This window comes from Canis lupus, chromosome 36 (genome assembly GCF_048164855.1).
Source record: "Canis lupus baileyi chromosome 36, mCanLup2.hap1, whole genome shotgun sequence".
Taxonomy (NCBI): Eukaryota; Metazoa; Chordata; class Mammalia; order Carnivora; family Canidae; genus Canis; species Canis lupus.
This window is the reverse complement of record NC_132873.1, coordinates 14,535,133-14,801,847: the sequence shown is the minus strand read 5'-3', so window position 1 is coordinate 14,801,847 and position 266,715 is coordinate 14,535,133. Positions and strand designations below refer to the sequence as shown.

General features: G+C 41.5%; 1 protein-coding gene and 1 long non-coding RNA gene across 15 annotated transcripts; one reads left to right on the top strand and one right to left on the bottom strand.

Annotated features, from left to right (window-relative positions):
- Positions 1–32,800: 32,800 nt before the first annotated feature.
- LOC140625401 (uncharacterized) lies at positions 32,801–173,918 on the top strand. Of its 9 annotated transcripts, XR_012024730.1 has the most exons (9): positions 32,801–32,946; positions 83,794–83,881; positions 88,040–88,096; positions 94,660–94,710; positions 120,025–120,094; positions 143,738–144,008; positions 148,225–148,392; positions 169,490–169,592; positions 171,905–173,918. It is a non-coding gene; the product is annotated as an uncharacterized lncRNA (long non-coding RNA). The 9 variants fall into 9 exon arrangements; XR_012024729.1 differs by having other exon boundaries at positions 143,738–148,392; XR_012024737.1 differs by lacking the exon at positions 83,794–83,881 and having other exon boundaries at positions 143,738–148,392.
- On the bottom strand, positions 47,964–226,198 carry PLEKHM3 (pleckstrin homology domain containing M3). 6 transcript variants are annotated; one of them, XM_072812672.1, is made up of 8 exons: positions 226,091–226,198; positions 203,755–204,674; positions 187,715–188,650; positions 160,613–160,758; positions 148,800–148,993; positions 126,470–126,533; positions 79,624–79,781; positions 47,964–54,410 (listed from the first exon to the last, which is right to left on the bottom strand). In XM_072812672.1, the coding sequence occupies exons 2-8, from the start codon at positions 204,350–204,352 to the stop codon at positions 54,233–54,235; spliced, it is 2,274 nt and encodes a 757-aa protein (XP_072668773.1). In that variant the 5' UTR covers positions 204,353–204,674; positions 226,091–226,198; the 3' UTR covers positions 47,964–54,232. The 6 variants fall into 6 exon arrangements, with proteins under 6 accessions (XP_072668773.1, XP_072668771.1, XP_072668774.1 ...); XM_072812670.1 differs by having other exon boundaries at positions 226,033–226,188; XM_072812673.1 differs by lacking the exon at positions 226,091–226,198 and adding an exon at positions 225,448–225,580.
- Between the last annotated feature and the right edge of the window lie 40,517 nt (positions 226,199–266,715).

Genomic DNA, 266,715 nt, shown 5'->3' with positions numbered 1-266,715 from the left:
ATGTTATCTACTGGCCTACAAACCTCCCCCTTCTTAATCAAGAATGAAATGTTATGTTTGCTTGGAGGTCTCTAGTAATAGTAGTAATAACAGCAGAAAACTTTGCCAAAAGAGACTTATCTTGCACTGTGTAGTTTTTTGCATCATTTAAATTTTTGCTTTTTTAATATATATTACTTCAATTTAAAGACAGTTTAAAAACATGCTGATGGTTTAGCCTGTATTAAGGAGGCTGCTAATTCGTTTACATTATCTCATTTAATCCCTCACAACAATCAGATGGAAGTGGGCCTCATCACAACTTGCTTGAGGTTACCTATCTAGTCCACAGAAAGGATAGAAATCAAAATGCTCTCTTGAGTCATAATTTATTATTCAACAAGCTGGAAAACACTACATGATCTTTTAAAGGTGCAATTTGTAAGTATCTAGAACATAGCCAAGCATTCTCTTTGATTCATTCACCCATCTATCCTTTCATCTAGCCATTTGTGTATCCATCCATCCATCCATCCATCCAAGAAACCAAATTTCTGAGTTGAAGACACAACTGTTATGTTAAACATGTTTCTACAAAGCCAAATTCATGAAATTCAATTTAAATGATTGTCCAAAGTGTGTTTATTAATTGATGAAAATACAGAGGACAATGCTTAATATTCAATCAAAAAAGTGTGTGATATTGCAAAACTTTTGAGGTCGTGGCTTTGGATTTTGTCATCAGGGAATAGTTGGAGCATTTTTAATCTTCCGAGGTTGGTGTTCCTTCTACATGCATTATCCTGTTGAGATACTTGAGAGTTCAATGTTTTAGGAATGACTGGACAGATAGACTTTGTATACTCTTCAATATCTTCATAATCAAGCCTAGAACAGTAATGCTACACACAGACACCTTCAATAAATATTTGTGAAATAAATGAATGAATCATTGAAACATCAAAGAGATTACCTTTCTAAACTTTAGCAACTGACATTGAATCCCTATGACCTATATCTCTGAGGCTGACCAAACCTTGTTAAATGCATCACGAGTCCAAACCTTGTCTCTGTCTTTACTAGCTGAACCACCTAAGAGCTCCAGATGCTCCTTCCTTACCTATAAAATGGAGATACAAATAGTTATCTACCCCATAGAGTTGTAGGGAGGGGTGAATGAATTGATATGGTTGAGAGCTTAGCACCTCATCTAGCACCTGATAAGTGTATAATAGGTCTTAGTCATTATTATTAGTTTCTACTATGGTTCGTTCTACTTTTCTGTTTTCCCGATCTTCTATATTTTCTTGTGTGTATTACTTTAATAATGGGAGAAAAGTGATACTTTATGTCTGAGCACACTCTCAGCTGTCACCAGCTATCTCCGGTATCTAGATATTAGCTAAAATTTTATGCCAAGGCAGGGATCATTGCACATGCCCTGAACCCAAGTGCATGCAACCAGACAATGAGTGTGCGAGCATGCACAGTGCTGGCTCAGGGAAGACACCGCTAGCCAACATGAATCCCTCACGGGTGTTTCCAGATGAGCCCTTTACCTGTCCTAGAGCATTTCTGACCACTTCTCTTATCAGATCAGACACTTCTAGATGAGAAAGCACGACACTGGCCAGAGGATTAATGAGTCATTTCTCCATGTGCATAATGAGAATGTCTTGTTCATATCATAAGCAGAGAAATTCAACCATAATCTTTAGTCCTTTCCCTTCCTCCATCATGTGGAGATTATAAAAAGGTAAAAGCTTTCTCTTCCCCCAGAGGTAATGGCAGTACTCATCTTTCCCACGTTGACCTCTGGCTCTCAGCAGCGCATTGTGATCATGTGAGGAAGCTTTAAGAAACACTGATGCGTGGGTCCTATTAAATCGAAATCTCTAGTTCAGGGACCTTTGAGATCTTGTTTTTTGGTTTTGTTTGTTTATTTCTTTATTTTTGTCGGTGCTTTGTTTTTAACTCTCCAAGTGATCCTGATTTTCAGCGAAGGTCAGGAATGACTGACATAGTTGATTCTGTATTTCCTCAGTATGGCCCCAAACTCAGGCCCAGCTGGATCTTCGACAGAAAGGGTTAATCACGTCAGTGTGTAAATGGAACACCTCGGGAGAAAGTGTGGAGGAGTACAGTCTAATTGCTTGTGGGTCTGTTTGGGCTGTAGGAAAAATCGGGTAAAGCAACAGGATTGTGGTTATAGGGGTGAGACCATTAACAGCAGTGAGGACCATAATAACGTTGTACATATATGATCTCTTTTACCCCCAAGAATCCTGTAAGGTTGATATTATTATTTCCGTTTTATAGACCAAGAAACTGAGGTTTAGACAAGTAAATTGTGACATAAGGTCACGCACCTTCCAACTTAGAGTTTCTGACTCCAAAGCCTATGCTGCCATCGACTGCAGACCCCAAGTGAAGCCCAGCAGAGAGGGTCTTGAGAACCACCAGAAGGTAAGTCTTGGGATAAGCAACTTCCCTTGTTCCTTTGCATCTCTTTCCGGGGGACCAAGCTGAATCTTCAGCAGTGGGCTGGCCTTTGTGTGTGTGTGTGTGTGTGTGTGTGTGTGTGTGTGTGTGTGTGTGTGTGTCTAATGTGAAAATGCTGAGGGCTCTGCATTCATCTAGAATTCAGTGTGAATCGAGAGCCAACTTGTTCTTTGGCCTTTGCAGACTACGCAGGAGGTGGGATGCCCCTTAGACCTGAACCTTCCTGGTATTTTGGCAGGGGAAGCTGCAGTTCAGTAAATATTGATGTGGCCTGTGCTGTGGGCTGAGCACTGGTGCCAGAGTGCAAAGATGAGGAGGCGTGGACTTTTCAGGCAGGGCATGGTGGGAGTACAGCAGAGGCACCTATCCCAACCTGTCGGAGAAGACCTGGGCTGTGCCCTGAAAGGCTGCATATGAGTTAGGCATCTATCAGTCAGGGTTTGGTACAGAAAATAGAAACCACTCTAGGTATTTCTTTCTTTTTAAAAAAAAATTTATTTATTTGACATATTGAGAAAGAGAATGAGCACGAGCAGGGGGAGCAGCAGGCAGAGGGAGAGGGAGAAGCAGGCTTCCCGCTGAATAGGGAGCCCGACGTGGAGCTCTATCCCAGGGATCATGACCTGAGCCGAAGGCAGGTGGTTAATGACTGAGCCACCCGGGCGCCCCCACTCTGGGTATTTCAAGTGGAGGAAGACAGTACTGGGAATCAAGCAAAGGCTTACAGAATTGTTGGAAAGGCTGGAGGAGCAGAAGTCATCAGGCTACCTGGACTGTTGGATTCCAGGGGCCACCACAGCAGCTGTGTCCTAGAAGTGACAATGGTGCTGCCGCCACCACTGCCTTCATACCCATGAACCTGGTGACTAGACACTAAGACAGGTTGCCGAGTCCAGCATTAGGTGCTTCTTAGCATCACCTCTCACACTCTGCTTGCCAGCAGCAGCAGCAGCAGCAGCAGCAGCAGCAGCATGGTGCCTTCTCCTTGCATCCACCTGCAAGATCCTGTCGGAGGCACCTGGTTGACTGTACTTATTTCATATCCAGACCCGAGCTGCAAGAGAGTCTGGGAACTGAAGTTTAGAAGTGTCCAATTTTTCCATCTAGATTACTAGAAGAAGGCTATAACGGAAGCAATCCTCTGTATCTGCTACAGGTGAAAAAACTGAAAAGAACTTCCTGGACAGAGGAATGAGCACAAGCAAAGGGCATAAGGTCACGGAAGAGTAGAGAGCAAGTGGCTATCAGTGAGTCACAGAAGCATCTGAATCAAAGTTTTCACCTGAAGGGACACTCATGTCTAATCAACGTAGGTTTACATTTAGATCCATACGTACACGTAACACGCTTTTACTGATATTGCGCTTGACGTACTCAACTGTCTGCTAATGCAGAAGGAGAAACAAAGTGAGCCAAAGGCACAAGAAAGAAAGAAATGAAAGTATTAGGTGATATTCGTGTACACAAAGAAAACAGAGACAGGCAGCTTGGGTGGCTCAGCGGTTTAGTGCCTGCCTTCAGCCCAGGGCCTGATCCTGGAGACCTGGGATCGAGTCCCCTATCGGGCTTCCTGCATGGAGCCTGCTTCTCCCTCTGCCTGTGTCTCTACCTCTCTCTGTGTCTCTCATGAATAAATAAATAAAATCTAAAAAAAAAAAAAGAAAGAAAGAAAGAAGAAAGAAAGAAAGAAAGAAAGAAAGAAAGAAAGAAAGAAAGAAAGAAAGAAAGAAAGAAAACAGAGACTTAAACTTCTCCAAGCTTAATGTTGCAAACACTGTTGATACTCAAGAGTCATCTCCCCTTTCTCCTTCCTATCAGGACCCCAGGCTTTTTGTTTGGTTTGGGTTTTAATCTACTCTTTTCTGCACAGCCATGGGCTCCAGGAGGGGCAGGAGCTCCAGCCCAAGCCTCAAGAAGTAGCATGTGATTGGTCCAACTGGTCATGCTGCTTGCCTTCTTCTTATCAGTATTGCGGTTCCCCGGGGGGCACAGGGCACGGTTCTGGCCCATTTGGGAGTGGGCCCATGTGGGGTAGATCTGCCAGGGGGCGCTGGGAAAGATTTTACTCCAGAAGAGAGGCAGCCCTCTCTCTTGCTGGGTATCATTTCATCTGCCTGCAATGCCAACCATCGCAGGCACCATCTTGCATCCAAGAAAGTGCTAAGCTGGTGCACAGGAGGGATGACACGGGGTTCCTGAGCTGCCTGCCTGCAGACTTCTTGGTACGTGATGGAACACACTACTCATTTTTTTTAAGCCAGTTGAGTCCTTGCTTTCTGCCACTTGCCACTGAGAACATCGTGACTGCTGCACACAGCCTGCAGATTTAGGATGAGGATCTTCCTACTTATACTTGGCAAATAGAAGTCTCTTGAGGAAATTTAAGGACAAAAATTTATCCCCTTCCCCCCCTCTCTGTTTTTAAATTTATTATTATTATTCTAGAATAACTGTTATTCTTCCTTCAAAAGTATTCGAGACCCACTCAGATGTCATTCCTGGGTGGCTGAGTTGTTTGTTATTCCCACAACCCTTCCACCACTCCTCTATGACAGCATCTTACTCCTTCTCTTTCAACAAATAGTTACAGAGTACGTGTTATAGGTTCAGTCATCTTCTGGGCCCAGGGGGTAGAGCAGGGAACTAGAGGCATGGAGATCCCAGTCTAGCAGGAAGACAGAAGATGACCAAAAACATTTAAATATGATGATTCTCGTCAAAGGGGAAAAAAGAATTCTTATGGCAGCATTTAAAAGAGGAGGTGCGCCTGGGGGCTTGGTGGGTTAAGCGGCCAACTCTTGATTTCAGCTCAGGTCTTGTTCTCAGGGTCATGAGATCAAGCCCCACCTCAGGCTCTGTGCTTGGTGTGGACCCTGCTTGAGAGTCTCTCTCTCCCTCTGCCCCGCCTCCCCCCACCTCTCTCTCTCTCCAATAAGTAAATACCTCTTAAGAAAAATAAAAATAAAAGAGGAGGAAACAACTACTTTGAAGTTTATTTTATCGCAGTGGGATTATCTGTTCATGTATCAGTTTTTCCCACTAGAGTATGTGTTCTTGCAACCTCACATCCCTCACCCCTTCCTGAGAGATGGTTATTTTCCAGAGGTGACTGCAAAAACATCTCCCATTCCACATGTTCTGCAATGCAAACTTGCCATTCCCTACCGGGGAGGGAAACAGGAGGTCTTACGTCCTCTGCTTTGCATCTCAGTGAGCTTGTGATGATTTTGACCGATAGATTATGTTGGAAGCGATGCTATAGAGCTTCCAAGATTGATGTCATAAAAGGCCATGCAGCTTCCACCTGCTTCCCTTGGAGCCCTTGTTTCTTGAAATGTTCCTTCTCTGGGGCACACCCTCCTGGGACCTATAGGTGGATGCCCCAGGTGACAGTCCCAGCGGAGTGAGCATTCGAGTCATCCCAGGCCAGGAGTCTGACATATGAATAAAGGAGCTTCCTGATAATTCCAGCCCCCAGCCTCAACTCCTCCCCAGCTGTTCAAGTTTTCCCATTTGAGGCCCCGGGTGTCATGAAGCAGACCCAGGCCATCCCTGCTGTGCTTTCTCCTCACTTGTGCTCTGCAGCATCCATGAGCATAAGAAAATGCCTACTGGGTTTACGCCACTAGTTGGGAGTGGTTTGTTACACAGTGGTGGTGACTGGAATACCCCAAATCTGCCTTCCTGTGAAATCTTAGATGACCAAGGAGACCACTTTTTTTTCTTTTTACCGGCCCCAGCTGGTGATCAGCTTAGGCACTGAAGCTCAAGAACTTTCATCCTACTTTCATCCTGTTGAGCCTCGCTGTTGATGATATGCATGTGAAATGTCTAATCTTTTAAAACACAAATCTTCACCATTGATCTTAATATCCTGCTGCAGTGAGTTCCCCAGGTCAATTGTGTGTAGTGGGGAAAAAAGTACCTCCTTTTATCCATTTTAAACATGCTTCCTTTTCATCCCATCTTGTCCTCTTGTTCTTCCCCAAGTAAAGGTATTTCCATTTTGTGGCTACCTAGACACAGAGGACTGAGTTGAGACAATAATCTTGCTTTGAGGCGGTCACCCAGAAGGCCTCAGGTGTGCTGCCACATGGAGCAGTGGGTTTTAGCTGGTGACTTAAAGGTGGTGGGACACTCTATTCTAATTGGTCACAGGTTTAGTGCCAAGTTTGTAAACACTAGTCTCTTAAAAAAAAAAAAAGGAAGAAGAAGAAAGAAAGAAAGAAAAAAATAGTTTCAGTGTACCTGGGTGGCTCAGTAGGTTAAGTGTCTGCCTTCTGCTCTGGTCACGATCTTAGGGTCCTAGGATCGAGCCCCATGTTGGGTTCCCTGCTCAGTGGGGAGTCTGCTTCTCCCTCTCCCTCTGCCCTTCTTTCCCACTCATGCTCTGTCTCCCTCTCTCAAATAAATAAATAAAATATTTTAAAAAATAAATAAATAAAATAGTCTCTAAATTCTGCAAGAGGCAATGGGTGTCTTCTTGTGGGGCTGGTAAATGGAGCACAGTATAATGGGAAGAGCAATGGCTGGGACGTGTATAAGCTGGATTCAAGTCTTGTGAGCCAGCTGTGTGTCCCTGGGCATAGCACTTAACCTCTCTGGACCTCATTTTCCTCAGCTATAGAAAGAGGAAATTCAATCAGGGGGCCCTGTCGCACCCTTCTGCCTTTAACACTCAATGAATTTCATGTATTTGCCAGTCATTTTGAAATATCTATTAAATGAATTCATGGGAAGAAAAGGCCTGTACTCTCAACAGTTTTCCTTTTTTAGTTCTAAAGTGGGGCTGGAGAGAACCCCTGCTCCCCCTGAAAAAAATCCTCTAGTTTTTGGAGAACAAATGCTATCTTTTTCCAAAAACAGAATCTGAACTAGGCTTCAATTACCAAAAATAGATTCTGACTGTGACTAGATAGATCCTGCAGCCTGTGACTTTGGGGTGCCGGGGTGCATCCCTAGAGCTCCCTTCGGGCTTGCTCCCAGGAGCCAGTCTGCTCTCACAGCTGCATGCGGGGATCAGCAGCGTGGACACAGCTTCATGCCCAGTGACCAGAAGGAATGGACGGGGCAACGGCCTCTGCTGCATGACCACCTCGGAGAGGAAAAAGAATATTGTCCAGTGAGCAATGCGGTAGGAATGACTCAAGTGAATCCCAAGCGATCTGAAATCTCTTCCCAATCGTTTTTTCCATATAGAAGGAGAAAGCAGTCACTGTCTGGGGCTAGAGGAAGGCCTTTCAGCTCAGACTCATAGCACTGCTTTTCTGGTCTGCTGGATATGTCGTCAACAGTTGTGACACTTAGAACTTCATGTGCTCCAACCCACGTCCTCAGCTCTGCATCCTGTTTTCTCTTACTGGATGCTCACTTGCCAATCTCAAGTTTGGAATGCTTCTCATCTCTGATTTTTAAATTCATTGCAGAGTCACCACTCTTGAAGGGCTACTGGGCTGGGAGGACAGATTGCTTCTTGCTGTTGTGTTAGCAAACTCTATCAATAGTGAGAAGCAGCGTCCAAAGGCCCTGCTCTACAGAAACTTATTTGCTGGATCAAGGTCTTTATAATTCACGGAGTGTATAGACTCTTAGATTTAGGGTATAGAGTCTTAGACTCTTAGATTTCAAGTGACAAGTAGCAGAATAACAGTAGTAAAAGTAATAAAATAATATATCTGATCCCTAGGGAGGCTTTTTAAAAGTATGAATTCTAAAAAAAGAATCCTCCTCTACCTTCCTTAATGATGTATCTCATGTCCTACATGATCACACATATCCCCTTCATGATCATCATCATGGTATGCAAGAATGATTTAATGTTTTCATTAAGGCATTCAAGGAAGATTTGCAAACATCACAGCAACACTCTGTGTTGTATCAGTGGGAAGACTGAAGATCATGGAAGATGAACTGTTTGGCTACTATTTACTTGTTTGGATTATTTGGCTAAACCAAATCACAAGTGTAGCTTTTTCTTAGAACAGTGCTACCCCTGCTAGGCTGCCTTGGTGTGCTCAGTGACTACTTGGTTGTAGCTAAAAGGAGAACCTAGTGTACCAAACACCACAGTTTGTTCTCCCTTCTGCCTTCCTACTCACACTCTAGCTGGGTGATGACTTTGAAGGCTTGCTGGCTTCAAAATTCTTCAGCCCATATGGGCTATACTGCATCATTGGTTGTTGCTCAAAGACACGTCACAGAGATGATTTACTGTTTAAGTAAATGGTACCTACAGAACTGGTCGTGTAAGGGGCTGTATTTTTTTTTTTAACTAATAGACTTTTATTTTAGAGCATCTTTAGATTTACAGAAAATTGAGTGGATAGTAGAGTTGCCAATATCCCCTCTTCCCACTCACAGCTTCCCCTATTATTAATAATATCTTAACTAAGATGCATAGTTTACATTAGAATTTACTCTTAACAAAACTGAAAGACAACCTATCAGAAAGGGAGAAGATATTTGCAAATGACGTATCTGATAAAGGGTTTGTATCCAAAATATATAAAGAGCTTATTAAACTTATCTTCCAAAAACCAAATAATCTAGTTAAAAAATGGGCAGAAGACATGAGTAGACATTTTCCCAAAGAAGACCTCCAGATGGCTAACAGACACATGAAAAGATGCTCAACATCACTCATCGTCAGGAAAATACAAATCAAAGCTAAAATGAGGTATCACCTCACATCAGTCAGAATGGCTAAAATGAACAACACAGGAAACAACAAGTGTTGGGGAGGATATGAAGAAAGGGGAACCCTCTTACGCTGTTGGTGGGAATGCAAACCAGTACAGCCCCTGGTGCAAATAGTATGGAGGTTCCTCAAAAAGTTAAAAATGAAACTACCCTATGATCCAGCAATTGTACTACTAGGTATTTACCCAAAGAATACAAAATTACTGATTCGAAGGGGTACATGCACCCTGATGTTTATAGCAGCATTGTCAACAATAGCATAATTATGGAAAGATGACTGATGAACAGATAAAGAATGTTATATATATATATAATATATATATGTTTATATTTATATATGTATATATAATGGAATAATAGCCATCAAACAAGAATGAAATCTTACTATTTGCAATGACGTGGATGGAGTTAGAGAGTACTATGCTAAGTGAAATAAGTTAAAGAAAGACAAATACCATATGATTTCGCTCACATGTGGAAACAAAACAAATGAAAGGGGGAGGGAGAGAAGCAAACCAAGAAACAGACTCTCAACTCTAGAGAATAGACTGATGGTTACTGGAGGGGAGGTGGGCAGGCGGATGGGTTAAATCAGCAATGGGGATTAAGAAGGGCATTTGTTGTGATGAGTGCTGGATGTTGCAGCTAAGTGTTGTATCAGTAAATTCTATATCTGAAACTAAAAGAAAATTTTCACTGTTTATGTTCTATCGGTTTTGACAAATACTGTCACATATCCACTGTTACAATATTGTACAGAATAGCTTTCCTGCCCTAAAAATCTTCTGCGTTTCATCTAATCATCACTTGCCCATCACCCCCCGCCCAAGCCCTGGTAATCACTGATCTTTTTACTCTTTATAGTTTTGCCTTTTCCAGAATGTCATATAGTTGATCATACAGTATGTAGCCTTTTCAGACTGGCTTCTTTCCCTTAGTAGTACCCAATTAGATTTCCTTCATGTCTTTTCGTGGCTTGATATAGCTTGATAGCTTATTTCTCTTCTTTTTTTTAATATATGTTTTTGTGTTTTATATATATATTTTTTTACTTTTTAAAAAATATTTTATTTATTTATTCATGAGAGACAGAGAGAAAGGCACACAGGCAGAGGGAGAAGCAGGCTCCATGCAGGAAGCCTGACGTGGGACTCGATCCCACGGGTCTCCAGGATCACACCCTGGGCTGAAGGTGGTGCTAAACTGCTGAGCCACCCGGACTGCCATATTTTTTTACTTTTTAAAGTAGGCTCCATGCCCAGTGTGGGGCTTGAACTCATGAACTTGAGATTAAGAGTTGTGTGCTCTGCTGACTGAGCCAGCCAGGTGCCCCTGGGTGGTTGTTGTTGTTTTTAGAATGGTTGTAGGTTTACAGCAAAAATGAGCAGAAAGTATAGAGAGTTCCCATATACTTCCTATTCCTGCAAATGCACAGCCATAGCCATTATCAACATTCCACACTGGAGTAGTACATTGTTATAATAAATGAACCTATACTGACACATCATTATCACCAAAAGCCATAATCACATCAGGGGTCACTGATGGTATTGTTCACTTTGTAGATTTTGACAAATGTATAATGGTATGTATCCACTATTATGGTATTGTAAGGGATAGTTTCATTGCCCTGAAGATCCTCTATGCCCCAACTATTCATCTGTCCTTCTCTCCAAACCCTGGCAACCACTGATCCATAGTTTTGCCTTTTTTCAGAATGTCATATAGTTGGAATCACAGTCTTTAGCCTTTTCAGATTGGTTCTTTCACTCAGTAGTGTATACATTTTATGGCTTCTCTGTGTCTTTTCATTGTTTGATAGCTTTTCTTTTTGATGGTGAATAATATCCCATTGTTTATACATAGTACAGTTTATTCACCTACTGAAGGACATATTGGTTGCTTCCAAGTTTGGGTAATTAGGAATAAAGCTGCCATAAACATCTGTGATCAGGTTTTTGTGTGGACATAAGTTTTCAACTCCTTTGGGTAAATACCAAGGCATGAGCTTGCTGGATTATATGTATATAAGAATATGTTTAGTTTTATAAGAAACTTCCAGACTGTCTTCCAAAGTGGCTGTACCATTTTGCATTCCCGTGAGCAATGATGAGAGTTCCTACTGATTTACATCAGAGCCAATCTTTGGTGTTGTCAGTGTTTTGGATTTGGGCCATTCTAATAGGCATGTAGTAGTTACTCATTGTTTTAATTTGCGATGCCCTAATGACATATGATACGGAGCACCTTCTCATATGTTTGTTTACCATCTGTGTATCTTCTTTGGTGAGGTGTCTGTTCAGATCCTTGACCATTTTTTTTAACTGTGTGTGTGTGTGTGTTTTATTGCTGAGTTATAAGAGTTCTTTGTATATTTGGATGCAGATCCTCTATCAGATATGTGTTTTGCAAATGTTTTCTCCAAATCTGTGGCTTGTCATATTCTTAACAGTGTCTTTCACAGAGCAGAGGTTTTTAATTTTAATGAAGTCCAATATGAATTTTCCTTTCATGAATCATGGTGTTTTATCTATAAAGGTGTTTAATGGCTAGGAAACAAGTCCTGAAGAGATCACTGGACTCCAGGAAGCAGCCTGAAGAATCCTGGAAGGGACATTATGAGCTGTGCTTCTAGCATTCTAAGGTGACTGCTGGCTCTGCATCAGCCTGGACCACGAACACCAACTCTCTCCAGACCTTCCCTGCCTCTGTCACTGCTCCTGGACTGAACATGCTATTGCTCACATCTTTCTGTAGCATGTGGGGATCTCATCAGCTTGCATTTTATGAGGAGGACAGATTTAGATTGAGTTCTTGGATATGCATTTCTCCTCAGGCCTTGATGATTTACTCAGTAAGTGATTTTTCTGAGGCTAGCAAACTATTCAAGTCTCTAACAAAATGATTAAATCGATCCCATCTTTCTGACACAAGTAGACCCAAACAGCTATCACTTATTTTTAAAAGACAGTAAGTTACTTTTTTTAAAGAAAAAAAAATTGACACTAAAGCATGAAAGTTCAAATTGGCAGTGGCATCATGCAGGAGAATAATACAAAATAAATAGTTCTAACGGTTTTTGGACAGTTAGATGATCAGTAATTTTCCTAGTATCCTTGTTCAACAAAGATAAAAGGCTCTTTTATATAAAGCAACATTGGCAATTGTCACTTACAGAATTTGTCTTCTTGACCTCATACTGCTGTGGTTGGTTTGTTTGCAAACTATACTGCCGAATGTCTGACAGCCTACCTTGTGCCAATATTGTTTCTTAATCTACCTCGATGTGGGCTCCTCAAAGGCAGGAATCAATGGTGTTCACAGCTCAGCTCAGAATCTTCTATGTAGCGAGCTCCTATAACTGCTCACTGAATTAATCTGTTAAATCTTTATCCAATAATACTAAGTTAGACTTACAATGATACTCAAGACAATTATGGTTTTGAGGAACCACAGTTATAAAAAAATTTTTTAAGTGAACAGCATTCAGGAAAACAGTCCAAAATTCCTGAAATGTTAAACTATAGAGCAAAGGAGGAAGGAAAAAAAAGAGTATATTAATGATGTTCAAATATATGGAGGAGTCGTGGTGAGCAGGATCGTTCTTTATTTCCCCACAGATCAAGGGAAGATGTAGGTACAATCGCAATAAATAAAATAGCAATTCAGGAAGCACATAGGTTACAATTTTTTTTACTCTAAGACACACTCTCTCTCTTTGCTCTTACAAATCAATGTGCAATAAGCAAATCACTGATTGCAACAGAAACTCAAATCAGTGCCTCTTCCTTCCTTATAGGTTCGGTGCAAGAAAAGTGAGTGCTAGGAACAATAGTAGTGAAAATGTGTAAGTCCTACTGGAAATCAGAGGCAGAGACAAAAGGGCTTTTTTGGGATTTCTTGAAAATTTGCAACATCTTGTAATAATAGCTTATTTATGGAGCCCTTGATATATGGTGGGGGGGGGGGGAGACACCCACGTGAGATAAGAAGTCCACTGTGAGAGCCAGTTAACAGATGAGGATGCAACTCAGTGAGGTTATCTATATGACTCGCTCAAAGTTTCTCAACCAGTGAGTGACAGAACTGGACATTGAACCCAGGTGTCTCTCCAGGTGCTCCCACTGTATTGCCCAGTGACCTCTGGATTTGGGACCTGCCTAAGCAAATCCCGGGGTCAATCCCACTGACTCCTGGGTGCTCCATGGGGCTTTCTATTATTGGCTTGAATGCCAGTTCTGAGATCCGGACCCACTGTGGCCTTCGGGACCTCTGCAGTGGCTCTTAACCTAGGGCGCACATTGCAAGCATCTGGGAAGTTCTACAAAAATGTTGATTGCAGGGTCCCCCTCCTAACGATTTTGATTTAATTGCTCCCCAGTGTAACTTCAGCATAGAGATTCCTGTAACTTTTTATTGAAGTATATTATGCATGTAGAGACGTGCACTGTGCTAAGTATACAGCACAGTGAATGTTTTACAAACTGCAGGGACCTGTGTAACCACCACCCAGCTCAAGAATCAGAACATCACAATCACCCGAGAAGCATGCAGACTCTCATTGACCAGCTCACCCCACCCCCCTACCGCTATCCTGACTTCCAACAGCAGAGTTTGGGTAGGAGGATTTTTAAAGCTCCCTGAAAGGAGTCTAACGTGCAGCCATGATGGAGAACTGTTGTCTTACTGGAGGTGGAAGCAAGTGCACAGATACAGTGTAAGAAAATGAAAGCAAATAAATGCAGACTGCATTTCCACCTCAAGCCAGGCGTGACATGTGTAAAGTCCTATTTCACATCAGCAAGTCAATGAGAATGAAACAAGTTTTTTTTTTTTTAAACAAAATCCTTTATTTATAGACAAGTTTTCTCAGCATTCACTTCTTAGTGAATGCCTCACAGCCCAGCCCAGCCCATCCTTGGAGAACTCTGTGAGTACCTTATTTTATTTCTCCCATTTTACAGATTGAGCAAACAGAGGCACAAAGAGATGAGGTAAGTTGCCCGAGGGCACAGTTTGTCATGGGTATAGCTTCAATGGCAGAGCTTCTCCTTGCTGTATCTCCACTGTGGTTTTTATTTTAAATACCTGCACCAACTGCCCTCCTAAACACTTGCCCAGAGATTCAGGGCACTCTCGTTTCTCTCTTCCAAGGTGCAGTGCAAGGAGCTGGCGAGGCAGGGAAGGAGAATCACAGGACCTCAAAGGGTGCTGCAATGGACCTTGATGAGGGTGTCGTTTTGCTTCCTTCTTTTTCAGACGAGAAACAGGCCAAGAAAGGCTTAGGGTGCCTTAAGCTGAATGAGAGAAAGAGAGAGAAACAGGCCAAGAAAGGCTTCGGGTACCTTAAGCTGAATGGGAGAAAGCTAGAGGGCTGCGGAACCCTGGCGGGGCAAGGGCGGGAGGCTGCACTGGGCATAGACGTGTGACCCTCTGGGCTCCCGGCTGGGCCTAGTGATGGATGTGCCTGCTGATATCGAACCCTCGGAGCAGGTGCCGGTGAGGTTAGCTCTCCAAGCCGGAAAGCCTCTGCGGAGCGAGCTCCTAACCACTAAGAGCCGGAGGACGGATGATCACGAGGCTGAGTTGGAAACAGGATCCTCAGTTTCCCTGAGATTGTTCAGGGTGTTTGGACCTCGCAGCTTCTGCAATCGGCCTCCTCCCGTCTCTCCTGGCAACAGAAAGCGCAGGGTGTGAGACTCATCCTCCAAGAAGTTTGCACAGAAAACCTGGTGTGACGCGCCCAGGCCTCACTTCACTTCCAGAAAGCAAACTGAGTCTCAGAAAAGGTGGGGTTTGCAGCCCATCTATATTCCTCCGCCAGGATCGCTTTGGAGCCGCCTGCTGCTGCCTTTTGCGTGGCGCCCCCCCACCCAGGCCCCTGCCCGCGCCCTGCTTGCCCTCCAGCTGCGCTGGACTCTCGGCAGGAAACTCCCTTGGAGCCAGGGTGCGTGCTCTGTTGCTCTCTAATTTTGTTTCAGAGCAAGTTTTCCAATATAAATTACACCCTCAATTACTTCTCTCTTCCTAGAGCAGTGAATCATGTCCCGAGAGGTGAGGGTGGGGACAGCCGGAGACAGGGCCGGGAGGTTGAGCCAGTGCCGGCTTGTCGCCCTGGTCCCCTGCTCACCGCCTGCAGTGGCCCAAGTGCGGCCCGCGCCCAGGTCACCAGCCACGGGAGTGCCCTCAGGGCCGCTCCTGCTTCACCCTGGGCTCTGTGCCCCTGTGTGACAGGGAGGCCTGCCCTTCGCCAGGTTGGCTTGGTATTTGACAGGGGTGGTAGATGGCATGAGGGCCTCCAGGCTTCATCCCTTCCTCTGTCGCTGTCCTCTGCCATGTGGCCCTGCAGCTCTTCCCATCAAGAGATGGGTACGGGGGTCCCTGGGTGGCGCAGCGGTTTGGCGCCTGCCTTTGGCCCATGGCGCGATCCTGGGGACCCGGGATCGAGTCCCGCATCGGGCTCCCGGTGCATGGAGCCTGTTTCTCCCTCTGCCTGTGTCTCTGCCTCTCTCTCTCTCTCTGTGTGACTATCATAAAAAAAAAAAGAAAAAAGAGATGGGTACGTTCTCTGACCCACCAGGCTCTGCCCATGACACCTGCTTTGGCCAATAGGATGCTAGCAGGTGGGATACAAACCGAGGCTTGAAAGCAAGCCTATATGATTGGGCTGGCCCTCTTGCATCTCTGCTATTTCCTTGAGAAGAGCCTGCCTGGGCTAGGCCGCTGGTCCCAGGAGGGAGATGAGAGATATGTGGGGCAGAGCTGCCCCAAGGAAGCTGCCCCAGCCCCAGCCCCGCCCTGCCTGGAACAGGGCTGTCCAGCTGCACCCCTCCCCCAGCCTGATGCTTGAAGAAACGCAGCCAAGATCAGCAGCTCTGCCTACCGAACCTTCCCAGGAACTGCAGATGCAGGAGCTGGAGTAGGAAGTGATTGTTATTTTAAGCCTCTGAATTTTGAGATGGTTGGTACCCAGCAGTGGCAATGAGCCCATGCCCTCTGAGACTATTGCGGTGATTGTATGAGAAACAAAAGCACTTTGCAAATGTGAAGCCATGGAGGGTGGGCAGAGGGGAGCGGTGGGCTGTGGAACAAGCTCTGGACCCGGAACCTGAAGACCAGAGTTAACATTCACTCCACTCCCCCAATTCACTCTGTAAACTTGGGCAGATCATTTAACTTTTCTGGGTCTTATCATAAATTACAGAGGTGGTTTGCAGATGCAAAACCATGAGAGCTTGAGAAGATGTTGGAAACCTAGTATAGGCCCTAGAACTTCTTTGGTAGGGAACTAAGAGAGGGGTGGGGAAGGTGGGAGAATGTCCCCCACCCAAATAAAAGGGACAGATTCATTGAGATGGGAATTGGATGATTTTGAAGAATATGTTTGGTCTAAAAGCTGGGAGGTAGACTTGGAGCCCAGATAACAAGTCTCATTTCCCCAGAGACCAAAGACACTGTCCTAGGAGCATGGGATATATAAATATTCTTGAAAATGGGTTACAGGGAATCCCTGGGTGGCGCAGCGGTTTAGCGCCTGCCTTTGGCCCAGGACACGATCCTGGAGACCCGGGATCGAGTCCCACGTCGGGCTCCCGGTGCATGGAGCCTGCTTCTGTCTCTGCCTGTGTCTCTGCCTCTCTCTCTTTCTCTCTCTGTGACTATCATAAGTAAATAAAAATAAAAATAGAATAATCTTTAAAAAAAAAAACAAAGAAAATGGGTTACAGAAGGTGCCTTCCTGACAGCTCTTTGCTTGGAACAAAGGGAGGCTGGGGACAATTATGGATTCTTTGGTCAGATGGAGAGGTAATAGGCTAGATTAGCAGTGAGGTGTGTCTTTGTGAGCTCCTTCCCTGGCCACCTTTTCTTTGTCGTTTATTATCTGACCTTTGACAAGTCACTTATCCTTTGGAGAAGTAGATAAAATACGAGTCGTTCATTTATTGTGTATTGATCATCACATGCTACATTCCAGGACCTGCTCCGGGCACTGGGGATGAAGCAGTGAGTGAGACAGTTTCCCCAGCTGGCTACTAGCTCAGGCTGGATGAATTTTTTAAACACTGTCATTCATATCAAGACACGTAATACTAGATCTCTTTTCAGAGGGGAAAATTACAGCTCAGAGAGATTAAGTGGCTTGTCCAAAGTCACACAACTTGTAAGAAAAAGATGAAAAATTACACCTTTGACCTTAGATCTGTGTTGTTTCTACTGAACTATGCTGAATCTTCCAATTGGTTGTTTGATTTTATCTATAAAAATGTTATTTTGGGGGCACCTGGGTGGCTCAGTCGATTAAGCTGTTGGCTCAGGTCATGATCTTGGGGCCCTGGGATCAAGCCCCACATCAGGCTCCCTGCTCAGTGGGGAGCCTGCTTTCCCCTCTCCCTCTGCTGCTCCCCCTGCTTGTGTGCTCTGTGTCAAATAAATAAATAGAAATGTTCATTAAAATGTTATTTTTACACACTTTTAAGAGTACATCTCTGTATACGAAAGAGTTAGGTACTTGAATTTTTGTTGTTCTGTTCAAGTTGCCTTAGTTTCTGACTATGGAAGTAGGTTCCTGTAAGGAGTAGGAACAAAACTTAAATGTACAAAAATAAGAGATGGTTTAATCGAGCGTGTCCTTCTGCTCAATGGATTGCTTTGAAAACCTTAAATACGATGGCTCTGTCTCCAACTTTATAGGTGAAGGTGTAAATTGTTATAGTTCCTCAAGGCAGTGTGAAAATAGACATCAGAACTATAAATGAACATGCTTCGTTCTAACAGTTCTCACTTGAGGAAGTTGTTCTATAGAAATATAGCTCACAGATGTACAAAATTATGCAAGCAGCCTTTGTTTTTCTAGTAAAACACTGGAAATAACCTAAATTTTCTTGATCAATCTGTACCAACACTTATTGACTAGGTATTATATGGAAGGTGCTCAGATATATTTTAAAGAAGATATAAAATGATATGTGTGAAGGTCCTTCTCATCTGGTACAGCTCAACTAGAGTGTACACAATCCTTATATCTACAAGATAGCTGACCATCGAACCCATCATATCAGAGACTGAATATCGAATCAGTGTTATGTTAGGATGAGGAAGAAGTTTGGGCTCGAGGGCCTCAGAAGTCTTCAGGAGAATTTCATTTGAGCTAGGGCAGGGTTTAGGTAGAACAAGAGGATTGTGGGAGCCAGGCAGGAGTCTCTCTTAGCAGAGGCAGAGTCTGAAACAAGCAAGGCAAATTGGGAGCAAAGAGGACCTCTTTGGTGGAGATGGGAGGATGGGCTTGGAGAATGACTCGGTGGTAAGACCAGAATGGTGGGTTGGGGCAAAATGAAGAGGACCTTGGACGCCAAGATAAAGATCTGGAATTTTGTTTAGGTGTTCGAGCCAGGGGCAACACACACAAAACAGTGTCTAGGGGAGTGTAATCTGGCCACCCTATGCCAGATGGATTGTAGCAGAGCATGCCTGAGGTTAGGAGACTCCTGGAGACCTCAACAGGAGTCCAGGGATGAGGAAAGGGGCCCGAGCTAGGCTGGTGGCCAGAAAAGTAGAAAAAGAAAAGCAGACATCTAGGTGTTATTCCTCCACCTATCCTGCCTGGACATGATTTTGACATTCCCCTGGCAAGTCATAATTACTGGGACAGTTATTATCTTGGGTTTTACAGGTGTATAACACAGGCGATTGTGTAAGTACCCGAGGGTTATGGACATGGCGTTCAGTGGCATCGCTGGCTCTTTGTCTGCAGACTGTCACGGATTGAGAATTAATGCAGAACATGTTTTCCATCGCAGCCAGGGCTGCACCTAGCTTGCTGCTCTGAGAAACCGTAAACACAAATCCACTTCCTGAAAGCAAAGACTAGAAGGTAAAAGTAGTTCTTAAGAGGTATTTCTAGTATTCAATCAGAATGTTAACTGATGTTTTCATTTAAAAGGGGGAGGGTTGCTAAAATAACATGGAGCTCTTAAAAAATTAAGTAGATTATGAGTGCCATCATGTAAAGAAGTCCGTGCTTCACTGTTAGGTGATAAAAACAAGTCTCCTGACAGTATCATCACACGCTGCTCCTGCTAAAAGCACTGCATGTGTGGCAAGTATGAAGTCTGGGAGGCCACCCCTGAGCAGGGACACGGAGGGATGGGGTGAAGGAGGGTGCAGAATGGCAAAGTCGCTTCTGAGTTGTTACAGTATTTTACAGGCAGGTTAGTGCTTATAACTAAAAGGCTCTTAAAGGCATTTTGTGCATCCCAGAGAAGCACAGCTCCCACCTGCTCAGGCCTATGATAGGAAAACAGATGGGGTGCTTGGGTGACTCAGTCGGTTCAGCATCTGCCTTCCGCTCAGAGCATGATCCCGGGGCTCCGGAATCGAGTCTCGCATGGGGCTCCCTGCTCAGGGGAGAGCCTGCTTCTCCTTCTCCTTCTGCTGCTCCACCTGCTTGGGCTCTCTTCAAGTGTCTCTCTGTCAAATAAATAAAATCTAAAAGAAAGAAAAAGAAAAAGAAGAAAGGAAGGAAGGAAGGAAGGAAGAAAGAAAAGAAAGAAAAGAAAAAGAAAGAGAAAGAAAGAAAGAAAGAAAGAAAGAAAGAAAGAAAGAAAGAAAGAAAGAAAGAAAGAGAAAGAAAGAGACAAAAATGCTATTTAGGGGAATGGAGGCAGGGAGAGGGATAATAAAAATCTTCCTGGATCTAATAGATCACCTCTCCAGGGTAACTCCCCAGCAGAGGCCGGTGTGTTTCATTGAGCAAGCTACATACTTCTAGGCTTCAGTTTCCTCAAATGTAAAATGACAATGTTGTGATCAAACAAAGTAAGATATATTTATATCTTATATAGCTTATATATATTTATATCTTAAGATATATTTATATATTATATATATATAACGTTACTTCCCACACTGTGGCCATCTCCAAGCTTTCAGCAGGCTATTGTTCTTCTCTACTTGGCATTCCAAATATCCAACAATGACTTTGTATTTTTCCCTGACTTTATTCACTTGCTTGACCCCCTCCTACTAGAATGTGTGTCCTCCTTGAAAGCAGGTTCTTAACGAGAAGTTATTTTAATCATTTTTCTTCCCTGCCGACACAAATCGTGTGTTATTACAGTGGGATGGAGGCAAGAACTAAAAGCTTTCCTTTAGTATCAACCCTCCCATTTAGTATCAATGTAAAGATAATCATTACAGACTGTGGTTTCTAGAGATTTCTCTAGAATAGGGGTTGGGACAACACCGAGGCCCCATTTCTGTAAAGGGCCAGATGGTAAATACTTTTGGCTTTGTGGCCATACGGTTTCTGTCACAACTACTCAGCTTTATCCTTATAGCAGGGGAGTAGCCACAGCCGGTATCTAAACACATGGGTGTGGCTGTATGCCAATAACACTTAATTTGTAAAATCGGGCTTCAGCCTGATTTGGCCCTGGGACAATCATTTGCTGGCTCCTGATCGCGAATGGTGCTTGCTGTCTGATAGAAATATAATGGGAACCACATACATAATTTTACATTTTCTCATAGATATACTAAAAATCAACTTAAAAAACAAGTAAAATCAATTTCAATAGTATGGGTTTTTTTTAACCCATTATATCCAAAATGTTATCATTTCAACATATAATCAAAATAATTACTGGGGCGCCTGAGTGGCTCAGTTAGTTGAATACCTGACTTATGATTTCGGCTCAGGTTATGATCTCAGGGTTGTGGGATTGAGCCCAGAGTCAGGCTCGTGCTCAGCGTGGAGTCTGTTTCTCCCTCTCCTTCTGCTCCTCCTCCTGCTCATGCTCTCTCTCTCTCTCTAAAATAAAAACCTTTAAAGACAAACAAACAGATAATAAATAAATATTGAAATATGTTCCTGTTTTCATAGTAAGCCTTTGAAATTTGCCATGAATTTTGTATTTGTAGCCCATTGCAGTTCCAACTAGACACCCTCCAAGTTCCAAGGCTACCATGTTGGACAGGTCAGCTGTAGAACCTAGATAGAGTTTGTGTGTATATAATTACATACATTAAAAAAATAAAATATAGAATATTTTATAAATATTCTATATAAATATAAATATTTTATAATAAAATAAAATAGTATATGTATGCTTTTTTCACTGAGTAATCTTTCTTGCTGATCTTTTCTTATCGTCTATAAAGATCAACTTTTTAAATTGTATTATCATATGATCCAGTGATTCTGCTTCTGGGTGTTTATTAAAAAGAAAATGAAAATACTAAGTTGAAAAGATATATGCACTCCTATGTTCATTATAGCATTATATACAATAGCCAAGCTAGGGATAAAGAAATTTATATTTATATATACCTCACACACACACACACACACACACACACACACAATGGATTATTACTCATGCCTACGAAGAATGAAATCTCATCATTCGTGACAACATGGTTGGACCTAGAGGGTATGAGGCTTAGTGAAAAAACTCAGAAAGAGAAAGACAAATACCATATAATTTTACTTATATGTGGTCTCTAAAAACCAAAACAAACAGACTCATAGATACAAAAATCAATTTGGTGGTTGTCTGAGGGTCTGAGGGTAGGTTGACCAGTGAGAAAAAGGAAGGGGCTGAAAAGGCACAACCTTTCAGTTATAAAATAAAGAAGACACAGAGATACAATGCACAGCATGGGAGTTAATATGTAACAACTTTATACAGTGAGAGATGGGAGCTAGCTTTATCAGTGGTGATCACTTCACAGTGTATATAACTGTTAACTCACATCTGAAACTAATATAATATTGTATCAAGTATATACTTCAATAAAAATCAAATGAAATCAGCATGTAGGCACACGTACACACAAAAGATCAACCCTTTTTGTGATAGTACCCTATTGTCTAAATTTATCATAATCAATTCTATCAGTTCCCTATTGGTGGACATTTGTTATCATTCCTAATTTTGAATTCGTATTTAAAATAGTTCAAAATAAAATCTTAAAAAAAAAAAAAAAAACTAAATAAAATCTTAGGGATGCCTGGGTGGCTCAGCAGTTGAGTGCCTGCCTTTGACCCAGGGCGTGATCCTGAAGACCCGGGATCGAGTCCCACATCACGCTTCCTGCATGGAGCCTGCTTCTCTCTCAGCCTGTGTCTCTGCCTCTCTCTCTCTGTGTCTTTCATGAATAAATAAATACAATCTTAAAAAAAATAACTAAAATAGTTCAAGAATTGTCCTTTTACATAATAGTGTTGGCACCTGTGGGAGTGTATCTTTAGAATAAATTCTTGGGAGTTGAACTGCTGAATCAGAGGCTGTGATGACTTTTAACTTTCAGTAACTGTTGCCAAGCTGGAAAGCTAGAGTTCTATCCTATTTTTCTTTGTATCTTTGACATGTTGGCATTCAACGGATAATTGTTAAATGGATGGATAAATTAAAAGGTCACGCCATTGAGAGAGAGAGGGAGAAGGAGGGCCGAGGGAGAGAAATAATCTGGCATAAAGTGGGAACATTTAATTGCACATTAAGGAGATGGAAATGCACTGAGTTGGTGTAAGGACAGGTGCTTGTGTAACATTCTGTTAAGCTCCTCGGAACTCAGCCCAATTTTTTCCCTCTTAGAAAGTCTCCAAGCCTTGGGTCTTGGGCTCTGGGACTGCAAGTTTCACTGGGAAATTGTTCCCTATGTTTGAAGGCCAGAGTGAACCCCAGTCTCCCCTGCTGTGGGCAGGACAGAGTTTCCAGTTAAGGGTGGAGGGTGGAGGATGGGAGATGGCCAAAGGGTTACCTCCTCCCAGAGGCATTGGGAAAACCCCTGCCTTTCAGGGATGGGACGGGTTCCTGAGATTCTGGAGTCCCCCTGTGGAAATCTCTCATGCCAAACCCATTCCCCTTCTGGAACTAGAGGAGGTTGAACCACCTGGTACCAAGCAGAAAATGAGGTCCACTGTCTAATGGCCCAGTACAAGGATAGAAAATCTGACTATGAAAAGCTGAATTTATCTTGAGATCTTCCCTCCCCCCCCCCTTCCTGCTAAGAAATCTCCTCTGGCCCGCCTCCCAAAGCTGCCCTCTGGCCACACTCACAGCTCTGCCTGGCAAGCCACACTGCTGGGGTCTCTCTGCTGGCCTCCCCCGACCCAGGCTCCCTCTTTCTCCTGTCCATCCAGCCCTCCTCACCCCCATCTGCAACCCCATCCTAAAACCTGACTTCCGTGGCCAGCTGGAAGGCAGGGTCCAGCAGGTTCTCCCCAGAGGCTGCTGTAGTACCTGGCACACAGCACTTATTATGTGTTAGTTGAACAAAAAGACAAAATAATCACTAGGCTTTTTAGTTTGCCATTCATGGCCTTCCACATGGAATAACACACTGGACAAGCATTGAACAAGTGCCAACTATACGTCAGGCACAGTGACAGGTGAGTCAGGTAGAGGTTCCGAGCTCATGATCTTGAATCCTTTTTGGATTGTGTCTGACACTTCATGGCTTGCTGGACACCCACTGATCGTTCTGTACTGTTATTCACCCCCATACTTATTTGAGTACCTATCATGTTCTAGCACTATGCTAAATACATACTGTCTAATTTCGTCCTCACGAGAACCCTCCAAGGAAGGTAACACTGGCCCCATTTTACATGCAGGGAAAATAAGATGGAAGGACTCACTCAAATCCACACATGCCCAGGAGTGAGTGGGGCAGGCCTTGCACCCCAGGCCTGCTTTGCTTGGGGTGGGGCCCACCCTCTTCACCCTGAAGTTCCACAGCCCGGCTGGGAAGCGCTTGACCCTTCGGGGATGAGGGGAGAGCATTCCAGACCAGGTGAACGCCTGCAGCCCAGTGGGACATCACTGTGTGTGTGGGTGGGGGTGGCTGAGGCTGAGCAGCACAGTTCTCTGTGGCTGGGACACCAGGAAGGACAGTGAGGAACAAACTGGAAGATCCTGAAAGTAGCTGATGGCACAGTTCTCTCGATTACTTGTCTCCTCATCCCTAAGCCTTGGGGCTCAGTTTCTCTCTGTAACTTCTTTATCTTTATGATCTTACTCCTTTGCTCCATTTTCTGGGTGGAAGCTCCCTGAGGGACCTGGGAAGTGGCTTGTTCAGGGCGGTTGGTGGTGCGTCAAGACAAGACTCTCAAGAGCCTCAGCTTACTTTCCAGGTTATGTTGGTTCTTATTTTGTCAAGCAAAGTAAAAGTCAGTGGTGCTGGTGCTGGTTGGGCGCTGTCATCGGAGGGCACTCCGCGGCATTCAGAAAGGGCAGGCGACCCTTCAGCTGCTAGGCCTTTGCCTTCCTTACACTCAGGCCCAGCAGCCCCACTCGCCTCCTGCTCCAGTGCTTCTCGCAGCTGCCAGACCGTCTCCCTCCCAAGGCCATGCCTTCAGGAGCAAGGAAAGAAAAACAAGAGTAAGTCATTTTGATAAAATAAGGCCTAATGGATCCAGGGAAAATTATTGTAATCAGAGCCACAGCCATGGCACTGGGCAGGAGGGAAAAAAAATCTGTAAAATAATGCTCACATTATCCTCTTTTTCTCCCCCCCTCTCCCCAAAGTTCTACTTTGAGTGGTGTACTTTTAAACATCCTGACGGTGTTTAAAATCTTGCCAGAGGCAGGAACACAGAGGGGAAATATTCCTGCCTATAAACAAAGGGGAAAGTTTCATGCAAGGGACTGAGAATTTTGAGACTTAACTTGGAATTGGCAGTGGGAAAATGTAACGCTCTGGAAATAATGATCCCAGCATTAGGTCACTTGGGCAACGCAGCCATCCTGTACAGCCTTAGAAATGTTGCCTCAGCCTCTTCCCAACGTGAAGCCTCAAGAAGGATGGTTCATTCATTTGTTCAATGGTCAGTCGTCTCTTACTATTTGCAGGGAACTGGGACAGATTCAGAGTGAAAATAACTCTCTTGACCTCCATGCGACCGTATGTGAGCAGCAGGAAGATAAGCATGTGTTGGAGTAAGTACAGGGTCAGGGTGGGAGGTGATGGGGGAGCCCAGGGACTGCTCTCAGCTGCCTTTTTTTTTTTTTTTAAGATTTTATTGATTTATTCATGAGAGACACAGAGAGAGGCAGAGACACAGGCAGAGGGAGAAACAGGCTCCTTACGGGGAGCCTGATCCCAGGACCCCAGGATCACAACCTGAGCCAAAGGTAGATGCTCAACCACTGAGCCACCGAGGTGCCCCCGTCTCTCAGCCTTCTGGCGTGCTGCCTCCCCAGGGCCAGCCGCTGAAGCCTCACCCATGGAACTCCCCTCTACAAGCACTGAAGGGCATCCCCGTACCTTTCTTGATCCTTCCATGGCATACTCCTCTCCCCCTGGACAATTCACGTACAACCAGCATGTAGATCTGGACTTGGATCCCCTGCTCTGCTGGATTAGGGAGGAAGGAAGAAGAGGCGTAGAAGACAGGAAATTGGCCCTGGGGAGCTATGAGCTGGAGAACATACAGGACTGACTTCCTGAAACTGGTCACTCCTTCATTCTCCCCTAGCGACATCCAGAAAGCCGAGATCAGCATGCTCTTTTCCTCACTTAGGCTCAGTGATAGGGATGCTGCTCATGCTTTCTCACCGCAAGTCAGGGCAAGAGGTCTGATAGTGACCCACCTACGTTCTCGGTGGGTCTACCAGAAACCATCCGCTCCCACCTTCCATCTCTTTAGCCTGATTGCTGCTCTTTTCTAGATGAGGAAACTGGACCCTGGGGTGAGTGATTTGCCCAGACGGAGAGCTGGTTTGAAGCTGAGGTCCTCCAATCAGTCCATGGCATCCTCTGCTCTAGAATGCCACCCCCCCGCCTCGCCCCACCACCTCTCTGGCTCCAGTTCATCCTGACCATGAGGTCCTGTAATCCAGTGACTCTACTCCCAGATATTTGCTTATGGGAGAGAACACAGGTACCCTCAAAAAAAAGCCTGGACATGAATTTTTCTTTTTTTTTTATTTTTTAAAAATTTATTCATGAGAAACACAGAGTGAGAGAGAAAGAGGCAGAGGGAGAAGCAGGCTCCCTGTGGGGAGCCTGATGCGGGACTCGATCCCAGGACCCCAGGATCACGATCGGAGCCAAAGGCAGCCACCCAGGTGCCCCAGACATGAATTTTTCTACATGTTTATTCCTGATAATCAAAAACTAAAAGCAGGTGTCCATTGATAGATGATAACACAAACAAGGGTAGGTCCATGCCACAGAATACTGGTCATCAATAAAAAGGAGCAAACTGCCGGTAAATGTGACGACATGGATGGATGTCACAGATGTTGAGTGAAAGAAGCCAGACACAAGTACCTAGTTATGATTCTGCTTGTATGACGTTCCAGAACAGCTTAAACTGGAAACCAGATCCCTGTTTGCTTGCAGGGGTTGGAAAGATAGGGAAACAGAAGGGGTTGGGGAGGAGATTAACTGGGAAGGGGCATGAGGAAACTTTGGGATGATGAAGATGTTCTTTTTTTAAAAAAAAAATTTATTTATTTATTCATGAGAGATGGGGGGGTGGGGGGCAGAGACTTAGGCAGAGGAAGAAGCAGGTTCTTTGCAGGAGTCCGATGTGGGACTTGACTCTGGATCCCAGGACCCTGGATCCCTGAGCCGAAGGCAGTTGCCCAACCACTGAGCCACCCAGGTTCCTGAAGATGTTCCATCTCTTGACAGGGGTGTGGATTATAAGGGTTCGTGCATTTGCTAGAACTGATCAATCAGTATACTTAAGATCTGTGCACTTGAGGATTGGAAGTTACAACTAAATTTTAAAAATAAGAAAAGAAGTAGGTAGTACGTGATTGTTGCAAAACTTTATAAAGAAGTAATGAAGTAAGCAAAAACTTTTCCTACATCCAAATCTCACACTTCCAAGCTAACTGGTGTTCATTACTCCATGTCACCTTCCAGAGGCTCTTTCTGGTCATATCCTTCCACAGAAATGGGCTCCCCCTGACCACTGTGTTGTAATCCGCTCTGTAACAATGCGTCCAGTGGAAGGAAGACCCTTGAGAGAAAAGATTGAAACAGCCATTTCTGGGTGTCAACAATTTCCCATTTTCATGTGAAGTTTCATTGGTTTTCCATGTTAGCATGCTTCGAGTTTGTGGATACCATGAAGGGGCAAAAGAATGCCTTGGTGGCACCATATTTTTCTAGATGATTTTTCTCTTGGGGCATCTGGGTAGCTCAGTCAGTTAGGCATCTGCCTTCGGCTCAGGTCTTGAACCCAGGGTCCTGGGATCAAGACCCGCGTTGATTGAGCTCCCTGCTCAGCGGGGAGTCTGCTTCTCCTTCTCCCTCTGCCCCTCCCACCCCACTCTTGTACTCTCTTTCTCTCTCTCTCAAATGAATAAATTTAAAAATCTTAAAAGAATAATTTTTCTTTTAAGGGAGCCACATCCCACTGCTGACCCCAGGCTCCCTGACCTCATCCTTGCCTCCCTCTGACATCTCAGGTGGTGCCCTTTGACCCCTGCTACTTTTTTGCCATTTCTTTTTTTTTAAGATTGATTGATTGATTGATTGATTGATTGATTGATTGATTTGAGGTCGGAAAGGGGCAGAGGGAGAGAGAAACTTTAGCAGACTCTGCCCTGAGTGTGGAGCCCGTTGTGGAGCCTGGTCCCAGGACCCTGAGATTATGACCTGAGCCGAAATTAAGGGTCCATCGCTTAACCCACCGAGCCACCCAGGCACCCCGCCTCTTTGCCAGTTCAACTGTGCCAAACACTGTCATCTTTCATGGGCTGGAGCCCCCCTGAGGTGCATGGAGACAGCGCTGCTCTCACAGTCCCGATGAGCGCTTTCCTAAGAGCGAGGACCCCTTCTTAAATCCTCAATGCCCCCAAAGACATTCCCTATGACACTTTCAGTATTTATTATTTTTTAAAAAGATTTTATTTATTCATGACAGACACACACACAGAGGCAGAAACACAGGCAGAGGGAGAAGCAGGCTCCATGCAGGGAGCCCGATGTGGGACTCGATCCCGGGTCTCCAGGATCACACCCTAGGCTGAAGGGAAGCGCTAAACCACTGAGCCACCCAGGAATCCCCACTTTCAATATTTATTGAATGAGAAAATACACAGAAAGGAAAAGCTATTAATGAAATGATTTGCATTTAGTAATGATGACAGTATCTACATGCATTGAAATAATAATAATAAACAGCTAATATTTATTGTGTTCTTACTAGGTGCCAGGTGTTTTGCTAAGTGCCCTACACACATTATCTATAATTCACCCCCAACCCCACAAGTGGAAATCATTGTTACCTCACCGGCTACATGAGGAAACTGAGGCTCAGAGATGTTAAATAATGTGCCCAAGTTCAGACTACTGGGAAGTGGTGGCCCAGGAGCTCCGTGTGACAGGCACGAAGGGTTTAGTCACACGATCTTGCTTCCTCTATTTACTTATTCTGTGCTCAGTGCTGGAGAGCCTAGGAATTGCCCAGCCCCCCCCCCCCAACTCCGGGGGGCCTCCTGGGAGCCAGGGAGTCACAGCCTATGCGGGAAACAAAGGAACAAATGCAGGTGCCTTGTGCTCAGCCTGCAGTCCAGCTCCAACTTGTTCTTTAGCACAGGACCCTTCCCGAAGCCAGCCCCACTCTTTTAGCATCCCTCAACCCCCGGGAGCTCCCTGTGCCCAGTTGGGCTTGTCCCTCTGTCCCCAGTTGCTTGGAGGGGTTAACAGTTGAAAACCTGTTTGCAGACCATTAGAAACAATAATCACCTTGCCAGTAACCTGATCTACCTCAAAAGAAGGGTCTTGGTTTTAGCAAACAGATTAAGTGGTGTGTGAAGTGGAGGGGTGGAGCCAAGCCCCAGTCCGTTCCCCTAAGTCGCATTTCCTCTGGACCCCTGGAATTTGTGTGGTGATCAGGCCAGGCCCAAGGGCCACCTCTGGGGCTCACACCCTTCTGGCTGTTTCTTCCTTCCCCTGGAACTCTGAAAACTGGCTCCCCTGTAGGTAGGGATCTGACAGGAGCACTGCCCCCCCCCCCCCCAAATGGCTGCTTTGTAGGCCAAGGGAGCACAGACCCCAAGCCTGTCTCCCCTCATCCCCGCCACTCAGCTCGGCTGAGAGACAGAGAGACAGCTGTGTGCAGGAGGAGCCCAGCACTGATGGTTAAACTTTCAGGAATTTGGCAAGCTGGTGGTCAAACATGGCCATTATTAAAAATTGAATAAGCCTATAATTACATAAATTCTATTTTTTAAAAAAAGGTAATAAATACTCAAAACTCATCACTTCTTAATTATTTTCTTATGTTTCATTGGTGTCTGCACTTTGGGGTTGTTCACATCTGTTGTGTCCCTACGGTGGACAGTCCGTGCAATGGGCTGCTACCCCACACATCTCCAGGCTCTCCGTTTCCTGACAGAACGTTGGAAAATTGAAGTCGGCCACGGCGGGGGTGTTGACATCACAGAAATTGGCAAATGTACAAATCGGGGCTTGTATTTCCCCCACTGCTTCTCCTCCCTCCAGAGCTGGTTGTTAAACATTTACCAGTGTCTCCGTGCTAAGAGAGGGTGACTAACCCAGCAAGGTCACAAGCAAGCGTGCAGCTGGACCCTGGGGAGCTCACCACCATGCTGTTCTACCTCTTAAAAAATAACAAACCCTCTTGGACAAGTTAATTGTGAGGAAGCAAAAGAGTTGAAGGAGGATTAATGGTTAAAGATGAAAAGACTTAAAGACATACATCACACAATCACGATACGAACCTTATTTGGATTCTGATTAAAATAGACTACAAAAATGACATTTATGAGACATTTGGAAGTTTGAGCCCTCACTAGATATTTGGCAGTGTCTGTGAATTATCCTTATTTTTTAGGTGTGATGATGGCATCATTTTTTGAGCACTGAGTATTTCAGACAAAATTACATGCTATGCGAGATTAGTTTTATTTCTTTATTTTTAAAAAGATTTTAGTTATTTATTCATGAGACACAAAGAGAGGCAGAGACACAGGCAGAGGAGAAACAGGCTCCCTGCAGGGAGCCCGATATGGCACTGGATCCCAGGACCCGGGGATCACATCCTGAGCTGAAGGTAGATGCTCAACCATTGAGCCACCAAGGCGCCCCTAATTTTAATAATAATAATAAAAAAGTGAGTCTCTGTATAGACTGGTGGTTCTCAAAATGGGGTTTCCTGACCCAGCAGCACCAGCAGCAATGGGAAAATGCGGATTCTCAGGTCTCACTCCGGACCTACTGACTCAGAAATTCAGTGTTAACATGCCCCCTAAGGTGACGCTGCTGCGAAGTTTGGATGAAGCAAGATTCACCTTGAGTTGATGCTTGTTGAAGCTGGGTGACACGTGGATGGGGCGGGGTGTCGTACGTGGAGGTGAAATCAAATGTGACAAAAAGTTAAAAGAATTAATAGCACACTAGACAAAGGGAGGGTAGGTCTGATGGGAAGACATTGTGGCTGGAGAGACATGGATTCTCCTGGGTGCCTTCACCACATCCTATTGGCCTTTGTGTCTTTATTGTCTTTTGAATTAAAAATCCAGGTTAATGGCTTGCGTGGCCTCCCGACTCTCCAGCTGGGGGCCTCCTCCTGCCCACCCCAGCTCCTGGGGTTTCTCTCATCAACCCCGCCCCCTCATTTGAAGCCCTAGTGTTAATAAGGTTTGATCCTGAAACCTCCAATCTCTCAGAGAAGCAACTATTTTAATTTTCAACTTCCACCTAAAGCTGTGTGACTTGAAAATAGCCACCCTCCAGGCCTGCTTTATCAGCTACAGACGTGATGCAATTAATTAACTATATGCAGCCTCTCCGGCGCGAGCTGCTTAACTTCCAGCCCATTGTAGCCGGGGTTTACTTAGCAGATAGGGCCTAAGAGCCTGTAACTGTTTACCTCCCCGTGGAGGGCCGTCCTGGGCAGATGAATTCATTAGTCGGTGTTTGCAGAGCGGCAGGAAACCAAAAAAAAAAAAAAAAAAAAAAAAGCATTAGATGAGTGTTTCTTTTCTTTCTTTTAATTTTGTGTAAAAGTTACCAAAAAACTGAACTTACATCCAAGTTATGTTATTGCGTCCCACACCCCTCCCTACAGCTCCTGCTCTGTAACCCCCTCCACCCCTGCCGCTGTTCCCCCTCTGTACCTCCTCCCTCCCCCAACTGTACCCCTTCCACCCCTCCCCCTGACCCCTCCTCTGCCCCTATCTGTACCCCATCCCTTCTCCCCCCTCTCTGTACCCCCCTCCCTCCCCCATATCCCCTCTCATCTCCTCTGTACCCCTCCTCTACCCCCCTCCCTCCCCCATATCCCCACCATCCCTCCCCCTCTGCACCCCCTCCCTCCCACCCCCTCTCACCCTCCCTATGTACCCCTCCTCTCTCTGCACCCCTCCTCTCCCCCTCCCCGACTCCTCTGCCCCTATCTGTACCCCCTCCCTCCCTCATATCCCCACCACCCCTCCCCCTCTGCACTCCCTCCCTCCCACCCCATCTCACCCCCTCTACCCCTCCCTATGTACCTCTCCTCTACCCCTCCTCTCTCTGCACCCCTCTTCTCCCCCTCCCCGACTCCTCTGTCCCTATCTGTACCCCCTCCCTCCCCATATCCCCTCCACCCCTCCCCCTCTCTGCACTCCCTCCCTCCCACCCCCTCTACCCCTCCCCCCTCTACCTACCCCTTCCACCCCTTCCTCTGTACCCCTCCTCTACCCCTCCTCTCTGCACCCCTTCCCTCCCCCTGTACCCCTCCCCCTCTCTGCACCCCCTCCCTCCCCCTGTACCCCTCCCCCTCTCTGCACCCCCTCCCTCCCCCTGTACCCTCTCCACCCCTCCCCCTCTCTGCACCCCCTCCTTCCCTCCCTCCCCCTGTACTCCCTCCACCCCACCCCCTCTCTGTACCCCCTCCCAGTTTTTTACTCTCATTTCCGCTATTTCTCCAACTGGAAAACGTTTTTGGATTCTGTCCCAGAGGATGGAAAAGGTCTGTCGTCTGTCCTTTAGGTGGGATATTTGAGGATTTTTTTAGTTTTTTGGGTTTAACGGCCAAACGCCTCCAAATCCCCTGCTTCCTGGTCCCCCCCTCCCGGAAGCTGTCCTTCCCTTCCTTTTCCCTTCCGTTCCTTTTAAAAAACCGTCTGGTCGAGGCCTCGTCAGGAGACGCGAGCACATGTTTCTCCCAGAAACTACACTTCCCAAACCTCCGGAGGAGGAAGGAGGCGCGGCCGCTTCCTGGCGGGCGGGAGGCGGGAAAGGCAGGCGGCGGGGCGCCGCAGGTCGGCCTCAGCCCTTTCAGCCCGACGCCTCGAGCAGGATGCCCTCGCGGCCTGAGCGTGGGCCGCAGGCGCCAGCCGCCCTCCCGCCCGCCTCAGCCGCGGCCTGCGGGCCCCGACCCCGCTGAGGCCGGAGGCCCCGGTTCCCGAGGTGCGGCCCGGGGGCTGGGTGCCGGCTTCCGCACAGCGGACGGGGCGGCTCCGGCTCCGCTTTTCCAGAGGCCAAAGCCCGGCACCGTCTCGGGAGACACGAGCGCGCGGTTACGGGCGCTGCCGACGCCTCGGCGTCCCTGCGGCGCCCACTTTGCAGGCGAGGAGTCACGTGGGCGGGGAGTCACGTGGGCGAGGGCGTCACGTGGGCGAGGGCGTCACGTGGGCGAGGGGAGGCCGCGTGCCGCCGCGCGCGCAGAGCCTGTGGTGCAGTCGGGCGCCCGCGAGGCCGCCTGAGGCACCGCCCGCACCGCCCAGGCCGAGCGGCCCGCCGCCCCCGCCGAGACCCGGAGCCCGGAGCCCGGAGCCCGCCGCTTCTCGGGTAGGTTTTTATTTCTACAGACCGCGGTTCCGAGTATTCGCGTCCGGAAAGGTCTGCTTTTACCGCGGGCACGTGTTGGCCTGTCCCCCACCCGTGGCCGTGGTCCTCGTCGGACGCGGCGGGCCGGGGCCCCTCTGCGAGCCGCCGGCCGGGGGACCCCAGCCCTCCTCCCGCGACCCCGGGGAGCCCTGGACCTTTGTAAGGTGCCTGCACGACACAGGTGAGCCGCGAGTTCCCGTCGCCTCCCCCCACCCCGTTGTCCTCGGAAGCGGGTTTTGGGACCAGCGTCGGGGGCCTCCCCGGAGACCTTGCCCGGCGCGGGCGGCCTGGATGCCTTCTTGACAGAAATGGAAGAGTATCTGTGTAGCCGTCTCTCGTTCACGTCATGACTTATCTTAGACTTACTTTGCCTACCTCGTTCTTTCTTTTTTCTTTTTTTCTTTTTTTCCTAAAGATTTTGTTTATTCATGAGACACACGGAGAGGTGGAGACACAGGCAGAGGGAGAAGCGGGCTCCTCGCAGGAAGCCGGATGTGGGCCTCGATCCCGGGGCTGGGATCACGCCCTGAGCCACCCAGGCGTCCCCCGTACCTCGTTCTTTTAAAACGTTTTTTTGCATTTCTAAAAAATACTACTTTTTAAAAAATATATTTTATTTATTTATTCATGAGAAACAGACCGAGAAGTAGAGACACAGGCAGAGGGAGAAGCAGGCTCCATGCAGGGAGCCCGATGTGGGACTTGATCCCGGGTCTCCAGGATCAGGCCCTGGGCTGAAGGCGGCGCTAAACCACTGAGCTACCTGGTCTGCCCAATATTACATATTTTTATTTATTTATTTTATAGAGGGTCAGAGAGCACCAGCAGTGGGGGGACAGAGAGAGTGGGAGAGAGAATCTCAAGCAGGCTCCAGTACCGGTGTGGACTCCGACTTGGGGCTTGACCTCACAACCCTGAGATCATGACCTGAACCGAAATCAAGAGTCAGACTCCTAATGGACTAAACCACTCAGCCGCCCCTAAAGATCTTATTTTTTTTTGAGTAATCTCTTCATCCAACGTGGTGCTCAAACCTACAACCTGGAGATCAAGAATCCCACCTTCCACTGACTGAGCCAGCCAGGTGCTCCTAGAATGGTAGTGATTTTTGAATCCAAGTTTGGAAATAACTTTTTTTTTTATTGTGGTTCAATATCCATAGCATAAAATTGGCCATTTAAACAATTTTTAGGTGTCCAATTCAGTGGCATTAAGTACATTCCCATTCAGTCACCACTTCTCCATCTCCAGAACATTTTCATTTTCCCTCACTGGCTTCTGTGCCCACAGAACACTGGCTCCCCTTTCTCCCTCACCCCACCCATGCCCTGGCAATCACTAGTCCGCTTTGTCCCCCTGATATGACTGCTCTAGGTCCTCATACCAGTGTGATCACACGGTATTTGTCTTCTCATGTCTGGTTTACTGCGCTTGTGTCTTCGAGGATCATCCACATGATAGCGTATGTAGAATTTCCTTTCTAGGGCTAACAGTCCTTCGTATGTATAAACCACATTTTGTTTTTCCCTCTTCTATCACTCGTTCACACCTTTTGACTGTTGTGAATAATGCTGTTATGAACATGGGTGTCCAAAGGTTTGCTTGAGTCCTCGCTATCATTTCCTTGGGGTAGGGACCCTCATGTGGCATTGCTGGATCGTACATAATACTTTGCTCACTCATTCAGGTACCACATCATATTCCATTGTGTCTTTCATGTGTTTATTGGCAATTTAAATTCACTTTCCATAAATTGCCCATTGGTATGATTTTTGATGGTATTTTAGACGATCTTTATATAATCTGGATGTTCATTCTTTATCTGTTATATACCTGGCAAATTAATCACGTTTAAAAACAAGTTTCTACGTCATTCCAGATCAAGCGCTTGTCTTTATCTCTGATTATTTAAGAAATATTTATGGATGAGGATTTTTACTATTATAAAGATAAGAGCCCACAGGCAGCCATTGGTATGCAGCGTAGGGCCTGCCTCGTAGAAGGTGCTCTGTAAATGTTTACTGAACGACTGGATTACTTTTGGCCAGCACATGGTCTCATTAGTTTCTTTTTAAGGGTTCACTGCGATCAGTCCAATCCAGAAATTAAATCCTTCATGATACCTCATAGTACAGCTTTTCCTAAGTTTAACCTGTTCTATCAGCCGTGGGGAAAAAAATTAAACCAAATTGCTATGAAAATAGATAGTTCAAGTCTCTGTTATTTGAAAAGCACTGTAGTGAAACCATCTTGCAGTGGGCTTTGTTAAAATGAGAATAGTTAGTGATCAAATAATCCTTGGACTAGAAAAGCTTGGAAAAGGGACAATAGTTCTTTACTCATTACTCCTGCCTCTTCTCCAGAAAGATTAGTATAGGTTTAATATGTATCAAATAATTTGCTGAACACTATACACCTGTTATTTAATCTTCACCATAATCTTGCAGGGAACCCATGGCCATCCACATTTGAGAGATATGGGGGGCTCAGGAAAGCTAAGTCACTTGCACGAGATCACACAGCTTGTGGTAAATTGTAGAGCTGGGAATTAATCTGTGTTCCTTTGGGGCAGGCATTGAGGTCTTAACCATTTTCTCATCTATGTCCATGGTACCCCAATACTAGAACGGGCTACTAGCAGGTACCATGGCCAATAGTGGGTGACCTTCCCAGGGTGTGTGCATGGAACGGGGGCAGGAAGGTTTGCTTGTGTCCCAGGGCTGGGTGTGGGACACAGGTTGGAGTGACTGTATCCATGAACCTCACAGGTCCACAGTGCCCTGGGGAAGCCATTCCGTCCCCCCTCCTGAGACTGCTTCCCTAAGGCGCTACCAGGTCCTGGGGCTGGAGGGGCCTCCAGGGTCAGGCATGAATGCTCCACCTGTCATCCCTTGGGAATGGCTCTGCTCATCTCCTGGGTGATTCTGTCTCAAGACTGTAGCCCGTAGGGATCTCTCTGTCTTTTGAACCCTGATCACACGGGGAGTTTGCAACTCACAACTTAATACAGGCTTATATTTGTTTTTGTCTTGTTCTCTGAACTTTGTTTCTTGTCAAATAGTGACACAATTTGTCACACCAGACAAATAGTGACGTCTCTAGGGCCAGAGGCCTGGGGTACACTTTGCAAACAGTGCTTCTGAAATACAGCACTGGAGCCAGGTATGGACTGATAAAGTATATTTTAGTGGACCACCGTTTCAGAGCCTCTGAGACCTTAGAGTCAGCTGAGAATCAGTGGTTATGAACAACTTCTCAGGAGAAGAAAGATGAGAAGCTCTCGAATTGAATTTTCTGTTTCTGGAAAGAATGCTGTGTACCTGTTTCAAAGTGCAATCAGCAGAACATTAAGGGGAAGCCCCCCCAAATTCCAGCTATCATTTCCCTCATGCTCATTCTCACTTCCAGTCTTAGGCATAGCTCATTTTCTAGAATTGCCTGCTCCAGGGCCCATTAACTAGGAAGTGCCTCTAGGGACCCTGGTGGGGGTGGTGGCAGCAAAGGTGAGAGAAGGACCCCCATTTTACTTGGAGGCATGAAAAATTAATCTACCCTTTTGATGATTTAAAATGGCATTTGGAATTATGATTCAAATCCTCTAGGGGTTTTGTCTTTTCTGCAAGTGCGTGGATTGTTTTAAATACCAAGAAGCTGAAGGGCTTGTCACTTGTCTGTGATTTGCCTGCACCGTCCTGATTCCCCGCCATCTAGATCTGCTGTGATTTCTACTCACCCAGCTGCTCTCATCTTTGAAATTGTCCCCATGTGATCTACTGTTACCTGTATCCGTTACAGAAGTCCTCACTGAAGGAAACAATGCTCCTTGAAAATAGGAGCCTCTCTCTTTCTCTGATTCACTCGAAGTGTTTAACGAGCCAGCAGCCAGATGCCCTTGCACTGGTTCACACCCAGAACTGTGGCCCCGGCCTTACAGGCTCCGGGAAGAGCCATAACTAATGCTAGTAGGAATCCTTTGACAATTTTGGAGGAAAGGAGTGTAGACTAGTCTTACTGCCCCTGGATAACCATAACAGAATGCCTTGACTGCACCAGGTAGAGTGGAGTCTCTAATCCCCCCCAACACACACACCTAGGTGTGGACGGCTTCTTTTTCTCATTTCAAGGTAAGACCACATGTGCCTACACTAGGGAGCCCCAAATTGTGGTTGTCAGCAGAATGTGCGTGAGAGAAGTTGGCAGTCTCAGTCAAGGGAGACAGAAAAGACTGTTTCCCTTTAATTGGAAACCTTTCTCCTTAGGAGGTGCTCAAAGGCTTGTGATTTGCACAGATGTCTCTCTCTGAAGCAACACAGTTTGGGAGCAGATTTGCTCCTTGGCCACGGCAGGGATCAGGAACATCGTGGAAGGCTGTGCTGTCCGGTGTGGGAGCCTCTAGCCACAAGTGGCTACTTACATTTATACTGCTTAAAATGAAATAAAACGAACCATTCATTCTCTATGTTGCACGACCCATGACCTTTCAAGTGCAGGTGCCTTCTGTACTGGACAGCGTAGCCACAGGACGCTTCTGTCATTGCAGAACGTCCTGTTGGATAGTGTTACTCTGAGGCATGCCACTTACCAGAGGCTGCCTTTCTGGTCCCAGGAAGGGGGGACCCTCACTTTGGCCCTGATTGCCCCAAGTGAGGCTGGAGTGAGGCCAGTCACCGTGGGTCTGTATGCATAGCACAGGCGTGGTCACTGGAGTGAAAACTTAATGCTACTATCAATAAACATGTATTTCTTTTTTAAATTTTTATTCATTCATTCATGAGAGGCAGAGAAAGGCAGAGACATAGGCAGAGGGAGAAGCAGACTCCCTGCAAGGAGCCTGGTGTGAGACTTGATCCCAGGCCCCCGGGATCATGCTCTGAGCCAAAGGCAGATACTCAACCATTCAGCCACCCAGGTGCCCCCTAAACATGTATTTCTTAAATAACAGCACTCCATTCAATGTCACTCAGACATTGGAAATCCTGACACATTTCTGTTGCCTTGGAGTTCATAATGTATACATTGATTGACGTGTCCTGGAAAGATGGAATAACAGCAGGACAAGTGACGGTGGGACATTGAAGAGAGGGGACTAGAGAGATCCACAGGCAGTGAACTCGGTAACTTGGTGACAGGACACTGACTGTACAGCATGTGGGGTGTGGGTCGTGCACGTGAACTCTGGGCCTCATGGTCTTCAGGCTGGGAGTCCGAGTGGGCCATCTTCCCCTGACCTCTCTTGAGCCTCCTCCTTGGCAGCTCTGGCATCCTTGGGCTCCCGTTCCCCCTCCCAGAGCGCAAGGCTGAGGGTGGAGGGCAGGTGGAAGGTGCTGAGTCTGTGCCACCAGACCCCGTTCAGGGTGCACACTGTACCCTGTTTGCCCCCGGATCTGGGGGAACTGAACCAGCCTGTCTCTAGCCTAGAAGCACAGCCTGAAGAGGCTCTGGGCTCCTGTTTCAAGCCTCCCCGGGACTTGGTTTTCTGGTCTGGGTGTTTGGGACACGGCATGGGCCGCTATTACAGTTTTGCTTTTCACTTCCCGACTGAATCAGGATGTGCCCTTTATTGGGGTGGGGGGTGCAGGAGTGAAGGAACCCAGGCATCCGCCCAGAGCCTGAACAGTCCCCGCAGCGCGGCAGGAGGGAGGGAGAAAGAACCAGCAGGAGGGCATCTCCGGGGTGCCGGAAGCCAGTGTGCGGTCAGTGGCAGCGCGGGCCGGGTGCCAGGGTCCCCCTTCCCATCTCTCTCCTGACCGTCGTTGCACTGTCTCATGCGTGGGGCCAGCACCTTGGCCCCTCCACCCGCTCACGAGCTGGCCTGGTCAGGGGACACGTGGCCTGGAGCTCTGGGCCCTGCATTCCGAGTGGTCCCCCGCCATCCACCCAGCCTGAGGTGATGCCTGGGGAGGCCCCCCAATTGTTTCTGCTTTACCTTCCAGCCTGGAAAAGCCAGAGTGAGGCGGCGCGCTGCTTAGTAGGTCCTGGGTGAACCCGAGGGCTTTGCTTCTAAGATGGGGGCGATTTTATGGAGACCTTGCGCGGAGCGGATGTTTCCCCTGGCTCGTTTGTAAAGTCCATTACTAGGACTCTGGTGGGACCAGACGCCGGGCAAGGGGAGGCATAGCTAGTGCCTTCGAAGGGAAACAAAAAGCACGGGCAGCAGAATGAAGTGGGTACAAGTTACGAGATGAGTGTGTAGGGCTTCGAAAAACAAGTAGCAGGGCCAGCTTGGTGTCTTTGCACTTTCTGGAAACTGTGGTGTGGGCCAGGTGGGAGACAAGAGTGAGAGAGGATGTGAACGAAACTATGAATGGGGACGAACCTGGCCGTCCAGGAGACCAGCCTCACTTCGGGGGTAGGGGCATCTTTGCCCTAAAGAACTTTCCTTCAGCCTCAGCTCTAACACACCAGGAACATCTCTGATGGTTTTGGGTATCTGTGAGGAGCAAGAGTGTTCGTGGTATCAGCCCAGGCCCTGAAAGTGCCCTGAAAGCAGGTTTCCCAGGCTGGTCCTGTGTTTAAACTGGGATGTGAACTTTGCAGGCAGCAAAGGCTCTGGATGTAGAAGTTTGGCTGATAGAAGCCCCTGGTGAGGAGGGGGGGGCTTGGCCCAGGCCCTCTGGGGGCGTCTCCCGGCTGGCTGCCAAAAGGGCTGGGCTGCTCCAAAGGCACTTGAAACAAATAAAACAGTGACTCTAAAACGTACCCCATATGTCACCTTCTTACCGAAAAATACTCTCTGTAATTAGTTGCAGAGAATAAAATCCAATTTACCTGTCAAAGAGAAAGTCTGAGCTGAGCTGTACCCCCTTCACCCCTGCAGGTTGCTGGGGGAGGGGCATGTGGCTTGTAGGCCCTTCCCTCCCCTCACCCCTACTTTTCTCCTGCCCCCTTTATTGGTGAGGACTGAAAAAAAATATTGGAAAGTTGGAAAAATCCTCTAAAGACACACAGCTTTCCAAGGACAATCAGGCCACTAATTACTGTTAAGCCCGAGCCCCGTTCTGTGTTCCAAGTGGGGGACCTCAGTGTGTAGCAACCACTTGGGTCTTTTCATGAGTTCGGGCTAACTCCTGAATAGCAGATTTCTTCCCCTGCCCTTTTCAACATTTGCTTGCTGCCCAGCCTTCTGTCTTCTGTTCCTTTCTCCTTCATCTTCAAGTTCACCTTCTCCCTCTGTCCTTTTTTTCTTTTTCTTTTTTTTTTCTTTTCTTTTCTTTTCTTTTCTTTTCTTTTCTTTTCTTTTCTTTTCTTTTCTTTTCTTTTCTCTTTCTTTCTTTCTTTCTTTCTTTCTTTCTTTCTTTCTTTCTCTCTCTCTCTCTCTCTCTCTTTTTTTGTTGCCCCCTCCCCTTTATTCTTTTTGCTTTTCTGATAGCATTTTTCTTCTGGCGTGGTGTTTTAAGTCTCTAAATGAAACTTGACTGCCCCCACGGCCCGCTGGAGAAGCACAAAGGCCTCCCGTTCCACTGGCTACAGTAACGCCATTGTGTGTCCTAACAATGCACTAATTGGTGGTGACAATTGTGGGGCTGGGAGGAAGAGGGGGGGCGCTCTTTTCCAATCAGCAGGGCCACCAGGATAAAAGGAGAGGAGGAGGAGGAGGAGGATGGGAGGCCCGGGGTGCCTGATGAGAGGGGGGATAGATCTGCAGAAGGGGCGCAGTGGTGGGGCTCATGTTGGGCTTTCTAAATTAATAATACAAACGAAGGAGAAAAGAATTGTTTTGGGGAAAAAAAGTAGACTTTGCCTCAGACAACTTCAGAGTCCTGGGGGAGGGGGGTGAACCCCCTCCGGGCGACTTGGTGGGAAGGGAACTGAGCAGCGCCCACAGCTCCATCCCTCCAGCAGGGCTGCTAATTGATGGAGATGTGGGAGAGGCCCGTGAGAAGAGGCTGGGGGACCTCTCCTTGGGCTGGTGGAAAGGCAGGTGTTGAGGCTGCTCTGTGGCAACATCCCCATGTCCACCACATTTCTCAGGGAGGGGAGGAAGCCACAAAGGGAGGAGGCTGAACCATAGGCTGTGTGGCGCATTAGACTCTCACAGCGTCCAGGAGCTGTAGATGGTGACTCTGACCTTTAAACTGGTCTGGAAATGGAGTTGGGCAGGACCATAGACAACAAAATGGTAGCCAAACGGTGCTGCTGGAACTCTCAGGGCCTGCTGGAGGATGTGTGAGAGGCCCCCAGAATGTCACCCAGAGCCTGCAGGAGCCTCCTGGCCACCTGGCTTCAGCCAACACCCTTCCTTTGCGCAGAATGACTCATCTTCCCAGACCAACATCAAATGTGCCCTCTCCCGGAAGCTCCTCCTGGCCAGGTGGGGTTGACCCACATCCTCTTTCATGCTGTCCTTCTGTGCCCTGAAAACGACAGGACCTGATGTCCAGTCATCTCTCCTGTGTGCCAGGCCCAGTGCTAAGTGCCTTATCCACAGCATTTCACCTGAGTCTCACAACAGCCCCATAACAGGAAGATTATTTTTATTCCCATAGAGAAGACCATGGGGAAACTGAGGCCTCTGAGCTTCTCAACGAGGTTCAGTATTGTGCTCAAGGCCACCCAGCTCAAAGCGGAGAGGAGAGGAATCTATTGAACTGCTTCAGTGATGTTGCTGGTTCACAGGCCCTGTTTGCTTCCACACTCACCTTTCCCCAGTCACTGTGGTCTCTGCAGGGTGGAGGCTGTGACTGTGGGCTTTGCGTCCCCAGCACCTAGTGCTTGGCATACAGGGGGGCTCCAGAAAAGTTTGCTGACTGAAGGGGGAGATGGGTGGGCTGGATTATTGGCAGGTCTCTTCTGTGCCCCCTTGGGTCTCAGACTTCAGCCTGCATCAGAATCCGCTGGGGTGGAAGGTTGCTAAAACACAGATCCTGGGGCTCTGGCCCCCCACCCCCCAGCCCTGTCTGGGTAGAGCCTGAGAATGTGCTTCTCTGACACTTTTTCCAACAGCTCCTGCTGGCCCTGTGTCCCCAGCCTCACAAGGGCTGTTCCAGCTCCAGCATCTTGCTAACATCGTGGTGGGGAATTTATTCCTCCTGTTATCTCTGTCTTTAGTAGTCCGACATAAGAAGTTTTATTAAGGAGAAATTGACATTGACAAGTTTGGATTATAAATAATCTTAGGCTTCTGCTTGCTTTAAATAAAAATCTTATCAAATAGCCATTCATACCTGATGAAAAAAAGCCACGTGCTCAACCAACCACACCGCAAATGGTGACATTTTCAAGAAAACATCTGGACTGAGTCTGTTATTTGGGAGGACTCTGTCCAACGGCCTTTCTCTCTCACAGGTTTTTTTGTGCCTTTTGATTTTATGTCATGAATATCTTCTGCTTTAAAGGGAAATGTGCCTCCCAGGGAGGACTGAATGAAGAGCATTTGAGTTCTGGTCTTGGTGAGAGCATTGAGGGGTCAGGTGAGGCTTGAGGAGCCTTCCCACGAGGCCCAGAGTGTCAGGTCAGCTCAGGAGCCAATGCCCTGCATCTCAACATGTGCTGGGAAACAGTAGATGGGACCCTCTGCCATCCCTGCCAGTGAAGCGTTCTCTCTCCCTCTCTCTCTCTCTTTCAATTCTGTCAGAACCCTTTCTCTTGAGCCCATCATTCCAATTAGTCTGTTCTTCAGCATCCTTGGTGAGCCACTAGCATCGTGTTGGGGGTGTCGCCTTGTCACAGCCTTTGGGCTATGGAGGCCAGGGATGGTGGCCCCTGGCAGGTTTGCTCTTATGTGTTTTGCTGGGAGCCTAGGGTGGGATGGGATGGCAAATGTACAGAAAAAGGGGACAAAATGTGATGAGATGTTGTGTGGGAGAAGCATTGTGTGAGAAACCAGGTCTGGTTAACCGAAAGAGAGAAGCCATTGTTGCATAGTTGATGGAACTTAGGGAATAGAAACCCCCAGGTCTTTGGAAGAGCAGAGTTCAGGGCAGTTTCAGGGAGCTGGATGAGTGGAAAACCCCTTGAGCAGCTGTTGTTCAGGTGCACGCTCGGCTCCCGTCAAGTTCAAACTCCTGCTGGCCCAGCTTGGGCTATGGGTCCGACAGTCAGACTTTGACAGGCCACCTGGAATGGAGAGCACTGTCCTCTGAAGGAAGAGTGGGACACCTGTGCCTTTAAAGAAGGTGGAAGGCACCTGGCTGGCTCAATTGGAAGAGTGTGTGACTCTTGATCTTGGGGGTTGTGAGTTCAAGCCCCACGTTGGGTGTAGCGATCACTTAAAAAAAAGAATCAAATCTTAAAAAAAAAAAAAAAAAAGAAGAAGAAAAAGAAGGTGGAAGGAAAGCTGAGGAGGCACCAGAGCCTATATCAAACCTTGAGGGGGGGAGCACCTCATAATCTTATTTTTATTTTGTAAAAGCTTTACTGTTTGAACAAACAAAACAACAAAAGATGTTTTTGAGATAATAAGATGAATTCGACTTGAAACAGAGTATCAGATAGGAAGGAAACATTGCTAATTTTGTTAGGTGTGTAATGGCATTGTGACTGTAGAAAAAATACACTATTTATTTATGATTTATTTATTTGTTTGGAGGGGAGGAGCTGGGGAGAGAATCTGAAGCAGACTCCCTGCTGAGCATGGAGCCTGATGTGACCTGGCTGAGACCTTGACCACAGCCAAAATCAAGAGTCGGATGGTCAATAGACTGAGCCACCCACACGTCTTTTTAGATGTGTACTAAAGCATGCAGGGGATAAAATGTCAATATGTCTGGGATTTGCTTTGTGATATTTCCTCAAAACAGTGAAAAATGAAAAGGTGAGGTGGAACAAACAAGGCAAAATCTAATAATTTTTATCTTAAAAAATGTTCATTTTTCTCTTTGAAAATCCTCATTAACCGCATCCTGTGTTGGGCCGCGTGTGAGCTGACTGTTTGGGTGCCAGCAGTACAGGTGTGGGGGTGATTCAGGCAGGGCTAGTTTCTGGGGTTCACTGTCCAACCAGACATTGCCACATGTTGCCAGCGGCTCTGGCCCCTGCTTCCCCCCCTTTCACCTTGGCGTGGGGTTCCGTGCAGGTGCAGGATTACTTCCTTGAGACACCTGTCATGGGGCATCTCCTCCGTGTCCTCCTGGGGGCCGCTCCTGGCCGTGTCCTCAGTTGCCTCACTCCTGGGCTTCAGTGAGAAAGCCATCTGGGGAAGTTGACCTAGTTTAGAACTCAAATTCCCTTCCCTGCCTATGCAGTTGGAATTGGTTTCCTCTGCAAAAGGTTTGAATCTCAGCACAAAATGCCTCTAGCTGGGCTTGGGTGTGCACACAGGGATCATAATGGAGACAGCTCCTGGTTTATTTTCCTAGCAGTGTGCACCTCGTGGTATCCTTGGAACCTGGCATTATTAAGAGCATGTCATCACAATACAGCACAGAAGCTAAGGCAATTTGGATGTCCTTGGGCCCCAAATTAATATGTGCTTTGTATAGTCTTGTAATTTGGGAGGCAATTTTCCATAACACAGTGAGAGATGTTCCTTCATACATTTGAGATAATTTAGCTCAATGTTCATTTGAAAAAATTACTGTGCTAATAGCAGCTCTTCAGCTTCAGAACAACAGCCCATCCTGGGAGCACACGAAAGTCCCTGCAAGTGATTCTCATATCGGTCTGTCTGGGAGCATCTGGATAAAAGCTGCTGGAATTTCCCCGAGACCTAGACGGCAGGATCTGAAATGTGGCATGAATGTGTGAACTCTAGCTGATTTGCATAAAGCCAGTCTCCCTCAATGGAGAAATATGAGATAAAGGTGGAGTCATGAGTGTCCCTGTTGTCCAGGTAAATGGAAGTCACTGTGCATAAATCAGAACTCCTGTATATTCAGCTATGGGAAAAATTTATTCTTCCTGCTGGACTTTTCTGCCCAAAATACATGCCAAGGGGAAAGCAGGAACTCTATCTGTCTGCCGAGTGTGTTTGGACCGGGGGTTCCTGGTTCCTATGTACCAGAGGACTTTGTTATCCAGGGGGCGGGGGTTGGGGGGGAGGAGTGATTCTCTACCCCAGTCAGAACCTTTTTTTTAAAAAAAAAAATTATTTATTCATAAGAGACACACAGAAAGAGGCAGAGACACAAGCAGAGGGAGAAGCAGGTTCCATGCAGGGAGCCTGATGTGGGACTTGATCCTGGGACTCCAGGATCATGCCCTGGGCCGAATGCAGGCACCAAACCGCTGAGCCACCCAGGGATCCCTCTACCCCAGTCAGAATCTAATGGAATAATAAAAATACAATTTTTTCTTGAAGATTTTATTTATTTATTTGAGATAAAGTGAGAGTGAATGAGTGAGAGAGCATGAGTCGGGGGGGGGGGGGGAGGAAGGAGAGGAAGAAGCAGACTCCCTGCTGAGCAGGGAGCCTGATGTGGGGCTGGATCCCAGGACCCTGGGATCATGACCTCAGCTGAAGGCAGATGCTTAACCCACTGAGCCACCCAGGTGCCCCAATAAAAATAAATTTAAAACATTTTATCCAGGACGCCTGGGTGGTTTAGAGGTTGAGCATCTGCCTTGGGCTCAGGTTGTGATCCTGGAGACCCGGGATCGAGTCCCATGTCAGGCTTCCTTCATGGAGCCTGCTTCTCCCTCTGTCTGTATCTCTGCCCCTCTCTCTCTCTCTCTCTCTCTCTCTCTGTCTCTCATGAATAAATACATAAAATCTTTAAAAAAACAAAACATTTTCCCCCCAATCAGGAATGTAGTTTCTAATGATCCTGCTTTAGAACAAATCCCAGGTAAGGCCCCAATAGACCCAAGTTAATTTCTAGTTGCATTCCTGCCCCACAGCACTACTAGCTGCCTATAGTGATTTTGAATGATGTCATCACTACTGTGGATGTGTTCCATGTGATGAGCATTGTGGGCACGGAGGCGATGATAATTTTTAAGATTCAACTTTTAGGGAAAGCTCATGAATAAGGAATACTTGTCATCAAAGTCATTGACCTCAGAAAGAGAGGGGAGGGGGAAAACTGGCTGCTTCCATTCACCTGTAACTGGCATTTAAGGCTGAAAGTCATCCATCCATTCAGAAGGTGCCTGTGTTTGGAATGACTCTCGTTCATTTTCAAGTCTGATTCTTCTGAACCAAGGCAAATTTGGGCACAGCTCAAGGTTTCATGCATTTCCCAGGTCTTTCTGGGCAAGAAGCACCTGGTGCGTTTCCATTTTAAGCACCACTCTCAAGAGTGGTGAGGGTCATGTTAGCTGGATGGGTCTGAACTGAGAGCAGACTCTCACATGCATGCGCATGAGGAGAAGTGGAGCATCACCAGGAGGAACGAAAAATTGAAAGGGAGAATACAAGGCTCCCTTTGTAGCCAGCTTAGTCACCTGTGGCCATGACCTGGCCACTGCATTCACCAGGCTGTCTGGCAATAGTATATACTGGAGAAATAGAAGCTGACCGCACCCTGGAAGAAAATAAAAGGGGGTATAAAGGTGAGGTTTTATGGAAACGATTGTAACCCCTGAGCGGCAAATCCCAAAGTACTGTTCTGTCCTGTGTCTGCTGGGAAGAAGGGCGGCGGCCGCTGTTAGCTCGAGGGCAGCTAAGGCCATGCAGTCCCTCCACAGCCCTTTGACGTCCTTCCCTCTGCAGACCACCAGTATGCCAAGCAAATGTTTATTTCAGGGCAACTTGCTTCATTTCATCTAGTGGTTCTTAACTTTCAGAACACATGAGAATCACCCTGGGAGCTTTTAAGAAATACAAACACTCAGGCCCCATCCGGAGAGATTCGGATTCAGTTGTCTGTGATGGGGTCCTGACATTTTGCTTTTGTTTTTATGTTTCTGATGTGGGAACCACTGATTAAAGCCATCATCTTGAGCCATCATCAAAAGACAGGGCAGGGGAAACAATGAAGGGAGATTCAAATCACCATCTCCTGGGGTGGGGGGAGGGGAACAAAATAGTCTCTTTCCATCCTTCTGAAAACATCTTTGCATATCTTCTCTCTCTGATAATGCCAAACTTCCTGGAGTTACCAACTAGTCCAGAGTTTACCACAGCTAGGGGAAAGCTAACCAGTCCTGTGAATCAGGTGAATTCCGGCTCTGACTATACCGAGTGTCTCGTTTGGTTTTGTGAAACATTAACTCGTTTCTCTTTATCATGGATTGCAGCAGGTTTCTTGTGAGGATGAAGTCCAGTTGTTGCCTGGACAGAACGGGTGTGAGCCCCAGTTGGTTTTCTGAGGGAGGAGGTGGAGAGGCTGGGCATGAGCACTTTGAGGTATGTCTTGGGTGTGAAGCTCAGGGTTCGCCTTTGGTAAATGTTTAACCGGAAGCACCTTTACTAGTCTCCAATGGCTGTCTTTGAGAAAGTGAGTTTAAATGGTGTTTTGAAAGTTTCCTAGTGGACAGTCGTACACCCCCCCCTTCCCCGGTGGGCTTTGTGGTGGCAAAGCAAGGGCCAGCCCAGGCTAGGTAGAGCAGATACTCCCAATCACGTCTCAACAGCCAGAGGACTGCTCTCTCTCATGTAAACACCTACTCTGCTTGTCACTCTTTGCTCCCCAAATATGGTCTTCAGGAGACTAGCATCCTTGCCTGCTGGCTTACTGCCTGCCACTTGTCTATCCGATTTGGTGACGAGATGAAACCAGGGCGGGGAGGCTTGGGGCAAAGCTATGTAAGGTAAGACATTCCATGCATGAGCTTTGGCAGGTTTGTCTCAGACCTGAAAGAAATTGTGCCAGTTTCACAACCAAGACCCATAGTAGTACCTCTGCATTAAAAAAACAAAAAACAACTTTATACTATATTCTTCACAAGCATAGGAAGGGCTGATGAAAGTATTGCAAGTTGATAAATTAGAAAAAAGCTAAAATCTGGATTAATATTAAGAGAGATTTTTTAAAGTCCTTGTAGCTTACTTTCAATAAAGCTCAAATCTTGACTTTGAATTAGCATCCAGAGCTCATCTTGGGGTTTCACCAACCCTGTGAAGACAGTATTTTAATGAAATTGTTATGAGAACAAAGTATTTTCTGCATTGTTTATTGAGAGAGAGATAATTTTATACATTAGGAACTGGTAAGCTTAAATTATATGACAGATGACCATAAAAACTAGGGTTCTTGTCAACAACACAACTTCATCTTATATTTTAACAGTTACTGATATTTAAAAATGATATAGACAAAAGTATGGATAAGTTATGCTAAAACAAAAGGCAAAAAATCCAGAAAACAAACAACACATATGTGTGTATGTGTGTGTATGTATGTTAGTGCATTAGGTATTTCAAATAGCTCAGCACATAGTGATATAATAGCCCAAACCTTGTACTGCACTAGCAGAAATAAGGGAAAACAACACGGATCTAACCCAGGAGCAGAAGAATGAGTGGTGTAGAACTCTTCTGCACCACATTTAATGCTCTTCATTTGCAGACTAAACATTTTCCCTCCTTTTCCGGCCCCCCCCCCCCAAATCTTGTATGGTAGGCTTCTGGCTATTTAAAATAAGATTGTGGTAGGTGACTGAAATCAGAACCTAGACCTCCAGCAGCAAAAGCCAAATATTAATAGCTCGGTGGACCGCCCACACCACCCAGAAACATTTTTATCACAATGTATCCAAGAGGCTTCCCACTTCCTACTTGGAAAACAGGTGGTAAAGTAAAGCAGGAAACCTTTATACAGTAAAAGAAAAGAAAATTCTGTGTTTGTGTCATTTTTTAACCTGAAAAAGGCTGAGTTCAGTGACTTTACAGATTCAAATCTGGCTGACTGGTTTAATGCCTCCACTCATGCCTTGGTGACCGCATGACATTCTCCTGAGTTTGGTTAATGAAAGCAAGCAAGCAAATAAATAAAAAAAGAGTGACTTAAAAAAGAAAAGAGAAACAGCCCCAGCATAAAACAAAGTAAAACATTACGTGCTATGTCTTTTGTATTTCCTGGTATGAGTGTCCACAGAGCTAGAAGCCCATGTTTGTAGCATTCTGCTCTCACAATGTGTTCCCGGAAGGAATCCTTCCCTCCTGAGCTTAAGGCACCAGGTTAAGCAAAGGGGAAGGGTCTGCCATGCTGGAGGAATGTGCAGGTTCCAGCGCACCCGGGTAACGGTGGCTGGCAGGAGGAAGCCGTGTGGCCTTCAAGTGGGTCAGTGGAGGCTGCTAGAAGCACGACACGGTACTGTAAGGCACTCCTGTGGGGCGGACAAGTGGGAGGAGCAGCGCAGGCTCCTGGGGCTGCAAGGTGGGGGGCTGCGGCTGGCGGGGGGGCCTAGCTCTAGGGACCAGGGCAAGGAAGGGGAGAGACTGGTCTAGAGCACTATGGCGGAGGGGGGCGGAGGGAAGGAGTCTTCACTGCGCTAAGAGGCGCTGTAGGCGCCTGAATCTTCTCCCCTGGGCAATGGCTGTGGCTTCCACACCGGTGGCTTCTCTTTCCACAGGGAGGAACCAAAGCCAAAAAGCAGTTGCCCCTTTCCTGGGGTTTAACAGTGCCTCGCCTCACTTCGGAGGCCAGCTGATGAGGAGAGTGCTCCCTAATACCATCACGGGGGAACCCGGTTTAACTAAAACCCCTGACAACTACAGTTGTGCTGAGGAGGGGATGCCACACTTTTGACTTTTTACCTAGAGTTTAACAGTGACTTAAACTTTACTGTGGCGTGCACCCACTAAGACACACTGAAGAAGGGACACCTGGGTGGCTCAATGGCTGAGCATCTGCCTTTGGTTCAGGTTGTGATCCCCAGGGTCCCAGGATCGAGTCCCACATCACGCTCTCCACAGGGAGCCTGCTTCTCCCTCTGCCTGTGTCTCTGCCTCTCTCTCTGTGTCTTTCATGAATAAATAAATAAAGTCTTTAAAAAACAAAAAAGACACACTAAAGAAAACCCTTCAAGTCAGGGGGTCTGAAAACAATGACATTGGAATTGTCTACCATTCGGAATTGCTGGGTGCCAGGACTTAACAGCACCCCATGACAGGAATCAACACTTGTCTGTGTAAGTTAACCGAGCGGGGCTCAGTCACCCGTCACTGGGCCCAACCTAGGCCAGTGAGTTCTATCAGACACGGGGCTAGAAGGATGTCCAATGTCCACGGTGCACTAATGCCTACTTGTTAACAAGTACCAAGGGAAGGAAAACAGTACCTCTGGTGACTCAGTTCACGCAAAGGACAGTGTGTTCGTGTCTCTCTGTTTCACCCCCAATTCTCTACTTTCTAACATTATCTTAGAATCAGAAAAGAGCTGAGACAGAAAATTCAAGAAATAAGGGGGGAAACTGTATGCATCACTCTTTACTGGGAGAAGTAAAAATAAATAAGTAAATAAATAAATAAAATAACCCCTGTGCCGACTCTCGGCAGTATTAGAATCAAGAGCTGAAGGTTTACTTCCTTATCCAGATACTGCGGCGAAGTGCGGCAGAGCGGTGGTGATGAATGATTCTGCTCAAATTTGCGAACAGCAGCATTGGCTTCACCCGAAATTAGGAACAGAATGTACCCTGGCTTCCTCAGATAATGGCTCTCCCTGCAGGAAGCTTTCGTGTGGCATCCAGGCCTACCTGATGCAGTAACTCACACACGGCCCTGTTTGGCCAACAGGTAGAGAACCACCCACAGGTCTGGAAGCCGAACCTTTTCAAGGAGGCACAAGAAGGGGCTGTCCGGTGTCAGTGTTCAGTGTGTACGCACGCAGACCTCGTCGGAATGGACTCCCTCTCGGTGCCAGAGGCTGCCTATGGCTGCGGCATGACCTGAACACCACGGTTCGAGCCGCAGCCGGAAAGGAGTCACAGCCATTCCCCTCTGCAGGAGTCCGAAATACCACTGAGTTAGTTGGAAACCACAAATCCCCAACGCTGATGATGTTCCCTGTTTGGGGGAGGCCTGGTCTAGTCGGATCCGAAGGCGACTGCCCTGTCAGCGAATCAAGTATTATAGCTCCTAACAATATGACCTTTTACAGATGGAAAAGAACTCTTAATACGGTACCCTGAAAGGCAGTGAGGCAAGGGGGATGACGAGAGTTTGCATGGTTTTCATATAAAGAGGCTTTCAACTTTGGGGAAAATCAGCCCTGGAAAGAACATGACTCGATTCCAGTTGACTGCTTTTAAAGTACTTTGTGGCCTTCCTGCAGTGGTGCAACTGCGGTCTATTTCGGGAACTGGCTTCTCCACGGCAGGGTTAGATGCCAGGATTTTACCAGGGTTGGACTGTCTCACACATGAGTTTCTGGCACCGTTAGGAGGGATTTCCTCAAGTGATCCACCAGGGAATGGGCCTTTCAAGCGAACAGAGGTTCCTCCAGTCGGCCGCCGGCTCTAGGAGATTAATTGGCCATTTTCTTGTGTGTTTTATGTGCGAGATATTTAATATGGGATGAGAAAGGGAACGTGAAGGAAAGCAGGTATTAGTTTGGTCTTAAGGAGGTGGTAATCCACGGATTTGCTTTTGTTTCGATAGTTTCTAAGCAGTAGAACAATTACCTAACAGTGCACCGAGTCATTTGTTTGGGTTGAAAACAGTAAGGGCGTTCATGTGCTCCAAGGCGTTCTGGGCTGGAAAACAGCAATTTGGAATTTTTCATGACAGACCCAATTCCTGAGCTGGCTCCACTCTGTCCTATCAGATTTTGGTGGTGGTGGCTGAGAGCCGTGTAGGCCGGCAGGCGGCACCGGCCAGGCTGTCAGGGGCGGACAAGAAGAAGAGAAAACAGAAGCGGCTGGGATGCAGTCCTGCTTCTGGGTAGCCAAGGGCAAGCGTACCTCCCTCTCTCTCTCTCTTTTTTTTTTTTTTGGTGCCCTTTTGAAAATAAGCAGAAAGTGATGTGGGTAGAAGGTTCTAACTCCTCCCAAGGAGGAGCTGCCAGGGGAGGCCAGTGTTTAGCAGGGCCCTCTAGGCGGGTGCCCCCGTGAAAACAAAGGCCTTTAGAACAGGGATCTGGAATCTCACCTCCTTGGCAGGCCTGCCGCTAGGTGCCTGCAGGGTGGGACAGGAAATCTGTCCAGAGGGAGAGCAAACGTGCTGGCCGGGAGGAGGGGGGCCTGCGCTTCACGACTGCAAACGCGCTGCGCTGGGGACCCTCGCTGACAGTCGGGACCTTGGATACATTAATTTCGGCGAAGGCAGAAGTAAGCTACGGTGACAGGGAGCCGGGGGCGGAGGAGAAAGGCACTTTGCCATCGGAGCACATCTGTTTTATAATAAGCAGGTCTATAATTCTCTTGTGAAAGATCATGTTCTGCTATCTTCTCTGAGGCTGGAAAATATAAATACTGTATTTCACGAAGGGGAGGAAAAAGGAGGAGAGGATCAAATTTGTTTGCCTGTTTGCCAAGTGCTTGTTTGAGATTTTTTCCACCCTTTATCTTTCGTGTGCAGCATTCTCTGTAACTGGAGGGGGCGGGGGAGGAGTCAACCTGGTTTTCCAAGAATAAAAGGCACCGTAAGGTGTCCTTGTGAATGGGGTTTTGGCCTCTGGGGAAGTTTATACGCCCTTGGTTATGGCTGCTGTAGAATCAGAAAAGAAATGCACGCACAATGTCGCGCTGTGAAGTTGAAGCGAGTGGTCTGGGGCCCACGGAACTGGCAACAGGTTGTGCAGACTTCCGGCAGGCTGCACGAAAGTCTGTCTGAAATGTCTCGCCTCTAAATGGACAGAGGTATCAAGAGTTAGGATCTGGGGGGAAGAGGTGTCAGGGAACATGGCCGTGGGGTTAAATGTATCATGTACAGTGTGAGCCACTGACTCTCCAGATCCTAACAGCAGCGAAACTACCAAACCAGGAAGGTGTTGGCATCAGCTCAGTGGAAACAGAGTCGTCTCATACAGTCTGCTAAGAATTGTTTCAGTATCAGTGTATCCTTGTGCTGTGGAGTTATGGTGGGAGGACCCAAGCCACGATTTCCAGCGCCGTCCCCCTGACACTTTGGTCACAACCACTGCTACGCTGGCTCCTACGAGGGCACTGCAGTGGGGGCCCCCTACTTGGCCAAGCGGCGAAGCAGTTCATTATATTTCTTATTCCTATGATACGATTTTAGCACTTCCTGTTTCACTTTAAGGTGGCAATTATGTGTGTGTGTGTATTTATTTAAACAATATTATTACACCGAACTCATTACTTATAAGTTTGGTATTAATAGTCTAACGTGTTCTGACGTGCCATGTTACTTTGATTTTGTAAACAATTTAAAAAGCGTAGAAGTGGCAAAGTTGACAAATTAAGGGTCCAAATGAAAGTGCAGTGAAGAACAATGAGAAATAAAGTATTTAAAATAAATAAGTAGGAAATGCCTACACAAGATTCTGTGAAAAGACACCGAAGACCATCTCATAGAAGGTACGCACTATACCCATAGGTCTACAAACCGATGTATTTAACCACAATCGCAGGAAATTTCCTCAGGCCAGCACTATTACAAAGTCATAACTATTACCCATGAGACCCCAGGAAAACTCTTCGAAAGCTATGTTTTCAACCAAATATGGAGGGGCGCCGTGTCATTGGGTAGCGCTGGGACTCGTACCAGCAAACAGACCGACAACATGCAGGTATTGGTCGCAGAGGTCCCTTTTTTTTCCCCTCAGGAAAAAACCTGAGATCACCTCAGAGCCAGAAGGAGCTCTCCTCATAAATCAGGGGTGCATGCTCTGCAGAGGGAGCTCAGTCGCCTCACTTCTGAGCCGCTCGGTTGAGGGGATCCCCACCTGTGTGGTAGAAACCGAGGTGCTGCTGTCAGGGACGCGGGGCCCCTTGGGCCATCCAGGCATCACTCCTGTGTTCCGAAGATTTTCACATGAAACAAACGATGATGAGTGCTTGCCTCAGTGACTTAGTTCTCTGCGACGGCTAAAAATAAATAACACAAAAATAACCCGAAGTTCTGTGGTCCCGTAGGTAAGCTTCCTCCTGTGTCCTGTGTAACAAAACAGCCCCTGAGAGCAAAAAAAAAAAAAAAAAAAAAGTCTGACCTATAAAGCCTTGTGTGTAAACCACATTTTGCTTGGGAGCAAGCTGCTGAAATTCAGGGTTAAGTGTGATTCAGCTAATGGTAGTTGGTTTTTTTTTTTTTTTTTGAGCCACAGAGGCTCCACGGACAGCGATTTACACAGAACATACATACGGGACGAACAGGTATGTGGGAATGTGTGTAAATATATATCTCTATCTAGCTGAACAGGAGACATACTCTTCTTCCAGAGGGATCTAACTGTCTAGCAAGGAAGCCACCGGGCTGCTGGATCAGCGAGAGGTCAGGCCCTGGCCTCGGGCTCCTGCTGAGTCAGGTGTTCTGGTAGGACAGCTCGAACATGTTGCAAGCCTCCTCCAGGCTCTCGTCCACGTTCAGCCTCCGCCAGAAAGATTTCTGCTTCTTCTGCAGCTCTCGGCGGACACATCTCGGGCAGGGGACGGACTTCTCTTTGCATTCGGCGTGGAAAACGGCTCCACAGCTTTCACACCTGCAAAAGCCAACCACGGAGATGGTGAACGAGGCTGATGAGAGCAAGACAGAAACGCCTCGGTGCAGCTTGGAGGACAACATGCATCCCGGGGAGCCCTGCCACTGGGAAGAGCGATGAATCATAGAAAATGTGGGCTCTTGCCTTTTCCAAGATGCTCAAGGTTGAATTTTACTTGGAAAAAAAAAAAAAAAAGAAAAAAAATTTTTTTTTTTTTTTCCCGATTGGAACTAGTTGGGGTGAGGCTTCTGGCTCACAGTAGAGAGGTGCCAACAGTCAACTAGCAACCACGTGATCACGGTGATGCTGGACAGAGCTCCAGAAGCTCTGTGCATCAGTGTCCCTTCCTCTGGAAGGAGGCTGGGTAGCAAGCCTAGGGGTGGGAGCACAGGGATGGGGAACGGGAGTGACGTGCTTCTCTCAACAGCAGCGCCACCTCAGTATCAGCGCCGGGAAAAGGTTGCTCTCAGCCTCTGTAAACGTGGGAAGGGGGGGGGCCCTGGTACTCCTTGCCGCCTTTGACAGTTTGGAAAGATAAAATGACACATTTTCATTTTCTGAATGCTATCCTCGGGCCTACTGTCCTTTTTTTTTTTTTTCTTTTTTTTTTTCTTTATTATTTATGATAGTCACAGAGAGAGAGAGAGAGAGGCAGAGACACAGGCAGAGGGAGAAGCAGGCTCCAAGCACCGGGAGCCTGATGTGGGATTCGATCCCGGGTCTCCAGGATCGCGCCCTGGGCCAAAGGCAGGCGCCAAACCGCTACGCCACCCAGGGATCCCCCTACTGTCCTTCTGAGTTTGTTTGTTTTTTTTTTTTAAGTTACGAAAACCTTTGTAAGCCCACCTTTTAATGCAAGGGGGAACGGTAAAGCATAAGAAAGTGGGGAAGAGAATAGTTTTTAAAGAAAACACGCAGATACTGTAATTTATAGAGAGGAGGCATTCCAGGTGGATGACTAGTTCGTTGTCTGGCTTGGTGGAAGCTTGTGCATGAGGCCAGAAGGCTTGTTTTTACTGCAAAGTCTTTAATAATGAGTAAGTGACAAGCACGGCCATGGCTGCTCTGGGAGGTGGTTGGCCAGTGTGGATTAGGTTCCCATCCTGCCCGATGGGAGTGACCAGCAACTATTCCCTTATCTCAGGAGCCAGGGAATTGGGCCCGCATGGTTTCATTCAACCAGCAACCATCTATTGGAGGGCCCAGCACTGGACTGGGCCCAAAGAGGACTGCAGGCTCAGCTTGTGCTTCTTTTGCTTTTCCTCTAGTGTCCTGGGCTTCAGTCCGGGACATAGGCCGGTTCTTGGTGCACCATTCCCTAGCCTGCCACTGACTGAGCCCTGGCACCATTCAGGGTTCAGAAAGTTTGGTTCAAGGAAGATCCTCCCTTCCACCCTTGTACCTAGGACAGGAGGCAGTGGTTTGGAGCAGAGAAGCTGGGCAAGGGAGGGGTAAGGTGGGGTGGGAGGGAAGGGGAGGCGGGCGTATTGAACAGCTGAGAGACCAAAAGACAGAAGTCCAGAGACTGTACCCAGCCGTCTCTGCCCAAGCTCAGCTCTCTGGGCAAGTAAAACATAGTGGTATTTAGGAAAGCAGGCACAGAGGGACATGGCTTGACTTCAAATCACTTTCTTGCTGTAGGACTGCTACAGACTGAATTGTGTCCCACCCCTCAATTGCCACCAAATCCCTATGTTGAACTCTACCCCCCTGTGACACTGTATTTGGAGATATGGTCTTTAGGAAGTGATTAAGGTTAAGTAGGTTCTTAAGGGTGGGCCCTGAGCTGACAGGTTAGTGTCCTTATAAGAGAACCAGAGAGCTCTCTTTCTCCTCGACTGTGTGTACCCAGAGGAAAGGCTGTGTGAGGAGCACAGCAAGAAGGTGGCCATCTGCAAGCCAGGAGGGGAGCTCACACTGGAAACCAAGCCCTGCTGGATCTTGATCTGGGGACTCCCAGCTTCCAGAACCGTGAGAAATCATTATCTGTTGTTTGAACCCCCTAGTCTGTGGTATTTTGCAGGACGGCCTGAGCAGACTGTGACAGTGACCTGGAGCAAGTCTACTTCACCTCTCTGAGCTTCCATCACCTCATCTGCTGCATGGAGTGTCCATCAACGTGTCCCTCATAAAGGTCTTATGAGGCTCAAAGGGAATAACAAATAAAACAGAGTTCCTGGCACAATAATACAGCCAAGACTGATCCTCCCAGGGTGAGCAGATGCCTCCTCCTGGCTTCTGACAACTCTTCCTGCAGCCTGACTGTACCTATGTCACATGGTGACCTGAGGACATCTTGATCAACCCCTCATGTCAGACATAAGACGACTGAGACTCTAAGAGGGGCAGTGATTGTCTCATGAGGACACAGTGAGTTGAAGACAGAGGTGAGACTAGAACCCAGGACTCCTGACAGCCTGGGCGTGGTGCCTCCTGAGGTCGGGTCATCTGAGTGAGGGGAATGTGCTGTCCTGGAGGCAAGCGCAAGCTTCCAGTCCGAAGACTCATGCTCCAGTCACAACCCTTTTTTAGAGTTATCTGGGGCAAGTCATCGCCTTTTCTGGTGCTCTGGTCTCCTCATTTGTAAAGTGCTGCTCACAGTGACTTCCTTCCTACTCCTGGGGTTCTGTGGGACAAAAATGGGTGACCGTCTCTGGAAGAGCAGGTGTGTGACGCCATCTTTCATGATGACTCCACTACCTGCCTTGATGCTGGAGCCACACGGGCCTGGACGGTTGAGGTGGGATCCTCTCTAGCATCTCCCGGCTCTTAGCCCCTCCCTCCTCCAGTGGGATGAAGGTTAGACCCAGGTCTCCGTGTGCCTCTGGTCTGGCTGGCTCCGCCCCGGGGCAGTGGCTTTGTCGCTGGGTCACACTTCTGTACCCTCCTATCACTGAAGTGACACTAATGGTAGCCTTATCGGATACATTTCCTCCTTCCTGCCCCCCGTGCCCTGCTGAGTTAGTGATTTATACACCAGGGATGTTGCCCTAGGGCAGCGATTGATAAGGAGAAAGCCATGGGGTTCCTTCAGAACCACTCCCTTATCTCTGCTGATACCGGCACCCCCGCACCCTGCTTCGGTGAAGAGGCTGAGTGTTACTGGGTATTTCTGGTGCGACAAACACTCATGGGGTGACGGAGGGGCTGAGTACACCTGCTCTTTCTAGCCAAAGGTCAGTAACTGAAGAAAAAAAAAAAAGTCTGAGATAAAAAATTAATGATTTCAGAATGTACCCAAGTCCTATTTTCTAACCATTTGTAAGCCAGCAGCCATCTTTTGAACTTTATAATGGACAGACTGATCAATGACCTTCCCAAATTCAGACACTCCATTGTTAACTTTCCCCCTCATTTTTTTTTTTTTAAATGAAATGAATGTCAGGGAAAGGAAGGAGGAAGAAGAAACTATTTCTTACATAAACGTTACAGAGCTCTGTAAGAAAAATGTGCAGGGAAAAATAAAGCATTTACATTAAAAAATGCAACCTATAGCCTCGCTCCTCTTTGAGAAAGGGCTTTATTTAAAAGGACCTTTCACTTTAAAAGAGTTCACTGGCTCCTTAGTGTTTGCTGAATTTCCTGACTGTATTTAAAGTTTGATTTTACAAACAACTTTTCAGGAACACATCTTGTATATAAGGGAAATCTATCAGTGCAATCATCCATGTAGAAAATTGCAGCAGATAATGAAAGAAATGTCCTTCCGTGTTCCTGAGTGATAAATCAAATGAAAGCCAGCCAGTTTCATCTTCATTTCTGAGCTCCCAGCTCCCAGTTCCACTGCCTTTCGGTTGTTGCTCTGCATCTCCGAGAACAAAGAACCATGTCCTCCTTTCTAGTGTCACAGAGAATGCAACCACAGGGACACATATTGCTACTGACCAAAGCCATCCCATCGGGTTTTCCTGAAAACGTTCATTGCTTCACTGAATCCAGGGATCTCAGCCCGGGCACTACTGACATTTGGGGCCAGATAGTTCTCTGTTGTGGGGGGCTACCCCATGCATGCAAGATGATCACAGCATCCCTGGCCTCTACCCATTGGATGCTGGGCACAGTCCTTCCCTCCAAGTTGTGACAACCAGCGGTGTCTCTGGACACTGCCAAAAGTCCAGATGTCCCCTGGAAGGGGCTGGGAGATCATCCCAGTTGAAAACCACTGCCATATAATCTACCTGGAGAAGGCATCCTAGAAGGAGTACCCAGGGGGCACTTAAACAGTGCCCTCTCCAGGATGAATTTGCAAGTGTCAGCTGCTGGCTTACACCAACCAATAAGGTCCAACATAGTGTTACTGATGCATTTCATTTTCATAGATGTATACTTTCAATACATCATTAGGTTAAAATAGCCGAAACTCGCTGGCATTAACCATCCTGTGGTTTTTAAAATTAATTTAGAACATCAGGTAAGAAGTCAATACCTATGACACAATTCTGTGCATTGCTACTAAGACCCTTAACTTTCTACCAATTCACTCTGATTTTTTAGTCTTCCTCAAAAGCCATCTTGGTGGTTGGCCCTCAGTTGCGCGTATATGCTCTTTGGCCAAGAACATCTGGGCTGTTTTCTGTGGTGGTCTTTGCTTCTTCATGTCCTGTGTAGGCCAACTAGCAAATCTAAACCAAAAACTTGTATTTGTCCCACAAAATAAATTGCTTTTATGTAACTGTGAAGCAGTTAGGTTTCTGCAACATCTACCATGAAATGAGACTAGAAAATATTAACGAGGCTGATTACTGCAGAGAGGAGGGCTCAACTAGAGTGAGGAGCATTGAGTTCTTGGCCCAGGTTGGCCCCATTGTCCCCGGGATCGTGGGTGAGTTACTTCATCCCTGAACCCCCCATTCTCCACAGAAGTAGAAGTAAAAGGGGAGGCTGGATTATCTAAAGTTCCTTCCAACTTGCAGATTTTGTGCAGGGGTGAGGGGGCAGGGAAAGGCTACTCTGGGTTTTATCCTTCTCTTTCCACATTTTCTAGCCCAAGGTCTGTGGATGGGTGAGTGGGAATACCTTGCTGGCTGCTCCTTGGAATGTCTCAAACCGACGAACTAGGACTGAATGGGAGGATCCTTAAAGTGAAGAGTATTACTTTAAATTTTATTTATTTGCATTGATTAATCAAACCACGAAATAGCTTACAGACTAGTACATGCAGCTCTGGTTATCAGGAATTTGGCCAAAAGGAGCTGACTCTGCCTCTTTCTCAGAACATTTCAATAGTAAGGATTCCTTTCTAAGCATTTTCCCCAGCCCCTCATCAGCACCCTTTCTCCTCCCCGCCAAAAAGCCCAGAATGGTTCAGTGTTGTTGGCTTTTTATTTTGGGGGTGGTACGGGGACTGGCTAGAGGTGGCATCCTATGTGAAGAATTTTTTTTGTTTTAACCACTGGGACAGCCGCACAGGAGTGAACCCTATGCGTATTGGCACCTGTCTATACCACACGATGTGAGATGAGGAATGGACTAGTTCTATTTCTTTGGAAACTCCAGGGGGCAGTGCCGTGAACTGTCCACGTGTGTCGGGCAAAGTATGTGCTTGCCTACGTACCAGTCCCCTGCCTATATGGCTGGCGGCGGGGGCAGAGCTCAGCCAGTCGGGGGCAACCTAGATCTCATTCTTTTAGTAAAGGCATCATTAAATGAGACTCTACACACTCTAGGAACAGTCTTTGACCTAACGATTACCTTACTGACCTTTGGCAGGTGACAGGGAGGTTCACACCCTAGAAATCTAATAGCCACAGGCACGATGGTCTTATTTCCGCTCTCCAAACCAAGCATATGGACCTGCTGCAAACAGACAGAACTACAGATGTGCAGGGGCAAAGGTCTGCTTCTCAAATATTATGGCAAAGCGGCAAGAATTCCTGGCCGTAGACAGTTTCCTGTTCTGGAATGCTGATGATGTGAGACCAATTAGAGGCAGGCTCGATGGCTTTGTCTGTGTCTTCCAGATTCTAGCTGCACATATGCAGGTCACAGGAAGCTGCTAAAGGCCCCTGCCCCAAGTTGAGGTCACTGAAATGCTGCTGCTCTGTTCATGCTGGATTCTTCTGCTGCATTTTTATTTTTGGCGCAGGCAATGACCTCAGATATTTCATTAGATTGAAATTCAGCCTTGAGTTTGGCTGGATCTCTGACAAGTGGAAGGACAGGCCTGCAGAGTAGGGCAGAGCTTTGGCTGATTTCCACTCTGCAGAGCCCACAGCGACTAGGGTGGGGTGCAGAAATAAGTGCATGCGAGCCGGCATGCGAGTGCGGTCGGGTGTATGGCTACTATGTAAGGCGCCCCACGGAGCCACTAGCTATTACTGGTTTTTCCAAGAAACCAAGATGATTATTGAAATCTCTTCGCTAAGGGAGGTAGTTATTGGGGCCTGGCTATTTTAATGTTTTGGGTTGGTGTTTTCTCTTGTTATTGTGTGAGTAAATGAATATAAGCCACTAACTTATAATTTGCTTGTATAGGAAGTCACATAGGTGTATGCCTGCGTACGTACACATGTGCTATGTATGTATATAGGTATGTATGCTGCTTAGAAGAACACACAGAACATGCTACTAAACATTGTAAGGTAAAATGAGTTAATTATGATACAGTTGAACAGATTTTTTCTTTTGTGGGGGAATAGGAGGGTTAAAATAAACGTTTCACACAATTCCAGTAACGTGCTGATGGCTGGGGACAGTCCAAGTTTCACAGCCTCTGCCTGGAGCACCACTTCCGGTGAAGCCTTGAGCCAGGATTACTAGAAATCCACACACGCTGCAGATGCCCTTCTCTTCTCCCTCAGGGGAAGCAAAGGGAATGGGGACAAAGAGAGCAAAGGGCCTGGAGATGTTGGATTACAGAACTGCTGTGGCTCCATGCAGAGTGAGGAATAGACTACATTTGGGATTATTCATCGTGGGTTTTTTCCTTCTTTTTTTGGTTGGGGGTGGGAGTGGGGCAAAAGATATCTGTATGGTTTGACTGGAATTGTATGAGACTGGAAAAGGTCTAGCTCCTTTGGCCAGATGTCTGGCAGATTTAGGTGTATATGTGCTGGTGTGTTCAGCTATTCCAATAGTTCTGAATGGTAAATGCAAATACAGGCAGATCAATATTGGACATTTAAATTAGGCAACATCTGTATAGCCTTTTCTCCTGTTTTTATAGAAATTATATCTTTATTTTTTTAAATTTATTTTTTCTTTCATTTTTTTAAAGTCTTTTTTAGATTTTATTTATTTATTCATTAGAGACACACAGAGAGAGACGCAGAGATATAGGCAGAGGGAGAAGAGGCTGCATGCAGGGAACCTGATGTGGGACTTGATCCCGGTACTCTGGGATCACGCCCTGAGCCAAAGGCAGCTGCTCAACCGCTGAGCCACCCAGGTGTCCCTGCTTTCCCATTTCTAATAAGTAGTCACTCAGTATATGGATAAAATGAAATGAGGTAATAAAGTAACTGGTGTCTTCTCCGGTCCCCAAACTAGTAAGTGTGTGATCGACTCTGGCCTTGATTCCAGTCTTCTGACTTGAAGTCTGGCTCTCCTCCTGTTGCTAGCCTAGTGGTCCTTTAAGTTATTTAGCACAGGCCCAAATATCTGCTAAGACTCAAATCATGGGAAGAACAGTTGGTATGCCTTGCAGCGATCTTTTTATTTACCTTTTAATCCTCAGAGTTAATTAAGGAAGAGTTTTTCCCTGATTGCAGACCACAAAGCCTTTGGCTTTCACAAGTCTTGCACTTTTAGTTTGTAAACCAAGCTCAGTTAATAGCTTTGACAAAAGCTTTACTTAAAATCATGGCTTTGAAAGAGAATGTAAACAAGGGTTAATTAATTCATTTGTTAATTTTGCTATCCCATTGGGAATGGTAAATCACATTATCTTTAGTGCCAATGCTTAATAAATGCTTCTTGCTAATTTGTGGATGGTGATAGAACTTCTCAGTAATACTCTATGTATGTATATGAAATCTTAATAGGTTTGACCCAAGTGAAATAGTTATTTGAGGATAGGAAAAAACTAGTATTTCTGACACTTCTCAGGTTTTTTTTGTTGTTGTTGTTGTTTGTTTTTTAATGGTTCACCTTACAGTTAATATAATTGTCAACAAATGTCCATTTCTTCTTCGGGTTACTTTAGGAAAAATCTTGTTTAATATTAGAAAAAGTAAGGAAACTGCAGGAAGATTTAAGAATTTTTCTATAATTTTCAGAAGAAGCTAGAATATATCATAGTTGTAGCCATTAGAGAACCATAAATAAGACCAGTGGCTTTCTATAAAAATTTAGTTCAGTACATCTAAGAGTCCAAGAGATGTTTAGCTGTGTCTTACTACATCTAAGAGGTAGTGAATATAATAATATTTGGTTAATGTAGATTTAAAAAAAAGCTTACACATGGACTTCCAGTGATTCACCAGTCCACCTTTTTAATGTAAAACTGACAAACTGTCAAGGTTTTTGACGTAGGTCTGTCTCTCTCTCCTTTTTTTTGATGTAGGTCTCTTGAAAAGAAATAATTTATAAGGATGATATATATTCCTAAGACTCTGAATGGGATTTACTTCTATTTAACATATTACATACCAGATCCTCAAAGTACTAAGAGTCCTAATGGAGCCAAAATAAGATATTTTCAAGGATGGGTACATTAGAAAAATGCAAAACATTCAGAAGGAGAAAGACCTTCAAATCAAAGATCCAAAGTGTTTTGTCATTACTGTACACTGTTCCCCTAATTCGTCTCCTCTCACCAATACAATTCTCTTAAATGAGATGATATCACGTAATTTTCTAATATTCAGTGTGTTCTAGGCCAGTGGTTTTCAAAGTGTGGTCCCTGGACTAGCCAAACCAGCATCATCAGAGAATTTGTTAGAAATGAAAATTATTGGGTGCCACTCCAGACTTACTGCATCATAAATTCTAGGGTGGGACCTGGCAATCTGTGTTTGAACAAGCCCTCCAGAGAATTCTGATGAATATAACATTTTGAATACTGTTGCTCTAGGCCAGTTGTTTCCTAAGAGAGCAGGGCTGAAATATCAGACAGGACTGTTGTAAACATTTAGAACAAAAATATGGACTTTGCAAAATGAAAATGAGAAGTGGTATTAATGTTTTTATATTGGGATTTGCATTTCATATCTATTAATATTTTCTCATAGCTGCTAGGTAAGAACCTCATTTTACTTTCTTTAATTAGAAGTGATATTAAGCTGTTCAGATATTGGCCATTTACATATTTTTTCAGTCGGTTACTTCATGTCCTTTGCCCATTGTCTAATGACTTTTCCTTACTGAGTTTAAAAAAAAATTTATACTCAGGAAATTAATACTTTGTTAAATGTGTTAAAAATCTCTAACTTTCCTGTTTGCACTTGTCTTTACAGAACTTTAAGCATTTACCTTTTTAAAAACATATTTAAAAGCATTTTGCTTCCATGGCTTCTGGGTTTGTGTCAAGCTAGAAAGACCTTCCCCACTTAAGATTATAAAAATATTCACTCATCTTTTCTTCTAGCACATTATGGGTTTTATTTTTACATCAAAATATTTGATCCATCTGGAATTGATCTTGACATAGATATAGAGTATGGTAAAATCCGGAATTATTTTTCTTTCTCCAAATGGCTGTCTACTTACCAGTTTCATTCCTTAAGGAATGTTCCATCTTTTATTTTGTTAATTTGCTGTGCACCTTTGTCATGTACTAAATTCCATATTACTTGAGTTTATTTTTGTACTTTCTGAAATCGTGTTCTGTTGATCTGTCCCTATGCCAACACTGTACTGCGTAGTATATACTACATTTTTATATCTAACAAAAACAGTCTCCCTTCATGTAAACAACTTAGAGGTCAAATTCTATATTGAGTATGTTAGGAGAGTTTATTGCCACCCATCTTAATGTTAAATAAAAAAATTTTGAAATGTATATAATTAACTAATTTTAAAAACTTCTAGTATAATTTATAAGGTTTATCTAAAGTGAAATGCACCTGTGTAAACATCTCAGGTGGTCAAGGAGTAATTCTGGCTTTATATGTTTTTCATCTTTATATAGTGATAAAGGTATTGTATGAATTTGTTAAGACTGATTGTTTACATGTTTTTAGGAAACATAAAATTGTTTAGTAAGGTACACACTTTTAGTAGTTAAAATTATCCTATTTTGCATGAACTGTGGATGCATTATCTTGGAGAAATAGTTGCAATAATGCTTAAAGCATGGTATACATTATCATTGAACAAAGGAAGATGTGAAGAACAAAGCATGTTTTCGTAGTCCCTTTCATTCAGGGAAAACTATTAGAACTTTTGTTTTTACTCTGCATATTAGTAAAAACTGGATAGAACTGATAATCATACTAACAGAAATAGTTATGCTGCCTATGTATACAAGCCATGAGCAGACGTGTAAGACCTCAAAGTCACTGAAAACTTTATGTCTTTCAACATGTGTATTCATAAGACAGGAACAGGGTAGAGAAGGCTAGATGACAGTGTATCAGTAAAGGAAACTCTCAAAGGCAATAACACACTTGCTCACTGGGGAAAGCCAATGGGAGGGAGCCTTTAGCTTAGGTCTGGGTAGCAAAGTGCTATGCTAACTAATAACTAAGCCTTTTCTTTCATTTCTGTGAGTGTGGCCGGGGCAAGCTCTCTAGACCTCCCAGGGAGAAAAACTGAAGTATGAAACGTTGGGGTAGGGTTAGGCAAGGTGGGGAGAAGGGTTACGTACTGCTCTTGGGTACTTTCTAAATATTAAGGTTCCCCTGATTAGGTTCCTCTCTTTTAAATAAGATACCTTAACTGCATTGTCAGGGAAGCGGAAGGGAGGACAAGTCATCTTTCTTGCTTGCTGCTTTGACATTCATTTCTATCCCGAGGTCCCTTGGCTGGTGCCTTTTTCAAGCACTGTATGAAAACCGTGTTACCTCAGGCCTCACTATCCCCTCCTCTACCCTGCCCTGCCATCCTCCCACATCTTCCCCACTGCCAAGGAAAATTTTCTTATCTCTTTTTATTCTCAATTCTGAAATTTTTCTTTCAAATCGATGTAAGTTGCTTTCCAGCTAAGTCTTTTAATTTAAATTTCCTTTCTCTCCACCATCAAGGATTCTTTCTAGAAAAAAAGTGTTAACTCCTCTTAAAGAATGGCTTTTAGATACTTCAGCTTCCTACCTCTCAAGGCCAAACTAGATTTTTTCAGTTGAAGTTAAGTCAGCTCAAGTTAGTGGCTTCCAATGTTTCCAACGCAGTCTTTGAATCAACCACTGGTTCATGACTTGCAAGGCAGTCTATTATGTTCTGGGTTTTATAAAAGGAAATTCCCATATTTCTGTTTTTCACATGCTATCTTTTCCTGTTTTCTCATCAAAAGTTTATAAAATTCTTCCCATTATTTTTGTTAAGAACCTCTCCCCCCCAACCCTACCACCATCACCAGAAGTAAGTGAGACAAGTTAAGGGTATGTGGTATAGTCTTTTGCCCTCCTAAGGTTAGTTTGTGTGTTCCCTCAAATTTCAGGCTGATGCTGTGAGGACAAGGTGAGGCAGAAAGGGGACTGTACTGGAATTCAACAGCTGGCATCTCTCAGGAGCTATGGCTGTGGTATTGGGTGGGGATGCCAGCCTCCCTGGGGAGGGAAGAAGGGAAGGGGTATGTGTCAGGGGGTGAGAGTTACAGGCAGATGACTCTACTCAAGTTCTATGCTACATAGACATAATTGAGTCCAAGTGGTGACTGTGGTAGAGAATGAACATCAATAGAGATAGCCTTTTCTCTAGTTTAAATACTTTGAAAGCATCAGGAACTGAACAGATGATTATTAATGACAGCTACAGAGCCAATGTTCCCTGATGCACCATCAAGTGGTTCAATATTCAGAATACTGAAGAGGTTTAATAAAGACATGATAATAGGGGATCCCTGGGTGGCTCAGCGGTTTAGTGCCTGCCTTCGGCCCAGGGTGTGATCCTGGAGTCCCAGGATCGAGTCCCACATTGGCCTTCTGCATGGAGCTTGCTTCTCCCTCTGCCTATGTCTCTGCTTCTCTCTGTGTCTCTCATGAATGAATGAATAAATAAATAAATCAGTCTTAAAAAAAATATACATTAGATGCTGAAATAAAAACAAAAAAAAAAGGGGATTTTTATTTTTTTTTTAAAGATTTTATTTATTCATGAGAAACACAGAGAGGCAGAGACAGAGACAAAGGGAGAAGCAGGCTCCCTGCAAGGAGCCCGATGTGGGACTTTATCCCGGGACTCCAGGATCATGCCCTGAGCTGAAGGCAGACGCTCAACCACTGAGCCACCAGACGTCCCAAAAAAATGATTTTTAAAAGATAAGTTTAACAAGATCTTGCTATCTGTATTCCGATAATTAGGCGAAAAAAGTCTCACAATATCAAAAACACACATGCTGACAAAACCAAGTTCCTATTGTACCTTTTGTAATTCTAAAGCATAAAATAGTTCATTTCAGAACATACTGCTCAGGCTGAAGAGTCAACATTTTTTGTATGGAAAGGTAAACACTCCTCTCTTCCCTATTGTGTATTCAGGTTACTTATTTACAGTGCCACAGGGAAAGAAAAAAACACACTCTAAAAAACGGCCAAAAAGATGTTTTGAAAATTAAAACTATCTGAGTAGCTTGGCAAAACTCAAGTTTTTGATATGAAAGTTTTCCTTGGGCCAGAAAAATACATCTATGCCTAACATATGATAGAACGTTAGCTATCACTCAATAAAGTCATATAGCTTGGTAATGTCTACATTTAAATATATAGTTTCCTTGAAATTCGTTTAAAAGTTATTTACAATAAATGAAAATATGTGGAAAAGCACAGATTTGAAAAACTAAAAATAAGCTCTTCATGCATTATTTGTTGAAAATTTACTATGTGCTGTTCTAAATGCAGAAAATTGAGCAGAGAGTAAAATAGAAAAAAGTCCATTTCCTCATAGAGCTGACAGGAATATTACTCAGCTATTAGAAATGACAAATACCCACCATTTGCTTCAACGTGGATGGAACTGGAGGGTATTATGCTGAGTGAAGTAAGTTAGTCGGAGAAGGACAAACATTATATGTTCTCATTCATTTGGGGAATATAAATAATAGTGAAAGGGAATATAAGGGGAGGGAGAAGAAATGTGTGGGAAATATCAGAAAGGGAGACAGAACGTAAAGACTGCTAACTCTGGGAAACGAACTAGGGATGGTAGAAGGGGAGGAGGGCGGGGAGTGGGAGTGAATGGGTGACGGGCACTGGGGGTTATTCTGTATGTTAGTAAATTGAACACCAATAAAAAATAAATTAAAAAAAATGGTGGACTGAATAAAAATTTGAATTTATATCTTAATCCTTCCAGTAAATTGCATCAAAAATAGTCAACCTTGCTGAAAACATCATGACAAACTATCAAACAAACTGGTACAAAATGATAAGCAAAGGAGCTGGATGAAGTAAAGTTCTATGTTCTTTGTCAATAAACTTAAAACAGTGCTATATACCAGGCAGGCAAATCCAGAGGTGGGGTGGGGGATGGCTTGTCAAAGGTCACACAGCAAATCAGTGGACGAGTTAGGGATGACATCTAGACTTCTGTATTTCTACTCCAGTGATCTTTCTGTGGATTAGTCTGCCTCTAATTTTTAGATAGATCTTAATGATTTTAGAATCAATAAATTTTTTTCTCCTGTTAAAGTAGCCATCAAAAAAGTTTATGAACTTGGTTCTGATATGTGATAAAAAAGCTGGATATAAAACTATATATTCAACATATTGCCAATCTTATTAAAAAGTAAACATGCATACATATGTATGGAAAATTTTCTTTATATTCTCTGTGTACTTTAAAAATTTTCTCTAATGCAAATCAGTTAGAAAGTTATGAGTTAAATAACGATGAACATTGTTGCCGCCAAACAACAAAAAATTAGGTTGTCTGAAATGCTTAGAGATAAGATGATAACACAGTATTAACCAGACACCTAACAAGAAGCCTGGTAAGAAATGTGTCTAGGTGGAGATGACAACCATCTATTCAAGTGACCAAATGGCTTCAAAAAAACAATGGCAGCCTACCAGGGAGGACTGCATTTATAAATGCAATGTATTTATAAAGTGGCTTAATAGCATAGAGGGTCAGGTCAGCCCTGTGAAACGAGGGTTTCACAGAGGTCTTGTCTGTGTTAGCAGACATTCTGAAACACTTTGACATGTGAATATAGGAGCCACCAGGCCAAGGTGAAATGTTATTTACCAAGTTACTCTTTGACCAAAGTTTAAAACTAACACTGTGTTAGAGATTTTTGTTTTTTGTTTTTTAATCAAGGAAAACCTTGACACAATAAAGACATCGAAGAGCAGGCAGACAGATAGCCTAAGAGCAGAATTGCATCTTGGTAAGTCGCCACTCTGCTTCTGCCACTGACAAAACCTTTGAGCACGCGGGGCTTCAGTTTTTCTACCCCCCAAGTGTCCAAATGTTCTCCACAGGCCTTTCCATCTCTGTTAATTTATGATTCCAGAACACAGGCAGGGGTCTTCTCCTCTATCATCAGTGTTAGAAGATGCGGAGAAAGTTCCTCACTCTGCTCCTCGTCAATACCAGACAGAGGAAAGAACAGTAAGCAGATGGAAACTAAAGGTTCCTCAGCAAAGGTACCTAGGAAGAGGAGTTCCAAATTTCCTCTAGCTGTTTCAGGAATGCCACACCTCATCACAATATGCATTGAGTGGCTGCTTCCCAAGAAAAGCCACAGAAAGGAAATATCATTAAAAAAAAGCATATATGCATTGCGGGGAGCTATTCCCTCCCTTAAGCCCAGCCTCGCCAAGGCTGTTGTTCTCTATTGTTGAACAGGATGTAACAGGACTGCCAAGCACAGCCCGCAAACCTGCTAATTAGGTGCGCTGACAGTGTTTGTTTTGGAACCATTTACCAACAAAGGAATGTGTCAGGCTGATTAGTGAGAAAGGGGTATGTAATGTATGTGTATTTGGGTCCAGATGAGGGAATAATCCAGGTATTCAGTCTGTTTGTGCAAGGACTGACAAAAACGAAGGCTGAACAAATAGGAAGCCACAAGGAAAGACCAGCTTCTGGGCAGTGCTTCTCTCGTTCTCCTCTGGAGTTTTGATCTATTCTCCAACCCCTGCCAAAATATTCCTGCCTAAACACGAACCCGTCTTTCAAGAAATGACAAACTATAACTGGCTTCTCAAAAAATGGAAAAGCCTTTGTAAGGTAGCTGGCAAATCTGGGGTTTGGTGATTTTCTAGGCAACTAAGGAAGTGACAACTTTGGGCAAAGCCATCTCCATGTTCATCCTCCAGGGACAAATCAAAGGAAGCAAGGGCCCACAACACATAGCTCTTAGTGGATTGCTCAAAAACTGTGCATCTCAGTATCTTCTATAGCAAGAAGCAATTCTGTACTTTATAATAAAGCAGTTGCTTTCTCTCTTTTAAACCTTTTTAAGGTTCGACTGCAATTAGCTCTTGGAAACTTTGTGTGTACATGAAGCTTCAGGAAGGGCAGAAAGTGCCAAGGCAAAGACCAAACTCCACGCCCCAACAAGTTGAGGTCCTCAGGGGCAGGGTTGTGTGGATTGCCATGAAATGTAAAATGACAAAGACCAATTCACAAGGGTGTTGGGAGGAGCCTCCATGTTCTTCAGTACAAACTGGGCCTTTCTGAAATTTGGCCAGATGGATGAAAGCAGTGGGGCTTGGGCTGAGTTCTCTGGGAGGCCTTCTTTTTTCTGTAAGTAACCTAACAAAATAGATTTCTTAAAATGAAAAAGAGGAGAGGCCCTGTTAGAAACTCACTTGCTATGGCTTTTTCTATGAGGCCAGTGTTCATTCTCAATAGACATATGTAGGAAATGTTCTTGAAATGTGTACAAATTGGACATGGTGTCAGAGTATGTTAACTCAACTGCTAAGAGTTTAGTGTTGATAAGTTCAAGGTCCTGAGTGTAATCGTTATTTCTTGGAGGAGGGGAGGGAGTGATCAACTACTGTACACAAAGAAAAACTGTCAAGTTATGCTCAATCTGCTTCTCCAAACCCTAGTGCTTCAAACAACACAGACCCCTTTTAAAAGAGTAACTGCCGAGCTGCAAATGATCTCCCCCCTCAACAGGAAGAACACTTCCTTGAATGCATTCTCTGGGACAAGTAAATGTTGGGGACCTGGGCAGGCTGATGCTCACACTGCTGAAATACTTAAAACAGTAGGTCAGTTGCTTCAACTTTACAGATAAAGCTTACATATAAAGTAATGCACTCAGACTTTCACTATGCTCCTCTGTCCTTGCAAATATTTCTCTGCCCAGCTTTATGGAGATATAATTGACTTATAACATTGCATTAGTTTCAGGTATACGACATGATGAGTTCATCATATGTGTATATATTGCAAAATGATTACCCACAATGTTTAGTTAACATCCATCACCTAGTGTAGTTAAAATTTTTTTTCTTGTGATGAGAAATTTTAAGATCTACCACTCTCTTAGCAACTTTCAAATATATGATATAGTGCTGTTAGCTTTAGTCACCATGCTGTACATTATATCTCCAGAACTTATCTTATAACTGGAAGTTTTTATCTTTTCACCACTTTCACCCCCTGCATTTGGCAACCACCACCCACTCTGGTCTCTGTATCTATGAGTTTGGTTTTTTTAGATTTAACATGTAAGAAATCATGAAGAATCTTTCTCTATTTCAGATGGTTCAAGTATTTTAAGTTTTCTTAACTAACCAGTTTATTTAAAAAGCTTTGTTGGTGTTCTTAAGTGAATGCGCATGATATTCTGGGGAGAGCTGCACCAAATGATAACTATTTATGGAATGCCTACTATATGAAACACACACACCAAATTCAGTGTTAAGTATACCCTTCTTATAGTATGCCCACATCTACATATAGCCAAAAATAAATAGGGGTCATAAGTCTCCAAGTGCAATGTTTTGCATATTGGAAAACTTGTGGGGATGATTTGTATGTCACAAGAAAAAATCAACAAAACCAAATGGATCAGACTAAAAGGTTGGAACTGATTTATGAGAGTTGGTATATTTTGTAAGTCTCATGTTAAAATGCATGCTGAGTGTTTTTAAGATGAAGTATTCATGTACTTGAGATCTGGAAGCATTTCAAGATTCAAGAATGGCATCTTCACACAAATTTGTGCAGCAGGATGGTCTCTTTAGCAGCATTATGTCTTTAATAACGAGAAGGTTAGTGATATGTAGAGATGTCAGAAAGAAAGCTGGATAGAAGGCAATTTAAGGATTTTAAAAAAAATCTAAGTCTTGGGTCACTTTGTGCATATAGGTGACTTTTTTTTGCTTTTATATTCACTGTTTTCCCTTAAGCCTTAGAGTGTTATCGGTCCATTCTTCTGATTTGTAATTTGGAAGTTAGAGTTTTTATTTCTTCTTATTCTCAATCAAGGAGGTATGTTTGGTCATTTCTCTTTCTTTAGGATGTGGAATTTTATTGCTGTTTTAAGAGAATGTTTCTCTCTTCTAAACTGTGCTTTCCTTTATCTAGAAGCGTAAATGCTGGATTAGGCTTAAGTTCTGTGATTCTGGATCTTACTATTGTATTTAAAATCTTACAATTTGGATTTTAGTGTTTTCCTACTTAGAAGGAAATTAATTTGTGTTGGAGAAGAAAGACTACCTCAATGTAAAACAGTCAGCATTATCATCTGAATGGTGAGGGGATAATACTATATAGCACACTTAGCCTGAGTAAGGCATCCTCAGCTTCCACAGGCCTCAGCTCCCACATGCACCCCTGGGCCTCCTGACCTGCCTAGCAATGTGCAGAGGAGGGGGCTCCACTATAGTCTCTGCCCTCACCCCCTCATCACAGCTGCTCGGCGCTCTATCTCTCCCTCACCCTAACCTAACTCTGACCTACTGCTCCAAGTGTAAAAATCTTTACCATGGCACATATAGGGAGAATTCAAAATAACAGTTTGGGAGGAGGCTTCTTTAACAACAGAAGCACATAGTTTCTTCACATGTCTTTTAGGGGGTATACTGCAAAACTGGTTTGAAGACTGTAGGTACAGAAGAAACAGTGATGGGTAATGGAAGAAGCATGGATTTTGGAGTCAGATGTACTTGGGTTCTAGTTTTGGCCTCATCTCTTGGGTCAAGTTCATTGCCTCCTCTGAACCTAGGCTTCCCCATTATTAAACGGAGGAGACAGTACCCCCTCAGAGGACTGGCCTAAAAATGAAATGATGAGCTATGTAAATTGCTGGCACCAGTATCAGTACATTATTAATGCCATTTCCCTACAACCCCAACACTTTCTCTATATCTGTCAGAGATGGCGTTCTAAAAATTAACACTAGGGCTATATTTTTAAATTACATATTCAGGAAGCTTCCTCCTGCATAACAATTAATTCAATAAGGAAAAAGTCTGAAGAGCTGATCAGTGTTTGACATATGGTCATTATCAAATAAGTGTGTTAAAACCAAGTATATTCTGATACTGAAGTACCTAAGTCAGTGCTTTAGAGTTCAACATGGAGCTCTCTAACAGTTTAGAAATTGTGAACTGCTTTTTCACCAACAGTGTCCATAACTCCTATGGATGATGCCCCTTCTTAGTGCTCTGGGACTACCCGCTAGACTGTGGCTCCTCTAACACTTCAGCATAACTGCCTAATGGCTCAGTGTCTCTTACTAGAGACTGAACAAATTGTGAGCAGGAGCATGCCATGTTCACTGTGTGTCCCCAGAGCCTAGCCCCGTGCACAAACACAGTATGCTCAATAAATAAATAATAAATCAGTATGCTCACTTATTCAAAGGATGGATAGTTCTGATACTTGTGGAATGCTTTCTTACTGAGTTGTAATTATGCTGTTCAAATGATGTTCGAATCTGAAGGGATATTAAGTATATATCTGAGGACACAGACGTGTGGACTTTAGCAAGGTGGTCAAGGATACATGGTGATGAATTCACTGAATATATCATACCTAAGCTTTTGACTTACTTTTTTTTTTTTTTTTAAGATTTTTACTTATTCATGAGAGACACAGAGAGAGACAGAGATATAGGCAGAGGGAGAAGCAGGTTCCCTACGGGGAGCCTGATGCGGGACTTGATCCCAGGGCCCTGGGATCATGACCAAAGGCAGACGCTGAGCCACCCAGGCATCCCAATTACTTACAGATTTTTAAATATGTCTTATGGAAAATTTCAAACATACTCAAAAGTAGAGAGAATAGTGTAATAAACCTCTGTGTACCTATCACCTTGCTTCAACAATTATCTTTCATTTATATCTATTACCTGTCTCCCACTGTCAGATTATTATTTTTTGCAACATGAGATTATTTTGAAGCAAATCTCACAAAATCACATTACTTACCCATCAAGATTTCAGTTACATGTAAATTTAAAAAATTACCCCACTATTTAAATTTATTTTTATTAATCACATTTAATTATTCAGCACATCTTTAGCTACATATTCCTTCCTGCTGGGTAAAGGGTACCCTGAACCTACAGACGTGCTAATGTGATCATTCTTATAAGAATCTGGCACCTCTGCCCATGGCCACAGCTATTTAGAGCAGTGATTCTTCTGGCTGTGATGCAGAATCACATGGTAAGCCTTTGAAGATAGATTCTTAGAGTTAAAAAAAAAAAAAAAAACCAACAAGTCTCACAGGAGATTCTGATGTGTAGTCAGAGGGAAGCATCCTTCCCTTGTCATGGGATGAGTCCTGGGATTGAGGGCTTTAAAAAATGTGTGTGCGACCTAGTGCCCTGATGTTGGTTTCTAATATTATATTCTCAAATAAAAGCAACCTGGGCTCTTTGGAGAAATGGCTACTTTTAGGATTAGGACAAGAAATATATATGATGTGTCTAGAACATCTGGTACCACAAGAAAGTATGGAAATGATCAAAACCAAAACCCCACAATGATATGAGTATGTCAAAAATGATGCAGGAGCCAGTTGCAAGAGCTGGAGGGCATAAATTCGAACAGTTTGGGCAACAAAATAATCTTGGATTATAACCCAAAAAAATAAAACAAATATGCACCTGCTCATGCTGATGTGAATAGATAATTTAAAAAAATAAATAGGAAGAAGAGACAAATCACTCAAGCAGAATTCCAGATAATTTTGTATAAACTCCACTCCCAAGGGAAGTGGAGTATAATCTTCACTCTTTAAGTGTAGGATAATATGGAAAAGGTGGGGAGAGAAGAGTATCTCCAGTGGAGAAACCTGACACAAACACTGCAGTGGTAAGTCATGTTGTTAGTATGTACCCGTGGTCTGATGTGATGAGAATGGCACTTTATGCCTGTGGTCTTCCTCCCCAAACTCATAAAACGCAGAGAAATCGTAAGAAAAACATCAAGTCTATCCCACAGAGGGGTTCTACAAAATACTCCTCAAAACTATCAATGTCCTAAAAACCAAAGTCTAAGAAAAGTCATAGCCAAGAGGAGATGTCACAACTACATGTAATGTGGTATCCTGGAACAGAAAAGAAAATTAGGTAAAAACTAAGGAAATTAAAAAAAAAAAAAAAAAAACCTAAGGAAATTTGAAAAAGCTATGGACTCTAATCATAATGTATCAATACGGGCTCATGAATTGTAACAAATATACCATTTTAATATAAGATGTTAATAGGGGAAACTGGGTGTGGGGTATATGCGAATTTTCTGTACCATCTTTGTGAATTGTCTGTAAATCTGAAATTGTCCTAATATAGTTTATTCACATTGATTAGCTTTGGTATTTGAGTCAACTGGTCAGCTGGATGCATTGTGGTTTTTTTTTTTTTAATTTTATTTTTTTAGGACAGTTTTAGATTGACAGAAAAATTAAGCCCAGTTTTCTCTATTATCAACATTTTGCATTTGTGTGGTAAATTGATTATAATGAATGAACCCATATTGACACATCATTAGAGTCAACAGGTTTTTTTTTTTTTTTAAAGATTTTATTGGGATCCCTGGGTGGCGCAGCGGTTTAGTGCCTGCCTTTGGCCCAGGGCGCGATCCTGGAGATCCGGGATCGAATCCCACGTCAGGCTCCCGGTGCATGAAGCCTGCTTCTCCCTCTGCCTGTGTCTCTGCCTCTCTCTCTCTCACTGTGTGCCTATCATAAATAAATAAAAAATTAAAAAAAAAAATAAAAATAAAAATAAAGATTTTATTTATTTATTCATGAGAGACACAGAGAAAGAGAGAGGCAGAGACACAGGCAGAGGGAGAAGCAGGCCTGACGTGGGACTCGATCCCGGGTCTCCAGGCTCATGCCCTGGGCTGAAGGTGGCTCTAAATCGCTGAGCCACCCGGGCTGCCCAGAGTCAACAGTCTAAATTAAGGTTCTCTCCGTGTTGCACAGCTATATGAGTTTTGACAAATGTTATAGTGGGCATATATATACACACACAGATATATATACACATACAGAATAATTTTACTACCCTAAAAAACCTCCTGTGCATTACCTGGTCATCTTTCCTTACGTATTCCCGAGCCCCTGGTAATCACTGATTTCATTTTATTTTTCACTGTTTCTGCAGTTTTGCTCCTTTCAGAATGTTACATAGTTGGACTCGTACAGTCCAACTCTAATTCATAGCCTTTACAGACTGCTTCTTTCTTTCTGTAATATGCATTTAAAGTTCCTCCATGTCCTTTTTTGGCTTTATAGCTCATTTCTTTTATCGCTGGATAATATTCCATCACATGGATATACCACAGTTTATTTATCCATCCACATGTGAAGGACCCCTAGGTTGTTCTCAGCTTTTGGTAATTATGAGTAGACCTGCTTATAAACATCTCTGTGTAAGGTTTTGTGTGGAGATAAATTATCAACTCATGTGTTACTTACAAATATATTGTTTAATCTACAAAAATGTTGGGATTTTGCAGGTATCATTGTTACTGATTTCTAGTTTAATTTCCTTATGGCTTGAAAGCATACTTTGCATGATTTCTATTCTTGTAAATTTGTTCAGATGTATTTTATGGCCCAGAATATGGTCTCTCTTGTTAAATGTTCCATGTGAGCTTGAGAATGCATATTCCGTTGTTGTTGGATGAACAACATGAATTGGCAGAGATGTCAGTTAGATCCAGTTGACTGATAATGCTTTTCAGCTTAACGATATGCTTAAACTGATTTTCTGCCTGCTGGTTACTGACAGAGGGATGTTGAAGTCTAACTATAATAGTGGATAGATACATATAGTTGTGCATTTGTCTGTTTCTCCTTGTAATTTTTTTTTTTTTTTTTTTGTCACATATATCGTGACTCTGCTTGTGCACATCAAGGATTGTTGTGCCTTCCTGGAGAACTGACTGCTTTATCATTATGTGATACCCCTCTTTATCCCCGCGTGAAGGATTGGTATTGCTTCTTTAAATATTCAACAAAATTCATCTATGAAGTCATCTGGCTTTATGGGAAGACTTAAAAACAAATTAATTCAGTTTCTTTACTTGTTATAGGGCTATTCATATTTCTATTTCTTCTTGAATCTATTTTGGTAATTTGTTTTTCTAGAAACATTCATTTCATCTAAGTTGTCTAACTTGTTGGAATATAGTCATTTATGGTATTTCTTTATAATTCTTTTAATTGCTTTTTCCTTTTTCCTTCCTGATTTTGAGTATTTGGTCTTTCCTACTAATTTCTTGGTCAATCTAGCCAAAGAGTTTTCAATTTTGTTGATTCTTTCAAGAAGCAATTTGTAAAAAAAAAAAAAAAAAAAAAAGCAATTTGTAATTTCATTGCTGTACTGTTTTTCTATCTTCCATTTCATTGATATCTGCTCTAATCTTTACTCTTAACTTTCTTCTGCTCACTTTGGATTTAGTTTGTTCTTTGTTATCTGGCTTCTCAAAGGAATTTCTGGTAATGGATTTGAGACCTTTCTTTTTTTTTTCTTTTGTTTTAAAAAAGATCTTATTTACTTATTCATGAGAGAGAGAGAGAAAGAGAAAGATAGGCAGAGGGAGAAGCAGACTACCTGCAGGGAGCCCAATGTGGAACTTGATCTCAGGACCCCGGGATCACAACCTGAGCCAAAGGCAGATGCTCAAACATTGAGCCATAGGTGCCCCTCCTTTCTTTTTTTTCTGACGTGTTTTTTCATGATATGTTTATAGCTATAGGTTATACTCTAAGTACTATGTTAGCTGCATTACATACTTTTTAATTTTATATTTCATTTTCATTCATTTCAAAATATTTTAAAACTCCTCTTGTAATTTATTTCTTCTTTGACTATAAATTTTTAGTTTGTTTGATTTAATTTCCAAATATTTGAGGGTTTCTCAGATTTTTTTCCTATTGGGGATCTTAATTCAATGTGTCAGAGAATATACTTGGTATGGTTTCAATTTTTAAAAATTTATTGAAACTCATGAGACACCTGGGTGGCTATTGGTTAAGCAGCTGCCTTTGGCTCGGGTCATGATCTCAGGGTCCTGGGATGGAGCTATGCACTGGGCTCTCTGCTCAGTGGGGAGTTACTTCTCCCTCTCCCCTGGTTCCTCCCTCCCCTGCTTGTGTTCTCTCTCTCTCTCAAATAAATAAAATCTTTTAAAAAATTTATTGAAATTTTTTTTGTGACCCAGCATATAGTTTATACAGTTGGAAGCATTTTTAACTTAATTTTTATTTTTTTATTAAACACTTTTGATTATGATCTAATGCATATACCATAAAATTCATTCTTTTAAAGTTTATAATTCAGTGATTTTTAGTGTATTCACAAGACCATGTAACCATCACCACAGTCTAATCCCAGAACATTCTTGTTACTCCTAAAACAAATTAGTACCCATGAGGAGTTATTCTTTTTCCATTCTCCCATGACCGAGGCAGCTACTAATCTACCTTCTGTCTCTATGTATTTGCCTATTTGGGACATTTCATATACACAAAACATAAAATATGTGGCCTTTTGTGTCTGGCTTCTCTCACTTGGCATAATGTTTTTAAGGTTCCATACTGCAGCCCGTATCAGATTCCTTTTCAGACTGGATTATATTCCAATATATGGATATACCACATCTTGTTTATCCATTCATCAGTTGATGGACACTTTTTGGCTATTATGAATACTGCTGTGAACATCTGTGTACAAGTTTTTGTGTGGTGTACATTTTTAAGAAGTCTGTAATCTCTAGGCTATGAGTTAAGTACCTGTACTCAGGAAATAAGGCTGGAGTGTGTGTGTGTGTATCTTTCTGTGTGTGGAGCCAACCCAAGTTCCTGTATGTTTACAAAGAGTCTGTGGGTTTAAGAAGAGGCCAGAAGAGCTGAGTCAACTCTTAATATCTTAGTTTTACCCTACATGCTTCAGCTCTCCCTGGCTACATGCCTCCCCTTCTGTTCTGAACCACAGTGTAAGTGAGCCCTGCTGGGTGGGAAATGAAGCATGATTTCATGGCCAAAGAAGCCAGTGCACAGACACATAAACAGTATATATTTCTATGATGCTTTTGGAATGAAAGGAAAAGTGATATGTATCATTTTGTGATTCAAGAAAAGCAATAGTAAAAACCCTACTCTCAAGTTAGCGGGAGAAGAAAATCATCCATCAATCAATGAACGCGATGATGCCCAAATATTACTTTGGTTAGAAAAATAATCCCACATAAACTCCCACTTTTCTCTCCTTTGGATCCTAAAACTTTCATCACCACACTGCAGCGCATCTGTGGAGAAACGCATGTGGTAAGCCAGACAGCTGTTCCCCAGTGTCTTGTAGTTTTATTCCTGGTGGTCAGTCCAGTTTTAGCATTGCTATGAAACTGTGATTTCCCTTTGCCTATCATTTGGCCCTGAAATGTTGTGAGGATTCTTCTTCCCTGATCTTCATTCTAAAAATGAATCTAAACACTCTTCATTACCTAAGAAGGCAGAGTTAGGTGATGTTTTTTTTGCAACTCTTTTATCTCATTCTGGATAAAGATAGTGAAGTGAGCTGGGAATGAATATAGGAAACCAAAGGGTAAAAAATGTTCTCCTCGAATAAGGGAAATCCGATACAAGGTAAGAGAGATACAGTGCTTGACTAAAAGTTGGCCTGATTTGACCAAATAAAACTTCATGTGACATATTAAGGTATACTTTTATAAGACAAGAGATTCTGTACCTGCTTGTTGAAATATCTTCAAAAGGGTAGAGGATCTCTCCATTGTTACAGATTTCACAGATGAACCCCTTCTGGCTACAGAGACTGCAGCTGTATACGTGTGAGGTGGCAAATTTAATGACCTTGCCCAAGAATGGAGCCAGCTTCCCCTCTATTACCTGCGGAAAGAGAAATGGGACAGGGAAGCAAATCCATTGAGAAGAGAAGTCTTGCAGACCCAGGAAGACTGGAATTCCTTTCCTTTACACAACAGGAAAACCTCTAATTATAATTTCTCAGCAACTCTGAGAAAGAAAAGACAGTATTTTCACTCCAAAAGAACTCTCTGGTTTAAACCGCTGGAGGTTGGAAAATAAAGATGTTGAAACTTCTTTTGTATTCCTCTTTCACTGTAGCGTGATATAGGGAATTGAGAACCAACAAATGGGGAACGCTACTTTCATAGACCAACTTACTGTTATGGTGTGCTATTAGAGGAGTGGGGTAGATTTCCCAAGATTAGAAAACATGCAAGGTAAACATTAACGTAGAATATTATGTTGTAAATTCAATAATACCTATCCTCTGATAAGTTAATAGTATAGCTTCTTTTACCATCTTCCCCAAAACATGTAACAAATGTGGAAAAATAGGTTTCTTTTGGTGCTGATAATAAGTATGTTAATATAAAGAGATTGCAATTTGACAGTCTGAGAGCTGCATTCAGCCTGAGGATTTTTTTTTTTTTAATTTTAGTGTTTTAAAAAATGATCCAATCTGATAACTGGGAGATTTCACAGAAAAATCCTGAATTTGGGCTTTTTGGGAAAAATAATCAGATTTAGCAAAACCAGGCCTGAATTCCAACATGATGATGATCCTGATTATGAGTAGGGGCTGCTTGCTCCCACAGAAGCACATGTTCTACGGTTGACAGTTGTCCCCTTCTAGGTCCTACTATTTTGAATCTGCCTGCATACCACTATTACGTTACCTGTTGGCCTGCAAACATCCATGAGTCTGGAACCAATGGTTAGTCAGATCCCTTTTCACTTAAGTAATGCTGAATGAGCTTCAAAGACTTCAGCAGTTCAAAACTGATATGAAAAAAATCTGCCTTCTTTCTCATCCATGCATGGCTATATACATGCTGATTTTGACATAACGAAGATTCAATTTAATTTGGAAATAGTTAGAAATAACTGGTAATAGCTGGATACTTTCACATCATGGAATAATCTCATGATGTTTTAAAAATGAAGAGAACAAGTTGGAAAAGCAGATCTTTCACTGTGTGTGTATATAGTTTTTTTGCATTTTTAAAAACAATGTATATTATTTTTGTATTAAGATACAGAAAGTGAATAGAAAATAATGTACACTGCTTTATAAGAGTGGATTTTTTCTTAATAAAGAGAATAGAAATTATGCTGGCTGTTTTTTGAGTCAAGCAAGTACATTTTCTACCATCCTTTTACTTACTCTCCTCTGCACTTCTTTCAGGAAGCCATAGGCCAACCTCCTTTTATTTATATTTTCTCAAGAGCCATTAACATTGATGAACCCCAGTAACGTGTACTCCTAATACCACCAGATGATACACACTTTCTAAGAAATAACCACTACCAAATCTTATACCAACCACCGGTAAACACTTTCCAATGTGTCATAGGGTTATTTCTAAATTGTGGTAACAATAGTTCAGCAGAGTTTGGTTTTACTTATGTTCCTCTTTCCTAAACAACCAAGGTTAATGACACATTTAGAGATGCACGAACAAAATATAGCTCAGTTGGGGGAAAACATCAGGATATAGAACAGTCCAGAAACCAGGTGAGTAAAGATTTTTTGGAGGAGCTGAGGGTGAGAAGGGAATATGTGGAAGAAAGTTATTATCTAGGGTCTAAAGGAGAAGGCTGGGCATCTTATGCATAAAGGGTTTTTTTTTTTTTTTTTTCTGCTAGAAAACTTCCTTGAGACAAAGGGTGTGAACATTTTGAAGGCTTTTCAAATATTTCACCAAATTTACACTGCCAGAAATGTAAATATATTTCTATTGGAAGACTTTAATAAGCTTTAAAAAATTAATCTGAGGACTGGTATCTTTATAATATTTATTCTCCCTATCAAAGGACCTTACCCATATTTCCATTTTATTAAATCTTCATTTGTTATTGCTTAATAAAGTTTTGGGTTATTTTTCCCTGTATAAGCAACTCACACTATAGGTTATTTTAGGGTTAAACTTTTATATAATACTTTTCCTTATTAGCTATTGCTGGTTTTAGAATATATTGACATTTGAGTATATCTTATATATAACTATTTCACTGAATCTTCATGAATGCAAATCACTTTTAGGTGATTCTTTTGGGTTTTCTGAAAGTAATAACTTGGTCCCTTCCTTTCTAATGTTATATCTCTTATTTATGTTTCATGTTTTATTTCATTGTCCAGTGACCCTAAAATAATTTGACGTAATGGTGTTAGCAGATATTCTCGCTATTTCCATGAGAATTAAACTGGAAATTATGTAGTCTACAGTGAATGGTTCGTTTTCTCCATCAAACACATATAGTCATTCACCACATTTATTAATTCCCTCTCCTTTTTAATAGCAGCTTTGAGATACAATTAACATGCCAAGTAATTCACCTATGTAAAGTCTACAGTTAAATGGTTTTTAGCATATTCACAGAGTTGTATGCCATCATCATAGTCAGTTGTAGAACATTTCACCAACACTTGCAAAAAACCCTATACCTATTAGCAGTTGCTCCTTTTCCCCCCCATAACCTGTCTCCTCCCCACCAAGCCCTAAGGAACCAATAATCTTTTTTTGTCTCCATAGATTTACCTCTTCTGGACATTTCATATAAATAGACTCATACAATATATGGCTTTTTATGACTGCTTCTTTCAGCATAATGTTTTCAAGGTTCATGTTGATTCTCTTTTGAATATCTCTGGTATAAATAAGTCTCTTTTTCCTGTCTTGCCAGCTATTAACACTCCTCTCTAGATTAATGAAATCATTTTCTAGTTTTACTTCTGGAAGCCAGTCTTTTCCCTCTGGTTCATCCACAGCATATATACTAACCAATTTTGGACATCATCTTTATCAAATATCATCTCTTCTTTCAAATCTTGAATTCTTATTTTGTTGTTAGTAAAAGTTCACTCATTCATTTCATAAAATTATATTGAGTTACAATGTCCTATATACTCACTAAAGGAGTGAACCAGATAAGACTGGAGCTTACGTTTTTGCTTGGTGTGCAAGCGTCTCCATTAACTTATTCCATACTATTTATCCAGGCTCATTTTCCATTTCTTATACATACCTTCCATTTTAAGAAAACTTTTCCTTGTGTAGAATATGCTTACTTTTGCTCTTGTGCCTTCACCCATGTCATTTCCTGTCTTAAGTTTCACTTCTTAACACATATTTATATTTCACCTAGGCTTCATGGCTCAGATCTAGTCAGTTTCATCTGGAAAGCCATCTTTGGCTACTTCAACTGTTACACTTCTCTTGTGCTTCATATAATTTACTTTTATATAATTTAATACAGAACTTGATGCTGTTTTGTACTCTTTACTATTGTTTAACATGTGATTGTTTTCCTTATCCAACCAGACTGAACATATAAAAATGGTGATACTAACTGTAAAACGGTGATTTTACCTATAAAATGGTGATTTTATATGGAACGATCTAAGAATGTAAATTGCTTGAAGGCAAAGACTGAGTCTCACACTTGTTTTAAATATCCCTTCTGCCAGGGACATGAGTTCTTGTTGATTGACCAAGGATGCCTTCCTATTTTCCTCCTTGCCAGCAGCAGTCACATCTTAGGGGTGTCTTTGTGTCATAAACATTTTTAATCATTCTGCTGTGTGATTTAGGGAAGAGCATAAAGAGTGCGAGGACCTGGTGGCTGCTCAGCTGTTCAGGAACTTTTTTTGCTTCTTTATACTTAATTGCTCTATTTGTTAGCGTAGGGTTCATGGCCATGTTCCAAAGAGCTGACGATGCTGAAAGTTTTTCCTCCAGAAAAGTGAGGTAATAGTCTATACGTTTATTTTAGAATGTACACACATTTCTTTAATAGTATAGAAAAGAAAACTATAGGTACAGATATATTTAGGACGTTTAAAGCTTGTCTTTTTTTTTTTTTTTTTTTAAAGCTTGTCTTTGAATACAACTACTAGCAGCACTGGAAACAGAATCCAGCTCTTCTGGCTTCTGGTCTAGAAGTTTCATCACCACAAAGAAGTAGGTTCTAAGTATGAAATCTCCTTGGTTCAAAAAAAAAAAATCTCCTTGGTTCTTTTTAAAAATCAGATATATCTTCACTTTGGATGATTGCTTAAAAAGAAATCAAGTATCCTACACCCCTACCACCTCCTCCTGCCTCCAAGAGTCTTGCAACTTACACTCCCAATTCCTATCCATCTTGGTGGAGCCTTAAGGTTAGGAACATATTCCATAAACACCACAAAGAGGATGGCCTCACAGAAGACCAAAGCCTAAGGAGCCACTATCTTCAGGGTCCAAATGAGAACCAAGTAGAAAAGGGCCACCAGGATGCCAATGGGTCTGGAAAATGACTATGGGTAGGGAAAAGTCAAATGTCCAATAAGCTAACAAGCTTGCCAGCAACCACACAGCCTGAGAGAAGTCACACATGAGACCTCTTTTGTGTCAACCCTAAATTGGAGCACTTCCCCGGGTAGTGTTACTACATAGAGTAACAACAGTCTTCAATAGGGCCCGGCATGGGGAAAAGTTCTGCAAACTGGGTATTTAGATTAGAGTTGATTCAGGGGATTCTGATACCACTAAGAGCAAGCCAGGACTGATCAGGACAAAGAAAACCACAAAAGTACTTCCTTAATAAAACTGGCCAAAGCTTGTTTAAAAAAAGAAAAACAAAACCTAACCTTCGTAGTTTTAGCTTGACAACTTGGCTGTATTTTTCTGGTGTGTGGTAGTTTGATTCACCAGGGAGTCTCCCAGAGAGGCTGACATTACAGAGTTTTCCATATTCCCTCAGAACTTACTTGTCTCTGGGTACTGGGAAGCAGCAAAGCAGAGTGGAAAAGGCAAAGCTGATCTGAGTACCTATTCTAGTTCATCCGCTTTCCAGCCACGAGATGTTGGTAAATTACTTAACCTTTTCGAGCCCCAGTTCATCAGCTGAAAAGTTAGGATAATACCTACCTCGTAGGGTCGAAGGACGGATCAGATTTATTATAATGAAAGCACTGGATATAATGTCTAACTTAGAGCAAGTAATTAATAAATAATAGCTTATTATTTATCTTAATCTAAATAGAAACTTTAGATGATTTAGATTCATTCCAACTTTCAAACACTTGAGATTTACAGCAGGGGGGAGAAAAGAAAGGTCTTTTTTTAATGTCATTTCTAAAGGGAGAGAGAGCAAGAAAGAGAGAGAGAGGTGGGAGGAGGAAGGGCCAAGGGAGAGGAAGAGAGAGAATCTTCAGCAGGTTCCATGCCCAGTGCAGAGTCTGACTCGGGACCTGATCTCACAACCCTGGGATCATGAACTGGGCTGAAAACAAGAGTCAGAGGCTGAATGAACGGAGTCCCTCAGGCACCCTACATATCATTTTTTAAACGGTATCAAATTGTCTTTCTGTTGGATAGAATCAGTAGCAATTAATGTAAAGCGGTCAGTTCCATTCCCTCCAACACTGCTGTTAATAAAGGAACAAGGCTTCTTTTTGCCAGGCAGGATGCTGGGGAAAGACAGTCAACACACCTCAAGCTTGATTTGACTCACTCATATAACACCTTAGCAACACTTGGAAACTATCTTTCTTAATCTTTTCTTGCTTGTAATTAGTCACAGGTTAATATAACTTTATAATAACCCATCAAAAGTCACAAGGCCATTCCATGTTTAGCATAACAGGCTTGTGGTTTCCGTTAATCAGGTGGTCATTTAGGGATGTCAGGAGTGAAGGTGAAATAGAACTGAGATAAGGTTGTTATCCTTCCACTTATTTTCCTCAAATGGCCAGTCTACGTGAACAAAATCATGACAAAGTAGTTAGCAGAAGACATCTGTAGCTCTTCCCCATCTCCCAGCCCCCTGACTACTCCTCATCTTCTTTGTACCAAACTGCCCTATCTCCTTGAGAAAAGGCAGATGTCCAAAATGGGGGAAAAGTGTTTGCTTCTGTTTTCCATTATACTTAATTTCTTGTACTAAGGAAGGTACTACTCTGATTGACTTATTTGGAGAGTGTGCATATGTGAGAGGTATTTTATTGGTCAGGTAGTCAAAGAATATATACTTTCATTTGTAATTTAAAGTTATGTGTCCCTGAGCTCTGGGTATTATACTATATGTTGGCAAATTGAATTTAAATAAAATAAATAAAATTACGTGTCTTCTCATCACGTGGTAGGATAAGGACAAAAGGCAACATCAAGCTGGTATCTTCATAATTCTATTTTTTACTTTTGCAGTCTTTCTACAATTCTTTTCACTCATTTCAGGTACTTCTAAAACTCAAGGAGCTGGCAAATGTCACTTTTCATCATCCAGCTGGCTGACAAATAAAACAAATATGCTTACCCTTCTTGTGTGACTGCAGCCCACGAAAGCTGCCTGGTTGAACTTCCAGCTCAGGGATACACACATTTTCCCCCCTTTCTATTCTGGTCAAGATGGTCAGCATTGGAATTTGAGGCCTATGGCTTTCTTGCAGACTAAGACAACAGACTTTATTTGATTTACTTTCTTGCAGACCAATCAAAAATTACAATTAAGTTAAAAAATAACCTAGTGCTGCCTTCTCCAAACCACAGTTTCAGAAACAGCTGCTTATTACTCATGTGTGGCACCAGGAAATTGCAGTGTCATGTTCAAGGTCTGTGGCCAATAGAGATCTGTGGGATTGGGAAATGGGCACAAATGATTCTTTTATGTCCGTTACCTTCACTCCCTTGGCACCACAACACCATTCAAAATCTACAGGGGGAGAGGGACAGACCACTAGTAACTTGGGCAAGAAAAGAGGAAAAACTCTTTCTCATTGAATTTCTTTATGCAGTGGCTCATTCTTTCCCCCTGATTTGTCAAGTTACCTTCCATTTCAATACAAGCATTCCTCAGCCATTGTGTAACATCTAGATTCTGGACAACTGTTGGGAATACTGTGATGAAGAGGGCTGTTGCACTTGACAAATGGCCCCTCCTTAAAAGTCTAACCAGAAGACCCCATTCACGGTAAACAAAGCCACCTGCCACTCATTGGTAACAAGCTAGCTTGATGAAATGAAAGAATCAAAACTGTCACACACTGTAAAATGATTTAAAATATAATTTAGTTTGCATTTGCTTGGCCAGAGGGCTATGAAAGGTTTTGCTATTTTTTCTCTGCCATTTCTCAGCTGTAACAGGTGGGTACTGTGAAGTCCAGTGACCTTGGTCAGGTGAGTTCGTAGAGAGCTAGGAAAAAACAGTCTGTAGATTCTGCTCAGGTTTGAAAACCCTAACAGTAAGAATATTCTGAATATATTCATTCAATTCTAAATTTTTCTTAATTGTAAGTCCTTAAAAATATAAAATAAAAAGCATACCACCATATTATTTTTCTTAAAAACAGAAAATAACTAGAGGCGCCTGGCTGGCTCAGTCAGCACAGTATGCGACTCCAGATCTTGGGGTCGTGAGTTCACCCACATTGGGCGTTTACTTAAAAAGGGGGAAAAAAAAACAAGTAGTATAAGGGATTTTCCTATTTCAAAAAGTTTGTTAAAACCCTACTTTCCCATAATTAACCTTTGAGCTCCTTTTTTTCTTTTTCTAAAGAGAGCACAAGTGGGGGAAGGGGCAGAGGGAGAGAATCTCAAATGGACTCCATGTTAAGCAGAGCCCGATTCAGGCCTTGATCTCACAACCCTGAAACCATGACATACGCTGAAACCAAGAAGCTGAGGCTCAACCGACTGAGCCACCCAGGTGGTCCCTGAGCTCCTTATAATGGCTCAGTGCTGGGAGGCTGGTGTGTAAACAGAAAACTTCTCTGATCAGCTGCCCCCCACCCCTCTCACAGGACTGAAACTTTGGCTAATCAAGCACTTTGCTGCAGGTGGACTATGATGTCACCAATTAGCTATTATCTGAGCCCTTCCCAAAGGTGACAATTTCAACTTAGACTTTGTAAACTATGTGATAATTTAATCTAGTGTTGATATAATTGGGTAGATTAGGGTATGGCCATCATCATTTCCATCAAATTGCATTTTGCTTCCTGCTGGAAACAGTCTCAGGGAATGAAAGAAAAACAATTTCCTTTGGTGAGTGAATGGCAAAGATAAACCCCAGAACACAAATTTCTTATTCAGAAAAATATATGGGATGGGGCCTACTTCAGAGAATTTTTTCTGCACTAGGTAAAGTGCCTCCATGGCCACGACCCCAAGGAACTTCAGAGGAAGCATTTGCAAAGGGTGAGTACATGTATTTATGAGGAAAATGGATTAAAATATTTTAAATCGAGACAGTTCCAGAAAATTCCCATGGTCAGCAGGGTTTTACTTCTCTATTGAGTTAATTAGTTGTATGTCTGAAATAAATCATATTTAGGTCTCTATTGTTCATTTTGGCTCTAGTTAAGATACTAGTGAGTCACTGAAAAGTAAGGAGACTTCCTAAGTGGTCTTTTACACTCAGCTTCCTTACTTCATGTCTGAGAAAACCAAGGCCCCGTGGTGCCGTGAGCTGCTCAAGATCACTCAGCTGATTGGTGGCAGACCCAGAGTCTCCCTGTTTAAGCAACCTTTCACTATTCGAGGAAGGGATACTTCTAAGGGCATCAGAGGTCAGAGAGCAGCCCCCCTGGGTTTGGTTCAGCCTGGGAATTCTGAGGTTCCTGGATGTCTACTGACCTACCATGTATAAACAGAGGATTTCTAAACTGACTCAGTCCCAGCATGAAAGCAAGATGCATTGTCTACATCTCTATCTACATCTACCCACAATTTTGATCCAAACTAGACCTGCCTTTGGCTTACAGAAACACTTTTTTGTCCAACATATTCTCTTCTCGTATAACAATTCTCTTAAATGGTCACATCTTGTGTTGTTTTCTGAATATGGAATATGATTTTGAATACCTCATTATTCTTAGATTACTAGGATATTCACTGGTTAAAGTAATCACCAAATTCTGTGGCAAAAATGGACTTAACATCAAGTTAAACCCTAGCCTACTCACCAAAAGTAGAGAAGTAACTTCGTAAAAGGAGAAGCAACTACAGCTGGAAAGAGCAAAGCAAAACAAAACAACTCCACCTATGCATGTAACGTGGGAGAAATGAAAGAAGTATGCTTTTCAGAGAGGGCTCGAGTAGAGACCAATATAAAACATCTTAACAGAAAACAACAAAAGACTCCACACTTGAAGGAGAAAGATATCCGGAGAAATAAAAGCAACATTACCTGATTACGTAAGGATAGGTGAGTGAATGGCATGAACCATTCAAGAACCATTCGCTGAACCAGCGTATGTCATGGTTTCAGGGTTGTGAGATCAAGGCCTGAATCGGGCTCTGCTTAACATGGAGTCCATTTAAGATTCTCTCCCTCTGCCCCTTCCCCCACTTGTGCTGTCTCTCTTTAGAAAAAGAAAAAAAGGAGCTCAAAGGTTAATTATGGGAAGGATAGGAGAGACATAAAAGGCCAAAAGAAAGGGAAGGAGAAGTAGGGAAAGGATGGAAACAGGAAAAAAAATTAAGAAATAGTAAGAAGCAAAATTGAAATGGTCACAGAAACAAAGGAGAGAGCTGACTGTGGGCTGAGATGGCAGCGAGGTGGCCAGGTTTCCATCCCAGCCGTGCATGTCCCCATGAGCTGAGCAACCTTTTGTAAGTCACTTCACTTCTCCGTGCCTCGGCTTCCTCATCCACAGAATAAAGGGATTGCACGAAGTCATTCCAAAGTGAAGGATCAATAAGGGTCCCTCTCAGTTTGAAGATTCTATGATTTTGTGATTAACCAACAGGGAAAACATCAAAAGAAGCTTGTTGAATACCCCCAGGAATGTAGAAAGGGAATATCTGGGGAGATAGATAAAAGGTGAGTTTAACCAGACTAATTAGAAGATACCCAAGGAAATTTTCAAAAGAAGTGAAATAATGTCACCAGCTTTTTATTCCTCTGCTTGCTGAGTGCCATTCAAAGAGGGAGTTAATGCTTTTTAGGAATCATCCCCTCACAGGTGTGCAACCAGATATCAGTTTTCCCGAAGATGTCTGCAAATCCCTTCCTTTCATCAATGCATTTAATTAGTTAAAGTTTTTTTTTTTTTTTTTTTTTTTTTTTTTTTTTTAGTTAAAGTTTAGATAGCACTTACAGACGAAAGGCACAATATAAGTGCTCAAAATTATTATTACTTAACAGCTTTTATGAGACCAGCAATGCCTAAGACTAAATGAGAAACCAAAATTAGTTTCTGGCTAGAAGGTTGTGATCTAATAAATTGCTGGGTTATTGATGTGAGGAAAAACAACCCTGCATATAAACTGAAATAGGTGCTCTTTATTAGCTTGCATGCCATTGTCCTAAGACAGCTGGTAATTTTTCTTCCTTGACTCAAGGAGTCAACAAGTAGTAAACCACCACTTACCGCACAGTACTGATTATGATTTCATACATCCTGTTTTTCAAGAATATTATCTGCTGTGTTTGTAGCAACTGTATGCTGGACATCTGTATACCCAGGATATGGATTCAAATATATATGGGAACTTACCATACAATAAAAGTGGGGAAAGATAGGTTATTTAATAAATGATGCTGGGGTAACTGGTTAGACATTGTGGAAAAAATACAACTGAATCTCTAACTCATTTCATAAAAGAAGTAACTGCAAATAAATTGGAAGATTTAAATACAAAAAGAAAACCATAAAAGTATTTTAAAACTACAAAAAATATTAGAGAAAAATGTTAGAAAAATATTTATGTGGGGCAAATATTTTATAATCTTAGAAGCCATAAGAGTGATAAATGTGAATATGTAAAATTAAAAAATTAGTAAAGTACAAAATACCACTTACAAAGTGACATGACAAAAACAAACTGGGAAAGATAGTTCCCATTTATATAAAAAAGTGCCAATTTCCTTAATATAGAAAGAACTCTTTTAAACTAATGAGAAAAGACTAATAACATAATTTAAATACAGGTTAATGAAATAAACAGGCAATTTACAAAAACTACAAATGGTGAATAACAAAGATGCTAAACCTTACTTACAATGGAAAAGCATATATAATAGTGTGAAGTTATTTTTTATTTATCAGATTGGCTAGGATTAAAAATATTAATATAGACAATGTGGGTGTAGGAAAATAGGTACTCTTAAGATGCTGAATGGAAGTAAAAACTGGTTTCACCTTTTCAGAAGGCAAGTGGCAGTACTTATCAAAGTACAAAGCACGCCTACCCTTTGACCTGGCAGTCTCATATTAACTAATTTACACTACAGACACAGTCACACAAGTGCTCAGGGAAATATATGAGGATGTTTACTGCAGTATTGGTTCTAGTAGAAAAAGATGCACTGGTTAAAAATTAGGATAACTCTGGGCGCCTGGGTGGCACAGTCAGTTGGACATCTGATTCTTGATTTTGACTCTGGTCCTGAACTCGAGGTTATGGGATTGAGCCCTGCCAAGCACTCTGTGCTAGACAGGGAGTCTGCTTGAGATTTCTTTCCTTTTGCCCTTCCCTCTGCTCCAGTGCATGAGCACTGTCTCTTCCTCTCTCTTTCTCTAAAATAAATAAAATACATCTTTAAAAAAATGAAGATAACTGTATACTATGCAGCTGATGAAAAAAGGAGGTAAATCTTTATATGCACTCAATATGCACATAGGCCTGGATGTTCACAGCATATTATTAGGTGAAAAAGGCAAGCTGCAGAAAAATAGTATTGCTTGATCCCTTTTGCAAAAAAATAAAAAATTAAATTAAAAATTAACATTTGTAAATGTGTAGAAATGTCTAGAAGAAGATAGGCCAGCTACAATAATGAAAACTACTTCTGCAGAGTGGTATGTTGGGGGAGAAAAGGGCAGACTTTAAAAATAGAAATCTGTAATGAAATATCAGAATGGGAGATTAAGAAAACAATCCCATTTACAACTGCATTGAAAAGAATAAAATGCCCAGGAATAAGTTTAATCAAGGAGGTGAAAGCCCCACACACTGAAAACTGTAAGACACCAATGAAAGACACTGAAGACACAAAAATGGAAAGATATTCTGTGCTCACGGATTAGAAGAATTAGTATTGTTAAAATGTCCACACTACCCAAAGAAATCTACAGTTTCAGTGGAATTCCTACCAAGATTCCAATAGCATTTTTCACAGAAACAGAACAAACAATCCTAAAATTTGGATGGAACCACAAAAGACCCCAAATAGCCAAAGCAATCTTGAGAAGGAAGAACACAGCCAGAAGTATCATGTTCCCTGATTTCAAACTATATTTCAAAGCTATAATAATCAAATCAGCATGGTACTGGCATAAAAACAGACAAACAGATCAACGGCACAGAATAGACAGCCTGGAAATAAACCCACATGTTTACAGTCAACTAATTTATGACAAAGGAGCCAAACATATACAATGGGAAAAAAGTTTCTTCAGTAAATAGTGCTGGAAAACTGGATAGGCACCTACAAAAGAATTGAACTGGATTGCTATTGTATACCATACATAAAAAATTAACATGGATTAAAGATTGGAATATAAGACCTGAAACCAGGGGCACCTGGGTGGCTCAGTGGTTGAGCATCTGCCTTTGGCTCAGGATCCCGGGGTCCTGGGATCGAGTTCCACATCAGACCCCGCAGGGAGCCTGCTTCTCCCTCTACCTATGTCTCTCTATCTCTCATGTGTCTCTGTGTCTTTCATGAATAAATAAAATCTTAAAAAAAAAAAATACCTGAAACCATAAAACTCCTAGAAGAAAACGTAAGTGGTAAGCTCCTTGACATCAGTCTTGCGAGGATTTTTTTTGGATTTGACACCAAAAGGAATGGCCACAAAAGCAAAATAAACAAGTGGGATTACATCAAACTAAAAGGCTTCTACACAAAAAAGGAAACCATCAACAAAATAACAGGGCAAACTAGTGAATGGGAGAAAATATCTGTAAATACTATATCTGATAAGGTGTTAACATACAGAATATATAAAGAACTCCCAACAGCAAAAAGGAATCTGATTAAAAAATGGGCAGAGATACACCTTGGCAAGAGGCTGCACTGCCACCCTGGGTTACTTTTGATGTCATTTCCAGGACCGATAGCTCTCTCATCCCTGATCTCTGGAAAAGAGACTGTGTTCACCAAGTCTCCCTATCAGGAATTTACTGATCATCTTGTAACGACCCACACCAGAGTTTCCGTGCAGAGGATCCAGGCTCCAGCTGTGGCCACCAAATAGTTTTTTTGTTTATTGTTTTAAAGATCAGTTGATTTGAGAGAGCACACAGGTGCTCAGGGGGAGGGGGAGAGGGAGAGACTCTCAAGCAAATTCTTGGTGGAGCCCAATGTGGGGCTCAGCCCCAGGACCCTGAGATCATGACCTGAGCTGAAATCAGAATCAGATGCTTAACTGACTCAGCCACCCAGGTGTCCCATCACCCCATAGTTTTATACAAAAAAAAATAAAGTGAATTAAGCTTGTTAAAAGAACAAATAGAGGATCTGAATGGACATTTTTCCAAAGAAGACATACAGATGGTCAAAAGGTCCATTAAAGGTGCTCCACATCATTAACCACCAGGAAAATACAAATCAAAATCACAGTCAACTATCCTATTGCATTTAGAATGGCTATTATTGAAAAAGACTAAAAATAACAAGTGTTGGTGAAAATGTGGCATAAAGGGAGAACCCTTGTGCACTGTTGGTGGGAATGTAATTTGGTGCAGCCACTATGGAACATGGTATGGAGGTTCTTCAAAAAATTAAAAATAGAACCACCATATGATTCCACTTCTGGGTATTAATCTGAAGAAAACAAAAATATTAATGAGAAAAGATACCTGCACTCCCATGATCATTGCAGCATTATTTCCAATAGCCAAGATACAGAAACAATCTAAGTGTTCATCAATGGAAGAATAAAGAAACTGCAACACACACAGTTATATTGCCCAGCCATAAAAAAGAGTGAAATCTTGTGACAACATGGATGAACCCAGAGGGCATTATGTTAAGTGAAATGTCAGACAGAAAGACAAATACTGTATGATCTCACAACGTAGAATCTAAAACAACAACAAAACCCGAACCCAAGCTCCTAGATACAGAGAACATGGTGGTGGTGGTGGTTGCTGGGGGTGGTAGTAGGAGTTGGGGGGGGTGGTAGTAAGTAAAATAGATGAAGAGAGTCAAAAAGTACATATGTCCAGTTATAAATTAGTTATGGGGCTGTAATGTACAGAATGGTGACTATAACTGTATTACATATTTGAAAGTAGCTGAGAATAGATCTTTAAAAATTCTCATGGGGAGAAAAAGTTTTTTGTTAATTATGTATGGTGATTTATGCTGTGGTGACTATTTCTCAATATACAACAATAGCAAATCATGTTGAATACTTGAAATGATTATGTCACATATCAATCATACCTCAAAAAAAGGAAAGAAATCTATCACATTCAAAGGTGATCATTTCTTAGAAGTAAAAGAGTGGAGAGGGAAGAGAAATTTGAGTGGTAACACTGGGAGAACAAATTAGTGACTATGTGGATAATGTTTGTAATACAGAGTTAAACTTCCATTTTGAGGTTTGCCAACAGTTTTTTAGCCTCACGCCTGCCTTTCCTGTGCCCCACACCTGGGTAAGCTGATGGGAAGCCCAAATGTTCTCCCTTTAGCACCTGCAGGAGATTCAAACCACCCAATTTCCTGCTTCCTATGGGAATCCTCACCCAGGCCCACCCCCTAACCGCAATAAAACCCTCAAGCCAGTCTGCTTTCCTCTCTCCAGCCATTTTGGACGTGCTTGAGACTGCTCTGCTTGTCCCCAAGACCTCAATTTGTAAGTAACTAGACGTTTCGTACTTTCAAAATATCTGTATAAAGATTCTGGGTTGTTTTTTTTTTTTTATGTTTAAGTAATGAGAGTTAACACCTTTATAGTAAATGTTTAAATTGTTAAAAAAAAATGACAGCTCCACAAAGCAAGGCTTTGGAAATATAGAAGTGAAATTTGCATATGCATATATGTGAACGTTATAAAAATGCAGAAGACTTTCATTTTTTTGGTTTTGTATTGGCCTCTGTTTTCGCTTGTCTCTGAGAATATATTTTTACCAAAGTTCCTGAAAATTGCCTATCAGTGAACCTGTCATGACTGCTTTAGACTTAATGTTTGTATCTAAGGAGACCTATGTGTCTAATCAGAATGTTCCCTGACTTATGGGCGTTTTTAGGTTTTGGAAGGTAACACTGCCCCATTCAATTAGAACGACTTATAAGATATGTGGAGTGTCAATAGCCCTATCTAATTCCAGGCAATTTAAGGTCAGGTTTTTGTTTACATAATTATCACCAAATTCTAGACATTTAATCTTATCTCTTTAAATACCTAACTGGGAGTTAGCAAGTAAGCAATCAGGATGCATATTGCATTTTCTACAAAACTTAAATGTTTTAAATGCCCTTTTGCAACTCTGCTTCTTCCTTCCTGCCCTCCCAGAAATGACCTGACCTTAACGGCTCCCTCCCCTGAAGCACATTATTTGATCTTGATCACCTGGCTGGTCCCTAAATTCCAATAGTTTTAAATGGTGTTTTTGTAGTCAATAGGAGGAGAAATAGTATCGATACATATTTTAAATCCATTCCCTAGACATTCAGAGGTCACAGTAGTTCCATACCACCCAGAGCACCGTGCAAGGGAGGTCTGTTACCCAGCTTGAACATTTTTACCACGTAGTTTGGTGTCAACCCAAGGAGAAGTCAGTGTACTGACTCAACTGCCTTAGACTTGGCCTTAAGCAAAAACTGAAAACTGGGATTTTACAACAGGATGACATTCCTAGATAAGATCAGGTTCATAGAGAAAAGCATTTTGAATAGCAGGCCCACATGTGACATGTTCAGAGTTTTGGCAAACTCTAAATGGAAAAGGCTCCTAAGAAAGGAAACCCTGTTAAATAGCTAGTTTTTCAAAGGCAGATCATCTGTGCTCTGGTCCCCAGCATCCAACCTCCTCCTGCACACCACCCTGCTAGTCTGCCTTCCTCTCTTCCAGCATCCTTATGCCTCTAGGCCAGAAGAGAAATGACTCTTCTGTAGTCATTTACTATGGCCAGTAGCTCTAGCAAAGGGAAACTAGCAAGCAGGTCAGAGTTTTATAGGAGTTGTTGAGGTTTTGGTTTTCCCTGGGCTCTCTGTTCTTCAGGAGCATAGGTAATTGTAAAAGGATTTTACTTCATTCCTCTGTTTCTCTTTTATTTTTTAAAATTCATTTTATTAATTTCTTTTTAGTGAAGAGCACTCAGCTAATTGGGACTCCAGGCAGTTGTAGAGTAGCTCAGGTTAACTGGGACAAGATGCTTCACTGGCTGTATTTTTATTTTATATATGCATATGTAAAAATATATATATAATTAAAAATTTGTTTATATATAAATGTATGTGTATATATAAAAGATAAATTTATATATATTTAAATTGAAGCATTTATAAGGTAAAGTGCAAAATATCTATATTTAAATATATATTTATATATTTTTATATTATAAATATTTATATACAGTTAATTGAGGTATCATATAAGGTAAAGTGCACAGATCTTAGGTACAACTCAATGAATTTTTAATCATGTGTGTGGAACTACTATTGTCCTACCCTGCTCTCTTGCCCTCCAGTCCCAACCATGCCAACCCAATCTCTATGCCATCACCAGAAGGATCTTACTAAAATATAATATGACCAAGTGATAAAAATGACATGAGCTGTTGCACCACCGCCAGAGCAGTGACTGCTTAATCTGTGCCAGTCACTGCCCTAAGCTTTTTTTTTTTTTTAAAGATTTTATTTATTTATTCATGAGACAGAGACAGAGACAGAGACAGAGAGAGAGAGAGGCAGAGACACAGGCAGAGGGAGAAGCAGGCTCCTCACAGGGAGCCAGATGTGGGACTCAATCCCAGGACTCCAGGATCACACCTGCTGGGCTCAAGGCAGGCACTAAACCGCTGAGTCACCCAGGGATCCCCTGCCCTAAGCTTTTGAATTCATTTTTTTCTTTAAGCTAATACAAGTCAAGCACTTGGAACATTTGCAGGCACTCAATGAGCATTAAATAAATAACTATTATTATGCACGGGAACCTTAAAAGGTCAATATTTTTATGATAACCAATTTGTAGGTGATAAAATTGAAGCTTATAAGGCTTATGTCCAAGGTCACCCAGCTTGGATGTATAGAGTAGGGAGCTGGATTCCCAGAGCCCCGTGCTAACCACTATACTTCAGAATGTTCCTAGAGTTGGTATCTCTTTTTTTTAAAGATTTATTTATTTATTTGAGAGAGTGTGCGCACACACACATGCATACGAGTGGAGAGCAGGGCAGAGGGAGAGAATCTTCAGACTCCCTGCTGAGTGTGGAGGCTTATGTGGGGCTTGGTCTCATGACCCTGAGATCATGACCTGAGCTGATACCAAGAGTTGGACGCTCAACCAGCGTTGAGCCACCCAGGTGCCCCCAGCTGGTATTTCTTTAATGAAAACCCCTTGAAACTTCCTCAGGCCCTACAAGAGAAGGTCTCAACTCCTTAATATGCCCTATAAGGTCTTCCCACAAGCTAGGTACATCCTATCTTTCCAAATTTGCTTCTAGTTTTTATCTACTGTGTATCCATCTCCTGCTCTCATAATGCCTACCTACCTCATCATTCCTTGAGACACTTTTAATTTTAATAACTATTTATTGCTATACTCATGTATGTGTCTGGATGCTTTCTATATTTATGTCCAATTCTTACTGCTGCCGACCAAAATAAGTAATATCCTATGCATTTTACAGGTAAGTAAATGGAGCAGAAAAATTCAGGGGCTTGTCTCATGGTCAGAGAGCCAATATGCACCATAGCTGGAGTTTGAACTCAGGCCTGTATGATGATTTCAGTGCCTTGTCCTGCTCTTGTATGTGGTCCAATTGTCACCTAGTTTCTAAGGCATTTTTGCCACCACTGGCCATATTGTGCTCTGCTGCCTTCCACAGATGTAAGCAGATTGCTTGTTAAGAAAATTAATGTTCCATTCCCACTTTGGGCCTTTCCAAGTGCATACAACCTTTGCATTCAAAAAGCTGAAATGGAATATTTCTGGAATATTCCTACTGCAGTCCCCAGAACCAAACATTTAAATGGCAACCTTGTCCAAACACAATGGCAAGTCTTTTGACCAGATGAGGTTATGGCTTAATGGCATGAACCTAGAGGGCAGAGGAGTTGCTGCCAGTTAAACACCACATGCACTTTAGCAGGGCCTCCAGGGGATGTGTGATTCATGAACTCCTGGGACATGTACAATTCCTGAGGGATGAGCTAGTCAGCTCTCCAAACATGAGGACAATGGACGATGAATTCTGTGGGCAGCCAGAAAGGCCAGAGTGGGCAATTTTTGAACTGATCTTGAAAAGCATTTTATCATTGGAATAGCTAAGATTCTTGTTGATTATGTAGAATAAAAAAATATTGAAGCATCTGAACATTTGGTATATGTTCAGCTCCTTCTGTACCTCAAAAATGAATATTAATGTGCAGTCTGTAAAAGTCTCATAAATTGACAGGAAGTGCCTGACTCTGCAACTGTCTCCTGACAAGTTTTGGCAGCATTTGATTGTGATCATTCAATCATACTTGTATTTAAGATTATAAAATAAGTTAATTCCTTAAAAAAAAAAGATTTATTTATTTATTTTAGGGGTGTGGGGTAGAAGGATAGGGAGAGACGCAATCTCAAGCAGATTCCATGCTCAGTGCAGAGCCTGATACAGGGCTCGATCCCACAACCCTGAGATCATAACCAGAACAGAAACCAAGAGTTAAACACTCAACTGACTGCACCACCCACATGTCCCTAAAATAAGTTATTTAGTTTATTAATCTTACATAAATTTAAACTACATGTGCTTCTTTTTAAGTCCCAAGCTAAAAATTCTCACTGTTAAGAAAAAGTATAGGACTTCAACTTGGAATCAGTACAATTATTAAAATAATTTATAAAGTAAATTGGGTTGACAAAGTGATTCCAAAGTTGATCTGGAAGGATAAAGGGGTAGTTATAAGAAAGACAATTTTGTAAAACAAGAATATGAGGATATATTTGTGCTATTAGATATGAAAAGATCATAAAATTCATTCAAATGATTGGTACTGGTGATTTGAATTACTACTGAGAAAATAGAAGTGATTGCTCAGAAATAGACCCCAGGACACACATGTAATTAGATTATCATGCATATGGAATCAAAAGTCAGCATGGAAAGGACAGATTATTTAAAAAGGAGCTGAAATGACTGCTTAATCATTTTTTTGGGAAAAACCCTAAATCTTCACTTACACCATGAAGAAAAATAAATCCCAGAAATTAAACTACTAAATGAATACAATTATTTTAACAGAAGAAAATGCAAATTATTATTTATCTGCTTCAAACATGGAGAAAGGGTTTGTAGGATTTAAAGCCACAGAAATAAGTGACAAAGGGGAAAAATGAACATATCTGAACTCATAAAAGTTGGAAACTTATGTTTCTCAAAACATTATATATAAAAATGGCAAACAAGAAAACTAGGAAAAATATGACACCTAATGTAACCTAATGTATATGGAAATCATGCAAACTAACTGAAAAAATAGCCTGTCCTCAAACGGGCAAAAGATGTAGTTTATTTTTTTTTAAATGTAGCAATAAACATACAAGAAATGTTTAGCTTCCCAAATAATAAATAGATATGCAAAGTCAAACAATGATAAAGAATCTCTTTTTGGTTCTAAAATTATGAAAGGTGTGTCTGTCTGTCTGTGTGTGAGCACTCATGTGTCTAAATAACAATGGCTAATTCTCCAGGGATCTGAAGGGAGAACTTGCCATGTTGGCAGGTATTGATTTAGTAAACTGTATCCAGAGCTTTTAAAAAGTTCAAACCCTCGCTATAATAATTCCTCTTCTGAATTTGTCTTTAATCAGAAGCTAAATGATTTTATACAAGAATGTATATCTTAGTATTTATTTATAATATAAATTGGAAATCCCTAAATGTCCAATTAAAAGGAAAAGGAGTAAACTATAACAATGGAATTTTCTACAAGAAGACAAAAGAGCTAGTGCCTCTCTGAAGATTATTTAATAAGCCAAAGCAAAATAATTTAGATACTAAAGAATAAGCCACATTTTATACCTAATACATGCATAGAAAAGAACTAGCCAGGGGTGCCTGGGTTAAGCATCTGCCTTTGGCTCAGGTCATGATCCCAGGGTGCTGGGATCAAGCCCCGCATGGGGCTCCTTGGTCTGCAGGGAGTCTACTTCTCCCTCTGCCTGCTTCTCCCCCTGCTTGTGCTCTATCTAGTCTCTGACAAATAAATAAAATCTTTATTTTTTTTTTAAAGATTTTATTTATTCATGAGAGGCAGAGGGAGAAGCAGGCTCCATGCAGAGAGCCCGACGTGGGACTTGATCCCGGGACTCCAGGATCACGCCCTGGGCGGAAGGCAGCACTAAACCGCTGAGCTGCCCAGGGATCCCCTAAATAAAATCTTAAAAACAAAACAAAACACAACAAAAAACCAACTAGCCAAATGTGTACCTAGTTGTTATCTGTGGTGCTGGGCTAATGGTAACTAATGAAAGTAGCAGCAGCTGACCTTGGCTAGGTATGTGATCTCATTTAATCCTCACATCATCATTAGATCTTGTTTCCCCCACTGTACGTGAGGATGCTGAGCAGTGACCTGGGACCTCAAACTCCGGTCTACCAAGGGCTGGGATCTGAACCTCTCTGCCCTGCTGCCTGATAGTTATTTTCTCCCTAGTGACTTTTTGTACTTCCAGATTTTCTGACATGAATATACTTTAATAATCTGGGGAAAAACACAACCTTTAAAAAAGTGAATTGGGGCCAAGAAGCCCTTGGAAGTCTAGTGTTCTGTCCCATGACAGCCTGTGGTATGAGAGACTGTGCCATCAGTGAGTCCTTCCACTCTTGCCCTTGGCTCTGGATTTTCCTTCTTCAATTTCCCATCCCTTTCTCCTTTCCAGTATACATCATGGAGTCACTTGGTGATGATGGGAAGCCCTTGGTGCGTGGAGGTGCCATTCCAGGGCTGGTCTTGCCTACTCATTTCCTTTCCTCTGCCTCTCTCTTTTCCTTCCCTTCTGCCAAACCTTAGACTTCCTAGCACTCCCTGGGAATAAGCCTGGTTCAAGGTTCTGGTTTAACAAAACAAAACAGGGTATCCTGGGGTTAACTCGGCCTTTCACAGTTCTATGATTAAATTGCATTTTTCAGTGGTTCTGCCTTTAAACTCAAACCCTTTTAAAGAGAAATTTAAGGAGAGCAAAACATAGGAAACAGTGCCAAATGCCAATAACATATTTTAGTCGTTTGGGGAATGGGCAGCTTTAGAAACCGCAAATTCCCACTTATGCAAGGGCTACTTGAGCTTTTTTCTTTATTGCTTAGTGACAGAAGCCTGGCTTTAGACCATGGTCAGAGTTGTTCTCCCTTGTTTTCTTTGTCTCTCTTCCTCTGAAAACAGTTATAAAAGGCCTGAGTTATCACAATGAGAGTTGCCTAAGCCTAAAGCTCTAATCAAATAACAAAAATCATTTTCCACTGATGTAGGTTGTTCAGACTAAAACGCAGATCCAAGTCTGTCTTGGTACCTGTTCCACCTGTTCAGCAAGCTGTCCTTACTGAACCCTGCACTCTAAGCTTGGGAGGCTCCACACGTGTGACTTCACTGCCAGTTGGCAAGGCTTTGGTACCATGTGCTCAGCTAGGTGTTCTGTCTCCTTTCTCCCAAAGAAAATGATGGAAGAGGAAGATATGAATATTGCTCTGTGATTATGCTGTCCCAAACCATAGATGGCACAATATTAAATGGAAAGAATCCCAGAGAGCTCCCTTCTGTGACTATCTGGGACTATGAACCCAAGCATCAGAGTCCAATGAGGTCAGCTCCCACCGTTAGAGCTAGATTATGGTGTGGCCCAGCCAGTCCCAGGACATGAATTGGTGAATTGCACTATGTTATCACCAAATACATTGGAAATAAGGTGCCAGTGAGCTCATGTTTCCATAACTACTTCTCAAATTACTGGTAAATGTGAACTAGTCCCTCTAGAGGATAAGTAGATAGCAGTGAAAATTTGAAAGACTTTTTAACATATTGAGTACTGAGCATTTTGGTGGTAAACACATGTACAGAGAAATTGTAAGCCAGAGAAAGCCTCTCAGTATGAAGCAGCTGACAGTCACCTGAGCAATCAATTAACATGAGAGCAAAAGATTAGTTTCATTGCATAAGTCAGTTAATTGATTCTGTAAGAACGGCAAACAAAAATCAGATAAGAACTATAAAGTTGGAAAAAGATACAAATATCTTCAAAAAAACAAAAAACAAACAAAAAAACAAAACTAGCCGGGGCACCTGGGTGGCTTAGTTGGCTAAGCATCTGATTCTAGATTTTGGCTCAGATTTTATGATCTGTGGGTTGTGAGCATGGTTCTGGGCATGAAGCCTGCTTAATATTCTCTCTTTCCCCCTCACGCCCTCACCTCCTCACTCCTGTGCTCACTCTCTAAAACAACAAACTAGCCAATTAAATCTAGCAACATATAAAAAGAAATCACTGACCAATTGGGATTTATCCCAGGAATGCAAGGATGGTTTAACATCTAAAAATCAAACAACATAATAGACCATATTAATAGAATAAAAGACAAAAATCACACAATCATCTCAATAGATACAAAAAAGCATTAGACAAAATCCAACATCTGTGGTAAAAATCACTTAACAAACTAACAAGGGAACTTCTTCAGTTATAGGCTATCCAAGAAAAACTCAGGTAAAGCATATTTAATGATGAAAGACCAAACATTTTATGAGATTAGAACTAGACAAGAATGTCTATTCTCAACACATCTATTCAACATTTCACAGGAGGTTCTAGCTAGGACAATTGGCCAAGAAAAAGAAAAACGAATCATGACAAGATCTGGTATATGAAAAAGTTGGAAACATTTTGCTGACATAAAAGCCAGGAAAAAAAAAAAACCCACCAACTTTTAAGTATATTTTGATCAGGACTTTGTAATTATATCCATGTATGTTGCTTGTACTCGTGGAGAGGCTGTGACTAACATTATCCAGTTGAGAGTTATGGAAACACTTATTAAGGGATCCCATTCCAAATAAGTTAAAAAGTTAGCGCTACTGTTAGAACATGTACTAAATTCTTCATTTTCAACGGAAGTGTATTTTTATTGATAATCAGCTTCTCTCCCTCCTTCCCTATCTACTAAGTATATTAAATACTCTTTGACCACATATTGAAACTATGTTTAAAGAGTACCAATCAGTAAGATGCCAAATTATTAGCCTACTTGGGCATCCACATATTTTAGACTGGCCCTGCTTTTTGCAGGTTCTGTGGGTCATGACTACTCCTAAGAGAGAAAAAGATAACGTTAGTCAGATAGGCTATTCCAGGTCCCCTTGTAGTGGATCATGAAAGACTCCATATGGACAATGGGGCAAGCCTTTGCCATCTGTTGCTGAAACTGAGGTTACTGGGCACATGAAAATGGGAATCTGCTTGTCTCTCTACAAAGATCCTTTAAGGTACAAGGAAAGCCATATAAGGGATAGCTCTACTCAAACATCTTACAGTTAATGAAATAAAAATATGAAACCCAGTGATATCCACCAAGTCTACGGAGTGATCCAGGGGCCTGGGAATGTCTCAGGTCTGAGAGCTCTCTGACTAGTTTCTATTTGCTTCCTTAGAGCATTGACTATGGCCGTGATCCTGGTGATTTGGGGTTGCTGGCCAATGCTGGTCCTTGAATTTGTCAGTGCTTCCCTGGCTCAGACCTATCCTGACAAATCATCTTAAATTTTGCTAGAGTCTTTGAACTTTGCTTCTTGTCTGTGCTTTGGCTTTATAATTAACTCTTCCAACTCCAGTCTCCTTGACATTGGGTATTTGGGGCCTCCTCTCCCTTTTACAACTCTTTTTGCATTTCCAAATGGACTTCTAGATCAACTCTGAAATCTCGGGGTAAAATAGTGTGTTGGTCAAAGCATGAAATGAAAAAACAGAAAAATGACTTTTCTTCTTAAATATGTCCAAGATTTTTAGCTTCTCTGTTCTTCTGAGTCCTAGAAACAACAGCAGCAACATTAAAAACAAAACAAAACAAAAAACCCACGTAAGTATTTCTCAATTGCGCTCTGAACTTTCCACTTTGGAAGTGCAAAATGAAATAAACATTTTAGCAAATAAGAGTATTCCAGTGGATTGGTTGCTCATAGTAACTATTTCAGAGATACACCATCTTTCAAAAAATATTTTATCAATAATTAGCATTGCAGTCCTGATAAGAAAATATAAATCTAGAGAACAGACATGAGAGAATTTCACAAGCAGGATCTCTTTAATAATTTCCCTGAAGAAAATGCTTGAATGCACTTTAGAAAGAGTTTGGCATGATTCCATATCACCCTTCCTGAAGTACTCAAGACTGCTAGGCAATGAAGAGGAATCAATCATACCATGAATAGTAACTGAGCAATGGCACCCAAATTTCATGTTTTCTGAATCAATATTTTTAACGTTTTTACTTTTCCCAAGGATGTTAAAGACCAATCTATTGAATATCACTATCATTTCACAAGAAAGTAATGGCATTTTAAAACTAAAAAAGTAGAAATCGTATGATTTCAGTAAGAAAAAATTAAACCTATGGGGTGGTATTAAAAATTCACCACATTTTATTATTTTTCTCCCTTCTTTATGACCTGGCAAAAGCTCCATCCCAGATGAGCCCTCAATCCATGGAGGAAAGGTGGGGAGCTTTTTGATAAGAGCACCAAGGAATCTCACTCAATGTTTGCCAAAACCACTGCTTTAAAGTGAATGAACTTCAAAATGGAAGAATCAGGACAGTGTTTCCCAAACTTCAGTCCTGTGAAAACACTTTCACAAACATTGTCATAGCTGCATTCCACCTATGTTATTTACTTAATGCTTTATTTAAACAAAGTCATTTGTTTACTCAAGTAAGTTTGTTTAAAAATGAAAGCTTTATATGAATACCATAAATGGAAGCCAGTATCCCTTGCCATAAAATCAAGATAACACAATTGGCTGGAAGACTGAGCCTGCTGCCAACTTTTTTTTTTTTTTAAACAAAGTTAGCAGGTGTTAGGGGTTCAAGTCACAGCAGCACCAGAATAAATCTTTGTTTAATTTAACCTCAAGGAGAATTGAGAATTGAAGGGAACAATTTTCTCATTATGCAATTAAACATCATTTCATGACATGTCCAAGTACTGTCTAAGGCCATCTCTTGGACCAACCAATTTCATTTTGATAGAAAATCCATGGAATCAGATGTGTCTTTACAGTAATTAAAAGCACTGGCTAACCTGGCCATCCTCAGTTCAAATTCTGAGACTTTTCCATGTACTAGCTGGTGACTTTGAGCTAGTTATTTACCTGCTCTGCCTAAGGTTTTCATCTAAGAAATGGACATAACAGTAATACCCACTTCACAGGTTGGTTGTGAGGATAAAATGAGTAGATAAATGTATAGCTCTTAGAACTGTAAATAGCAAATTAAGCACTCAAAAATGGGGCACCTGGGTGGCTCAGTTGTTGAGCATCTGCCTTTGGCTCAGGGCATGATCCTGGGGTCCTGGGATGGAGTCCTGCATTGTGCTCCCACAGGGAGCCTACATCTCCCTCTGCCTATGTCTCTGCCTCTCTCTCTCTGTGTCTCTCATGAATGAATAAATAAAATCTTTAAAAACCCCCAAAAATTGTTCTTAATATCCCACACTTTGAGGAATGGCAAATTAGGATACTGAAGGCCTATTGTAAACTCTATGAGGCAAAGAGTAATATAGTAACATATTTCTGGAAAGAACAGATAGCTAGGGAGTAAGAATGACCATTCTTTTGATAATGTGAATTAAATTATTAACTTTAAAATTAAATTTTAATTTTTTATTAACTTTAAATTATTAACTTTGTACACATGTGTCTATGGCAATTTATTGCTCATTGGTTTGCTACCTTCCATGCCCCATTTTCTTGGCTAAGAGCATGGCAGAGTGGTGTATTTTTGCCTTTAAGGCCTAGTACACAATGCCTTTGACACAGAAAGGTCATGCCATACAGAAAGGCTTTGGGATTTTAACTCTGAAGTCACTACTTAGGTAAACAAGGCTGTCTAAATATATGAGGTTTTTAATTTTGAAATCAATGTCCCCTCTATTTAGAGTAAACAACAGAATTAACATAGGATTTGACCCTCAGAGTGGCTACACGTTATGATTTAATTCACATTGCGAAATATAGTAAGGGAGGACTTACTCATCACTAAATCATCAAATAAATAAGCTAACATCAAAAAGCAGTCGTTCTAGGGGGCTCCTGAGATGGATTAGTTGGTCCTGAACAAGAAAGACATATATTAACATATCCTAAGCTGTTGCCTTTCATGTGTTTCATCCCTTTTGTCCCTGGAACTATATTTAGTACAGAGGGAACAACAGTGCTGCTAGGGCAGTCAAGTAGAAAGAGAGGGTATTAATTTAGTAGATCTTGGTCAAGGTTACATAGGGCAAGAGATAGTGGATAAGTACATGTTGAGTTAGACTACAATATAAGGTCATTTGGGAATTTATAGCAATCCCCAGACCCTGTATTGGGTCTACCTTGATGGTGGGCCTCGTTCAGAAGGATCTGGATTTTTAAAGTATTTGTTTTCTTCAGTCCCTGTCCATTTGCCAAGGAGGGACTGTTTCTTCTACCTCTAGAAGCTGCTTCTTGGTAACACCTTTATTGCTTCTTCCTCCTCTCAGCTCTGGCTGTTTCTTCTTCCAGTGTCCCAAGTTGAACGCTTTAGCTTTTCCCTTTTGCTGCCATCATCTCCCATTTGTAAATTGCCTCCCTTTATGCTACAGACCTCTGAATCTCTAGGCTTTTCTTTTGATCAGGCCAAGTCCTTATGCTCATTTGCTCTGCTTTTTCAGGAAGGTTGCTCAGCTTTTCTGTTGAGTTTTGCATCAAACATTAACTATTCTTTCTTAAAAATATTATCTGTTCTTTCCCACTGCTTTTCTTCCTACACTGTCAAGGACTGTTTGTAAATTCCTTCACTCTACTTATTATGTCTGTAAGCAATAGAATGTTCCAGATGCTAGAAGTCACATGAAGCTGTATCTTTTTTTTTTTTTTTTTTTTTTTGAAGCCGTATCTTCTAATTTCTTTCTGCACCTCTTCCCTAGGACCTACTCCTTTTAGAAAGCTTATCTTGAGTACTTTAGGGGAGACATGAAAAACAGAATAAACTCAGATGCAATGCAGTAAATTCCTTTTCCCTGAGTTTGCATTTGGTCCAGGTAGCTAATGGAAAAGAGTGCCCAGGGGCGCATGGCTGGCTCAGTGGAGCATGCAACTCTTGATCTCAGGGTTGTGGGTTCGAGCCCCATGCTAGCTGTGGAGTTTACTTAAAAAAAAATTTATATATATAATATATATGTATATAAAAAGAGTGCCCAAGGTTGGAGCTCAATAAGCCTTAACTACTAGCAGTGGCTCCAGCTTTTAGTGAGCTCTATGCCTTATCTATAAATGGTAAATGAACACTTGTGGATCTGATTACTTTATAATGATCTGAATAGGTCATTTGTCAAAGTATAATACTGTCCTAGAAATGTCACTTTATGACCAAAATAAGGAGCAAAGTTTCCGTATACATTTATGCAGAACCCCCAGTATGCCAGGGGTTGCTGCAAGTGCTGGGGATACTGGTGAACAACTCAGGCAAGGGCCCAGCTCTTCTGAAGCGATGACTTCCTCTGAGTATTTAAAGACCAAGGAAAACTACTGGAATCATACTGGTCAAGGAAACCAGGTTAAAACCGTCCTATTTAAGGAGGAGTAAACCAATTCGTTGGTGGATATGCCACTATGTTAACAAAAGCTCCACAAAAGCTCCACCTCCCTGAAGTAGGATACACATTTAAGAGTGGGCAGGTTTAAAAAAAAAAAAAATCCTAACCCAACCCAAAAGATAATGGGAATCATCTGTTCTGTTCTCATGTGCAAACCTATAATTTATGGAAAGATGGGAAAGAGAAAGTCCCTGAGGAGACCTAGCCAAGTTCTGTGGTGAAAATTCAACTGTATTCAAAGCTCAGACTGGAAGAGGTGGGGGTGGAGAGGAGCAAGAAGCCGCAGTAAAAATAACATGTCTTGAGGCAGCCAGCTCCTTTTCTTTTCCCCGATTCCAATGCCATTCCTGGGCTGTCCCTGGACCAAGCTGCCTCCCTCCCTTGCTCCTGCCACCCCAGCCCTTCCCCATTCACAGGTTATTAATTTTTCCTCTGTGTTTTTCATTCATTTTTTTAAAGAATTCCAAACTAGTTTGTAGTAATCATTAATTCTGTCACAAGGTAAGGTCAGCAGTATAAAGTATAGGGCAATTTAGGAACCAGGTAGTTAACATCATGTGAGAATGTGTGTTAATGAAACAGCAGGAATTTTCAAATTATGGAAAGGAGACCATTTCCTTAAACGCATAACCACGTATAATATATATTTGTGCACACTTACAAATAAAGTGATTTACTACCAAGAATATACTATAAGACCTGATAATAGAAAAGTCTATCATTCTTAAATGCAATGTTACTGTCATTATCACCCCACCAAATTCTGATTTTTATCTCTTTATCATCATGGCTACATGTTGTCTTTTTTGATGCTATTATCACTGCTTTTTTGGCTAATTTTTACTTCAGAAACAGTATTATAAATATTATAAAGCTATGGTTACTAATAAGTCAACTATTTTATTTTTATTTTATTTTATTTTATTTTTTTTGGGGGGGGGTGGGCAGAGGTCGGAGAGAGAGAATCTTAAGCAGGCTCCATGCCCAGCACATGAGCTCGATCTCACAATGCTGGGCTGAAATCAAGAGTTGGATGCTTAACTGATTGAATCACCCAAGTATTCCTCAATTATTATTTTAACTGTATTTTTTAAAATGCCAGTATTAGTGATTTCCACTGGGCCATTTGAAAAAGCATTTTTATTATACTTAATTTGCTCACATATTTCAATAAAATTTCAATATATATATGTTTTATTGGCTCCCTTATCAGCCATGTGAGGTAAATTATTATCCATGTCAGAGATTGAGAAATTGGGGCCAGCTAAACTAGAAAAGATTGGTGGTAGTGGTGGAAGGAGGATGTGAAATATATATTAAATTGTCCAGGCAGGGAATCCCCATTGTAACATTTCAGTTTCTAATGTCTTTTAAAGTGTTCTTGCTATTCATGGATAGTTTTCACTGTTAGAATAAAACAGAGAAAGAAAGCACCCCTGGTCATAGGGTGCATGATCAAGCTTCACTACAGTGTGTAAATCAACTGAACTTTGTTAATATGACTGTGAGGGACTTCTAACAACAGCACTCCTAGAGTATTTGCTATATGCCAAGCTATTCCCCAGAGCAGTTGACCTATTTGTGACTCCCTTAACCTCACAACCTTATGAGGTAGGTACTTTAATAATCCCCACTTTACAAATAAGGAAACTGAGGCATAACAAGTTAAAGTGATTTGTTCAAGGTCACACAGCAGGTAAGGGGTGCGGCTAAGATGCAAGCCCAGGCTGTCTGGCTCTAGACTCCACGTCCAATCATTACACTACACTGCCTTTCAGAGAGCGTGCTACAGTTAAACAATGGACTGTGGTTATTTAAAGATTTACTTGAAAATCAGTTGTCCAGACTCAGGACTAAGCAGTCCTACAGAAAAACAAAAGATTAATGGTAGTGAGATCTTCAGTTCACACTTATGCAATAACATAGCTTGAATTCATGCATAGCTCCTTTTGAGTACATTCTCATCCTTATCTTCCTCTTCCAGTAACTGACTCATTCATTCACTCCATATTTATTAGGCACTTCCTCTTGCCAGGTATTGTTTTTACTAGTGGAATCTAGGATGGATAAAGACTTGCATTCAACATTGAATTTCCCACTTAATGAATTTTTCTTTTTCTTTTCTTTTCTTCTTTTCTTTCTTTTCTTTTTTCTTTTTTAAAGTAAGCTCTACACCCAACATGGGGCTTGAACTCACAACCCTGAGATCAGAAGTTGTATGTTCTACGGACTGAGCCATTCAGGCACCCTTTGTGGATTATTTTTAAATGCCCTTACAAACTCAGGTAACATTTTAATACCTAACCTGGCAACTAGGCAGATGCACCAGATCCTATATATGAGGGGTTGCTCATTTTTTCCTAAATATATCTCCTGTCCACTCAGAGGACCCGACCCCTTCAGGATACTAGATACTACTGCCCATCTAGAATATGTGTCTTGTCTTACACATTTTGAATCCAGTGCATCACAGTACATAGTACCTAGCACTTAAGAAATTTTTATTTATTTATTAAAAATTTTTTTTTAATTAAAGATTTTTATTATTCATGAGAGAGAGAGAGGCAGAGACACAGGTAGAGGAAGAAGCAGGCTCCATGCAGAAGCCTGACATGGGACTCCATCCCAGGTCTCCAGGATCATGCCCTGGGCCAAAGGCAGGAGCCAAACCATTGAGCCACCCAGGGATCCCCTTAAGAAATTTTTAGAAGGTCGTGAAATACAGTCCCTAAATTGAGGAGTGCTGGTGCTTTCCTGAGGTGGTCATGATCATTTTTTTTTTTTTTTTTTTTTTAAAGAAGCTAGTATTTTATTGTGGTAAATGTATATTTACCATTTTGGGGCATATCTCATAATCCCTTTTGATTGGTTATACCTCATTGATTATTTTTCAGAATACTGCAACTTCGCCTCCGCTGTTACCCACTTTGTGGGTAATAAAAGGTAATAAAGTCTCACTTCAGACAATTAGTTGGTTTCCCTAATTAGCACAGCCAGCCCCATTAGTACCGTAGGAAGAGAGGACTTCAGTCCCTGTGATGCCCCTTCCCACCCTTGATGGATTCAGAAGCTAGCTCCAAGGTCTGAAGTTTCTTTGCCTTCCTCATCCTAAGTAGCTGAAGCAACTTGTCTCTCCACCCCTTTCATTATCCCATTCTGTCCACCATCAGTGGGGTGGAGACTCACAGCTTATAAGTGTGCTGAAGAAAACCCCAGAGGCAAGAAACGAGAATAACTTGCTCGTGCTAACAAAACAAACCAGAATACACAGCAGGGGCCAGGACCTCACAGTAGCTGGCTTCCAAATCTTTCCTTATCCCAAGGAGACAGACTGCCTGCCTCTCTATTCTAAGCTCAGGCAATGTGGCTTAAGCAAACTCATAGAAGGAACTCAAGCCTCAAGATCCATTTTCAGCTTCTCCCAGATCCCAAATGTGCCTTTTTATCCTTACTCCATCTTGCCCAGCCAAACGTGAAAGCCTGTGTAAAGACCATTACATGTCTCGCTTTGAAAGGACTTGAATGCCCTTATGAACTAGCTCCTGGCTGAAATCTTTGGTCCCATGGAGACAGAGAAAGCAGCAGCCAGTTGGAAAACAAAAAAAGAGTTGTTATCTTTATGTCAAATTAAACTCAGATCTGCTTAATATCTTGGCCAACTTATGCCACAACTATTTTGGCCCTTTCCGCTACCCCAAAGCCTTTTGTGGCCAAAATGTACCATTGTGCTGCTGTTTGACACTGTGTGCCAGCAGGCTTCTGTGCCAAAGCCAAGTAACACCCTTCCTTCTTTGGGTTGTGGGGTAGCAGGGGAGGGTTTCTAATTCCTTTTGTGACCACTGACTAAGAGCTGAGTGGTCAACAATTTGGTAAATTATATACACACCTAAAATGTCAGCTGCATCAGATTTTTGTTCTCTGTTGTTCCAGTAGCTGAAAGGAACCTTTAGGCCGAAGGCAATTCTAGGAGAGTTAGGTTTTCTAACCACATTCTGTGGGAGGAATGGTAGCAGAACTCTAGGCACACAGGATCCTAAGCAGCAAAGAATTATCTTTGATAAGGATATATACCAATGATTCAAACCAATGGCAAGGAATGGGAATTCAAATTAGCCAGTTACGAACACACACACAAAGAGAAAAAGAAAGAAGCTCTACCACAAAAGTCCTTTTTGGAAGCAGACTAGCTAAATACATAAATATATAAACACACTGACACAGGTCAGCCCTAACTATGAATGTAGAATATGCTAAGTCCAATCCTTTAAAAAACAAAACAAAAAGGAAATTCATAGTATCATAAGTCCATATGCAATTAGCATGTTCTCCCTTTGGGACTATAATATATTCTGTGCGCTATTCAGTTTTTTCTGGAATTTTGCTGTTTTTGACGACTCACCAGATTGGACAGAATGAAAATATTTTGACCACCATGGCAGTGGTTGAAACTGACCTGTAAAAATTTTAGATGCCGTGGACTATTTGGGGGGGAATCTGGGCCTGACCACTATGATCACAGCATCTATACTGACTCTCCTGGGCACTGGAATTTTTACATATGTGGTGCTGGTACTCTGAGGCTAGTGATGGGTATAATTTACATAGCCCTGTTCCCCTCTTTGCCTTCTATTCCCTCCTTCTACCCAGTGGTAAGACTTGGTGGAGCTTCAGCCACGTAGGGCTTTGCCTTGCTGCCAGGTAGATCTAGGATGTCTCTAGAAATAATGTTAGTGCTGGCGGGAAATAGTACAATGTAGTGGTTTCAAGTTTGTGCCCACTGGAGTAGGGAATCCTTCAACAGCAGGGGTAGGGACACCTGGGTAGCTAAGCGGTTGAGCGTCTGCCTTCAGCTCACAGCGTGATTCCTGGTCTGGAGATCGAGTCCCACATTGGGGTCCCTACGAGGAGCCTGCTCCTCCCTCTGTTTATGTTCCTGCCTCTCTCTGTGTCTCTCTCATGAATAAATAAATAATCCTTAAAAAAAAACCCAGCAGGGGTAATCAAGCAGCTGGTCATAGAGGTTATTCTTTGATAAGTCTCCAATAGTTCATACAAAACTGAAACAAAAGAGGATATGTGCTAGAACTGGACAGCTTGGGTTAGATGACTTTGGGCAAGTTCCCTTCATTTGTAAAAGGTGGGTAATAGTACCTATCTCAGAGGGCTATTGGGATTAAATGAGATAATCCACATTTAGAAAGGGTCTGGCCTAAGGTAAGCAACTCCATAATCATAATAAAAAATCGCGATGATTAATTAGAACACTGTTCTCATTTTACAAAGAATTTAAGCACCAGAGATATTATGTGACTTGGTAAAGGATGAACTATTGTCACCCTCAATTTTCTGAATGTCCCTCTCCTGCCTCCCTGATTAAGTGCTATGAAATGAGGCACCTTGTCTTCAGTGAGGCTGTGCCTCAACAACTCTGGGATGAAGCAAGCAGACTCAGAGTCCTGGCCCTTTCTTGATCCTTCTGTCAGATGATCAGTCCCTGCCCCCAGCTGGCAGCAGGCAGAGAAAAGAGAAAAAGATGAAACTCAAATCAGTAGTTTTACTACCTGGGATTGCTTGGACTTTTCTCTCTGTATCCTTGACCTCTGTTCAACCAAGAACCCATTCAACAACATCCTTCCCCAGATTCCGTTTCTCTTCAGGCCTAAGCCTTCCCTTAGGATGCCCCATTCTTTTATTGTCCTTTACCTGACCTGCAACGGCTCTCTGCTTTTAGCCCTGACACAAATGTCAACTCCTAGTTCACCAGATAACCTGAATGATGCTGCCCGTTTTAGTAGCAGACTCACTAGACAGCCTATTAACTTTTGCACATTTTCATCGGCCAGCTTTTGTGTGCTGGGCACTATTCTGACTGCCATTAGATGGTAAGGTATTATGCAGTTAATCTGTCTTTAAGGGCTATATGAAATTAGTATTCTTTGGTTTTCGTAAGCTGTCCTTCAGATCCTATTTGTGAAAATGCTTAAAACTGCTACTTAAGGACAAAAAGTCAAAACATCTGTTGATCTTTGGCAATTGGAAATCTTGACATTTGTCCCTCGGGACTGAGGGAGCAGATATCTGGCTTTCATTCCAGGTTTTTCTTGCCGTGCCCAGAGCCCAGTGATGAAAACTGGCAAGAAAGTCCCAGATAGTAGATAGGTAAATGTAGAGTGGCTTCTACAATGTAATCACTTCTCAAGGATTATGGAACCAGGGTCTTAGAGCTAGGAGATGCTGTAAAAATTGTTTAATTCCACCTTTTCACTCCACGAATAAGGAAACTTAGGGCTCCAGGAAATAGAGTCTGAGATTTTTGTACGAAGCCACAGCTGGAGGAAAAAAGTGGTCTAAGTTGGAAGTACTGTGTGAAATTGTCATTTGAAGATGTCCTATATCTCCAACACATGGGTTAACAGGATTGAGAATAATCCCTTCAGGGGTTAAAAATCCATTAAAAAAAAAAAAAAAACCAACTCCGTTTTTGTAAAGCTGTAAGAAGGGACTGGGATGAGGATATTTTCAGAGGTAGGCTGTGTTTCCACTCCTAAGATTTAATGGAACACATGCATTCAGGGAGATGCGTGGAATTTCAACACAATTCAACATCAGTTAATTCTAAGAGTAAAGGTCCTTCAGTCCAGCTCCCTTCCACCTGCACGTTAAAGGAAGCTAGAAAGCCAATTACACTCACAGCAGGGCCTCTCCCTGACTGCAAAGGAAGAATGTACTGCAAATTCTACGTGTGCTTTACAAGCTAGTAAAACTATAATTGCAGGTGGGAGGGAAACATGGGTTCTCTTTGTTTCTGCCAACAGTTCAGTCTGGTAAGCTCCACCCTTCTATAGCTACAGAAACAGTGTGGACTCCGTCTTTTTTAAGCTAAAAAAAAAAAAAAATACATTCTATGATTCTACAAACTTAGAGCATACTTTTTGTTAAAATTGAAAAGATGATCTGTGTACAACCCACCAAAAGGGCACGCATTCTTCTAAGAGACAGATGCTGAAGGAGCCTACCTTTTTGCGGGAAGCCCAAACTCAGCTTCTGGTTCACGTGCTAAAGGCCTCTTAGCAAGACCAAAGAAAGATGGTGAGCCTGGGAGGCCAGCATGTGATTTGTACTTGTTCTATCTAGCCTGGCCCTCTGGGGAGGTCTCACTGCTGGTCCAGCTTGGGGATGGGGATGGGGGTGGGGGGGTGGGAGGCTCTGGAAGAGCAGTTCCCCTGTGGGGCCACGGGGAAGGTCTGGTTTAGGACCATCCTGGAAGCAGGAGGAAACCCACCAGGGTTTCTCCACTTTCCCTATCACGGTGCTAGTCAACACAAGGACTGTATAGCTGCTGCTGCTGCAGGGTCCTGTGACCCAGAGCCCATGCAGAATCTGAGGGGCAAAACAGGTATGGCAGGCGTGACTTCTGTGGTGGTGGCTGCGTCCGGGGTCCACTGATGCAGTGTCTTGGTGGCGCCCAAGAAAGCACAGGGAACCACTTATGGAAGGTCCACACCTCGTAGCCATCACTAACCCTGGCACTCGTGCCACTAGTGAAGCTCGTAGCTCTTAAGCCCCATGTGTCAAACAGTGTTCTGAGGGCCTTAATGTCTTCAGTCCTCTAAACCTCTTGGCAACTTTTGGGGAAGGTACAGCTATTACCCCCAACTTCGGAGATGAAGTGTTTCTTGAGTTATGAAGAGAAGAGACTTGTCCAAGGTCACCCAGTGAGTCTGGAGCGAGCTAGCACTCGAATGTGGGCAGCTAGGCTCTGAGTGTATAACCCTGTACCATCCAGCCCTTCTGCAATAGCCAACATCGGGTATCATCACCCTTCTGGAGATCTTTGTGCCAGGCAGAAACTTCATCCTATGTTGGCCTCACAGTGGCCTGCTGGTCTCCTAAAAGCTCCTGATGGCCATCTTCATTTTGATTTGTATTTAATTTTCCACCTCACAAAGCAGTCCCAGAGAGAGGGAATCTGGTGATATCTCTTGAATATGATTTATTAATCAACAGCTCGAGAAAATGGAGGGCTTCCTTGCTGCCACCTGACCTTTGTCTTCAGCCTTCCTAATGTTTGCATTGCTGCCCTGACCTTGCAAAGTGACCTGGAATAGCTGGCCTGTTTCCTTGTGTGTGTCTACTTTGAGGGTCCAGCTGTCAGCCTGTGCAAGTCTGTCAATTAGTATCTCAAGAGTTTAGGATGGGGTCCGGAGCCTTTTGAGGAGCACAATCTAACACCAACCTCCAAATTCCTTCTCGTAATTGAGCATTCATTAGTTTTGGAGGAACAAAAGCAGGCATTCTCTATTATAAAGCAGAGGTCAAAACCAGTGGCTATGTTTTGTTTGGCCCGCAGAGTGTTTAAATATTGAGAAATTTCACATAAAAATACGGATTTCCGGCTTCTCTTGGAAAATGGGAAGAGATGACAACTCTGGGGCCACTGAATAACAGCTGTCCCCTTCAGAGAGGGACAGCTCTCTGGTTTCTCCTCACGACCTTAAGTCTCCCCTTGGGCCTGCCTCAGGCACGGATGCCACTTGCCTGGCCCCTGCAGGGACCCTGCTCTAAAGCCATATGGGTCTCCTTTAAATGCAGAATGGGATGGTTAGGCTGCCCCTGCGATGTGTTTGGCATGTCAGTACAGAACCAGGAGAGAATGTTCTCAGAAGGCAGGTAGGCGCTATGCTTTTTCGGTCCTGTCCCCAGTACCTGGCACAGTAAGTGCTTGGTACATAATACAACATTTACCACTTCTTGTATGGATAGATAAATGAATGACTGGCTTTCAGGAAAAAAGTGAATTTCTGAATGACAAGGAACCTGTTCAACAGCTAACAGAAGTCTAGGCTTATTAATGCTTCAGCAGCTTTCTGAGTGACTCGTGCTGCTCCCTATACCTCTCCTTGATTTGTTGGGCTATAAAGAGCTTCCCTGCTGTCACAAGTGATGTTAATCTTGTTTAAAATTCTAGGAGCAAATGTGTTGATGGTTCACCAGGATTTAGCCAGAAATTTAAAAACAAACAATAAGAGAAGCTGCCCTAGATGGCCTTCCACTTTTTCCTCAGAAAGATGGGGGCAGTATTATTGAAAAGCAACAAGTTCCAAATGTAGATGGAAGTGCAGGCCACCAACTGATGCCGCCAAGGACTTCATCAAAGACATGTGTATTAATGCTGTCTTGTGAGCCTGCCATCCTGCTCCATCTCTGGAGCAACATCAAGTGAATGAACTTTGTGAAAACCTCCTTAGCCTTTAACACCTGACTAGACCTGATCCCTGAGGCCCCTTGAGGACCAACTATAAATGTGGCAGAGTAGCTGGCATGAGGCATCAAGGATAAAGTCCTGCTGGATGTCATTAGGTTAAGTACAGTCATGGGCAGCCTCTACCAGAAGTTCTTGGCACAGACAGTATAGGAGTTTGACCAGAATCAGTAAGAATTAGTAGTCTTTTTCTGAGTAAATGAGCTGCTTCAACTTCAGGGCCAGCATAGCTCTGGGGACATAGCGCCGTACTTAACATCTGAATGAATGAATGAATGGAGAGGAGACACCCAGCCAGAGGTTTGGTGACTGAGAATTTGACTCCTGTTTCAGCAGCACAGGTAGAAAAAATATAAACTTCAAGTTCTTTGTAGCTCTAGCCTGAAGACTTTTTCACAGACTTTTTTTATTACATTCATTTCTGAGGAAAGTAAAGTGATCCCATCATACTCATTCCATGAATGTTTGTTGAGACAATTTATCAAAATAATCCTGAAGCATGCAGACAAAATGTTCTTCAGAAATGTCAAAGTCAGTAATGAAAACTTTTCCCTGTTTGCCTCCATGACAGAAACATGCAGATTAGATCGTTGATGGGTTTGAAATGATCAAGGCCTGAAAGTTCTCTTCCCATTCCCCTCCATCTGGCTTCTGCCTATAGGCCCTCACATTTTAACTTAGATCGCAGCCTCCAGGAAGCCTTATAACAGTTCAGTTAATGGTGTTCCAGTGACCACTGCTGCAAAACAAAATACCCCAAACCTAGTGGTATAAAACAATCATTTTATTCTCAGAATTTGTGGGTCAGAAGTTTAGGCAGGATATAGTGGAGATGGCTTTTCTCTGCTCCATACCTGTTGCATCTAGAGATGGGAATGGGAATCCTAGAGATGAGAATCCTTTGAAAGTATCTCCATGCCTAGTAGTTGACGATGACTGTCAGCTAGAATGACTACATGTGACCTCTCCTTGTGGTCTCTGTGCATGGGCTGGTTTAGGGTTCCTTACAACATGGTGTCTGCATCCAAGAGTGAACAGCTGGGTTGAAGCTGTACCATCTTTTATGACCCAGCCTTGAAAGCCACATAGCATCCTAGCATCACTTCCACGGTTCCAAGCCCAGCCAAATTCAGGGGAAGGGAACACAGACCCCCACCTCTTGATGGGAGGAATGCCAGAGTCACAATGCTGCAAGGAGGGCATGTGGGATGGGAGATGTAGTTAAAACCATCTTTGCAAACTATAATTTATTTCCAAAGTACTGAATGTGGCAGAAGTGATGGCTATCAGACTTGCGAGGCAAATACCTACAAAGGATAGCTTCAGATCACTCACAAGGCAGCCTGCAGTGAGGGCCCATGTGAGGAGGAACAGAGGCCTCCCACCAATGACCAGCATCAACTTTAGGTGGGAGTAAGCCACCTTGGAAGCAGATGCTCCAGCTCCAGTTAAGGCTTCTTCCAATGAGTTCTCCCAAACAACATCTGGACTACAACCTAACAGGGCTGAGCCTGAAATGCCCAATTAAACTATTCTCAAATTCCTGACCCACAGAAACCATGGGTGAAAAGGCTTTACTTTTGTTTGAGGTTACTGGGTTTGGGAGTAATTTGTCATATATCAATAGACAACTAATGCACAGACTTATGCCCCACTAAGCAACCACTGGTGTGGCAGTTATTTCCCTGACCGCATGATAGATTGGGTCTGATGCCAATCCATTCTTGCCTGTTCCCAACGGCTAACCACATTTGTGTGTGAAATGGCAGGCTGAGGGGCTGGGCAGGGAGGGTCTGATTCCACCAATAGTAAGACTGACGCTCACCTTACTCTGTATCTTTAAGTAAAGTCTTTGAAATCAGGCCCTCTCCTTGCCGGTATCCTAGCTGCTTTTTTTTAGAAGTGGGAAACAACAATAATACAAACCCCATATCAACAACAACCAAAAACCCAGCTGATTGGAAGCCAAAGTAGAAGCAGGGCTTCCAGGGAAACTGGCTTCCAGGAAAGTGATTTTGGCACTGAGCACCTCCCAGTTCTGTGGCTGCCACCTCATCTATTATCATGGTGCTTACACTTGGGCTCACTTATGGCTTCTGGGAATCTTATCTCCCCCAAGCTCTTTCTCACCTGGAGGATGTGGCTCTCTATCCAGCACTTACAGCATACGGTCCACTTTCTGCCCCGGATTCCCAAGAAGAGCAACACATTGTGCTCAGCTACCCACAGTTTGTGCCACAGCCCCTGCCCTGCCCACCTTCCCCAATCCTTCACTGTGTCTGTGGACGTAGCTGGGTGAGGTGCCCAGGTCTGCAGACAAAGTGTTCTCTGAGCAAAGAAAGACTAACCAGCTGGCATAAAAAATTATCTGTATCACCACCTTGTTAAACCCTTGCTTTTACCCACTCGGCTAACTGGCTCTATTGCTAAAACACCAATAAATCAATAGTCAATACCCCAAGGACTGAAGGCCTCCTGCCGAGGAGTCAGAAGGCCCAGGTTCCAGTTCAGGCACTGAGCATTAGTTGTCACTTCCCCTTCCCCCTGGCTGTCAGACGTCCTGCAAGACTGAGCATGAGGCCTGAACTATTCAGCGCATACTCAAGATACACCTCTCCTAAGAAACCGTGACTTTGCATTTGCTCTAGTACCAGCCTGCCAGTTCTTCAAACAACATTCAGTTCCTTCCCTTTACTCTTGAAACATGCGTTCACTTTTGAAATATCTGGTTATTTAAAAAGGCATGATTTGTGGGGCCCCCCCCCCAATAATTTATGTTCCTCCTTCCTAACTCACTGATTAGAACAACTCTGGCTAAAGTAGCTAACAGAGATTTAGTGATGTTTTAATGGAGGCCTCATTCCTATCTTGCTCCAGATTACCTCAGAAGTTTCTGAAGGCAATGATGGCTGTGGCAGACACAGGCCCTGGACGTGGAACAACACAGGCAAGCTGTCACACTTTGTTTTTCTGCTTGTTAAATCCGAATGCTCCTAATTAGTTACCCTGCCCGCTAACGCAGGGGTGGACAATGGAGCAGGGATCAGGGGTGCTGAGAGGCTATGAATACAAGTTCCTCAGGCTGCTGAAGCTTGGAGACTGGTGACTTGGTTGTGGGCACCGAGGCGCTGTCTCCCTGTGGACTGTGGATTCAAAGATGTCAGCCTTGTGTGAATAAAGGTCATCACCTGTTGCTTCTTCGGTGAAAGGGCAGCTGTGCTGGGTGCCCACTCAGGCTCGGCCTTTGTCTGCTGACTCTGAATAGCGCCCACAGAGAATAACTTTCTCTGGTTGTTTGCTTGGTGGGGCAGGGCCATGCAAAATTACTCACATACTTCCTCAAAGAATTCAGCAAAGTGTGTTTTTAAAAAGTTCCCTCGAAATGTCTTAAACATTGCCTTTGGTGACTGTCCTCACTAGCTAGAAAACACTACATAACCTTCATGGTAGGACCACCGTTTATGTTATTGTTTCTGGTGACCATTTTGACAAATGCTTAGATCACTGAGATGACAACGCCTAAGTCATATGGGTGTGGGGGACTAGTGAAAAAGTTAACTGAAAAGTTGGCTAGCTGTTCAGGAATGTTTAGTGTTTGGAAAGTTTGCAACAATGAACAACGTGCCATTATCCCAATGTATAAAAAGCACGGATTTTATTTGGTTTTAGAATTCTGTGCATTGCTGTTTTACAGAGAAGCATTTCTAATGTTTTGTTTCGGGTCTAACATTAAATTAGTTTGTTTTTCTCTGGGGAGAGTGTGTGCTAATACACACTGGGATAGTGTATATATATTCATCCATCCTTCCATTCATCCATCCATCCATCTGTTGATACATTGAATATTTACATGCCCAGTTGCTTAGCATAAGCGCTTACTGCTTTAGCATTCTAGGCAACTCTAGAAAGGTAGGCTGCATTTGATTTACCTCTCTCTCTTCATGGCTCTTGATTGCTATGGACCCTCTTCTCTGGCATCCTTCCCAATTCACATCTTGTTAGTAAGTACAGACAACATTCCAGACTGTTCCATCTTCTTTCATCATCATATCTGCTGAAATGTATCTCCCCTTGAATACCATCCCATGCTTTTAACTTATTAATAAGATGAAAGAATTTGTGCCAAAATAATTTATTCTCCTCAGGTAATATTTTGTATTACTGGAATCTAAATTGCCTTAACTTGAAGGTAGGATCTAGTTTGGAAAATTTAGGGCCCTTGGAAGATGGGTGTATGTGTTGGCAGGTAGGTGGTAGGCGGTGGAGCAGGTGGCTAGGAGGGGCTAGTCTAACCAGCTGCCTCACCTGTGGGATCATCCAGTATCCTTTCTCATGAATCACATACAAATGGAATCATTCAATGCTTAGCTTACATATGCCCTAAAGGTGAGTAACACCAGAAGATTTAGTCATTAATATACATTTTAGGTTTTGTCACAAGAGCACTGCTTGCCAAAATTCAGAACATAAATGTGATCTTTCCTTTCAGCAAGTAGAAGGAACTTGAGAAGAATTCTCTTATCACTTACACCGTCTGAGGAATGAGCTATTAAACCAGGGTTCTGATTTGCTCCTTAAGAGCAACTATGATCTCTTGAACATTACTTACATATACTAATGTATTCTACTGGTACAATGTGGAATTTTCTTATCAGCAATGTAAGTAAGGAGATGGTTTGTCACAGACTTTATAGGGAAAGGAGAGAGCTAATACAGAAAGCTAATGCATTGAGAGTTCTAGTATTGTTCCTACTCTCTCATTGGGGCTTATCTTTTTATTGTATTCCTATCTTAAAGCCTTCCTGTGGACTTGTGATAATGCTGGATAGACAGAAAATAGCAAGACACAAATTCCATTCTACTTCCCCCTCTTAAAGTATCAATGTAGGAGAAAGCTCTTAAAAAGCAGTGCCTTAGTTTCCCCATTCAAAACATGCCTCAGTACTGTCCATTCATTTACATAGGCTTCATCCTTGTCTGCCCAATCCTTTAGACTGAACTCCTCTCAGTTAAAAAAAAACCAAAACACTGCATTCACACCTCCTCCAGAAAGTTTCTGCTTATATGATTTTATTTTTTTAAAAAATCAGCAGTATGTTAGATTTACATTCAAAGAACACGGATTGAATAATTTTTTTCTAACAATATCTATGAGCTGAACAGAAATTCACCTGAAATTCTAAACTGAAGAAATGAAGGGCTCAAGTCACCGCCCCTCCAAGTTCCTAGGATTTGAAGAGCCTATGCTCCCATATTTTACCTTCCTTGGACCTGCTACAAGGCACAAGTACTTGGTTCTATCTTACGTGTGACATGTTACAATGCTATCAACTGATTATAGTCAGGTAATGACCATAGTGTTCAACTACTACCTTTATGAGGTACTAGTAAAACCCAGCAAACAATTTAATGACTGGTGAAATAAATCGACAATTAGGAACTCGGCACCAGCATAAGCTACAAATTTTGCCAATAACTGGCACTCACTGGCTAGCGGGCAGGCAACTACAGCTCTCAGAACAACTGGAGGGAGTTCCTTTTGCTAAGCAGTGTCCGTCTGTGCTATTATTTGTTTCCTTATATCCAAGTGTACAGGAGTAAAGGAGAACACCTGCAAGGAGGCCAGTAAATTCAAATAATGAGAAGGGGGGGGGGGGAGGATGGTCTTGAATGAAACTTCAGAAGCATTACAGTAGCTTAAAATCTTTAGCCAAATTGTTGAATTGAGCCTATCTCCTAAACTTTGGGATTAATAAATATAAAAATGAAAACAGAGATGTAAGAAGAGAGCAAATTTTTTGGTTATCAGAATTATTTTTTAAAGATTTTATTTATTCATAAGAAACAGAGAGAGAGGCTGAGACATAGGCAGAAGGAGAAGCAGGCTCTTTGTAGGGAGTTCAATGTGGGACTCGATCCCAGGACTTTAGGATCACGCCATGAGCCAAAGGCAGACGCTCAATCACTGAGCCACCCAGGCATCCCGGTTATCAGAATTCTTTTAGCATCTTTATCTTAGGTATTACTAGTGTTTTGTGTATTATTTAAGATTATATATCCTTAAGTTTTAAGTGTCCTCCTTTACCGTGATTATTAAGTTCTTAACTTTTTTGATTTTTGGAGAGGGAGATGTCCACATTTTGTTTTTGAAATAAAAGTGAATGGATAAAACCAAATTCACTTAAAAGGAATTTGTAGAAAGCAATCTATGCCTTTAGGAAGGATATTTATATTATCATTATTCAAGATCTAGAACTCTTCAGTTACTTTAGTTTATCTTCTACTTATCTGCAAAACTTGTAAACTGAAAATCATTTTTCTATAGTTATTTTATGTGACCTGCTTTTATAGAGATCTTTATTTTAGGAGTGTGAAGGATAATGGAATGGGGGGAAATAACCTACTCTGAAACTCCTGAAGCTGACGTGACACAGGATGACCAAGAAACCAGACATAGGCCAAAATAGGGCTGGCAGCTGGCTCCATCAGTAGGCCGGATTGCCTGCTGTCCCCAACACACTCTGTATGTTCTCCCTTGTGTTCCCTTCTTACGTACTCACAAGAACAATTGAGTTTCAGAAAACATGCCTGAAATTTACTCAGAAACCAAGGGAAATTGAGGTGGAGGGGCCTTTCAGTACTGATAGCCTAGATGCAGACAGATCAAAAGCTAAATTCAATTTAAACCACCTCAGGCAGAAAAAGTAATTGAATTAAACTTCCTCTAAATATGATAAGTTTGGGGATCTTAAAACCATGCACAAAGGACCAGGTTAGAGTGAGCTGTTGCGTATTAAATGGATGCACAGAGCTCTAGCTGGTCCACGACCCCCCGCCCCAGGGAGTTTGATGAGCTGCTCCTGATTGTCTCTATCACTTTACTACTGAGGCTGAAAACTGATTAAGCTGCTTATGGGGCTCCAGGGGCTAATGGTCTGGCCCACCAGGAATACTGCTGTCACTGACTTAAGTAAGCTGCGTGACATAGTGGTTTGGTTATTACAAGGGGGAGAAAAAGTCTGCAAGGCTCAGGAAAGCTTTAAAAAGCAGGTTTTATCATGTGAAATGGATATACTACTTTGACACCCTAAAATGAATATGGAATTTCTCTGATTCTTTCTCCTCATCTGGTATCAAAATTCATTTTTGAAAGGCTTCCTCAAAGAGTACTCACGTTGGACCCCACCCATTGTTTTTCTAAAGTACCCTTACAAGACTATATGCATGCCTTTAAACATACTTCTCAAGTGGGTCCTCAGATACTACAGTCAGGTAGAGTCCTGGAAAATAGCTAAGTGAATAATGGGTATTTTGATCGATTTTCCTCCTTGCATGCCACTGGGCAATGGTAATTAAAAATATACATTTTCCCACCCTAGCCAGCAGATCACTACTGCTTGATTATGTAGTAAAGGGTCTGCAGGACTGAAGAAGTGAGAGGAGCTGATGTATGCAAACAAGTTCAATTAGATGCATGCATGGAAATTAAAACACTACCATTCTCTTGGACCTTTCCAACTAAATGCTCTAAAAATAAATGCTTTAAAATAACTTTCATCCCTTAGGGTATACAAAGAAAACACAAAAGTCTTTAAGTTAAAAAGCAATAGCAGGGACGCCTGGGTGGCTCAGTGGTTGAGCATCTGCCTTCCACTCAGGGCATGATCCTGGGGTCCTGGGATTGAGCCCCATGTTGGGCTCCCTGCATGGAGCCTGCTTCTCTCTCGGCCTGTGTCTCTGTTTCTCTCTCTGTGTCTCATGAATAAACAAATATAAAGTCTTTTAAAGAACACACACAAAAAGTAATTTAAAGTCTTGGAAAATGACGGAAGGATCTGAACAGTTTTTTAGTTGACCTCTTTTCCCTGGGTAACGCAACCAGTGAGGAAAACAACAAACAGAACAGAATTGGTGCAGTTTGAAATGCTCCAAAAGCTGTCACAATTAATTATTTTTTAAAATTTTGACTCTAGAAAGAAGTTCTGCTTTCAGTTAGTGTCTAAAAGCTTCTGAGGGAGTGAGTTGTTGATTTAAATGATTAACTGAAGCTTACCATATTCAGAACTTTGGGTTGAACAGACAAAATGTTGGTTTTCTTCCTGGTTGCTAACCTGGTCAATTATTAAAAGGACAAGAACTAGGAAAAGTTTTAAAAGATGGTTTTTGACTCTCATATGCTTCCTTATGTTTTATTAAACTTTAAAGTCCTCCAACTGTTTGACCTAAGCACAAGTCAGAGTTTCCTTGAGGCAATGCCTTTTAGATCTTTTTTTTTCCTTGTACAATTTTTATTGAGATGTAATTCACATGCCATAAAATTCACTCTTCTCAAGTATACAGTTCAGTGGGTTGTGGTATATTCACACAGTTGTGCAACCATCACTTCCATATAATTCCAGAACATTTTCAGCAGCTGCAAAGGAAACTCCGGGCCATGAGCAGTCACCCCTCAGTCCCTTGCTCTTCCCAGGTGCTGGTAACCCCTCCTCTATTTTCTGGCTCCATGAGTTTGCCTATTTTGGACATTTCATTTAAACAATGTCAAGGGCAGCCCGGGTGGCTCAGCAGTTTAGCGCCGCCTGCCTTCAGCCCAGGGTGTGATCCTGGAGACCCGGGATTGAGTCCCACGTCAGGCTTCCTGCATGGAGCCTGCTTCTCCCTCTGCCTGTGTCTCTGCCTCTCTCTCTGTGTCTCTCATGAATAAATAAATAAAATCTTCAAAAAAATAAATAATGTCGGAAAACATATATTCTTTTCTGTCTGGCTTCTTTCGGCAGGAGGCTTTCAAGGTTTACCCATGTTGTAGCATGCATCAGTACTTTGCTCCTTTTTATGGTCAGATAATATTCATTGTGTGGATATACAACATTTTATGTGTTCATCAGTTGATGAGCATTGGTTGCTTTACTCTGGCTATTACAAGTAATGCTGCTCTGAATGTTTGTGTATAAGTTTTTCGTGGACACAAGTTTTTGATTCTCTTGGGTATATCCTAGGAGAGGAACTAACTGCTGGTTCACATGGTAACACTATTTAACTTTTTGAGGGACCACCAAACAGTTTTCCAAAGTGGCTGTACCACTTTACATTCCCATCAATAATGTATGAGAGCTCCAGTTTCTCTGTACATCCTTGCCAACATTCTTAGTGTCCCATACTATCTCTATATAGCAAGGTTCCCCCCCCCTCATTCTGAGTAGAATTATTAGGGCTTGAGAAGAAATTACCCCAAAGATGGCAGAATTCAGTGCCTAGACCATAACCAACAAAGACAACTTCCCAGGGAGAAAACAGAAATGAAATGGCCCTTCTGAGAGCTCACCTGCTGCAGATCAGCGAGGGAATACAGGTGGATCTGTTGAAGGAGGTATTCTCTGGGGAAAATTCTGAAAACAAGGACAGAAACGTGAATGAACTGTGGTGCTGACACAAAACAAGTTTTGTCTCATTTAAGACCCCTTTCCTCTGCCTTCTTCCCTTTCCACCGATACTCCTTCCAGAATTCTCTGAGAAACCTCTTAACAAAACACCTTTTCTTTCTAATACAAAGATGGAAGTAAAAGTTTGATCTTTTTTTTTTTAATTCCTAAATGAGTTTATTTCCAGACAAAAAGGAGTAATGCTCTGTTCTAACTCAAGTGTAGATGACATACAGCATTCTGGTAGTTTCAAGTATTCAGCAAAGTGATAGAAGAGTTATATGCATGATGAAGTGACCACCATGATAAGTCTAACTACCATCTATCATCATACAAAGTTGTTGTATATTATTGACTTTATTCCCTGTGCTGTACATTGTATCACTGTGTCTTAGAAGTAGAAGTTTGTACTTTTTAATCCCCCTTCCTCTCTGTTACCCCTCACCCCACCTCATTCCCCCTCGGCAACCACCATATTACTCTCTGTATCTATGAGTCTGTTTTTGTTATATTTTGTTTGCTTTTTTAGGTTCCACACATAAGTGAAATTATGCGGTATTTGTCTTTCTCTTATTTCACTTAGTATTATACCTCTAGGTCCATCCATTTTGTTGCAAATGAAAGTTTCATTCTTTTATTATGGCTGGGTAATATTCCATCGTATGTGTATACTACCTCTTCTTTATCCATTCATCCAAAGATTGGCATTTGGGTTGCTTTCCTCTCCTGCCTATTATAAATAATACTGCAGTGAACATAAGGCTGCATATTCTTTTCAAGTTAGTTTCTTTTCTGTGGATAAATACCCAAAAGTAGAGTTGCTGGATCACATATTTTTAATTTTTTTGAGGAACCTCCATACTATTTTCCATGGTGACTGTAACAAATTACATTGCTACCGGTAGTGTAGAAGGATTCCCTTTTCCCCACATCCTTACCAATATTTGTTACTTGTCTTTTTGATACCAGCCATTCTGATAGGTGTGATATGTCATTTGATTTTCATTTACATTTCCCTGATAATTAGTGATGTTGAGCATCTTTTCGTGTCTCTTAGCCCTCTTTGGAGAAATGTCTTCAGATCCTCTGCCTATTTTTAAAATTGGTTTGTTTTTATGATATTAGGCTGTGAGTTCTTTATATATTTTGGATATTAACCCTTTATCAGTTATGTTATTTGCAAATATCTTTTCTCATTCAGTAGGTTACCTTTCCATTTTGTTGATGGTTTTCTTCACTGTACAAAAGCTTTTTACTCTAATGTCGTCCCATTTGGGTTTTTTTGCTTTTGGTGCCCTTACCTGAGGAGACAGATCCAAAGAAATATTGCTAAGACCTACATCTGAGAACCTACTGTGTATATTTTCTTCAAGGACTTCCATAGTTTCAGGTCTACATTTAAGACTTTACTCCAGTTTATTTTGTATATAAGAAAATGATCCAGGGACACTTGGGTAGCTCAGTTAGTTAAATGTCTGCCTTCAGCTCAAGTCATGATCCCAGAGTCCTGGGATGGAGCCTCACATTGGGCTCCCGCTTCTCCCTCCTCCACTTCCCCCTGCTTTTGCTTGCTCGCTCTGTCAAATAAATAAAATCTTTAAAAAAAAAAAAAAAGGTTCAATTTTATTCTTTTGCATGTAGTTGTCCAGTTTCCCCAACACCATTTATTGAAGAGATTATCTTTTCCTCATTGTATACTCTTGCCTCCTTTGTTGGGCATTAACTGAACATATGAGCATGGGTTTATTTCTGGACTTTCTATTCTGTTCATTAATTAATGTGTTTGTTTTTGTGCCACTGCCATAATATTTTGATTACAATAGCTTTGTAGTATAGTGGGAGTTTGGGGCGTAATACCTTCTGCTTTGCTCTTCTCAAGATTGCTTCAGCTCTTCAGGGTCTTTTGTAGTTCCATATAAACATTAGGATAATTTGTACTAGTTCTGTGAAAAATGCCATTAGTATTTTCATAGGGATCCCACTGAATCTGTAGATTGTAGCTAGTAGATTTCTTCCAATCCATGGTATGTATGTCTGTCCATTTATTTGTGTCATCTTCAATTTCTTTCATCAGTGTTTTACAGTTTTCAAAGTACAGGTCTTTCATTTCCTCAATTAAATTTATTTCTAGGTATTTTATTCTCCTTGATGCAATTGTAAATGTGATTGTTTTCCTAATTTCTGATAGTTTTATTAGTGTGTAAAAATGCAAGAGATTACCGTATATTAATTTTGTATCATGCAATAGTATTGAGTTCATTTATTCTAATAGTTTTTTAGTGGAGTCTTTAGAGTTTTCCATATATAGTGTCATGTTATTTGCAAATAGTTTTATTTCCTCTTTTCCAGTTTGGATGCCTTTTATTTATTTTTCTTTAAATGTCTATTATAGCTAGGATTTCCAATACTATGTTGAATATAAGTGGTAAGAGTGGGCATCTTTGTCCTATGCCTGATCTTGGAAAAGATTTTAGCTTTTTACCATTGAGTATGTTATTTGTGGGTCTGTCATATATGGCCGGCCTTATGGTGAGGTATGTTCCCTCTGTACCCACTTTGCTGACTTTTTACCATAAGTAGATGCTTAATTTTGTCATGCTTTTTCTGCATCTACTGAGATGATATACCACATTAACAGAAAGAAGGGTTAAGAATTATATAATCATTTTGAGTTTGTAGATATTGAACCATCCTGCATTCCTGGAGTAAATTCCAATTGATCACTGTCAATGATCCTTTCAACTTCAATGTATAATTGAATTTGGTTTGCTAATAGTTTGTTGAGGACACCTGCATGTATGTTCATCAGCAACACTGGCCTGTAATTTTTTCTTCTGGAATGTCTTTGTCTGGTTTTGGTATTAAGATAATGTTAGCCTCCTAGAATACATTTGGAAGTGCTCCTTCTCTTCAATTTTTTGGGAATAGTTTGAGAGGCATAGGTGTTAGCTCTTCTTCAATGTTTGGTAGAATTCACCTATAAAGTCATCTGGTAACTGGACTTTTATTTGTTGGTGGTTTTTTGATTACTGATTCAATTTCATTATTAGTAGTTGGTCTGTTCAGATTTTCTATTTCTTCTTGATTCACTCTTGGAAGACTGCATGTTCTCTAGGAATGTATCCTAATCTTTGATTCTACTGTAATCAAGGTGCTAGTGACCCAGGCTTGAAGGCCAGAGTATCAGGTTTCTTGCACTAGCTGTATTCCTTACAAGCTGTGTCATCTCAGGCAAGTCCTAAATCCATCTAACTTCAGCTTCTTCACTGTTTAATAAAGATGAATGAATACAAATGTCTTTAAATATCTTTCCAGTTCTGTGCCTAAATTAATAGATTTTGGAGTCGAGAAAATTGATTGGTATGGCAACCTGTGTGTCTTTGTCTAATAGCTTCTATGGCTTTCATTAATGGGGACAGTGATGTTGAATATCACATTAATGAATTATCTTTTTACATATATAGTGATGACTTTAGTACATAGATACAGATGAGAATAATGGAATAAAATATTTCAAATTGGGAGTCCCTGACAAAGTCTAATATCTTTAGCTGCTGTCAGTTCACAGCATCTGGGTAAATAACAGTAAATAGGAAAAAACAATGGATTATGGACAAGCAGATAGGTACCAAAGTGTTGATCGTTATAACCCTCCCCTCTTCCCCCAACACACACACTCCCCAAACAAAACTCATGGTGCTTGCTAGCATTTTTTTTTCTCTTATGTACTACTATGCAATTTTCTTGTACCCTAAAGGAAAGAAACAACCAATTTATTTAATTAATGTTTATGATTGTCCACTATATAACAAGCACTGTGCCAGGCACTAGGTAGATAATTATGAATAAGATAGTCCCAGCACTGAGTTCAAGGAGCATTAAGTCAACTGAGGAAAAGATATATAAACTGATAACTGAGAACTACGACTTATGCACAGGAAATATATTTTTAAAGTGGCCTAGAATGTTGGATCTCAATCCTGTCTATTAAAATCACATGGGGGAGCTTTTAGAAAATAACAGGGCACAAGCATGAGTAGAACCCAGAAATCAGTGTTAAAACAAAACAAAACCTCTCCTAGTGATTAGTGCAGCAAAGGTTCAGAACCACTGGCCTAACAGCTAGCTTTCAGTCTTTCAGCTAAGTCTGTGTGGAACATATGTGTGGAATAGGAAACCTAGGACCGTCTTAGTGTGGGGCACCTAGGGTAGTGATGGAGGATAATCTAATATGGGGACACAGGATGTTTGAGCATGGTTCAGTGGGAGGAATAATCTTCCAACAACAATTGCTTAATAATGAAATCCCTTAAATAAAGTACCATGAAAGCAATGTGGCAGAAGGGCTAAGAAATGGAGACAGAGTGGATCAAGTAAGTAGGCTGGAAAATTATTTCAAGATTAGCTTCTGCTTCTTCTGTTTTGTACAAACTTAGGTCAGCTGGACACTGTGGGAGAAGGAAAGCCACTGAAATGGACTGCAGCAAGAACAAATGCAGGGTAGTGTTCTCTTGTTGCACTTAGTTCTTTCTGCTCTAAAATCCTAAAACTTCAACAGAGTACAAGGAATTAAAAAAAAATAAGTATAAATTTACAAACCAAATCATACTGGTATACTTTATACTTCTACTAGAGCATTACAGCCAGTTGGTTATCCAGTTAACAGTTACTGGGTGTGTAAAATAAGCCAAGTGTTGTGTTAAGTGCTGTAGATGAATGTATCAATGAACACGGTTGATGAGCAACAAAGAGAATTTGCAGATTCTCCATACTAGGCTGGGTTTTTCTTGCTTCCAAACACTGTTCATTAATTAACTCCTCTTCTCACACTAACTCACCAACTTTGTGCACGGTCTGCTAAAGTTATCTATGTATTTATTTACGTTTCTGTGTATAAATAGATTTCACATGTTTGTTTCCTCTCCCCCGAGAAGCACCCTTCCTTATCTATGGTCTCCTCTCTACCACTCGTTAGTGTCTACCTCTGTAATTTACATAAGGTCAGCCATACCAGACACCAAGAGCTAGAAAATGCAATATAATGTAGAAAAGATAAAGGAACTAAGCTTAATGCTTAGTGCGTCTGGAGAAGATGCGTTCAGGAGATAACGATGGTGGCCATAAAATACACAGGCTTTTAAGACTGGATGACGCCAATCAGCTTTTCTTTTCCCCGAGGATGGAAATTGTAGCACAAAAGCATTGAAGTCAAATATGACAATAAGTTTCCTGAGAGGGAAGACTGAGAGGTATTAAAATATATCTCTTATCATGATGTTTTTTAATGTCAATAAAAAAAGATGTTTTGCAGCTATTTAGAGGTAGGGACACACTCTTCTGCTCATCAGAGGTAAGGGCCAGATGATGTAAGGCTTATTTTCTACCAGTTTGTTCCTCTTTCCCACTGCCTTCCATCTTCAGGGTAGACCAACTGTGCAAGACACTCTCCGAACATCTTTAGGCAGATCCACAGGGGAAGCACAGGGTGAATAAGAACATAAAAGTCAAGCCCAGGGAGGCACCTGCTCTTGTCATCTGGGTGATGCCATGGGCTTTTCCCTGTGGTGGTTTAGCTGTACAAGTTGGCGCTTTCAACCAAGCTATTTAGATGGACCAAATGAGTAGGAGCATCCAGGGGCGAGTTTCCCTTATACTCTGAGTAGTAAAAGGGGTTGTGGAGAATCTGCAGGCCCAATGTGTGCTCAGGTAGCATTAAACTGCCTCAGACAGAGCTGACCAGGCAGGACAGGACTCTGCAGGGGATGCAGACATGAATTCACAGCCACTTCAGGGGCTGCTGGGGGAACCATTCATGTTTCGGAGAGAGAAAGCCTGGCATCTCAGCATTAATTTTACTACTAACGTATTCAATAAATGAGTGGATTATTTGCATTTTGTCAGAAAACATAACCTCTGATCATCACATCTCCCAATGAATTTAATGCAAATGAAAACCAACCTTACAACCTCTGTGACTTGTCACTATGGTAAAAACTCTAAAATCAGAAGCTGAAATCTGCATAAATTTCATTGCAATAAATAGATGGTGAGTACATAATATGTGACAGGCATTGTTCGAGGTCCTAGAGCTTTGGAGAAGACATGGTTTTTTAACATCAAAGAATATGCAGATAAGTGGGATAAACAGGCAAGTAGACAAGCAGTTCAGTTCACAATGCAGAGTGCTGAGATCTGTAGACACACATGTAGAGGTGAGGGAAGCCTCCAGAGCACCTGGTCAGCCTCCAGAGCCTCCCAGAACCGCCTAGAGGTACTCTCAAGAAGTGGAAGGAGGGGTATGTCTGGCAGAGGGAACAGTATGAGTGAGAGCTCAGAGGCCAGTGTGAGTACAGAGCTTTCAGGGGACTGGCTGTGTGAGCAGATGAAGGAGCTGTGCACGTGTACAAACGGTAAGGGGGAACTGCAGGCTATGAGCTTATAAAGGCAACATACAGCCAGACATAAGAGGCCTTGTATGCCTTGCTAATTAAGCACCTACCTCAAAAGAGATGGGGTGCCACAGAAGTGTAGCATAATGTGGTTAGATCTGTCACTTAAAAAGAACAATGAAAGCAGAAGGTAGACAGGGGAAGAGACAGACCACTTTTTTGGTAAATTAGGTGAGAAATTATGGGGCCTGAACAGAATTTAAATGGTTACCCTGGGGTAGTAGAAAATGGGCCTACCATGAGATAGATTTCTATAGCAGAATCCACACATGATGATGACTAATAGGAAGTAAAGGCCAGACAGGGAGCTTGGGATCATTTGGTTTTCCAGCTAGGTCAGTAGGAAAATGGCAGTTCCATTTACTGGCATAGGGAATAAGGAAGAGGAATTGTCTTTGGGGAGCAGGGAGTTCAGTTGGGGCAGAAGACTGGAACCGTCTGTAGAATGTCCAGGTAAAGTCATCCATGAGTCCAGGCAGGAGATCTGTGTGCCCTACAGGTGTTAAGTGGAGCCATGAAAATGAGTCCCAGCCCAGGACAACACATCTTAGAAAAAGAAAAGAGGACTCTGGCAGAACAGTATTATTTAGGGAGTAGATGAAGGAAGACTGGGAAGAGCATCTGTTTGGAGGGAAAAAAAGCAGAAAAGCCAGCTTCAGTGAAGTCAAAGAAGGAGAGAATTTTTTTTTTATAAATTTTTAAAATTTTTATTTATGATAGTCACACACACAGAGAGAGAGGCAGAGACACAGGCAGAGGGAGAAGCAGGCTCCATGCACCGGGAGCCCGATGAGGGATTCGATCCCGGGTCTCCAGGATCGCGCCCTGGGCCAAAGACAGGTGCTAAACCGCTGCGCCACCCAGGGATCCCAAGGAGAGAATTTCAAGAAGAAAAAGAGGGTCATGGCATCCAAGGCAGTGGAGAGGTCAAATAATATGAGTGAGACCGTCACAAAGCCTAGAAAGTCTCTGCTGGATTTGGCAAATGGGAATCATTAGTAATGTTGGACAGGACGATTTCAGGGTAGGAAGACAGAAGCCAGACTGCAGAGGGGTAGAGGACCATGGATTACTCTTTGAAGAAGTTACCCTTTAAGAAAGGAGAGAAATTGGGCCATGGCTAAAAAAGGATGTAGGACTAAGAAGGGATCCTTTTAAAAAAAAAAAAAAAAAAGAAAATGTATTATTTCAATTTAAATACTTTTCAATTATAGTTAACTTTAGTTTCAGGTGTACAGCAAAGTGATTCAACATCATATATATCACAAAATAAATACCGTGGGTCTAGTTACCATTTGTCACCATACATAGGTATTACAATGTTAACTGTATTCCCTACACTACACTTTACATCTCTGACTTTTTTATAACTGGAAGTCTGTACCTCTTAATCCTCTTCACCTATTTCACCCATCCTTTTACTCACCTCCTCTAGCAACCACCAATTTATTATTTGGGTCTGTTTCCATTTTTTGTTTATTCATGTTTTGTTTCTTAGATTCTACATATAAGTGAAATCCTATGGTACTTGTCTTTCTCTGACTTATTTCACTTAGCACAGCACCCGCTATATCCATCTGTGTTGTTACAAATGGCAAGATTTAATTTTTGAAATCAGATTATGGCTGAGTAATATTCCATGCACATTCACATCACAGTTTCTTTTCTTTTCTTTTTTTTTTTTAAAGATTTTTTCATTTATTTATGATAGAGAGAGAGAGAGAGGCAGAGACACAGGAGGAGGGAGAAGCAGGCTCCATGCCGGGAGCCCGACGTGGGACTCGATCCCGGGTCTCCAGGATCGCGCCCTGGGCCAAAGGCAGGCGCTAAACCGCTGAGCCACCCAGGGATCCCCACATCACAGTTTCTTTATTTATTCATCCACTGACAGACACATAGGCTGTTTCCATATCTTGGCTACTGTAAATAATGCTGCAATGAACATAGGGGTACATATCTTTCTGTGTTAGTATTTTCATTTTATTTAGATAAATCCCCAAGTGGAATGGCTGGATATGGTTTTTGTTCTATTTTTAATTTTTGGAGGAACTTTTATACTGTTTTCCATAGTGGTTGCACCAAGTATATTCCCACAAACAGTGCATAAGGGATCCTTTTATTCCTACATCTTCACTAACATTTCATTTCTCCTATTGATACTAGCTCTTCTGCAAGGGAGGCCATATCTTACTATGGCTTTGGTTTGCATTTCCCTGATGATCAGTGATGCTGAGTATCTTTTCGTGTGTCTGTTGACTGTATGTTTTCTTTGAAGAAGATGTTTATTTTAGGTCCTCTGTCCATTTTTTAATCAGGTTTTTAAAATATATTTTGGAAATTAATACCTTATTATATCATTTGTAAGTATCTTCTCCTATTTAGTAGGTTACCTTTTCATTTTATTGATAGTTTTCTTTCTTGGGCAAAAGTTTTTTGTTGATATTGTTTATTTTTGCTTTCGCTGTCCTTCCCTGAGGAAACATCCAAAAAAAATTGCTAAGAGTGATGTACAAAAGTTTACTGCCTGTTTTCTTCTATAAGTTTTATGGTTTTAGGTCCTACATTTAAGTCTTTAATTCATTTTATTTTTGGTATATGGTTTAAGAAGGTGATCTAATTTTCCCAGCACTGTTTATTGAGACTGTCTTTTCCCCATTGTATATTCTTGCTTTCTTTGTTGTAGTTACTTGATCATGTAAATGGGTTTATTTCTGGGCTCTCTATTCTGTTTTATTGATTTGTTTTTGTGTCAATACCATCCTGTTTTGATTGCTACAGCTTTATAATATAGCTTGAAATCAGGAGGCATGATATCTCAAGATTGTTTTTGCTATTCAAGGTCTTCGCAGGTTCCATACATATTTTAGGTTTACTTGTTCTAGTTCTGTGAAAAATGCTATTGGTATTTTGATAGGGGTTGCACTGAATCTGTAGACTACTTTGGGTAATATGGACATTTTAACAATATTCTTTCAAACTGTGAACATGGTATATTCTTCTATTTATTTTTCTTCCATATTTTTCATTGGGGTTTTTCACCTTGGTTAAATTTATTCCTAGGTATTTTATTCTTGATACACTTGTAAATGGGATTGTTCTCCTAATTTCTCTGTTAGTGTATAAATATTCCAACAGATTTCTATATATTATTTTTGTATGCTGCAACTGTACCAAATTCATTTAGTTTTTTTTTTTTTTTTAAGATTTATTTGAGAGAAAGAGAGACCAAGAGCAAGGAGAGGGGCAGAAAAAGAGGGAGAAAAGCAAACTCCCCCCTGAGGTTGGAGCCCAAAATGGGGCTTGATCCCTGGAGCCCCACATCATGACCTGAGCTGAAATCAAAAGTCAGATACTCAACTGGCTAAGCCACTCAGGCGCCCCTATTCTAACAGGTTTTAGTGGAGTCTTTAGGGTCTTCTATATATAGTAACAGTCACAGTTTTACTTCCTCTGTTCCAATCTGGATACCTTTTCTTTCCCTTTTTTTGTGTGACTGCTGTAACTAAAACTTCCAATACAACATTGAATAAAAGTGGTAAAAGGTGGGCATCTTTGTCTTGTGCTTGATCTTAGAGGAAAAGCTTTCAGCTTTTCACCATTGAGTATGATGTTAGCTATGGATTTGTTATATATATATGGACTTTATGTTGAAGTATGTTCCCTCTATACCCATTTTGAGAGTTTTTATCATAAATGGATGAATTTTGTCTAATGCTTTTTCTGCATCTATTGAGATGACCATATGATTATTACCCTTCTCTTGTTAATGTGCTGTATCAGATTGATTTTGTGGATATTAAACCCTCCTTGTGGGGATCCCTGGGTGGCTCAGCGGTTTAGCGCCTGCCTTTGGCCCAGGGCGCGATCCTGGAGTCCTGGGATCGAGTCCCACGTCGGGCTCCCGGCATGGAGCCTGCTTCTCCCTCCTCCTGTGTCTCTGCCTCTCTCTCTCTCTCTGTGTCTATCTCTATCATAAATAAATAAATAAATCTTTAAAATAAATAAATGAATAAAATAAACCCTCCTTGTATCCCAGGAATAAATCCCACTTGCCTGTGGTATATGATCTTTTTAATGTATTGTTGGCTTTGGTTTGCTAATATTTCATCAAAGATTTCTGCATCTATCTTTATCAGAGCCATTGATCTGTAAATCCTTTTTTTTTTTGGGTGGGGGGGAAGTAGTGTCTTTGGTTTGGTAGCAGGATAATGCTGGCATTGTAGAATGAATTTGGAAGCATTTCTTCCTCTGAAATTTTTGGGAATATTTTGAAAAGAACAGGTATTAACTCTTCTTTAAATATCTGGTGGAATTCACCTGTTGTGAAGCCTTCTGGTCCTGGACTTTTGTTTGCTGAGAAGTTTTAAAATTACTGTTTGAATTTCACTACTAGCAATGCTAGCAATGGTCTGTTCAGATTTTCTATTTCTTCCTGATTCAGTCTTGGAAGATTATACATTTCTAGGAATTCATCTATTTCTCTAGCTATCCAATTTATTGTTCATATTAGTCTTTTATAACCCTTTGTATTCCTCTAGTGTTGATTATAACTTCTCTCATTTCTGATTTTACTTATTTGAGCCCTTTCTCTTTTATTCTTGATGAGTCTGGCTAAAGGTTTATCATTTTTATCTTTTCAAAGAACCAACTCTTAGTTTCATTGATCTTTTTTATCTTTTTTTTTTTTTTTTGCCTCTATTTCATTATTATTTCCTTCCATTAAATTGGGTTTTGCTTGTTCCTCTTTTTCTAGTTCCTTTAGCTGTAAGGTTAGACTATTTGAAATTCTGTTTCTTGTGATAGGCCTGTATTGCTATGAACTTTCTGTTTGCAACTACTTTTGCTGGGTCCCCTAGATTCTAGGATGTTGTTTCTAATTTCATTTGTCTCAAGGTAACCTTTAAATTTCCTCTTTGATTTCTTCACAATCCATTGATTGTTTAGTAGCATATTTATATGCTAAAATGAAGGTGCTAGTATAAGAGAACCTATAGATACAAAAGTAGGGATAACTGACAGAGCCTGGCCTTGGAATGGCCTAGAGAAAATGCGGTGCGGACGGAGCAGGAAGGTCTTTAAATACACCTATTTGCACACATATGCGCGCGCACACACAAACACACATGTCTCCGGTATTTTCTTAACTAAATTGCTTCAGGTTTCCACTACCATGTTATATAAAAGGTAGTTACTAATTTTTCCAATGTTCCCTTTTAGGGAGGGACATACTGGGAACCAAAAGGCTCCAAACTACCTGAAAGTAATCTAATTTAGCCATCCTGTGGTAAACATGATTTTTGCTACAGAAGGGTACTGCTTTTTGCTTTCTGACAAGGCTGCTGTGTTTAAGGTTTTCTGTGATTAAATGACCTTATTGCACTGCCGGGCTATTAACCATCAGATCTGACAACATTTCTCCAGCAAGCCAACTATGGGAACAGCCTTGTCCGTGCCAGTGCAAGTTCATCTGGTCAGTCCTGACATCAGAGCCCAAAGACAAATGTATTAAGGAGTGTCAACTCCACAACTTTAGTCACCCATCAAGGGAAACCACATTACTGGCAGGTAGCACTATCAAGTTCTCTGATACCAAAGACCAATAAAGAAACTTGCTAAGGAATGATGGAAACCAAGAAGCACAATCATTTCTAATGCCAAAGTTTTCTATTTTACCATCTTCAGAATTGCCTGACACACCAAGAAGGTAACTTGCTTGAATGAGAAAGATGAGAAAAGATGAAAATCAAAAAACACCATATATGATTCAGAGTCCTTATGTTATGCAGCTGGTACTTGGGGTTAAAATGCAGAGATAATTGCCTATGAAATCAAAGGCAACAGTCTTTATAAAAAAGGTAGGGGTCCTCATTCCATTTTGTACTTAGGACACTGAGTCAAAAAAAATCAAGACTCATTTAACCCAACTGCTTTCTGAGGTCTTTACTTCAGCTCCCACCAAACTCTGATGCTCATGAGAGAAGAGGGACTAGGTCAGACTCTGAAGTAAGTAAATGCTTTGCAGGATTTTGAAAGATTTAATAATATCACCATTTCCCTGAAGCTCAGTTCTTGGAGGTGCATACCTGGCATTTAAAAACCCAGTAATTAATATGTGAAGAAAGGGGGTGCCTGGGTGGCTGTGTTGGTTGGGTGTCTGCCTTCCTCTGGGGTCATGATCCCAGGGTTGTGGGATTGAGCATTGAGTCAAGCTCCCTGCTCAGAGAGGAGCCTGCTTCTTCCTCTCCCTCTGCTGCTCCCCCTGCTTGTGCTTGCACTCTCTCTGTTGAATAAGTAAATAAAATCTTTTTTTAAAAATGAAAAAGTTTGTAATGGAAATGTTAGCACATGTAAAAAATAGGTTTTAAAGAAAAGACCCATCTACACACACAACGTGCGCGCGCGCACACACACACACACACACCCCACCACCACCACCACAGAAAACCTCCAACTTTGATTCTAAGTCATAATAGTCTAAATGAAGAATATGGATAGAAGTGCATAAAGAATAATTTAAAAAAGGAAACCATTTATTCGTGTAGCAGTATTGTGTTTTCCAAGAATATGTGCTCTAGGTTGGGTAATTTGCACTATGTTGAGAGGGCTGCGTAGCACCCACACTGAAATCAGTAATGTGATTTTAGCACCGTGAAACATCCCCAGGGAGATGCAATTTGGTGTTCTTGATATGAGCTGCAAACTCTTCCTGCAATCGTTACATTAGGCTGAACATGGACAGGAATCATATGTCTAGCCTTGCTCCCAGCTAATGGAAAAACAATTTTAAATCAAAGGCGGATATTTTGATAGCAACCCATGTGGAAGAAACAAGCTTCGATCATTTCTCTAGATGCTTCATTTTGTTAATCCCATTGGTGGAAAAAGTAGCAAGATTGCGTCAGACATGTCTTGACAGATAGTTATGGGAAATCAGGGCCTCTTTTACCTGCTCATTGAAAAATTGTGTTAAGTTTCTCAGTAACAATCTAAAGCCTTAGTAGGAATATCTGGGAAGTAATTTTGGTTGTGATTATTCTATGTATCACAGTTATAGATCCTAGCTGAAAAGTCTTATAGTATTTTTTAACAATTCCAAGAACATAACATTTATCTAACTGCACGGAGTTTTATTTTTTTGTTCTCTAGAAAATGATTTTTAGATCATTTCTGTGTGTTTTATTTCCTCTCAGAATAAGAAAAAAATCAATACATAACTTGCCAGGATTCCTTTTTCACAGTTTATTAATCTGTTTAGTTTTAAAGGATACTGTCTTTTGCAGTCTGTAGCCACCTTTTAGCCTGCTGATATTGTTATATAATTTGCTAAATAAGATCTCTGAAGAAAATGAAGGAAGGTGGGGGAGCTATTAGGAGATCAGGAGGTTACATGACTTGAAAACCTTAGATGTTCTAGAAGTCATCCAAGGGAAAAGGAGTTCTTAAAGTAGAATGAAAACAATGATGGTTTTGAAAGCAAAAACATCCTGTGTTTTAGTAGTTTTGAAGTCCTGATAGGTTCATAATGTTAAGACTAAAGCCCCCAACTGCAGCTAATGACTCTTAAACAGCTAACTTGAAAAATAAAGCCACAAAATCTGGCTAATATTAAATCTTAGAAAGAACAAAGTCATATTCATTTACTCAACCTAAGTGTTATCTTATATTCTTAACAATCCTACTAATGCTTATTCTTCTAAAATTCAACATTAACCAGTCTTTGTTGGCTAATAATTGTACAATTATATCTCAGATTTTGGTTATAAGACAGTCCTCACACGCAGGTCAGAGACACAGCAAGTCATGTCTGTGTAGATTGTGTTTTAAGGCTGCCCTAAGAAATATATCTTAATAAGCTAGCCTCCTAAATTAGCGTATTCAATTCCCAACAGCATGCAATCTTTCCTCTTTGCAACAGATAACCCCTACACCTAATATGTCTGATTTTGAAGGGCGAAGTGTTGGTAGAGGAAGGTGAGGTATTGCTATGAAATGATCTCTCTCAGCTTATTATTAGTTCATGCATGCTTTTGGGCATACTAAATAATATCCTCATTTACTTTTTCCAAGATCAATGGTATATATCAAAGCACTATTTTTTCTGTTTAGTGAATCATGCTTAAGACAAATATTTACTGGCATAAAAAGATGTTCAAAGTATACTAGATGCAATGATTGAGTTAAAATTGGTATGTACAGTATGAAACCATTTCTATGGGGAAAAAATAATCAGAGGAAAAAGTCTGAAGAGATATGTACCAAAGTGGTAGGATAATGGATGGCTTTCTTATTTTTGTTTTCTATACTGACTGGTATCTTTTCGTAATAAGAAAAAAAAAAATGGGATCTCTGGGTGGCTCAGCGGTTTTAGCGCCTGCCTTCACGCCCAGGGCATGATCCTGGGGTCCCGGGATCGAGTCCCACATCAGGCTCCCTGCATGGAGCCTACTTCTCCCTCTGCCTCTCTCTCTGTGCCTCTCATTAATAAATAAATGAAATCTTAATTTGATCAAACTTTTTTTTTTTAAGTGGGTAGAATCTTGGCAACAATATTTTATTCATTTAGCTAATTTGTTCACCAAATATTGATAAAGCCCTCACTATGTCAGGTATGGCTCTAAGCTCTGGAGATATAGCAGTGAACAAAACAGATGAACCTTTCATAGCTTAAACCTGGTGGGGAAAGCAGGCCACTGCATATGGCTGTGAGCAGAGCACATAGATTGAGCAGAGCACAACCTCCATATCCATGCATGACAGCCCAAGAGATGGAGACAGACAAAATACCATGTTATATGGTAGTAAGTACAGAAAGAAGACAGGAAGTATGTGTGGGGGGAGGAGGAGTCAAGGATACTTTATTAATGTGACAGTTGTGTAAAGACCTAAAAGAGGTAAGGAAGCAACCCTGCAATTACCTGGGAAAAGGAAAAACAAGGATGGAAACTCACACAAGAGCCTGCTCTCAAAGACCAGAAAAGGCCAGTGTGACCAGAGCAGAAGAATAAGGGGACAGGTAGTAGGAGGTGAGAACAAAGAGGTGACTGGGGATGACACCATACATGGACTTGGCTTTTACCTGGGGTGAGAGGAGAAGCTATTAGTTTGGATGAAGACTGACATCATCTGATCTACCTATTGGCTTGAACTATAGTTGATGAACAGATTGAAGGGGAAGATCAGTTACTGCAAATAATGCAGGGGCATATGCCGTTGGGCTCAGGAAGATGCATTCTGCTATTCTGCTCTGGGCATATGAAGTTTAAGATGCCGGCAAATGGCTAACGGACATTTCAACTTTTGTACTTAGTCTCCTCTCAACTCAGTATGAAGACGGTTTTCCCCAGGGTAACAAAGGAAGGAATGGGAATCAGATGACACTGATGGGGACTGGTCTAAGAGCTGAGCCAGCTGCTGAATTCTGCTGGAAAGAAGAGGCACACCCATACTCCTTCTTTTTTTCCTGGTACTCACCTGGATAAATGATGTTAGTAAGAATGAGAAACTTTATGAGAGAAATTTCTGTTAAGTAAAGCTGATATTTCGGTGAGAAATAATCCTGGATATAATTTTGAGTAAAATGTGGGACCAAAGGCCAGAAAAGGTGACTTAAAAGGTAGCAGAATTGTGTTTGGTATTCTCCTAATACTCCAAAGTTGAGCTGTTAAACAAGTAGGACCAAATGTTCCCCAACACAGTTCTGCCCTAAGCAACTGGGAGAATAGGTGTAACATTTCCAACTGGCCTTAACTAGTGTTGGAGAGAAACTAGTTTTAAATTTATAACATGATAGGAACTTTGGATTCACCAAGTACTCCAAGTCCCCAAATCACATTTTGATGACAGAGAATGGGAAAAACTCAGATACCCATATTAATTTCTAGAATGCCTTTCCCTGGACTGAATGGTGTACTTTAACACTCAGAAGAAAAAATAGGATTTAAGGGGCACTGGGTGGCTCAGGGGTTGAGCATCTGCCTTGGGTTCAGGGAGTGATCCTGGTCCTGGTCCTGGGATCAAGCCCCGCATCAGGCTCCCTGCAGGGACCCTGCTTCTCCCTCTGCCTATGTCTCTGCCTCTCTCTCTGTGTATTTCTCACGAATGAATAAATAAATAAAATGTTTAAAGAAAAATAAGATTTAAATTTCTGAAAAGCTAGTCCAAATAGCTGGTGTCAGTTGGATGATATTTTCAGCAGTCCAAGGTAAAATGAGGAAAGTTGAATAGAATTAATTTTATAATCTATTTGATTTTAGGGGCACCCGGGTAGCTCAGCTGGTTTAAGTGTCTGCCTTTGGTTCATATCATGATCCTGGGGTCCTGGGATGGAGCCCCACATCAGGCTGTCCTTCTTCCTCTCCCCCGTGCTTGTGCGTGCTCTCTCTTAGGTGAATAAATAAAATCTTAAAAAAAAAAAAAAAATTTGATTTTTTTTTTTGTTTTTGTTTTTTTTTTTCTTTTTTTTTCTATTTGATTTTAAAAAGCTGTTTGACTTTTGAGGTCATTTTTTTAAAATACTACTATGTTCTTTTTTGAAATGGTGAGAAATCCGCGGTAATGTTAAGTTCATTCTGGTTAAAGATATGTATGTAAGACAACCTTATAGATATCTCCATATTCGTGTTTTAAATTTACAGGACTGTGAAATGGAAAGGTCTGGTAAATGCCGTCTTAGGGAAAATGCACTTGTTAACACTAAGCCAGTTGACATGCTTGCTCTCCTAGGCTGCCTGAGCAACTGTGAGCATAAGAGTGCCTGTGTCAGCAACCCCACCTTCCCCCTCATGGGACATCACCATCTGCTACCTCCCTGCCAGGCTTCCCACTCTTCTACATGACCTCAATCAAGGCTTCAGGAGAATTAGAAGTGGTTCCTGTTAAGAGTCTGGAGGCCTCTGGACGCCGCCACCACGAGCAGCAGCACATATACTGGAGAAAGCTACGGTGACCTGGTTCTGAGCGGGCACTCTGCTGCTCACCAGCTTTGTCACATCTGGCAAGTCACATAGCATCTCAGAGTCACAGTTCTTTCTCTTCCTTCTAAATAACATCTGTTTCCCATCTTAAAGGACTGTTGTGAACAAATAATATATTTATGGGAAAGCACTTTTTAATTGATAAACCATAATTATCTTACATGAGCCCCAGGCATCACCATAAATAAATGAAGTAGGGCAGGAAGAAGAAAAACAGGGTAGCAACGTAGTCTACAGTGAATGACTCTGGGTTTGGGGAGAACAGGAGCAGGAGAGACCATGCAAAGTGGAGCGCCCAGGATCTAATGCTAAGTGACCACTGCCCCTGTGTAATCAGAGCTGCTGGTTTCCTCAGACACCAGGGAGCTTCACTGTGCATACATGAAAACACCCAGGGTATTTAAAGGTTAGCAACTAATTCACAACTTTAAAAGCCAGAGAGACCATTCCTGAAAGGCCAAACAAAACATGTCCGAGGGCAAATTTGGCCCTGAGGTGCCCATGTGTGACGTGTGATGTACACACACATCCATGTGATGTTCTGTTGTTCAGGATACACAGGGCTAAGATCTGCCGCCATTTCTTCTTAGTGTCCCTCCCCAAGACTTCCCTATGGCTGCTGACACAGCTGTGTCCTCACAGTGCTAAGATTTTTCCGAGAGTTCTTCATGTACCTTCATGTGTGGACACTGTAAATAACTCTTCTCATGAAAAGTTAACTAGGCCTTGAACCAATCCAACAGGGTCACCATCTGGTAGTCCTCAGGAACAGTGAACTGTCAGCACTGTAAACATTTTAGACTTCATGCAAGACACTGACTTTTTCTAAACTAATCATCCCTGCCAGTCAAGATTTGCAGTATGGGTTCAGGAACAAGGCATTCATTTAACAACAATAACAAGAATACTGAGGATGAAGACCGGGCGGTCATCATAATGAAAGGTCTAAAAGCAAACTGTGACTTCCCTAATAAGGCGACGACCAAAGTTAGCTCTCTGGCTGTGGAGCACCAATACAATTAATCAGTCTGTTTTCAGTTTTCTCACGACAGCAATATTAACAGTTTGCTTTATTCTGTTTATATGGTGCTGACAGGTCTTCAGCATGTTGGGCCTACTTGCTGGAGATTAATGGCTACTCCTATATGGAGGTAAAAACCAGGCAAAGAGAGAACGCCTTTCACAACTAGATAAGAACTGGCTTCTCTTGCTCTCCTTTTGTTCCCCTCTATTAATTTCTATCAGGGTTATGTAAGATTAGTTGTGTATAGTAGGTTTCTCTTAAGTTTAAATTCTACTTTAAAATGAATGCTCTGTCCCCAAGTGACACAGAAACAAAGGGAACTTTAAATATTACTTCTGGTTGATGAAGAGATGCTAAGTTTATCATCTCTCTTATCAAGGGTGCAGCTGGCTAATTTTGTTTTTAAAATGTCAGACTCCTTATAAAGGTAAAAGGTAAGAGAGGGCTTCTGGTGACAGGAATCTGAGTATATTCGGTGAGTAATGGCTCCTCTTTGCACCTATGGTTATGTAGTGCACACTGTAAGAAGGCAGAAATGATATTAAGTATGGCCTGCTGCAAGAAGTACAGGCATCCCAAAAATCTCAGACCTATTGTACTAAATGGTCTTATTTCAAATCTTTTTATTTTGAAATAACTCCAGACCAGCCCCCTGTAAGAACTGCTGGACACTGGTATACTTTTCTCTGTGCCAGGGTGGGAAGACATGGTAAACCCAAATGCTATTTTAATAGCATCTAAGTATAGAGAAACTAAGATAGCAAATTAAAAAAAAAAAAAAATCAACCTGTCTCCTCTAGGGTTCTGTAGGAATCTCATTCTTTGGTCTTAGGGAACCTGCTGCTGTACTCATTTTTATGCAACAACTGCATGAATAAGTATGCGTTGTATACACAGGAACCTCAGGTCCTATGGCCAGGATGAGCTCTCCAGCCCACTTCCTCTGGCTCACTCCTCTCCTGACATAGGAGAAGGGAACTGGTTCCAGTAGATAGGGCATCAGGGGTGGCTTTTAAGTGGAAATTTTGGGTTTTTAAAAAGATTTTATGTATTTATTCATTAGAGACACAGAGGCAGAGACAGAGTGAGAAGCGGGCTCCATGCAGGGAGCCTGATGCTGGACTTGATCCTGGGACTAGGGTACCATGCCCTGAACCAAAGGCAGATGCTCAATCACTGGCCACCCACGCATCCCTTAAGTGGAAACTTCTAACAAAGATTTTCAAAGCCAGAGATAAATAAGAACATTCTAGATAGTAAAACAGTATTAATAATGGTATTTATTGAGGGCTTACTATGTATAAGCACTACTGTTTAAGCACTTTAGTTGTAAAAAACCAATTTAATTCCCACATTAAAGAAAGTTAAATCATGTTTCAAGTACAAGATATTTGACAGTAGACCAACATACTGGACTAGATTTGCAAAGATCTTGAATTCCAAATTGTACTTAAATAATTTGCCTGATGAAGGTTCATGAGAGAGGGAAGAAACTGATGTGAGGCTAGCTAGTCTGAAGGATAGTGCAATAGTCTTGAGACTCCAAGCCAGGGTGGTACATTTAAAGTGAAAAGGAGAAGAAAGATTTGAGACTTATCTCTAAAACATAACCAATTAAAATTTTTTGACTGCTTTGATTTTTTAGTTCCATTATTCATTCAATATTCAATTATTTTTGAGTTTCAGATGGGTCAGGCATTGTACTAAAGGATATCTAAAAAAAAATAAAGTCTGAAGATCAACTCCTTCCTCAAAATTGGGCTATTAGCCATCATTCAGTGGTCTAAAGTGACACCACAGTAGACATCCATCCATTCCTCCCTCCTTCCTTTCATTCAAAACTTACTGAGTGCCTACCTGTGCCAGGAATGTGTTACATAATGGTCATGAACAAGTGAGGGAAAAAAATGAAAAAAAGACTGCTCTCTTCATTTTCATAGCCCTGGGAGTGCCTTCTTTCTGGAACTTCCATTCCTTTTCTGGCCATAGATGCAGGATATGATGATAAACCACCAGACTACAGCACAGGTATTCTTAGTCATCCAAATGAAGAGCAGATCTATTCAATTTCTAAATGTATGCCCTGGCATATTTATCCAAAGCAAAACACTGTATCAGAAAGGTATCTAGGGGCACCCGGGTGGCTCAGACAGCTAAGTGTCTGCCTTCAGCTCAGGTTGTGATCTCAGGGTCCTGGGATTGAGCCCCCTGGTGAGCTCCCTGCTCAGCAAGGCCCCTGCTTCTCCCTCTCTTTCTGCCTTTCCACCCTGCTCAGGCTTACTTACTTGCTCTCAAATGAATAAAAAAACAAAAAACAAAAAAAAAAACCTTCAAAAAACAGTATCTAACATGATTCCTAAGTGTAGATTTTAATATTCTCTAGAAGGATAGGCACAGGAAAAACTAGCTCTGAGCAAAGCCAAAAGTGTGAATAGAACAAATATACTTTGAACAGTATCTCAGGGTACCTGGGTAGCTCAGTGAATGAGCATCTGCCTTTGGGTCAGGTCCAGATCCCAGGGCCCTGGGATCAAGTCCTGCATCAGGCTCCTTCTCCCTCTGCCTCTCTGTGTTTCTCATGAATAAATAAATAAAACTCTTAAAAAAAATAAAAATAAAAACCTTGTATCTAGTTCAGTTGGTAAATTAGAGACACATAATCTTACTGCCTTTCAGGGAAAGCCCTGATCTTTTAAAATTAAGATTTGCCTAGATTTTATAAGAATAAATCCTGACCATTTCCTAGTGCTTTTTGAAAAACAACTAGGTAATAGAATGACTACCGCTGAGAAGTATTTTGCTTCGTGGCAGCTGCCTTTTCATTACTATTTTATGAGAGCTTGTCTAGATATTATGTATTCCTCACTATCTACGTTTAGTTCTTTTTAAAATGTCTTCTTCAGATGCCTGGGATTATGTCAGTATCTTTCTAACCAGATCCCAAATAACAAACTATATCATTTTAATACTTTCCAAAGGTTCTTTTGCATGTAGGCTCACCTCCAGAAACCATGACTAAGGTGTGCTTTTGGTCATTTCTATTAAAATATTAAAAGGTATTTTTAGGGACCAATGAACACCATCAACAATTATTTCAAGTATAAGATAGTTGGTACATGCCAAGGGTGAGACTTGAAATGCCAATAAAATCTAACTGTAAAAGAAGGAATTTGATGAGAGCAGGCATATTTTAACTTCAGTTTTATTTTGAGGATCTGGACCTGGTATGGACTTGTGTGTTCTATGAATTCTGAGATAACTAAGCTATGGAAGAAGAGCCTGCACAGATGGGGACATTTAAAGCAGAATCCTGGGCCTGTGCATCTTAGTCCCAGCCCCCACCGCCTGCATCACTTACCACAACCATCTCCGTATGGAAAGTAAGTTTGAATAACTACTTATTTCCACTGAAAAATGTCTTTAAGTTATAACAGATCAAATGCGTTCATTTTACAAATGGAACTAGGAGAAGCGTAAAATACTCCAGAAGTGATCAAGGAGGACACTCCCATTGATCATCCTCTCACGTTAAGCTACAGAGAGGAGCAGTCTTCACTGTTGGGGAAACTAGTTCCAAGGGTGAAAAGCCTTTAGTTATGCTAAGCTATCCCCTTCATTTATCTGGGCTCAACCAGAGAGGAATTTGGAGGAAGCAAGTCAAAGACGAGCCCAAAGGAAGAGCCACAGGACTTGGGCAGTCCACATGGGGAAGGCCAGGGAGGTCATCTGACGACTTTCTCAGTGGGAGAGGAAAGCCAAGTGGAGCTGCTTGCCCCCTGTGACCTACCTGCGGCGCAGATCCTCGGCCACAGCGGCCCGGCAGCTGAACAGGTAGGCTCGCAGGGACTTCAGCCGCTGCCGCAGCCGCACCACAGTGGCCAGCGGCTCAGCGTGCAGGTACAGCATGGGGTTCTCCCGTTGGATGTCGATCAGGGGCTCTTCATACACGTACTCCAGGAACTCTTTGGCCTGCTTAGATACCTAGGAGATAAACCTCCTCAGTCAGTCTGGAGAATCATCTGGCTTGCCATACCTCTTCCAACTAGGACCCAGAGTTTAAGTACCAAAGTCACATTTCTGAACAAGCCAAGAGAAAAAGCCCATAATTTAACTAAATATAAATGTTGGTTTTGCTTTCTCTCTTCCGGAAACTTGTAAAAGTAACCTTGGCATGGAAAGAAATTAATTCTGTATCCTGATTATGGTGATGATTACATGAATCTACATGTGCTAAAATGACACAGAACTATACAGACCCAGGATACTCAAGTCCACTTCTGTTTTTTTGATGTTAGTGATCTAAGACGTAACCAATGGGAGAAACTGGGTGAAAGGTACATGGGACCTCTCTTTACTATCCATGCATCTTCATGTGAATCTACAATCTCAAAACTTAACACTACTGATAAGTCTTAATTTTTTTTTTATTTTAAAAACCACATTCATGTATATTTACCGCTTTTGTAAGTAGCCATTTTTTAAAAATAGGTAAATCATGTACATACTAAAAATTCAAAAGGAATAAAAGGATAGCTTAAAAGGACATTATATACAGGATAACTTGCATAAAAAACAGGCTCAAAAACACACTGTAGTGAGCAGAAAGGAGTACTCTTAGTATAACTTTGGGCTTGGACTGACTTAATATATCCATCCAATTCTATATCCATTTCTGATACTAAACATCAAAACTATGAGAAAGATAGTTTTAAAATGCCATTGTCAGGTCACCAGGGTGGCTCAGTCAGTTAAGCATCTGCCTTGGGCTCAGGGTTCTGGGATTGAGCCCCACATGGCTCTCTGCTCAGCAGGGAGTCTGCTTCTCCCTCTCTCTCCCTCTGTGCTCCCCCTCAAAGAAGTAGTAAACAAAATCTTTTAAAAAATGTCATTGTCACTAGAGTAGAAACACAAGGTGTCTGAGATACAGAGGGAGTAGCTTAAATAATGTATAACAAGTGGGTAATTTGAGGGACTCTTTACATACCAATTCACTAATTCTGAGATATGGATTGGCTAGTGACATGTAGATTTGGCTTAGTTTCTATTTATGGAAGGTAAAACCTCTATAAAAATTTCCACCAAAACTGCTCTAGTACTAGGAGTAAGGATAGAATTCAACATTAAAAATTGAAAATCCACAATGCTTTGCTTTACATTCCAGACTATAAGTTTATTAATGAAGATAAATAGGATGCAGTCCTTGCCCTCAAGGGACTATTTAGTATAAGAGATAAATATTTAAAACAAAAACTACATGTAGTACAGAGCCTGTCCTCTACTATAAAAGAAATACAGATGGGGTGCACTGGTATCTTGAAGGAGAAATCAACTGTCCTGCGGGGGAAGGGAGCCCTTGGCAAAGCAAGCCACACTGCCTCAAGGTCTAGAAGGATAAACATAAATTCATTTGGTGGGCAAAGATGGTACAGAGGAGAGTACCACAAGTAGATCCAACCATGAAAACAAATCAATACGAATAGGTGGTAACTAAATGTAAGGCTATTGCATGTTGATTAAAACACATTTATGTAATTTAATATTTTCTAATATAAAGCTCAACAAAAGTGTTATGGAGAGATACAAAAAATGGCCTTGATGTTTTTTTTTTCCCTAATGAAAGTCTCATCCCCCCCCCCGATTATTAGCAATTATTTTTGAGGTACCTGTTGTGTGATCCTTTGGGGTCCTGCAGTTACATAGGGGGTGAAGTTTACAGTCTCTGTAAACCAGCTCACAAAGAGGCACCCAGAATTAGCCAAAACCTTTCACTATTTAACCAGACGGGAAATAACCATTGGCAGGGATAAATAACGCCTCACTTAGAGGCGCAGAGACACAGGTACATGCCAGATAAATATCATAGCCGGTACTAGTGGAGAATAAAGCAGGCATGGCCCTGTCCTCATGTAGCTCAAGGTTCAGTGGAGAAAGAGAGAATTGGGTTCAAATATTTTATTTATCATAGTTAAATATTTGCTATATTTAAATATCTTAAATGAGGAAAAAACGGATGGTGTTCTGGGAAAAGAAGTACAGTCCACTTGAAACTGTTGCTGAAAAATGATGTATTGTACAATTCAATTAGTCTTCCTGGCTCTATTGAGCAGTGTTTATACTGAGTCAGGGCCCTGCTAAATTAGGCTAACAATACTACCTTTTAGTAGGTGAACAGAAGGACAAAGGGCACTGGCCAGTCTCCCAGGCCTGAAAAGGCTTCTCTCTTCAGGTGGTACTTAAGCCCAAAAGGGGGAAAAAAAAAAGTCTTTTACAGAGACAGTATAAGCAGTGAGACAAATGGCACAGCAGCTACCGACAGTGTTCATAAGCTGAAATTACTAAAAACAAAAACAGAGCTAGTTCAATAATGTCTAAGGCACTGCTTCACAAAGTTATTACCAAGGGTTAAGAATACAGAGCATACTGTGACCATGGCTGCCTGAGTAGGTGAACGAACCCCTGTAACTCTGAGGAATGGTTTTGGCAGCGTGGTTGAGCACACACTCACTTTTGAGAATCCACCACTTACAATGGTAAGGGAATTTTTGAAAGAACTAATAAGAATTTGGCATAAAATGCTATTTTTGCAAAATCGAATGCTATATCCCCATTGGTTTCTTAAGTTCTAAATAACCCTGCATACTGGTATAAGGATTCCATTTTCAAACTCAACTATAATTGGAAAGCTTTTTAAAAACGACATTAAACATATATAGTTACTTAGGGAAGGAAGCCAATGATATTCTTAGGTGATAAAGTTTATGTGAGAGAAAGTTTCTTTCCTGTTAACAGAAATATTACATAAATTATACGTGAACACCAAATATATTCCACCTAAGAGCTACTGTCCTATTTCTTGCCAACCAAATTATGAAAACCATGAAAAAGCCCAAGTGCATTTTCTGATATATATAAAAACTCAGCTCATAGGTGCAGATGGATAGGCCCAATACATTTTTAAAAATGGTTTTGGTTGGCATTCTTTTCCATGATCCCGGGAACTCCATTCACATTAGAAGCAACTTTTGTAGGGTCAATAGTTCATTTTTCAAATCTACTGACCTTTTAGTATTTTACTAAATAATATTTAAGGTTTATTAATAATATAATTTCTTTCCATACCTTTTAGCTTATAAACAGACTAAGTTATAAGAGCTCAAGTCTGTGACTTTATTTTATTGCAATTTGTGAACTGGTGTCCCCTTCACAGGGCTGTAGTCCACGGGATTCAGGAGCTGAGCAGGAGAAAGTCGAGGTAGAAAGCAATTTCTCCACACCTCACACACGAGTTGTTGGAAGAAACAGCAAGTGGGTTATAATTAGCTACAAATTAATAATGACCAAATCTATATTTACATATGTATTTATAAATAAACATAGTTGTTATTTGAGTAGTAACCATCACTAGTATAGATTTAAACATAATACATCTTTTGTTAAGCTGGTGACGGCTACCTCTTAAAAACAGACTTCTCAAAAATTCAGGTTTACGTAATTCTGAGAAAGAGGTTCTGGAATGGTGTCCTGGTATGCTCCCCCACAAAAATAGCCCTGGGTAAGACAGCAATGGAGCAAAGGGAATGTTTAACCAGAGACAGCAATTTGGAGATTGGGGCAGGGGAGGTGGATAGTCAGGACTTCAGTTAAAACAGATGAGGGACACCTGGGTGGCTCAGCCTTTGGCTCAGGGCACAATCCTGAGGTCTCAGGATCAAGTCCACATCAGGCTCCTTGCAGGAAGCCTGCTTCTCACTCTGCCTATGTTTCTGCCTGTCTCTGTCTCTCATGAATAAATTAAATATTAAAAAAAAAAAAAAAAAACCAGGTGAGAACAGAGTTTTAGAATAAGAAGAACTGGTACAAGTATCTAGTTCAGTTTTTCTCAGACTGTGTTCCAAGGAATACTAGTCCCACAAAAATGGTGTTCTGAGGTCCACCAAGAAAAATGCCACAGGCCACATTCTTCCCTTGGTGATTCAAAGTGTAGCATGTTAGCCTACAAAAGCTTATGGATATCCTTGTCTGCCTCACATGCTTAGGCCAGCAATTTCCCAAACCTATCTGACTGCAGACAGGCAGCTATGTACTGTCGTACGGGAAACTCAGTCTGGGGCCTGTTTATCAACCGGAGGAAAGGGCTGCTGTCTCCAACTCCTTCCATCCTCTTGCCATGCTGTGAGCTCCCAGGGATGTTTTCTCTTGAGGGGCCCTGTTCCAGTTACAAAGCTGTCCTAGCTGTGGCCCTCCTATAGAACCCTCTTTTTGAGGAACACCTATTAACAAGCACAGACCTTGTTAATGATCCATGGAACATATTCTGAGAAATGCTGAATTAATATACTTAGTAGGAAAAAAACCCACTGAATCCAGAGAGCTTAAAGATCTCTGGATACTCTGTTTTGTGCTTTTTAGTATTATTTATATCACAGTTCTTTTTATTTTTTAACAACTCTACCATAAACTCTCTCATCATCACCCCTCAAAGAAGGTGATGCCTGTCCATGTTCTCTCCTTCCTTTTTCCCAAATACAAAGCCAAGGCATTACAAAGGGAGACTAACCGATGATATAATTTAGTAGTATGCTGGCCATTTGATTTTAACTATGAAACAAAAATTAAAGTCCAGGGGCTCCTGGGTGGCTGAGTCAGCTAAGCATCTTCCTTAGGCTCAGGTCATGATCCCAGGGTTCTGGGATTGAGCCCTGTGTCAGGCTCCCTGCTTCTCCCGCTCCCTCTGTCTGCTGCTCCCCCTGCTTGTGTTCTCTGTCAAATAAATAAAATCTTTAAAAAGAAAGTCCAGTAACACACCATTTATCTAGAAGTCACTTATTTGTGTATTTGTTTACGGTCTTTCTCCCTCCACTGGAGTACAAGCATTCAAAAGGCAGAGACTATATCTCCACTGCCTAGAACAGTGAGCATGGTGAGTGTTCAATTAATACTTGCTGAAGAGTGTTTTACAATGCTCTGGCTGTGAGTCTAGACCACACACTCTTACTTTACACACACTTCTAACAGCTATTTGTTTCTAAGTTTACCACATATTTAGAGTTAAGAAAGTCAAAAAGGGGAAGGACAGCTTGAGGCAGCACGGTCACACCAGAAGTGATGGCTGACATCCTGGTACTAAGGAAGAAAAATGTTTGCAAGAAGATACAGGTAGAAGTGTAGCACACAATCCCTACTGAGGAAATCTGGAATTTGCAGCAAACTCAAAAATGTACAAACCTACATCTAGGAAGGTGTCCTCAGTCTTACTTGTGAATAACTTACATAACTTAATGAAAGAACTTACATTCAGAATGTATAAAGTTGTTCATTGAATCATTACCTGTAATAGCAAAAAACTGAAAAGCAATCATGAAAAAAAAAAAAAGACTGGTTAGGTTGTCATGTGTGTATAAAATGTGTAAAATTCATGACAGAAAATGGAGTGGCTATAAAAAAAAAAGAAAAAAGAAAAAAAAGCAGGCAAGCCTAGGAAGAGTGATATGATCTAAATGGAACAGAGAGCTCTCCAAAAGCAGCATGTAGATCATCTATTGCCACTGTTGTGTAAAAAAGCACATACACATAAAATATCTCTGGAAAGATACACAAGAGTAATTTGGTTGCCTGTGGGAAGAAGAATAAGAGAGGTGGGAGGCAGATTAACTCTATGCATGCCCTTTGTACTTTTTGCAACTTGAAATTTGTGGAAGTTTATTCTTCTCTTTCAAACATAAGTGTATAGCAGTGCAAGGTAATTTATTTATGGAAAAGTAGCCTTCTATACCACATTAAATCACACTAAAGTAATCACAGAACAATCCTATTTATAAGTCTGAGGCATTAAAAAAAGGCAAATGTCAATACATATTTTCTGAAATAGAATATATGGAGCTAAGTGAGTTAAAATTTTAGGAATAACAAAAGCAACGATTACATTACTGAAAGTCTGGAGAATAAAGATCATGAAAGGAAAAAAAAAATGTATCACAATCTTACCACAGTAAAATAACCACTTATTACTTTGGTATAATGTTTCCTTCTTGTATTTTTCCCCATTTATTGTGAAAAATTATGGCAAAAGTCTTACTAAAATCAATCCCAACCATAATACTTCTTGGTGCTCTTGAAACAGGCACTGGGGACTAATGGAGAAGGAATCAGGAGATCTTAAGGTTAATTGCAATTTGTTCACAAAAATCTCCAAATGACTCTGAACAAGTGGTTTTTCCCATCAGTGAGCTGCTCTCCAGCTCTGTGAGGGCAGTACAGCTTGCCTTGAATGCCTCTCAAGATGTAGAGATAGGAAATGGTTTATGTAACATGGAAAACCCCTAGCTAAATGGAATGTGAATATTCAGGCTAGAACACAAAAATATTTTTTAAAAGCACAACAGAAGGGAACAATATAGGAAGAGCTGAGGCTAAGTTTGAGGTCCTCACCACCTCTTTGTCCTACTTGGTATTTTTGAATGGGAGGGCGGAGAGTAGGGGACAAGTTGCCTTCAAAGAGAATTTCATTAGAAAATGGCTATAGAACACGATGGTAAGGTTTAGCTTCTGGGTAATCCTGGAGCTCAATTCAATTTGCAGGATGTATACCGGAAAATAGATGAAATCCTGCTTTAAAAATAATTAGGAGTATTATTACTCCAGAGGGCAGACAAGGAAATGCTTCAGATGACAGATTTCAATCTGCTCTGCAAAACCATTTTTTCACTCTTAAATGGATATTTAAGCCAGTCACGTACTTCTTATTAAGGAGAGGAGGCAGATCTAGCAGAATGATGTCTGGTCTGGGAAACTGATAGGTCTGAATTGATCCTCACAATTAGAAACATTAAGTTAAATCCTGGTGTCTGAGCAAAGACAAACAGATCCTGGACTAAATGGAATATGGTTACTTAATGCCAGTGAGAGATGATCCTGATAAAATTGACCAGCTCTGTTGTTGCTTTAAAATCTTCCCTGGTCCACTGAGAACCTTGCAAGGAAGGTCTGACAAAGGAGATTTTCCTTATGTACAACATGGATGAAGCGAGGGTACCTAACACCTTCAGTGAGTTACTTATCCTCTCAAATCAAACCTTGTCAATGACAGCACAGCAAAATGTCTGCTCTAGAAAAAAAGGCTGCAAGCGTCAGTGACAGCTAAACTGATGGTTTCAGTGGCCTTTACAGCTCACTGCAAACGGATCTGGATTTCCTCTACCATTTCACATCTCCATAAGCCATGTCTGATTTTCAAATTTTCCTCATTTAGTGCCACCTCTTCTGTTTTAACTCCTCGGAGTGGTACATATTCTTTCTGTTGGCAGGTGTCACTAGCCTAAGCTCTGGGTGACCACAGGGCTGGCATTGCCTCCCTAACTTGCTCTCTGTACACCTCTCTTAGCTGCCAAAGTCCTGCTATAAGCAGATTAATCTAAATAATCTAAACCAAACTCAACCAGCATTCTTTCCCTCTAAATACACTGTTATCTAATACACACAAGGCAAATATATTTATAGCTGATATTCAGAGTGTCAAGTACAAGATGCAGAGAAGAGAATGATAACTCCGTCTGGGAAAGGAAATGAAGTTTAAGACAGGCTCAGTTAGGGCGTGCCACACTGAATGAGGGCAAGGGGACGATGAGAGGTGGGAACCAGCACAGCAGGACTGAGGACTAGGATGCTCATGGAGGCAGGGAGGTAGCGCATGAAGGGGCTAGAAGAGCAGGGATGAGAGATCCCAGGCTAAGAGATTTGTGTTTAACTTGTATACAATCATAGTAAAAGCTGGCATTAGCCAAGCACCCATTGTGCTAGGGGCTTTCTCTGAGTCGTCGTTTTAAGCAAACAGCAATCTTATGAAGTGGTTACCATCATCAACACCTCCATTCTAAAGGTGAAGAAACAGACTGAGACAGAGTACAAAACTTACCCATGGTAAGATTAGGGTTTCCTGAACTACTGCTGGGGCAAAACTTGCAGGCAAGAAGCAGTTAGGAGGCTACCAAACTCCTTCATGGGAGTGACGCCGAAGGTTTGAGTTCGTGGGGTGGGATCACAGGTGCAGAAGAGTGTAAAGCCAGCAGTTGACTTATGCTGATTAGATAGGGCGGGGGTGGCAGAGGGAAGAGCCCAAGCTATCTCCCAGTGCTGGCAGTGGGGACTGGTGGGACCACAGACATTCCAGAGGGACAGGTTATGAGGGTGATGAAGCTGATTTGGGAGGTATTGAGCTAGAGGGGCCCATAAGATAGGCCTCATCCCCTCACTGATTCAGTGTACATTCTTGCTTATGTACCACATGCCAGAAACTACTGAGACAGGTTCCCTGTGTCCAGGGAGCTCACAGAGAAGGGCAGCATAAATGTGAGGATTATGAAAATAATTAAAACAGCTTCCACCATTTAAGCACTTACCAGGATTATCTGCAGATAGCCGGTCCTATTTACCCTATTCACATGACTTTTGTAGGTAACTATCAGAGTTACAATAAGAAAGAATCCTTATTCGGCACACACTATGTCCTAGGCACTATTCTAAACACTTGACATGTATGAACCCATGTAACCAGCAGTGGTCCTATGAAGTGTTATTAATGTACTCATTTTACAGATGAGGACACTCAAACATAGGGAGACAACATAACCTGCCCAGGTTAGACAGCTAATAAATGGCCAAGACAAAACCTGAACTTAGGGAGTCTGGGTTCATTTTACAAAGTAGGAAACTGAGGCTCAGGAAAGTTCAAGTAATTTGTCCCAGCAAATCAAGCCCTGAATAAGAGGTGGAAGTAGGATTTGGACAAATGCCTGTTTAACTCCAAGCTGCTGCTACTAAGCCCCTAACTAAGAGTAATTATAGAGACACACACATGGTAGTAGTGGCACGAAGGAGAGAGCCAACAATGCAGCAAATAGGATAGGGTAGGAATATCAGGAAAGATGTTGCCAAAGAGGACATGCTTTTATCAGCTCTGGAAGAATGAAGAAGAGTTCCCCCTATGGATAACAGTACCTATAGTACATGTGGAAGGATGCTCTCTAAACAGGAAAAAAGGGCTCTTTTCCCTGTGATAGGGGAAGCAGTAAGGACAGGTACAAATACAGATACATTTGTAGGAATTCATATCCATATCTTGTAATTTCAATGTTGTCCTTGAAGTAGAGGCAAGGTCATATGCTGAAAAGGACAGGGATGAGGCACCCTGAAGACAGTGAAGATGTGGATGGTTATTGGATTGACCAGGAGACAGAGCTGCCCAGGGATATAAAAAGGGTGTCAGCCAAATAGCCCCTCACAATTTTCATGTTTGTTTTAGACTTCAAAAATTACAGACAGGGGACAGTTATGAGTCCCTTCCCCACTTACCTTGCTCCCAGGTTACGTTGAAAGTGTCACACATCTATTAGCAAGGAGGTATAAAAGCAGTCATATGGACTATGTTTGGACAAAGCACTTTGCATGGAAGGTATATTCAGGGCAGATGGACAGCATTCTGGCAGAAGAATCAGAAAAGCTTCTAGTCAGTCAGGTACCAGAATTTGGGCCCAACAGAGGACCACAAAAGAATCCTAGGCCTAGATTACTTCAGTGGCTTAGATTCCCTGACTTGCCAAATTCTGGCTTGTTTATGCATCGGGGGAACTGCAGTATAGTGCAGCTAATGAGTGCAGTATGATTCACAAACCTTGAAGACTACCAGGTTGAAAGTTAGAGCTAAGATGTTATTTAGCAATTAAATCCACAGATCTCCTTTTTAGTAGCAAAACTGGAGTTGGAGATAAAAGTAGGAATCATCAGGGAGTTAAAACCATGGAAGAGAAAAGAGATAATGCAACAGAGTATAAAGTGGGAAAAGGAAACAAAAAATGAAGCCAAGGAACTGCAACATGAAAGGTGTAGGCAGAAGACAAAGAATCAGATAAGGTGAGAGAGGAAAAAGAGTTCAGGGTAGGAGGAGAACCAGGAGAATTCCTCGTCAAATAGTATATCCCAGAGAAGTGCAGTAGAACAAGAAACTGATGAGGATCAGTCACATTTGGCAAAACTGACGGAGGAGCTAAGATCACGAGCAGAGGCAGAAGGAATAAACTTTCCATAGAAGGAGTGATGTTTCTTCTGTGGCTGGAAGGAGGACGAGGAGGATGGGTGTAGATGTGGACAAGTTTAGAAAAGGGTTGTCAGAATTACTGCCCAATCACTCCTATATCGCTATGAAATAGAAGGTAAAGGCACTTCCCAGAGTGACTGGGGCTGGGTGTTTCATCTCTTTAGGATCACAGGTGCTGAAATAAATCAATGTGATGACAGCTACTGATGAAAATGGAAGAGGACTTCCCCCAAGCCCCCCACTGGCACCTACATCCACAGACTCTGTCTTTTCTCTTACTTCCTGCTCCAAGCAAAGGGCAACCCTCCTACTGTCTACACGATTCTTACTCAACCACATCATTCTAGCAATTCTCTCTCTCCTAGGTAGTCCACATCAGCATAGAAAACATGCTGTTATTTCTTCCAAAAATCAAACCCAATTTCATCCTACTTCCCCTCTCGTTACTCCTCACACCTCTACATCCCCTTAGAGCAAAACTTCTCGGGAGCTGTCTGTCCTTGTCTCCTGTTCCTCTCCTGTTCCATGTCAAACTCACTCCCATCAGAGCTTCACTGCCACTGCTCAATTCAAACTGCTCTCATGAAGGTCACTCATTACCTCCACATTCCTAAATCCCATGGTCAATTCTCAGGGCTCATCTTACCTGACCTATGTAGCCTCTGTCACAAGTGATCTGAAGACCTGTTCTATGTGTGGCTGGTTGGACACCCTTGGGTCCTTCTCCCTCACTGTGCACTGTTTGCTCCTCTCCTCTCTACCCTCTTAAGGTGAGTGTCCTGGTGCTCAGACTTCCTCTCCTCCTCTGTTGACTTGCACTTTTACAGCTACCAAGTCTGTTATTTGTACTTCTGGGATACCCTGCTTGGCTGTTAGCAGTTACTTTGCAAAGCTGTTAGCATATACCTGTGCTTCTCACTTCCTCCCTTTTTGAAAAGTAAACAACATTCCAGGTGAAGAGTGGCTCAGTGCACTGCTCCTTGGTGTGGACAGCCACCCAGAAATCCTCATAGCTTTTCTCCAGTTTCTAATTCCAGGGGAGATGGACTTGCTGGAAGACTGACGTTCAAATGAGTAGGAGTGCTACTCTAAGAAATATCTTGAATTATATTAAGTCCTCTCCTTCAGAAGTCACCAGTATGCTACTTTCCTGTTGCATTATTTTCCTGTTTTTATCCTCTGAGAGTGTTCTGATTTTGGAGATAAGATCTAATAAAAAATAAGGGAGGCCTCTTTTTCTATCAGAATTCTTTTTTAGCATTCCATAGTTCATTTTCGAGGCCCAGAAGTAAAAACTGCTATAATATCTTTTTAAATGAGGAAATTAATAAGTCATAGTTACACCTTTAAATGTGAGATATTTAAGAACCATTAGATAAGATCTTGTAGCTTTTATGAGACTACCTAGTCAAGTTTGCTTCAAATTCTTAGGTCATTATTTTTATAACCCACACAACAATAGCTGAATACCTACATTGCTATTATGAAGTAAACTGAGGTTCTCTACTTACCTTATATTTTGAAGTATCCCAGTTGTGAACTATGCGTGCTGGGATGAGAAAACTGTCGTCCACATGGCAGTTGCTGCAGTAATACCACCCACTGTAATTGCACACCTTGGCTTTCCCATTGGAAAGGCCTATGGATCGCTGACATCCTGTCCAAGGCAAAAGAGAGTCTATGATTAGTGTTGTACTTTTAACGTCACAGAACAAAGTTATACAACCCTCAAACAAAAGTCCACAGCAGGGGGGGAAAAAAAACTTGTGAGAATACATGTAGAGATGTGTCCTCTTCTTCCTAGCCTGATAGCCTCCACGCCCCCACCTCCTAAGGCACCTAGCTGGTCCCGTTTCTGGTCTCCTTACGTCTTCTGCAGACAGATGTCAGAGATCAGCCTTTCTACAACCCCACTATTAGCACCTCACTTCTCCTCATAAATTCTGTTTCTACCACCAGACATTTTGCTGGGGGCTTCTCATCAAGGATCTTATTCACCAGGCACAACATTTCTGTGAGATGATGTCAGCTAAGTTAAGAATTTTGTCTGAGGTCACCCACCCAGTAAGAGGTGGAGTTTGGATTTGGCTCTTAGCTTGTCACTTGTCTGAGTTTAAAATGATTCTAAAAACTGATATGTGGCTTTCCTTCACTTGCATAGTCAATGAAAGAAATCTGTCCTTCGATTGGCCCCTGTATCACCTTTCCAACTACCTACTCCTACTACTCTCCAATGGGAATATAACTTCTTTATTGCAATCAGAGAACTCTCCTCACTATTCCTCAAATAAACAGTGTGCTCATTCCATCCTCCACATGCTGGCACATAATTACTTCTCCTTACACAACACCCTCTTCTCTGATTTCCACTTTGCCAAATCCTGCCCATTACTCAAGACCAGTGGCTGCTTGCAAGTCCTTGCTAAGGCCCTTTTTATGTTCAAGGAAATCCATGATTCTGTGAGTACTGTCCTGAGACTCTCAGGGGGAATGGTAATAATCTTGGCCCTGTCACAAAGAAGTCATTCTTTTTCTTTAGGTAGGAGGAACTACCTTTTCTTGGTGAGTATAGAAATTCTATCACAGTCCAAAGGACAAAATCCTGGCAGCCCAGAACAGGTGATCATGATTATACAAACAGCAACATTATCCTGGTATTTCTGATCTACTGCTTTCATTTCAGAAACCCTTCCATGTGGCCCATTTCATGGCTGGATTAAGAACTGTACTGATCAAAGAAATCTCACATTAAGCCTATTTCATGATAAGGGTACAAAATGATTTACTCTTAATCCTCCTCCTCCTCTTCATCACCACCATCACTAATGCACCTCATTTCCATTAAAGGGGCTCCAGTTTATTTAACAAACTGCTAAGCGAAGAAGAAACTGATTCACATGAACTACATGAATGAAAATATCACAAAACTCAAAGGACTTTCATTTTCAGCACAAATAAAATGTTATCAGTAATCAAACAATTTCACAGTGCATTCTCCAGGAAGAGAATTAGATCCTATTGTTTTTAAAGACAAGAGGTACTGAAAGACAGTAAGTAAAATATCAGTATTATGCTTCAGAAGCTTCATAGTGTTCCTTCCTGGAAAGGTTATTTCTTTACTACTGAGTAGCAGCAAAATCAGGACAAGCTCCTGTTTTTCAGAAAGGCTGAGCAATGGGATATGTGCAATAGATAAAGAAGAACGGAATACGCATGTTGCTGCTATTGCACAGAGGAGAGGCCATCACAATGACTACGCTATGAGCACTGGAATGCTGTTTGCTGCACTCACTGGCTGCGTTATTGCTCATCTGGCACTTAGCACATGCTTCCTGAAACTACTATGCCTTTTTATGTGCTTGTCCAGCAGGAACCATTCTATAAACTCCTCAGATCTGTTTTTTACCCTTAGTACGTAACACAGAGCTTAACATACAGCAGACTATTAATAACTGTGTAGAAAGGATGACAAACTGAATATTATTTGACACACATACACCTGCATAAAGAGATTTTAATTTCTCGTAAGGATTCTAGAACTGATCCTCCTAACCTGGTCACTTTTTAAACAGCATACTTTTGTTAATAACCTCTTGAAAAATATGCTGCTCATTCTAGGAATTACACATTACTCATGTGTTCATATATGGACTATGGAAGAGAATTCAGTGGAACTTGACGTATCCTAGAGACTGGGATATTGCTGTTTCCCAAAATTTGCTGATGGTCAAATTGACTTAACACTGAAATGACAATGAATAAAACTCAGTCGTTCCTTAATGATTTAGAAAATGATCATGGTCTTTTAGGAATTCCAGAGTTTATTTTTTATTTTTATTTTTTTCACCTCACTGAATTCCAGAGTTTAAACCTCTCACCACAAAACACACCATAACTGACCAAAAATAAATTCAGGTCACTTTAGTTTTTTGATTGTTTGAATTTTGGATGTAATTAGCATCAGTAAGCACTTGCTGGATATTTATATATGATTTAGTGGGTATTACTGGGTTTATCAGTCTATAATTTTTAATGACTTTATTATAATTTTTAGATGCAACATACATAAGCAATATTAAAATACATAAATGTGCATTTTAAGAAAGTACTGGTCTTAAAACATGTATATCAAGCAGGCACACAGGTCCAAAGCCTAACATGTTGGGGGTTCAACTATAATGAGCTAAGCATTCTCACCACTGCACTAGTTTCCAGGTTCATCAAAGTAGAGCTGAGAGACGTGGCTAGGTCTCACTCAGGTTTTATGTTAGAAAGAAGCTAACAGCACGTAAACTCCTAGCTCTTGGGTGTCTTTACCTTCATACCATATTTAGAACCATGCTCTCCTACTTTCCATGCTGAAATTACCCCTAGGGATCCAGAAGTAGGTTTGAACCTATCTGCATGCTTAGGACTATTTTGGATACATGGTGTATAGACCAGCACAAGTCTAGAGTTAGAAAGCTCGTTCTTGTGTAGGACACACTGTAAACTTGACCCATCAAACTCTCAAAATAAAGAGGCCAGCCTAAATCAGTGGTTTCCTATATTCAGTGAGGGTCAGAATTTTCTGGAGATGTTTGTGAAAAATACTGTCTCCTCCCCCACCCCAACTCCTATCCACATACCTCGATTCTGCAGATCTGGATTAGGGCTCAGGAACCTACATTTCTGCCCAATCAGCCAACTACCACCTGAGACCCTGGTGGGGAGAAACTGACGATGGCTCCTTGTTTTCTAGGTGACTGCAGAAGTCTCTCCAAGCTCTAAAATTCCAATTCTATTCAAGTGCAGAGGGTGTACAGACCCCTAAGTGAAAAGCTCATAATTTGTCATGTAATTTATGTTCTAGGCTTCCAAAATCAACATTTCAGGTTCTTAGTCAATTTCTAAAAATCTGCTATATAGAAAGAACCTCAGTTCATTTTACCGGTGTTTCTCCCAGAGCATTCACTGTCCCTACTGAGAATCATCTTATTTAGTTTAGAATTAAAAGTTTTATCTCCAAATCCAATGTAGTATTTGATACTGAAAGAACATAGGATATCAAGAAAGATTAGAGGCTAGTGGCCTTATACAGATTCATTTTCCAAAAAGCAACACCTACCCTTTATTTGAAGAAGGAAACACCTATTCTTTCAATTAACTGTAAGATTTCCTTCTTTAATATCATACTAGTGGGCAGCCCGGGTGGCTCAGTGGTTGGGCGTCTGCTTTTCGGCCCAGGGCATGATCCTGGAGTCCCAAGATCGAGTCCCACATCGGGCTCCCTGCATGGAGCCTGCTTCTCCCTCTGCCTGTGTCTCTGCCTCTCTCTGTGTGTCTCTCATGAATAAATAAATAAAATCTTTAAAAATATATATACTTGCAAATCATAGACTAAAAATGTCTGAAATGATTCCCTGTAAAGATACACGATCTGGATTTTACTTTATCATTGTGATGTTCTCAACGGGGCAAAAAAAGGTTTCTTAACTACTACTAGAAAAACACATTTTTTTGGATGGCAAAGCTAGACTCTGACAAGAGACCTTAAGGGGAGGAAAACGGAGCTGAAAGCAGAGACAAAAAATAATTAATTGAAATAACTAATTAGACCTTATTTACATATTATATTTCTTTGCACTTTGAAACAGACTTTTCAATAATGCTTCTAAATTAAGGGGTATTTGTAGTAGGGAACCCTCCACATATTGGATCAAAGCAAATACATTCTTCCCAGTCTCTTTTTGAAACTTTTCAGAGGGCGTTCAATTCATAGGAACAAAAAACTATCTCACAAGAGAACTCACTGGCCTTTTTTTTTTTTTTTTTTTTTTTATTGCTTCCCACCCCACTTCAAATCTTTAATGAACACATGCTCTGAAGAGCTTAGCTTCCCCTCTGGTACTCTTTTGGAAACAAATGTTACCATTTAACTGAAATCCTATTTGCTGCTTGTACAGTCCATTTCCCAAATGGCCTTTCACTAAAGACGACCAAAAGGATCTGTTGCCGGGGGTTGAAGCAGAAATTTTGGCATATTTCTTCAGAAAGGCACAATCTTTCTTCTAACAAGTGCACCTAGTTAGCTCAATTGGCTGCAATATGGTGTTACTGAAGCCAAGATGCTGAGGAGACGCCAACCACCTTCTCGTTACTTCACGACTACCAACTTAGCCCTCCTTCCCCCTGACCAGCAGCTGGAAAATTCGTGGGCATCAGAGGAAAATGACGTGAGCTGCGGGTATATCCAGGTGAATCTCTCTAGGGAAAGAACTCACAATGCTTTCTACGTATGGTCAGCCACACACTATCCCCTTTACCTAATTTGGTAAAATAAACTTGGTATTTTGCATTTGGAAGGTAGAAATGCTCTAAGAAAAAGACAAAGGCAAATAAAAAGAAAGAGAAAAGGACTTAATGAAAGAGATAAGATAAAATTTCATTTTGTTAAAAGAGAAAAACTGGCAAATTTCCTCTCTTACTGTATGCACATAGTGGAGGAAGAGGCGGCCATAGGAAGGGCCAAAGGACTGCCCTTGCCCCACCCTTCCATCCAATGCCCTGGCGTGGGACAATGACCTGTGGTAAGTAAGCACTTTGTAAAATGTGGCTTGAAGGCCCAGACTTAAGCTCTACAGACCAGATTTTCCAAATTGAAGGAAAACAGAAATGGGGATGGGGGTGTTCAGTGACTTACTATCTTATAAAAATCAGCACGAAAAAGGTCATACAGAACTCTGCTTTCCTAGTTTATAGTCTGTAACCATTGACTCACTGAAGACTGAAAATATAGATACGCCTGGCAATCCTGTGCATCTGTCTCTTGCTTCAACAGTGTTTGCATGAAACAGACCTGGGGATCACCCCTTCTTCCAACCTCCACCCACCTCCCAACCTCCTTCCTATCCTAGTTGCAACCTCCAGGACCATCTTTCCTTGGCCAACCTCTGCCTCTGGGACCAGCTGACACTTTTTTGTGTGTGGTTAACTCCTTACTGCCCACCAGCCTTGAGCCCTTAGATTCATCAGAATTATTCCACCAAAGTAAAGGCTGCTGTCTACTGCTGGGTCAACCTACATCTGCAGGCTTTCTACACCTACCTCTCCATGGGCTTCTATTTTTGCCACAACGATGTGACTCTGGAGGGCATGGGGCAGCTCTTTTGCCAGGTGGCCAACGGGAAGCATGAGGGTGCCCAGTGTCTCTTGAAGATGCAAAACCAGAGTAGAGGCTGCAGCCTCTTCCAGGACATGCAAATGCCACTCCTCCCCCAAGATGAGTGGAGGAAAGCCTTGAATGCACGGAAGCTGCCATGGCCCTGGAGAACTGAACCAGGACCTTTTGGATCAGCATGCCCTGGATTCTGCCTGCATAACCCAGAGATGGGAGAGCTAGACCTCCATCTCTGTGACTTCCTGGAGAGCTACTTCCTAGATGAGCAGGTGAAACTCATCAAGAAGATGGTGCCCACCTGACTAATTTATGCAGCCTGGGCTGCATAAATCTCTCATAAAGTCTCACTCTCAAGCAGGACTAGGAGCCTCTGGAGCCCAGTAGACTTGGAGGGGTCCCTCTGTATCAACCAGGTGTCAGGGCATCTGCTCCCTACAGCAGCTAAGCAGTTTTTTAATACCCTGAAGCCTTCTCCTCAGCTGTGGACCAAATGGAAACAAAGTTTTTACAGAAAAAAAAATATAAGAAAATAGCCTGTCTACACTGGATAAATGCTATAATATTTGTTTAATCTTCATGGAATGTTCTTATTAAGATTATAAATCCTATGAAATAAATTAATAAATACCAAGTAGATTCCAACTCAAGTTGAGAAATGTCAAGATTCATTTGTCTTTCAGGTAAACAATGATTGAGAGACTAAAGTCAATATTTAGTCAAAATTTATCTTGAAAGGCAATAAATCTTGATTTTTGCCAAGGCAAGTAAGTAAATACGTGCACTGTTCTAGAGATTCCGACTGCTTTTCTACTAAATAGTTACATGAGTTAAAAATATCTGTGACACAGATTTTCACTTCCAAAGACATAGTTTGGATGATGTTTATGATAAGATGCTTCATTAGTATAAGTATTATGGTAATGTAAGGTCAGAGAAGGTTAACAATGAAATGTTATTCTTTCAACATCTAGTATATATAAATCAGTCTAAACTTAGTATTTTTTCCACACTTGTTCTCTTAATAGTCTATGACTAGATTATCTCATTAACTTCTGTGCCTGACTGCTCTTTACCCAAAGACTTTCAAGAAAATAGTAAGCAATTTTAAATGGAAATAGTTAAATAGATAAATGGATAAACAAATACTTACACTGTGCTTACTTTATGCCAGGCAGGCTTACTTTATGTATAAGTGTTTTACATACACACATATTTCTTTAATCCTTACCAATTCTGATAAGGTAGGTATTATCCCCATTTTACACATGAAGAAACTCTGGCAGAGGTGATAAAGTAATTCTGTCCATGGTTGAACAATTAGGAAAGATGGCAGAGCTTAAGAGAAGTGGCTGATGTGGCACTTGATGAGAAACACTAATATATATATATATATATATATATATATATATATATATATATATATGTGTGTGTGTGTGTGTGTGTATATATATAAATTTCCATGTAACTATTTCCTTGTGGAAAGTATTTAAAAAATGGTCTCTTTGTGTATGGCAATACGAGAAGCACAGAAAATATAAATCAATTATACAAAAGAGTATAATTCACTTTGTCAATGAGTGTTAGCCTAGGACCTCCCGTCAGTGAATCAGCCTAGGATCTCACAGTATCAGCAACACCCTGAATATGAAGGATGAGAGAGACAAGAATACAAATCTGGAAGGTGGAAAGCAGAAGACAGCAAGAGATAAGGCAAGGAGGAAGCTCTAACTGTGGAGACTGCGGAAGGCTGTGTAGGGATGGGGCATTTGAAAAAGGAAAGATATTTTTGTAAGAGGATAGCTCAGAAAAATAGGGGCACATTTGGAAAACACTGATTATTCTAGATATCTGAAGCGCCCTGTAACAAGAGGGGTGTTAGGAAAAAAGAACCTGGAACCATAAACTAAAGCTAGAACGTAAGAATCCTGAATGCTTAGGGGGAAGAATCCTTACTAACCAATAAGACATTACTAAGACATGGGAACAGCTAGAGTTGTTTGAAGCAGAACAGCAGTCTAAGCTTTGGAAAGATTAATTGGCAAGGGAAAAAAAAACAGAAGGGGGGGGGAACCAGTCGATAAGTTATTGTACCAGCCTGGGCTTAAGGAGGCAGTGAGCTTGGGATCAGGAAGGGGAGAGACAAGGAGATACTACAGAGATGAACTGTAAACATTTTGGTGACTGACTAATGTGGAAAGGATTGAGATTGTCAAAGATGCCCATGATGTATGAGAAGTCTATCAGTCAGAAAAGGTAGGTGGTTTCAGGGAGAAAACACTGTTTGGAGCATTAAGTCTAAAAGACAGAATTCAAAAAATTTGAGCTACCAGACCTTCTGATTCCTAAAGCTCAGCTGGCTGAGCTAATTCCCCTTTACTGTACAAATCAATTTGAATTTGATTTTCTGTTATGTGACTGAGAGGATCTGATTGATGTATTTGACACTAAATAAAGGCTGATTGAGGGTTCTCTTTCTATAACCTAATATCTTTACCTAGAGCTACCCATTAAGATGCCAGGGTCTCATTCTAAACCATTAGGTAGTACAAAATCATCAACATGCATCTCCGTAGAAGACAATTATTACTTTTTTTTTTTAAAGATTTTATTTATTTATTCACAAGAGACACAGAGAGGAAGAGACATAGGCAGAGGGAGAAGCAGGCTCCATGCAGGGAGCCCGATGTGGGGTTCGATCCCGGGTCTCCAGGATCACGCCCTGAGCGAAAGGCAGACGCTCAACCGCTGAGCCACTCAGGCATCCCCAATTATTACTTTATATAGAAGTGTGTAAAGAAATGAGTATAAGCCAAGTGAGGAAGAGATAACATAGCCGTTAGGCCTTATTTCTAGACAGCACAGTGGTTCTCAATCTTTGTCCCAAAAGGGGGCATTTCCTATATCTGGAGACATTTTTGGTTGTCATAAAAGGGTGAGTAGGGTAGCTACTATCACCTAGTGGATAGAGGCCAGGGACGTTGTTAAACGTGTCACAGCACAGGACAGCCCCCCACAATATAGAATTATCTGGCCCCAAATGTCAGAAGTGCCACTGTTGAGAAACCCTGTGACAGTATAAAGATAAGAAGGGAAAATAAGAGGTCTGAGTATAGACGTTACTTAATCACTTTTCTCTGCGAGTGACAGACACTCGGTCTATCATGGGAAGGAGGAAAGCCCTCTCCCCAGCTCTACTTTCTGAACTAAAAGAAATGATTCATGCCCCTAGGTTAATTTAGAGGCACCATCAAAGAGAGGTCTTATCCACACTGTGCCATCATCTCCTGGACTACCTGCCAGTAACATCAGCTCTTCATGAAGTAATCCTTCTGGTGAGACACTTTCGACCAATAACTCATTTGGAAAACTGCAGAAATGGAAAGGGCTGAGCTAACCTGGTTATTTTAGATGTGAAAGTGGCCAGTGGTGGGAATATTGTCCCTCTGTGACAGTCTGCCTCCTGCTCCCAGTTGTCTCTTAAACATGGGAGTACCAGGGTTTCCCATATTGTACCCCTGCAGCCCCAGACAGGAAAGGGAAGTCAGCCTCACCATCCTCGTAGCAAGGCAAATTCTGGGCTGGGCCACTTGGAACTTAAACATGGAAAGCTTTGGGGGAACTTGTCTTATTAAATCAACTTTCTTACTAGAAGGTTCCTCTGAACCAGTGCTGAGCCATATAAGAGCCTAAGACAAAAGGAAAATTCAGTCATACTGATCCTATCTCTAAAATTTTATATTTTGTTCATCATGGATTTTTTTGGCATTAATTTTTACTTTTGAATAATATTAAAAATATTATTTATCTCAATTACTGAGGGGTTTGGAGTGGGGGGTGGGGCATGCTCTAAGTTGTGTGCCCAAAGCAGTTCACTCAGTCCCCCACCCTAGTCCCAGCCCTATACTGAACCTTTTCCTCAGAGTCGGCTATGTACCCCAATAGTGCTCGTTCCACAATGATTCTCCACGATCTTTAATATTGTATTAAACCACCACTAACTGTTTTTGTGAGACACCACTTTATTAAAAAGTGAGGAAAAGCTGAGTGAGGAAGAGAAGATAGAGTTGGCAGGCCTTGTCTCTTTTTTTTTCTTTTTTCTTTCTTTTTTTTTTTTTTTTGCAGGCCTTGTTTCTTTTTTTTTTAATTTTTTTTTTTAATTTTTATTTACTTATGATAGTCACACACAGAGAGAGAGAGAGGCAGAGACACAGGCAGAGGGAGAAGCAGGCTCCATGCACCAGGAGCCCGACGTGGGATTCGATCCAGGGTCTCCCGGATCGCGCCCTGGGCCAAAGGCAGGCGCCAAACCGCTGCGCCACCCAGGGATCCCAGCAGGCCTTGTTTCTTGACAGCACAGTGGCTACACCTCTATGTTGATGGCTTTGAACGGTCAATAACCTCTTACTGGCTTAGAACCTCATATTATCTTTTTGGTTTCCCTGAGAAGCAAGCTGTCTTTCTTTACTCTTTTTCTGGAATCTATGTTTCCTTTCACCTTGTCTTAGAAGTCTCTGTGTAGGGGCGCTGGGGTGGCTCAGCAGTTGAGCATCTGCCTTTGGCTCAGGTCGTGACCCTGGGGTCCTGGGATCAAGTCCTACATCGGGCTCCCTGCAGGGAGCCTGCTTCTCCCTCTGTGTCCCTGCCTCTCTCTCTGTGTCCCTCATGAATAAATAAATAAAATCTTAAAAAAAAAAAAGTCTCTATGTACATCAGCCTCATTTTGCCTGTCGCGTCTGTGACAAACACTGTCCCACCAAGGTCGCCTCGGACTTCTCTTTCACATCACTCCCCATTCTGAATGTCTGCTTCTCTTTCCTTATATTTTTTGTGAGTCTCATCTCTTTGAACTTTACAGTATATTTACAATGCAACCTTTCCTCTTCTTAGCTAAAACCCCTGAAAAAAAAAAAACCTGACAGCATCTCTCAGAGTAATTTCTACTCGAGCTATTTTAGTAATGACAACAATTTGATAAAATTAAAGTCATGAGAGTGGATCCAAGTAGTACTAGGAACAGTCTCAAAGTGAAAGAGATCACTTTCATCAGCTTCCCTTAAACCCATGCTTGAATTTCTTCATTTTCACCCCAAACCAGATTCTTTATGTTCTAGAGGATTTAGGGACTACCTCAGTGTATGCTCTTCCTTGACCCTTTTCCCTATGCCTTTTCTGGTCTTCTTACCAAGCTTTTCTGTCTCTCTAAAAGCACAGATTTGTGACCACCTCCAAAGCTAACCTTTTAACATATGTTTAGTATTTAAAAACAGGCTCCTTATATTGGGATTTTTTTTTTAATTTTTTTTTTTTTTTTTTTTTTTTTTTTTTTTTATGATAGGCAGACAGTGAGAGAGAGAGAGGCAGAGACACAGGCAGAGGGAGAAGCAGGCTCCATGCACCGGGAGCCCGACGTGGGACTCAATCCCGGGTCTCCAGGATCGCGCCCTGGGCCAAAGACAGGCGCCAAACCGCTGCGCCACCCAGGGATCCCCTTTATATTGGGATATTTAGAGTTAGAGGGCAAGACACACACAAAAAAATATCTACAAGCGGGAAACTCCTATTCCCTGGTCCTCATGTTGCCATTTGAAAGGAATTTCCTAGAGTTGTATTCCCAGCATATCTTCCCATGGTTTCGTTGTCACAGATGGAGACATGAGGCATCTGACTACTGAATTTAGAAGAACCCTGGCATGTGCAGGCTGGCCTGCAGGAAGCAGGTTTTTTTGTGTGCTACGGCAAGAAGGCATGGCTTTTGGGACTTCAGCTGTGACCATGTGAATAAGTCTCCCTAATTTAGGGGTCCATTATATAATAAGTGTGATTGGTAAGTCATACATGCAATACTTTGATCTCCACCTTCCTGACCCCTGGAAGTAGAATGAAGAGGAATGATACATTAACCCTGTAAGGCCTCTATAAGGATCATGGCTCAGACATCACATGTACCAATGGGAGTGGGAAGGAAGAAGGAAGGCAATCAGGTAACCCAAGCATGCATGGCAGTGGGTGATGGGTCACTGAGATGGGGATTGTACAGGAAAGCTGGGCTCAGAGGCTTACAAGGAGACCCTCTGCATTACCAGGCACCTTTCATTAAGTTAAAATTCTTCACCTTAACAATGGATGAATAACACTATTTTCCTAAAGGTTTCCCATCCATTATTAGGCCACAATAAGGCTTCCACTCATCCAAGAACCTCTCCCATATTTTCTGGGGGAAAAAATGTAGTGATGTACAATATTACTGAATTAAAATTTGGCACTTTTGGTTCAGGTGATCTTTTGTAACATTTGAATTGCACATAGTCAAGGCAGTTCAATCTTCCCTCAAATTAGAGTGTTGAAGATGCTGACCTGCAAGACTAAATAAAAAGACTGGCCTGAGGGTATATAATAAATCAGTGGCAGGCTATAAACAGAAGACCAAGCTCTTCTCCTAATGTATTACTTATCCACCGAGTCTGGATGCTTCCTAGCCACCAAATCATGGGAATCTATTATTTTGTCTAGTCTCTAAAAGCTTGGGGGTTACAAATATCTTTATTGATAAAGATGCAGAAAGAAACCAAGAATTTCAAACTAAGTCTATCCTCTATGTCAGAGATACAGATTTGGTGATTTGACAAGGAAATTATTTTCAGTAAAGCTCTGGAAAGCTTTCAGCCCCACATGATTTACTTACTTCACTGAAAAAATTAGCAAGATACAACCCCTGGCAGAGATACATACCTGGTCAGAATGTGATTTTCAGCATGGTGACTATTCTATTATACACCTGAAAGTTTCTAAGAGAGTAGATCTTAAAAAGTCTCACCACACACACCCACAAAAGGTAACCATGTGAGGTGATGGATGTGTTAACTAAACTTATAGTAATCATTTTACAATCTATATGTATATCAAATCACCACACTGTACAACTTAAATTTACACAATGTTATATGCCAATTCTATCTCAAAAAAGCTGGGGGGTGGGTGGAATGAGTAAGTTCTGAGGATCTAATGTACAGCATAGTGACTATAGTTAAGAATACTACATTGTATATTTGATAGTTAATAAGAGAGTAAATCTTAAATGTTCTCACAACAAAAAAATATTAATTATGTGAGATGATGGATGTCTTTACAAACCTTAATTGTGGCAACCATTTCATTATATATATATATAAAATCATCACAATGTAGATATAAACTAACACATTGTTATTTGTCAGTTATTATCTCAATAAAGCTGGGAAATAATAAAAGAATGTGATTTTCAATCTGTTGGAAATTCACACAAGCCTGCATGTCTTTAGTTTTGGAATCCTAGTTCCCTTCTAGAAGTGGTATCTAACATATGCTAAATTAGCTAAAGCTAATAAGTGAAATTTTGCTGGTAACCTTTAAAATATCTACTTAAAAAGAAACTCTCTATTTTAAGCCAAGATTTGAGAGTATATCTGGGTTAGAGAGTGGGATCACTGGGATCCCTGGGTGGCGCAGCGGTTTAGCGCCTGCCTTTGGCCCAGGGCGCGATCCTGGAGACCCGGGATCGAATCCCACGTCGGGCTCCCGGTGCATGGAGCCTGCTTTTCCCTCTGCCTGTGTCTCTGCCTCTCTCTCTCTCTCTCTGTGACTATCATAAATAAATAAAAATTAAAAAAAAAAAAAAAAAAGAGAGTGGGATCACAAAGTCACTGGATGTACACATCATCCTACAACCCTGGGAGGGCTTTAGCCAGGCTGGGCAAACCAGAGCCAGCCAGTTTCCTGGCTGTTTCTGAAGCTGCTTAGTTCCAGGAAGACCCTGGAAGATACCACCAAAATCTTCCCTCCTGAGTGAATGCAGTGCTGGAAGGCACCCACTATTAGCAGACTGGAAATGAGAGAACAAGGTAAACAGGCCAAGGCCTCCTCCTTCTCCGAGGGGTAGCCACATATATCACTTATCCTCTTTTCATCCAGATTCCATTTTTTGCTGTGCACTGTTGTATAATAAAGAATTGTTTCATCTTTGTCCCTCATTTTAGCAGGGAGTTCTTAAAACCCTTGGAACTTCCTGAGTGATACAAGGGTCTTTATTATTCCTGAGCCTCTTGGACCATAACTGACTTTGTGCTAATGAGGTGACTCATGGTGGGCCACTATACAGCTTGAGATAGACAGACACCAGGAGGACCAACCCCTGATTGGAGGATTTGGATCCTGGCCTCTGGGGAAGGAATGGGAGGGGCTGGAGAATGAGTTCAATCACAAGGTCAATGATTCAATCAAGCATGCCTATATAATGAAACCCCAATAAAAACTCTGGACACTGAAACTCTGTTGGACTCCCGGGTTGATGAATACATTGATGTGTGGGAAGGGTGACATGCCCTGATTCCATGGGCAGAGAACACAGAAGCTCTGTATTTGGAACCCTCCCAGACCTTGCCTTCTGAGTCTCTTCATTTGGTTGTTCCTGACTTATATCCTTTCTAATAAAATAGAATTATAAGTATAGTGCTTTCTGGACTTGTAAGTTGTTCCAGCAAATTATTAACCTGAGAGGGTTGTGGGAACCCCCAAATTTGTAGCTAGTTAGTCGGAGTGCGAGTGGCCTGGGGATGCCCTGAACTTGTGGCGGGGATCTGTAGTTGGAGCAGTCCTGTGAAGGATCAAGTCCTTAATTCGGGGGGTTTGTGTTAACTGTGGGTAGTTAGTACCAGAACTGAAATCGCAGTACACCAGCTGGGATTGAAATAACATGTGCATATATGAGGAAACTCTGATGGTACAGTGCCTGGAGTAGGAGTCTGCACCATTTGTTTGAGGAATGCTAGTCATGCAAAGAGGTCAATTAAGTTGGAAATGTTGCATATTTATACTTCATAGTCAGTATAATAAAGGCTCTAAAAGGTTACATAGTAAAGAAAAAATGTTTTAAGTTTTATTTTTTTAACTAATCTCTACACTCAACGTTGGGCTCCAACTCATGACCCCAAGATCAACAGTCACATGACTGCCTGAGCCAGCCAGGCACCCCACATAGTCAAAATTTTTTTAAAAAGTCCCTGGAAACCTTCAAGATCATAACTGGCTTTCCGGGATCCCTGGGTGGCGCAGCGGTTTAGCTCCTGCCTCTGGCCCAGGGCGTAATCCTGGACACCCAGGATTGAGTCCCACTTCAGGCTCCCGTTGCGTGGAGCCTGCTTCTCCCTCTGCCTATGTCTCTGCCTCTCTCTCTCTCTCTCCTATCATAAATAAATAAAAAATTAAAAAAAAAAAAGATCATAACTGGCTTTCCAAAAGGATAGGTTTTGGATCCATCATTTTCTAGTATTATTAAACAACCTAAATAACTAAGTAGAGAACATGTTAATTATATCTGCAGATGACTCCAACCTAATATTTCTAGAAAAGACAGTAGAGTAGGGAGGAAGGACTCAAAACAGAGGATGACTAAAACTATTAAGTACATATCTACTGTGTACCAGATGCAGAGCTAGGGAGACAGCAATAAACAAGAAAACACAGGTCACTATAGCATTTGAAGTCAGGTGGAGGAGGCAGCTATTAAATAAATAATTACACAAATGACACAATATCAATTATGACAAGTGCTAGAGTAAGAGGTACTAAACCAGCATTACAAAGGAGAGAGCTAAATAGGTCCTAAGTCAGTCTGGGGGGTTGGTTGAAGAAGGTGTTCTTGAGAAAGTAATGTTGAAGTAGTGACCTAAAGAAAGAATTGAGGTAGGGCAGATGGTGGGTATATTCCAGGGAGAGGCAACTGCACACGAGAAGGCTCTGAGGGGAGTGGGAAGGAAGTGGAGTATTTGAGGAACAGAGTGAAGTCAGTGTGGCTTGGACTTGGTGTGTGGGAGGAAGTGTCAAGAAGAGCTGAAGGTGAGGAAGTAGGCAGGAGTCAAATCATGTGAGGTCACTTTAAGGATCCTGGTCTTCATGCCAAAATATGTGCCGAAAAGCCACTGAAGGAAGGGTCTGTAAAAAGATCTACTGGGGTCAATCTGTATTGTAATAAGACCACACTCACTTACAGTAAGACAAGGTTGGGAAAGGTTAGAATGGAAGAAGACTGGCTGGAGGTCACTGTAGTTGTTTAGGTGAAAGATGACCTAGCAAAGAAATGAGGGAGTAAAAGCTATCTCAACATTCAAATACTAAATATGCTTATCAGGTTTAAAATAGAAACTAGGCATAACATTAGGATGTATTAAAAAGGAAGCCAGAATGTGAGTAAAGGACTTGAACAAATCTCTTTTCTTCATTTGTATTCACCTTAGGTAGGAACCTTATTAGAACACCATGGTAGTTTCCAGAATGTAAGGAAGACATGGAAACCTGGAGATTATCAGCAGATTGATATCTCAATGGTTAAAATGTTAGACATACGTAGAAGAAACAGTTAAAAGAATGTGCTTACATTACCTAGAGAAAACTGAAGTAAGGCTTGATTCATTCGCTAAGAACATTCTATGAGTTAGGAATTGGTTTCTCAAACTTTGTTATGTATGCAAATCAACTGGAAAGTTTGTTAAAATCTCCAGACCCGGGACATCTGGGTGGCTCAGTAGTTGAGCGTCTGCCTTTGGCTCAAGTCGTGATCCTGGGGTCCTGGGCTCGAGTCTTACATCATGCTCCCCACAGGGAGCCTGCCTCTCCCTCTGCCTATGTCTCTGCCTCTCTCACGAATAAATAAATAAAATCTGAAAAAAAAAAAAAAATCTCCAGACCCAATTCCAGAGATCCTGACTTCAACAGGTCTATGGAAGTGTCCAGCCAGCCATGTCTCCCCTCACCACTCTCCAGATTCTGATGAAAATGGTGCTCTGATCACTCTGAAAAGTGCTGGGGTCCTGCCTTCAAAAAAGTCAGACATATAGGACCATGACAGGAGTCCAGGAGACTGGAGGAGGGTAGGTTCATGCAGGAAAAATGTTCAATTCTACTTGGGGAATTAGAGTAGGGTAGTCAAGGAGGCTTGTAAAGAAGTCTTTAAGAGTATAAAGTATTTTTCACACCCAAAAGTCTTCAACAAAACATAATATAAAACAACCCAGAACTCTCCCTGTCACCCATGACCTCAGGGCTCACTGCTGTGCAGGCCTACTCCATTCGGCATCTGAAATATGGAAAGGAGTTTTATGTTCTTTATTTCTTATTAATGTGATTTAATTAAAACATTTTCCGTGTTAACATATTTCGAGATATAAGAACCTGCATAAGCAATATGTTGTACACTTGAAACTAACATAACATTGTATGTCAATTATACTGCAATTAAAAAACAAAACCTGCATTCAGTCATATTTTCTACTGCAAAATTAACTTTTAGTTTACTCCCACACTTCAATTTCTGGAACTGCATGGTGTCCTTGTTTGTTGAATGATTGGATGAAAATATTATTGCAAGAAATAAATTAACATTACTCTATTACTAGATTTCCTTATCTAGGGATGCATTTGCTCATTTCACTTAAGTACGTTTCTGCTTTTAGACAGTATAATGAATTTTAGAAAACCTCTTACATTTAGAGGAGTCCATGAAAAGCTGTTTTTCAAGGAACTTAGCTAGAAATTAAAAGAATATTGGCCTACCCCTTGGTAGGATATCCCTAGTCTATCCTAAAACCACACTTAGACCAATTTCTGTCTCAATGAGAGGTCAGTAAATAGAAACTATTAACTCAATGCAGGGTCCAATAGTACATTAACACCTACTTTAGAAGTTTAACTGGAAATGAACACATGATGAGAACAATGTTAACCATAAAGGAAGCTACAAAAAGGGACAAGAACTTTCCAGACCAAAGTATAGCAACAAAGACTGGGAGAAATGAACAGCTTTAAAAAAAAAAAAAAAAAAGATAGCACAGCTATGGCCTATGAAGTTCAGGAAGGTCTATCAAAAGATCCATATCTTCTGAAATTCAAAATGATTTTATTCTTCTGAAACATATCAAAGACCAACATGTGACTTCTATGATGAGATACCAGGAATAAATCAAAAAGCAAATTTATATCCTATAAAATCAAACAGCCTACTTATATAAAGTGATCAAATCTCTCTGAATTTTCGAATGTGAAACAGTTCAAAACCCAAACTATATAACTATCTTCTTCCATAGTCATATTACTACTTCAGCATGTATTCAGATTCTTAATGTACATTTATTTTTATCTAAAATCATTTCCTAGACTCAAACATTTAGACTACAAAAAAGAGTAAAAAGCAAATTTATCCACTGATAAACATCAGAGTCAAGGAAAAAGATTCCCATCTCCTATCTTTTTAGTCAAGTGATATTTCTACTGGTTTAAAATACCTTTCCCAAAGGAAGGATTTACTTATTAAATGAAGTTTAAATGGAGGGATCACATTAATCTAATTTTCTCTAATCTTCTATAGACATTCAAAGAACCACAGAATGAGAGATAAAAGGGACCATATAGAGCAAGGCTGTTCCTTCTAAAATATCCCAGACAGATGGAAGTGCTGGAAGGAAATTCAAAGACCTCTGAGTTCAATTATGTGCTATAATTACTCATTTGGCCACCAATTTTCAATTTCTGTGAGGGCAAATAATGGGATTATTCTGTTCACTATGCATCAAGCATAGTGTTTAGAACACAGTAGGGCTTCCACAAACATTTGCAGAAGGACTGAATTAATAAATCTCTTCATCTTGCAGATGAGAAAACTGTAGCTCAGACAAGTGTCTTGCCTTGAGGTCACAATTCCAGTTCTTCCAGTCTCATTGGCCAGGGCTCTTGACACTACTGATTTTCACCTCTGGCCATCAAATCTTAAATAAGGGAAATCCACTTCAATCTGGACATATCTGTTCCCTTGGTCTGGTGGAGCTACCCAGAGTAAGTCTATTTTCTCTTCTTAGTGGCAGCCTTCAAAAATATGGGGACAACACTAGTGTCCTTCCTATTTTGGTTACATGTGCGCGGCATGGTTCACCATCCTATCACGTGTCAAAAGATGTAGTAGTTTGTTCTTTAAGAGCAACAGTTGTAACTGAAGTTTCCAGATGTGATCTGGCGAGGGCAGAACACAGTGAGGACATGTCTTCTTTCTCTGGACCTGTTTTGTGAATGCTTTTGAAGTAAACACAGTGGTATAGATTCTGGTTTCCCATTGCCTCATTTGTATAAACACATGAGCTACTATTAGATCAAGCATCCTGGGCCTTCTATCTTTGCAGCTGATTTTCTAAATATAAGCATGGGACTATTTATCCCTACTAAAGTCACATCTTGTTTAGTCCATTTCTCTAGCTTATGTTTCAGAATCTGGATACTGTCATTTAACATATTTTTGTGCAAGTTGCAAATCTGATAAGTATGCCCATGATATCTTTATCCAGGAGACAAATAATAAAAGGAACTAATTCTGATATGTAATTACTCTGTGCCAAGCACTGTCCCATGCCATTTTACCTCATTTTATTCTCACTACAAATTTATGAGGTGGATTTTATTATTTTCTCACATCTTAGGTTAAAAAAAATGGAGATGCAGAGAGGTCAAGTAAGTACACAGGGTCACACAGTGAATAGCAAATCTGGAAACCCAGTCTGATTCCAGAGTCCTTGATCTTAGCTACTAAGTGATGCTCATTCTCATTATTATCATGTATCTTTACCAACCACCTTCTAGACTGATAGGGATCCACTGGTCAATAATCCTTGTGTAAAGATGCCAATCAATCACAAAATGACAGAACTATAATCTCTGAATACCACACTTCTCTGTCTTGAGGATTTTGCCAAATGCTTTTCTTTTTTCTTTTAATTTTAATTTTTTTTAACAGAAGAAGTCTTGATTTTTTTTACTCATTTTTCTTTTTATTTAGCTTTGTGATTCTGTCCTTGTGCCTTTAACAATTTCTAATTTTCTGCTCCCCAGTAAGGAAAGCATGCTTGATCTTGTCATGAACACATTTAGCACACGTGGAACCACCTCACTGATGTGTTTTGTTTTGTTTTGTTTTTTTAGAAAACCTGGTAAGACCTATAGGTCTCACAGCGTGAAATTCTTTAAGTCAGCCTGGGCACACATCATATACGGAATTTGGTGCTTTCCCAACCTTCTTGGTATGAAGCTAAACGATTCTATTACTGGGGGTTCACAACAGCCTAGTTGTATTAGAGGCTGTATTGGATATGTCGAACTCTGGACCACTCTGAATACCTACAGATGCCGTCCCCAGAAGAGGGGAAAAAAAAAAAAAAAAAACCCAGATAATTTTTCTGAACAGTAAGTGCCATAAGGCATGGACCTGTCTAGTAACCCCTCATTTTCCTTTGTGCATCCTCAACCAGACTACAAAGTCCTGGGAGCCCAGATCATATCTATGCTTCACTTATATCTCCCATAGTACCTACTACACATTAAGCACATAACAGAAATTCAATTTTTATCTTGGATAGATGGGTAGTAAAAGCCAAAGAGATCTCCCTGAGTTTAATTCTATAGGAAATCTCAGGATGAAGTTTGAAATGGAGAAGTGGGAAGAGACACTACTTTAGCTTTCAAATTCTCTACAACAGGGATTCTCTAGCATAAGCAGAGAGGGGATGCCCTGGTCTCCAAGACAGTGACCACAACAGCCTAGCCCCCTATCTCCCAGTCACATTCTCCTGCTCACCCCCTTCAAGTTCCCAAATCCTCTTGGAGGGGGTTCTATAAGTCTTTGAAGAGTACAGCCCACATATTACTCCTATTTTCATATCCCAAGGTGCCTGGCAGAGATGTGTGTGGCACACATGAGGGGTTTAATGAATGCTTGCAGAAATGAACATTTCACCAAAACTCCACTTAAAGATTTTACTATCAACAATCTATCCATGGTCATATTCAAGGCTGGGGAAATAAAAATAAAACTTTGCCTGTCAGGACACACATACATGCACACACACAGGAGACTTCTCCATAAGACAACAACCCAATACATTAAAAAACAAAATGACAGATAATACAAGGGTAAGAAAGCAACAATAAACTAAAATATTAAATATTAAAATATTTCTCTTTTATCCAAGCTGTTTATATGTTTCGAGAGGGATAAGCTTTTCTTTATTGTCATATTCTTCTCCAATTAGCTACCTGCCTATTCCTTAACTCAAATAAATCTTCACCTTACTATCATTTTTAGAAAGTAAAAGACAAACTTGAAAATAGTACTAAAGGTAGGAATTGGAGATATCAAGGAAAGTCAATTATTTTTATTTCTGTACCTTTTTTCCTTAGCAGATCTTACACTTTGGCTGCTAGAGGATCCCCTAATTTTTCACATAAGAATCAAAACAGGTTTTGGCTATGCTAGAAGAACATAATATACAACTTCCCTTCTTGGCCCTTAAAAACCTACATATCTTTCTTTACCTACTCTCATATGCATAATCAGCCCCTAAATTCAATCTCTCTTTTTCTTAAGAATTGCTATTCTGCATGATTTATTCTGAGGCCAGTAAGTAACTATGCCCAACTCAGAAATATTGCTTACTTCCAGACTGGCAACTATTTAATGAATAATTAACCACTCCATACTTTCTATCAGGGATGCTTGTATTACCAGGGTAAAGGTATCCTTGATGTCTAAACAATGTCATAAAACAGGCCTTTGCCAGAAAGACACCCTCATTTATCACATGAAATGCCATGCGGTATTAACAAGGTCGATACTGTTTGTTCAATATATTTTGCTTTCATAGGGGCTTGAAATGATTTGTTTTTGCAGCTGTGACGGAGTTAAATTAGGGATTTAGCTTCTGCTTAGCTAGTAGAGCATATATAACCAGCAGCTATTAATTATCTGCCACTAGTCATCTTCCCACAACTTTCAGCATCCCGGGGGTACTGAGTTACACCACCAGCAGCCAGAGTCCACCCTTGAATAGCCAATCCTGGCTTCTCAGGAACTGAAGGGAGATGAAATCATTCAAATTGTTATTTCTTACTCCACAGCCACCCTCATCCCAACGTGTAAATGTTATTAGTGCGCAGATTTTTAAAAAGTTGAGTAAGCAGTTGAAAAGAAAAATCTTAGTTCAGAGACTAGTTTCAGACATCCATCTTCACAAATGAGAAACTAATAACACCAAAAAACTTTTGTGACCCTAACACACCAACAATCAGCCCCTCTCCCCTTTTTCTCTCCTCTCACACCACCATTCTGTCTTAAATGGAGCAGGGGGAGAGGAGGAAGTTTGCTGCCAACATAAACTTGTCAAAAGCCTGCACTACAGTGCTAATTCCTGTCTACCTGTTTGTGTCAGCTGGGAGCAGCCTCCGAAAAGCTCTGGGGAAAAGGCAAGGGGAGAGAAGGAGAGAGAAGGAGGGAGAAGGAGGGAGAAAGGGCGGGGGCAAAGAAAAACTAGAGTGGAATTCAAACAAAATTGAAATTGTGTGTACACGTGCGCGCGCGCACACACACTCTCACACACACACACACACACACACACACACACACACAAAGCGAGGGGGGGAAAAATGCTCCTCTCTCCTCAGGTCCTAACAACATACTTCTTTATCAGAGGTTCATTGTCAATCAATTAGCCGAGGCAGCAGGGGTCTGTGAGGTGGGGGCACCCGGGGAAACAATGGACAGCCCTGTTGTATTACTATTTAATCACTTTTGCTAAATAAATAGAGCAGCCCTGAGGTGCTGTCATGTCAAGGGAATTTATAACAAAACAACAAAAAAAAAACAACCTTCATTTTTCCTTGGTCATTCCTTTTTTCCCTTCAGGACAAGAGAGGGTTATTACTGTAGCCTTAAGTTCCATCTTTGTGTTTCTTGCCTTTGATTCCCACTCGGACCCTGCCACTTTCTGGCACTAATTTGTCAGGCTGAACAAAGAGAGGATTTGTACCTCCTGTAAGGTCTCAATTAGGAATGGCTTCTGCTGTATTATGTGCCATTCAAGGAGGACACAATGCCGGTAATTACAGGAATTTGCACTAAATGGCTGAAGAATTCACAGCAAAACTCCCCCCCCCACTCTTGGGTTTACTCCTCCCAAGGGCTGGGGGAAAAAAGGAAAGCAAAAGCTCTTAATGCCAGAGAGATGTAATTACCAACAGCAGTCCCAAGAGGTTAAACAGCAGCCAAGGGAGTAAAACCATAAAACTGACAGTGTGAAAATAGTAGAGGGGATCCCCTCAGCTCACTATTTTTCTTGCTGTCTCTTCTGTTAACATTATTCAACTTCAGTCCAGAATCAGGAACACTGTCCCACAGTGGCCATCCGATATCACTCCCAGATTACAAAGCAGTAACAACGCTTTCAACAGTGAGCTTTGCAACTCTTACGGCACCTAAAACTAGGCCCTGGGCCCTTTTATTATAGTACTCAATTGGTAGGTTTCTTGACTGCTGGGAAATTACATGAAAAATAGCTGTAGATATTTATGCCAAGAAAACCTTGTATCTAGTCAAGGGAAATAGGTATGTACACATGTCTAATTCCTGAAGAAAACAGGGCTGTTGCCTTATGATCTAATTTATACAACATTTTTGTGAGCAACCCTATTTAGAACCACTTACAGGTACATACTTCATAAATATTTTAATAAGTTGAATAATCATGTTTTAGTACTAGTATTTTGATACCACAAATGCCCCATTGCCAAACCAAATTTTGAATTACAACCAGTAACTTTGCTAGAGAATCATACCTCATTTTCTTCTTCTACAGAGGTGTTCCTGAAAAGCTATACTAAACCAGCACCAAATTACTTGTTCTGAAATACCACTTGCATCAGATGCTCCTCTCTGCTCAGGAACCTTCTGTGACTTCAGGGTCACATGTTCAGTTCAACCCTATCAAATTCCTTTTGCCAGTCAAAAATGACTGAATAGCTGCTATTTCATATAGTTCTACTTGCCACCACCTAGCTTTGTCACAGTGGCCATTTGGCATTCCTGATGTGATTATTTGATTAATGTCTGGTTCCCCTCGCAGACTGTAAGTTCCATGAGAGCAGGACCATGTCTGCTTTCTTGCAGCATGGCCTTCTCGGTGCACCTGAGTTTTTGGCACATAGGCAGAAACTCAACACACAATAAATGGTAGAAAGAAAGAACTTCATTTCCAAAGGCATTGTTTGCAGGAAGAAGGAATGCATGTGAAAAGGCCCTACAGGCAAGAATGACCAAGGTAGGTTCCAGAACAACAAGACAACCATTGTGGCTGCAAGGCTTCCTAGGATGAGGCAGCAGTGTAGCTGGAGAGGAAGCCATGGAATGAACCACACATGATCAAATACAACTATAAAAAGTTCAAGCACATGTTAAGAAATACACAGTTATATATAAGCATGTGTTTTCAAAACCATAACCTCAGGCATTTTGGGATGGTCGTGCTCCATTTTCTCTGCAGGGGCTCTTTAAATTTCCAAAAAGGATATCAAAAATTCTTCACCTACAGAGTTTAGTGACATAAGGCCAACCGCACTATTTTGTAGATATAAAAGCCAACATTTGTATCTCGACTGGATAGCAACTAAATGACATCATAATAGAGAGCTCCTCAGTGCAATCGTCCACTTTTAAAGTTTTTTCATTGAAAATATTTAAAGGGAATAAATAAATCCTCAAAAAATATTTAAAGAAGGAGGTACTAAGTGGATGTAAAAACTTACAATCTGAAGACACTCACTATAACCATGAAATAAATATTCTGGATTAGCTTCTCCTTAAAATAACAGATTAACGACAAGTTCAACTAAAAACAATTTAGTAAGCATTTTGACATTTTATAAGGTAAACATACTATGCTACTAGCTTTTTCACCAAATGTGTATTTTTACAAGGATGAAAATTCAGGGGACACAAAACTAAATGAATAAACATCCACTTTAGATTGATTATGTTTGTGAGAAACAGATCAATTTTTAAAGTTCCATCTGCTAAAATAATCTTCAATTTAATGAACCTCCCAAGTAATTTTAAAAACATTCAGAGGTTTGCTTAAAAAGTTTTAGCCTTTTTCTTTTGAGACTCTGCCCCCTACAGGAGATGAAGTATTCCTACCTGGGGTAGGAAACCAATATTCCGTGTTGCAATTAAGGAAAATGAAAAGCAACCTGGTAAACCATGTGTACCCCCAAAGCAATCAAATGTAGCATTTTCCAATTAAAGGGCACTAAAGTTAAATAAAATATTTCTACTTTGGAATCTGCCATACTACACAAATTAGATTGACTTCTCCCCACCTCAGATTAGAAACCTACATGTACCTTATTAGAACTCCAAACCAAAGCATGAAGGTAAAAGCTGAGCAGAGCAAATGAGTTTTAGACTTCATTCTCCTGCCTCCTGGATTCTCTATCACCCTCATCCCTAACCTATTGTCCGAACCGGGCCAAAATGAGTGAGGACATTTAGACAGCAAAGGAATATATCTTAATGGAACCTAAAGCAGCTGCCAAAAAGTTCTATCCCTGCCCATTCGGTAATCCTTTCCCTATTCTTTTCTACTTAGTTTCCTTCTCTCTGCCTCTTCTACTCACCTTTCCTTGTCTTCTTCCTTTTTTCATTTCTTTGACTGCTAGATGTGATGGACTTGCTGAACGCTACCTCTACTTGTATTTCTCCTTCCTCTGAGTGCTAGATACACTGCTAATACAGTCCAGAATGTGGGCAGTGCACACTTCATCAGGAAGCAAACTTATGAGAGGAAGGTAAATTAGGAGCCAACTAGGTGTCAATCCTTATGTAATCCCTCAGACTTTTCTGCCTCTGTTTACTAGAAAATTTTCCAATTCAGCTATTCCAGTCTCTACCTTGAGGGTGAGCTATTCTCCTTGATTCCAATATTACTACAGATTTGTTGACCCTATCAGCAATCCAAAGCCATGGAAGTGTATCAGAATTCCAGAATGTTCAGAGTCAGCATCAACAAATTATTGTTGAATGACTGAACTTTGAAAATATATGTACTAATATAAGACATTAAAATGTCAGTAATTTCTAAAAGCTGTGGTAAAGCAAGGGTTCCTTTATTTCAAAACCATCTTGCAAAAAGTAGCTGGCTGACTTAACACAAGGTCATTCATGCCTGCAGATACATGCGTTTCACCTAGTATGACTTCCTTACTGGCTCAATGTTGCTGGTCTCCCCTACCCAACCCTGCAAGTTTCTGCTTCATGGTCACTGAGGCCCTCCAGAAAAAGCAGGGATGATTCACTTAATCCCCTCTTTAGTTATATTATTTTTCAATAGAAAAGGCAATCTTTACAACTAACCTAAATGGAAATTTTCATTGGGCCCCGACTATTTGGCTTTCAAGACCAAAAATGTCAAGCAAAAATAGAAAATTTGGTCTTGGCTGGTAGTGGGCATCCCATTCTTTTTAAAATAACATACTTAAATCTGATATGCTTGAATTAGAATCTTCCAAATCAGGTTTCCGATTAAATGACCTTCATGGGGGATCCCTGGGTGGCGCAGTGGTTTGGCGCCTGCCTTTGGCCCAGGGCGCGATCCTGGAGACCCGGGATCGAATCCCACATCGGGCTCCCGGTGCATGGAGCCTGCTTCTCCCTCTGCCTGTGTCTCTGCCTCTCTCTCTCTCTGTGACTATCATAAATAAAAAAAAAAAAAAAAAAAAAAAAAAAAAAAAATGACCTTCATGGTAAATTTACCTTCAGGATAAATTTCTTGTCCTGTATTGTGGGGTTTAGTGAAAGGGAAATAACTGGATTTAGTTTATAGTAGATATATAGATTTGGTTTAGTGAGGGTTCTATTCTGCCTGGAGTACTGGTTGGGGGAAAGTGCAAGGAATGGGAGGTAGGGCAGAGAAGCAGTAACAGGGTTTGAAGAAATGACAGAGGATCGGCCTTGAACTCTACTTTGCGCCTCACCCTTCCACAGCAGTTCCAGAAGCCCCAGTTTCCCCGGGGATGAAGCACAGGCCCACTGTGACTCAGAGGTCATCTGTTGAATCATCATCCACCCTGCTGTTAGCCACCTCCAGATTTTCTGTCAAGGCTGACTTTCTAGATTCTACCTTAACAGGATTTGACAAGGTCATGATCAATGACAGTTACTGACTATGGACATTTTTCTTCCCTAAGAAGTGTCTCAAGCAGTCAACTTTGGGTGTGAATGTCTCTTTTGAGACAATTTGTGACATCCACATTCCCAGTGACCTTCTTAAGAAGACAGAGGAAATGGAATCGCAGCAGACAAAAGAAACCTAAATTCTAGTCTGGTTATGCTTTAGCTAAGTCATTTTGACTCAGTGGGGTATATCCTATCTGCTTCTGCTTACTTCACCAGCATGGCATGAAGACAGATGTTTTGATGTAGCGAACTCCTTGAAGGAGAGATGCTTTTGAAACAAGAGGTAGCTGTCACTGGCCCACTGAGGGATTTTTAAAGCGAATTCCAATTGTAGGATTCAGGATTGGTCTTTAATAAGCTTTAGACTAAAAATTCGCTTCATACCTGCACATTTGAAACTCTGAGCAGTGAGTCCTCGTTCCAAAGACAAAGTTGTCAGAATGCTGAGGAAGCTGGTCGTCACAGACTGACGTTTGTTCTTCCTGAGTTCATGCCCACCCATCTGATCCTTGGGTTTGCTCCTCAGGGTGACCTGCAGGTTTTGCTCTGAACTTCTCGCTGCATTGGCTGCTGTTCTCAGAGCCTCCATCCACTCCTCGGCCCTCTGCCGGGTCTCAGCACGAAGGCGGAGGACATCTTGGGGGAAAATGACTTGAAAGCAAGAGTCACAGTCGTCCAGGTTGTCCATCTGGACAGCCAGACACACGTCCACATTGTAGCTTAGCAGGGGATCCTCGTCTAGCTTGCCAGGTTGAAAAGCCATAAGGTAGGCCCTGCTCAGCACAAAAGTAAATGCCTTCCAGTTGTTTTGGACAGTTAGCCTGTACAGCGTCCCTGATTTGATGATGTTTTGGTATTGTTTGGGGCTATCCAAGACAGGTGATGGCGCAAACAGCTCACTGGATTTCTTCTGTAAACAATGATTCTGTGTACAGTCAACGTGATGACCAAGCCCTGGTGAGTTTGCCAACTCGTCCTGCCGTCCCACGTAACCAGGCACAGCGGCGTGCACAACTTCCCAAAGCTTCTGCCCCCAGTCCAAAGCCTCCCATGGTGACTCTGCCTTTAACTGCAGCTGGGTGTTGTCATACAGAACGGTATCCACCAGCCTGGCCTCCAGATTGCCCAAAACAGATATGCTCTGGAAGTGTGAAAGCTGGTAGGTGGCATAGAGGGCTTGATTGCCACTGCTGTCAAGGCTGTAGAAGTATAAGTTGTAGGGTGAAAGTTCTGCGTAACAGCTTTGCCAGTAACTGTCATGGTCCTTCCTAATCTCCAGGTATCCCTTCTTCAGAATGTTTGGGAATGCCTGCTTGTGTTCTAGAAAGAAAAAACAACAAGACGAGAGAAGCAATGTGTATTAATTTATGCATATGAGTGAACTCAATGAGATGAAAAGGCAGATGCAAGGAACCAAAGAGATCAGATCTTTCTGGTTCAAAGCAAACACAGTAGAAGCAGTACAGTTTACAAATGACAAGATGTAACTGGGGGGAAATTTCAGGTCTAAAGAACTTCACAAGGGTAGAATCATGAGCGTAAGAGGTGGGTGGTTTGCAATGTCAGTGTGACATGCAGAGGCCTGAGTGGAAAACAGAAATACTGGAATAACTGGGATTATCCCCCTTGAGCCCACAAAACACCTGCACTTCCCCAGGATTTCATGTTTTCTAGGTAACATTCTACAGAGTACCAAATACATGAGAGAGAATATTCCTCCTATCACTTGACCTAACTCCTTGCTAATACTCTTACCTTTCTTTGGGTTAGGAAAGCCAGGAAGAGTCAATGGAAAGGACAGAGCATGAAGTGTGCTACTGATAGACTCCTGCTTCTCAGACCTCCCCCAATAGTCTTCAAGGCCAGTTCATGAGCCTTCTGTCTTCTAATCACTTCCCCAGGCTTGACTCAACTAGCTCGTTTTAGGTCTCTGGTTACATAGCAGTTCTCTCACACCTCTTGAGCCTGGATGCTCTTGTACTGTTCCTTCTGCTTACAATGTTCCTTCCCACTGCTTCCACCAGCTACCACACATTTATCCTTCACTTAGCCTTAGGTTCCTGGAAGAGCCTTATCCTCTCTTCCAGGAACAGAGTCTGTCCTGACTCCCCCAATCCCTCACCTGCAAAGACATGGCCCTGGGTCAGTAACTGGTAGTATTCCTATTATTCCTCTCTGATGGGTTGTCAAGCTATATTATAATAGTTTATTTCAATCTCTGAGTAAATAAAATAAATTTTGAAGTTTTTAAAAAAAAGTCTGTCCTTCCCATTGGACTGTAAGCTCCACCGAGGACAGAGGAGAGGTCTGTCTTGTCATCCTTCTATCACAGCACATAATGCAATGCCTAGGACATAGTAGGCTCTTAAAAAGTACTTGTTGAATGAGAAATATAGCTCCTAGCACAATACCCAACATATAATAGGTATAACTTTTTTCCCTCCCCGTTTCACTAGTTTATCTGGTCATGCCATCTTTAATCAATGATTAGCTGCAATGTATACAAGTTGAGTACTTTAATAGAAGGAGACTATCATTTGGGAGACTTCCTTATACTTTTTATAAATCCATGCAAAAGGCAGCACCCCTCTCTGGTAGAGATTTTCATTTCATCCTTTCTCAATTTCTTTGCTAAGATACATCAGAGACGGTCACAAACTAATTGAGTCATTCCCTAAAGAAGACATATCGCACTCCCAAAGTGTATGATTTCTGATCTTGGCTGAAGGAAAAAAAAAAAAAAAAAGGTAACATAGATCTAGATCTTAAAATAGCAAACTAAAAGAGAAAAGGAAAGAAATGAGACAGAGAAAAGCCAATTTTACCTGCTTTACATCTCTAGTCCTGACATTCATTAGTATTTCTGTGATAACTCAAAAGCCATTAATTTCTTGCAACCTACACTAATCCCTTTGTAGAGAGAGATAATGGATGCCTATTCTCAGTTATCTATCTTTTCTGATAATGCAATAAGGGAGGTAGTGCTGTTAGAAACACTGCTGCTACCTCTCCCCCTCTCATTTTCATCAAGCACTGATGGTAGTTCACTATTTTCCATAATAAGACTTGTAACCATGTATCCCTCCATCCCCATCTGTCTTGTGACCCCGTGGCTCAGCTATGTATCCCTTAGTAAAATAAAAACCACCTTTCTGTTTTTAGCTAGGAATTTTTCTCTTCTTTCCTCCCTTAGAGCTTTTTACAACAGCTAGCATGAATTAGAAATTCTACTTTAATTGGGCCCAAGCCAGCAGCAAACTCAACTAAAAACTCATCTCTTTCTGACTGTCCAAGCCAGGGTGGTAGATGCCAGCTTGGGTGGACAGAGTGAGAAGTCCTGCCTAGGTGGTTCAAAGGCCCCCTCACTTTCTTGATGTAGAGTAAGGGTAGAGAATGCATTGTGTTTCCAGATTTTGCCCCCACCTGGCTTGGCCCTCCCTAAATAGGTATGTTAAACTGAGCCAGAAGAGACTGGTGTTGATAATAGGAAATGACCCATACTTATAGGCTGTAGTTGTACCATTAATTTCTTGAAAAAGAACAATCAAGAAGAGAGCATACGTGATCAGAAAGCTATCCTGTGGTGTGCATATTCCTCTCTGGAGGGTCTTACTATATTTCCTGTATGAAGTATTAATGGTCTTTGAGTTCTAGAGAGCTCAAGAACTACCATTTCTCTTTAGTCTCTAACAAAGGCTACTTTCTATTTCTTAAATTTTTTTAAGGTTTTATTTATTTATGAGAGACACAGAGACAGAGAGAGAGAGAGAGAGAGAGAGAGAGAGAGAGAGAGGCAGAGACACAGGCAGAGGGAGAAGCAGGCTCCATGCAGGGAGCCCGACGTGGGACTTGATCCCAGGTCTCCAGGATCATGCCCTGGGCTGAAGGCGGCACTAAACCGCTGAGCCACCCGGGCTGCCCAACTTTCTATTTCTATCGAAAGTTTGTTTTTAATATTTGCACTACTGACAAATCAGTAATTTATAGTTCATCATTAATTTACAGCTCAATTTTTATATCCCTAGACCATATCATTTCAGTTCATTTAACCTCACATCATTATTGTAAAGTGTTCAGTTTCACAAATGAGTAATATAAAATCTATTTAACCAATATCATAAATGATTCAGAAGAGACCACTGACAAAGATTATGACCATTTTCTCAACAAAACAGGAAAGGATGATCAAAATGAATCACTATACCCAAAAATTTCAAAATCACGAGTAATCCCTTAGGAAAAAGAGGGAAACCACCCCCTTGAATTCTTCATTTCCCCATTGCTTTACACTTTGACTAATATGAAGACCTGGTTCAGTTCCTCTGCAGGTCTTCTTCTTCCTCTTCTCCAAGTCCTGTAATGTCAGTGCCATGGCTTAGGGACAATGACTGCTATTTACTGAAGAGGAAGAAGGGAACTTTCCCCATCATGTGTACTGCCACTTTGGTACAGCCAATCTGCCAGAGTTCCTCTTTTGCTATTGTTTCCTCTATCTGTTCTCAGAAAAGTTTCCTTTCTCATGGCCACCACCTTAATCGAGGTCTGGGTTGTTTGTTTTTTTTTTTCCTATTGTGGTACAATTGTCATATAACATTATATTAGTTTTAAGTATACAAATGTATACAAATGTAATGATTTGATATCTGCATATAATTTGAAATCATCACCACAGGAAGTCTAGTTCACACCCGTCAGCATACATAACTACAAAACATTTTTTTCTTGTAATGAGAACTTTTTTTTTTAAGATTTTATTTATTTATTCATGATAAACACACACAAAGAGAGAGAGTGAGAGTGGCAGAGAGACAGGCAGAGGGAAAAGCAGGGTCCATGCAGGGAGCCCCATGTGGGACTTGATCCCAGGACTCCAGGATCAGGCTCTGGGCCGAAGGCAGGTACTGAACCGCTGAGCCACCCAGGGATCCCCGTGATGAGAACTTTTAAGGTGTATTCTCTTAGCAACTTCCAAATATTCAATACAGTATTATTAACTGTAGTTGCCATGCTGTACATTACATCCCCATGACTTTTTATTTTATAACTGGAAAGCTGTACCTTTAAGACCTAATCCAGGTCCAGATGGGCTCCCACCTCTAGTCCTCTTTCCCTCCGGGGCCATCTCACGTGCTGTTACCAGGGTCACTCACAGCCCTTCCCACACCCCCTTTCCCGGCCCAAAACCCTTCACAAGTTCCCTAGTGTTATCCAGTAAAGTTCAAACTCCTTAAGACATTTTATTATGGAAAATTTCAAACACACTCCAAAGCATGTAAAAGAGTAAAACAAACACCCAGGGACTGATCCTTCAGCTGCAAAAATCAAGTCTCCGCTATTCTTGTTTCCTACCTCCCGCCCCTCTCTGACTCTGGCTTTTTATTGGTTGTTTTGGCTGCAATATTTGAAAGCATATTGCTAACACTTTATCATTTCTACTCTAACTACTTCAGGGCTATCTCTAATCTGACAGATAAAACTTTAATACACACACACACACACCATTTTCACACTCAACATGAATAATTCCTCATCTAATACCTAGTCTGTATCTGATTTCCCCAGATTATCTCAAAAAATTATTTTACACAGATGACTTGTTCAACTTCGTTTCACACATTGATTTGGCTGATACATCTTTTAAGTCTCTTTAAATCTATAACAGTTCTTTCTCCTTTTTCTTTCATGCCACGTATTTATTGAAAAATGAGTTCATTTGTCCTGTAGAACTTCTCACATTCTGGACTTGGCCGAGTGTAAGCTCATGGTATTATTTGAATGTTCCTCTGTTTCCCATGTTTCTGTCAATTGCAATTTAGATCTTGAGGTTAATTTAGTTTTTTATTTTGGGGGTCTTTTTTTGGGCAAGAATATGTAACAGGTGGTTGTCCCACTTCCAAGGGTATTAAGATTGATTAGGGAGTTTAGAAGATGTTAGTCTGATCCCTCCATAATAACTTTCCCCACTGACCTTTCACACAATGCAAGCACTTTTCTCCACTCCCCCATATATCAGCCAGGTGACCTGATGCTGTTTCTACCCCCCACCCCTCCCAACCTTTGTGCATGTTCTCTCATTGACCTTTCTGCCCAGATCTCCCCTCGCCTCTGCTTGTGTGTATTTTCCTCACACATGAGGCCTAGTACAAAAATCTCACCTATTCCTGAAGAACTTCTTCATCCCCTCTAGTTGAAAATAACTGTTGTCCTCTGAACCCCCAAACTCTATGGCTAGATTACTCTGATGACTCAGATTTCAGATACTATCTCACATTTATCACATATATATTCAGTTATATAATAATATTATTCAAAATATCAGAAAGAAATGTAAAATGCAACAAGAAAAGTTTTTGCCTCCATATCCCAGCATCCACAATCCTCCTGTCCAAACTGTATACTGTTTGATATGAAGCCTTCAGACGTGTTATATATGCAATAATATAAACAATAATTCGAGGTATATTATATTTATATAATTATTGAAGTTACTCACTTTCATGTTTATTATTTTATGCAATTTTATCTTTTTAAAAACCATTATATCCCAAATCAAATATATGAAAGAAACATTTCAGTAATCTAGTTTACCAAGAAAATCTGGACTGCCTGAGTCAAGCACAATGAATGAAGTCACAAAAATAGATTCTGAAGATCAGGCAATAGAATGAAAGTCAAAGAGCAACATTGCAATGTTTTCAAAGAACTCAAAAGCCCAATGTGATGCCAATATTCCAAATCAAAGTTATCTAGCCAAATTTAAAGGAAACATTTAAATTCTTATAACAAGATTAATAAATGTGAAAGGAAGCCAAGGTGGAGAGTGAATGGAGACTAATCATAATACTTCAGTGTGACACTATCTAAGACAAGCCTAAAAGGATTGCCTTTCAAAGTCTGGCAGGTATGTTACATTTCTCCTGTGGTGGAAGGGGCTAGGAAGCTCTTTGAGTCTCTTGTAAATAACAGCACTGATACCATTGATGAGGGCTCCAGCCTTGTGATGTGTGTACCTCCCAAAGTCCGTGTGTACCTCCCAAAGTCCGTATCTCCTAATACAATCACTTTAGGAGATAGGAGTTCAATATATGAACTTTGGGAGTGACATAAATATTCAGACCATAATAGCAACCAGAAACTCATGTTGCTCAATTTCTATCATATCTTTTAGTCTTGACAACTCATTCTTTATTTCAGTGGATCCCAAACACAATCCCCACAACAGTTTTTCCACACTTCCTTTATTCTTTCCAAACACCTAATCCCACTGCTTCATTTTGTGCACTGCAGGGAGCTCCTTTATATGTATTATGCTTGGCTTCATGTCAATGTTGCAATAGCTAATGTCCTGTGCAAATGCTACAGCACACAGTGGTTAAGGCCATAGGTGCTGAAGCCAATGAGCCTAAATTGAAATAGTAATTCTGCCCTTACTGGCTGTGTGACCCGGGGCAAATTACTTAACCTGAGTCTCAGTTTCATCATCTTTAAGATGGTTATAATAACAGCACCTACCTCACGGTACTGTTGTGAGAAAGAAATGAGTAGTTCTTAGAACAATGCCTAATACATTGTGAGTATTCAACAGATGTTTCTTATTTTGGTCGTCTGGCCTCAAAGGAATCTTCTTTCCTCCTTGTTAGAGCTAACTCTTCCACCTCTACTCTGTGCCTAATTCCTTCCTACTTCTTCAGAATCCCTTCCTCTGCAACATCTTAATATTATCCCTCCACTAATCTCTTTTCCTTCTGTTTTCCAATACCCTAAGGTTTGTCATATCTATTAAAAAAGCATTCACTTGATCCTACCTCTCATCCGCCTCAATCGGTCTCCTTCCTTCAGACGCCAAATTCTCACATTGCCTCCACGTCCCGTTCCACACAATCTGGCTTCTGACTACTGCTCTGACCTCATCTCACATCATTTCACATCCCTTCTCTCATTCCAGCCACATTCTTTTATGTTCTGTGAACAAGTTGAGTGCAGGCCAGCCTTAGGAATTCGGAGGTTGCTCTAGCCTCCATTTGGAACTTCTCTCCTCAGCCCCACTGACTTACATGCCTCCCTCACTTTTTTTCCCCTCAGCTAGGACACCCTTTACCACCTTAAAGAGTCCCCTGTCTTATACCTTGCTTTATTTCCCTCAGAGAACTCTCTCCTTCTCCTTGAGGGCTGGGGCCTGGATATCTCTCTCACTCCTGTGTGTTAAGTGGCTGGCCCTATAAATATTTGTTGAATGCATGTACAAAGGACTCTGCTAGAATCTGTGAAAACCAAATGAATCAGACACAGATCCTGTCAACAGATCTATGGCCTAATTAGAGCCCTTCTTTTTCCTTTCACAAGTCTCACTTTCTCTTTGGTCACAGCCACCCTAAGTTGAGACCTTATTGCTTCACAGTGTGATAACTGGCAGAGTAGTCTAATTAGTTTCAAATCTCTTCATTGCTTCCATCTACCAATCCATCCTATATTCTGAGGGGGCCTGATGGGAGCCAATAAATAGCATCCCTTTACTCACCCAAGTTTTAAACCAACTGAGACTGATAGGCATTGTCAGACACATGGAGATCAAAACATCAGCCAGTTGGAGGATGTGGCTTAGGTGTCCTCCTACCAAACATACTCACCTCTGAGTCACAAGCAGTACTGATCACCACAGGCTCCCCCTCCTGAGGGACTGCCCATGAAAGGCTGATGGATGGAGGAGGAAGTGTGAAGGAACAGACCAGAATTAGGGCTTCCTGTGAGAGAGGATGAGTTATCTACATCTAGTTCCTCTTCTAAACTTGCCTATAAGTTGCTCCTCCCTGGGGGTGGAGTATGCAAAGGGAAGGAAAAAGGCTAAGGGTGTTAACATAACTGATATCCATTTACAAAGACAGAAAAGCTACAGGAGAGGAGGTTCCCTAGTACCTACCCCCATTACCCCACAATCATGCTGACTTATATACTTTTTATAAAACATCTTTTTAACCTTGACTTTCAAGTAATTCTCAAGTGTTTCTGTGCTAAACATATCACATGAAGTCTATCTGTTTGGCTTTGAATGTCCTCCATGACCTCAGGCTACAACCCCCCTGCAGCCCTGTTTGACTTAGCCTCCCGGACATCTCACACACACGCTGTGTTCACTTGATCTTGTGCTCAACCCTCTAAACCCAGCTGAAGCATCCTTTCCTCAATGAAGACTTCTCTGACATTCTAGATTACAATCATGTCTCTTTTCTTTATATTCCTAGTTAACAAAACATGGTTTTTCAAGTCTATTTGTTTCATGTTATAGTATCCAACTGTTTAAGCCAGAAACTAGGGGAGAAAGTTTTAAATAATTTTAGGGTTTTGTTCTCCTCATTAGAGGCACACAAGAGAAGTGACATTAACAGGATTCACATTAATCATGACACTGCCACAAATGTCCATAGAAAAGAATATGAAGAGATTAATACTACAGGAACCAAAGAGAGGCTGTGTCTTGAACATATGAAATATGCTCCTGAGGCCAACACTCAGCAGTGGCTCACAGATACTTGTTAATAAACTAATTCTGGCAGAAATGAAATAGACTCAAGTAATGTCTTTTCTGAGAGCTACTTTGGAGACCTGTCTTTATGGGTAAAGTAGACTATCCCATTGGCTCTCCCTTCATAATAAACCTAGGGGAAAAGACATATTATCTGTGCAGGCTGTAATTTATCTGGCTACATATTAGCTGGACAGATATACCAACTTAGGGATCTTCTCCATCTAAGTCCTTCGCTATGGGCAACAGTGATAGAGCATTAGTCCACAGTCCTGGTCAATTTCACTTCTAAGTGACTCCCACTAGAGATCACTGACCCAACTTCTTAAATGCAGAGGCTTTCTGCCTTCTGTGACAAGGGTAATCCCTAGTCTTTAAGAATTTTGTGGGCAGCCAGGGTGGCTCAGCAGTTTGGCACTGCCTTCAGCCCAGGGCCTGATCCTGCAGACCAGTAATCGAGTCCCACGTTGGGCTCCCTGCATGAAGCCTGCTTCTTCCTCTGCCTGTGTCTCTGCCTCTCTCTGTATGTGTCTCTCTCATGAATAAATAAATAGAATCTTAAAAAAAAAAAAAAAAAAGAAAGAATTTTGTGACCCAGAAAACAATTCCAAACCAACTTCCAAGCTATGACCATTCATTGCCATGGTGGGCTTTTCACTGTTTCTGTAGGAACTCTATAGGACTTAAGTATAAAAGATTATAAAATAATATAATATAAAAGAATCTCCCATACATATTTAGGCCAGCAGATTTTTTTTTTTTAAGACCAGCAGATTTTAAGGTAAATATCATTTTCAGTGTCTTTGGGTAACACATTAGAATCATAGAAATTTAAAGTCAGAAGGGACTCTTTAGCCCAGTCTCATCTGAGGTAGAACTTTGTCCATTGTTTACCTCATTATATGTCCTCCTGCTTCTTTACCAACAGAACCCTAAAAAAACAAGATATGCTTAATCCAATCACAGAAATGCTATTTTCCCTTGCCAGACACTGCTTTAGGAGTGTGACTCTAGCTACCGAGAAGGTACTATTAGGGACCACTGGGAAAGAGACCCAGAGGAGGTGCTCTGGCTTTTCCTTCTTGACTTTGGCTATTGGTATATAAGAAAATGACTTTTGGGACTGCTGTAGCTATCTTGTACCAATGAAAGAAAAGAAGAGACATTACCAAGATACTGAGAAGCAGAGCAAAAAGATGGAAAGTGTCTAGATTCTTGATGAGCCAGGGACTGCCTACATCTGGACTTCTTAAGTGCTTACTGCATATAGTGCTTGATATTCACTAAGTGTTCCACAGCTACCTGTTACATAGATGAAAACATAAGATGGTAAATGACCTTATTACTTATGCCACTTTTAGTTGGGTATGTTGGTAATTGCCTCTGAAAATATTCTTAACTAATCTGACAGATTTGGAAAGAGATCCCAGGAAGCAAAATGACTTGGCCAAGATTATACCACAAAGTATACAAGTTGAAAGAACTCTAACCTCCAAACTTGGAATCTAGATCATACTGTATTTATTTGTGGTAGAGGGAATGAAACTTCCCCAGGCTTGAGAGACAGCATTATTGAGTAGTTATGTGTGGCCTCTGATGTCAGGCCTGGTTTAAAATCCTAGTCTCACCACATACTACTGCATGGCCTTGGATGAGGTCAACTTCTCTAAGACTCAGTTTCCTCATTTGTAAAATCAGAACAACATCATCTGTCATATTAAACTATTATGAATATTGAATAAGATAATAGACTTGTCTTAGCACACAGCTGAGCATAAAGTTAACTCTCATTAAATGATAGTTCTTACTGATAGTATTAATAACAAACTTTATTCAACTTAAGTTATCGGGAAGGAAAAAGGAAAGAGAGGCTATTTCCATTCTGGAAAACAAACAAAACAAAATGGTACTGTTTTGAGGTTCCAAGCACCAATATATAGAGTTCAACCAGACATTTTGCATATGCTCATACTTGGTACAATACAAAGTTTTCTATGATATTGTTTACAGCATCAAAAACCTTCCAACCTAATGTGGGAGATGGATATACAAGCAATTACCTATAATTCATAGCAGAATAAAATATGCTATGAAAACATATAATGAAAGAAAAAAAGAATTTTAATTGAAAAAAATACAGAAAGGTCTGAGGGAAGACATGGCATTTGGATTAGTCCTTAAAAGATAATGGTGGATTCTGAAAGGTGAAAAAGCTAGGGAAGGCATTCTGGATGGAGAGACAGCATGAGCAAAAGTTCAGGAGCTTGAAAGGACATGGCACATTCAAAAATGGCACATAGGTGGAGTGATGGAAAGTGCGAGCGATAAGGCTGGGAAGATATCTGGGTGCTTTATAAAACTTATACTTGATTTTGTAAAGAACTGGGAATGATAATTCATTTTTGAGAACAGAGAGGAATGAACAGATTTGTGTTTTAAGAAGGTAATTCTAGGAGTTTGTGAAATCAGTAACTATAGTTCTCCTTAGCCAAGAAAGATAAACTATATCAACAGAGCAACCACAAAAAAAAAAAACATCAGAAACTTCATTTTCAGAGTTCCCATATAGAAATGTTAGGATTAGGATTTGGGCTGTTGATGAGGCATGCTGGGTTCCCAATAGCTGCCACAGGCCAACATTTAATAATGTAACCAGTGGAAACTATACAACCATTTAAAATCAACTTTCTGTGACCTATTTTAGCAACTTCTTTGTACTGACTAATCTTGCTAAAGGGTGAATCATAAATTCAGCAAGAGACCATGTCCTGGTGACCTCACTTGTTCTAAGCCTGCAGGAATATTCCCACCTCTATTGGCTCCAAGGCTTCTGAGAAACATCATAATTGAAAAAGTAGTCATTTTAGTATAAGTCCCAAATTTGGCTTTTTTTTTTTTTTAAGTGAAAGATGGGGGGAAAAGGGAATCAAAACAGAGTAACATGAAACTCAAGATAAAGAAACCATACTGCCATGGTTTTTCTAGCTCTAAAGAAAATCTCTGCTTGAGATGTTCTCCTAAAGTACTGAGAACAAGAAGATACAGGTATAGACATGGTACCAGGTCACCAGAGAGTGAAACCAAATGAAACAAAAGCCCAGTTGACCACTGCCCTTGCCAAGCAGATGAAAATGTGAACACAGTCAGGGAGAGAAAAGTCAGTCAGATTCTGACAGTCTGTTGAGTTTCAGAGCTCCGTAGCTAACGCAAAGGATTTCTTTTAAAGAAAAAATTGATTTTAAAAATTACAACCACAGCAGCTTACCCAAAAGTAGAGTTAACTAGTTACAAGGCACACAGAAATTCTTCTGTTTAAATAATTTCAACCATACCCATATTTCCATTACGACCTTCCATTATCGGTCTGACTATATATAGTTAATTAGCTCCCATACAACCATGAGTCAGGATCAGTTCAAATATATCCTAAAATGATAGAATTTTAGAGTTGGGAGGATTTAGAGACAATTCAACCTGCTTCACTAGGTTCTTAAAGGCAACTGACAAGCGATTTTCCCAAACCTACATAGTTGAGTCCTAATTGAGTGTTCTTTGCACACACCTTCACCTTCCTCTACTATGTGTATATGTTTATAGGTATAAGTACGTGTATGTGATCTATTTTTCATATCGGTAACATAGCTAGTGTCCACATGTTCATATGATTTTTTTATGTTCTTGCTATAATTTGCATTTATATTTGGATTGTAATTCTATGATGTTAGGATCCTGTCTTCCTTATCCTATGGGAAATTCCCTCCTGCCTGTGGCTGAACAAGAACAGGATGGCAGTGATAGAAAAGGGAAAGGGTTAAGTACATATATTAATCAAAAGCATGCCTGTACAGAACTAAGATTAGTGCTAGCACAAGCAATGAGCTGTTCTGGTTGTAGGATTAGGACCGTCCCCCAGGGCCAGTTCCTTGTCATACCTTGCTACAGCTGCCCAGAGCATGGCAGCAAGGATGGGAGCTGACCATGAAGAAGCTTTGTCTCCACTACCTGTCTTGAGGATTTTTAGAAATAACTGTTCTGACATGTGGTGGTGGATGTGCTAACTAGACAGGGGGAATCGTTGCACTATGTATATGTATATCAAATCATCACAACATACACTTTAAATGCTTCCAACTTGGTCAATTATACTTCAATAAAGCCGAGAGGAAAAATCTGCCTATTTCCATCTTGTCTTAGATTTAGTGCTTCCCAGTGATTTAAGATCTAACCTTTTCAACATTGTTATCCCACCCTCAGATAGTGCAGACAGTCTTAACAGGGTGGGATTCAAGCCACACCCACCAACCTAGTAGGACCCACAGACAGTACCCTTCATCTACTTAGCACTGGCAACATTCCCTTGTATGAAGCCTGTCCTGGGTCTGTCTCTGCCTGAGGCAATGAAATTTCTAGAATGCATTCTAAATCTGCTTCTAAGTAAGACTGTAAAAGGCAGCCAAAGATGGGCCAAAACCCCAAAGCCCTCTTCCCAGAGTTACAAACCCACGGGGCCAGTTCACTTAAACTCTTCCACATAGCCAAAATTCAAAAGTATGAAGGGCAAAGTTATAGTCTTCCTTTCATGGACTCACTGGTCCTCCAAAGAACTGTTGCCAGCTCTGCACTGACCATATATTTTAGTGAATATGTTAAACTCAAAAAACAATCCTTACTTATCTAGGCTGCTTTGTGTGACTCACTTTCTCCTTGTTAGGGATCTCCTGAGGGATTAATTGTAGTTTGATGGACATCATCCAGGTCTGTCTCTTCCACACCACTTCCCACCCTCAACACCCACAGGGCCTGATTGCTAATAAGGCTTTCAAAGTAGAGGGTTTTGGAGACCTAGATCTACTGGCTTCCAAGGAAAGGGTTTATAGCTCCAGCTTAGTGGTTAAAAGTGTGGACTCTGGAAAGACTGCCCAAGTTCAAATCAAGGATCCACGTAGTACCAGCTATGGAACTCTAAGCATATAACTCAAGCTCTCTGTGACTCAGGTTTCATCATCCTCAAAATGGGATCAGTAAAAATATCTATATTACCAGAGTATTCTATGAATTAAATAAGCTGCTATTTGTAAGGAACTTAAAATAGTGCACAGCGTTTGTTACTGTCGCCATTTTTCCCTTCTCTTCCTACCTGGGCTCTCTTACCCTGAGAACAGACATGCTGGGTGCCTGGGTGTTGGCTCTGATAGTGACAAGGAGGCTGCTAGTCTGTTTGATGTATTCTGCTCTCATATATCCCAAGCAAAAAGCTAGGAAGGAAATGATCTTCAAATCCAAAGCAATAATCTTGTATAAAGAAACACTATTAAGGAACCGGGAAAAGTTGAGGAGGGATGCAAAATTACTTCAAATGACTGCCAGCTTTACAAAGACTAAAGAGCAAAGCATAATTATCGCACGAGGCTTTGTGCTCACCAAGCAGCAGTCACATTCCTCCACAAACGGGAATCCTAACTGTATGTATGCAACCCGGGAGTCTGAGAGGTATCTGGATACTCCTCCAAGGCCAGGGCACCAACATTCTGCCAATATGAGGGGCCACATTATACACCATATCTGTTTGATTTTCTGTTATCACAAAGATAGTTCAGTGCAGCCTTCGAGATGAAAGCAAGTCTTCATTTTTCACTGCTGCTAAAGAGTTTCACAGAGAGGATGTGCAGGTTATGAAATGCTAGATGATGGCACAAGGCCCTCAGAAAAGAGGGTAGAACTTTTTTCTAGAAAGACACAAACTGGCTGACCAGTAGGAGACAGTAAACAGCTGATCACAAATCAGTGTGAGAGGAGGGAATGAATGGTTCACTTCCCACTAACTCATTAATAATATGAGAAAGCACACTTCAGAGAGGCCAATTTAAGAAAAACGTATTGTGAGGCCCTTTTATAAAGAGACTATGCCTAGGAAAAGTAGGAGTGATTGGTAGTGTCACTTTGATTCTCATTGAGGAGTTTCAAATTTAATCAATAATAGTAATATTATTAAATGTTTAAGATAGCTAAAAGAAAATGCTTGGGGAAATGAAGAGATGGTCTATCACACCTCACAGAATTCATGTGCACATGTACATGTATGAAGTACAAAGAAAAAAAGAAATTCAGGGCTCCACCCCATGACATCTCTCACCTTCTCCTCCTTCTACCCTCCATGGGGTCCTCTGTTCCCCCCTGCACCTCTCATCTCCTCACCTTCATTCCCACTATAATCCTGACTGAGTGTCCTCTACTGCAACCCCCTTTCTGCATCTTAGTGTCTTTTGTGGTCCAGCTGAAGCTCCATGAACTCTCAATAAGCCCTTCCTGACAAGCCCAGCACAGTGTCTTCTTCCTTCTTCTGTCCTCTCATAGTCACTGTCACTTGCTCATTGAAAGTATAATATAAAGTAAAACCCAACAATATAAAGTAAAACCAAAGCTCCCTCACAAATATTTCAGTTGACTATTAGTTTCTCTCACTCCTGGTGCATTCTTGAGGGTTTGCTTGTGTCTGATCCCCTTGGCTAAAGCAAGAAGTTCTTTAAGGCAGGGATGGTATCTTTACGCATCTTTAAACGCTTCACAGCACAAGACTATGCCCAGTGTGTGATCTGATGAACATGTACTGATGCGAACAAGCAGTATCAAACTGTACAAAAGCAAATACTACATGAATTAGGAGACTATTCAGATTCTAACACATAAGATTAAAAGGGAGATTAACCAGTCATCTTTGCACTCAGCACTTCTTATGAAGACACCAAGACTGAGGCTTAAGGTAAAGTGTGAAAGCAAATGGAAGAGGGAGCTTAATTAGCAAACCAGAGAGGGACACTGGAGAGTACACTTCCTCTGAGGTAAATGGAAGAGAGACAAAGGAAAGTCAAAGATTGTTCAATAGCAGTCAGATATAAAAACGTACCAGTATTTCCTTGAGCATCTTCGACCTTATTTGGTGAGGATGACAGAAAAGCTGGTCTGGTGAAATGAGGGCCCCGAAGACATGGCTGCTGCTGCAGAGGCATGGTTTGGAGGACTAGCCTCCAGTCCACCTGGGTAATATCTGACCTTGACCGAGTATGCCCCGGCTTAAAAGTAGAGGTCTCATCCAGTAAGTCATTCACGGAGCGAGGCCTGTCCCTCCGACGCTGACAGATGTTGAAAAAGTTAAAGGTCGATGCTTCCTTTTGTTCCATCCACGAAAGATTATCTGGAGCTGTCCCTTTCTGGACCATAAACTGTTCTTTGGCAGGGAAGACATTTTGAGCTTTGGTTTCCAAGAGCCTGCTCTTACAGTGGTCCCAAATCAGGCCCCCCTTGCCCAGGGAGGCAACATTTCTGATAGCACCATTATCTGTTATGTTAGTGAGAACTTCATGCCCCACCAATTCGGGGACTTCCTGAATCCCATAAACCTCAGCTTGCTGCACAGCCTTCTCTAGCTTACTGTCAAAAGTACTAAAGAAATCCTCAGTAACTTCCAAGGCCGGGCTGATATCATCCACTTCCAAAGCTTCCATGTCACAGGCTCTAAGAGGCCTAAAGCTCCTAAGCTGGTTCAGGAAAGGGCTTCATTGAACATTCATTCACCCAACAAAAGGAGATGTGCTTCAGCAATAGAGTTCTGGAAACAACTGAAAGAAACATTCATTCGACTGCCTTCAACAGGCCAAGCACAAGGATAGTTGATGTTTTTTTCAGTCATTAAAAGCATTTGCTAGCAGCTAATGGCCATTAGCAGAGGTATAGGGTGACAAATGTTCCTTTGAGATTATTCTTCATTGAGATCTGTATAAAAACAGGAAGTGCTTGTCAAAGCAATGCCATGAAATCCTTAATTTCCTGGAAGAGAAGAAACAGCACAACATTGGCACATGGTTCACTGTATTGATAGTACACAAATCTGCCCAACAATTTCCCCATCTCTACATCTCTTTTATGGCAGACATGCCCCAAGGTGGACAACACCTACACAGAAGTTCATTGTCAAGAGTACACAGCATTACCGGCTTTGTGTAAGAACCTACACAGAACAGGGTGAAACACTTGATAAGGGGAATTAAGGTCAATAGCTTTTACTCATACAGAAAAGCCTTTGAGAGCAGTTGTGAAAAGACTGTCCTGGCAAATCTCTGTGATACACTGACCTATAAAACAGTAAGCAAAGAGACTAAGAATTCTGTGTCTGGGCCTACATCATAATCAGTCGAAAAGTCATAAATACACAAGTCCTTTCACAAACTTTGAAAGCACTGATGTTTGTCAGGCTAAAAAGTGCAAGGGGGAAGCACCCAGGGGGGCTCTGCCCTTTGATTAAACCCAAATGTTACTGTGTTTGTGCTTCCCAGGCTTGGATTATATAATACCTAATGCCTCTGGACTTCAGAATTCCTTCAGTCAGCTTAAAAAAAGGGTTTCAGGCTCCAACTCCCTGATGTTTTGGAGTATTGGCCTAGGAGTACAGGTCCAGCCTCAGGGCTGAGCAGAAAATACCTTTCATGAGCACTAACTCATTATCTCTTGGGAAAGATCTCCAAAGTCAGGCCTACGGAGCACAGACCTTGACAGTAATGCTGTCCAGTATGGTAGACACTTGCCATATATGATTATTTCAATGTAAACTTATCATAAAAAAATAAAGTTTCTCAGTCACACTATTACACTTCATGTGCTCAGCAGTCACATATACCTTTGTATTTGTACAAAAAAAAAAATCAACAAACAAAACAACTATGCAAAGGCTTTTTGCCCTTAACTACTTAAAAGTAGGTAAAGTTAGGCAATTAGGAACACTTCTATGTTTTTTTGTTTAAAACTGAGCAATTTTATGGTTAATTAAACTCATTTTTAGCACACAGGTCATTAACCATTATATTTAAGTCAACAGTACCAATCTACATTGCTTAATATATATAAACTAAATTAGTATATACAGCCCTTTATTTTAAAATGTGTCAAGACATTTGCAGTTCAGAGGAACTCTGTGGTTAACCTCTTGTGAAGTGATAATGACTATGAATTTGTCTACATTTTATATTTTGATACTTATTATATTAGCCCTCATGCAGTAACGCACTGATTGACTTTTAGAGATAAGTATCAGTTATAATAGTTGCAAACAGGGTTTCTTTGCCTGTGTCTTCAGCTAAGCCTTAATTAAGCCTCCTGAATTATGCAACAGGGTTTCACTACTTCTATAATTTTAAAACATGGGATTTTTAGTTTCATCCTCTATACTAGAGTCTATGAAAAAAATACATAATTATTAAACTTTTAGTTCTTTCTTTACTAAAACTTCAAATGAACAGAATATAAGTGTTTAAAAAAGAAACAACAGATTCAAAATGGAGTCACTTGTGCAGAATCTGACATCAACAAATCAAGACTATCTAAACATCAGTACTTTCGGCCTTTCCCAGGAATGTGACCTTTAACCAGTTAATCTGGAATTACCTAATCAGCACTACTGAGGTAATCTGCTTGATAGATCCCTGCCCTTCCCCCAAAGGAAGGTGATCTTCCATCCCTTCTGCCTATAAAAGACTTCCATTTTACAGATTTCTATTTACTAAATGGTATGTCACCTGATTCATGAATTGCTGAATATGGCCAAACTGATCTTCAAGTTCTCACTCAAATTTTGCTTTTAACATGTTTCTCATTTTATAGAAGAGACACCAAGGTGCAGAGCAGTTAGTGATTCATTTAAGATGATACCACCCATTTTCCTTTCCTTACCTAGTGCTTACAGTTCAGTCTTTAATCATATTAGAAAGGGAGAGTAAATACCTTCAAAGTGATTCTTTCTTTTTTTAAATCAAAATGTCTAGAAATATATTCTTTGTGTTCTCTGTGTAAGTATTGATAGGCTGGTTAGATGCATATAACCATTGATGGCCAGCACCGCTATCTTGTGACTCACACATCCTAAAACCATAGACTGTTAGAGAAGGATGGAAACTTTGAAGTCATCCTTCCATCCCCACCCTTTCACAGAAGGGGACACTGGGGCCAAGAGATTATGTGATCACATGGATACTTCTGTATGCATTAGAAAGTCTTCAAAAGAAGGTGCCCTTTGAGTTGAGCCTAAGAAATTTAGAAGGTATTTGCCTAAATGGCTAGGAACAAATTATAAAGACTAAATTATTATTTGATTAGGAAGGGATTTTCAAGTTTATTGTATGACTTTCCATAGGCAGTGTGGTCAGCAATATAGTGGAAAGGGTCTGCGCTCTAGAGTCAGTTCTGAGTTCAAATCCCAATTGTTTCATTAGCTATGTGATTTGGGGGAATATTTCCCTGACCCATATCCACTCTACCCCAAGTCTTTCTCTAGGCTAACTTGTACTTTCTCTTATAGGAATTTTGAGTTTCACTATTTAGTGCTTTCCATTGCCTCTGTTTGGAATTTGTGCAGCTATTCCCTTTCCTTTCTGATGGAAATATGCATTTAACCTTCTAACCACACCCTAGACTTCTACTCTTCACTATGTGACTCAGCATTTTCCTGCCACTCATCCTCTTCTTCCTCCACTCAGTAACATAGGCCTTTCAGTCCCTCCTTTTTGACCTCCAGGCCTGTCCATGATACTATTCTCATTGCTGGAGAGATTATTCCCTCCCTCACTCTTTTGCCTATCTAATGCCAAAATAACCTTCAACCTAACATCAAGTGACACATATTCTCTAAAGTTGGCCACAACAAATTCCACCCTACGTGCTTTTCCACGATGAGACCTTGTTACTCCTCCATCTAGAACTGACTTTATTTTTCCATTCCCTTGAATCTGGGCAGGACTTGTGATGTTTTGATCAAGAGTGTGTGGCAGAAATGATGCTGTGCCCACTTGAGGCATAGCCCTTACCTGGCCTGGCAGCTCCCTCTGCCTAGCTTTTGGAGCTCTAAGCTGTTATCTAGGAACTATTTGCTAGAAAGAGAGGTCACATTGCAGCAGGAAGGCACCAGAATGTGCATGAAGAAGCCATCCTGGATGACAGCCCAGTCAAACTTGCAGAGGATTCCAGCCCCAGTCAGTATCTAACTGCAACTCATAAGAAATCCCAATTGAGGATTGTCCAGCTGAGCCTAAGTAGTCCAGAACTGTGAGAGGCAATAAATTGTTTTAATACTAAGTTTGGGAGTATTTTGTCACATATCAACGACTAATCAGGACTTTTCGCTTCTTCAGGGTGTCCCAGACTAGGCGAATTGTCCTTAAGTTTCCATGACATTTGCATGTCTGTAAATGATACGCTTTATATTTGTAATTAGCAGTTTCAATGTCAATAGCCCCTCTTAGGCAGCAGCTGCATCCTTTGGACTTCCAGAACACAGTTGCAGTTTAATAAATAGTTTTTAAGTAAATTAATGAATTATTTTTGAGTGACTATCTCTAGGATTATTAACATTGTTCCCTTTTCCTCTTTTTCCTTTGTTACGAGTACCTCTGACTTACCACTTCTTACCACTTGAACAACCACTGGCAACGAACAGTAAAGATAGCTGTTGCTTTAGCAGTAGCCAAAAAAAAAAAATTACTCTTTAATATATGAATTGACAGACCAGTGTGAGAGGTCCAGCTCTTTGCCTATATTTGCACAGTACAAATAAATAGCTAAAAAGAGTTCTTGGGAGTTACAGTGATTTATTCATTCCATAAATATTTATTGAAGCAGCTACTGAGTTCTAAGCACAGGTGATACTACAGTGAACAAAATAGACATAAACCCTGCTCTCATGGAACTTACATTACTACAAGAGTAATGGAGCTCTTACTGTATGCCAGGCACAGCTCTAAATGCTTTCGGTGTCTTACCTTCATGTGTAAGGTGTGGCTGAGAAGGCCTCCTGAGAAGGTGGTGCACTCCTCTATACCCTGCGTCAATCTGACCCATCCCATCCCAAATCCCAGCCCTCTATGAAATCTTTCCTGAGGACTCAGTCCTTTCAGATCTCTTCTTTCCCTGAATGTCTAACAAGTCAACTTTGTAAACCACCTTTTTCCTTTCAATTAGACTGTGAGCTTCTTGAGGGCAAGCCCCATCTCCACATCCATGTCCCTGTTCCACAAAACCAGAAAGGTCTTCAGCCTTTTGCCTTCCTCCCTCTAATGCACCTTCCACATCACTTCTTGTAACCCTTCAGAGTCTCTTCAGTAGAACAAGAGTCAGCAAACATTTTCTGTAAAGAGTAAGTAGGTTTGGCTTTAGGAGCCATTTAGTTGCTTTTGCTACAACTCACCTCTACTGTTGTAGTGTAAAGGCAGCCATAGGCAATATGGAAATGAATGGGCATGTCTGTGTCTGATAAAACTTTACTTACAAAACAGGCTACAAAACAGGCTGATAAACAGAATGTGGTATATCTGTACAATAAAATATAATTCAGCCTCAAAAAAGCAAGGAAATCCTGCTATATGCTATAACATGAATGAACTGTGAGGACATCATGCCAAGTAAAATAAGCCAGTCACAACAAGACATAATACATGATCCAATGGAGATGAGAAATCAAACGTAGTCTAATTCATAGAAACAGAAAGTAGAATGCTGGTTTACCAGGGGCTTGGAGGACAGCAAAGAGAGCCGCTGGTGTTTAAGAGGTATAGATGTTCAAATTTGCAAGATGAAAAAGTTCTGGAGACCTGTTTCACAGCAATGTGAATACACTTAACACTACTGACACATAAAAAATGATTAAGATGACAAATTTTATTTATTTTTTTAAAGATTTTATTTATTTATTCATGAGAAACACACAGAGAGGCAGAGACACAGGCAGAGGGAGAGGGAGAAGCAGGCTCCATGCAGGGAGCCCGACGTGGGATTCAATCCCGGGTCTCCAGGATCACGCCCTGGGTTGAAGGCGGCGCTAAACCACTAAGCCACCCAGGCTGCCCAATGATAAATTTTATATGTTCTTTTTTTTTTTTTTTTTTACAACTTAAGATAACAAGAGGCAGAGAATAAGATTTTCTTGTGGGCAGTAGTTTCCTTGAAGATCTAGTCCAGCAAAGCGACTTCAACAAGTTACTAACCTCTTTAATTTCAGTTTTCTCATTTACAAAATCAGCAAACTAATAATACTTCTCTCTCAGGACAATTGAGAGAATGAAGTTAAGACAATACGTGGCATGGTTCCTGGCACACAATACATGACTAACCATGGCCTCAAAGCTCTTACCTCAATCTGCTCCACCACCTCTCCCCATGACTTCATATTCTCCTTCTTGCCACACTCCCTTCCATCTGGCCACACTGGCGTCTATGTGGATTCACAAACTTATAGGCATGTTCTCACCTTGGAGTCTTTGCATTGGCTGTTCCCTCAGAACCAACATGACCAACTCTCTCTTGAAGTGATTGTTCATGTCACCTTTCCACTGAGGCCTACCCTGACCATCCTATTTAAAATTATAGCATCTATCTCTTCAATGGACTTCTGGTTCCCTTTACTCTGCTTTCTTTAAAATAAACTTACAATTTTAAAAGTTTTATATTTATAAAATTATTGCAATGACAATAGAGTACCAACATACTCCACAATCAGTTTCCTCTATGTGACATTTTACATTAGTATGGCACATTTGTCACAATTATGAACCAGTATTAATACATTACTATTAACTAAAGTTCATACTTTATTGAGATTTCCTCAATTTTTTCTAATATCCTTTTTCTGTCTCAAAATTCTATCCAAGACATCACATGACATTTAATTGTCATATCTCCTTAACCTCCTCTTGGCTATGAGTTTCTCAGACTACTTGTTTTTGACGACCTTGACAATTTTGAGGAGTACTACCCAGGTATTTCATAGATTGTCCCTCAGCGGGGGTTTGCTTAATGTTTTTCTCATGATTAGATTAGAGCTATATGTTTGGGGGGGGGCGGACCACAGAGGCAAAGTGCCATTCTCATCACATCATATCAAGGGTAGGTACTTATCAATGTGACTTACACTGTTTATGCTAACTTTGATCACCTGGCTTGACCCTTTCTCCTTATGAAAGGAAAGAGTCAAGAATTTAGAAGAAATTACTATCTTTTAAAGCACCACTTAATTTACTTATTTATTTAATGTTTAATGTTTCTACCTAATATAAGCTCCTCAAGGGCAGGAATTTATGCTTGCTTTGTTCACTAAGGTATCCCAAGTGCACAGAATAGTGTCTAACTTGCTAAAATAAACAAACAAATATTTAAAAAATTAAAAATTAAAAAAAAGGTACTAATTATTCATGTGTTTATTGAAGGCCTTGTTATTCGTTTACATGACATTCATGGCCTTTCATGACCCATCCACCTCTCTGATTTGTAGATTCTCGCCATCATTCACCGTGCCGTATTACTCCTCCATGCTTTGTTCCAAGTTGGGGAGTCTTTCCCAATGGCTCAGGCCCTCTCTTAGCACCATGGGTTTGCCACATTGCACTGAAATGATCGACGATCTCTACCCATGTATCTGACTCTACACTCTAAGTGACTGGACACCAGGCAGGATGCCTTACTTAAAACATCCTACACAATCTTTATGTCTTCATCCTTTGGGGCTTCATTTTTAACCTCATTCTTTTTAGAACTTCATCTTTTCCCTAGGATATATATGCCTCAAATTCACTACAATGTAAGGATCTAATGCCAAGTTTAGTCTCTATAAATAAACACTTCTTCTCAGCTTTCCTCATTTTGTTTCAAAATTAATTAATCAGAAATAACAATGGCATATTCAGACAGGTCGAAATATGAAGATTATGCTCCTTTGACAAAGTGAACTAAATAAAATGAGTGAGTAGGTCAGTGTGGTTTGCCTCAGCACAAACTGGAAATTAGGAGCTAATTAGAACTGTGTTCTAAATCTGGCTCAAACACACACACACACACACACACACACACACACACACGGGCTGGGTGGCCTCCAGCAAACCATTTAACCTCTGGGTGCTTTACTCAGCTACCTGTATCCAATAAAGTTGCTAACATCAAATTGCTATGCCTGTGTATCATTCACTAGGTAGCTGTTCCAACATGTCTTTAAAAAATGTAAACTACTATATAATTATGGAGCACTCCACTGGACCTCACCCATTCAACAACCACATGCTCTTAGGCTATACCTTCAAAGATTTGTCAGCCCCACAAAGGCAAAGTCAGCAACCAACTACTTATGCTACTTTTCAGCCAAACCCCATGATCTATAGATATTTTATTTTTATACAAAATATCCTTTCTATAAAAAGGGTTATTTCTCTTACTTAACAGATTGACAAACTGAGATCCATTTGTCCGTGCAGTAGTAAAAGTTCAACCCAAAGAATCTGCATGCATCAAAACATAACAGGATGGAGAATCAGTGTATTGCTATTTTCTAACAAGGAAATCTGCTGTTTACATGCTCATTAGGCAACGCTAATTAACAGGATGAATACAGCCGTCCTCCCACACTGAAGAAGAAGCAGATATGAGCAATAATACCAGCCCAGCCCACACAAAGGTGTCATGTTCTCCCAAGCTGGATGGTACAAGTGCTGACTTCCTCCCACTTGACTAAATGGCTTGTAATCAGAATTTAATGAGTGCTGAGAGGGTGTCTGAGGCCAGGTAATTTTAGAAGCAGCTGGACTAGGGAGAAAAAGGCAATGCTGAAGACACATAGAGTGAACTGTTTCTGCCAATCCATTTTCAAACATGAGGATGAAGAGGGATTACCAGGACAGTTGCACATGTGGCTCTCATGTGTTCTTCCCTTTGGTTAAGGCTGAGGCTGACTGAAAATTTTCTAAGTTATATAATGTAAAGAATTGACCAGAAAAGGATCTGACCCTACTAAGATGACCTTTCTGGACCATAAGGCTACAAGAGATATGACTTGTTTGTGGTGCTTTGATATAGACAATGTAGGCATTTGGATGGAGCACAGGCAAGCCACAGAATGCAGATAAGGAGACGGTGCTGGTGTGGACCTCATAAGGAGTTCAGGCGTCTTCCAGAGGAAAAGGACAGCCAGAAATACAGATGGAATCCCATTTCATAGGCCTAGTAGGAACACTAGATAGCCATATTGTATACAAGTTTTAATAAATATCTATTGCTATGTAACACATTAGAGGAATAACATTTAAAAAAATAAGTATAGTGTTTTCCCAGTTCTAAAAGCAATATTCATAGAAACTCTGGAAAACTCTGACAGATACGGCAAAGAAAATCAGAATCAGTCATGATCTCATAATTCAGAGAAAACAAATCAATAGTTAGGTGTGTTTTGTCCAGTAATTAACTGGAATCAGATCATATAGACAATTTGGGCACACTGTTTATACGTATGCTCAAAAAGCAAGTAACACTAACCTTAAAAAAATCTCAAGCAATGTTCCAGAATGGGTTGGGCCCACTTACACAAGGGTCCACTCAATTAAGCCTTCTTTCTAGAGCTCTCTAGAGACTTACTCAGTACACAATCACTAGGTTCTTCCAAGGCCTGACTCTCTTTAATGCTGTCAACCAGCCCTTCCTCAAACAGCTCCAGGGCTTCATAGACATCACACATTCTCACCCTTCTCATTTCTACTCTCTCATTGTGGGTCCCCTCACCAAATGCAGGCATTGCCTAAGCTCTCTTCTCTAACTATAGCTACATGTTCTCCTGAGGTCCATTTATCCACACTGTGGCTTCAATAATCATTTCTATGTTCATACCTTCCAAATGTCCACTGTCAGTCTCAATCTCAAGAGATCTCAATCAAGAGATCAGGTCTTAGGTTCCCAACTATTCATAAGACTTTTCTACCTGGCTTATCTCATGATAAAATTAAGCTCATCTTGTCTAAAATCACAGTTATTCATTCGATAAATATCTGCTGAATGCTCACCATGGGCTGGGCACTGTTCCAGGCCCTGGAGGGACAGGAGCAAATCAAATCCTTCAGGGCCACTTCTGTTGACAAAAGGTCCCACTTGCTCACCTGACACCAAACCTTTCACAACCTTGGCCCAGCCTGCCTGTCCAGCTGCTCATTTCTTTTCCATGATATACTCTTTTCCTCCAAACTGCAATGCTATAGCTCAAATTTTGTTTTCTCAACTCCAAAACTTTACTTAAACACAGTTAATTTTGAGGTTCCCTCTCCCTCTCTCTACCTATGAAATCCTACCCACTCTATAAGCTGGAATGCTGCTTCTTCCACAAGCTTTAATACTTGATCTTAAAACAGTGCACTCTTTTCTTTAAAATGTCCATAGAATGTCTTTGGTACTTTCCCCACAACATAAATTGCATGTTGCCTGTTCTTTCTGAAATGATGATGACAATAATAATTATAACTTATCAAAAGCCCATACTGTGCCAGGTACACTGCTTGGTATTATATATCTCTAAGCCTCACAATGTATGAGTATTATTACTTCCATTTTACAGACAGAAAACAGAAGCTCAGAAATAATTTGCCTGAGGTCACAAAGCTCCCTGACTGAACTTACAGCAACTTGAGAGTGGTGATTTTAACCTATTTCATTTTTATAATCCCCCACTGGGCCTAGAACTATGGCTAGTACACAATAGATGCTCAGTAAATGTTTGTTGAATGAACAACTGAATAAAGAGTAAATTTTCAAAGCACTGACATCTGTAAATATAAATACCACTCTGACTCTCTGGCAGAAAAAAAGTACATCTGAATTTATTATAAGCTCATTTAAGTAAAATCTGACAAAACATGTGTTGACTTGAGCTTTTAAGATTTTCCTGGGTAGAGAAGGCTTCTAAGCTATAGAAACCAGGTTTAAAAATAACATGGCAAAGGTCAGGCAGCAAAGACCTCACTCAGACCTCTTCTAGAAACAAAAGCACCTATGCAGCACTAGGGAATTGTTTTGTGAACCACTCCAAATCAGTAGTTGGGCTGGTCTCATTTTCCACTGACTTAGTGCTCAACCTCTTTCTAATACCAGTAAAGAGATGTTCCCTTTGAAATACACCAGGCAATCAGTTTAAAGCATTTTTCAGTACATCTCTGTGCTTACTTATTGTTTGCCACTTGCAAAATCTTTGAGACATTTGATGCTCCAAGATGTTTTCCCAGAAACTAAACTAAATATAAGCACGGCACTTCAAATCTCAGATGGTTTTGCTGTGGAAGGCAGTCATGTTACTCTGCCACTATGTCAACCACTGGACTGGAAAGCCAAGGCTCCTGATTGGGAATCCCATCTCATAAAATCACCAGAGTTCTAGTATGTCCCACTTTTAGAAACCAAACAGACACAAATTTCAGTTATGTAAGTGTCTAAAAATGCAGACTCAATGTTTTCCACTTCCCTTTACCTCCACGGCAAGAATAGAGGTTAAAAAAACAAACAAAATACCCATTCAAATTATCTAGGACTGAGGTGAAATAGGCAAAAACTTCCATTATAAAAATCACATCCTGCTACAGTCAGCCTCCAACTGCAATGGAACTTACTGGTCCACGTGGGTGCCACCTGTCTCTCCAGCTGGCAGAAGCTTGAATGTGACAGATCACAACAATGAAGGTAACAACCATCAGGGAGGTTCACTGAGATCCAGATATGCAAGATACCCAAAAGGAACCAGGAAAGGGGCTTTAAAGATGTCATCAACTCCTGTAACCATTTGGCTTTACTGAAAATAAGCATTTTCATATGCACAGTTTAGAGAATGATTTATAAAGCGCTTGATAATCTTCTTGATAAAAACTAGTAGTAAACAGAGAGAAGTAATAGCTAGATTATTTCAAAGATGATGAACAAGAAACCAAGATGACTCATCTTTTGTCAGTTGAAGGCCCTATGAGGAACAAAAAAGGTTCCTGAACCCCTGTCTACCCTGGGTCTACCAAGTTTAATTACTTTTTAAGTCACCTTAAATCACTCAGGGGCCCTGATGTTAGAAGAACCATACACTGTAAGTAGACTGAATCCAACAATTAGCTACCCAGTTGTGAGTTAGTTCAAAGGGCAGATGTGTGACAATGAGAACACAAATTTCTGAGACCAAAAAGGGTTAATGTCCCAGGACTGCCTTCTAAGCTGAATGACTACAAGCAAGTCAGGCTGACTCAGGACTTGCAGGCCCTCCTTAACTGCAAAATGGAAATCTTCCAGTGCCTGCTCCCATCTACCTTAGAGAATTGTAAAGCACAAATGTGGATAATGTATGTGAAAGCTCTTTGTAAAATCTAAAGTAATTACTATTCCTATTAGAAGCTAACTGATTCCTAACCACACAGCCATTTATACTCAACAAGCATTTATAAGGATGGACTAAATAAACAAACACTATGTTAGAGGCTAGGAACACAAAACCAGAGCTTCTGCCCTAGACAAGCGTAACAACTAGTGAGGAAACAACATAAAACTGAGTGTAAACAATGCCTTAAGTATCCAAATAGGTACATAATAGGTACATAAATAACCATTATAATCAAGAGATAATAGTTGTAATGACCAAACACAATTAAATGACGTAACAATCTACACAGAAATGACTTCAGTTGGAAGAAACCAAAGACAAAGGAAACAATCAAAACAAAACCAATCATACCTGCTCTAGAAATGATACTGCTTCTGGCATAAAGCTGTCAGCCTATGGTAAAAGCTGGAAAGGCTCCACCAAAGGGTAAGCTCAAGTTAACCTAGCAATGGCTCAAATAGAAGGCACAAATGCAGAGCACTGTACATAAGCTGCTCAAGTCTTTCTCATCCACAGAAACATCACTGGCCAACAGAAGGCCTCTGCTGCGTGGCTGAGATATCATGGGAAATGAATAAATGCCTCACATCCTATTGACTTTTTTTAAATTTTTTTTTAAGATTTATTTATTTATATATTCATGATAGAGACAGAGACACAGGCAGAGGGAGAGGGAGAAGCAGGCTCCATGCCAGGAGCCCAACGCGGGACTCGATCCCAGGACTCCAGGATCACGCCCTAAAGGCAGGGGCCAAACCGCTGAACCACCCAGGGATTCCGCCCCCCCCCCCCCCATCCTATTGACTTTATTTCCTTAGGTCACTGCAGCTGATTAGCAGAAGGAAAAATACTTACAACTTTAACTTTCAAAACAATAATCAGCCTATGACTTAGCACATATTCACCAAACCAGTTCCTATGGGCATTTAGGGTGAATGTACATGAGAGATAATTAAATGATATTTTTTTTTCTCTGCTATAACTGAACCTGCGAAAAAGTGAGGCTGTGTCTTTGTTAAATGGCATCCTGAGAGTTATCAGACCCATGATAAGGTCTAAGTAAAAGATGACTCCTTATTTGAAAAGCTAGACACTCAGTGGTAATGAACTGCATCCGTGACCCCTCCTTCCTTTTTTGTCTTAATCTGTGACAACAACCTTGACTACCAAGCAGCCTCTTACTGACTTACTGATTCTGTCAGGAAACAAGCAGGGCTGGCAAAGGCAGACAAAACAGTCCATGACCTTCAAAGATAAGGATAAGGTAAGGTAAAAATAATAGGATGAGTCTTTGTTATTTTACCATGTACAACATGAAGGTCAGAAAAACCTCTATCATACAGAACAAAGGAAAAGTTTACAAAATGTGAAAGAGAACAATAGGAATACCTTCATCTCCAGTTCTGTATTTAAATTTCTTTTATTGTAGACTATTATCATGAGTCTGAAATGGATTTTTAGAAAATAACGGAGCAGCTTGTAAACATCCTGGAGCTCTGGTTGGTACATATTTAACTTTTTAAAAATATATATTTTTTATTTATTTATTTATTTATTTATTTATTTATTTATTTATTTATTTATTTATTTGAAATAGAGAAGGAGAAAACAAGCAGGGTGAGGGACTGAGGGAGAGGGACAAGCAGACTCCCCACTGAGTGCCGCACCCAACACAGAGCTCAATCCCAAGAGCCTAAGCCAAAGGCAGACGCTTAACCTACTGAGCCACACAGGTGCCCCTCTTCAGCTCTTTTGATTTGACATTAAGATGAAGGCATATGATAATTGGAACTCAAATAGCTGCTCATCATGCAAGACTACCAATACTAAACTCATTAAATGTCCTGCAAAGGGCTTATTTAATGTGGATGGACACATTTAAATGTGGAACCATGTATTTAGTAAAATGTTTAAAAACAAAATAAAGACAGTTCTTGTAACTCCTAAGCCAAGACCAAGATTAAGGGGTCACAGCTAATATTTCTGAGTACTTATTAAAGGACAGTCATTATTTGTGCCCTTTATCTGCATCATGTTGTTAAATCCTCACAACAATCCTATTGAAGTGCTATTATTACTACCACCTTACAGAAAAAGAAATTCAGATTTAAACAGATGAAGTTATGTGTCCAAAGTAATACAGCCAGTGAGTGGAAATAAGACTGTAAAATGCACATAAAGTCCTGTATGGAATTTAATGGCAAATTAATTGCCCTGAGATAATACAGTTAAAATTTTACACACAATTTGTGTCAAACATCAACTTTAAATTATTTATTATTAATAATTAATAACAATTACTTAAACCATTTATTTTTAAATCTTTGTTAGTCCCACAACTCAGAAAGTTCAATGCTAAATATCATCTTTACACCCAGGGAAACAGTTTATACTTAATTTACTCAAAAAAATCATGTCTGTAATACTTCTGTGTCATTGCAAATTCTCTAAGGGAATGGTGGCTGAGAGGTCCCAGAACAAACAGAGTAAAAAGCTGTTCTCTAACTAAATAGCTAACCTCAATTCTTTTAGTGACCTTGAACACATTCCTTGGAATGTCTGCAACGGTATAATAACTGTGACTTCGTTTAGGCTAAATAAGTGCTTTTGCAAATGTTGACATAGGCCTAATTGCCCAAACCTTTTACTAATGTTTCTCTAAGACATCATTTTTCATTTAGCCAATAAATAGAAACACTTGTAAAAATGTTTACTTAAAAAAAAAAAACCCTAATAAGTGTTTCTGTCAAAAGAATTAAAGAACTATTTTCAAATTAAATGTGACTATAGATAATTCCAACATATTTTAACTATTAAGGCATGCCCAAATAAAGCGCCTCCTTCTAAAACCAACTGAACTTTTTTGGGGGAAGGAATAGTGGTAAGAATATCAATGTACGTGGGGCTCAACCAAAATAACAAAGTTGACCCACAACCATCAGTCTTAAGTCTACTGAAAAATGGTAAGCCCAGGTTTCACATGACCACACTACCAGGAATCCATAGATATCATATCTAACATTTCAGTGAAGGACAATCACTTTGGGACCACAAGATCTGGAACCAGAAGACCTCAGTTTCAATGTTCCATGCCCTGCTACCAGAGGTGTGATTCTGGGCAAACCATTTGAACCTGAATTCCCGTTACCTTCACGCAGGTCAAGTAAGGATACCTGTCCTACGCTCTTCAAAAGTTGGCTTGGAGAGCAAGTCAAATGACATAATGCAGTGGCTTTGTGAATGCCAAAGCAGGGCACAGGATGCCGACAGGGGTGTGTGTGGTGCCAGGGAAAGGATTACCACATTCTCTCTGATCTCCTCCCATTATAAACCAACAAGCTGGTACAGAGAGCGGCGACAGCAATCAGTTTAGAAAGCTCTGAGATAGGCTTTATCCTAGTCACAGAACTACTGCACCGTTCAAGGCAGCCTGAGTTACTGTGCTTCTGCTTTTCTGGAGGTCTTAGAGTGGGAGATTCAATAGCGCAAGTGTATGACGATTCAAAAGGAGTATCTCTCCTCAATGAAGAAACACCAAGTGAGTAAAACCCTCCCTTGCCCTCCAAGTTCCTCTATAGCTAAAATACTTTCTCTTCCTTTTCAATTCCGAATTTCTAGAAGAAACTTGCTCTTTATGCTTTCTGACTACTTCTCACCAACCATTCATTTGCCCTTCAGAGACAATCTGGTTCTGCCCCAGCTGAAAATGCAGAGGCCAAAGGTCAGCAACCATTTCCTTGCTGCTAAACCCAGGAGACTTCATTGCATGTCCGACCTGACCCCTCAGCGGTGTCTGACCTACTGCACGCCCACTCTACATTGCTCTCATGAATATACTGACACAGCCTCTTCTGATGTTTCTCCTTTATCTCTGGATGCTTGGTTCAGTCCCCACTAAGAGCTCCCTTCTTATGCTCCTATCATAAATGCAGGCATTCCTCCATTTTCTCCATAACTTTCTTCTTTAGTCCCTCTTCTAGCTGAGTGACCTCCACTTTTGTGGCTTCCGCTGCAGTCCACATGGAAGATAAGAAATGGATGACTCCCTTGAGCTCTAGGCCCACAGATGCAACTGCCATTTGGATGTCTCCTAACTCCTAATATGCACAAACCCAGCCCCTCATCTCAGCCTCGTCCATATAGTGAAGGACACCATCATCATCTGCCCCAGAAAGTGAACACCACCCTTGACCCTTCTGGCTCCTTTACCCGCCGTCACTCCAAACAGCAAGTCATATTAATCCTACCTCTACCACATCTGTCCAATCGATCCATTCCTCTCTTTCTTTATTGTCTGAGTTCAGACACCACCACCCTCTTCCTTCTTTCAGTCTCTTCCTCACCCTCCTCTGATCCAGTCACCACACTGCAACTTAGTGGGCTTTCTAAAACAAAAACCCTGCTGTCTTCTGGGGAAACCATATACTCCTTAACATCGCCTTTAAGTGTTCATTGCCACCGCCTCTCCTGGGCTCATCTCTTGAATCTCCCTCTTTACCCCCATCCAACCCCCACCCCACAACACACTGGGGTACAACTTGGTTAATTTTAATTCAGCCTCTGGGTCTCTGCTGGAGGGAGTATCACTTCTTCCCTGGCCTCCCACATCCATTTTGATTGTCCCTCTTGCGTGTTCCCATAGCATCCTCACATGCTGTGTAAAATGGCCTGCTTACTTGTCTGACTCCCCGACTAGATCATAGGTTTTACCAAGGCAAAGACTATGCCTGTTTCATTCAAAGTTGTACTTCTGGCCCCAAGTACAAGAGCTACATGTCATGGTACAAAACAAGTACTACTTATTTGTTCAGTCAATGAATCAATGAATCCCTGATGGTAGAAGGGAAGTTGTTCTGGAAAAGCTAAAATGCGGATTCAAATGTATCAAGAACAAGTGGGAAAAGACCACTTAGTTAATTTCCTGAGGCATAAAAATCGCTGGTTACCTTTCTGATGTTTTCTAGCTAATAGTACATGTTCCCTGTTCTGTGACCAAAATATACATTTACAATCATATATACAAGCCACAAAGTAAAGTGAGTATTTAGTAATCTCCCCATTCGATAAATGTCCACAAGGAAACTGAATAATGCAGAACCAGGAAGCTTTAGTTTGTACTGAACATAATGGTTACACCAATCAAGATAACTGGACAAATAAATCTCTACTATTCTCACAGATAGGGCATATAATTGGAGAATACAATTTGAAACAGATAACTCAAATTAACAGTTAATGTGTATGAAAAACAAACAAAACGTTACTGAAAACAATATGCCCTGACATTTCAATACACGGCCTCTATAGTTTAACTTTGGTTTCTGCTCATAACTCATGTTGCCATCAAGGCTAAGTACACCCACAGACCAAATACAGTTCTTACCTTATTGTCAGTATGAAGGTAAATTATGTGGGCTTTTTATTGTCTGGCCGGTAATATCCACACTAGCCAATGAAGTAGAGCAAACAGAACATATGGAATTTGCTACTGGTGGTCATTTTTATCATAGTGTCGCTCAGTACTGAGTCCTCAATTGCACTAGAAGCTCTAAGCTAGAATATGGTTCAGCTACTTATGAACCAAATACAAAATCACTGTAAAAAAAAAAAAAAAAAAAAAGATTTAAAAAAAGCAATTCCTTGCTAGATGTCCCTCCACAAGGCTTCTTTTAAGGGATTAACATTCCTCATGAAGAAAATCACCATTTGGCTAGTGCCAATGGGGCAACAGACACTTTCTGGACATTTCTTGTAAGGTGTGAAAGAACAAAGCAAAATGGAAACAGGAAAGAGAACCAGTGGGGAAAATGAAAGAGTATCAGTGCTCTGGTTCTCCTGGAAGCTGTCTAGAGATGGAGAATCCTAAAAAATCTACCCCAATGATCTAATCTTTTCCAGGTTCCTGTTTAAAAAATCAGGTCTTCCAAAACAAGTAATTAAAGTAGTACCCATCTACCTGCCTGCTTTTAAATATATAATTATATAGCTTGACTTCATGTATTATGGGAAGGCTGCATACATGCTTAAACTGGAATAGATTATGTCAAGTATCTGATAAATATGCAATGAATATTAGCTTTGGGTGTTTTCTAATGCAAATGTCACCCGCCTGGGTCCAGCTTGGTTTTCCTAGCTAGAACGTGCAGACGTCTTTCTTTCTGCAAATGGTTACATATCCATCACAGTTCTTCATTTTCTACTTATATAATTAACCTAGGTCTATCACCCAAAGCCTAAAATCCATCAATCTATGAGAAAACAAAGCTACATTAAGCATTTGTGAACATTAACTTTAAAAATATTTCTAAGTTCCTTTGGATCGATTGCTAGAAGTATTAGGTCAAGAGGTAGGAGCATTAGTGAGGCTGTTCATATAGTCAGCCAATGAGATTTTCAGAAAGGTTATACCATTTGGTCACCCCTCATGGCATTTGAGAGTGTCTGCTCCACTGCACACTAATTAACGTGAAGAATTGAAATTTTTAACAATCTATGTAATTTAAGAGTTGGAAAAATGGGACCCTGCTGTTGTTCATTTTCATTTCTCTGGTTAATGAAAAGACAATGTATTTTCATGTCCATTATTCACTTAATTTTCTCTTCTATGGATAGTCTGTTCATGTCTTTTGCCCACTTTTCTGCTGGAGTCTGTATTGGTTTTCTACTGCTTTTTAACAAATTTCCACAAACTTATAAGCTTAAAGCCAACACCTATTTCTTATTTTCACAATTCTGAAGATCAGAAGTCTGGGTTAGCTTCACTGGGTTCCCTGTTCAGGGTCTCTCTCAAGAGGCTAAAATTAAGGTGTTGTCCACCAGGCTGGATTCTTATCTAAAGGCTCTGGTAAAGAACCCAGTTCTAAGCTCATTCAGGTTGTTGGCATAGTCCAGTTCCTAGATTGCGCCCCTAAATCTGAGGTTCCAGTTCCCATGCTGGGCTACCCTCAGCAATTCTTGGTATCCTGCATTCCTCAAGGCTCCCCCATTCCTTCCCAAGTATTGCCTCCATCTTCAAAACAGCAACATTATGTCAGTCCTCTTCAAGCTTCAAATCCTTTGGATTTCCCCAGCCGAGAAAGCTCTCCACTTTTATGGGTTCTGGTGATTAGATTACGGCCACTCAGATATTTTCTCCATTTTAAATTCAACTATGTCGTGTAACATAAGATAATCAAAAGAATAATATTTTGTCAACTTTCCAGGTTGCAAGGATTAGAGCATGCAATCTTGGTAGAGGGGCATTTTTAGAATTTTGCCTGCTATAGAGTCTTGGGTGTTATTTCTCACCATTTGTTCACGGTCTTTATGATAAATCTTTTTTTGTTTTGTTTAAAAAGATTTTTTTTATTTATTCATGAGAGACACAGAGAGAGAGAGAGAGAGAGAGAGAGGCAGAGACACAGGCAGAGGGAGAAGCAGGCTCCATGCAGGGAGCCCAACGTGGGGCTCGATTCTGGGTCTCCAGGATCATGCCCTGGGCTGAAGGCGGCGCTAAACCGCTAAGCCACCCAGGCTTCCCTCTTTATGATAAATCTTAATTGCATGAATTTACCAAATAAATCTTACTAATGACTGCAAGAAGTTGCATTTTCACAATGGCAAAGACCACTATGGAGGGGGTTGCTGTGCACCAATAAGAATTTTGAGGGGTGTCTGGGTGGCTCAGTCAGTTAAGCAACCAACTCTTGATTTTGGCTCAGGTCATGATTTCAGGGTTGTGAGACTAAGCCCTGCATTGCACCAGGAGTGGAGTCTACTTAAGATTCTCTCTCAGGGCACCTGGGTGGCTCAGTCAGTTAAGCATCTGCCTCCAGCTCAGTTCATGATCCCTGGGTCCTGTGGTGGAGCCCTACTGGGGCTCCCTGTTCAGCAAGATGCTTGCTTCTCCCTCTACTCCTCTCCACTGCTTGTGTGTGCATGCTCTCTCTCTCTCTCTCTCTCTCTCTCTCTCTGTCAAACGAATAAAATCATTTAAAAAAATTTTTTAATTAAAAAAAAAAGATTCTCTCCCTCTGCCCCTCCTTCACTTAAAAAAAAAAAAGAATTTTGAATACCTAACTTTGCCAACACTGATATTTTTTTTTATTTTAATTGTGGAAAAAAATTATTTAAGGGAAAAAGTACCTATAAAATTGGCCAGCTTAACCATTCTCAAGTGTACAGATCAGTAATAAGTACATTCACATTGTTGTGCGACCAATCTATAAAACTCTTCATCTTGCAAAACTGAAATGATACTCCTTTAACAAAACTCTTCATTTTGCCCCTCCCCCAGCTTCTGAAACCATCATTCTACTTTCAATACTGGCTTATTCTTATTATACGTATTTAAAAAAAAATCAATGAAATAGTTTATTAGGTATTTTTTTAGTAACCTCTATACCCAATGTGGGGCTTGAACTCATGACCCCAAGATCAAGATTCACACGCTGTCCAGGCTGAGCCAACCAGGTGTCCCTTATGTATTCATTAACAAACATGTATATAGCAATCGCTACATGCACTGTTCTTAACGCTTTAAAAATGCTAATTCATTTCGTCCTCATAACAAACCTCTAAGGTCAGAACTATTATTAAAATGCCCGTTCTACAGATTTCAGAAACGCAGCAGGTAACTTCCCAACGGTATACGATAGGAAGTAGCCACACAGGAACTGGAATCCAGGTATAGTCTAACTTTATAGTTCTTGTTATGAACCATGATATCGTGAAAATATTCATTTTAAAGACAAAACCCTAAGACATTTGACGTGCTTGATTCCAAAAACACTTCTCTATGTGCAATTTAATCTAATACTCTTGGGACAACCGGGTGGCTCAGGGGTTGAGCACCTGCCTTCAGCCCAGGGCGTGACCCTGGAGACCTGGGATCGAGTCCCACGTCAGGCTCCCTGCATGGAGCCTGCTTCTCCCTCTGCCTGGGTCTCTGCCTCTCTCTCTCTCTCTCTCTCTCTCTCTGTGTGTGTGTGTCTCTCATGAATAAATAAATAAAATCTTTAAAAATAATAATAATAATAATACTCTTCTACTAACTAAAAGACTATGTGAGGAAAGAGACACGTCTATACATAGCCCAATTTTTTGAGAAGGCATTTTCTTGAAGTTAATGTAATGAAAACCGCCCTGTATTTGGTAAGTACGACAATTAAAACTCACACGCAGTCTACTTATAATAAAATACCTTATGGATGAACACAAATCGCCATTCCCTGGGACTACTGAAATTAAAGTATTCAAGAAAAAAAAAAAAGTGTTTCTCTTTTCCGAGGAGAAAAAAAAGGGGTGGGGGGGTACTTCCAAGTAAGTTTTCACCAGCGTAGCTCAATCTCGGCTTAACCCGTGAAATCCAAATCTGCCCTTCCTCGTAAGCTATAAATCTAGACCAACCTCAGGCCGTCACTCAACTGTATCTCAGTGGACACTTCTTTACTGAGTGGGTCTGAAATGTCCTTGTCCCGGTTCGTTCGGCTTAGCCATCCTCTCACAGGAGGCCGAGTCGTGCTTGTCATCGGCCACACGGTAACCGCTTCCAGGACGCGAGAAAGGACGGGAGGCCTCGGAGGCCAGCACCGCGGCGGGCCAGGAGCTCCGCAGCGGCGGGGGCGGGGGCGGGAGCCGGGGCGGGAGCCGGGCGCTCGGCGGGCTCGGGATTCCAGGGCCCGGCGAGCAGGGCGCCTCGGCGACGCACCCAACGGCAGCGGCTCCTCCAAGCCGCCTTCTGCCCGCACACCTGACGCACAAAAGCCAGCCGCCCGCGCACCCCCCCACCTCCCCGCACCCGTTACCCGCTGCGCCGTCCTGCGGCCCCAGCACGAAACCAAAACCAGAGCGCGGAACAAACAGCAAAATCATCGCCGCCCCAGGGGTGCCCCCGGCTCTCCGTCGTGTTGTCATCCGCACGCCCCTCCCCCCCGGCGCCCCCCCGGCGCCCCCCGGAGCCCGGGAGCCGGCAGACGCTCGGCGGGCCGGCGGCCGGGACTCCCCGCTCACCTGCGGGGCCCGCGGGCCCTCCCGGCCGGGGCTCGGCGCCGCCGCGAGGCCGCCTCACCGTGACAGCCCGTCCGGCCGCGACCCTCGCCGCCCCGCCGTCTGTTTACAAGCGCCCCTCGCGGTCCCGCTCGGAAATGCTTCCCCCCGGCCACCCGGGAAGCGAGACCCGGCGCACAAGGTTCCAGGCGGCGCGGACTCGGCCGCCCCCGGCCCCGCCCCGGCCCCGCCCCCGGCCCCGCCCCCGGCCCCGCCCCCGGCCCCGCCCCCCGCCGACCCGGGCAGGGCCCGCCCGCACCGCCCGCACCGCCCGCACCGCCCGGCCTCATCGCGGTGGCCCTCGGCTCGCTCCCTGTCGCTCGCGTCTTGGGAACAAAGGCGGGTGCCGCAGAGTCTCGGCCGCGCTCCTCCCAGCGCCCGAGTGGATGTCGGCAATTGGAACATTTCCCTTGGAGCAGATGCAGGATTGGGCCCATTTTTAGCAGCGCCCTGAGAAAATTACTCAGCTCAGTTCTTTCTGAAAATAGGACCATTGCACCCTGGAGGTGGCTTCTCATGGCAGGCTTGGAGCTGCGGAGAAAATCAATTTTCGCTGTCCTTTCATGTGGGAGACGGCGGGTTGAAGGGGGTGCCTTGGAGGGGAGGTCTTCAACCCCCATCCCCATCCCCAGCACAGCAGAAAGCGGTGTGTGTGTGTGTGTGTGTGTGTGTGTGTGTGTGTGTGTTGTGTTCGCGTACACACACACTGGCCGCTGGATGCTCCTTAGTAAGATGCCCCATCCCACCAAACCCACAGTGATATTGGCCCCATTGCAAGAGGGTACGCTGGTCTAGCTGGACCGGCCTTGCCTGAACTTTCCCTACCATAGCACGCTTCCTAACCATCTTCCCAGTGGACAATTACTCAGTTATTTATTTACCTATTTTATTGGTTTCTCCACCCCCACCCCTCTCACCTACAAACTCCTTGAGGGCAGGAGCTGTTTCTTCTCATGCACCAGGCACAAAATACCAGTGCCCGATGTATGTCTCTTTGAATGAATGAGTGAGTGAGAAGAAATGGATGCAAAAAAAAAAAAAAAATTGTCAAAGGAGGCTAGAGAAAGCAGCATGAAAGGAATGGAAAATCTGATCCCCTTCCCTTTCCCTTAAAGATTAATGAGAAAATCTTTAACCATAGAATTTTTCTTAATATTTATTTATTTGAGAGACAGCAAAGCGTTCTCAGGAATAGGGGGAGGGGCAGAGGGAGAGGGAGGACCTTCAAGCAGACCCCCCCCCAAGCTCAGGGGAGGAGGGGGAGCTGATCCTAGGACCCTGAGATCATGACCTGAGGCGAAAGCAAGAGTGGGATGCTGATTGAGCCAGCCAGATGCCCAACCCCGGAATTTTAAAAAAATATCTTTTTCCATTGATGTTCAAAGTTTATTTAAGTAAGTTAAAAAAACAAAAACCAAGATAGTGCAATTTGAGGTACATTTCTTGTTCCATAAACAGTGTTCTCTTTTGCCTTAGGACTTTTGTATAGTAGTTTCCTCTGATGAGATCTCTCACCCCTGCCCCATCACGTTAGCCTAACTCCCCGGCTCTTTAAAAAGTGGGTGCTATCACACCTCTCCTGGAAACCTCGGAGGGACTGAAACCTGTTCCTTTTATGCGGGAATTCAGTGTTCCTTTATAAATGCACTCATCACATTGTTACAAAGTCATCTAAATACTTGTCAGTCTTTCTAGGCCAGTGATTTTCAAGCTTCAGCATGTAACAATCTTCTAGAAAAGTGCTTCTCAAACCCAAATTTTCATGTATGAGGATCCTGTTTAAATGCAGATTCTGATTCAGGACATCTGTGGTGGGGTCTCTGCGCCTCTAAGGAGCTCCCAGGCGATGACATATTTTGAGAGTCAAGGCTCTTGGATACTTGTTAGAAATGCAAATTCCCGGGTCACACATCACAGATTTTTATTCTGAAAGTCTGTAACAGGGTCCTGAATTTTGTGATTTGCACAACTGCCTCAAAGTGCTTCCAATTATAGGTGATCAGGGGACTACCCTTTGAGAAACCTATACAGTTTTGTGACGTTTGAGGGCCAGGGCCTGTGCTTTGTCATTGTTTACCCACTCTGCATTAAGCACAGGGTCTGGCCCATAAAATGCATTATAAAGTCAAATTTACAGAATGTCTCAATTTATTCACTAACACAGATCCTCAACACCTAATCAGGGGGGTGATCCCAGAAAAGGGATGAAAGTCAACGGCTGAGAATAATCTCAGCTGGGCAGCCTCTCAGGCCTCCATTAGGTCAGCAGGGAACATTTTATTCCTTTAAATTTAAAATATTTAAGTTCATGTCTCCATTCAAACGACTGTCTGCTAACAGCAGTCCCATCATCTTTTCTTTCTTTTTTTTTTTTCTAATAGACTTTATTTGTAGAGTAGTTTTAGGTTAACAGCAAAATTAAGTGGAAAGTATGGAGTTTCCATATGCCCCCTGTCCCCATACATGCACAACCTCCCCCCACTGTCAGCATCCAGCACCACAGTGGTACATTTGTTATAATCAGTGAATTTACATTGACACATCATTATTTCCCCAAATTCATAGGATCACCTATCTATTTACACTGTTTAGGCCTCACAGTTATTACCACCAATTAAATCACGGTTTGCTCTAGGTATCTTGAGTAGGTTTGTCACTTGCAACTGAAAGTATCTTGACTAATATCCCACCTTTTCAGACTTGTCTCCTGCATATTCTTTTTCTCTCACTCTGTATTCCAGACTTACATTTCTTTTAACACTCCTGAATACTCTTCCTTTCCCATTATCCTGCTTTAGGCTCCCCTGTTATACCTCCTTCTGCATGCTCTGAAGGTCAAGGACTTGTCTTACTCATCTTTGCATATTCTACAACACTTACCTTTGTATCTAGTAAGTGATCTCAATAAATATGCATTGGAACAAAATGAGATACTAAATGACATGTAAGAAGATTTAATTATCATACCTTTTCATTAAATTTTTTCCTTTTAGCTTCCATTTTCTACAGCAATGGTCAGGCCAGGATTCAATAAAGCAATGCTGTCTTCCAAGAAATAAAACAACAGTCTCATCAGAAAATGTTTTAAACTTAATCAGAAAATCTGGAGTGCTATTTATAGCTTCAAGTGTGCAAGCCAACTATACCTCATTCCCATCTCCCCAGATATGCCCAAGTAGAGGTGATTAGGATATTCATTGAGAGCAATACAATTTGTCTCCCTAGGTAAATTAAAAGCATTTGAGATATGGACTACTAAAGTCACAAAAGGAGTCACTTGTTGAAAGTACAAATGAGCCTGATATTCAGCTAGCAGACATCATCAAGGTCATACCCATTGTTAAAATATTGAAACCATTCCATACAGATTGGTAATTAGCTTCTGTCCCTAAGCTTCATAAGTGTCCCAAGTCTCTTTCTGAAGAGCCCCCTCCCAATCCATCCTAAGATCCAACACCCAAAGAATTAATACCTAACTCTATTCTGCTGGGATGATGGATGTTTACAAGATCCTACTCTTACCTTAGGGCCAGGATTCTTTCCGATTAGTTGATTGTCTGGCCATACATGTTTTTAAGTCTTCTATCACTTGAACAGGAGGAATTAATTGTCTTCCAGGTAGGGGGTTCGTGGTGACTTGTATAATGGCGAATACTTAAGACTTTATCTCTGGGGTGCCTGGGTGGCTCAGTCAGTTAAGCATCTCTTGGTTTCAGCTCAGGTCATGATCTCATGGATGGTGAGGATAGAGCCCTGCAATGGGCTCCATGCTCAGTGAGGAATCTGCTTGAAGATTCTCTCCCTCTCCCCTCCCCCCAATCACATGCTCATAATCTCTCTTTCCAATAAATAAATAAATCTTAAAAAAAAAAAAAAGACTAACTATTGAGCAAATCATTTGTCATTGGGGAATTAAAAATTGAAATCCAGGGGTGCCTGGGTCACTCAGTCAGTTAAGCATCTGCCTTTGGCTCAGGTCATGATCCCAGAGTCCTGGGATAGAGCCCCATGTTGGGCTCTCTGCTCAGTGGGGAGCCTGCTACTCCCTCTCCCTCTGCCTGCTACCTCCCCTGCTTGTGCTCTCTGTCAAATAAATAAATAAAATATTTTTTAAAAATTGAACTCCAGCTTAGAGGCCACCAATAATCCCTCAGAACTAATAAAATTAGAAAAAGAACTGACAGTACTAAGTGAAATATATTTGGCAGCATCTTTTGAATTTGAATACATAAAAACCTTATGATTCCATATATGCACCAAGGGACAGACATGAATGTTGTTAGCACCATTTCTCATAATAGTCTCAAATTGAGAACAATCTAAACTTAAATGTATATAGACAATCAAATGTTTATACTCATGTTACTATCACCACAATCCAAGTAATAAGCAGATTCATTGCATATGTACCAACTCACTAATTTGTGTAAATTATGTGCATGTTTTTATATATTTATTATACTTCAGAAAAGAAGAACAGTCAAATGTATACAGAAATTGTGGTCTGTATCAGCCTTGGAGATATTTTTCAAGATTTTATTTATTTATTTTTAGAGAGAGAGAGAGCACAGAAGCAGGGAGAGGAGCAGGGTTGAGGGGAGGGAGATAATCTCCAGCAGACCCCATGCTGAGCACAGAGCCCAACACAGGGCTCAATCCCACCCCCCCCAGATCATGACCCAGGCCAAAACCAAGAGTTGGGAGACTTAACTGACTGAGCCATCCAAGCTTCCCAAGCAATGGACATTCTTAATACTTACATTGTATAACATTGCACATACCACTTCATGAAGCTACTGAAAAGTGACCAGTCAGAATTGAGATGTACTGTTGGTGTTAAAATGCACACTAGGTTTCTAAAACTTCATATGTAAAAAAGTGTAAGGGGATCCCTGGGTGGCACAGCGGTTTAGCACCTGCCTTTGGCCCAGGGTGCAATCCTGAAGACCTGGGATCAAATCCCACGTCAGGCTTCCTGCATGGAGCCTGCTTCTCCCTCTGCCTGCGTCTCTGCCCGCCCCCCCCTTCTCTGTGTGACTATCATGAATAAATAAATAAAATCTTAAAAAAAAAAGAGTGTAAAATGTCTCCGTAAAAAAAATGTGTAATGATTATAATGATTACATATTGAAATGACAATATTTTGGATATATTGGAATAAATAAAGTATACTTAATCTTATTTTTAAGTTAAAAGCTTGCATCAGAAACACTGTCTCGATCTTGTGGGACAGAACCTTTTTGTATGATACATTCTCAACTTCCTTCTAGGAAAACCTATTCCTGATAAAGTGCCTAATGAATCTGCAAAGCTTAGATAAACTTTAACAGTAGTAAGGGTTGTTGCAGGCTGAGTTCCCCAGAAAGCAGACTTGGAGAGTTTGGCATGCAGAAAGAGCCCTTAGGATCAACACTTGTGCATAGGGTGCATGAGGGGATAGGAGCTTTATCGGGGCAGAGGGAGAGGTACAGCTTTGAGCCCCTGCAAAGACAGCCTAGGCTAACCTCACTAAGACTTCTGAGACCAAGTGGCCTTTCAGAAGCTTCAGCCAAGTCCGGCATTGGCCCCAGAATAGTGGTGTGCTGGCCAACTGACTCTCTGAAAAACAAAAGCTCCGATCTGTTTGCATTTGCCAATTTCCGCAGAGTAATTGCCTAATTTTAAGTTCTGGATGTCATGTCAATGAACATGGAGTTCAGGATGTGCATAGTCAATGGAAGCCAGTTCCAGCACACCATGGACCAAGATGGCCAAGCCTTTACACTCCCCCATCCCTCAGTCCATCGATGTGGGCCACTCTGGGGGGGAGTGTGGCATTGGGCGAGGTGTCTCTCTGCAGTTGACATAGTCCCTGAAAGGGCCGACCGCTGAAAGCAATCTGCTGACAGCACTCCCTTCTAGAAGCTGGGGGAACAATTCTTTTCCAGTGGGGTATTTGGCAACTCATCACAGAGTCCACCATACTTATTCTGGGAAACCAAACACCTGCCCACTCAACACATTGTCAGGGAAGAGTCCGGTCATCTTTTTTTTTTTTTTTTTTGGTGGAGCTAATAGATAAACCTGTGAGAAGATTCCCAGCAGTCCCAAACAATAAGGATCTGGAGAGTGATGAAGGCAAAAGAAACTCCAGACGTTCAGAAAATTGGGAGGAGAGTGAAAATGCTCAGACAGTCCTCTACAAAAGTCCGAGAGTTCGAGCCTGCCTTGGAGTAGATGTAGAACTGAGGTAGAAAAGCAAAAGAAGTTGAGTAGAAGCTGAATTGCCTTATGGTTAGAAGCTGGGCATGGCCCTTACTAGCTATCAGGTCTGCACAAATCACCTTACTTCTCTGTGCCTCTGTTTCCTCGTGGATAAAATGGGGATGATGATGACGATGATAGTAATAATGTTATCTACCTCAAAGTGTTTTTGGGGGGCTTGGGAGGCTCAGCAGTTGAGCATCTGCCTTTGGCTCAGGTTGTGATCCCAGGGTCCTGGGATTGAGTTCCTCATCGGGCTCCCCACAGGGAGCCTTCTTCTCCCTCTGCCTGTGTCTCTGCCTCTCTGTGTCTCTCATGAATAAATAGATAAAATCTTTATTTTAAAAAAGTGCTTTTGGAATAAATGAATTCAAAATAAGAGTTTCTAATAGTGGTTGACAATATTAGGCCCCCAACAAGTGAGTTGTCATTGTAGCAAGTACTATAAATATATATATACATACAAATTATATATATATATATACACACATATATAAAATAAATATAGATATATAAAAAGTATACACATATATAAAATAAATATAGATATATAAAAAGCACAAATGCAACCATCATAACTTACAGACTATATATATATTTAAATATATTTAAATTTGAATTTATATATTTGTATAAATATATGTGTGTATGTGTATTCATTCATTCACTGGAACTGGGCAGGCATAACTGATATTTATAGGGACAAGAGAAAAAAAGATGGTTTCCCTTAGCTTCCTAGCCCAGACCCTGTCTTGCTCTACAAGGCTCCACATAAGCATGTAGACGTCTCTGTCACCATGTCCTAACATCTACTGTCCTTTCATCTTAACATGTCCTTTCGTTTACTGCTTCCCTAGCAGTAAGCACCCCTCAGCCTATGAGGACACACTGGCAACTGGGTCAGCCCCCAGAAGACAACTCCTGGGGGAAAAGTCTCTGTAGCCCTGGAGGCAGGTTTCTGGCTTTTGGGGCAGGGAATGCGGAGTCCCCAGGTTCCTGATCTAGGAGGAGGGGGGTCCAGAGAGCCACCTTCTTGGCCAGGGAGAGATGTAGCCAGAGGAAAACCTAAAACCCAGAGTGCAGGACAGCAGCCCAATTGCCCACATCTAAGGGCAGCACTTGGTTCTACTGGAAATCAACCTTCTTAATACAATATTCTATCTTTGGTACATGCTGGATTATGATCAGGTAATTGTGTTACAAGAGAGGCTTTGCTGTATTAGAAAAAGCACTGGATTGGGGAATCAGGTCCTTTGAATTATGATCCTAGCCACAAAGTCTAAGATCGTGGATTATAGACATTATACTTGTTATCCTTCATAGCACTAAGCACCATGATGGCCCATAATGAGATCTAATGAGCAATTTATATTTGTAGTGTCCAAGATTATTGAGATTCCAGAATTCAATTTGTTTTTTTTTTCCAATTTGGTTTTTAAGAGTGATTTTTAAGATTTTGTTGTTTGTTCTTTAACATTTTTTTAATTTTAATTTTTTTTTGTTTTGTTCTTTTTCTAATGTACCCCAAAGTCACAAACCTGTCCCTAACAGCTGGATCCCCTTTTCCTTTTGTACATGATCAAAAATTCACCTCCCTAACACATCCAAATGAACTTTTACACTATTCCGTCCTTTTCACCAGAATGGGGATCACTGATATGAGTCCAATGCCCAAAACACTGAGTTTGTCATTTCCTACTGATTCCTTATTTCACACAGTTTAACTAAATATCATACAAATGCAAGTTGTTACCCAACAGACAGGTCGTTAATGGCGCAGTTGTAGGAAACTAGCATCTCTAAGAAACTCTTTGTGTTTTTGAAAAAAAATAATACCAGAAATTTAGATTATACAGAAGGAGCCCCCCCCCCCAACATAAACCATTCAGTCATTAAAATGAAAGGTAAAGAAAAAAAGCGAGAACTAAATGGAACATCCTTTCGTTTTCCCAAGTAGAATATTTCCTTGCCTATAGTGTCTTTCTAGAATCCAGAATCAGAGAGTGCTTCTTTTATCTTGTTGGCTGTAATGTGATCAATCTTCCAGGAGTTGTCAAACTGTGTGTGTGTGTGTGTGTGTGTGTGTGTGTGTGTGTGGTGTGGGTGCATGTGTGTGTGTGTTTGTGTGGTGTGGGGTGCTCTGTGATACTCACTGAGATGCATATAACTCACTTTCATGTATTTGTGTGAGGTCACCCCACTTCCTTATGCTGGCCTGTTTTCACATTCCCTCTGTTCAAAAACTGTCAAATCAGACCATTCTGGAAACTCTGAAAAAGTCTTCCAGACAGAGGTGGGCAAGAGCCGGTTCCAGTCAGTTTGAATTCACTACAGTGTTTCTGAATGTTGTTTTACCCATTTTTATAACAAAGTTGCTCATGATTGAATTTTTTCACTCCCATATAGAAGAATTTGACCCTTCCCCCCCAAAAAAGTGAGATTGCCCTTTTTTCACATTCTCTGTCAGGATATAACCTGTCTTTAAAGATAACTCTGCAGTCTAATTACCAGAAAAAAGAGTTGCCAGCATCAGGAGAGAGGGCTACAGAGGAAAGTATTCCAAGCATCTCAGCATTCCCTCCTCTATGTTTTGTCTCCCACACTTTTCCTTCCACATTTATAAAACTTTTCACATTTTTCAACTCTGAGCAGTAGACATGAATTGGGATGACTATATTGTCTTTGCACTATTATGGTTTGAGACTTGAAGTTCTTCAAAGGCAACGATAACTTTAAGATCACATCCTACCAGGAAATGCTTAGGAAATTAAGAATGATAGGCACCGCCTGCAAGCATTTGAGGGTCGCTTGCTATTTCTAGGAGTAGATTTTCACCCAGTCGAGGACCTGATAGACAAAGTGATGCATTTTATTTCTGGGAGAGATGAGTTTACAAGGGAACAGAGGAACAGAAGGAAGCAACATTTAAAATTGACCCCCACCATAAGCTGAGCTCTTCAACACACACACACACACACACACACACACAAACACACACACACACATACACTCACACACACTCATTGGCACACAGACACACACAGAGTTTGCTATTCTTCAGCTAATGGGATTGGCACCGCTTAAAGCAGACTACTAGGTCATTGTCTGAGAACACAGCAAGAGAAACATTATTTAAAGGCCATTCAGACCCTAAAAGAAGCGGCTGAGCAGAGTAATTATCGGAGACTCTCCATTAACTAGGGCATCTTTACTCTTTGTCTGAATTGGTTTAATAAGGCCCACTAATGGGACTGTGGGGGAGGGGGCATGCTAATGGTTCTAAAAAAGTCCCTTCTTGGCTCTTTTATTACTGGGGACTGTCCTTAGAGATGCTGACAGTAAAGCCAGAAGTTACCATAATGCAAAATGACCTTCACAAAAACTTGGTTTGGACCTCTGCCGCTTAGGACTCTGATTTCTAAAATTAAGAAACACCTTTGTCTTTTTCTTTTATTCCAAGCTGATTTTCGCCCACCTTCTCTTGCTGGACCTTGGTCCTTTGGTTTTTTGGGAACTTGTCATTGGAAACAGCAGCACTCAGTGGTAATAAAGCAGAATGACACTTCCTGACCAATTTTTCCTTTACCTTGCTGCTTTCACTCATTGTCCAGTAGTCTACTTCTCTAGAAATATTGCCTGCTCCATTATTCCTTTAAAAATTTGAAACCAAAGTCAGCTAAACACTTACATGTCAAGCTTAGGTTGGCCTCCGGAATTCAAACTGCTGTCTTATAATCAGCCAGCTATATAAACAAGGCCTCAGACACTCAGTTTTCTTGGAGGTTTGCATCAAATGAGGCGGGACTCTCGTGCATTATTAGTTTAGCTGGCAAGTGGCCTGAGCTGTTCTCATCTCATACCCCAACCCCTAGACCAAGCTTTCATCTTCTCTCCCCTGGATGACAGCAATAGTCCCCTAATTGGTCTCCCAGCAGCACCATTGGCCCTCTCAATCCATTTTCCTTACAATAACCAGAGTAAGTCTTTCAAAACAGAAATCTAACATTTCAGTGGCCTCCTATTACCCATAGGAATTCTTTTTTTATAAATATTTTATTGAATTATAACATCACTTTCATTGTATTTTAAGATTTTATTTATCTATTCATGAGAGACACAGAGAAAGAGAGAGAGAGGCAGAGAGACACAGGCAGAGGGAGAAGCAGGCTCCATGCAGGGAGCCTGATGTGGGACTTAATCCCAGGACTCCAGGATCATGGGCCGAAGGCAGCGCTAAACCACCAAGCCACCCAGGGCTGCCCCCCATAGGAATTCTTTTTTTTTTTTTTTTTTTTTTTTAGGAATTCTTAATATTGTCTGTGAGCTCTACACATGGTCTGGCCCTTTCCTCCTTTCTAGCAACATCTTGTAATCCACTTCTCCCAATGTGGGTACTAGCCTCTGGGTTTTTTTTTTTTTTTTTTTTTTTTTCAATAAATAAACATGTCATGCCATTCCTGCCAGAGGGCCTTTGTACATCTTTTAGCCTGAAACACTCTTTGCTCTCGTAGTTCCCACTCATCCTTCAGCTCTCAGCTCAGTACTCAGATCATCAGAAAAGCCTTTTTCCTTCACTACCCTTGGTAGGTTGGCAACTTATATTTCATGCATTTAAAGCATATATCCCTCCTTCACAGCACTTAACTTTAATTAAGTGTTTCCATTTGTTTGAATGGTTTATATTAATAATTACCTTCTCATGAGATTGTGTCATGAGAACAATTATAAGCTCCCTAAGCAATAACTATGTCTGTTTGGGGGTATCGTTAGATCCTTAGTGCCTGGTATAATGTTCATGATCCAAGTACATAATAAATATTTGTCATGGTAGATAGTGACTCAAAATACTGTACCCAACTCCTCCACTCCTGTTTTCAATTTATCAACCAAAGTTTATTTCCTGAGAGGTTCCCATGACTACTATATTTGGAAACTACCCATATCCCATATTTTCTCCTACCTTCCCACATCAGTGTAGAGGGCCAGGTCTCCTTTCTTAAGCGATTAAAGACTACTTTTCTAGTTTACAGGTAGAACTAGAAGCACATTCTTGTTCTCTGAATGTGTGACCCTTTGTGTAGTAACACAGATTCATAGGCACAAATAAACACACACAAGCTTCAGTGATGGCTCCTGTCTTCTCAAGACCTTGTGGCAAAGAGAATAGTGCAGCCAAAGAGGAGAGTCCAGCATTGGTTTCTTAGCACTCCAGGCACACTGGCACAGAGACCACAGGGGAAGGGGGGAGGTGGTCCCAGTTGTCTATGGTTCCTGAGGAAACTGGGGACTTTCTCTAGTGACTGCGGTAGAAGGGTGGGTATAAGCAGGTGTAAATTATCAGGAGGGATTGGGTGTAGGTTCTGTGGCTTGGGGCTGCTCTGGAGAGGTGGCCATCAGGTTGGCCTTTATAGGCCAGCTGAGTGTATGTACACTGACTTACATGAGTGGGGCCTGGCATTCATACAGTAAGCTGACCAAGTTTATGTATCCCATCACTACTTAAAAAAATTAAAGCTTGAAGTCAATTGTACACTTACTAGAAGTCAGTTCACACTTAGTTGTGGCCACCCAAATTCATACTGCTCTATTACAATTGAGTTGCATCAGCCAGCCTCCAGATTCCACTAATATAGAGTCTAGAGGAAAAAAAAAAGGAAGTCTTTTTTATTTTTAAAGATTTTATTTATTTATTTATTAATGAGAGACGCAGAAAGAGAGAGAGAGAGGGAGGCGGAGACCTTGGCAGAGAGAGAAGCAGGCTCCATGCAAGGAGCCCGATGTGGGACTCGATCTCAGATCCTGGGATCACGCCCTGAGCAGATGTTCAACCACTGAGCCTTGCAGGCATCCCAGGAAGTCTTTTTTTTAAAAAGTTTTTTAAAAAACTTCTTATTTTAAGTAGTCTCTGCACCCAACATGGGGCTTGAACTCATGACCCTGTGATCAAGAGTCATACACTCTATGGACTGAGTCAGCTAGGTGCCTCTAGAAAGAAAGCCTTATTATAAAATTCTGTTTTCAGAGACTCTGAGGCCCATAGAGGAATCATCCTCCTGAGGTAGGTATGTACATTGTCCCTTAACTGACATAAAGTCACATGGCCATACGCATGGATTCATGATGCATTCAAGTTCAGAAACAGGGCCAGAAAGTTTTCTGGAGCCAGTACAAATGGAAGTCACAGCTGCAAAGTCTTACATGATCTTTGCAACTGTCTACACTACTGAGAAGCCTGTAAACTCCCAAGCCTCAGGTAATGTGTATCCTATGAAGATCTTTTGGTTCTTGAACTGCAGAGAATACAGAGGAGTGTAAAACAATGTTCCTACCCACAGTTGCTGGCCATCTAGTGGAAGAGACAAGTGACCTATGAAATAAATGAAGCAACAGAATCTACGGAGTTTGGATCATTGCTTTCTAGACCAGGGACTCTAATGTGTGATCTACAGCCCACAGCATTGTCACTTGGGTGTATTGTTAGGAGTACAGCAGACTTTGGGGCCTGACCTTGGGGCCTAGTGAGTCAGAGTCTCTGGGGGTGGGGAGGAATCAGTAACAAGAGCATTAACAATCCCTTCAAGGAATTCTTACAGACACCAAAGTTTGAAAGGCTTTATAATAATTGAGGAAAGAAGGAGTCTGAGTGGATTGAGAGTCGAGGGAAGAGTCTCAAGGAGACCCTTGAATTTAATCTGGGCTGTCCTTGAAGGTCCCAGAGATAGGATTTGAATAATGAAAGGTTTGGTGGGGGCATTTCAGGCAGGCAAAAGGAATCACAGGAGTAGAGGTGTGGAGGGGAGAATAAGCCTGGCCTGAGCAGGACTGAAGCTGAAAGTCTGGGATGGTCTGAAGGCAAGGCCATACCTTGTAAGCAATTGAGTTTTAGAAAACATGTTGCACGTAAAATATGGATATATATATGTGTGTGTATATGTAGAAGTATAGATATCTCTATATATACACATATATAGAGGTGCATATAGCTTTTGCTGATTTCAAAGGTAGTTTTTTAAATAAAAGCATAAAATATGGGAATCCCTGGGTGGCTCAGCGGTTTAGCGCCTGCCTTTGGCCCAGGGCGTGATCCTGGAGTCCTGGGATCAAGTCCTGCATCAGGCTTCCTGCATGGAGCCTGCTCCTCCCTCTGCCTGTGTCTCTGCCTCTCTCTCTCTGTGTGTCTCTCATAAATAAATAAATAAAATCTTTAAAAAAAATCATAAAATATCAGAGAAGTACATGATACAGAAAAATTTCCCCATGATGTATACATTCCCTTGGAACTTTCTCCATGCATAGTTTAATCACCTCTGTCCACAAGAAACACTAGATAGTGTTCTCTATTTACAGCTCTGCAGCTTCTTTGGTTCACGTCACAACAGAGTCTTTGTATCTGCGTCAGCCTTTCTGCTAGTCCTAATGATCTACCTCTTGCTTTTTAATGGCCTCATAGAATTTCATTGCACAAAGAGGCCTCACTTAGCAAAGTACCATAATATACTGCTGTTGGTTCTTATGTTAGGAAGTATCTGATGATAGGGATGCTTTAGAATATAAATGTGAAAGGGGCACCTGGGTGGCTCAGTGGTTGAGCATCTGCCTTTGGCTCAGATTGTGATCCCAGGGCCCTGGGATCGAGTCCCTCATCAGGCTCCCTGCGAAGAGCCTGCTTCTGCCTCTGCCTATGTCTCTGCCTCTCTGTGTGTGTGTCTCATGAATAAATAAAAGAATATAAATGTGAAACTGGCTATGTATATGATATGATCAGACTTTGAGAAGATCAGCTGGAATAGAGGTCTGAGGTGTTCAAAGTAACCTGACAGCTCTGTACTTAGAAGTAACCTTAGTCCTCTACATCTGTGTCTGTGTCTATATGTACATGTATAGCTAACTATTTACCTATATCTTTATTTTTTTTTAAGATTTCATTAATTTATTTGAGAGAGAGCAAGAGAGAAAGAGTGAGAGCACGCACAAGCAGGAGGGAGGGATAGAGGCAGAGGGAGAAGCAGACTCTCCACTGAGCAGGGAGCCCAGTGCAGAATTAGATCCCAGGACGTAAGCTGAAGGCAGATGCTTAACTGACTGAGCCACCCAGGCGCCCCTCAAAAAGTATGTTCTTGACCTCATTGAGGACAAAACATGGACCTAATACTGAAAAAGAAGGAGCAACACTAGATGAGCAGAGAATTGTTTCACTATTGGGTAGCTTGGGCAGGAAAAACATGATGTGCAGAGTGACTATTGCTCTATTATTCTCTTCCTTCGGGGAGTTTCTTTGGATGGGCCCTTTGCTTTTTTTTTTTTTTCATTTTTATTTATTTATTCATGAGGCGCGTGCACACACACACACACACACACAGAGAGAGAGAGAGAGAGAGAGAGAGACAGGCAGAGGAAGAAGCAGGATCCATGCAGGGAGCCCGATGTGGGACTCGATCCCTGGTCTCCAGGGTCAGGCCCTGGACTGAAGGAGGCACTAAACTGCTCAGTCACCCGGGCTGCCCTGGATGGGCCCTTTGGATGGGTCCAATGACATGTACATGAATGGTAAATGGTTAGTATTGCTTAGTGGCCCAAGGATGCTTACATAATTTGATGTAATCTAGAGAATTCAAGAACTTGAAAGATGAGTGGACAGGAAAAAGATTGTCAATATTTGACTTTGTAGTAGACTGCTCCCGGTTTAAGTCTCCAGACCTTGTGATATTCATGGTGATTGAATATGATAACGCACTATTTTATCCTTTCTTGGTCACACATAAAAAAGAAAGTAACAAAAATGGAAGAAATATTAAGCTACCAGGCATAAAAATCTTGGTAAAAAACAAAAACAAAGAAAGTAGAAAACGAAATAATTTTGGTTCAGAGCAGTTACAGTCTCTCCTACATCAGAGTTAAGCATTTTTCTTAATGGATCATCCTTGAGGCTGATAGAATAACATACTGCAGCCTGAGGGCTTATAAACAATGAAAACATATTTATTATTGTTATGCAGGCTGGGAAGTCCAAGACATTAGCACCAGCAGATTTGGTGTCTAGTTAGGGACTGCTTCCCTTCTCCATGTCCTTCCATGGTGGAAGGGGCAAGGTCGTTCCTTGGGGAAGGACCCAAAGGGCACTAATCCCTTCACTTGTGAGCCCTCTATCCTCTTGACCTAATCATTCTCCAATGGTCATCAGGATCCCCTAATCACCTCCTGATGTCACCATCTTGGGAGGGAGGATTTCAACATGAATTTTGGTGGGACACAAACATTCAGACCACAGCATGGATCTTTCTCTTGCAATAGCACTGGAATGATTTAAAACTGTAGTGAACCTCAACTACAAATTTCCCCTTATGGGGACTTCCAAGTACACCCCAAATTTATTTCAGTACCTTTCCAGCAACAGAAGAATTTAATAGCTTTAATTTCCAAGCACTTTACCTAAGCCATATCCATTACTCCATCCCAAGAGAACCTCAGTTTTATGTGGGATGGCAATGCGCCCTGGTAAAATAAAAAACGCTTTATTTCCCACTCTCTCTTGCCATTAGGAGTGGCCAGATGACAAGTTCTAGCCAAGGAGATGTAAACAGAAATCTAGTGGATGAGATTTCTAGGAAAGGTAGCGATTTCCTCATAAAAAGGGACTGATTCGGCTTTGGGAGCATTTTGCTTGCTCTTTGTGTGCTTCATCTTGCATACAGTGCCGGCACAGGATCTTGAGGTTTGACAGCTGTTTTGTGAGCCTAAGGGCAAAAGGCAAAAGGGAAGGATGTTGGTGCAAAAAAACCAGAGGGAGCGTGCAACACAGGGCTCTCCACCAGCCCTGAGCGGTCTGTTACACAAAGAAACTATTTCCCTCACTTGCTTAAACCTTTCAATCGGTTTCCTGACACATGCAGGGAGAGCATAACTCTCCCTGATAAAACCACAGCCCTCTCTCTGGAGGATAATTAGAAAAAGAGAGACCTCTAGGGTCTGGCATTTGGTTTCACAGCCAGATTTACCAGAATTATTCAAACTACTGGTAGGCCCAGGGCACAGTGGTGGGGACAACTATGAAGTCATCTGCCCTTTGTTATGGCCAGGTGCCAGTAAACGTCCACAAAGTCAGTGAGAAGATATTTCTCGCTGAAAAAAATCTTTGGCCTAAATTTAAATGATTGCTGAGGTTACTGAGTTTTAATAGTTTGCACAAAAACTTGCATTTACCACATTTTATTACTATTTTTCCTTTAGTAGACGTTGTGTTCAACATGGACATTAATCACAAGAATTCCCAGTCACACACTGAGCTTCCAACAGCACGTGGGGACACACAGGCTCATTTCATTTTTTTTTTTTTTTTTTTTAGATTTTATTTATTTATTCATGAGAGACATAGAGAGAGAGAGGCAGAGACACAGGCAGAGGGAGAAGCAGGTTCCATGCAGGGAGCCCGACATGGGACTCCATCCCAGGTCTCCAGGGTCACGCCCTGGGCTGAAGACAGCGCTAAACCGGTGAGCCACCAGGGCTGCCCCACAGGCTCATTTCAAAGGTAACTTTATAATGGTTCAGGATTGTACTAGTCACTTTAGGGGTCCAGTTTGTGTTTCCAACCCCCACAGTACTACAAATGCCTGTGTTTAAGCAGTAGATTCTAAATAAGTAATAACAACAGTGATTGCAAAGACAAGGAATCAGAGCATGAGTCAAGTTCGGTTTTGTAATCCCTTGTGAATACTTGGATTTTTGGTATTTTAAAAGATAAAACAGATAAAAAAAAAGATAAAACTGCAAGGTGAACATTTTTTATTAGAAAGCACAGAATTTATGTGTTAAATGTTTTGCTGAATTTGAATAGTATCTTCATAACTTTTTTAAAGTAGACTCCAAGAATGTTATCTTTATAAATTTTTTGTAAGCAAGCTCCACATCTGGCATGGAGCCCAACATGGGATGACCCTGAGATCAAGACCTGAGCTGAGATCAAGAGTCGGACACTTAACCAACTGAGTCACCTAGTGACCCAAATATTATCTTTAAAATAGAAATTTCTGGGGATCCCTGGGTGGCGCAGCGGTTTGGCGCCTGCCTTTGGCCCAGGGCGTGATCCTGGAGACCCGGGATCGAATCCCACATCAGGCTCCCAGTGCATGGAGCCTGCTTCTCCCTCTGCCTGTGTCTCTGCCTCTCTCTCTCTCTCTCTCTGTGACTATCATAAATAAATAAAAAAAAAAAAAAAAATAAAATAAAATAGAAATTTCTTGGGGATCCCTGGGTGGCTCAGCGGTTTAACACCTGCCTTCAGTCCAGGGCATGATCCTGGAGTCCTGGGATCGAGTCCTGCATTAGGCTCCCTGCATGGAGCCTGCTTCTCCCTCTGCCTGTGTCTCTGCCTCCCTCTCTCTCTCTCTCTCTGTGTCTCTCTCATGAATGAATAAATCTTAAAAAAATAAAATAGAAATTTCTTCCTGTTTTTAATTTTAAAATAATTTTTATTAAATTATAATGCTATTATTCATTACATGACCAACCAATACATAGGTACAAGGGCTCAAGTTTTTTCCTTTGTCAAAAAACAAAAAAATCCTACAACATTGTAATTAAAAAGTGGTAATCCATATTTCCCTTTTCATTAATCTAATAATTTCTGAAAAAAAGATTTTATTTATTTATTCATAAAAGACACAGAGAGAGGCAGAGACACAGGCAGAGGGAGAAGCAGGCTCCCTGTGAGAAGGAACTTCATCCCAGGACCTGGGGATCACACCCTGAGCCAAAGGCAGATGCTCAACCACTGAGCCACCCAGGTCTCCCAATATAATAATTTCTTTATTTGTATATTATATATACAAGTTTCAATAAACTATTTTAACTTTCTACATTTATTTTCTGACCATTGTTATTGTTTTATTTAAAGATTATTGCTGAAAATAATTTTGCCTTACAAAGGGTGGAGAAGTTAAGGAATAATTTATTCTTCTGTTATCTCAGTTTTGATTTTAGCACTCAACACTGATGATTTCATTCTATGACTTACCAGCTCATGTTTTTTTTTTTTTTTTAAGATTTTATTTATTTATTCATGAGAGACACAAAGAGAGAGAGACAGAGACACAGGCAGAGGGAGAAGCAGGCTGCACGCAGGGAGCCCAATGTGGGACTCAGTGCCAGGACCCAAGGATCACACCCTGGCCCAAAGGCAGGCACTAACCCATTGAGCCACCCAGGGATCCCCCAGTTCATAAGTTTGTCAGAGTGAAGTAATTTTTGAAAAGGGTCCATAGGTGGCATCTGCTCTAAGTGCTTGGCGAATTAAATCTTCATATTATCTTTCCCTGAGCGTGATTAGATTCCAACCTCTCCTTAGCATCCTGTCAGCATTGCCTCATTGTCATTAAGGATTTTGTGTGGCAGAGAAAGAAAAGCTTGAGAGAATTTTTTAATTTGTTGTTTTGGGTACTTTTTTTTTTTATGAAGAAAATGGAAAAATAAAATAAAAGGAGAAAATGGATATGGGGTAGCATTTTCCCCCCATTTATACTGTGGTTCAAAAGTTTTGTCCAAATGTGTCTGTCTAGGTATGGGTTTCTCTTGACCCATTGCACCTGAGATGTGGTTTAGCACTTCTGATCTGGTTAAACATCTGCACTCACAAATTCGTTCACTATCTCAGATCTATTTTACAATGGTTCTGATGTATTTTTTTCCCCTGACGTAACTGAAGGACACAGCGCAGCCCAACCAGCAGTTATTCATCATTGCCATTTCAAGGCACACCATTCCTTCCAGCCAGTCCTGGTCATGTGCCCACCAGGGCTGTTACCCTCATCTCCAACCCTCCAGGCAGAAGCCCTCTCCTAGCCCACCTTTGGCCACTGTGTCCTTCCCATTGTTCTGAATTTTTCTTAAGGACACCAGTCGACTCTCTTTGCTCTCTATCCTTCTTTTCTGTCATCTTAACTTTTTCATCTCTTTGCCCTTCTCTCTCTACCTTGAGAATGATTTATCCTCTACATCACTACAGCATCCATTTTGCTATACCTCCCATGTTTTTTCCCCTAATTCTAGCATTCCCTTTTAATTTCCTTTCAATCTTTCCTTATCACATCATCCTCCCTTTAAAAAGCTTGCTGCATTTTTATTTCACTCAAGTGTGTTCTCACTATATTCTCTTATTTTAATAATATGTAACTCTCCCCTTGTTAAAAGTCCATTTTTTGCCTGTGGAGGCTAGCAGTTCTCTGAAGTTTTCTTCTGTATCCTACAGTGGGTCAATTCCTAGCACAAGCTCTTCCCGGAGTCTTCCGGAAGTTGTTTCCTTTCTTGTATTCTGCAAAAGTGTTTTTTTTTTTTTTTTTGTGAGGTTGGCTGCAGTGTTTTGTTCTCCAGACTCATCCTTGAATAAAGCAAGCTATGTCCAGACTGAAGCTTTATCACCAGGCATGCTCTTGAATCCATTCCCTGTGAAGTGGAATAACGCTTGAAGCCTCTCCCCAGATACAAATGGAGAAGAGATCACACACAGAGCTCTCACATCAATTTCCAGGCTTTCGCTAGCATTCACCTGTGCTGTCTCATAAGTGACATCTTTCTCTGGTGCCTCCTCATTGATTATGTCTCAATCCATTCCTTCCCCTTAGAAGTAACACTCTACCAACATTGCTCATACTTCTTTCCTTACTTTTATTTCTATAGTTTTATCACCTGTATGGTAACACATCCCTGAACAATTTAATTAGTATTGACTTTTATTAACTCAATTTGTATAAAAGTTTACATGTTTTGTGACTTGCTTCTTTCACTCAATTTAATGAATCAGTGCCCTCCGGTCACACAGACAGACTCCGGTAGTTGACAAGGCTCCTATTGATTGATTGATTTTAAAGATTTTAAAATTTTATTTATTTATTTATTTATTTATTTATTTATTTGACACAGAGAGAGAGGCAGAGATGCAAGCAGAGGGAAAAGTAGTATCCTTGAGGGGGGCCCGATGTGGGACTCAATCTCCCGGGGATCACCACCTGAGCCAAAGGTAGATGCTCAACCACTGAGCCACCCAGGTGCCCCAAGGCTGGGTTTATTATTCATTATGGTGAGGGACAGCACACACCAGCGTGGAGCAGTGGGCATCTCAGTAGCAGAGTTCCTGATTTATTATAGGCATTGAGCTTGCGTTAGGTGAACTGGGGGAGAGTTTAAGGAAGTGGGGCTTTGCTCTGGTTTGGATAATACTGATCAGGAAGCCAGGTTATTCTGCTCTTGGGTATCACTTTGAATCTTACCTCAAAGAAAGGAAGACAAGACCGAGGGTAAAGTTATAATTGGAAAAGAAGCAGTAGTCCCTCATATAATTTCTATAAGAGAATATTGGGTCATTTTTGCAATTTGGGCAATATTAGCGTTTTGTCGGATGTCAGACGGGATAACAGTCGTTTTGGTTTTGTCTTGATCTATCATGGTCACAGAATGGCTTTGTCTGGTGCTGTCCTGTGAGAAATCATTTATGTTCATCAGAACACCAAGGCCTGGGTGGCTCCGGTGGCGCAGCGGCTTAGCGCGGCCTGCAGCCTGAGGTGTGATCCTGGAGACCTGGGATCGAGTCCCATGTCGAGCTCCCTGCAGGGAGCCTGCTTCTCCCTCTGCCTGTGTCTCTGCCTCTCTTTCTCTCTGTGTCTCTCATGAATAAATAAATAAAATCTTAAAAAAAAAAAAAAAAGAACCCAGGAGTTCTGTTACAAAAAAAAAAAAAAAAAAAAAAAGAACACCAAGGCCTCCCTGTGAGTGGCTGAAAGCACCAGACTGGGTCCTGGATATCGGGGCAGCTTTTCTCTTTCTCAAATGCTGATGTGCTGCATCTGTGTCATTATGTGTAGCTCTAGTTTATTCATTTTCACCACTCAGTAGTGTTCTGTTCCACACTCAGCATAATGTATTTGTGTGGATTATAATACAACCATATTTCATTTATTTGTTCTACTCTTGATGGACATTTGAATTGTGTGTAAATAGGGCTCTGACAAATAACACCCCACTGGCCCATTGCTTGATTTTTCTGATGCTTTAAACTTCATGTGGTACATAGGAGCTGCAAGCCCCAGAATTCACTACAGTGTTCTTCCTCTTTGCTCCCACTCAGCACTTGACTTAGGAGGACCAGAACTTTCACAGTGCCACACACTTCCTGTTTCACTTATGATTGGGGACTCTTGAAAAGTTTTGAATGAAGTCAATAAAGATCGAGAGAGTAAAGATAGAGGAGAGGCAGAGAATGATACATAGGGTCCCAGTCAGGTGAAAGAAGATGATGTCCAGAGCCTGTGTGAAGGCGTTGGAATCTCTTCCACTGCAAAGTAAACCACCAAGACAGGAATTCCGGGAGGGGGGAGAGGGAAGTAATTGTAATTACTCTATTGGGCTGGGGTGGTCAGGGAAGTCTCTAGGGAAGACGTTAGATTGAAGTTGGATCTTGAAGTAAGGCTGTGATAGAGAAGAGCAGAAAGGAAGGGAGACAAGCTGGTCTAGGGTTAAGACAAAATTGTGTACATCAAACAGTAATGCAAGCATGGACGGTAAACGTGTGGGCAGTAACAGTGGAAGGAGGTTTAGATGAGAGTGAGGAAGGCTTGGCATCCAAGATAACAATGAAGTCTTCCTCCCTTGAGAGAGTTTGAGGGGATTTGTGCAAGGAAATAACAAAACCCATGTTTAATAATTGTTGTGCCATTAATAGCATTTCAAACTAGATTGGACTAGGGTCTGGGCATGAGTGAGTTAGAATGAGAAAGAAGAGAAAGAAGGGTCAGGTCTTAGGCACCCTCACAGCTTCAGCAAAATGCTTTCAATCAGCAATGGAAACAGCAGACCATAAACCATACAAACTAAACACTGACTCCATTCTCTCCTCGACAAAAACCCTACCTTATTCTATAGGAGTGTTTGTCCATTTGCTGCCTAGTAGCCAATCAGGAGACAGTTTAGACTGGTGGAAAGAATATTTTTTAGAAAAACGAAAAGCTTCAAATGTATGGAAAAATATGAATACATTTGCCTACTGTCAGAATTAACAAATGTTAATATTGTGTGACATTTGCTTTTGATATTTTATTAAAAAAATATTGTAGACTGAATTCCATTCCTTTTCCTATCCTTATAGGCAACCACAATCACACATTTGATGTTGACCTTTTCCTATGATTTTTGATTTATTTTTTAAAGATTTTATTTATTTACTCATGAGAGACACAGAGAGGCAGAGACATAGGCAGAGGGAGAAGCAGACTTCCTGTGGGGAGCCCGATGATGGACTCATCCCAGAACCCTGCGATCATGACCTGAGCCAAAGGCAGACGCTTAACCACTCAGCCACCCAGGTCCCCCTCCTATGATTTTTTAAATAAAAATTTTTATTTTTATTTATTTTTAAAAAAGATTTTATTTATTTATTCATCTGAGACACACAGAGACAGAGGCAGAGACACAAGCAGAAGGAGAAGCAGGCTCCATGCAGGGAGCCCAACGTAGGACTTGATCCTGGTACTCCAGGATCATGCTCTGGGCCAAAGGCAGGTACCCAACCGCTGAACCACCCAGTCTTCCCAATAAACATTTTTAAATAAAAATTTTTTTTAAATGTTTAAGAGGTATAACACAATGATTTGAAATACATAGTGAAATGGTTACCAAGTTAAGCTAATTAAAATATCATCTCCTCATATAGCTATTTTTTGTGAATGATGAGAGCTCCTAAAATCTATAAATATCCACTTTTTATTTATTTAATATTTATTTATTTATTTGAGAGAGAGAGAGCACATGCATGAGTGGGGCGGGGATAGGGGAGGGACAGAGGGAGAAGCAGGCTCCCCACTGAGCACAGACCCCCCATGAAGGGCTGGATCCCAGGACCCTGAGATCATGGCCTGAGCTGAAGTCAGACACTTAACCAACTGAGCCACCCAGATGCCCATAAATAATTCTACTTTTTATTGCCAAACAATATTTTGTTGTATGGCTATACTCATTGTCTTTGATATGTAATTATTAAATTGTGAAAGAGATAAAGATTTTGATATATTTGACCATGTTTCTTCTGATTTGATTTGACTTATTGAGTTGTACCATGTGTTGTATATTAATGATAATTTCCTAGCCAAGAGTATTGAGATATTTTTTCCCAGTTCGTATATGTTCAAATTTGTTTTTCTCTTCCTTTAAGACTTTAAGATTATGTGTCCTAGAAAGTGTTTTTGTATGCCAAGATTATCCACCAAATAATAAATTCACTAAAGTTTTAAACTACTAATATTATAATTTTATTTTTTATGTTGAAAATCTTTAAATCTTCTGGAATTTTTTTGGATATAAAGAATATGGTAAAAGACCATTTTATTTTTTTTTCATTCCTAGGCAGTTTAACTACCACTATTTATTAATACATCTTTCCTCCTCCTCACCTCCCATAAATTTGATCCATCTACCTTTTTCACACATTAAGTTCAATAGATATTTGGAGTTATTTCTGATCATTCTATTCTAATCTATTTAGCTTTCTATTTCTTCTCCGGAATAAAATATGTTGATTATTGTAACTTCATAAGACATTTAAAATATGGTTGTACTCATTATTTCCCCATTACTGTTTTCAGAATTTAAAAAATTACCCATTTCCATTTGCTAATGAACTTTAGTACTATTTTCTCATGTTAAAAAAAAACACGTTGGTGATTTATTTGGTTCTGCACTGAATTTATAGATTAATTAAGGAAATTAATATTTTTATAACTGTGGAGAGTCGGCTCTCTTACTGCTGTAAGCAAAGAGGGAAAATCTAAAGTGGAAAAGGAGGAGGAAGAAGAGGAAAAGGAAGAGGAAGAAAAGAAGAGACATTTTCCTTCATAATTCACATTTAAAATTTAACAAATTGCATTTTCTCTCTGAATAGCACAAAACACTTTTAAAACATCACCCCAGTTTCTAAAATATCACATGCAATTACTATTTCTAATTTATAGACTGAAAGTTCAAGGCAGAATCTTGGCCAAGTTCTTTAAGTTTTATATATTTATTCTTAAATGATTTCCTTTCTTTTGAATATTTATGAAGAACTGAGTATAAATCTTTCCTGCCTTTAGGCTTTTGGCAGCTTCTGTCAGAGTGACGTGAAATAATGGATGGGCTTAATAGAAAAGCTATATATATACACAGGCGCATGAATCTAATTGATGGTGACTGTATTCTGATATAAGTTACTTTCTGTAGATGTTGAGTTTTATCCCAACTTTGACTCTTTTCCACTGTCAAAATTATTTCCAGATTATCCAAAGTGGTAGGTAATAAACAGAGAAAGAAATTAAGGCTCATTCTTAGCTTCTCATACCTCTTAATTTTGAACAGTTTCCTTTGGAGAATCATAAAATTAAAGGTTATTTTCTTGCAATTTTTTTCCTCCTAAATATTTGGATAACACACTGGGGTGACTAAATGGATAGTTCAAATCTCCCATGAAGACAGCCAATCTGTAAAGCAAAGCTAAGAGAATGGAGAGTCCAAATGCACTTGGAGTACCTGGAAATTACACCTGGCAGCCCGCAACCTTTTGTGCTTCTTTGCTGTACGGTATTTTCTGGCAGCAGGCTTTCAAGGGTACCTTTATTTCGCTGATTACTAAATTAGTGTTGGATTTAATGAGGGAGATCTGTCCTTTTATTTGTGCCTTTTTTCCTTCTTCTTCTTACTTAAAAAAAAAAAAAGGATCAGCATCACAAAAGCTTTGTACATTTCTAGTTTGCTTTTGATGATGTGACCATTTGCTCCCATCTATCTCCATGGTAATAAGCTTCCTCCAACCCCCACTCTCCGAAGCCTCAGATACTTAGGAAGCTTCAGGACTGGGGTAGAGTTGCATGCTAAAATGATGTGGAGAAACAAATTGGTCTTTGTAAATAGGCCCCATCTTCAAAGCATTCGAATATCCTTCAAAATGTGATCCATTTTTCTGTGCTTGAAAACAGGTGTATTTTAGATAAAATATTCAAAAGTAAAATTTGCATCTCAAGAAATGCATGACAATAAGTGCCTGTATTCCAAAACAAGACTTGGACAGGATTTTAAAGCTGGAAGAAGCCTCAGACTTCATCTAGGACAGAATTTTATTAAACATTTGAGGAAACTGAGGCTTAATACAGTTCATTGTCTTGCATCTAATCATAACTTGGAGCTGGGACTTTTGTCTTCCAGAAACTATTCTTTCCTCTGTTACCAATATTTCAACAATAATAATTAATAACAAATATTATGGATTGTTAATAGTATTTTGGATATTAATAATAGCTATTAGTAGTATTAATAAGAGAAAATGCACAGAAGATGTGCTATAAAATGCGAGTAACTGTTATTATGTCTGTGCTAGGCAACTTTTCCCTATAACTTGAAGTCCATTCGGATTTGACCTTTTGGGATGCCTGGGTGGCTCAGCGATCTGCCTTCGGCCCAGGGCATGATCCTGGAGTCCCGGAATCGAGTCCCACATCGGGCTCCCTGCATGGAGCCTGCTTCTCCCTCTGCCTAGGTCTCTGTCTCTCTCATGAATAAGTAAATAAAATCTTAAAAAAAAAAAAGGGAGTTGATCTTTCAGATTTCAATTACTGTTCTTTTATACACTCATAGAAATCAATATTCCTAAAAGATGATTTATAGATATATATGTATAACACATAATACATAAATAGAATATTAACAGTGGTAGCTTCTGAGGAGTGAGTTAGAAGTCCTTTTTTATGATTTTATATATTTAAAATTTTCTATGTTAAAATATATTACTTCTAAGAAACAAAGTCTTTTTTTTGACAGAGAGAGAAAGAGCACAAGCACGGGGAGCAGCAGGCAGAGGGAGTGGGAGAAGCAGGTCCCTTGCAGAGCAGGGAGCCTGACACGAGGCTTGATTCCAGCACCCTGACATCATGACCTGAGCTAAAGGCAGACGTCTACCAGACTGAGCCACCTAGGCGCCCCAATGAAGAGTCGTTTTAATTTTAGAAAGAAAATTCATACATTTGATGCTTAAGATATAAATCATTCATTCATACTTGGCCTGATCTCACTGTTCTTTTCCTACAAAATGCAAAACAATGTATGGTTCACAATAGCTGGAGATACTCTGTCCTGCTCTACCTACTAAGACTTAGTTCTGGGCCCGGGGTGGCTGCATTTCCTCATTATTCACAACATACCTGGGATTCTCACTGAGCCAGGAGAGAATGGACTGTAGAACCCAAGATCTTTGTAAAGAATATCCCCTTCACAGTTTTTTTTTTGACCCACATTTTGTTTATTATTTTGTTTGGGAGCAATTTTTAAGGTAGAGATAATATTAATGGCTACTACAGAGGGTTTTTCACCTGAAAACCTCACAATACTTCACATGCCTTAACCCATTTATGATCTCATTAAGGTATGTATTTGGTCTTAAAGACTCATCGTGGTTCTACCAATGAAACCCAAACAATCAATTGCATTTAGGAAGCCATGGAAAACCCTCTGAGCACAAAGAGGTGTTCAAGAATAACAATAGCAGTGCAGCCTGTGACACAGTGACAGTCCCCAGCCTAGTGCCCCATGGATGACAAATGCTAAGAAAATGTTCCATGACTAAAGCAGCTCCAATTCAGAGATTACATCAGGCTTGATTATCTGTTCAGGTATCTGCCCCCCAGGTAACCTATGCATTCTGATCATGCACCATCTGCCTAAACAGAGTCAGTTGCAAGCTATAAGTTTATCTCTGTTTCTAACCATGCAAAATATTGCAAACAGCTTAGTTTAATCTCTGTTAATTTTCTTCCTGCTTGACTAAAACTGAAATCAACTAGACCCAAACATCCTTTATTATCAACAGTAAGATTGATCAATTCCTTTTTATAGAAGGATCATGCTTGAGCCTTTGAGAAGCTATCTAATACTCACTTACCATATCTTCTTTTACATCTGACTGAACTACCTTCCTGGGAACAGCTCTAATTGGATACCCGAGAAGAATGAGAAAGGAACATATAACTTATACTGAGACATTAAAAATTAATGGGAAGTAACTAAGTATCTTGAAATAATTGTCCAAAATATGCCTCTAGATTTTTACCCCAGATCTGCTACTTCTCCAGGAGTCATCTCTTCTTAATATATGGTACTGGTATTTACCAGGTTGCTCAAACTAAAAACCACAGAGACACTCTTGGCTCCTGTCTTCCCCTTACTGCCAAATTCAGTCTGCTGGCAAGTCCTGTTAGCTCAACTTTTAAAAAATTCCTGCATTTCTCTGCTTTTTTTTTTTTTTTTTTGCTTTCCACAGCTGTTCACTGGGCCAAGCCCCTGTCATCTTGCATTTGAACAACACCAATGACTCCTAACCAGTCCTCCACTTCTGACCTGCACTGCAATCTCTTCTCCCCATGGTAGCCAGATTTAACACATAGATCAGATCATGAAAGGTCAATACCTCTGGCAAAAGAATCCCTTCTTATAGAATGAAATCCAAACTCCTTTTTGCCCAGAGTCCCCCTACTCAATCTAGTCACTGCCTACTTCAAGCCATTTCTCCCATTCTCTCCCCGACTTTCCTGGCTGTGCCAACTTCTATGCTGTCCCTAGCTCTGCAGATGCTCCTACATGCACAGAAAGCTTTTCTCCAAGGACCTTCACATAATTTTCCCATTTACATCATTTAAGTCTACCCAAATGCTTTTTCCCCAAGAAGGCTTTCCCTCACCATCCTATCTAAAATAGCATTTCCGGGATCCCTGGGTGGCGCAGCAGTTTAGCGCCTGCCTTTGGCCCAGGGCGCGATCCTGGAGACCCGGAATCGAATCCCATGTCGGGCTCCCGGTACATGGAGCCTGCTTCTCCCTGTGCCTGTGTCTCTGCTTCTCTCTCTCTCTCTCTCTCTCTCTATCATAAATAAATAAAAATTAAAAAAAATAAAATATCATTTCCCTCTTTCTCTTCTTGACTTGCTGGCTCTTAATACTATTTGAAATGATGTTATATAATTTAACTTGTTTGTTTTCTGTCTCTGCTTCTAGAATCCAATCTTCACAAGGATGGATGGGGTCTTTCTTGTTATGCACTATGATCTCAGCTCCAAGAGCAGTTCCTCACTCAATAAATATTGTAGGATGAATGAATGGTCCTGCCTTAATCCTTTCTTCTCTGAAAAAAGAGCATTTGGTGGATGTAGATCAATGTTGGAGGTAATCAAGATATCTAGAGAATAATAGATCAGCATGTGTCCTATACAATAGCAAGCACATTGCATTTCTACCATGGATCACTGTAGATGTAAGTGAGCACTTCATAGGGATATTTGGACCCCATATTTCTGTAGCTCAGAGAGGTGCTACCGCAACAGATAAACACTAAATGCTATGTAAGACTCACTGTACTAATTTATAAAAATTGTAATCATTTATGTAAGTGCTTATTGCCCCTTCAGGTGGTTATCTTCAGGGCAGAGACCATGGCTTGCTCATCAGCCTGTATTTTCTGACAGCAATCTGCAAACAGTAGATAATGTGTAAATATTAGTGAACTGAATGAAATTGGTCCTTTCAAAATTGGCATGAATTTTTAGATTCTAGGATGTATATATGTGTGTCTGTGTACATTCAAACTAAAAATATCTATTTTGAAGTGATTGGACTTAGAAGACATGTCAGTTCTCCCTAATTCAGTTTATTAATTATCACAATCCCAATAAATATAGCAACAAAATAAATACATTTTTATGGGGACAAATTAGCTGATACTAAAACTTATATGAAAAAATAAAGAGGCAAGAACAGTCAGGTAGAAGAAAAACTGTGAGTGGGGAGACTAGCCTGACCAGATACTAAAATATTCTATAAAGCCCTTATAATTAAAATGTCTTCTATTCTTAGATAGGATGATCCAACATCACAGAGATACCAATCTTTCATAAGTTAATTTTTAAAAAAGATTTTGTTTATTTATTCATGAGAGATACAGAGAGAGAGAGAGAGAGGCAGAGACATAGGCAGAGAGAGAACAGGCTCCCTGCAAGGAGCCCGATGTGGGACTTGATCTTGGACCCTGGGATCACGCCCTGAGTGGAAGGCAGAGGCTCAACCGCTGAACCACCCAGGCATCCCGTAAGTCAATTTTTAAAAAAGAGTTTAACATTTTTAATTTTAGAGAGAGAAACAGAGAGAGAGACAGAACAAACTGGGAGAGGGGCAGAGGGAGAGAGAGAATCCTCATGTCGATTCTACACTAAGCACAGAGCCCAACACAGGGCTTGATCTCATGACCCTGAGATCATGACCTGAACTGAAACCAAGAGTCCAGTGCTTAAGCAACTGAGCCACCTAGACTCCCCTTCTAAGAGTATTAATTATTGTAATCCCAATAAAAAGAACAACAAGCTCTTTTATGGAGCCAGACAAGTTGATACTAAAGCTTATATGAGGAAAATAGTAAAATATCATCAGGAAAATAATTTAAAAATTCAGAGAATGATTAGACCTATAAGTTATTAAAACATCCTATAAAGCCTTTATAATTCAAACAGTGTGGTCTTGTGAAATAGAACAATATACATACAGAAATTTAGTATATGGAGAAATGTCATCTCAAACCACTGGGGAAAAGATGAATTTCTTCATAAATGGTGCTGGGACAAACGGTACATTTGAAAAAAGATAAAATGAAAACCCATACCTAATACCATAGTCAAGAATTAGTTCAAAATGGTCAGGGATCTAAATACAAAACACTAAATCATACAAGTATTAGAAGACAATACGAGTGAATTCTTTAACCCTGGAGTGGGGAAAGATTCAAAATCTAAAAGCAATAAAGAAAATACTTAAATATATCTGATAACATACAAAATTTTTAGAAAGGGTTCTTTTTTTTTTTGGCATGGCTAAGAACCCGAGAATAAACAAAATCAAAAGACAACTAAAATATTGGTAGAAAACATTTGTAAGATACAGCAGAGATGGAGGGCTTATATATCCTTAATGTGTAAAGAACTCTTAAAAATGGAGAGACAAAGGACCAAAAACCTGATAGGAACATGTGAAAAACACATTGATAGACAATTCTGCTAAGAAAACAGAAAAAAGTTTTAATTTATGGTTAAATAAATAAATCACCCACAGAAAGAAAAAAAGAAAGAAAAAAGAAAGAGAGAAAGAGAAAGAAAGAAACTTGCCTCAGTCTCCATCAACAAACAGAAGGCCAAAAGAAGATAGCTCAGGAGAGTTTAATAGAGTCAAGATTTAGGGAAACTAATAAAGAATAATGAGTGTCTGGAACTAGCAAGAGCCAGGAAGCCATTACTACCCTAGGTCTTTCAAATGAGAAGGCTGTCTGGGGAACTATGGAGCCAATCCACAATAGCTCAACTGGGAGGGAACTGCAGGAATAAATGCCAGGACTTCATTCATCCCCCACCTCCATCCCCCATAAACCTGCTGGTATTGCCTAGTGGCTGAACTCAACCAGAAGCCTCCTGGAACATAGAGCAAGTGAAAACAGGTAAAGACAACTGGAAAGATGAATGGAAAATATTAAGAACACCAAGTATTTTAAACACAGTGTGCATCGAATATAAAACTTGAGTCACAAAACGAAATAGTCACAAGGCAACTTTATGTAGAAGATAAGAACTTAGAGTCCGCTCCCCTTTATGAATGACAACTGGACAGAAGTCGAGTTGTATCTGAATTTCTGTTCTCATGAAGTTTTATCATAGGTGTTATTATAGCCCTTGTAATGAAAGTGTGGCGGATAAGGCTAACCAGGGATTTTTGACTCTGGTCCTGTTGAGAATGAGACAATGTCTCCTCTCCTTGATTTTGGTCAGGCTGTCTGCTTTGACTACAGAGCATTGTGGAAGTGCTGTTCCAGGCTTGGCCTTAAAAGCCTGGCACCTTCTATTTCTATCTCTTGGGATGTTGACTGGAGTCCTGAGTTGCCCTGTAAAAGTCTGACAATCCAGAGGCTGCCATCTAATGAGGAAGCCTAAGATGGAGCCATAAAGAAACCTTGGGGAGGGAGAGGGGAGGAGGAGGAGGTGGAGGAGGGGGAGGAGGAGGAGGAGGGACAGAGAGTGAGAGAAAGAGATTGAGAAAGATGCCCAGCCGGCGCCCCCCAAGGCTTCAACTCATTTCAGGTGAGGTCCCGGGCATTCTGGGACAGAAATGAGCTGAGCCTTGCTGTGTCCAGTCCAAATATCATCATTATAAGCTGTTGTTTCCAGCCACTGAGTTTATCATACATCAAGAGGTCCTGTGGACAGAATGTGGTACTTGGAAGTGAGGTGCTGCTGTAATGAATCTCTAAACTACATGACATTGGCTTTGGGACAGGGTGACAGGGTGACACACAAAAGGCTGTGAGGGGAACGCTGGTGAGGGGATGAAGGACTGTGAGGAAAATGTGGTCAGAGGTTGGAAAACACAGAACCTTTGTTCTATAATGGCCTAGAGTGTGGCTGGGCCGTTGGCTGCTTAGTAACTCACGGGGTGGCGGGGAGCTAAGTGGGCAGAATGCAGAACGTGCGCCCTGGCTTCTCCTAGCTGCCTACCACAGGGTCAGGGTACGAGACCAGAGGGGTGACCCAATGGAGAAGCCGATCAGGCGTTCAGCAGAATGGGAAGGAAGTACAAGGAAAGCAGCATTTACAGTGTTCTAAGCTAAAATTGTTTCTCAGCCCCACTCCCTCTCATGAAAGGACTTCCAAATGAGAAAGGACTTCAGGGCTAAGGTCAAGTCCCGAGTGTGGCTGTGAGGAGCTTTGCTGGAGAACCTAGGGGTAGTCCCCACAGTACTTCCAGGAATCTTCAGGCTGTGCCTCATAGACCGGCTCAGTAAGCAACAGAACTTTCGAAAATTTCAAGGGTGTGCTCCACATCGGCCTCAGAGGAGGTTCCAAATTCCTAATGTGCGAAACAGGCATATTCACATCTAGTGCCGGCCTAGTAAACAAAACACTGTCCATTCGTTCTAGATAGAGCCGACTGGGGATCCCTGGGTGGCTCAGAGGTTTAGCACCTGCCTTTGACCCAGGGTGTGATCCTGGAGACCCGGGATCGAGTCCCACATCAGGCTCCCTGCGTGGAGCCTGCTTCTCCCTCTGCCTGTCTCCCCCCACCCCCGTGTGTGTCTCTCATGAATAAATAAATAAAATCTTAAAAAAAAAAAAATAGAGCTGACTTTCTACTCTGGGCCAGGTGCCGTACTACTGCTTGTAGATTCCTGATAGGTATCAATCTTCCAGACTCTGGAACAAGAAATGGGCATTTCTAGGAATTCATGGAAATTCTCAAAGTCATAAGATATCTATATTTCTCTTTAATACCTTCTTTACATGTTTTTTTTTAAAGATTTTATTTATTTATTCATGAGAGACACAACAGAGAGAGAGAGAGAGAGACAGGCAGAGGGAGAAGCAGGCTCCATGCAGGGAGCCCGATGTGGGACTTGATCCCGGGTCTCCAGGATCACACCCTGGGCTGAAGGCAGGTGCCAAACCGCTGAGCCACCCGGGCTGCCCTCTTTACATGTTTTAAATGACTGACCATAATAAACAGTGAACCATTTTTCTTTTTTTCCCCCCCATTTTTCTATAATAGTGTTATACTAAATGTTTCTGAAGCTTTCTGTGAAAAAGAAAAAGGTAGTAATAAATGCATGGTTTATTATGATCATGTACCAATTATGTATTGGTAGAAAATAATACTACATTTCAATGACATGTAAAAGTAATCCTTATCTGGTATAGACTTTTGATAATAGAAAATATTAAAAGAGGGGCTCCTTGGGTAGCTCAGTTGGTTAAACATCTGCCTTCAGCTCAGGTCCTGATCTCAGGGTTCTGAGATCGAGCTCCCCTCACCCTCCCCAATCAGGCTCCCTGCTCAGTGGGGAGACTGCTTCTCCCTCTCCCTCTGCTCCTCCCCGCTGCCTGTGCTCTCTCCCTTTTAAATGAATAAAATCTTTTTTTAAAAAATAAAACATTAAAAGAAGGAAATATCAACATAAAACTAAAGACATAAGTAATTTTAAAAATTGAAAAATACACTTAAATTTTAAGTTATCATTCTTAAAACGAAATTTATAAACATGTAAAGTGTGAATTGCCCTAATTGTCTTCATCCTTCTCTTATGACAAATATTCCAAGTGTAGAAAGATCTTTCATTGTGTGTTGACATGTTTTGAATTGTTGGGAGTGTGTCTAGAAGCATCTTCTAGAGTTGGTCGTTAAGGTACATGCTGCTTAGTGTATAATACACGCTCTTTTTTTCCTAATGATTAAAATATTGTCTTCTCTGATTTTGATCGTGCCCTTGAAGTCCATATTCTGTTTGCTAATTCAGACTTTAGATCAGTGTCAGACTTCACGATGGATAGACCACAACACTTCTCTTTGCAATTTCTTCTGATAAAGCATATTTTCCTTCACAAGTCTTTCCATTAATGATTCTACTAATTGAACTACTTCATTCTTGTTTGCCAAAGCAAAAAAGTTGTCCACCTCATATAAACTACTAACATTGTTTAAATGTTTAATGAAGGATATTAGACCTTTATTCTGCATCAAGCAATTTGATTCTAATTTCTTTTAAAAGCATACTGGTCAAAGCAGAATTCTGATTTTGTTTAGAAGATTTTGCATCACAGTTGTTACTTCATGCTTCAACTGCTACTCAAACTGGTTTTAAGCAATTTGAAGTGTCTCCTTCTGTTTCAAAATATTCCTCTTTACAAAAGTATCCTAGTTTCAGTAGGTAGAAAATAATTTTTATCAGATCTAGAGTCTTTAGAAATCTTTCCATCTTTTTTTTTTTTCCTTTTAGTGTGTTCCAGGGTGTTTTGCAGCTCAAAATGATCTGTAAAAAAATTTTTCCTATTCTTATTGCAAAAGAGAATTTCTCACTGGTGAAAATTTTAAAAAGTTTTACCATTTTTCTTCTAGAATTGCCAGAAGGACAACACCTTGCAGTTCATAGTGATTCATGCCAGCTACATCATATGAATTACTTGCTTTCATCTTTCTTGTGTTCAGAACCTGCAGTGTGTGTGCTTCCTCTGCTTGCTAGCTGTTCTTGATGCTCCATCTTTTAAGTGTTTGAATAAAAATGCTTTGGTTACAGGAAAGGCAAGGAGTGTAACTGATGAAAACTTCCCCAATTTTTTTCACCATATGATCATTAATTATAGATACTGGTGGATTCCTTCAAATGGGTAACATCTCCATGAAGATTGTTGAAATTTATTTCCTGTGAGAAGAATCATAATACTTTCCTCAACTGATTTCTCAACTGATTCTTCCTGGAATTCAGAACAACAGCAACCCTCTGAGAAACTCTGGGAGGGAATTCTGCATAGAAATATCATTCTGTAACAGGTGCTTGGGATCCTGCAGGGGGTGAGAGAGACCCGGATGCTCATGTAAACACAAATGAATGAGCTGTTTCAGGTAGTGAAGAAAAGAGGGTGATGTGTCCGGGGATGGGTGTGGTATGTTTAATTAATATTAAGGTGTGGTGGCATGTAATAGGAAAGCTACAAGTAGCAGTGATTTAAAGAAACAGTTTATTTTTCTTCTACATAAAAGATACCTAGGGCAGCCTGGGTGGCTCAGCGGTTTAGTGCTGCCTTTGGCCCAGGGTGTGATCCTGGAGTCCCAGGATGGAGTCCTGCATCAGGCTCCCTGTGGGGCCTGCTTCTCCCTCTGCCTGTGTCTCTGCCTCTCTCTCTCTCTCTCTGTGTCTCTCATGAATAAATAAAATAAAATAAAATAAAATAAAATAAAATAAAATAAAATAAAATAATAAAAATAAAATAAAATAAAATAAAATAAAATAAAATAAAATAAAATAAAATAAAATATACCTAGAGGCTGATATTGTATGCTCTGTCCCAATTCTATAGTTTCATTAGTTTTTTTCTGGCTCCTGTTTGTCATCACTGACATCTCAGGATATAGGAGGCTTCCAGAAGTTCCAGTTATTACATCTGCATTCCAGATAGTAGGAGAAAGGGAAATAGGAAGAAGGGTGTGTTTGCTTCTCTTCAAGGAGAATTCTAGGAGGTCCCACTCAATGTTTTCACTTACATCCCATTAGGTAGAAACATGGCCACATGGAGCTGCTAGCAAGGCTGCGAAGTGTGAACTGGAATCCTGGGCAGCAATGTGCCCGGCTGGAGAGCAGGGTTCTGCTGGGAAGGGCAGACAGGAGTGGGTGGTTTAGGAAGTCTTTTCCTAGGAAGTGGCAATTAATCTGGAACGTGAATGATAAAAAGCCTCTAGTTAGATGATGGGAGCCAAACATTTCAGGCAAGGACAACAGCTGGGGAAAACGTAGGTATAGGAAAAGGTATGATGTGAGGAAGGATGGAAGGTACGAGAAGAGAGGAGAGCATCCTGGACGTAGGCAACAGCTAGACCATCTAGGCTTTTACCTGTTACCATGAGAGCTTTCTGTTCATTTCTTTCTCTCTCTTTTAAAAGTTTTATTTATTCATGAGACATACAGAGAGAGGCAGAGACATAGGCAAAGGGAGCAGCAGGCTCCATGCAGGGAGCCTGATGTGGGACTTGATCCCGGGACTCCAGGATCAGGCCCTGGGTCAAAGGCAGACGCTCAACCACTGAGCCACCCAGGTGTCCCCTTTCTGTTCATTTCTAAAAATTTACTAGAATGCTTGGCTCTAATAGTCGCTAGAGAAATTTATTCTTACATACACTGGAAGTGTCTTGGTCTAATCCTGATTTCATCCTTGATTATTTAACAGGATGTGGCAAATTATTGTTTGTTCTGCCTTTGATTTGTCTGTGGGCAACATGTATAATTATATTTGATCATTAGCTGCCTCAGTGAGAAACAGATAATATCACATAGCAGATCCACTGTGGAATGCTTTCTGTAGGGGTGTGAGGTGCAGCAGATAGGAGGGCTTTGGGCACAGGGTGGGGGGTACTAATAAATTAGAAATAGTACCATATCTGTGGATTTGTGGTTGGCTCTTTCAGGATGTGTAAAAGTCAAGAAAAGCTTTTCAAAAATCACTCCTTTTCCACTTTCTAATCTTTTTTCTTTCTAAGGTCATGACCCTTCGGTAGGAATCTATATGCTACTACTGGGCCAGGCTATACAACAACATTTACATATGTAAATGTTCACTGGAGTTTTCAGTATCTGTTGCATATTCTGTGCTTCTCTAAAGCTCAAGGCGAAGCTAAGCAAGTGCAATGGGAACTTTCAGCTGGTAGGGGAATTGCCACAAATGCCTGTCTGTGGTCTCCCTCTAGGGGACTAGTTGGGCATAACATTTGAAGGCCGCCTGACAACCGTGTTTCTCCACTATCCTCACCTGCCAATATCCACTCGCCTTAAGTGATGATGCAGCAGTGTCTCCTGAGCGGAGCACAACCTCCCATATGCTTGGGCAACCAAAGAAATGAGCTGTAAATATGAGCTTGAGGTCTTTTAGGTAAAGACTCAGACCTCCCCCACCACCACCACCCACACTTCCTCTCAGTTCATGTTATTCCAAAGTGGTTGGTGGTTTTTCTCTTTGTCCAAATGCTTGGCATTCTACTACCTTCATGTCACAACCATCCTCAGGTGCCCTGAATTTTGTCTTCTTCCTAATAGTTCTCCTGGCTGTTGACCTCCACGCTGTATGTATGTGTGTGTGTGCATGTGCACGTGAGTGTGTGCATGTCCTACTGCCTGCTTGGGTGGGGCTTGAGATAAGAGTGTGAAGGTGAGTGTGTTGGGGCATGTGGGAGGGAAGTGTAAAGGGGTCCAAACTCCCCATCAAAGGAACTGAAGCTGGTAAGATTCCCTTGTGACTCAATTTTTTCCCTCAACAAACATGAAATGTATGGGGTGCCTGGGTGGCTCAGTTGCTTAAGCGTCTGCCTTTGGCTGGGGTCATGATCCTGGAGTCTTGGGATAGAGCCCCATGTCTGGCTCCCTGCTCCACAGGGAGCCTGCTTCTCCTGCTCCCTCTGCTGCTCCCTCTCTCTAAAATAAATAAATAAAATCTTAAAAAACTAAAAACTGTGAAATGTACAGACATGGAAACACTTTGAATACATTGGTTTTGGTAAAGATTAACAAGATAAGTTAACAGTGATCCTGTGTGGTAATGCCTTAAGGTTTACAGTAAAATCATTATAATCGAGTAGATGACCTAGAATAATGCAAAATGAAATGTGCTGTATCACTGCATTCCCAATATGAAAGGAAATAGAGAAGCCTCCTTTTCCTTGTGGAGGCAGTTGTGTTGAGGTGAAGGCAGCACTGCAATCATCTGAAGAACGGGGACTGAGTTTTTACTTGTCTGTTTACCATTTCTGGGACTCAGGGCCAGTCATGGGCTCTGAGTCTCATCTGTTAAAGTGAGGGTATTAGTGTTCATCCCACAGGACTGGAACAGGGATCAAGTGAGACTGTGAGAAAGTCCTTTGTATGTAGTGAAGTCCTAATCAAATGTGGAGTTTTATTGTCAGAGAATAATTCTATAGGTAACCCCTGTGTTTTTTAAGGTGGAGAGGTAAGGCCCAGGATGTTGAAAAAAGGACAATACTGATGGGCTAAGTAGTTCGATTAGATCAAGTATTTATGTAAATATTTTCCAGAAAATTCTCTGTTAGCTGCTGCAGATTGACCCTCCCACCCTTCCCACTACAATTTGTTAGTTCATATCCCAGCAAAACTGGCTGAAGATGTTATAATCATCACCAACCTTCAGTGTTTCCTCTCACCAACCCGTCTACAAAGCCAAGATAATTAGATTTCTAAGAATTACCTACGATAGTATTACTCCTCTGCTTAAACCTAACATGGCAGCTCCTTATTGTCTGTAAAACAGAGGCCTTAGGATGGCATCTGAAGCTTTTTTAAGTGTTGGCCCCAACTTCTCTAACTTCATTTTCTCCTAATCCCCATCTACTATCCAATATGGCAGGAAGGATCTGGCCTCTCCAGTAGAGAACACAATTATGTCCAAGACAGCCACCTGAAGAAGTCAGATTGAGTGGCCAGTATGGTTAGAAATATGAGGCAGATCAGAGATCAGATGCCAGGTGAACCCAAGATCATCAGGAAGTGAAGCGTGAGGGTCAGAGATGGTGACCTGAGTCGAACAGGCCTGGTGAGTTCATGGGGTGCTGATGATTTGGTACATGGTACACGGGCCAGAGTCAAAGGCACAGATGGCAGTCACACACTCGGCCCAATGAGCCCATCCTCCTCTGTAGGTCCTTTGTGCTGGCTTCTTCTTCTTTTTTAAAGATTTTATTCATTTATTCATGAGAGATACACACATACAGAGGCAGAGACACAGGCAGAGGGAGAAGCAGGCCCCATGCAGGGAGCCTGATGTGGGACTCGATCCCGGGTCTCCAGGATCACATCCTAGGCTGAAGGCAGTGCTAAACCGCTGAGCCACCCAGGCTACCCATGTCCTGGCTTCTTAATTTCAGTCCTACCTTTATATGAAGAGCACCAGCTCTTTAGCCCTGGCCGGGGGGCTTCTAAAAGGCATATTGACCTGTGCCTGGAGAGAGTGCCTCTCTGTGGCTTGTCGAGGGCTTTCCCTCTCAGCATGAAGAAATCCCCTGTGTGCAGGGATGTGACATTCCCCTACAGACCAAGTAGCACTGTGGACGTAAAGCTGATAAGATACACATGACCTTACATAACTGGTTATGAAGTTCTGTTGAATTGGCATCTATCATGTCTTGAGATTAAGAACCTAAATAGAATCAGCAAAGAATATTTGTCTTGTTTGCAGTGGTGGCAACCATTTAAACACTTTATTCATGGGGTGCCTGTCTAGCTCAGTCAGATCTTGGGGTTATGAGTTCAGATCCCATGTTGGGTGTAGAAATTACATAAATAAACTTAAATAAAATGAATACTTTGTTCAGAAAGCAAATTATCCCCATGGTTGCCAGTGCTGCCTACATGTTAGAATTGGCTGGGGAACCTCACAAATGTTGGGATGCCTCAGCCCTGTGTCAGAATACTTCAGCTTCATCTTTGGGGTGTGGCCAAGCTTTAGGATTTTTTGAAAAACTCCCCAGGTGATTCAAATGTACAGCCACTGCTCTGGTGGAATGTCTCAGAGCGATGGGCTGATGGGGTTTGGGAGGATGCAACATTGGTGTCCTGCAGAGAGAGGAAGGAAATAGGGAAGAGGGGATGGTGGAGAATCTTCTAGACACTGAAGAGGGATATGTACCAATGAAAGAATTAAAAACTCAAGATGGAAAAAAATGGCAACCAGAAATAACACACGGATTAAAAAAAATTGTCTCAGGAAACATTTCCATAATCTAAAGGTAAAAATAGACCAATTACAAAGAAAGGAATGAAAATCCACTAAGTAATTCATAACTATCTTTATTAAAGGAGAAAATATGATTGTTTCCCTAGAAGGGAGGGAGGCTAAGCTTTAAATGAACTTCTATCCACATTTATTAAAATGTTCAAATATGAATAGCTGCTCACTTGGGGGAGAGTCTAGGAATGTGTTTGAAGTCGGGTGGCTCTGTGAGCAGCAGTTTTATTATAGAGTGATTACACGTGTCTACCCCACAATTAACTAGGACAAGTTCCAGTTAAATACTGGCTTCCTGAACACTATTGCATTTGTTCCTCACAAAAAGCTGGTGAGGCAGATAGGGCAGGAATTTGGGTCAGTATGTACCAGAAAAGGAAACTGAGGCACAGAGAGTTAGATAAAGCTATATAACTAACAAGAAGCATATTGGGCACTTGTGACCCCAAATCAAACCTCGTCGTACAACCCCACTGCTAGGTACAAGCGGGAGGTTTACAAAGTCTTGGTTTTAGAACTCTACAGAAGTTCCAAGTCTGGTTTTCAGAGTGAGATAATAGATTAAAGGGCTATATTAGGCATATGGTTGTGGGAAGGCTTGGCCATTCAGAGCAACGGGATTACTTTGCAGATCGCTGCAAGACTGGCCTGGAAGACATCAGCAAGGTCATTGACCCTAGTTTTTAGACAGTTTCTGCTAGAACAATCTTCCAGCTTTATACATTCATTCCATCCCGGGCTCTCCTCACTTTCATCAACAGGAAGCTCTTACTTAACCCGAAGTCCTTTTAGTAACATGGAAAAAAAAAAAAAAACTAAATTCCAAGGAAGAAGGAAATCATGTTCTGCTTCACAAAGTCAAAGTTGACAGGGTGCTGACCTGAGAACTCAGGGTGTTATCAATGGACTTCAGCGTCTGTGTTCCTCGTAATGATGGAGTTGGTAGCTAGTTTGTTCACTGAGTAGCTGGGGTATTTGCTACATCCTGTTGCATAAAGCTACCAACTGTGGTGCCTGGGTGGTTCAGTCGGTTAAGCATCTGCCTT

Coding starts and splice junctions, on each gene's coding strand:
- PLEKHM3 (XM_072812672.1), bottom strand. CDS start 204,352: ATGGAAGCTTTGGAAGTGGATGATATCAGCCCGGCCTTGGAAGTTACT. Junction 160,759..187,714: donor TCAGAGTTTCAAATGTGCAG/GTATGAAGCGAA, acceptor TGCCTTGGACAG/GATGTCAGCGATCCATAGGC. Junction 54,411..79,623: donor GAAGATATTTCAACAAGCAG/GTACAGAATCTC, acceptor TGGCTTTTGCAG/GTGTGAAAGCTGTGGAGCCG.